Source organism: Melozone crissalis, unplaced genomic scaffold (genome assembly GCF_028551555.1).
Source record: "Melozone crissalis strain CALT ecotype California unplaced genomic scaffold, PUWL_Pcris_2 ptg000033l_1, whole genome shotgun sequence".
Lineage (NCBI taxonomy): Eukaryota > Metazoa > Chordata > Aves > Passeriformes > Passerellidae > Melozone > Melozone crissalis.
This window is the reverse complement of record NW_026535811.1, coordinates 12,032,380-12,307,789: the sequence shown is the minus strand read 5'-3', so window position 1 is coordinate 12,307,789 and position 275,410 is coordinate 12,032,380. Positions and strand designations below refer to the sequence as shown.

Sequence of the window (275,410 nt, the reverse complement as noted above, 5' to 3'; positions counted from 1 at the left end):
ACAAAGGATACCAGAGTACTGACCAAAAGAGTCGACATTAAAGAATTGTTATGAAAACATTAGTTTATTTTGCATTGCTTGAAATTGATTAGAATAACTTAAAATCTATTTTTAAACAACATAAACTACGTATCGTGCTCCAGGGCACAATACAAAGATATTAGAGTGAATTATTAGCTGAAGAAATACAAAGTTTCAAAAAGCAAAAGGATTAACTGGAAAGGGAAGTTACCCCGAGTAACTTTCTTTTATTGTTCAGCGCTCCCACACCATGTGATCCCCAGCTGGCACACATTCATCTCAGCAGGAGAAAAACCGTGGGATTTAAATCCAGCCCTGCCAATTCTGATAATATGAATCAGAACACAGCAGCCAGCTGAGATCATTTTCAACCTCTGCACTGGCCCAAACCACAGCTCCCTGCAGCCCCTTCCGTCTCCAGCCTCTCACCATCCCCACGCTCACAGCACTGCAGAGCTGCTCGCAGGGGTGAGCACCAAGGGTTACAGGGGACACACTTGCAAAACAAAACCTGAGAACGTGTTTGTCACTGAGGGGACAGCCCTCTGGGCAGCTAATTGTTTCCTTTCTATTACAGATGTTGTGCGGCAGAGGGATGTTGCCAAAACCAGCAAAAAAACAACTTTCCTCCAGTCATTTCAACATTTTAGTGCCTTATTCGTCTCGAGATGAGCAGATGCAAGCTCCACACAAATGGATTTGAAACCTAAATGGAACACATTTTTGGCACCTTGGCCAAGATTTACCAGTTTTCTTTCTGTTTTGAGTACTTAAACTGCTGAGCTAGGAAGTTGCATTTCCTCATCCCTGATATTTCTTGAAAGTAACTCCAGGCTCTTTAAAGACACATACACATTTTATTCACCGGGGTCATCAATGCACCATTAAAATAAAAAATAGCATTAGCTGTGTTTCATAATCAGACCAAGAAGACTCCAGTGCATAACTTATATTTGTATTTTGAAAGTTCACCTGCAGGAGTTCAAACTTGCCCCTGTTGCTTGGGCTTGACATGAAGTGCCTTTATAACAGAACACCTTATTGCTCCAGGAAAGCCTTTGTTGAGAAGGCAAATTTTCTGCTCAGTTTCCCACATTTGGAATAAACCACTTTCCCCAGGAGTCTGGGCTGTCCATCTGGTGGTGGATGAGGGCTTTGCCAGCCTTCCTTCAGCCAGGTCTGCCCTCCCCAGCCCAGCAAAACCACTGACAATGCCTGCCATACAATACCTGCCAGATTTTAAATTCAGATTGAGTGAGCAATATAGGTTTCAATATTGACACAAACAATATAGTAGGTTAGAAAACTACAAGAGAGAAGAGAAGAGAAGAGAAGAGAAGAGAAGAGAAGAGAAGAGAAGAGAAGAGAAGAGTCACACAAGGAAAACAGGAGCCAGACAAGGAGAGTCACTGCAGCTCTGCTACCACTCAGAAAGAAGGAATTTTGCACACATGAAGCAAACTGGGGATCCTATTTCACTTCCAGAAGTAGCAACATTTGAACAGGTTTTAAGAAGTCAGCACTGCCCATCTCTGAAATACATATTTAACTCCTCCTTAAAAAAAAAAAAAAAGAGTAATATATTAATTGTTCCATATCCATTTGATTAGCCAGCAGATAAGGGGATTTGGATGAGATTAAACTGCTGAAGGGGAATATCTCATTAACCTATTACCCTGGTTTCACAAGTGTTCTATACCCAACTTTGCTTTCTCTAAAAGCAGAAACATGGAAATTGCACAATGCAAGCATAAGCTGCCAACTCATCAACAAGAGGTGCAGCTATGTCTTCCCCATCACCACAACATGCCTATGAACTTTAAAGAAAAGTTAATTTAAAAATAAGGTTAGTTTTTTAAATTTTCTCTAAAAGGCAGATAAAGAAGTACAGAGAAAACTAGTTAAATAAAACAAACATTCTCATTAATGTGTCATAAAATTCATACTGCTAAGATAATAAGTTGCCATCATTTAGTATAATCAGAACAACTACACAGACTAAACACAGTATGTCCTTTAGTCATTGCACAGCAGACTAGTTCTATGAAACTATGTTACCCCAAATCAAAATTATTGGTTCATATATGACTGCCTCACTCCAATAATTGAAAGTTTTCACAAACACCTCACAATAAATAGAAGGCACTTACTTTTTTTCCACCTCCAAGCACTTGGAATACAAACAAAGGAACACCAGCTTTTGTCAGTACTTTCCCCATTTTGCAGACAAGGGGACTCAAACTGTGTACAAAACTCATTTGAATATTCTTAATGTGATGAAGCTGAGCAGGAAGTCACATGAGCACTGTTAGGAAACCTGGAAAGCTGAGCTAAGTATTAAAGAGCTACGTGAGCAGTGTGTCACTGTGACACACAACCCCAAAACCAAAGTGACTCGTGACAGTGCATCAGTCCTGCCCCCAGTGTGGCTGGCTTCTGCTTGTCTTTTCCTCCCTGCAGACTCACTTCAGGCACAAAGTGCTTGGAAAGGTTTGCTGTGGATCGTGCATCAGAACGTGATGCACAGTTTGTGTATGCCAGTGATGGAGAGGGATTTTTGTCCCAGCCAAAGGATCAGTAATCCACCTGCACCCTGACACAGAATTCAAAAGGAGAACTCCTGGATTTCAGTATGGAAACACGTCCCAACTTTCTTTTTCCATGTGAGAGGTCTACAGACATCTCAGTGAGCCCAAGAGAGGAAGGTCCCTTTCACAGGCTCCCAGAGAGCAGCTGTGGCTGACTCACACTGATCTCCCCTTTCTCTTCTCCATTACACACCAGACCTTGAAAATCACAGGATTTGGAGCACGGGCAGAAATAAAAGCATGCTTTTTCCTCATCCCCAAAGAGTTCCTGAGATGCTGGTAAAAGCCCCACTCATGAGCTGGGCAGTATTCTGCAGAGGGGTTAGATTTGTGTCCCAGCTATTCTTAGGGAAATGGGATCAGCTACAGGACACCACACAGCCGTGTCCCAAAGTGACCCTCACTTCTGTCAGACCTTCCACATGCTCTCCTTTTCATCACTCATGCCATAGCCTAAAATCAGTAACAAGTGATTTTGTGCAGAAGCCTGGATGGCTTAAACAAATATATTAAAAAAAACCTCAAAGCACACAACTTATTTAAAACTGCTCTTTTGTTAAAGTGCATCCTCCAAGCTTTGCCTAGTGGCATGTAAGGAAGGAAGAAAGAGTCACATCACATCTCAGGGCTTGCAGGCATATAATAAATAAAAGGAGAGGGGGAAACTTTATATTAAGGAAGTGAGCTCCAGAGATTAGTGATCACCAGAAAAAGGAGGAGGTAAAGTGCACACAGAAGTGGGCTGGGCAAGGAGGATGTTTAGGAATGAGTATTCAGGACTGCTGCTACAAGGAATAGCAATAATATCTTTAAAAAGATGGGCAGCTAACCCTGAACAAGGTGAAAAATACTAAGAAACACGGGATCTGCAGCCCAACAGAAACACCTTTGTTGAAAGGACACTTTCCCCTCCAAATTCTGAAAATCAGGAACATCTATCACTCTCCTCCCTTGCTCTCATAGCTCACATGCAAGGAGATTGTGACTTCATTATACTGCAAGAAAAGCAATCTCAAGGTAGAAGTGATGAACAATTACCATGCCATAATTAGAAAGTCAATAACAGTATTTTTCCATCCTTTTTTTCTTTCCTTCCAGCTCAGCTGTATTATGTGTCCCAAAGGGAAAGCCTGTGGTTGTGCTCAAATAACACACAACAGAAATTCTTAGAGGAAAAGAACTTTTTGTCCTTTTTGTTTGCACAGATTTGTCACTGTAGCATCTTGTTGTCTGCAGTTTAGTCCAAGAGTAAGAGTAATACAGACAACTACAAAACACTCCAAACAAATAATGAAATGGTTGCAATTCAATGAAATCAGAGAACTATACCAAAGATCATTGAGGGCCTTCTATTCTATTAGAGTTTACAAAAGGACCTATGGTAACTCTGTGCTTTACACTGACATAAAAAGCTGGATTTCTGTAGCTTTAACTACCTTCCATACTTGAAAAAAAACCAACGACAACAAAAAAACCTAAAATCCAGGAATCTGTGGGGTTTTTGTCAATTAATGTTGTTTAGTAAAGATCAGCAATTGTTAAAGGATTTCTGGTATTAGACATGAAAAGTGGTCAAGGGGTGTATCTCCATCAAGTGGGTGTCATTTGCCAATTCTTCTGTTAAAAAAATAGTTTAACAGATTTTATTTCTAAAATCTCCTTTCTATATATACAAAGGATAAATATATATCCTGCAAAATCATGTTGTGATTTAGAGAAGCAGACTCATTTTCCAGTTAATGCAGCTTTTGGTCATACACAAACACACAAAGCACATGTGCATCCCACAAAAAAAAACCATGACCCCATCCAGGAAGACCACCACACAGAACTGTCATTGGATTCAGCAGCACAGTGAAAGGCTGAATTCCTAACTTTAAAATTACCCCCTCCACATTAAAAATCCAAACAGATTCACAAAATAAGCAGATCAGATTGCAGGGACTGTGATTTCACTTCCATATAAAAATCAAATCAGGGCAGTGCTAGATACTAAAAATAAAGTACCAATTGTTCTTGGTTTGAGTTAATAAAACCTGCATGGAGAGTTCACAACAAACAGCAGAGTAGAATGCATTAATACTCTGCTGGGCTAGATAAGAGTACACAAAATATGATCGGGGGAAAAAATGATTGAAAAATATTCTTTATCTGACAAGAAGCAGTAGGAAAAGTTTGGGTAATCCACTGCAGAAGGCAACAAACACACAAGCCCCATGGCTTACAGCATCAGTTTATGGATCACCCATGTCATTTGTGCAACTGTGCAGATGCTGAAAGCCATATTCACCATGAATTTGTTTAGTCTTTCCCTGAATCCCATTTACATTTCTTAAACAGAATACGTGACACTGCAGGCATTTTTAAGCTATTCCACCTCAGCTCTGACTCCATGCTTTCTGAGGAGGAGAAACTTGAAAGCACAAGACATTTTCCCTTTCCCTTTCCTCCACCCTCCCTGTCACACTACAAAAAGTATCAGATGAGCTTCTCCAGAACAGGTCAGTTCCTAAAAATCACAGAAGCACAGAATGATTTGGATGGAGAGCATTCAGTCCAGCCCTCCTGCATGGACAAGGACATCTTTCACCAGACCAGGACAAAAAAATGTCACCATCTGTTCACAATTCTTTCCTTCAGCCTCAAATACACCTACAGCTGCAGTCTCCTTACTTTGTCCTGTTAGGGCCAATATAATCTAGTATTTACAGGACAGTCAGAAAATTGGACCCTTCTTTGCAGGGTTTTTTCTGCCCTGCCATTAATACATAGAGCTGATTTTTTTCCAGTCCATCCAGCCTTGTGCACCTCAGCTATCCAGAGAAAAGGGATCACAAGGAATTCAACAAACCCATTTGATTCCAAAAGGAGAAGTAAAAATACAGACAGTGGTGACAAATAAGAGAATGTATAAGTGTATTTCAGCTTTTGGAGCAGTAAGGGTCAAAGATCAGAGAGAGCTGTGACTGTTTTTATATAGTGAAGTTGTGCTGATGGTTAAACATAGCCTTTGAGACCACATCCTCACTAATGAAACTGTAATTTCCTTTAAATTATTGCCATCCACACACCAGACCTCATCAGCCAGACAGTAATGACTTTTCATCATTTATTTCAACACAAGAACAATCAATAAGCTTTTCCCCCTCAGTTCCTTTACTGCTATCTCTGGACTCTAAAAAACAGGAATTAGAAAAGATGCCAGCTATAAAAGAGACACAGCCAGGTTTCGTTGCTGTCTTTCTTATGGAAGGAAATTCTAAACCACCATCTGATTTTGTGATAAACGGGATTAAAGCAATGCAAAGAAAATGTTAATCCATTAAAACATGATGAACAGACTGGAATATCAAAGACCAGTAAGTAGATCACATTGGATTGAGAGGCTTTTCCCTCTCATCATGACTATGTCCTGGGCATTGTTTTGCACTGAAAATGTTTAGTATCAGATTGAAGGAATATCACACTTCTGCTCATATAAACTGTGGACACCGCATGGAAGACACACAAACACAAAAAAAAAATCTCAGCCTGCCAACTGAAGTTTTGGTCTTGTGTTAAGCAGCAACTAAAAAAGTATTCTACAATTCTCAGAATTTTTCAACAGTGGGAAAATTTTGGAATATTTGGAATATTTCAGGCAAATCAGAGAAACACCAGGAATAAGACCAGTAAAATCAATGACAAACTTGGAAAATTTAATTTAGAAAGACTGTATTTTAAAATCAATCAAATCAGCTTTATAAGCATATACACACACAAATGTTCAGTCTCTTATGACATAACCAGGCCACAGCTTGCAGAGCAAGTGGGCAAAATTCGTGGGCAGGGCTCTTCATCTACACTGTTCCAGACTAAGACTTTAAAATGAGCATTCCCCCAAAATAACAGGGTGCTAGCAGACAACAGAGGGGTGCAGCATTGCTGACTTCACTGAGGGCAAACAGTGCTCACACTGCTAACTGTGAGTATTTCATCATATTGGATTTTAACTGTTGTGTTTCAGTTCTCAGGCAAGGCTCTAATTCCATCACTGAGCCTTTGAATTTATTTTGACTTACAGCAGCTATCTTTGAGAGTGTTTGTAGCAGCTTCCACAGCTGAAGCTGAGTTACACACAGAAATCTTGACAAGCCAAGGGACTAAAACACTTGCCAGCTACATTCTAGTGGGTGGCCAAGTCATAACAGCAACATAAGGCTCCAAGCAATGGCGTGAACAAGAGAAGAGCTGCTGAAGAGAACAGACATCAAAATTAGTCTTGGAAACTGCTGTGACACACAGAGCTGCCAGAGAACTATTTCAGCTGCAGAGAAAAGTGGCACAGGATCTTTAAAGAAAGGCAACAGGTAATCTTACATAACCTGTGAAGCCTTATGATGTTTTACCGAGCTGAACAATACTCAAGCACACTGAACAAGTAAAATGAGCATAAATTATTTCTTCTCTGTCTCAATCTCAATGTAACTGCTACAAGCATCCTATGGGAAGCCAAAAAAACTATTTTGAATCACAAAAAGCTTCATCATTCTTTCACTCATCTTCCTGAGCATCAGTGACCTCCTTAGGAATGGAGGAGAATAAAAAAATAAAATAAATATTGGCTGGTGTACAAAATAGGACACCAGCGTTGGAGAACACAAAGGATGCTGATACTGAGGAGGAGATAAGATGAAGAAAAATTCCAGGTGAGAAGTTCAGGCCCTGCCCTGCAGGAATGACTCATTAAAGAATCAAGCTGTTCTTTAAAGTATTACTACAATCTCTTGAGTTAATTTTCCCTCCACTACTCAAACAGCAGCTGTGTTCAACACCTCTTTAGGAAATACACCACACCATCCATGGCACTACTTTATGGCTTCAAAACAAATCCCTTGGCTGTAGAAAAGTCTGCAATTCAGGTCTTCTGCAGCCTCAATCCCCAGGCCATGAGCCTTTGCTGAAAAGGTGTGCATAAATCTTTGTTTCAATCTTAGCTAAAAAATTCTTTAAATATACTTAGAACTGTAAACCACACCAACACCTAATTGAGCAGGTGAACATGGGTTTTGTTTTGGTTTTTGGTAAGAGTTGCTACAAGTAGAAGTGGAACAGACAAGTCACAACACTGTTTAATAGCAGGGTTAGCTGCACCTACACTCTTCCCATGAAGGTAAAGTGCATCTGTGGTAGTGAGATAACCACAATAAAAAAGTACAATCTTAAGAAGGCACAAGCCAGAAAATGTCTACAGTTAGGCAAGAAGAACTACACAAAAACTTGCCATGAAGGTTCCTCCAAAGATCAGCAGCTGGAAAAGCACTTTACTTGAAAAAGCACTTCTGCTAGCCATCTGCCAGGACTGGAGGGCTATTCTCCCCTCAGTTCAAAATCTGGCTGCCCTGGGTTACCATTCATCTGAGGCACTGAAGACTGGCTTGAGCCCAGAAAGCATCATCCTGAGAGCAGAATTCATGTCTCAAAGCGCCTGCTCGAGTTTGCTGCTGACAGGGATCTCATGGCACTGTTCAATTTTTCTTGTTCAGTTTCTGAAGCATACTGTAACACTGACTTCTCATCATTTAGCAGAGTTTAAAGTTCTCTTTAAAGTTTGTTTCCCATGGCCATAAGAGTCTGTGATTTGCAGTATGCCAGAAGAAAAGCCTGCTGATGATCTAAATGGCAGGTAAGTTATAAGGCTACCTGCGACTGAGGGTGGCAGAGGGGAAATCCTGCACAAAAACCCCTCAGTGAGCAAATGGCTCATTCTAGTCCTGGGCTCCACATTCCCAAATGCACTCAAGGCCTTACTTTGCTGAGATATTCATCAAAAAGTCAACAATTCCCATGGCTCTTATAAGTCCAAGTAGTATTTTTATACTTAAAATGAACAGCTAATTATATAGTAAGAGGAACTGGATGAACTGGGGGGGGAAAAAAATTCCCCTTCGAGATATTCTGTTGCTGGCAGTCATTTCTTCCCATACTGTGCTTCTTCCAACTTTGAATAAAAATTACTTGGGAGGAATATTTTCTGAAATTCTTTGCAGAGCACCTTCAGGTTCTTCAATTAGACACCTTAACAAGGTGGAAGCACAAGGAAGGACAAAAGTGCTTCTCTACTAAATGCAAGCCCCTCTGGAAAAGACTAAAAAACCTACCACAATTCACAAAAATAACTCATCTGTCACTCTCCCATTTAATTAGTCACCATCTCACTGCAGAGGTTTAGGATGGTGATCAGCTTTAGAACAAATTCAACCAATTTGATGTTTTCTAAAATCTGGTACAGTGCTTTCCAGCATCGTGGGAAAAAGAAGTGTTAATGCCTGAATTTTGACCCCACCCAGAGAAAGCATAAAAAGCAGCAGCAACTTTACATGACTAAGGCCCAGCAAACAGACCAACAGCAGCAGTGCCTGTGTCAGCAGGTTTACCCTCCCACATCCAGAGGCTGCAGAACTCCATTATTCCATGGAACTCGCAAAGGGAACAGTTTGTAAACAGGCACCAGGACTTTGCAAAACAGCTGGCCCTTCAGAGGGAGCAGCAGGCTTTAACCTTGAAACAGCCATGCTGCTGTAAGGAGACAGTCAGGAGCCTGAGCTTTTCTGGGTTTTTGTTTTAGTGTTCACCATACGCGAGTAAACGGCAAAAACAAAGCGCATTGAAAATGAAGCAGTGTTTAAAACCTCCACCAAGCAGCAGCCTGAAAACAATGTATAAATAAACCCAAGTCAAGCAGCATTCCACAGTCATGTGGCAAGGGAAAAGCAGAAAGACTTGTCTGTTTGAAGCAAACAATTGTGATCGTTTATGCACAAGCCACTTTCCTATATATTGACTCAGGATTTTACCATTTAATGACAAGTTTCCTGAAAGCTTAGTGAGTACAGACACTATAAACAAGATTATTATGAGCTCATTATATACTAGGTTGCATTTCTAGACACTATTTAGTTGAGTGCTCATTCAAAATGCCCTTTTATTGTGAGATGATGTACCTAAGTTTAGCTTACCCACTTAAAATCATCCCAACCAAATCACTGCTCAGTATGACCCACTGTCTCTGCTGGCCCCCAGAGCCTGTATTTTAGACTAAATCTCCTTCAAGAGATCATGTAGCAGATTACATTGACAATCATTTATTTGCATTAAGCATAAACATCAGAGCCACTTGTAATAACCTACCTAAGACTAAAAACAGAAAAAAAAGCCCTTAAACAAAAACATCATTACTTTCCACCAGACATTTAACAGTTCCTGTCTTACATGGAAATGGGATGTCTACTGTGAAAGGCCAGATGCTCAAATGGATTAAACAGTGTCTAGCCTTTAAATCCTGCATCCACAAATCAACACTGACCTAGTGACCTAAAGTAAAATTAATAATAAAAAAAAATATCCAACAGACACATATAGACCAATCAAGACAGAAATTAAAAAAAAATAAAATTGTTTGCCTAAGACTCTTTGGATATTTGCATGCTGCTCATGAGAATACAAGAGCTGGAGAGGACAGAATGTGCAGTCTGCTATTTATCCTTGCCACAGGTTTAGCAGAGGCAACGGGAAAACAGGCTCAGCCCCAGCTAGCAATCAGGAGAAATCACCTCTGGAAAGGGTACCCAAGCCATTACCTTCCTGCCCTCAGGATGCTGCTGTCTCTGAAGGCTTGCCAGCGAGACAGTGATTCCTGTGGGCTGTGACAGTGAATCCTGTGGGCTGCCTTCCTGGAAACAGAGCAGGGAAGGGAAACACATCCCACAGCAGCATGACCTTGGGAGGGCTGCCCTTCCCTCCAGGCAGGTCCAGGATAGCACCTGAGGGGTGAAAGTCTGATCTGTTCCCAGGCACAAAAGCCAACCTGCCCCCTTCCTCCTGACAATGCAATTACAGACTCGGCGCTGGCACGTGTGAACAAGTCCACTGCAGCCCATTAAGAGCAAGTTTTGCATAAATCATCGACTTCAAAGGCAATGCAATATTTAAATTCTGGGGAAGGAAAGGAATTTTTAAAAAGGGGATTTTTTTTTAAATTACAAGTTGATACAGCTTTTATTAAGGGTGCTCACACAATTCCACCAACATGAGAGTATTACATGATGTCTGAAAGGACTTCAGGCACATATACCAGCCTCCCACAAGCAAAAGCAAAGCTCATTCACCACAAACAGTTAAAGTACTCAAAGAAATAAAAACCCTCTCAACCTCCCACACACACTTTTGGTAGGCACCAAGACTTGAAAAGCATCTTGTAGGTTAAAAATTTATCTTAGTCAAATATGTTGCAATCGTGACTTATTAACTCTATCAGTAACTTTCCATCCAGACTCCAATGCCCTGATATTTTCAGTGCTTAAATGCAGAGGACAGAGAGGTTGAATTAGCACTGACACAGTTTTAATTAACAGCCTCTAGTAGTGTTCTCCCCTGCACCAAATAAAAATGGCAGTTCTGGCGAGAGGGATGCAGCATAAAACCTTTATTTGAAAAGGGAAAGCCCATATGTGACTAAAACCGTCTGCTGAAGCAACATTTTGCAGTTTTGGGGGGCAAAATTTTCATGTCCCTCATTTAAGTCAGCAATTTGAGTTGCAGTAAAATGTTCACCATATTAGGGAAAAAATTAATACTCCTAGCTCCTGCAACACAGCAAAAAAAGTATTTTATAGGACAAGAAAACCTCACAAGGATATACCTTTAATTTTATTTTCTCCTTCATATTAAATCCAGCCATCAAAACAGTCACAATACTTGCAGAGAATCTCAAAAACTCATGCCAAGTCTTTATACAACTAAGCTCTATAAGAGAAATAGCCCAAAATGTTTGGTCAGTTGGCGAGTTAGAAAGAGGGAGAGAGGGTGGGAACGAGGAGTGGAAGCCTGCTCCTGCATTCTGCCTCCCTCACGCTGCCTCCTTGGGCAAACTGCATAAAACACCCTCAACATCCATTGTATCACCAGCTCTGCTCCAGCATCTCCCCCTCGTCTCACCCTTGGTGCCAGCAGGAAAACCAAACACGTATCTCATCCAAAAAGAAATCACTCAGACAAAAAGCAAGCAGCGTGAAAAGACACGTAAATCAAACAGCTCTGGCAGCAAAGAGCATTTCATAAAGAGGAGAGGTATGGATTGCTCCATTTGTGTCAGTTCGGCCAGTTATTGTTCTGACTTACTACTTGAACTACCCCAGATTAAACTGCTTGAACTGCAGCAGACAAACGAAGATCCTTAAAACACAATCCCCCCACACCCTCCTAACAATAAGCATTATTTCCGTGGCGCTGCCATCCTCAAACCTTAAAGCCGCTCCATCAATTAAAAATCACCTACACCCAAAATGAATTTAGCACCAACCTTGCGAAAAGCTCGCTCCTCTCGGCTAGAAACCATGAACAGTTTTTGGTAAAAATCCTTTTATGCGCTCCTCCAGCTAGCTAATTCCAGCCTTCCATTAACGCACTCCATTGCAGATAATTGCCGGCAGCACACGCTCCCCTGCTTTTGCTGGTTCCCAACGCAGCGAGGATAATCACATTCCAGCAGGGAGCGAACAGATGGCAGCCTCCATGGTAACCAGCCCTCCCCAGCCAGCGCCGGAGCTGGGAGACTCCCGGGGACCGGGGCAACAAGCGCTCTTTGTGCTCCAGCCTCGCTGAGCCCGGGCTTAGCAGCAGAGCCGGCCCCGCGGCTCACTGGGCATGCCTGGCAGGTGCCCTGCCTCCGCAGGCGGCTCCGCGCCTCGGCAACAGCTGCCACCAGCTTTCACCTTGGCACTGCCCGTCCTGGCCGTGTGCAGGGGTGAAACACCCGCTGAGACGGAGGTGATGCTGAGCGGGAGCTCTATTTGCTGTTAAAACGGCGAGCATGCGGGCACCTCAACAACAGCTGCCACCAGCTTTTTTAACCTTGGCCCCGCCGGGTGCAGGGGGTGAAGCACCCTCTGAGATGAAGGTGAAGCTGTACAGGAGCTCTATTTGCTGTTAACACGGGGAGCTGGCGGGCACCGCACCTCAGCAACAGCTGCCAGCAGCTTTCACCTTGGCACTGCCCGCCCTGCAGTGTGTACCCTCTGAGATGGAGGTGATGCTGTGCGGGAGCTGTATTTGCTATTTTGAGCTGGTTTTCCCTTGACAAAATGATTTTCTGAAGGCAGGCTTATTTCCCCTGAATGGGTTTGATTTCAGCACGTTTGCTGCCTGTATCTGATCTCTATCTCCCGGACTTTGAAATTGCTCCCCTCAAGACACCATAATCTATTGCTCAACAAGACCCTCTGTTTTGGTCCCCGGGCTTATCTGCTCTGCATCAGCCGGGATGGATGCTGATTCAGCAGCAGGCAGAACTGCCCTGTCCCTGCTGCACTGCCAGCAGAGGCGTGTCTGGAAAAGCCTTTTTTTTCCATATCAAAGGTGTGCCTGAAACCTCTGCTCTCACCGGGCCAGGCCCTGCACGGCTCCACACCTACAGTGAAGGTGTGTGCAGCAGCTCAGAGAATTCCCACTGGTGATGTCTGCAGGGAAAAGGGAAGTGGCTTTTTACATCCAGCTGATAATGATCTTCTCTGCAAAAAAAAAGGGCTGTGAAAGAACATATTGAGGTTTTAAATACTGCTGAGTTGCACAGTCTCGAAATATTTAAGGTTTGAAACACCGAATGTACAATAGCCTTGACTCACACAAACTTTCTCAAAACCACTCAGTGCTTATGACTAATGGCGTGTCAAAAAACTGGGTAATTTTACTTGAAGCTGCACCAAATTTGGACCTCAGGTTCCTGCATGCTAACTTACGTCTAGCAAATTATTCTTTCGAGGAAGGGAAAATGGTTTCCTTTCTCCTTTAATCTTCTAGCTGGTCCTGCAGAGGAGCTTTAATTCCTCTAGAAGACTGAAAAACCCTGAGCTGGACCCCACCATCACAAAAGCACAACTTCTTCTGCAAGTGGTTTCAGGCACAGAGCTCTATGATTTTCTCTCTCTTCCCACCCAAATCTTTCATTTTCCTCATCCTTGCTGCACAGGGATGTTTATTTTGTTTCACAGCAAGCCCAGTGAAGTTTACATTGGTAAGAGACACCGCTGTTAAACTGCTGGTGTATTACCATTGGAAGCCCTTCAGACAGCACAAAAGTGTCTGAAATGAACCAAGAAGTCCCCACCACAGAAAGCTGAAGAGGACCCAGAATTCAGAAGGAACTCACAAGGTTATTGTGGATACTCGTGAAAGGTGTGAGACAAAACCCAGGTCTGCCAACTTGCCCTCCAGGACTAGCAGACCATTCTGACTCATGCTGCTAATTTCAATCCATTTTCTTCCTCTAAATAAGCAATTTTTACATCATCAAAAATTTCTTAAGCTTATGTGGACACCAAACCTAATTATCCATCAGCAACAGCAGTAAAATAAAGTAAGGAAAAAACCCAGTATCCTATTCAACTTGCCAATTATTAATAAAAAACCATAAAATTCAGCATTAAAGAATCATTAAAGGCATTTCCTTTTTGCCTCTTAAAAATAAAGACAGTGACTCAGAAATTAGGTTTGATGTACTTAGAGATTGTTAAGCATTTATGCATTTCTGGGGTTTAAAAATGGAGCAATTATAATTATTAGCAAAATTACTTCAAAATTATAAGGATTGAAGTTCAGTTTCAGTCTTTTTTCCATCATGAAAGGGACACCTCCTACAAAACAGTTTTCTAGATTTATGTTAATTCCAACTTTGTATTTAAAAATTAAGTTGTTTACTGAAATATTATAAGCCATCTTGGTATTGGAAAACCTGTTCCATACACCATAAAAACCCTTAGACCATCTGTTCTTGAACAAGAACTAGCTGTACTCATTATAGGAGGATTGCAAGCAGAATGAAGGGCAACAGCAGTCAGAATCTGTTTCAGCTTCTTACTTGGAATTTCTTTAATTATTAGGTCTAATTTTACAAAGACACAATGGAAAAAAATCAACTACGTGGAGCAGCCATCACACAAGGGAAGGGACAATGGGACACACTACAATCTTCGATAGAAGCAATAGGTAACATACATGGACCAATGCTTAAAAAAGTACCTTCTGTTCATATGACAAAAGTTTTATTCAAGCTCCTTGAAAAGGACAGAAGAAAACAGCACATCCAAAACGATTTTGAGGAGGGGTGGACAAAGAAAAGAAAATTTAGTCATCTCTCCTTCTTGTTTGGCTCAGGGACAGAAGTTTAGGAATAAACTGGTTTTAGCTGGAAGACATGAATGGGAAATAAAGAACATATTGACATCCGGTGTCCTGAACTAATTCCATTGTAAGGATTGTCTTCCACGACAATGGCACCATGTGCTTCAGCTTTTCCAGCCCCAGCTGCTAACTGACAGACCAAGGTTCTGCCATTTTATTCAGGTTGGTGAAGTCTGAAACTAAGCTTTAGAAATGTATGTTTTTCAAATTGGATGGGGCAGGGGTGGGTGTATTTTTGGTAATGACCACTTAATCTATTCACCCAAAACAGGTTATGTGACTTTAGAATGAGATACATAGGCAGCAGTTAGTCACCATTGTCTGCATAAGATTTGAAAGCTTTAACTAAAACCAGCCACAGCATCTAAATAAGTGACATGTCAGGCCCCACACACACCTGGTTTCAAGTTGTTGCCCATTTGTTATATCATTTTTTTAGAGTTCTACTGAAACAGGCTTGTAATTCCTGACAGTTGCAACATTTACTGCCAGACAAAGTAAAACAATACAGCATGGATCTGCTCTGTTATAGTATCACCTTTGTTTCCACAGAGAAAACAACTTCAATGTAAATACAGACTCATAGAACTGTTTATGTTGGAAAAGGCCTCCAAGGCCATGGAGTTCAGCTGTTAACCCAGCATCACTGTATTCTCCACTAAACCACTGTCACATCCACACATTTTTTAACTCTTCCAGGGATGGTGATCCCAGCACTTCCCTGAGCAGCCTGTTCCAATGCTTGATAACCCTGTCAGTGAAGAAATTTTTTTCTAAAATCCAATCTAAACCACCCTGGTGCAAACTAAAGGACAGTCTCTTGTCACCTGGGAGAGGAGCATGGCCCCCACTTTGCTATAACCTCTCAGGGAGTTGTAAAGAGTGATAAGGGCCCTCCAGAGCCTCCTTTTCTCCTGTCTAAACACCCCCAGCTCCCTCAGCTGCTCCTCACAGGATCTGTGCTCCACACCCTTCCCCAGCCCCACTGCCCTTCTCTGGACACTCTCCAGCACCTCCATGTCTTTCTCAAAGTGAGAGGCCCAGAACTGAACACAGAATTTGAGGTGCATCCCCACCAGTGCCAGGCACAGGGGCACAAAATGGTCATGTGCTCCTTTTAGCTCCAAATCATCCAGTACTGAAGAAGTGCCCCTCAAGGGAAACAGGATGTGTACATTTTTAAGAGCATTAAAAAATACGTCTATTCTCATAAGCAAGCATAAAGGCTCTGAAGATGGAAAAAGAGACCTCAGGCTGCACTCCTGTTACTTCCCCAGCCATTTCAAGCTCCTCAATGCCACAAGAAACAAGACCATGGCATTTATTTTTCTTTCAGAGGGTGCCCTGAGAGGAGATGTGTGCTGGGCTTGGAAAGAAGGGCAGCTGTTTTGCTTTTGTCCTGACAGGCAGTGTTTGATTCACATGGTGTCAGTGTTGCAGGTGCTGAACCTTCCCCTTCCAAAGTGCTGCTGTGTACAGAAGGGGATCTGCAGCAGAGAGAGGAGCCATCCCCTCCTCTCCTCCTCCTGACACTGCCTCCATCCCCTGCAGCCATCCTTCCTCAGCGTGACAACAGCTGTTCCTGTGGATGCCTGTTTCTGGCAACTTTCACTAAAGGACAACAAAGAAACAGGGACAGAAGTTTTACTAGGCCTTCTTAGTGATCTCTTTGGTCCACAAGCCTGGAAGTTTTCCTTCCCTATTAGGCAGCTCTCCAGAATAACTTTCCAGTCACAGAAATACAAGAAACAAGACTTTTACTGTTATGTCTCCAAAGATAGTTATTTTCAGATCAGGCAGGGCACCAGCCTGATACACTGGAACACGTTCTCTAAACTAGAACTGCTTTCATTTCCAAGCAGTTTATGGCACCTCTCCCACTGAGCTGTATCAGCACTGCCTTCAAGTTAGTAATGCCTGCATCAAAGATATTGTTTCTTCCTAAAGCATATCTAGAGTTATCCAGGCACATTGATAAATATAATTTTCAAGTATTATGGAAAGCAAATGATGTAAGAATCTAAGTTCAAGAAAATCCTGCCATCGAAAGGCTCTAGATTTCAGCCCCTTCCTCTAGTAAAGAAAATCCTCTTGCTAACTGCTGATAATAAAGACACAGATAATTAACAGAATTTTACATTGTAAACACTGGATTATTTTTATGTCAACAGCAAAACGTGGTGCACAGAGGAATTGTTAAGGAGAATGTATGATTGCACAGGCTCCCTCAGGAGCACACTGCAGTCAGGCCTTGCACATCCAAGGCAGGAAAATGCTCATTTTGGTGTTACCTACCCAGCAGCAAGAGGGCTGGATCTGGCTTTGCAAGTGGTGTACAAATGGAGAGAAATGGAAAGCCAACATCAACAGGCTTGCCTCACAACAGCAGAATAAGCTGTCACACTAATGCATTCAATTAAAAAAAAAAAAGCAAAAAAAAGAGCAAGAGGTATAACAAAAGTAGAGCAGATTTCAGCTAAAAACTCAGTTTGTCTAGGTAGGACAATTCAGGTCACTGTCTGGCAGCACCCAACAATAGGGCACAGCAACCAGCAGACGAGCCTGATTATTGCTGCAATCTCACCGAGTGTTTCCATGGAAAAGCAGCAGCCTCCTAGGTTTGACATTCAGCATCTGACAGCTGAGCCGGCCAAGGCTCAGACTCACAAGGCTCAAAGAGAGATCACAGACAGCTCTTTGGATGTGGTTCTGAGCAATGCAGGACTAAATCCAGCTCTGAGGAAGAGCCCAACCCCAGGGGTCTGCTCTGTGCTTTTTATTTACCAGTTAGGTTCCCAATGAAAGCAGAGCAGACATCAGAGCAGCACATGGGTGGGAGCTGTGGCCACAGGGCTTTCCTTTCTCCTTAGGCTCCACTAAAGAGTTTCTGCAAAGTCTGTACAGACTGAAAGCCTGCACTTGGACAGAACTGGCAAAACAAAGAATAGAAATGCTGGAAAAATAGCCTGTACATTCCCTCCTCTATAAATTATCCTACAGTAATGACCAAAACCAGTGGGAGAGTAAGGAAATGTAGAGAAACCAATGCAGCCATAGTGAAGTAACTCACAACATTATGGGTATTCAGTGAGCTTGTCCCCTCCACACAGGCACAGGAAGCTCTCACACTCCATCAATCCAACTTGGAAAGAAAAGAGGTTGTTATAACTCCAGAAGTTGAAGTTAGTCTTTGCAGAGGTGATCTGAGGTACAGCAGGAGCAGTGGTATTTGGGCAGTACTAAATATTACATCATGCTTCAGCCCACTGCATGTGGAGAACTTATTAGTGGCAAACAGTGCAGAAAAAATTCTTGAAATGCATTCAGCAGATCCACTCATATAATACACATTGATTTGATTTAAATTCCTTTCCAAACTCACCAGGCACCACTTTGCCAGAGGTTTCTAAGGTCTAGAGATGCCAGAGCCAGATCCAGCCCAAACAAGCTCTTTTCTGGGCAGTCTGTAACAGCTCACATTCATTTTACAATACACCTTGCCTTTCCCTACCCAGAAGCTCCTTCCACAGATCAACTGAGCACAAAGCCACCTAAAAAATCCCTCATTTTGGAGGGTATTTGATCAGGCAAACTTGGAGCATGCTCCTTCCTTGCCCACAGCTGACAGCTCCACCGACAAGAGGAAGGAAAAGCAGCATCACAAGATTTACTGATAGCTGACAGGACAACACCAACAAAACCTAAAAATTGTACCCACCTCCCATGCTGGCTCACACAAGAGAGTTAGCTTTTTTACAACCCAAATTTACAGGGCCACTTAGGCCAACAGTAGCTCTGTGTTCCACTAGAGCCACCCAAAATACTCCTGGGTTTTATTTTTGTTTCTATTTCAATGGCTCAAGAGATTTCTTTGCAGTCTACCTCCTCCCACAAGAATAAGCAACCAGTTTCACAGCTGTGGGGGGAAAAGTGAAGGAAAAAGAGGTTTTGTCAGAGGTTGTTTAGAAAATTTTGATGACTGCTGGGGGCCTTGGTCACAGTAAGGGCTTCCAGGTGGACTCCTGACAAATATAGAGGCATACAGCAGGTTGTCTCTATTTCAGATAATTTTCTACAAAAGTAATCAGCCCAGTACAGCCTACTGATGTACGGTATTGCTGGCAGCAAGCACCTTGGTAAGGCTTGTATTATTATTGCTACTAACATATCATGCAACTAAGAGGGATTTTGCTACAAGGAAAGAGAAAATAATATTAGTGCATGAGTCACTGCAGTACCTTGGAAGGTCTAGAATTTTCATGGTTTGCCTTTAATTACTGGACATAAGGATAAGGAAAAAAAATAAACAGCAAAATAAACAAAAATAAATCAAGACACATGTACAAAGAAAGACTCCACATTCTGAGAAACGAGCAAGACTGACACATGGACACAAAACAGAACAAGCTGATCTTGTTAACAAAAAAATTTTGGAGACTCTTTTAAAGTTTTGATTGTCTTGGCACTAGTGAGAAAAATGAGTCCAATTGAGAATGCAGTTTCAGCAGGGGTGAATAATTAACTGCATTTCAAAGTTCCTTAATTAATACAATATAGTGCAAGTGTGTATATAGAGTGTGAATATGCACTACAATAAAATATTTTCCATCCAGTCTGCCCATACTTACATTTTAAACAGCTAGGATGTATTTTATATTTTGATATCTAGAAATATATCTATAAATACATGTTGATATATTTGAACAGCACTCTAGTAAATGTATTACCTACACTTAGCTCCAGGAAAATAAAATCGTTGGCAATGCACTGCAAGGTAGTGATGTGAGGGACCATAGTGACACTCACCCCTTGCCTCCTGTCCATAATTTTGAAGATCATCACTATTCTCAGACTGCATGTGACAGAAAAATAGGAAGGAAAGGTCAGGAAAATGTCAGAAACCAAGTTCAAATTTGAAGACAAGTCCATGGTGTGCAATGAGGAAGGTCACAAGCCTCTATTTCTCTTTGTAATGGTAACTGCCTTGGATCAACACATTCTTGTTCTGCTTCTGCTGCTGCTCACCCAAGCCATGAGAATTCAGTTTAGTGCAACTGCCTTTGGATGTTGACAGATGACTTGGTCCTCAACAACAGCAAGAAACAAGCTTTCTTTTTGATACCAGCAGAAAAACTACATCTAGAGCACAGATTCACTCCTGCACAGAAAAGTTTTGTCACAGGCTACTAGAGAACTTACTGGCCTCCTGCAGATTTCTGATTCTTCAAGAGACATCTATATCAGCTACAGGCCAAGATGAGAAAAACTGTGTGTATCTTGATTTTCAAATATTTCTGAGACTCTCCCAGAGGACATCTATTTAACATCAAAACCAGTAAACTGTTAAAGAAAAAAAAAAACCACAAAAGCAAAAGACAGCTACTTACAGCTACCCATGACTTATAAAGGAGTGCCAAGCAGAAATCCTCACATTCCAGTGATTCTGTGCAAGTAAACTTACTTATTTGGGAGGCAATCTTTAAAGTGGGCATAGAATGAGCATTATCAACTCACTCTATGAAAAAGGAAGTTCTGAATTTCATAACTTAGTGACATAGCTCAGGAATTAAGCAACAAGAAGCATTTCAACACATACTAACAGCAGCTTGTGTGAGTGGGCACCTATGTCAAAGGAAATGTGTCTTTAAAATTCCTCTTTAAATAGAAAAAAAATCCTTACTCATTGGGAATCGTTTGTCTCAGTGCCATCAAGAATAGTTCTTTTCGTTACTACATTATGGAAGCTATATTCTAATCTCGCCTTTAAGGCCTTTTGGGAACCCTCACTTTTTAAGAAAATAATGAGCAGCTCTGGCAGTGCAAAATGTCTGTTACTCTCTAGAAGAGCAGTCCTGTATTTTGGCTTTTAAGAAGTGGAAACACATGAATAAATTCAGAGAAAGGATTTCTGTGAGTTACTTTCACTTGTAGCCTCACTATTTCTTTACAGTAATAAAGTGTCTAGTAGTAAGTTATTATTTTCCTGTAGCAGGAAACTTGTAAACAAGACCGGTCTTGTAATTTGCTCCTCCATTTTTGCTTCTCATCCTTGTGGTCTTTATATCCAACTTCAGCAGGAGGCCTCCAACCCTTGCACCATGCAAAATTCAGCAGAAACCAGCATTTTGCAGCCCTGACTGCAAAAAGCTCCTGACTCCTTTCTGCATTGACTGTTACATTACTGAAATGGTATGAGAGAATTTTCAGGCAAAAGAAGTAGACTTGACAATTTCCACCATGCCTCAATTAAAAACAAAAACCCAAACAAATAAATAAAAACAACAACACCAACAAAAAAACTTAAGATACAATCCCATAGCATTAGGCATGGATGATGCCAGCAGCTCTCTAGACAGCCAGACACTCACCTGACACAACACCCACTCCATGCAGCTTCTCTCAAAGTTCATTCCCCAATTTGATTTTTTCTTTAAGCAGGAGGATCTAAGAGTTCTAACAAAAAGGGGAGTCTGTGTCTACTGTACTATTGCTTCATGAAGTGTGAGAACTTACACATCAGAAAAATTATGTTTAATGATCAATAAGAGTTCTATAAATACACAAACTGCAGACATAACAGGAGACTACATGGTCCAACACCCAGCCCTGAAGCAAAATTGGCATGTCTAACCCATCCTGGGAAGATAAATATGAGGAAACTACATCATCAGAAGTATGAACTACACCTCTCTCAGCTTCATAGAAGAGAAAGAAGAATACAGTACTTTTAAATGGTTCTTCAGTTGAAAGCTGTCTGATGCTACCAGTGTAAATCAACCACTCTCATTTTCTCCTAACTATCAGGAGGGCAAAGACCCTCAGCATTCTCATGAAAAAATGGAGTTTAAACATCATCATATCCCAGTACTGTCCCCCATTTCACCCAGAAACTTCTGACCCTTTCATTCAAGCTCTCAATCTATAATCTGAAAGCTCAGTATGAATTATAATGATCTTTTTGATCATATTACTTCTAACAACCTCCTGCAACTGTAACAGCAGAAACATTAAATTTTCACACCCTTTCTTCTCGAAATTTCAGGTTATAGAAGGAAGAGATAGCTGCACAGAAATTAATGAAAGGAAAATTGTGGTTTTCAAAGTTTGTGGTTTGCAGTTACCTTTGACTTCAGCACTACAACCATTAGGAGTGATTGCTGTCATCAACAGGAAAACAGCTGCATCCCACAGTCTGCAAAGGGCACTCACTCACCTGGACTGCAGTCACAAAGAATTCAGTAGCATTATATCAGATATTACTCTGCCATTTATTTAATTTATGTTATTTTATTTCAGCTTCCATTAAGCTTTTTATGACAAATAATTAAGGCTATATTGTAAGACTGGGTTTCTTTTTTTGTTGACTCTTGAAATAGTCTATTTCCCTTGCTTCAGTAAATTGTAATCTAATATTTAATTTTAAACCACCCCACAGTATCACGGGACACAATACAGCAAAATCTGTAGTCTAACAGGTTTCAGATTCAGCTGTTAATCATTCCCTCTATTCCATAACAAGTAGAAACTTTAATAAGTTGTGACATTCATACCTGAAAGCTACAAAATGAAGACAAAGCACCCCAGAAATGATTTTCAGTTCAGTCCTACGTGATCCAAAACAACCAATCTCCAGAATGCATCCACTCCCCAACTCAGAAGAAATCACATTTAAATTTAAGACATGTATTTGTCACAGCAAAGACATCTGCATATGTGATTTATCAGAAGTGATGCTAGAAGTGGATATAAATACCCAGCAGAGCACAGAGCAGTGGAGGATTGCCAAGCTGACCTCGAGCGCATTTCTCTGAGCACAGCACACATCCTGTACCTCTGCCTCCTCCCTCTAAAGCTGCAGCTGGCTGCCAGGAACACCTATGCTTCCTATTCAGTGCTCAATACTTGATTCTAAAAGGGAAAATTCATCCATTCTGTTTTCACCAAGAGCTTGAAAAATAAGAGTGATATAGCTGAAAGAGATTCCAATCTCAATTCCAGTCACAATTATTTAGACTATGAGGACACTGTGAGCCACAAGAAGCCTTACAGTTTTCCTCAGTGATCTCTTGTTAGAGATGAGGGATTATGATGCTTGGATTTGGAAGCAGAAAGATTTGAGAAGTTCTTTTGGGATATACAGGAAGCCTGTGTATTAAGGGCAGTACTTGATGATAAATATTTGCTTTTTACTCTCTCCTCTTTGACAGCAAGGATGTCTGCTGGATGCTGGTTTAGGAAGGCAACCAACCTCTAACCCAAAATAAGCAAAATTGTTATTTGTGTTCAGAGGAATGCTTCTGTGTTTACACTGTGGTCTCTCCTATTTCCAGGAATACAACAGAACAATAGCTATGTTTGACTATATTAAAAAAAACTTTTATTTTTAAATAAACAACCAAAATCAATGAGTACTTTGGGTTTGGACTTTGTTGCTCATACACTACATTGCAGCAAAGGGAGAAAGCTTCAGAAATTCTGGAAACAGTAACTTAGCAGTATTTTACCCTCATCTACTCAATATCCAGTTTCAGTAAAAAACTTTTTTTCCCCCCCTAGCCAATAGGCAAAAAAAAGGTGCTAAGTCCTTGAAACAGGAAAATTAGATAACAAAACTGAAATTCCTCCAGTCCAATCCATAATTTGGCTCAGATTTGCAATCAAGAAAGCAGAAGAGGAGCTGCTAGAGAGCACTGACATGCACATAAGCACTGAAGATTTTTGGTATCTGAGAACATTGGAGGTGGGGTGCTGGTGGTGAGGCTGCTTGGCTGGCTGGTTTGAAGCCTATCAACAAGCCAGACCCTGCAGAGTTATTATTAATCATGATCAAATCACATCAGGTTGTCAACATCTGATTGCCCTTACACTTGTACATTCTGTACGTGTCCCTCTGAATTTAAATGGTAAAATATTAATCAGCAGTGGCAGCACACAAGATATTTTCATGCAGCAAAAGTCAAATAGAATGGAAATTACTCACAGAGCTAAACAAGAACAAAAGCTCTTTAAGTTTGATTTCTGCCAAAATCTTCATGCTATCCATATTATTATTCATCCAGTGCACACTGGATTTTTTTTCTAAAATTTCTTTCAAATAAAAAGTGTTTAGATGAACAATACCATAAAAGGGAAAAAAAAAACCACACCAAAAACCAGAATGCACACCTACACACACAAAAAAATATACAGACTTTAATTTGGGTCCCTTCCCTTTCCTGCAGATTCTCAGCAGCTGCCCAGCTTTTTGCCAAGTCCATGGCCACATGCACCCATGACTCTGACTCACCATTTCACACTGCAAGCACTGCTACTTATTCTTCAGTTGCTTCCTAATCTTTTTATGGTTTAGGGCATCATCATTATGGCTCTGAAATGAGTTGTACACAGAAAGACACACTCTGTGGTACACACACCTTTAAAAACTATAAATCATTGAAGTGTTTACAAACCACAAAACCCCCACAAACAAATAAAAAAAACCAACCAAACAACAGTTCAGTTTTGCCTTCTCCAAGGATTTCTTTGACCTCTTTTGTACAGGGCTTGAACATCTTCATTGACTTGCAATATAGCCAAGACATTAATCAGAATATTCTGTTAAGCCTCTCTATCAACTACTATGACTGACATGAGACTGTGGGGAGGGAATGAAGGTGGGGGTGGAAATTATGACTTTTTACCTCTTCCAGAACTGAAACTATTTATATGAATGATGACATTCTCATAAGACTTTCAAAGCAGATGCATGAAGCTGGGAAATCAATTCAAAATCAAGGAAATAAATACCCAGCAACAACAGGCATGTATTTGCTGTCCTACCTTGAGGAATACATTTTTGCAAGATTTGGATCCTAGGGCTCATTATCACCTTATCTGTTGTTTTTTTAATGTACCTGAACTCTTAGAAGGAAAAATGAAAAATGAGTACTCAAGAATAAATTCCATCTTAAGTCTATAGTTCCTTCAGGACAGAAGCTCACAGTAACTTAAAAAATGAGGAAGATGTCTCAAGATACAATAACACATATTACATGATATATTCAATGAGAACATAATTTAAGTTCTTGCAGCTATGGAGTTGAACTAGAGGAAGCAGAAATCATGACCAAAACATGATTTCTTTTGCTCTCCAAGATAAAGCAGATTGTGCACATTTTTCTCCTTTAGGAGGCACAACAACTACTTTATTTCCCTTACAAAGAACAGCAACTAACAGGAAAGGTTATTTCAGCAGGCCCATGCTTTGGGACATTTATATTTCCAGTTAAACAGCCAGGCATGTAAACTCTTAGAGGAACATTTGCAGACCACAAGAGGCAAGCAAGGGTTGTCAGACCCCCTCTGGATCAAGTTGCACTGCTCATGCAGTGGTTTAGTTTTGAAGGAATCATAGAAAGGTTTGAGTTGGAAGAAACCTTAAAAACCACCTGGTTCCAGCCCCCTGCCATGGCAGGGACACCTTCCACCACACCAGACAGATCAGAGCCCCATCCAGCCTGGCCTTGAACACTTCCAGGGATGGGGCAGCCACAGCTTCTCTGGGCAACCTTTCAGTGTCTCTCCACACTCACAGTAAAGAATCTCCTCTCAATATCCACCTAAGCTGGAGGCAACACTCCAGATGTAGTCTGACCCCTAACGGGCTCACTTTCCATGACCCAACACAGCTGGTGCACAAGTTATTGTCTCATAAGCTCCCCGTTTCTGCATTGCTCTCTAAGCACCAGATTCTGCTGTTGCACAGAGATTTTTCCATCAGGGACTGTAAAACTTTTTTTATTTTGCTCATAATTAACTGCATGGAACTTCAATCCATTCATCCACTTCCTCTCAATCCATTTTTCCAGTCTGAAAAAGTCCTTCTGAAAAGCATCCCTACCCTACCCATATCAGCTGCTCCCTGTCTATGTAACATCATTCCCACACTTGTGAAGATGCTCTGCTTTCCCTTGTCCAGGTAGCTCACAGCAGCATGGAACAGTATCAATGTCAGGATAAACCCAGAAAAAATGAAATTCCTTTTCTTTCCCTGTCTGCCACTTGGCTGGCCTATCAATTGACCAGTGTCTCCTAAAGGACTACCAAAAGTGCTTTGGGAGCCAAACCATCTCCAGAATCACTGTCTGACCATGGTGTCCATACCCAAAGAGCAACATTCCCCAAATGTAAGAACAACAGCATAAGGTGGCTCCTCCTCTAAGCTCAAATACCAGCTTACCTCCAGGCAAAGTGCTTTACTTAGAGCATAATTTAAAGTACAAGAATCTCATCAGTAACTGTTAGTCACTCTCTGTCTCCATCTGCTATGCTTCAAGTGTTTTAAGTTCTTCCCTGTCCTGAACTGTTTGTGTACATGACAGAAGGAAAGCATAAGCAAAGAAAGAGACAAGAAGAACTTTGCAAAGCTGTTCTGGTGGGTTTCTTTCCCAAGGGTCCTTTGAAGAGCTTTTGAGTTCAGTAACATCATAGAACAGAAAGAATGTTTACATTTTTGGTGTATGAAGGCATGGCACAACTATTTGTATAAAAATAAATTGATATAATAAATGTCAGAGTAAGATGTTAGGTTTGGGTTCTTTGGCCTTTATTCAGAGAGGGGCAGGGATCAGGAAAATATAATAGCAATATCAATTTATCATTATTCACAGAGAAAAAATTTGCAGATAATTTCCATAGATGAAGTGCAGCACCACCTTGGAACTTAGCTAAAGTCATATGCAAACTGGCGACACATGCAGTGCCCCAGGGAATTTACAAACTAACAATAAGCACAGCTGCTAAAATATCCCTTCAAACAATGCAATTCATACCACGGAAAAAAACTTAATTTGGACTCTTTTTCGCTTATCTAGAATTTTTACTTATGGCTGAGCATTAAAACTTGCACAGTTTATTTAGGATAGAGAGGAATAGCTTACAGGATTACTCTGGGGCAATGGAGAGTTTAAGTTTAGATGAGAGGTTAAGTTTAGACAAGAGATCATAGATTAACAAGAAGACATCACAGAAAACACGTAAAGTTAGTTTAAAAAGCCTTTCCATTCAGAAAGGTGGCTCCACCTTCTATGAGATAAATGAGCTCCATTAGAAACTATGATACCTTACTCCTTTTCAAAGAAGAAAATTCATTCTCACCACTCTGTCCTTCTCACTTTCAAGTGCAAAACTAATTTAGAGATATCTGCATTTGTCACAGAGATGCTTTGAAAGAAAAGAAAAAATGAAACAAAACCAAAGCCAAACAAACAGAAAACTATAAATGAAGAAATGTGGGAAATATGGTAATCCAAACAATGATGGAATTATGATGATATCCTGCATGGAGAACTTAAAACATAAAAAATTCCTATGGTAAGCTACTGAATTGCTTCAAGAAAACTACGTTCAAAATCTTTGCCTCTACAATGAACTTTTTCTTCAATATATTCCTTCCTCAGTTCTCTGTGCAGATTTCTGTGTGCATAACCCCAGCATTAATAATCCCACTGACTTTGAGCACAGGAGGAGGAAGCAATCATTAATTACTTGAGGCTGTGCAGATATTTATGAGGCAAGAGAAATAAACATGCAGTTCTTGACGGCACCCATGGTGGTTTTAGGCAGTTGCATGTGAGGGGAAAAAAATTAAGGGCCTCGGGAATCAAAATAAAAATCAGACTTTGTTTTAATAATGGATAGAGGAAACTGCTTTCCTATTAGAGGACAAATAAATATCACCAACTCCCTGACACAAAAGGGAAGGGGAAAACAACAGGAAAACTTGCCAGCTGGGGAAAGCGGTAATCAACAGCCAGGGATCATTTTAGGGAGGCAGCGGCTTGTCTTTGCCAAGTTTCAAGAGTTAGCTGTTCTAAAAGTATATTTGAAAAATGCCACTGGGGAGTCCAGATACTGACCTTGTATGGAAAAATTCCACTGAGAAGACAGCAAATTTCCAGGATCCCGGGAATTTTGTTAAAAGTCATCTCATGATTTCCCAGGTTCAGCATCAAAAAGAGCTATTCCAAAAATGCAACTAATGTTGCTTTTTTCTGCTCACATCCCTACCCACAGGGCTGCCAGTCTCCCATGTGCCTGTCTGGATTTAGTTCTGCACATCCCACTCCAAAGGGAACAACTTCTAGACTGAGAATGTTGCTACTACTATATCATCACTAATCTATTTTTACTGGCTGATGCACAGGGCTGCTGGGAAAACAGCAGATATAACATTTCTCTTGGTATTTTAAGATTATTCATGTACAGGCCTCTCAGCAATACTATTTGTTGATATTTTAGAGAAGCACTGTTAATAAGCTCACAAGTATTTTAGGACTTAAAAGGCCTAAATCTAGTAAAAAACCCCACCCAAACAAAAAGATCCAAGAAGAAAACAGCAAGGTTTTCCTCATATAATTGAGTGCTTGAAACTAAACTACTTTTTTCAGATAAAGTATTTTTAAGAGAAAAGTCCGTCTGTATATTTTTAAGAGAAAAGTCTGACTGTATGGCACAGCATTGATATCAGGAGACATGAAGGATGATCAAACCACCATTGTGGTATTTCTGAGAGTTTAACAGAAACCCCCTCAAACAGGTGATGCAGGAAGAAGTGAGGTAAAGGCGCACAAACCAGCAAAAAAAAGCGATTCATTATATAACATCTGCACTTAGGTTTCAAATATATCACAGAGGATCAGCTGGGAAAAACATAGAAAAGACAGGTGCAGGAAGAAACCCATAAGCAGAGTGTCATGCCCTTTAACACCCCCACAATCAGCTGACATTTATTTTAACCCCTCAAGACAACCAGGGAACATTTATTCCAGATTACAAACTTTTAGCCAGAAATTCTGCCACCCTTTCTCTTGAGTCAGAAGCAACCAAATTACCTAAAATTCACCACTTTTGAGGTAAGCAGCAGATGCAATGTTTTCCTCTGTATTAACAAGGGTGGGTATTACCCAGTGTGTGTGGGGAGCTACTCAGCCCTGAAAGTGATAATTTGCCAAAAGACTAGATGGCTATCATCAGGTACTGTTATAAAAGCTTAAACACCTGTGTAGCAAGCATGACAACAAGCAGAAGCCACAGGAAACCACAAACATTATACTAAATAAAGAGCAGAATTCTCCTGGACCCTGACAGTTCATTATTTTGTAGTGCTCCCCTCCACCATTATCCCAACAGCAGCAATCCCATCATGGTTATTGTGTTTCACTGCTGTTTCAGAGCAAGCAGCATGGATGTTACCTTCAGTGACAGATAAATCTCTAAGGCATATAAACTTCCTGATGAGAAAGTAGCCAGCCAACCATTTACTGACCTATTTACAGAACAAACTGGTCCATGAAACAGGAACCTCAACATCCTACTTCAGTCTCAAAAGTCTTATCAAAGGACACAGAAGGAGAGAGAAAACCTAAAGACAGGACACCAAAGAAGCCTTTTGTAAGGACAGAGTGGCTTGACTACATTCAAGCTAAATTTAAATTTTAAAAAAATTAAATTAACATTCACACTGCAAAAGTCAGTTAAAAAGTACCTTCTTTACAAATGTGTTTCTTAGCCCATCTTTCCACTGTGCTAATACATATAGAACAATGATGTTTAAAAGTTCCAGTGTCAAGATGTGTAAAAGTGCAAAGAAAGTTTATCAAGTTTACAATTATCTGTCAGAGATTGTATCTTCTGGAGGTGTGAAGATAAAAACACATATCTGGAATACATTCAAGAGAAGGACACACGTTTTAAAAATAAACCTTACTGCAGACACTGACACTGGGCTCACCAGTTTCATTTTGACTATTTGACAGACATAAAATACTAATGAGGAACACTTACTTTTTCCTTTATATTTTTAATTTTTGTTTAAAAACAGACACAAGTTTCACAAAAAAAACCCCCAAGCTATTCTCTGAGATATCTGGGTGATCACTGGGAACCTTCACCCACATAAGGACTGCATTTCATTAAATTTGATTCTCACTGCAATTACAGTGCTGTGTATCACAGCCTCTATGTTCCACAGATCTTACAAATATAGTACAATCTGATTTTAAAAAATAAAATAGAATTACCATGAGCTATTTCTAGGCAATGTCAGGATCCTAAAGACAAAAATTCACAGGAAGATTACATATCAAGGCAGTAGAGAAAAGAACACAGGGCTAGGATTTCTTGAACTGTGGCAGATATCTCACATAAAAGGATGTCCAAGAGAGGAGAGAATAGAAACTTTTGAGCCAGAAAGTGCCCTGAACAAAGCTATGTATGGCCAGCTCAGATCATTGAGGAACTCAGAGGGAAAGAAGAAATGACAGTAAAAAAGAGCTCATGACAGAACCAAGTTAGCAAAGAACCTTCCAGATCAGGTGTCTGGGGGAGAACCTGAGACATCAGCCAGCTTTCCTCACACCTTGCACATCAGCCTCCCCTGCTGAGGCTGAGCATGCAAACTGAGAGATGGTGAGTCTAAAACCCAGAGAAAGTTCTCATATATCCTCAGCATGTGTAAATTACAGCTCTCTGACTGTGTGTGGCTTGGTTTGCCTTGGTTGCTTTAGACATACAAGAACCAGCTTAGGAAGATGGGAAGGTTAATTTTTTTTTTTTCAAATGTGTGACAGATGACACTTCTGCTAGAAACAGTAAGTGCAGAAGTCACCTGTGCTTTTGGTTTTTTGGACTTACAAAACCAAAACTGGACTCTCCTACCCCAGCCTGGCTTCTGTAAAATTTACAGAACTGAAATGAGCAACATTAATGTACTTTCTTCTGAGCAAACATTTTCCATTGAAATGATATTACATACACATAGCATCAGTTCTTTATTCTGTGTTCCCAGAACTCCTACAACGATACAAATGCCTTGTTTAAAGAATCATTTTCTTTCCTCCTTGCTTCGAACCGCATACAGCTCCATTGAAAGAGAAGAACTTCATGGTTCCATCAAGACAGCCGAGAGGAAGTATCTAAATAAGGCTTTTCATCTGTCAAAAAGTACAGGTAGACCAATGTAGCTCATTCTTTAGTCATATAAGATTTGTGCTTTGAGGTTATGCTTTCCCAAATAAGACCCCATCTACACTTCAAGTACAGTGAGCAGATTTACCAAAAAGAGAACAAGTGGAAAAATAAGTCTGAAGAGCAGCATTCAGTTTTGGTGGTGTTCAGGGTACTCAAAAGCTTGACTTCTACCCTTTTTACTCTCCCCAGATGTACCAGAAAGATCCTGCCTTTCCTATGGCTCTGGCCTGGCTGAAATCTCAACCCTCTATCTTTGAGCACACAAGTGGTTTTTGAAGTGGGCTGCACATTCAGGTCCCACCACACTGAGTTTAGTGCAGAAAATGTAAAAAACTGAACACCAGCACATAAACCATCTACAAAGAAAACCATTCCTAACAGAGGTCAACAAGTGGTCTCAATATACCACCAGGCAAAACCCACTCAGTTTTAGTGGCCATCTTGCAAACACCATGGCAAAGAAGTTGTAAATGTCCATTGGATCAGGGTGGCAATCTAAAGCCCACCACCAGCACCAGTGATGTGTCACTGACCATCCTGCAACTCCCAAATTGGAGCACTCCTGACAAAAGTCACTTCCAAAAAGACTTTTCCATTCCAACAGTAGTAGGATATCAAGTGTTCATTGCTCCCAATATTAATTGAGAAATAAAATATTTTCAATAACTGAAGGATTTTTGAAGAAGAAAAGAAGTAAATCCATATGGATCACCGCAGGCTTCCAAATTATATATTCTGGAATGTGAACACTGTGAGCCCAGGAGTAGGTGGAAGGAAGGAATGTTTTACCTTATGCAAAGCAGCTTTGAGTACTGTGAGATATCAGGGCCTTACCCAGCATGTGTGTAGAGCGCTGTAAGAGCTTCTGAAAACAGCCTTGATCACTACCAAATCACGTTAATAACCATAAAAAACATGATAAATTGAAGAAGCGGAATTTGGGGGGGTTGTACTTGTTTTTCCTGCACATGACAACCAAAATTGGTTAAAACAATGTACTAACACCTCACAGGAGAATTCCCAAAAGTTCTCCCTTTCATTTACCTTGCTCTAAAAGGAAATAAGTGGTAGCTTTCCCTTTTCATGGGAAAATGAGCAGCTCTCCATCTTTGGTACTCTCTTCCATAATTGTGGAACTAAATAGCACAGCAGAGACCTCAGTGACACGTTCTTCATCTTAAGCCAGATTTGGAACAGCCTTGAAAGGAATGCCATGCAAAGACTCACTTTCTAATAGAGCCCCCTCTCTGCATCTTTGATCCTCACAAACTCGCTCTGACAGCTACAATACAGGAGAGGTCACCACCACAAGCTGGCTATTCTGATCATCACCTCCGAGAAGCTGGCACCCCAGGAAAGATGCAGGAAAGCAGTTCATGGGAACAGCACAAATAACAGAGTGAGCAAAATGGAAATTCAAGGGCAGTGACACGCCTGGCTACTGCACAGCCATGTCATACAGTTAATGGAATTATGTGGCAGCAGTCTTTCCCAGAGAAGTAAATCACTGAAACATTTCTGAAGCTTGCCTGCCAAACACCTCATATTTCAGTTATTATCCTTTCAGAGCAGCAAGTTGTTCACAGACTAAATTTCCCTCATTTCAGCTATGCGTAAACCCTTTAGACTGATCTATTTAACAAAAATGAAAGTCGCATTTGAAAAATAGGGAAATTGTTCTTAAAAGATCTCTATTGGAGCTTGTAAACACCACCAACACTCCTTGTAATTGCACACACACATTATGTACCCATACACCTTGCAGTCCCAAGCACCTTTCCTTTTTCCTGAACTATTTCCAGCAGTTTTATGGAAAAGAGGTTATTTATTCTTGAAGAAAGCATGCCCATTATTCCAGGGCTGAGCAGAGTGGCTGCTGCAGCCGGTCAATAAGGCACTGCAGGAAGGGCAGCACTGCTCTGCTCCCCCTTCAGAGACAGATCACAAGCACTGCCTTCATTAGCAACTATTGACTACCCTCTCTAATTACTGCATCCTAGACCTCGCATTTTCACTGCAGCACCAACCTCAGCTGTCCACAGCAGCCATTTGCTCAGCTCACATTTAGCTTTTACTGACATACTGAAATTCACAGGCTGAAAAGGGGCAGAAACCATTGTTTTACACATAGGCACTTCTAGGTTTCCAGAAATAGTTAAAATACCTAGAAATTCACTTACTGATATTAATCCGCCAAATTAGATACCTGAATCTGCTGGTTTACATGTATAAAGTTAGAAATAAAAATCCAATATTCAGACTTGTAACTTAGTGAAGCGGTTTTCAGAAGAGCTCAATCTCAATACCTCAGAAAACCAGGATATTTAGCTGTTACATATGCAGGTAAAATCCTGGCTGCAGAATAGAAAACTCCAAACTTGCTCTCACAACTCTCTGATTAACCCCACTGAGAAATATCTTTGCTTTTCCTATCCATAATTTAGAAACAGACAATCAATCCCAATTAACTGCAGGCAGGAATTTAATTCTGAATCACATTGTTGGCAGAATAGAATCCTGCTTTTCTATTCTCCCCCTCCCCTTTCTTTTTGTCCTTCAGTGTTTCTCAGTAAACAAATCCCTGATTACTTTTTCACTTAAACATTTGCTGCATTAAATATTTGCCTTAAGGTAAGAAGTTCTATGGAAAACTACAACATCCACACCCTACCTTATTTTTCTGAAGCATTCCTGTCTACATACAGGAATTTATTTACTTACCAGTGAAGACATTTACGAGCATTTGGTAAGAAATGAGGGATTCACATTTTCTCCTTAGGTCAAAAGAGATTCTTTCTACACCAGGCTGACTTTGTGCTATATCCTCAGAGCCACCACCCAAGGTGGCTGCACAACCTGTAGACTGAAGGGCCCACTGCCTCTTTCACTTCCTTTTGTGGTTTTCAAGGCCAAAACAAGAGGGAGAGGTTTTTTTTCCCCACCAGACTATTGCACTCTTCGGTTATTTTATGAACATGTGAAAATGTTTTTAAAGCGAGAGTTTTATTCTTACATTTTGCTCTTATTGGATGGATGCAGAGGAAGATGGCAAGACCCCACACAAGCTCAGAACATCTCCACTTCATGTTTGCTGTTCTCTCTGCATGCATAACCTCCTCCAGAAAGCAGAAACTTCAGTGAGCAGTGAAATTCCACCCAGACAAATGGAAAGCACAGTAGTGTGGCTACCAGAGGAATATATTGTCAGGCTGCACTCATCATTCCCTGCAGAGCAGTATCATTGCCTGCTGAGCATTCCCCATCCTTCCCACAGGAATGAGTGAGCTGCCATCAATAGAAAGTGAGATTTCTGTCACCCATACCTGATCCTTGCCAGGTTATCTGTAAAACAAGGCAGCCACATTGAAAACAATTATGAGATGGTCATAAACACACCTCACACACCCAGCTGTTTGGTAGAAGAAGTAATTTTTTTGTTTTGAGATCTGGGACACAAAGGATGCTCAGCTTAAAGCAATTGCTTCTCAGTTTTGCAAGTGCAGTAATAAACTCATATAAAACAGTTTGGAATAGTCCTGCAGCTGAGAAATTGTGTATTCATTTCACACTGGGTCAGTGTTTTGAAGGATGTCTCTTCACAGCACAGCTCTCAAAGCAATCTCAGTATCAGCAGAGCAGGCCAAAAGCAATAATCTGATAAGCCATTCCTGTTTCTCTAATTTAATAGTCTGTGGTGTAAAAACACCCTAAAATATAGAAACATCACCAGCAATCTTCTCATCCATGCTCCTTTCCTTGCTGTTTATGCAGCAATATGAAGCTTTGATAATTATTTGTCCAATAAGATAGAGATATCAATCAAATAAAACATAGTAGCTGCTTCCTCTTTTTGAAGGTAAATGGAGTTCTGATTCTTTAAAGTTTCTTTTGCAGGGAAGACAATTCTGAAGATAAAACTATACTTATCACACAGACTAAGATAAATAGGTCAAAACTATTTAATCAAAGGAAATACTTTCAAAACCTTTGAAGGCTGATTATTTGCTCCTGAGATGAAAAATACATATACAAATGAGAACATTACAAATTAAAACATTATGGGTTTGAATAAATAGGTTGTAAAGATCCTCAATCCGTTCAAAACAGTATTACTTGCTATACGGGGTTGCTTGAAAATAAAATAAAAATGTACAAAAATTTACTAAATTTGGGACCCAATATAGTACAGGATCCAGCATTTTGGCTTACAATTTGACAAAACAGTCTTAAAAATCATTTGTTCTTATTTAGATGGAAGCACACTTGACAAGTACATCTGCCTCACATGTCCAAAAAACTACAGCAGATAACTTGTATATCATTTCTTATCACGCTGCTCAGTCACAAAGAGGAGGGACAGGAAAGAAAGGTGCTGCGACAAATTTTACCCAGCATCAGCAGAGTCACTAAGGGATTCAGAGGGGCATTCAACAAGCTCTTGGAGCAGTTTCTGAAGGTGAAGTGTTAAGTTGCACAGACACAGGGAAAATGAGAAGTGCATTACTGTGGGGTTGGGTTTTTTTTGCCTTTTTTTTTTTTTTTAAGAGCATCTATTGCCATGGAAGCAGAAAGCAAAAGTGAATTTTAGAAAGGTTTCACTACCCAGCAAAAGTAACCACACTGCAGATATGAAAAGCATAGTGCAGGAATTACAGCAAAACCACTACAAGGTTAAGGATATTTTACCTTTTATCCATTTCCATAGTCAATTTATCCTCAATTCCAGATTTTCATCATTGATCTCCAGCTCACAAGTAACCACTCTCAAGGAAAGAAATATACAGGTAAAATGCTGTTTTCATACTAGACTTTGAAATAAGAATCATGCTGAGCCAATTGTAACCATTTAACAATTAATCACAGATTAATCTGTGAAAGAGAAACCTTTGAATTAAATCTGTGGGAAACAAGCCTATGTTCTACATGGGAAACATGCCTATGTTCTACATGGTCATATTTCTTTCATATGATCATAAAAAGAGCAGGTCTGATTTTATGTAAATATGCAACAGACAGGTCAGAAGTCCCTTCACCTTTCATATGACATGGCCAATTTACTCAGCACAACCATTTATATTGAATTTCAGCAGTATCAGGGACAGCATATTTGCAAACAATTCACAGTTAAACCCAACCTTAGAAAAATTAAACCTGATTTACTGGCTGTAGGTCAGTACTCAAGATTTTCAAAGAGTTCAAAAAAGTTCAGTGTGTGAAAATGCATAAAATTATAGAATGGTTTGGGCTGGAAAGGACCTTAAAGATCATTTTATTCCAAGCCCTCCCCATGGGCAGGTACAATTTCCAGCAGAGCAGGTTCCTCACAGCCCCAGCCAAACTGGCCTTGAGCACAACTTCTCCAGGCAACCTGTGCCAGTGCCTCACCACCCTGTGAGTAAAAAACATGTTTCTAACAACTAATCTAAATCTGTCCTTTTTTTAGTTCAAAACTGGTCCCCTTGTCCTATCCCTATCAGTTTGTGTATTAAGCTCTCTTCTATATAAGTCGGCTCGCTGTTTTGTTAGAAACCATGCTGGAGTGAGGAGCTCCATCTGAAGATACATATAAAAGAAGATAGAGGGAACCATATATAACTAATGCTGTTATCAGTTTGCCTTTTTTTCCCAGAATATGTAAAGCTCAGAACCTCTAAGGAGTTTAATATCATACCCTAATATCATACCCTAAACACTGTTAAATGAAACACTGTCTGTAGCTTGAGCCCACCATTGCCAGTGCAGGAAGGGAAACCAGAGCAGCTTTGCTGAGCCAGCTGGAAATTGAGCAGCAGCCCCTGGTGCCAGAGCCCAGCACTGCCCCAGCCCCAGCTCAGCCCAAGGGGTGGCAGCAGGATGGGGAACTCTGCCAGAACCCAAATCCTGCCGCCATCCCCCTGCTGCTGTGGTGAGCACGCTGCAGCCTCCCCTCCCTGGCAATTTGTTATGCTTTTCTTAGTAAAGGCTGGTGGAGAATTCAGTGAGATGACATGAGAGAAATAAGATTTTAAATTCAATTACAAAGTAAAAAAATAAATAAATGTTGCATTTACTTTGCCTGCCTGTTTTGAGCCTAATAAGTGCAGGATCACTATTCAGGTCTGTGTACAAACATGGAGTTAAATATTCATGTGTCAAGACTTGCCTAGATGTTGTTTTATTGATATTTGTCAATAAAGAGCAATATGCAGCTGCTCATATCTTAAATTTACATAGGCATCATGTACTAAGACTGAATTTTCACATTTTCAACACAGGGCACAATTCTGTGAGTAAACCCAATGCAGTACAGGATCCAGCATTTTGGCTTACAATTTGACAAAACAGTCCTAAAAATCATTTGTTCTTATTTAAATGGAAGCACACTTGACAACTACATCTGTCAACATGAACAATGTTTTGAAAGACACTAAAGTAGAATAAACTTATTAAATATAAATTACCCTATTAACTTTATATTAGAATTACCTTAACAGAAGGAAAATAAAATTCTGCATTAGATTTCAAAACTCAGATTCTTGCCATAGATATAATGTTGTTAAAGTTACCTTCCTTTTAATCTCTGAGGAGCTGAAAAATACAGGTGTGCTTTTATCTTATTTTTTAAATTCAAACACCTGAATTAGAATTAATAGAAATTAATTAATTAATAATTAATTAATAGAAATCACACCTGCTTCCTTTTTAATATGAAATAAATCAGAATAAATAAATGAATCAGAAAACACATGCAGTCATTCCCCACAATCCACTTATCAGGAAACAAACATTATGCATCTTTTCAGAAAGTTATTTTGCCTGCATAATCCTAAATGTATCTGCTAAGTCCTAATTAGGGAACAGAATAGTATTTAAAAACAACAAACAAAAAAAAAATCCACCCCACAAACCCAAAATCCCACATTGCCAAGTTAATAAGTATTAAAGAGTAAAAGAGCTGATTTTCTACACTCACCAAATAATTAATTACACAATCATAATTTAAACTGCAGATTGTTCAAAGTTATAACATCCACATATAGAAAAAAAAGGATAGGGGGAGAAGCATACATTCCACACAAAATTTGGTTCTGAATTGGCACATAAGTCATTCAAAAGCTCATGGTAAAAATGGAGGTTCTGCTTCATGATCAGAGTTTCATTATCTATATATTATTATACATTATATTTATGTGGTTTGCTAGCAGACCCTGTAATGCAGTTCAGAAGTTTTCATTTAGAGTTTAGCATGCTTATTAATTATCAGAATTCTCCTTCCTTCCTTCTTTCAATGCATGCCCATGCATCAAAAAATAAAAAAAAATTTAAAAAAAAAAAAGAAAGAAAGAAAAAAAGAAAATCCTTAGGAACTGTGTCCTTTCAGCACCATGCAGTCCTCCCCATAGTTACTGAATAGCTCCTGCTTTTCTAATCCCTTGTATAGTATACCTGAAAAAAACTCCTTATCAGAAAGCTGATCCTGCTTCTATATCCTGTGCTACAGCAAATATTGTATTTTAACTTCAAACAACCTTCTCTCCCACACATAGCAAAACAAAACCAAAAAAAAAAAAGGAATCCAACGGCAGGATTTAAGATCCCCCAGCTCTGTGTACTTCAGTTTCCAGCTCTGCTAGCCTTACTCACACTTAGTGTTGTCTGCCAGCTCACTGAATATAATAAGCATGTAGTCCTTGTCAGTCTCAGGAAGGATAATATATTCTCACTTCTCATATTTAAAAAGCATTTTCCCTTCCTGAAACTGAAGCTAACATTTGACAGCAAGCAGCTACTTTGTTTGACTTCCTGAAGGAGGAAAAGTACTCGGAGAAATTCCTCCATTCCCACCCCAAACTATAGATTCGGGGTGGTGCAGGGGCACAAAGAACCACCTGAGAGTGAGTGCATGGGAAGCAGAGAGGGGCAGGAGTGGCTCTTTTCTTCCATAAATACTCTGCAAACAGGCTTAGTGGAGCACTATGGAAAATGATGATTACTAAATATATGCACTCTTTTGGTGTCCACAGAGAACAATTCATCTACTTCTGCTCAGGTTTCTAATCTCCTTCCTTGCAGTGAGAGGAAGGAAAGAGTGAAAAAAATTTTATTTTGTTTTCTGTTAAGCCAGCAATGGTGTGAGCAATAGCACTTGCACACCACAGGGCAGCAGACTGAACAGAATTCTTCTTCCTGCAGAAAACTCTCTCCAAAAACACACTTGAGCTCAGAATTCTGTAATTTTTTCCCCTGATCTATCAAACCACCTCCACCTCTAGGCAAAAGGAAACAATTGGAAAGGCTGGTGCTCCAAAGGAGCACTTGTGACACTTTATGGGTGCCAGCACAGTAACTGGAGTTCTCACTTGCATTGCTGTGGAGTCACCAAGTGAGGGTTTGGAGTCTGTAACTTCACCATATTTGAGTATTCCTAATATCACACCTAAACAAATGAACTGGAAAATAGTTACAAACTGTTGTGCCCTGGAGCTGTTCCCCATTGCAGGTACTTCAGCAGCATTATCAACCCACATTTATAGACACCAGTCATTTCCTCTGTGTCCAATTTAAAACCTCTTTGTTATTTGAGAGGACTACATTAATATTTTCTCAGAAAGCCATGGTGAAAATAATGAGTTTTTAGAGAAGAAGAGTCTGAAATATCTGGATCAAAGTAGTTTTAGAAGAATCTGAAGACTTTCTGATGTCTCCTACACCAGAATCCTGTCCATTGTCATATACTGCATGCTACTTCAGATAAATGCTGGTCACAGGTGCCTTGACCCCAGCAGAACACAAGCAACCAGTAAAGGGCATGGTACATGCCTTTAATCAACACTGTTTAACCCTGTGGGGGGGAAAAAGTAATGTGAGAGTTTGAGATGCACACAACACCCCTAAAACACTCCTGTTTTCTAAGCCTTTAAATCAACAAATCATAAGACATGCATGGTGAAACTACTTGATCCCTTTTTCCTTTAGAACCTACCACTGTCCTATCTCAACATTTTCTGTAAGCTACAAGAGGCAAAAAACTCAATTAAGATTCATTTTAATCAGGATCCAGTCCCATACAAGACCTAAATGGCACTTGGGACCTAGCAAAGAGGGCACAATATTCACAGTGATATACATGATATCTACATGATATACACCACGTTACAACACCCTGATATTACTCAAGTTTTTAAATGGTAGACCTACTTTTCTCCAGCAGCTCAACTGCATTTGGTGACAACAGCCCCAAAAAATCCCATAAAAAACTAGTGAACTTGACAGTTGGCATTGGCCACCTGGGGAAATTAACCATAACAGTGTTAAAAGGTAACAGTTGTTAAAACCAGGAAGCAATAATTCTCCACAGTTATGATGAACAGACACTTGTTTGTTTAAGCTCCACGAAAATCCTTTGAAGAGATAACTCTCTTGGGTTTTGAAGTTCCTTTAAATTTCTTATTGGCACACACAATGTTGATATTGTTCTCATTTCTATGAACAAAAAGCTTTTCATATATCCAGGGCACAAGCAGCCCTTATACAGAAAAGAAGTAAAAGGAACAGTTAAAGGGGCAATTCTGCAAGATGAAGACCAAGGTTAGCCCACACCAGAACCAGCCAGATCTCCTGCTGGCCATCCACAGCGCTTGGATATTTCTCTCACCCTTGACTGCATGTCAGGAATGTTGTTCTAAGGACACCCTCTATGCTTGATCCAGGACAGGGAAAGGATGTGGGGGAGTTTTTAGAAGCATGTGCACAACCCACATCCTGGGCTGCTGTGTCTGGACCCCTCCACAAGCACAAAAGCCAGGGCAATACACCCTGCTGCCTCACCTACCTTGGCAGGCTTAAACATCCAGCCCAGGCACCTGCCTGCCCTTGACTTGCAGGTCTGGTGAGCCTGTTTGCCCCCTGGATCAGTTATAGATTAATAAATTATGAGGAACACTGTTTCCTGCATTATCATGCATAACTCAAGAGGTAATTACAGAGCAACAGTCAGCTCAGATCACCAGAACTTGGTCAGCTCAAGCTGCTGCACTCCAACCACTCTGCTTTCTAAAATGGACAATGATTTTTAGCAGCAGATTGGTGCAATTTGCTCTCAAGTTTAAAGTACATCTTAATAGAATTCACATTGCTCTATATTTAGAGATTATTTCTAGATTATATCTATTATATTTATAGAATTAAAATAAGCCAAAACACAAGTGTCAAATAATTTTATGCACTGATAGCAATTCTGATTTTATTGTACATACCACAAAAAAACAGGTGTTTTGCAAAGCCTTCCCTAAAACCACATTTTCACACAAAAATTTCCAAGCTTTTGTTATAAAGACATAAAAGCCCTCTTTTAAAGTTTCAAGAATTAAGAATTTTCAGGCTTTTGAAAGCCACCCCCAGGTGTCTCAGCTCACATCACTTTCTTGAATGCTCTAGTACCACTAATCCATAGGAGAATAATTGAAGTACAAAAGGATTCTACCCTCACAGATGAAATGCAACCACTAAGTAAGGAGAGTTAGTGTCAGACTGAATAAAAAGCAATGTACAGTATGTTTGCATTAAGACAGGGACACTTTGGCAAGAGTCAGCTGAAGAAAAGGCTGATAGCAGTGTAATTGCATAAAACTGATAAAAAATTCGATTCTATCAAAAACAATTGACTTTTTCTGTATCAGTGATTTTGCTTTGATTTTTAACTCACCAATTCTGAAGAGAGACCTAATTAGTCAGTAAGTTTAATTTCCTGACTCAGTTACTGATGTTAATATAAATAATGCATATATACTAGTATTCAATTAAGGAAATGAAGTATCACAGACAAGATAGTAAATGATGGTAAGTGATGGCAAAAAGGAAAAACATTCTAATAACCCACTACAACAAGTTGTCATCAAGCCCTTGTGATCTAAGACAAAATACTTAAAAAGCAACCTGCCTTCAAATATTGTTTGCTTTAAAAATTTTACAATTCAGGGAATAGGTCTCTTCCAACCTAGAAATTCTGTGATTCTGTGAATTTATGGAGTCTGGAGTTCTTTAAGTCTGCTGTAGACACTAACTTTAGTTTTTGATTTAGAATACCTGTTTCATGGGAGAAGAGAAACCAGGAGCCTGCTCTCCTGTGAGCTGGCAATACTACAGCATTCAAGAAAGTCATGTGGCATATGACAGACTCCTGAGCTGAAGCAACCAAATGTCTCAGCCTAGTAGGAGGATGAAGCCTTAAGTAAAAATAAAAAAGAAAAGAAAAGAAAAGAAAAGAAAAGAAAAGAAAAGAAAAGAAAAGAAAAGAAAAGAAAAGAAAAGAAAAGAAAAGAAAAGAAAAGAAAAGAAAAGAAAAGAAAAGTTTCCCTAGTCCAGTTTTCTCGCTGGAGCTTAAAGGCTGGACAGTCCCCAAAAGGAACAGCAGCTGGTCAGGTCAGGATGCTGAGCCAGAAGCAGAGGCAGTGCCAGGGAGCTCTGCACTCTATCCTAGATCTGCTGCCTTGAGAAGCCACCAGGAATGGGCAGGGGGATTCGCTCTCAGGTTTTCCAGGTTGAGGCCTCTCGTGCTTCACAGAAACAGAAGACACACCAAAGATGCAGTCAGAAACTTCTCCGCTGAGTTCTCCAGTGCCACAAAGGCCCCAGTGGTGACCAGCAGTGCCAAAAGCCTGGCACAGAAACATCAAATGCTCAGCTAATAAAAAACCCAAACCCTTAAAAGGGCCAGAAGAAACTCAGCCATTGAACCAGTGACTTTTAATCGTTGTTCACCATTGTCCCTCTCCTAGCCTCATCCAATTCTGGCCACACCAGCATCTATGTGTGCCTGCAGTTACCCATGGGAGGAAGGCTGCACCTCTAAGCTACATTGTCACCTGTGCTGCAACACATTTGTTCAGAAGTCATTAACAGATCACGGAATTTCCCATGCCACAGTACAGTTCCACCACATTTTTCCTTCTTTCCAGGCTATTTAACTTGTTTCACATTAACATGTGACATACTTAGCACTAATACTTATAATGAATGCTATTTCAGTGCTCTGTCCTCCTTTCCACTCAGTGTCTTTTGCCTCTAATTTTAACACATTTTATGCTCCATTTTATTAAGTTTCAGTGCAATCAGAGGTGTTAAATTGCTCTGAAACTCATTAGAAATACATTTCTTTACGTATCTAGTTTTGCAGACTACTGTAGCAGTAATTTTCCTTCTCTCCTGCTTTTATTCAATTCTCCTCATATCCTTACTGCTGTGTATCTGCACCCTGGGACCACACCTGATTTCTACATGGCTTGCCAACATTTCAACAGAACCCCATCCTCCCTTCCCTACATTTACTTCAAAAGTCTTTTCTTCTGCTAAAGGCTTATCTCTGTTAAAATGCTATTTCCAAGGCAGCTGGGTGAAGAAACCATTAAAAATTCCTCTCTGAGTTTCCTCCTTTATGCTCAGGTTATTTACACAACCTGGTGCTCTGGGGACACCCTCCCTAAGCAGCATTCTCTCTCCCTTTGTCAGGAGGAGTTTGTTGACAATGGGGTGAATCTATCGAGCTGTCCTCTGCTACGCATTTGATTAAAATGTTTTGACCACCAATAGCTGGAGGCAAAGTTTATTCACAGATTTAACACAGATGAAAAGCATCATTCTGATTATCTGAGTGTAAACATTCATCCCAGATCCCCTTATATTCAGGACAGCTAATATACACAGCATCCCATTCTGGAACAGAAAGCCATTTTTTCCTCTCATAGCAATAGAATTTCAGCTACAAAATTCACAGGCAGTAATTTGATTAAAATATTGAATGGACAGAAATGTTTTGAAGAAAATCCACCCAATATTAAGAGAACTGGAGGAAAAAAGCCCACAAGTGCCTCATTTTAAAATTTCCTTGCTTCATATTTTTCCTTTCCCTCTGACAAATCCTTCATCCTGGGAAGACAACTTATCTATCAAATGCATAACACTGCTTTAAGACACAACAGTGCAAAACAGCAGCTGGAGGGTTTTATCACAGATCTCACTGTAACCAAGACATACTGACAAACACTGCCCAGTTATGAGCAGGATTTTTCCTGCAATGCTGGGAGATGATAGTCTCTCACTGGGACTTCAGAAGTGGGGAAAAGTCTGATAGCTGCAGTTTCAAGCAGCACGGGTGCTGACAGAAAGAGGAACAAAATAATAGCAAAAGGCAAACCACTGGGTTTTGGGTTTTTTTGTTATTAACAGCCTCCTTTGTCAATATCTGATTTTACTTGTTACCCAAAAGTAACACATTCCCTGAACAAGCTCTCCTCTTCCAATCTAGAAATCTCCCAACCACATTTATTAATTTATCTACAAAAGAAATCAGCTTTATGATCCTGTACAGCAAACTAATTTGTACTGGGTGTGCAAATTATCACTTTCAGTTTCAGCAGTGCCTAGAAGCATTTCAGCAATGGTACTTACCAGAACCTTACCTGACTTTGGCCTCTCAGGCTACATTGGAAAGAAGCTTCTAGAGAAAGGAGCAGGCAAGTTTCAGCAAGCCCACCTTAATTGCAACTCTCCTTTGAAATCTTTTGTGTATTGTCACTTGAAAGCCAATCAGTGAATACAAGTTTTAATTTATTTCAGGAAATCAACACTCAGATCACCAGGAAGTCAATATTACAGGGCAAACAAGAATTATTGGGTAAAGTTGACATTGTCAGACAAGAAACATCAAAGCAACCCAAAATACACACAGACATGACTGGACAGTGTATGAACTAAAGAGTACACTCTTACTGGCTTTAAGGGGATAATTTTGATCCTAAATATTTGGGGGAGAAGAAATGGTAAAAGCAAAGTTCCATTTCTTGGCCCTTCCCCACCTTTGCTTCAATAAGAGGCAGAGGTGATTAGTTTGGCTTAAAACAGGAAGCTCTCTATTGAGAGGAAAATGTATTTTCATGCAAGTTCTGCGTAAAGCAATTTGTTACACTTTACTTTCCCTCATTTTTGAAGAGAGAGGAATGCTTGAAAGAAATTTCCTCATATTCACCTTCCTCGCCCAACATTTTGAAGTATCAACACTCTTTGATAAAGCTCAGCTTTAGAAAAATGTCAAAAAGCCTCTAATCCCCAGGAAAGCTTGTAAAGCAGCTAAGCAGCTATTTTTCTTTGTCAGTGGTCTCTAACATACCTAGAGATGCAAATCACTGCTGAGATTAACCCTAATGATTGTATAGGTTTTCCCTGAACACACTGCATAGCAAATTTTCAATCACTGAAGACCAATCAACAAAATGAAGTGGGTTATACAAAGCCAGGAAAAGAAGAATCAAAATCCAATGTTCATTGCTGTATTTTCAAAGGTAAAACAACAACAATGAGAAACTGTCAGGCAGGGCACAGTTATCCTTCCAGCATTTAAAAAATAAACAACAAAGACATTTTTCATAGACTAGAGCAGCATGCTATTAGAGTCTCATTTATTTATCTCCCACTGCAAGGTGGAAACCCAAAAGATTACTGAAGTTTCTTTAACATAATCCCATCATTTCATACCCATTTACAGGCAAAGCTACAGCAGCAGCAGCAGCAGGGAACAATTTTTTTTTGCTGTCAGTGTTAGAAGACACCTTGCTGCAGTGAACGCTGTCCTGAATGCAGATTACCTCAGCTCCCCACGAGGCACTCTGCAACGTCTGAGACTGCCAACAAACAGCACAGAGCCAGCAGATGTACAGTCACAAGTCAGTGGTCAGAGGAAAACTTCCCAGAAAGGGTGAAAATTGGCACTGCAGTGGGCAAAGCCACGGAGGCAGTGCAGGATCTGAATGCCACCAAAGTTAATCTGGTTTATGTGCAGCAAGGCCAGAGGTGACTGTGCTGAGGACAAGAATAAAGTTGTTTCTTGCTATGACAGTGAGTTGCTGTGTCCCTGCATCCTGAGTGATGGCTTCACTCCTGGATTAAGTCTGCTAGGGGAAACAGAACCTCCCAGGACGGCTGGATCCTCTGCAGAATCCCAGGGGTGCCACTCTCACACCTTGCAGAGCTCTTGGCTTGTGGAAGTGCTGAACAAGCAAGCTGTGAAACTCCTGTTTCCTGGTGGGAGCCTAATTTTGAGTTAACATGCACACACACATTTGAAGTAAAGCTTCACTCAAGTCACACAAAATCTGAATTATAATTCAGCAGGGGAAAAACAAAAGGCACCAAATCCACAACAGTGCATTTGCCCTTCAAAAAGAGATTGTTAATCATGTTACTCCACACAACACCCCTTTCTAAACAGTTTCCAGATACCTAGTTTGGCATTTTCCATCCATTTCAAAGTATCTCTAAAGATTCAAATACTCTTTTGTCTAAACTTTTAAATTAATGTCAGCTTCTACTGACAGATAAATTTTGCTTTGTCCTTAGGCAGGTTAACACACTAAACCTTTTCAAACTCACAGGTTAATAAAACATAATTGCCACTTTGCACAGGACAATGAAGGTGAATTTGGGCTATAGCACGTGGAAGAGCAGAAAGATTTTTCTGTTGCGTGTCAGACACTTTGACTGCAGTGCACAACAAAAGGCTGATGCTGCAACAGAAAACTTCAGTAGCTCGTATCAGCATCAGAAATGTTTTCAAGCAACACCAAGAATGGAAACACTCCTTGATCTTCTGGCTCCCAGCACATAAAAGCTGCACATACCCTCCTTCATCAGCCCAATGCCAAAAGCTGTGAGGCAATATTGAGGAGTTACAATAGTCTTTAGTATGTCATTGCACTAATTAACACACAATTTACTAGTTTGAGAAGTGTTCTGATATGCTTGCCATGTGCATCATCCAGAACTGTTTCAAATGCATTTACAGCTCATAAAACAGATCTATTTTCTCGAGTTCCTTTCCAGATACAGATCTGAGGGAATTGCCTGAGACCTGTCCCCAGGCAGCAATGTCAGTAACTCTCATATTGCACAACATTTGGCAGAGACAAGGACTGGGGATGGACTACACTAACTCCTTTCCTGTAAGATTTTCAAGCAGGTCAAAGGCATGGTGCTGCATTAGAAAACCCTTTTCAGATCCAGTTAGTATTTATAAGCCAGAAAAGCATAAACACCTGCCTTTCTTTTTTTTTTTTTTAATAGAAGAATGAACTTATCTAGCTTCATGTTGCAACTGTGAATTAATTTTATTGCAGAATCAAGGCAGTCTGGTGAGCTCTTGTCAGCCACAGAGGCAAGTGCAGTTACATTCTGACTACAGAGAGGAAGCTACAAAGCTATCCTGGGTTTGTGGGATGCTGAAGCACTGGCTCCAGCAGCTTCTGCAACAGGAAGAGCAGACAGGGGGCCAAAGTTCCCCTCTGAGAATAGAAGTCCTGTTCAGAAGGTTCCTTCATCTCATTTTCTGGGAGAAATGGATTATGAATGGGGAAAAAAGAGAGCTTTTATGCACTTACATGGAGAAATCATCACCAAATCTCCCTGTTATTTCCCACATATTTGAAATTCATTTCCTTATCTTAATTTGTGAGGTTTTCATACTTAGAAGTTACAATACAGGAAACTGCTGTGAGTTTGGTTATTGCAGTGCAAGGACATTTGATTAGCAGGATATTGCTCCTATCATGACCCTCACAACCTTCCTGCAACCCAGCAGCAGATGAGAGCAGTCACACTGAAAGGCTGCATCCTGCACAAATGCTTAGTGGATAAGTCACCTGGTGGAGCTGGTGTGAGCACAGATGAAAAGAACAGCAATGAATAGATTGTAGATGAGTAAAAATACACTACCCAGGAGTCTAAGGTAACAGAGAGCAACTGCAGAAGACTAAATAAACTAAATTGCAAACTAACAGAAAATGCAGAGTCCTGGTTGTAAGTATACCTCTGATTGAGGAGATGAAAAATCCAGGTCTACATGCTGCAAACACAATTACCATTTCCTCTTTCCCAACCTAAATGAACACATAAAGCCTTGAGGAAAAAAAACCAAACACCACCAGTACAAAATTGTGGTTTCCTGCACAAATCCAAAGTCACTACACATTAAAGCTAAAATAAAGGATCCTGAACAGCATTGTGGTGGTAGTCTGTTCTTCTCTGTGCATACTCATTGTTTAATTAAGCAGGCCTCTTGCCTAGGAAGTCATGGAATGACTGTCCCCAAGCGAAATACCCCATCCTAGTATTTGACATAATTCCCAACATTTTAACAACCATATGGCCGAGATTACAAGCTTTATTTGACCCACTTTGCCCTTACACACCCATAAAACCAAGAGGCTGTGACACCACAAGCATGAGGACAACACATCACACTTGCTGTCACATCACAGAGTTCAGACCTAGAAGTGTGTGTGTGTTAACTTGCTGATAAAGGACACCCTTCTGAAGCTCAATTTTACTTTTTCAGGGTGGCCAAGGCAACACAGGTAACCAGCCCGAGTCTGTCTGTCCCTTTCCACATTAGGCAGCTGCCTCCTGAAGTGTAACGTGCCAAACAAGTCCAGCACAGGTTCCTGCTGCAGGGGGAAAAGAGGGAGGCGCTGGACAGGTGCCAGACACGGTCTGCGTCAGGGGGGACATTGCTTTCCTGCCATCCTAAGAACTGCCAGCAAAAAACTCTTAAAGATATATATGTCACAATAGTCTTGTATGTAACAGCGTAAATGGACATGAATAAAAAGTACAACTTGAATAAAAAGTACAACTTGAGTAGGTTTCGTGCTGAAGGTGTGATCCCCGAAGGGCCGGGGGGTTTCTCCTGATGAGCCCCCGAGTTCAGCGGCCCCACGCCGGCCACCGGCCCCGCACGGCAGAAGCGGACAGGGGGATCTCCCGGCTCTGGCCGGTGAGCAGCACCCTCAGTTCGTGCAGAGGAGGAAGGGGGAGGAAGGGGGAAGGCAGGGAGCCCAGGGGAGCCCCCCGGGGCAGAGCGATGCTCCCGCGGCGCTGCGCTCTCACCTGCGGCCGCGCTCCGGGCCCCGGCGGGCGCTGCTGCTGCGGCTCCGGGAGCGGCGCTGGATTTCCTGCGGATCGCCACCCTGCTGAAGTGCGCTCCCTCCGCTCCGCTGGACCTCGGGGCGGCCGAGAAGCGGAGAAAGGCGGACTGGGGCAGGGGCCGGGGGCTCCGCAGGGCCCCCCGCGCTGCCCCGAGGGCCGCGCCGCCCTCAGCGCCCGCCTGCATCGCTCGGGCCTCACCTGCGGCCGCTCCCGCCCGGCCTGCCCGCAGCGCACCTGCCCGCAGCGGCACCGCCTCCGAGCCCTGCCCTCGCTACCTGCCCCGGGACGGCTTCCCCGCCTGCATGGCGAGCCACAGCCCTGCTGTGATCACGGTCCCGGCCCGGGATGAGCGGTGGCTTTGTCCCAGCCGGGTGCCCACGGCGCAAGTTCCCCCTGCGGGCACCGCACCCGCTCCGCTTCCTCCGGAGCCGCGCCGGGAGACCCCGGCCCCGCTCCCCTTCCCCTTCCCGTTCCCGTTCCCGTTCCTGCGGCCGGCCGCGCTCTGCCCCCGCTCACCCCCGCAATGCCTGCCCAGCTCCTCCAGGGCTGCCAGACACCGTGCCTGACATTAAATGAGCTGCCCTGACTGTAACACAGTCCCCCGTGCCCAGCGAGAACATTCTCGTGTTTAAGTGCCGAGTCCCAGCACTTAAAAGTGAGTTTTGATGCCAGGGACGGAGCTGCAATTCTTTCATCAGTAATAATTCCATCCAGGCCAAAGCTCTTGCCTCTTTGCCAAAGTCGCTAAATTTTCATCAATGGGAAAGGCAATCAGCAGGCTGTGCTGCTTTGAGAAATAGTTCTACAGCAGCAGTGTCTGAGGGCAGCTGTTTACCTGGTTAACCAAAACACGATGTTCAGAGGAAGAACATCTCCACCTGTGCCACTGTGAGAGCAAGCCTGTCAAGAGCTTTGAAGTCTGTCAGGGAGCTTGATGTGGTGCAGTTTGGGGCAAAGCACTTGAGAAACAGTGCTCCCACTACACAGGGATTTCCTCACCTTTGGAAACCCAAGGGTTTAGGGCTTCCCTAAAGGTGGCCTCCTGTTTTGGAGCATGCTGCCTCATTTGCCATCAGCTCCTCTTTCATGAGGATTTCCTCACAAAAGAGGAGTGCAGTCAGCTACACTCCAGGAATGGTATCCCTTTGGCAGCAGTCCCACACAACCTTTAGTTACCAGGAAAACATGGATTGCTGGGGCTTGAGAGAATATTCTGGGGAAGTTCCCCTCTGTACTTACCCTGCTTTTACATCTCTTTTTGATCACTGTCAGAGATGGGAAGTGGGCAGACAAGACCTTTCATTTGACACATACAGCCACTCTTAGGCTTTTATATATTCCAAAATGAGATTTTATGGACTGCTCAGGCAAGCTGCTGACTTCACAACTCCCTTGAGTCCCAAGGGACAAGGATGCTTTTTGTCAGCACCCACAGAGCCATGTGTACAGCACAGCCACATCTGGAGGGGAGAACCATGAGATGGGGCATCAAAGTCCTGTGCTACAGGGTGAGGATCCTGCTGAGTCTTTTCCAGGAGGCTTTCTTGGCAGGCAGGACAGTAACACACCACCTGCTGATGTCAGCTGTGTGAAGCACCAGCAGTGTCTGACCCGGAGACACAGCAGGAGAGAGGACGTGGTGGTTTTCCCATACCACACATGAAGTAGTGAAGGACCATGAGGCAGAAGCCAAGTGAGTGAATCTTCTGCTTTCAGTGTCAGCAGTGAGCAGGGATTGGGGGAGAACTGTGCAGCTGGGACATCTGCCACCATGTGCCAGTGATCTCACTCTTTTGGTCTCTGTAGTCATTCTCTGCCAGAAGAGGCTTGATCTCTTACAGCCATCCCCTTCAGTTCCTGATGAAAATGAAGCAGCCAGATCACCTCTTGGATCCTTTTCGTGTGCTTGCAATTGCAAACATTAGGTTTGACTTATGCAAACATTGAAAAAAAAAAGCAGTGGCTCAGAGATAAAAGACTGATTTATGTCCTGACTTCGGTCACCTGACTAGGGCTGGGCATATGGACATGCATGTATCACTTATTACTGAACTTTGTACTTACCTCTTTAAACACAGAGCTTTGCTCCTGGGAGGAAAGCAGCTAAGGAAACAAAGGCAAACACACCCTACAAATGGTAGGAACTGTGCTAATTTTGCTCGATGTTATCAGTGAGTGGTAGCTTATTACAGTGTCACTCTGGAAAATAAAGGTCACCTCAGAAAAGAGACTCATGCCAACTCCATGGCATTGGAAAATCAGTCACAAAAGCTCCTTTTCTTGAGAAAATCCCCCTGAAGCACACTGACATATTTAAAGCAGTGAGGTGACAGCCTGTGATAGAAGAAACCCAGGCAGACAGCAAATTCCCAGTAATTGCAAAGCATTTTTGTGCTGCAGTGTGGTGCAGGTTCCCAGAGCAGCTTACTGTCTCTCTTCTTTTCAGCTAGTTACACACAGACCTGGAGCAGCTGGTTCAAGCTGGCTCTGAGCTGCTCTACACCAGCAGCTGCTCTGTTCCGCCTGCTTTGACAGGGCAAAAAACTTCTGCCGCTCTTGGCACGACCTTCCTCCTTCTCTGTGCTCTCAGTCCCTCTTGTTCTCCATCTCTGGGCACACACAGAGTCCTTTGGCAACGTCAGCAAAAGGAAAAACACTTCAAGTGTAAAAGGTCAGTCAGAGATAAGTGTTATCTTGGAAATCATCACCCTAAATGATTAAAAGATTAGTGTAATAACTGGGGAAGGGATCTGAGAACAGAAAAATAAGTTTACATGTAGACAGTGTTGTGAATGCTGCTTAAAATATATCAAGGTCAGAAAATGGCAGTGCTTGGCCAAGAGCCTTGCAGCACACCTCCCAGCCCAGGAAAAGGGCAGGAGGAGTCACACACCCCTCTGGTGCCTGGTCACCAGCAAGGCACAGCCAGTGTCTGGGCCATCCAGCTCCAAGGCCTTTGTGGGAGCAGTCAGAAATGCAGTGGGGCACACTTGATTTAACCGTACACTTATCTGCATGTGGGAGCAACAACAGAAACCCTGCAGAAGCCACAGAGGTGGAGAAGGAGAGCAAGGGCAGCTGCAAGACAGCCTCAAGAAGAAGCTGGAAGAGTGCTTCTGGTGTGTGAAAGTCATGGAAGCGTTCAGCTTGTGCTGGTGGAGACCCAAAGCATTCAGGGAAACAGGACTTTATAGGCAATCTTGGTTTTGTTTGTGAGAAAACAAATGCATCACTTTGCATGTAAACCATTGTTCTTCCAGTAAACCTCTTTGGATTAATGTTTTACTAATGGAAACAACCTTCAGAAGACTTGATTTTCACTAACTCCTCGAGTGAGACCATTTCTGTTGTTGCCATTGGTCAAGATTCCTTTTTTCTGCTGGAATTTAACTTTACTTTCTCCATAGTTGCACTATAAATCTGTTCCTTGATTCAGTTCAAGGCATCTAGCTTTGATTTTTCTGAGTACTATCTTGTGCTGTATCCCACAGAAAATCTGTTTAGTAACATATTTTTAGAGCATTAATCCACAGGACCCTGAGAGAGAAGATGCATGAACTCAGCACCTAACACAAGAAGATTTCTAAAACTTTCTAAACATTAAAAACATCAACTTGTTTTATAGTTTATTTTGAACTGATTTAGACAGTAACTTCTCAGAGGTCTGAGAAAATGCTGCCTTTCTGTTAGATATCAAACTCCAAATAAAAACTAAATTAGAATATAGGCTATAATATAGAAAATTCATTTTAGATACATAGGTAACCAAGCCAAGTCCTGCCTAAGCTTTTCTTTAATTCACCAGACAGTTTGAATCTTCTGTGAACTGCATTTAAGCCAACAAACCAGTTCTGCAGGCAGGGAAGTATAATGAAGAACAAGAACCGGTAGAGCAGAAGATTGAGTAGGATACTAATTAGAGAAGAATTTCACTCATCTCAGACTCTCATGCACATTCCAGATGAAAAGTCTCTTCCAGTGGCACCAGCAGCTACAGTGCACAAAGCCACTGCAGTGTGTGACACTGATACACAGGTTAAGCGAGAGAATTTGAGGCAGATACTCAACCTCCCCCAAATTGTGATGCAGGCAAAGGCAGCACCCAAAGCCACAGCTTCTAATAAATATAATATAATATAATATAATATAATATAATATAATATAATATAATATAATATAATACAATACAAATCTCTGTTCTGCCTTGCTTGACTGGGTAAAAGGGAACAATATTGTGTTTAATCTCTTTCTCCCTGTTATCATTTTGGACCCCATTGAAGGTAATGATGGGGACTATGCAGCCGCAGGTTTTGTCCACTTTCAGCTACTGCAATAAAGAATGCTATTTATAGCCCCCTAGAGCAAAGGTATCTCCCTCTATCACACAGATGGGTGCTAACATATAGCTTTGCAAGAACAGCAGGATGATAATTAATGGAAGAAACATCCCTGCTACATATTGCTTTGTTGGTAATTTTGTCCAACCCCTTTCTTGCAGCACAGAAGCATTCAGTATATTGCAAGCAAATTCAGAATTGACTGAAAATAGGTTGAGATAAAGGTACCAAACACATCCCTTAGTTTTACTGAAGGATTGCTGCTTAGAGGGAATAATTGCTCCCTCTAATCAGTTTTGTTAGGTAAGTCTTGCAGAGCAGCACTCATTTAACAGAGACTGATTGCTTTTAGAAGTTGGAATATTCCTCATTATCATCGCCACAGATTAATGAACTGTGTCTCACTATCCAATTGATGTCAGTCATTTAGGTTCATTAGCAACAGGGCTTTAGCTCTGACTTGCATTAACAAGGCACAAACAAACTTCCATAAGGTCATGTTGGCAAGAAAGGAGAGAGAAAGCAAGCTATACTCCAGAAAATGTTCTACTTCTCTATTCCATCTTTTATTCTGTAGTGACAATCAACAGCCAGGTTGGAAATAAAAAAAAAAGAAAAAAAAAATTTAAAAGACCTGGTAATTTGAGACACTAAGTGGGTTTTAGTGGGAAAGTGCTCTAGGATTTCCTTGGAGCCTTCACTCCTCCAGGCTGAACAACCCCAACTCTGTCTGTCTCCATAGAAGAGGTGTTTTTTTTGAAGAGTCATGTACTGCTAAAGTGCTGGATACATCAAATATTAACCACTGTCCCTCTGTGAATGCTTACCTAAACAGTAAAGCAAAATGTTTTGGTTCTCTGCTTAACAAACCAACACAGGTAGAGCATATGGCTGATAAAACATGTTGTGAAAATAAAGGCCTAATTATAACTTCCAGCTCTGGAAGAAAATACACCAGTCTCAATATTGCAAAGCTGCCCTAACTTTGGTTTTTTTCCTTGTTGTAAAAACCAAGCTGTCAGGTACTTCAAATTACTTCTAAAAAGGCATATGGTACATGCACAGGAGTTTCAGCATACTTCTTAATAATTTAGGGTGACTTAAAACAGAAAGACTTCAAAGCTGTTGCTGCATTTGCAAACTCCTCTTAAGTTTTCCTCCCTTGTTTTCCTCCATTCTGTTCTGCATTCCACAGACTCCCTTGGATATTTTTGGGATAAAATGTTATTATATGACTGTGAAAAGGATATAAATGTTGCTCATATTCAACTTCAACTCGCTGTTTTATCCTGAATCTAAAAAAATAACATTCTATTCATAATTTTTTTAAACTTATTTTTACCCCCAGATATCTAACATTATCTAATTTTGGAACTTTGTACTTCAAACTATCTTTATAGTGTATCTCTATGCTAGGCTTTATGCACTGCAAATGGCTGTACCTTTCCATAATGAAATCTGCCATGTGTTTATATTCCAGCAGAGATAAAATAAGCATGATTGCACACATGAGGGGTCTGAAACTCCAGAACCTCCAGAATCTCCATTTGTGCTTTGTCACAGATTTATATTCATGGTTTTGAACGCCCTTTTAATGGGTTTGAGTCACTTAAAAGAAAATTAATGTTCTTCACCAGAATAAGAGCATCTATATTTTACTGAGCTATCATTGTTGGGGAAAGAAAAGTTTTCCCATGTTCAGGCATTATTTTTGTCTTAGGTCTGGTGACTCAAATGGCCATTCTGGTTTACAAGCCTGGCAGACAGTCAGAAGGAGGGCATAGGTCTACAGAAATGAAACCAGCAAGAGAATGTTAAATTCCAGCTATTTATAGTGAATCTCTATCCATACTAAGCACTGCAGAAATAGGAAAAAAGCTCTGAGCCAACTCCAGCCCCTGAGCAGTGCAGGTTCTGGGGCAGTGTATGTACCACATGGAGTAAATAACTCACCTTCCTGCCCACATCTGAAACCACTTTGGTATTTAACATGTGCAGGTATGTGGAGAGGTGAAGGACTGCACGTAATCACTTCACTCAGTGTTGGTGTTTTCCCATCACACACTCTTCATTTGCCTATCTGCAGGTGAGAGATAACAGCACCCAACTCACAGAGATGTTTTGGGAAAGAATTAATATGCATAGAGTGCTCTGAAGATAAAAAGAGTTACCCTGCATTTGTCTAAGACAACAAAAACCTTTGAAAGCCATGGTGGCTTCACAGAGGCATTTTCCTTTTCAGTAGTGTAGGAATTTGAGATTGTTGGTATTTTTATTGAGTGCATTTATGTAAATTCTGATGTTATGGTTTGCAAGGCTGAAGTTGAATCACAAACTGGTCACCAGATATTGGGCTCACATCCTCTACATTCAGAATTTGCTCTTCAAGGAAGCTCTGCACTCTAAATGTTGCTTTCCATAACACGTTTCCAATCTGAGTAAATGGCTTCAGTTTTAATACTTCAACCAATATGACAGCATTGAATAACAAAAATCAATTTCCTTGAGAGACATAATCAATGCTTAAAAATATTAAAACCCTCCACAGGTAGGAAATCCTATGAAATAACATAAATGGAAACAACTGTCTCATTATTTATTTCCAAAGTTCCCTGATAACTCAGTTAAAGGATATGAAAGTCCTTCTTTCCCCCCTCATATAGAGCTTTCTCACAAATAATATTTTCTCAATCATAAACTGTTATTACAATAAATTAAACTTTTTTTCCTCTAAAACCAACCAAGAAATCATATTCCTCAAGCTGAATACTTCCACTGTGATACAAGAGAATATATAAATAATAATGAAGGAAATATGTGTTTTCTAATATACCACTCTAGTCAAGAAGGAAAGAAAATCTATCTTGCAAAGGTCAATATTTTTTACTGGTTTATTAAGCTTCTGCTGAGTTGACAACTATAGCACTGAGCCTTATTTTTGTGCAAAGTTAAGACTTTCTTCTTCCATCCAGGCAATCACTCAAACCTTCTACTGAAAAGAAAACAGTTGTGCCGGTGCCTTTACCATAAACAAACAGATGAGAACTGGCTTTATTCCAAATAATTTTTCCCAGGATGCACATAATTATGACTACCTATTTTAGCTCCATTTTTCCCCTCCATCTTGTTCTATATAAAAAATCTTCCATGTTTGTCATTCATGGGCTGCTAGAAGATGTGGCTGCCAGGCCCTCTCCATAATTAGTATCTCTGTTCTTATTACTGGTAAAATCAACCCAAGGTTTCAACATTGTTGAATACCTCATTTGCCAGTGCCCTGTCAGTGTTTATTTATAGCGTTAGGAGAGTCAAACCACAGCTCCTGCTGCATTTAGGTATAACTGGAAGTGCTCTGCATTTCTTTATGCATAACGGCAGGATTTATTAAGGGAGGTAGCTAGAAACCAAGAATTGCTGCCACAGTCACTGAAAACTTCAGCTTCAGGATCTTTTCCATTAAAATCTGGTGTGTATACAGCATAAAACCAACAGTTCAATGGTCAGAAGTTACCTCCTGCTCCAGAATGTGGAGTAATGCTTCTTCCCAAGGCAGAAATTACATAGACATTTTCTTTGGAAACAAAAATTATAATTTTTGAGGTTTTTTTCAGTTTGTTGGGTTTTCTCCCCCAGTTTATTTCAGTGACCATACTCATACCATTGCCTCTCAGAGCCCTGCACAGGACCAGCTGAAGGGATGACACAGAAAAAGGGGAAGGAGCAATATGGGTTAGAAGTTTCTGAAACCATCTTCGAAATCAGAACATTCCCACAAGGGGTAATCCTCTGTGAAACTGCTTTCAAAACACACTGAAGAAGAGAAGTCTGCTTCAACTCACAGAAACCCTTAACTCAAAATTGAAAAAGAGTAGTAGCCAGTGTAAAAAATTCTAGCAGTCACAGTTCTGCTAAATCATAGTGGAACCTGTTGCCCAAGGCACTTCTGCAATGAGAAAAGGTAAGGTAGGAGAGCAACCCCTGCTAGGTGAGAAAAAGGAAGAGACAAGTGGGAAGAACCCAGCCAAACACAGCTCTCGGACTCCATTTCTGTCACCATGCATAATCTGTGTTTCTATCCAAAGCACCTCCCCAGCCAGGCAAAAACCAGCCCAGCTGTCCAACTGTTCCCACTGAGTCTAACACCACAGCAAGCTTGGAGATGCAATCCTTCCTTCACAATCCTCTTGACCCACTTCTAAAAGCTGGACATTTTCTATCCCTCAGGGATAGAGGGGTAGAGGGGATAAGAGCAGCAAGGTTCACTGAGGAGCTGCAGCAGCACCCTCCTGCCAGGGCTGAGCTCCTGGATTGATGTGGGGGGATTTTCACCTCTCTGCTTTCAAAGCATGGCTCTTCTGCAAAGAAAAAGGATGTTCCTTACTGTAAAAAAGCAGGTATGGTACAGCATTGCCAAGCCAAATTTATGTTGACTTCAGCTCTTTTGCTTCCACATCCCCTGAGGATGGATATCTGCATCTTGCAGAGCGTCCTTGTGCTGAAAGTTTGTGCAGATGTTGCAGCATTTCAGAGATCACTCAAATCTGCTGGAAACACTATATGGGGAAACTGTATTTTAGTATCTGCCTCAAACTCAGAAAGCAGAGGAAGCATCTTGGCTTTAATTCTGATTCCCTTTCCTTTAATGTTGATTTCCCTTCTTAATTTCCTCTCTGATACCTTTGACCTTTGATTGATCTCTAAGAATGAAATGATTCTGAAATTCTAAGCACTGCAAACTGCTGTAAATAGAAGCAGGCCAGACAGAATGGTGTTAAATGAACAAAAATGGCCAGTTTATTCACTGGAACAGTTATGCATTACACTGTAATTTTAATTGGAACATAAAGATGTAAGAATCAGTATATCAGCTTCTTTAAATTATTTTCTTCAGCAGTAGAGTGTTTTTCCCAACCATTTGACTGCATGATCATATTACACATGTACAAGCACAGACTTTATGAATCCCTCACAAGGTATTAATCTAGGATTGTCTACAAGGACAAGGAAAAGTTAACATGAGAATTACTTCAATTTTAAAAATAAATGATGCATTTTTGGAAACAAGAATTATTTAACTTTTTTTGCTTTTAGCATAAAGTAGCAACAAGAAGAGTTTCCAATATTCAGTCTTTAGGAAATGAACATATATACTTTTATATTCTTCACCACCTAGAAACACTTCATCATTTAACCCCAAGAAGGCAGGACAACATAATGTCAATTCAACATAGGAGTAGCTGAGTTATTACAGCAGTAAACATACAGTATACAAATTTGTGTTTGTCACAAACTCCACCAATGCTAAAACTCTTTTGAAAGGAACACAGCAATCTGTATGGTTCATTAAATACAGAACATCATGCAAATGGAAACATTCAATAGATTACAAAAATCACAAAACATCAGTTTTCTTTTTTTTTTTTAATTGTTTACAAAGGATCAAGTTAATTAACCCTTTAACAGTCAAACCACAGGGCTGAAAATCAATAGGGAAATAAGTAATAAAATGGACTTAATTTAACCACTGGCATAGCACACATAGCCATATCTGTGAACAGGAGAAATAATAATAAAATAAGCTAGATCACTCTTATTTCTTGTTCATAGCTGATAAAATACCAACTAGCTAGCAAGCCAGTCTACGTGAAACTTTTATCAAATTCTTCTCTTTATTGATTTTCCAAAATATTTTTGAAATCAAGCAACCACCTATTCAATAAAAACTCAGATTACTAACACCGAGAAAAAACATACACTCTTATCCACTCTGTTGCAGCAAATCATGATAATCTAAACAAATAGCTTTGTAGAAAGACACTTTTGAAATACAAGGCTCTATCACCCAGAGTCTGCCCACACGTTAACTCCAGTAATGAAATATTGGATTTTTCTTTTACCTTTTGTCACTTTGTCACTTGGGTGCCATTACATTTCGCAAAGGGGATTTTCAAGAACTCCACGGGAAACAGATTAAAAACCAATAAGGATTTAAACTGTGCACCTCCAAATAAAAGATACAGACTCTCTGTGATAGTTCTCTTGCCCTCCTAGCAAGAGGAATATGCATATCACACAAGAAATAAGAATTTTCTAGCTTAGTTATGGACATGGAGAAGCTACACGATGTTAACAATGTCATGCAAACATTTTCCATTGCATATTTTGATGTATTTGTGCCTGAAGGCGAAAGGCAATTGCTTTTTTATTTCTTTTCCACAGGATGCTTAATTACACTTAAAAAAAAAACGCTTAATGGTTAAAAAAGTCTGAATAGTATCTATCCCTTTCAGACTCACTGCACACACAGCAAAGGAAAACTGAAGAAGAAGTGATGACTGGAATTTTTAGGGAGGTAACTATAGCAATTATCATACTTCAAAGGTAAAACATCAGTCCCTGCCATTCTCAAACGAAGATTTCCGAGGAACAAAAGAAAGAAATTTACTGTAACTTCAGTGGATATGCATCTTCTGCCAAAGAAAGGAACAGACCTCAGAAAGGCTGATGTAATTTATACCTTATGATGATGATGGTCAGTCCAGCTGTAAGTGGAGCTGGCAGCAAAGCTACTGACTTTGGCAATGCAGGATGAACCTTAAGGTTGGTACCAAAATTAGGGCCTGGACTCTGGGTGTCATTCCCAGTGGGATAAGGACTGGATCAGATTTTACTGACAGCTTACTTAAGTAATTCCAACATAATTATGGTGAGCAGCCTTCATAGGTGAGGTCATATTTCATGAGTGAGGTTATATTTCATAACATAATCTCCTTTATGTACACACATTAATATGGTAAATGGCTTAAACAACTTTGTCATTGTTTTTAAAATAAAAAACAAACTGAAAATCCACTTGGCATTAAAACTTGCAGCGTTAATTACAGTTTCATTCTACAAACTCTGCTGTATAGCTATGATTACATTAATTTACTGTGAAAAATGTGGATAGAGAAAGCACAGAGATGCCAACCTGTCAATCAGATCAATCAGAAAGAATATCACTACTGCCCCCATTTAGAAGGCAGAAAATCCTATACAATTAGCATGAAAAACAGTTATGTCCTCTTTCTTTTAAACCTCCATATATGTTCTGACTGATAGAAAATATATTTTTCCATACTATTACATTTTACAATTTATTTTTCATATTTTTCTCTTTTTATATTTGTTTTTTTTTTTCTATTTCTTTCCTTTTCTTCTTTTCCTCACACGTTTCCTATAAACTGGATTTCCACAAGCAGATCATTTCACTGAACCAGGAATAGTTTTTCACTACATCAGAAAATAAAACCCAAACCAAAATGCTCCTGTTTTGACCTAAATGACCCTATTTTGAGTAGGCTATTTCAAATCCAAAGAAATTTCAAGGCCATCACAGAGAACAAAAGCTGTGTTTCAGACACAAAAGTCAGAGCAGGATTTGAATTGCCTCCTTACTGAGCAGAACACATAGCTGTGTTTCTAAGTATACTCAACCATTACAAATATATCTATAATTTTTTCTTAATCCTTAAAAATCAGAATAGATATCAACACGATGTAAACTAATTTTAAATGGGCAAAATTTTGCAACCCTTAAAAAACCCCAGGCTTTTGTTTCTGGTTTTGTCTGCATGTAAATATTCCCCACAAAATCTCAAAGTTTTATATTATCAATCAATATATAACAAAGAAGAGGTTTTCATCTTAAGTTCAAGGTATGTATTTTATTTTATTTTATTTTATACTGGTTAACTGACAAAAGTTGTCCCAGGGACCTACAGAGTTTTGTAACTTACAATGCAATAACTACAACCATTTGTACATCAAAGTTGATTTGTTTCTAGTTCTCTCACATTTCCAACAATTACATTTTATTACATATAAAAAATGCAAATTGAAAACTTAGGAATTAAAAATTTAAAACTTAAGAGAATAAAAACATTTATTTCTATAAAACAGGGCCACAACTTCTATACCACTGGATGTTCTTTCATAACTCTTGATCCACATGGACATGCGTATGTTTATGTTTCTAAACTTTTTTGATACTTTTTTTTCCCCAATAAAGTTGTATCTATATAGAAAGGAAACGTATTTCACTGAACTACTGCTTAACTAAAGTTTAGGAAAATGCCTTTGATTTGGATAAGAAAATAGGAAAAACTATTCCAAGTGCAGTCAGTGGTAACTGCATTCAAAGTGCTATGCAAACTCCTTCTCCTATTAACAATATACAGTAGCTGTCTTTGTTGGACACAGATATTCTTACACCAGTCAGACGAGGTCAGGAATCTGGAGATGCTTTTTGAAAGCTGAATTTGCCTCAGACAAAACACTGTGGGGATTTTTTTAAAAAATCAAAATAGCAGCTAAACTCAGTGTCAGACACCATGATGGAGCTGAACAAGTTTCACTTGACCTTTCTATGACAAGACAACAGGCAGTTTAATTATGATACTGAATAGTGATGTAAAGGTATATGAGAAGAATCACGTGAACCCCATGGAAACCAAAGTCACAACACTGCCAAGTGTTATCTGTTTGATCTGATCAGGACTGGGTATCAGTTTGTTCCTATTTTCTCTGAGTGTTTTGTTACTACAGCTCAGCTGCTTTGCCAAGGTTACACGACAGACGTTGTTGATGACATAAAATATTTCTATTTACAGCACCTTTGTTCTTGGTACTATGGTAATAATGATTTGTTAGGCACACTGAGTGGTCACCGATTCTTTCCTCTGCTGATGTTTTCTGTATTGTAACATTTGGTAAGCACTGTTACTAAAAAATCTGACTTCATTTTCTCAGATTCAGGCAGAATTTGAAAGAATTGTTCCAGCCACACCTGCAGCAAATTATTTTTCCCCAGCTGCCCCGTACCTTAGGCTGTACTGTGTTTCCCACTTGTCGGTCAAACATGTGCTGCAGAGAAGGAATAAAGACATGTGGAAATATCCAAGCCTCTCTTCTGTAAATAAATTAAGGCCACCTAACAAAACAAGGAGCCTGCTAGTTACCAACAAGTAGGCAGCACTGCAGACTTGTTTCTCCAGCTGATGACCGGATGGGAAACCCACAGATGCTGAGCCCTCTGTTTAGCCACTTCCCTTGCTGCCAAGTACTGTGCAAAATAAATTCTTCTATCCTTGATTTTGTTCTGAAACTCACTGCTTTTAAGAAAAAAAACCAGGCTTACTCAGCTTTTGCAGGAAAGAATCTTTAACTAGGAACACTGTGCACTGTTGCGATAGAGTCTGCGTAGTGTTGATCACCTGAGTATTTGTCATAAACTGACATGAGCTAAGGTTCTGTGTCTGTTGATTTTTGGCAAGGAAAAAATGCACTACAGTAAAGTCCTGCTGACTTTGATCCACACCATCAACCCTACCTGCATGAGCTCTTTCTCCAGAGAATACTTCACACAAAATGCACACGACTTCCCCACTCAAACTAGCCTTTCCTGGTAAGGCCTCGAGCTAGGATCCTGAATATGGGAGTGGGAGGAAAGAATGTTCTCAATTAGCACACAGCATTTTACTTATTTTAGATTTTCTTTCTCAGATACCAAATAGAAAATAATCCCAAAAAACAGCACCAATTCATGATGCGAGAAGCATTACAATGCAAGCAAACAACTGAAAACAAATCAGTACATTATCCTTTCATCTCCTTCTTAGGCTTAATAATTATCTTTCAGTGAAGAGCTAGAACAAAACCAGAAGCTAGTGTAATAGGAATTAAAAAAAACAAGTGCATAAACAATATCAGTGCAGCAGCAAAATATACAGTCATTGTTAACATTCCAATTCAACCCATTTCCAACATTTTTGTGCAATAAAAATTTGCCATATGCTGGCCAATGCAACAAGCCTTTTTTTAATATTAACACAGTCATTCTTCACTGAAGCTATTTCTGCTTGGATTTAAAAAATAAAATTAGTTAAATACAACTCTCACCAAAAAAAAAAAAGGACTGTATTTTATAAACACAAAATTCTGGTGCAAATAAAGTAAGAAATAAATATCACACCCTTGAAGACAAAAAGAAATTTGAACTGGTTCCTATGGCTGAACTTAGAGGATGTGAGGGTAGGATTTTTGTAACATATTTTTTTAACATTGGCTTAAGTCTCTCATCATTTCAGAGGTAAAGCCAAGCAGCTGGGAGGAACATTTTTTTTGTTGAGATGTTAAATTTCACTACACTTCAGTTGTGATAGCACAGTTTGAGTACAATCAGAGGAACCATAAAAAGTCTTCTTGATAGGTTGGGCTCTGTGCTTTGTGTTCTTCTTCTCAACCTTCCCTCAGTTGCCAGAGCAGGGGATATGAATCCAGACTTGCCAATGCAGCAACAAGGCAGGATTGTCCACCCACTTGCTGGGAACAGCCCCAACCTTTGTTGCATGAGCTCCACTCTGTTTGCATTCTCTCTTACGTTGCATATGAAGATTAGGGGTAAGGAGGAGGCTTAGAGAGACAGTTGAGAGGGGCACACTGAGAGCTGGAATGTGGCTGCTCTTCTGGAAGAGCATTAGGACTGAAAATTAAAAAGAAAAGAGAAAAAGTGCTTAAAATACAAGGCAAAATTTTACAAGCATGTAAATAGTACAGGGCTGGAAATGAACTTTAAAGGGGGTGAAGCCTCATCTCTAAATCCATATCCTCAGACATACAGTATACATACAGAAAACTCTCAGTGCACAGCAAGTCAGTGAGACCTGGATGCTTTTGTGAGGTGGACCAGATATCCCACTTCACAATTCCTGAACACAATTGCTGTTTGCATGCTGGGATGACAAAGACTGTGCGGAGAAAAAAATGCATCTGTGAAATGGGAGAGCAAATCTGAAGGACAAGATGCAGGTGCCATCTTTACGTGAGTATTGAAGATTTTCTATATGCAGCTGATTCACTTTTTGAAATGAAGGACAGTGCCAGGCTGGAAATCAGGTTTCATAGCTCTGTGAAAATGTAATGCCTCCTGAATTTGACCTATTTACTTGTTCATTTGTACAAATACAGTGTAGCCTTCTTCATCAGGCCCCTTAACCATTACACGTTATGTAATTTACACTCCCGAAGTGTGGGGATTTCTTATCTTTTGTTAACTTCGGGCTTTTGTACTGCTCAAATCCTTTTCATTCTGTCATATATTCCTGTCATTTGACTGTTGTTCGTGTACAACTTGTCTGATAACAGCATTCACCTGTTACTTCACCTGTCTAGAGTGCATTTATAGCACTCACTGGCACTGGCATAGTGCAGAGAGGTCTGAACCAGCTTACAGCGGCTGGAGTAGCAGCAAAGAAAAGGGGCAGCTAACACAAACACACCCCACTTCTTGGTGCAGAGCTGTAGAAAAACAAGATACCAAAACAAAATGCAAAAAAAATTCATTTATAAAGAGAAGGAAAAGGGAAAAAAAAGGAGAAAAATACCAAAACCCCCAGCTCTTTAATAGGTCTGGGAAGACTTTTTCCCCCTAATGCTTAAAATGTTCTACAGTGTTGAAGTTATTCCAAGCTCAGCACTGTGATGTATGATAAAGCACCATCATAATTTATGTCTCTGTCTTCAAGAGAATTTGCCTTCTCTGTTTTCCTCCTTTAGAAACTGCGCTTTTACATATTATCTCTGTAGCACAGACTATTGGAGTTCTGGCTGAAGGAATGCAATTAGCCTGTTGCTGGAAATGAATCAATTTGAAATGCCAGAGGTGTTTGGAAAAATGCTACTGGAAATGCCAGCAGTACTGAAAATGTCTTTGGTTTCCACACACAGCATTTACTTAAGGAAACAAAGAGATGACATTGTGTTTGACTGAAGAAAGAAAGAAGTGTGCACCACCACCGTTAAGTAACTTGATGGCAATGTCCACATTTTCAAATCAGAAAATCTGAGAGGCTTTAACCCCAAATACACAATTCTACAGGAGCTACAGTCCTTGCACCTCTGGCTTTTTGAAGATCATAAAATTGCATGTTTTAAGTTAGATCCTGTTTCCCAGTAATGCTCCTGAAGATGAGTTTCCTGATAGGAAAATGGGGGGTGAGAGAGGGTTAGAGGGTTATAGAAGCTCAGGATCTCACAAGCTTTGTTTTATGCTCAGCTGTCTAACAGTTCAGTCCCAAAGTGTGAAGTGTTATGGGCTATGTAGAAGAAGTAATTGTTTCCCTGGCTATATCCATCCTATCCTTTTGGCATATTCTGCCACATGCAGATGCAGATACAGCATCCACAGAGAGATCTCATTAAGATCTTTATCTGCTCCACACCAATGACTGTGTCAGAAGTGACTGCAGATTGACCCAAAAGCTCTGTATTTACTCTCAAACTTATCCACTCATCCACAGCCTGGCTTCAGCATCTCCTAAGTTTTCAAGATAGGCTTAGAATAAGCACTAGTCTTAATTCCTTCAGAGACAGAAAACTGAATTAGAATCTTAACATCCCATTTGGGGAGGACAAACAAGGAGGTGATTACACAACCCTACAAAGACTGGCTTACTCTTCGCCCTTGCTGCCTTGTTTCTTTTTAAACAGGACTCCTGTAATTGCCAGAGAGGAACAGAAACTCAGCACACACATTCCTTGCTCGTTAGCAGAGATGTGTTTGCCTTTTGGGGCTTCCTTCCTAACTTTAAAATAAGCAACAAAAGATGCTCATGCTCTGAGGGAGAGGACTGGTGAGGAAATGGCTGTAGCTGCAACTAGTTATGTACAGCATCAGTGGCCTGAAAGAACCTCCTTGAGACACACAAGATTCTCCTCTACACAAATAAAAATAACCATAATAACTTTATGGCATGACCTTCAGTACAAAGCCAGCCATGAGTGTAAAAGCTGTACTACAGACTATCCCAGGCTATGCTCAGATTAGCAATTCTAAGCACTGTGCTTGGAGTTATATTAATTTTCTTTTCCTGGTAATTCTGCATTGCTTCTTACTTTGAAATACAAGCACACTTTGTGCACAGAAGAAATAGAAAAGTTTGTCTCGCTTTTCAATCAATAATAAATATTAAGGGCACTAGGAAGAGAAAAAAAATGTCAAGGCTAGCAGGCACCTTTATAGCAGCATACATAACCACATCACCTGCAGCTCAAATAGATTCAATCTTTTTCTAAAACTCTGCTGTTATACCTTCCTCTCTTCAGAAACACAATTCATCCAGTTCATTAATGCAGATTTGCTGTAGCAGTACATAAACTAAAAATACATGAGAATCAGCAAGTGACACATGGTATTCAATGTGCTTTTTATGGCAGTAGAGGTGCTGGTGGCAGCAGGTCCTGGAGCTGAGCTATCAGACACACCGGCAGTCACAGACAGCAGAGGATGGCAGGGCAGATTAATAACACAAAGCAAGACAGAGACATGGAAGAACTTGAGTTTTTGACTATAAACAGAGAATAAGGAAGAATATTGTTACATTAACCCAATGGGGTATGTGTAGTTTTAAAAACATCTGGTTTTTACAGACTTTTTTTGAACATCTCTTTAAATGCTGGTATTATTTGGAGATGTATTCATTCAATTGATGAATAAAGTCTGAATTATTTTTGTGTTAGTATTATTGTCTGGCTTTATGCAGCTCCTTTATTTTATTTCCCTGGCACTCCAAATACTAATCATGTATTTCTAAAATTAACTGGAAAATGATGTGCAAAGCCCTTCAGTGTTTGTAAGTGCTCTGCTCTGGCTTAGAGATGCCATTCACATGCAACATTGTCTGGCATTGATTGTAACTGTAACAAATCAGCAAAGGAAAATAGAAACAGACCAATGATATTTTCAGAATGCAGAAATTTTGCATGTGTTAAGTCACATATTTTACTCTTTAAAAAATTTATTTCTTACTTTAGATAATTAATATAAGAATTATTTTAATATTTATTTATAATATATTATAGTAATAATATAACTATATTAATGTTTATTATATATAAATAAAAGCATTATTTCATATTAAAAGGCAATATTAATTTCATTTGAGGTACTGGGGAGCTGTGGTTTGTTTTTTTTATTAATAGATAATTTGGGCCAAGAGTTTTGGCCTCTGATAATGAAAATGAGGTCTTCAGTGCATTCAACAGAAACCTGAATACAATCCAAACATGGGCATGCTCTTTTTATTATTGGAAAATGACAATATTTTAGTCTTGTCCAATACAGTCCATCAGACAGGTAGTTACAGGTGCTGAGAAGGGGGAACAGCACCCAGTAATTGTCATGGCAGGCCTGGATTTGGGTGCTTGCCCCACATCCCCAGACCTAGAAACTGAGGTGATGCATGGAAGGCAGAGTGAGACTTTTGGGCACTGCTGCATCAATTTAATTTAAAAAAATCTCTTAAGAAAAGTTCTCACAGATCCTCCAATCAAGTTTCAATTGAAACATGCAGATTCAAGCAAAAAGACCAATGTAAAGCTAAAATTAATTGACTAGATCTGCCCTGGAGTCTCATTTGGCTTGAAACTGCCTTGCTTATCTAGTGAGATTTACCAAAGCCTGTGTGCTGGAATTACAATTACTAAAGATGCCAGAGTTATAAAGTTCCAGTTAAAAACCACAGTATAGCTAATGAAGGAGGGAAAGCTCTCTGTGCATCTCCCTGTGCTATGGTCAGGTGCATTAACTGGTTTGAACACCATTAGACATTGCAGGATGTGGAAAACATCTGTGTGAAGCACAAGCTTTAACCAGCTCTTGTTTAGTCCTGGCTGAAATGCCACTCAGAGGTCACATTATATTGCAAGAATTGTGTTGGAGACTTTAAAAAACAAGCACAGCTTTCTCTCAAAATGGGTGACTTCAAGGACAGTCAGAGGACAAGGAATGGTGGGACAAGCTCCTGGCTTCCTTTTCTGCTGCATTTAGAAAATCCAAACCTCAGTAAGTCTAATTGGTCCTTAAATGCCCTCAAATTTTATTCCAGATTCCAATTACTTTATATAAACAACTCAATTTATGTCATCATGCTGACTTGCATTAAATCTGTTGTTATGCTTCACTGCTTTACAGAGCTGGGCAGGTAATGTGGCAGAGGCAAGCAAGGCAGCAGTGTGAATCTATCAAAATCAATGTTTTTGTGAATCTATCAAAATCAGTGTTGTTTTGACTTCACCAGACAAGTACAAATCTAGTGGTAAAAAAAAAATAGTCACCTGAAAGTCAGTTTTTCAGCAAAGTGTGTAAGGTGTGTGCTGTTTGTAAGATGACTGATCTGAAGTTTTTCAAATATTAACCATATTTTAAATTATCAGAACAAGGTAATGTTTGCAGATTTTTGAGAAGATAATTTGAAATTACAGAAGGAATTCTTGATTTCCATGTAGAGAGGGATGGTATTTGAGCATATTCATCACTAGGAGAGTAGCTCTGGAAGGAACTTTAATTAAATTAAATAGGGTTAAAATTGTTGATGTTAACCTTCCATGTGTACAAAAGCACCTATTGCTAATCTCAAATTGCTCTAACATCTAAAATACAGCAGCATCACTTTACTGGCATATTACGGATTTTAAATGTAACTTGTAATTTTTTTCAGTGAGCTGTAGAACTCCAAACTGCAAATCAGTAAATTATTCTTTCCAGTTATAATGAGTTTACACCAACTTCTCAGTAAAATTTTCATATTGCTCTTACATAGTAAAGAAGATAACAGTACTTCCACTTTGTAGGCAATAAAAGAGAGGCACTAACTTGGTCACTGCAGTTCAGGCAAAGGCCTAAAAACAATGTAAACTATTTCAAATGAGTGCAGAGACATAAGTGAATACTAGCACAGAATGTGCCATGAACAGATAAAATCATTATAATGTCCTTCTGCTTTGCTTAGGTTTGGGGTTGTGCCTTGATTAACCCAGCCATCCCAGAAGCATGATGTGGCCTTTGCACCACCTATGAACAAGGACACCAGAAGTTTATTTTTAAAAATAAGATTAAAAAGTGATTGCCTTAGGTCTGGGTTTCCAAGTCAGGGAGAACTTAGAAGTGTCTGCTAAAATCTCACAAATGCCTTTGAAATCCCACCTTACAAAAGAGAAGTCTGAAATTAAAAGTCGCCCATTTAAGTAAATCTTTCTAGCAACAAAATAAATTCATTACTACTTTGGATTCATCGAGAAACTGCATCAAAATATCAAATGAGGGCTGCAAGATCCAGCTTGGCATTTTTTCCATATTTTTACAGGGAAGCAAGTGCACGAATGCTGTGACTCATGTTGGTGCTGTCACTGCAGAAATTACCACTGTTCCTCAAGCTGTTAAAGGTTTGCTGTTAGAGACAAAGTGAAGAGCTTTTGTCTGAGGAGGAGGAGGAGGAGGAGGAGGGGGGTGGCAGGCATGCATGCAGCTCTGTGCAAAGAGAGGAGAGTTAGTGGAGTTTACCTGACAGTCTGGCAATCTGGCCCCCTGGCTAGTTGTGAGCCGTGTGGCGGTATGGAGGCAGCAGGCTGCTGACAATCTACAAGAAACTGATAAATTAGACATATATACAGAGAGATTACAGAGCAAGGGTTAGTAACAGCACTACACAGGCTAGGCATCTCAGGGAGAGATTTAGTGAGGAATGCGCTCTTGGTGCCTTATCTGACAGAAACACCTTTTTTCTGATAGCAGTGACATTGGCTGTTGCATTTTTCTCCTTTTCAGAAGGAGCACTGGAAACATTTTTGTTTGTTTTCCCTTAGCACTGACAAATTTTTGTTTAAGCAGACAGCAGTAATGGGCTGTATTCAGGATCTGGGTTTAAACCTTGTACTTCTCATTCTACTGCTCATCATCTTGTTTTGCTCACATCTAACATGAAAAGCGTCAATAAAGCTACTCAAAATTTATCCAAAAAACTAACATCCATATAAAAACAATTATGTCATCTCATTACAACACACAAGAAAGAGCTGTAAGAAAGTCTTTTCAATTTCTGAACAATGCTTGTGAGGTTGGGATTTTTGGTAGGAAAAAGGGAGAACTTGATAAAGTCAGTTTCACTGCTTTGTCTCAATTATTTTATCAATTCCCTGTCAAAGAAGTTTCCACATTAATCACTTGTAAAGCTGCATTATGGTTCCTTATTTATTAAACAACAGTAAAATAATCCTTCATTGCTATGCTTTCCTGTGACATTCAAAATATGAAGACAGCTTTAGACTGGAAAATACTTGTGGGGCTTCATGGAAGTAGTTGAACAAGGCAACCCTGCTTTCTAAGTCAGTAGTGTTTACTGAGATTTCCAGATCTCAAGATTTGCTCTTTTTCCCTGCAGCATCATTCTGGCCTTTCATTCCACTGACTGTGTGATTCAGATTGTCACACATCAGGATCTTTTCAAACATCAGAATCTATAGGTGAAATTCTGAGCCTATGAAAAATTACTGGAGATTATTTTTTGTTTCCAGTACGACTTGCAGACCTATCATCCTTCCTGCCTGCTTCAACCTGATTCTCAACCTGTTTGAAGGAACAGGGTTATTTTCCCCTAAACCTTAAGAAAAGGGAACTCCACATACCTGGAAAGAATTTGATTTTTTTTTTCAGTGGGTTGCCACTTAAAGCTCAGTGCCAATATTCATTTCTCTTTACAATGTAGATGTGTTTCAAAACTCCTTTCTATTCTTTGCCTCAATCAATGGAAGAACACATAAGTAATTTGCTGTCAAGAGTGTTGAGTTGACATCAGGTGCTGCAGAGCAACACATCTTCATAGCACACTGAGCATCATATCCACTGTTATAACATTTCCCTTCCATACCAGCCCACGGGGCCTCTCCCTAGCTCCTATGAAGATCTGTGCTGACCTCCAGTGGGTAAGAAGCAAGTGTACCCAAATCACTGGTTTCTTCCTGCTTCAGCACAGAGAAGAAGAGTTTGGAGCTATTTTCTAGAAAAATAACTGCAGAGTTTGTGCTGGCACCAGAAATGGAGTAAGAAAGAATACTCTGGCACTCTTATTTACCAAAACTGTCACTATAGTCCTCACTGCATCTTTTAGCAGAGGAGTGCAAGAGTTAGCGATGTATTTGAGTCATGAATTTGTCATTTGTCATTTCAGCACAAAGCTCAATTAAAATAAGAGGTGTCTGAGAAACAGACAGATCAGGCTATCTCCAGACAGAAAATGATGGCCAAAAAAATTAATGCTTTATTCTAAATAAAACAGTTTGCAGAAGTCCAAAGTAAAGTCATGCCTGACAGGGTATACAAGGTCATCAGTGAGGAAAGAAATACAGAATAGAATGCTGTGTGATGAAAAGGTGCAGAAAGGTTTCACTAATACAGAAGAAATTGTTCTGACAGGCTTTCCCAGAACAACAAAAATGCCTGATTTATGATCCTGTTCTAGTATCTCAAACATGGTGCAAATATTTTATGATGCATCTTGATCTGCTGCATTTGGCAGAATGCTTGAATAGTGAGCCAGGTTCTGGGAGGATTATGCAAGCTGGATAATAATATTTCAGTGAGCATACTCCCTTGACTTTGTGTGAAACACTTTTCTAGCTGGTGTCAGCAAAGCTCTTGCAGTCTGGCTCACGTTCACATCAGGACCAGATCTAGTGATCCACATGTCTTAAGATGACTGAATTGTCCTCCCACATCCTCCAGGAGTGAAGTTTCTGAGGATTATGCTAGGAAAGAGCTAAGCAGAATGCATATGGCTTACATAGACACATTTCAAATTCAAAGGAGCTTCTTATCTACTTATGTCCAAGGAGCTGTGCGAGAGCTAACTTTATTCCTTCTATATTTAATCCTTTTAAGTATTTTGGAGGATTTATAACACCCTTCTCTAATGTCATGACAATCATAAAATGACTTCTTTCTACTAAGGAATTCCTGCCTGTATTAAGGAAATGTTTGTTTCTTTCTGAAATACTCTGAAGGTTAAAACTCTCAAAAAAGTCTTGACTAATTCTAATGTCACATGCCATAAAGACAAGGTAAGAAAGACATGTTCGTTTTTACTGAAAAAAAGCAAAAATGTATTTTTAAATCACATTGGAAGAACTCTGTTACTTGTACTTTTCAAATATCAGGGCCTGTCAGTCAAGCTACAGAGTGAAAGGACAGTCTGTCATTGATGTAGAATGTACTTGGGGTACAAACACAGATTATACTCTTTGCTGTGTCTTCTGACACTCCAAGGAAATCATCAATAAAGCTGTTAAATACAGACTATCTTATTTCCCCATCATCTTCACTTGCTGTTAGGAAATAAACCACTTTGGGGCAGGAAATAGTTGGCTGATCTCAATTTTACAATTCCATGAACCTATAACAAAGAAATTAATTTTAGTGCTCATTTCAACCAGAGATGGCAAAGAGCAGCTGTTGTATACAGAAATTCACATGCCAGTTTTCATTGAATTTAGCAGGACTTGTGACACTATCCAGCAATACCTACCACTGGCTCTATTGGAAATGTGAGCTTTGACTTGTGCTATATGTCAGTCCTGTTCCAATTTTTCAGTTCCTGACATTTTAGCCACTTGCACAAAGATGATGTAAAGGGCTCAGAGATTTCCCCTCTCACAGATTAGCCACTGCTGATTTTCCTTTGGAACCTAATGCCCAGTCCTAATTAGGCTAATCAGTTCCTGATGTAAGAGCATTTTAAAAAAACCACCAGGCTCAGAGAAACTACATCTGCTCACATGAGCACTGAATGTGCTGCTATAAATTATCTGCTGAGAGCAAACCTCACCAAGAATAGAATATTTTCCTGTGCTTCCCTTTGGCTCAGCCACAAAAACAACACATTTCCCTGGTGTCACAAGATGTGCTCTGCCCTCCAGTCTGTGAACTGGGTGACTCTAACCAACACAGGTCTGCTTTATTGGGTTATTTGTGTCTGAGATGGGTTTGCCTTCTGTTGACATCAGCAATGTCCTCAGTGAAAAATCTACATGCAAGCATTTCCAGTCCCACCTGCTCAGGACCCAGCACACTGCAATGAACATTTCAGCACTTTTTGACTCTCAGTAAATTCCTAATCTCTACAGTGCTCTCAAACAGCAAGACTACTCAGAATCCCAAGATAAGCAAAAAAGACTTGTAACTGCAGTTTGTTCAGTTTATCAATGAAATTTTTTTCCTCTTTTATCTGAAAGGGCAAAATTGAGAGCCAAACAGCAAACCAATCAACAGGTACTGTTACATATTTTGCATTTCTCATATGAAAACATTGGGAAAAATCTGTTCTTGATAAATGAAAATCTGTCAATAAATGTTTATGACCAAATGTGAGACTGAAACTTTTTTAGTCTGTTAAAACAAACCTTTCCTAGCATCCCATTGATCACTTCAGGCCAACAGAAACTCTTTCTTTCCTAGGTAAAAGTTTTCAGCCTATCTGACTTTGTGTTAGGCTACCCAATGTCAATTGAACTTGTTTCACCAAGTCTGAGGAATTTGATAACGTCTATGAAGCTGTTATTGAAAATCTACTTGCCAAGAGAAGCTGTCTCCACTAATACGGTCACAAATTGTTTTCATCCCTGAAATGTCAATTTAATGGGAAAGAATGAAGGGGTAATAGCATGAGTTGAAAGTACTGGGCAAAGAACAGATCAGCTGCCTTCTAGTTGTGCAGATGTAAAAACATGTCACATCACAAAGCAAGACCTACAAAGACAATAAATCAATCCTCTCTGCTCAAAGGTGAGAAACAAGGAAAATTTCCAAACCAAAAGACAAATGTGAGATGTCAAGAAGAATGGGGCAGAGGGTACTAAGATGCTTGCCCTCTTTGCTAAGATTTGTAGAGATGCTTTCAAGGTACCATCTGACAGGATGAGAAAAGTCCTCAAACTGTTAATATACAGGAGTGACAAGGACATGAGTTTATACCATTATTTGACAGCTGTTTTCACTTATAATTTATCTTCAGCTTTTCTAATGAATGCCAAGAGAACTTTGAACTTCCTCATGGCCAAGAGGAACTTTAAGAGGCAATAGCTATCGCAAAGAATAAGAGAGACCTTTAAGAGGTAATAGTTATCACAAAGAACAGCTGGTGAGAGGACAGCTGTGACTTACCTTCAGAAAAAGCCACAAACAATGGCACAGGTCAAAGATTAGAAGAGTCTCTCCCTTCTCCTGCTCCCAGGGTCAGTTTGAGTCTGTAAATAACAGTTCCCTCTGCCCTACACACAGCCCCAGCAGATCAGTCTGTCAGCTGAAAACTGGACACAGCTCCATGTTTCTGCAGGAGGTAGAGGGCTCTGCTGGAGCAGCTCCATCTGGAGCCTGGCTGGCCTAACTAACTCCAGCATGCTCAGGCCAGGATTGACTCAGCTTGTCCTGTGAGCCAAAGGAGCAGAGCAGGAGGACTGGCCCTTGTGCAGGACCATTCTACCACTCCATGAGCGCCAGTCCCACCCTGGCACTGCTGCACACTGGCAGCCAAATCAAGTTCACCAGGTGCTGCTTAGCTCCTGCACACTTTCCAGCACCCACATTATGTGTGATTTCCCACTGTCTCAATTCTACCTCAGTTCCATTAAACTGAATAATGGATCACTGCTTGGAGATAGAGAAATGTGTCAACCAAGTGTCTTTTCCAGATTTCTTCATGGTAAAGATAATCTACTATGAAATTCCTGTGTTGAGAGTGCAAGTACACAGGTAACCCACATCCTAAGCTTGCTATTCAGGAAACCTAATAGCTTAGATTACTTTTAATTGGAGAAGTTGCAACAACAATTAATTCTCCCACTACTTATTTCTTAGTCTTCTTAAAAACTATTTGAAGAATAGGAGATGTGAGCAGGCTGCTGAATTCCCATTAACTATCAATATCTATACATTGCCTTAAGATGCAGTAGGATGCATCTAAAATCCTCATCTCCTGTCATCTCCCCATGCTCATCTTCTTCTTCTTGCAAAATGTCCCACTGTTTCTACAATCACAAGCTCCTGACACAGGCCCTCCTTCTGCTCCTCCTCTGAGTACTTCAGGACAATGTCAGGCAGAGTTAACCTATCAGAGGCTTGCTATTAAATACTCTCAAGAGTAAGAGCAGGTAGGGAGTTTAACTGCTATTTTCTTTAGGGAAATGCTGTCTATCTTGGTGATTTCCTCAGGCAGACTCCTGGAGCATCACTAACCACTTCAGGCCCTGCCTGGCACACAGCACAGACAGCTCTGGTTTAGTAGGTCACTGATTCAGGGGCTTTCCAGAACATGTCAGGTTCCTTGGCTATGTCCTAGTGAGTTCTTTCATCTACACAGCAGCTATGCTACATGGAGTGCTTTTACCCTCAATTTCCTTATTCTGCTTGACTTGATCTGTATTTCCTTTTTAGACCTGAATTATCCAAAATCCAGAGAGCTGTTTCCCCATCAGTTCACTTGTTTCAGTGGTAATGTGCCTGCTAGCTCAAAGTATAATGACAAAGCCATATCCCAGCCTTGCCTTTTCCTGTAGCTCATATAAAGAATAGCTTTTAATAAAGAAATAATAGCTCATTGTTGTTAACAAAATTAGCGAAATGCATTTGTCTCCAGTTACAGGCTCAGAACATTAAGAGGTTCCTTGTCAGCTCTGTAGCCTTTTTCACACTTTCTATATCACGACGTGCTTGTGTTATTTCTCAAATGGTTTCTGTGAATGCTTTAAATAATTCCTCATTAAATCTACTGAGAAGCTAAATAATGGGTTAGTAAAACAGCAGAAATGGAAATGGCATAAGCTGAAAAATATATCCTCAGTTCCTTTCTTTCATATACAGTTCATAAAAAGCACATTTAGAAAGGTCTGATGATTCATGAAATACTAAAAGACACACACATTTTAAACATTTCAAAAGAGGAAAAGAAAGGTCTTAAAATTACATAGGTCATCACATTTCAATCTTGTTGTTTACCATGGAAACATAAGGATACCTTTCAGGTCACAAAATCATCCAGAGCAAAAATACTTGCACTATTATATGGACAAAGAAGGGCCTGATGCAAAGTTTGGAGTCAGTGGGAACAGTAACTTTAGTAGGCTTTGGAAGAAACAACATAAGTTACAATTATAAGGTTTGTACACCTCTAAAAAATGCAGACAGGGAGATACTTACAATCTAGGACACTAGTCTGGTTTAAAGAATTGCTGCGAGCTTCCTCCAAACACCACAACATCCTAAGGAACTGCTCTACTGCAGAGCTAAAATGTCAGCATGTCTCATTTAAACAGACCCACTTCCCTTTTGCCTAATTTATGAGGCAAAAGGCACAATATTGAATATTCCTGTGTATTTGATGGCAAAATTCAGCAAGTCATGAAACCACTTCAAACCTTGTCATAAAAGAAGACAGAGATGGATGACTTTTGTCATCAACATTATAAGGATATTTCAATCTCTGTTTTAGTTAATTGATAGGACTGGATTCCAAAACCTAAAATTTTCAGAGAAAGCAACAAATATGTGGTAAAATGCCTTAAAGATTTGATGTGTCATCTGTGTACTTGTTTAGCTAGATAAAAAAAACCAAACAAACAGAAGTCTAAATAAGACTTCACTGGAGAACTTCAACAAATGATGCTGATGTAAACCATTCCATCCAGCAATGATGTCATAGCTTAGATAGAGAGAGAAATGTCAATAACCTTTTAATGAAAATATACAGCAGTAAGGCATGGATTTCACTGCAGTCTTTTTTTATTATTATTATTTAATGTCTCATCAAACAAATTAGGGCTTCTATGAAAAGCAGATTTTATTTCAGGATTGCTTTCTTTATACAGTGAAAAAACAGAAATAAAAAATAAACTAAACTTGTAGAACTGCAGTGAATTCATGCCATAATAGCTAAATCATATTGAAGTAGCTAAATTATATTGATCAGCATGAAATGTATGGGTTTGGTCTCATCAGTGGCAACTGGAAAGCTAAATGCAAGAGAGGAAAAGCACAGAGTGAAAAGGTCCTGTTCACAGTGGCACCAAGAGGTAAAAGTACATTTAGCCAGCTGAATTCTTCATCAGATACAGCCAACCAATGTCCTTGGCAAGGACACTGTTCCTCAAATTCAAAATGGCCTCCACAGGGACAACACACCATGCTTGGAGTGCCATAAATATGCACTGCTCATTAAGCTGAGCTAAATGAGCATTATCAGATGCAGGACATGGCCCTGAGAGCAGGAAGATATATACATGGATCTGTATATATGCACTGACACTGCTCATCAAACAATGAACACACACAGACACAAATATGGCATGTTTACAGAACCCACAGAAAATAGAACAATGCAGAACAAAAAAAGTGAACACAGATAAGAAGTAAATAATGATTGAATTATCCCTTTTATGAAGAGCATCATATTCAGGTTTAAAAAAAAACCCCTTACACGTGACTTTTTAAAAAATCTACTAAAAACACATAAAATCCATTTTTCATGAAGAACAGAGACAGATTAAACCAATATTGCATGAGTCTCACAATAGCCAGTGGCATGTCTGATTGCACAAGCTCAGAGACATCTTGCAGATACAGGATCATCATCAACACAAGTACATTCCCAGCAGATAAAAATACAACATACTTTCTTAGGAGAATCATCCATGGATCTCTAATAAAGCAAAGGGCAATTTGTACCCTGACTAAATTCATGTTACCAGAATAAAGCTGTGAGTTCTTTAAAAAAATAATAATTCTGAAGAACTTCCATGCTTTGGATAGCTTGGATGAAGGAAATCAAACTTTCCTGAGAGAACAATTCAGAACAGACCAGCCTGACTAGTTAAATATTATATGGCTGCATATTTAATATAATAGTAGTGGCTTGGTTAACCACCTGTCCTGCTTTTCAAGAATAAACTCTTTCACTTAATGTACAGAAAAATCCACATTGTTAAGAGCTCAGTATAAAATTACCTGACTTAAAATCAGCACAGAAAGGAGTATCTAGATCCTAACCATGTTGATTTTCCTCTTCATCAGTTTACAAAATTCATTCCCAAAAAAGAAATAAGAAATATTTAAAACTTCTCACTGTGTGACCTGAGGATCACACAGATCTACAAAGCACCCCCCTGGCAAAATTCATTTCTGAGCTGACAGTGTTCCTCAAAGGACTTCCTCCACAACCATTTATAAAAGAAGCTGTGCTTTCTGTGTGCAAATTTCTGACAGTCCTGCTGTTTCAAAATTGAGACATGCATAAAAAAGCAAAGTAGAGATATTGGAGCAATGCCTACAGCAGCAAGGCTTAGAAATCTGTGAGGCACTTTCGTTGGTACTTCAGCTCAAAAGCAAAGCTGAAACTGGTTTTGGTAAAAGACTCCTAAACAAACAAAAAAATGTGCACAGCTAAAGACCATGAATGTAAACCCTTTTCATCACACAAGGAAAGGACACAAACCTGCTATCAGAAATGTATTTCCCTGACTTTACACAGGCACACCTCTCCAAACAGCCTCCTCTGCAGAGAGGTGTCAGCCTGAAAATCTCTGCTCATTTTCCCAATCCCTGCATCCAAATGGGGAGGGAAAGGGAGCTTCTACTCACAACACACCATCTCTTCACACTACTTAAACAAGATAAAGCAAGAAGGAGGGACAAAACCAACAATCTTGCCCCACGTGCCAAGTTCCACTTTAAGGTTATTTAAAGAAAAATACAGAAGGAACATAAGCTTCTGATTACACAAAGAATGGTCGTTTATAGAATACTTTGGAAAGTCAAATCTAAAACACTGTACTTTAAAAAAGCTCAAAATCCAGAAAGAACAAATATTTTAAAATAGCAGGAGAGTGTATTCCTCATCCCTTGAGCCAAGAGGGGTTACTCAACACCTCACATGGCAAATCAAAAGCCCTTAATTCCCTATCAGAGAAGACCCTCTGATCCTTGTTGTGTTAAATATTTTTTGTGCTACATCAAACAGATCAATGCACTCCCAGGTTTCTTACCTATTCTTCACATTTTAAACCACACTCAGTGTAAAGGGAAGCAGCAAAGACAACTTTTCAGCAGTTTCCCTTGAGCTCCAGCTTAAAGATTTTATTATAAGACTTCCTAGGACCTCAACATTTGGGTCATTGAGATTTTTTTATTTTCATTTTCCTTGTTAGCTTTAAAAAATACTTTCCACCGACAGATGCTGTAAGTTAGTTCTTGGTGACACTCTAGGAATTGCCTTGGGGATAGAGTATTACAAATGAAGTTACATTTTATGGTAAGAATGCAAACCAACAAACAAGAGCTAGTTATTTGTATCAAATTGTGATTCATATTTGATTTGCTGTAAGTGTAGAGCTACATCAGAAATTAATCTTGGATTATTTTTTCAGCAAGAGCAACTATTATATACCCTTAATTATGTAAGGTAGGTGGTGAGCTCAGTGCCTGAGCAGTTGCTATACTATTATGTGGCATTCTTTGTGCTGTCTTTATCTTCCACATCAGTCTCTTCTTGTGGGAATTAAATGCCAGGCTGTAAATCACTCTTGAAAGACAGCTGAAAAGCAAGCGTGCTTTCAGGTTTAATGAGCTTTCAGAAATGAGTGACCCAACAAAACCACCTAATTTTGCAGATTTGTTCTTTTTTGGGGCTTTTCTAAAGGTTTTTAGAAGAACCATTTTATGAAATGGTTTGTAACAATGAATAACAATTAATCTAAGCACTACAAAAAATACACAATTTTGATCATAGAAAACTAGCATAGTTCTGTTGGAATCCATGGGTCTATCCTAGCTTGGGTCAACCAAATATCTGACCTCATCTGGGCTTGGAATTTGAGGGAAATGTGTTACATTTAAGGCTGCTACTTTCCTTTTTCTATTGTGATAAAACAAAATGGATACAACCATACAGATTTCTCTAAAAGGAAGGTTTGCTCATTACGATCTCATGATCTGTATTTCTTCAAAATATGAAATACTTTACTTTTTACAGTGTTTTCCTGTGTGGGATTTTAAATACTAAGCATAAACAATGAGGGAAAGAAGCATCCACCACATTTTGTTGGACAGCGCTCCAACAAAGGAGATTCTCAGGTGGTTTGTTGTTGACCCTGAGTGAGAACTGCAGCCATTGGTAACTGTCCTTCTCATAATCTGTGAGGAAACCTTTCACTTCAGGTACATCTTCTACATAAGGATCTTGATTCAAATTTAAGCTAAAATAGCAGAACTTTATATTCAACTTTTGGAACTGCCAGGCTAAAGTATCTGACAGAGAAAAGAGTACTGTCAAGGCAGATACTACAGGAGACCTTTTTAGTTTTGCTCTTTCCTTGAAGATGTTGAGAGAACCATATTTCATATTTGGAACTGTGGTATATTAAGAGGCACCTAGTGACTTCATATTCTAGGAGTTTGAACACAACTGCAAAGGAAAGGTCATTTTTCAGTGTTACACACTGCCAAACCTAGCACTAGGCTTTCTATATGCCCTGACTTTTTCATGTAGTTAAGAAAACAAATACAATCCAAAGGCGGGCTGGAATTGTGCTGGACATATACTGGCTGTTATCAAAAGAATAAAGACTTGAAAGTAAAAATACATGTCAGCAGAACAGAAGCAAAGAAGAAACTAACAACAAAGTTAAATGCATGCCATTACCTAGAAGAAACGGAACACGATACTTTGGAAAAGCACCGAGTGGTATTTTTAGCCCCTGCGGGCAGTTAAGAGCCATTAGTTCAATTAGAAAGCCCAGATCAGGTCGTGCTGTCTCAGCTTTGTGTCAGAGGTACCTGTATGCTGATCTAAAGCCGAAGGCATTCAAGTGGAAATGGAGCAGGGCGTGACAATCTCTTGCTCAAGAGGTCTTCAGCTCAGCTGGTCTTCCTCTGCCAAAATCATCTTTCCCTCTCCAGGTATCCAGCAGCAAAGCAAGGGCAGCCTCTTGTGCCAAGCACCAAGTCCAGCAGAAGGAGCAAGAGAAACACAGGCACAGCTCGCTGCTGCACGGGGCTCATGGGGCAGAGGAACCTGTCCTGTTTGTGCTGCCACCAACTGCAGCTATTTTGGCTCTTGGCCTCCATCTCCAACCAAACAGGAGGCCAGTTAAAGCCTCTCAGTCCCCACATCCCTGGGAGCTCATGAAAGGACAGGGAAGCTCTCACAGCACACGGGTGAAAAATTCTTCTGAAGGAAATAATTCACAAATTTAAAAGAACAAAACCAAAACGTGTTTGTTTAATGTAAGTTTGATTAATTCTCACTCTGCTCCTGGGGACTCAGCCTCAAACCAAGCTAGACTTTGCTTCACAGCGTTTGACTTTGCATGCTACTTTTTTGCACCCTCTCTGATGAAGAAACGGGTGTGGGCTGCTACACTTTTTGCTGTCTTGCTTGACTGCAAAAATCGTCTAAGAACAGAAGCTCTTTGTGAGACAAGGCTTTTAAACATTCCTAATAAAAGCAGCATAATAACATTCTTCACTGTTCCTTACTTTCACGAAACAGATAATTAGACAGATGGCGAAAAAATCCTACTTGGTGCATCATTCCTTTCATCTGTTAACAACAGTAAGGAATCTTCCAGAAACTGGTAAAAACAATGATGAATAATTCCCTGCTTAATCCTGAACTAACCCTGTTCTGCCAACACTGGAATCTGAATGCTCAGAAAAATCTCAGGTTTGGACCTGTCAGTCTCACAGGCTGAGATTAAAGCATGTGATGGCATAAAATTCTGACAAATGCATTCACAAAGCTGAGATTGTTGCAGATTCATAAGGACAATTGTAACATAAATCAGTGACCTGTCTCAAGACCCTTACACCTTAAATATGCAGAGATGTACCTAAAGTGACAGGTAAGACTCCAGATAAAGAACTTTCTGGACAATTCTACCATTCAGGCTGCTTCATCCTTTGGTCTCTGTTACTGGACAAAAAGAGTGTGTCAGCATTTCTCAATCTGTGGTCCACACATCTGAGATGTTCCATGAGATATCAGATGCTCCTTTCCCCCCACTCAATTTTCTTCTCAGAAGACAGCTCTTTGATTTATCTACTGCAACACACCCTAGGAGAATGTCTTGTTTAGACTCTCTGCAGTTTTACACTTGTCCTCTGAGTACATGTTACTTGCATGGCACTACTCAAAGGCAGTTCTGACACTGACGGCATTAAGTAAGAAATATAACCTACTACAGGGTACTGCTCAGCTTCCCAGAATAAAATTTACTCGAGCAGAACTACTTTTATGGGTTTTAGCTTTCATATTTTCTACTTATGCTTTTTGTGTATAACATATTTCAAGACAAAGAATTAACAAAATTACCACCAGACAAGACTGTGCCCAGTTAAAGGCTAAAGGTCCTGCTCGGGTGTAGAAGATAAGAAATTATTAGCTGTTCTCTCAGGAGAGAGAAAAGAGAGAAAGCTATCACACCTTTGAAATGTCATCCCAGTTTGCATTTTCTCTCTGTGCCTCATTCGAAGCAGATGCTACGTTTTGGCAGGAAATTAAGAGCAAAACCTTCCTGCACAGATTAATTTCATGACTCAATTTGTATAAAATAAGCCTTCTGTGAGTTGAACACCACCCTTTGGAAAAACCTGACTGGGTGCTCCAGGCTGAGAAGAGGGGTGCTGTGGAGACTCCTGCACACTGCCAGCTGCTCCCTCGCTGGTCCTCACACATCTGACTCCTCTGTCCAGTGGGATTTGTGTCTTCCAGGGGGAACTACCAATGCCACCAGCAGGCTAAGCTCCACCCAGGCACAGGGGTGCAGCCTCTGTGGATGCCAGTGGGACTGCACCCACTATACCACAGCAGGACTTTCCACACTGCATCTGAAACCAGTTTGGGCCGCTGCCGGCACAACGTCATCTCCTGCCACCCGTGACACAGGAGGAGACATTTTGCTTTTCAACAAGGTGCCCAAATTAAATTACATCTGCAGTGCTGGGAGGGTCCCCTCTGCTCTGCTAACCACTCAGCACCACATGCACCCAAGGAAAAAATGTTTACCTGGTATGGCCACGGTTAACCTTTTTTCCTTGCTGAGACGGTGCCCATGGATGAATTCACTCATGGAAGGGGGGCCCCTCAGAAGATATGATTCTGTGGAGGCGGGATGAGGGGGGGCTCTTATTAATTTCTGGAGGTAGGTCCCTGAAGTCCTGGGATGGCTCTGATCACAAAGGGAAGGTGAGAATAGTCTTGCAGGAGATCCAAGAAAAATACATATGGAAACAAAAGAGTTTTACTTTAATTACCTTTCAAAGCCTCATGAATGACAATATCATCTTAACTTGCTCAACAGGTAAAAATCAACTATCGTTGACACCCCATGTCATTTCCAGAGCAGGACACCTTGCCTGCATTGGAAATCCTCCTTCACCTTAAGGAAGGAGGACATGAGGCTGGGTTGTATCTCAGCATCCTCAAGTCACCTTGTACAAGGTTTCCTGATTGTTCTCTTGGTTTTGCATTGTGATTAGAGCATACAAGAAAAGGGGATGATTATCTAGGACATTTCTAACAGAGTCCCCTTCATCTTCAAAACCATGGAGATGCCCACACCTAGAGCGTTTTGGCAGGGGCAGGCACAAGACACAAGCTCACTGCTTGAAGAGAAAAATATTTGCATTAGGTTATGAATGGCAGCCATCCCCTTCAAAAGGTTTCTTGCACCCACGTAGAAAAATTGATCTGAGTGAACACATCCATATTCTTTTCACACTGATAAAGAACAAGTGAGCACCAGAGCTTAACAAAGAAATGCAGCTTCTTTCATGTTAAGCACTAAAATGCTCATAGAGCACAATCCTTCTTTTATTTCAGATGCTCATTACGGAAAACCACAGGGAAAACTTAAAGAAAACTTGTTAAAGAAAATACATTCACACTTAATATTAAAGACATACAAGATGCACCGAGACACTGACAGAATATAGTTCAAAACACTGCATTCAGAAGGAGGAAATAACAGTGAGTAGGTGGATCAGAACCACATGTTGCCAGGCTTTGAATTTCATACTCATATCCTCCCCGCCTCCTTCTCCCCAGTCAAAGGACAGAAAGAAAAAAATAAAAATAAAGAAAGGAATCATTATGTTTATAATTCAGTGAACGACTTTAATGCAAGTCTGGCTACTGCACTGTACTGTAAAGATCACTGCATGCATACCTTTTCCTCTGAGTGCCACTGCTGACCAGTAAGTTTGGTTGCTGTGGGCCCTGACTATGCAGGAGGAAAGTGTCTATGCTTGGCACGGTGGCTGATGCCTCCTCACTTACTTTAGGGCTGCCGATCTTGCTCTTTCCCAGCTTGCCTTTGCTGCGCCGCGACTGCTCGTGGTCGAACTCTAAATCCTCCAGGCGCTGGGTCAGGGCAAGCTTTTGCTGGATAGCCATGCGCAGCAGAGAGTTCAGGGTCTTCTTCTCATCCTCTGCAGCCGCCAGCTGCCTCTGCATCTCATCCAGCTGTGTGACGTACTCATCACACCTGCAGAAAAACAGGGCAGAGATCTGGGGAAGCAGCCCAAGAACTGACCCTACCAGTGAGCACATTCCCGGGCTTCTGTTACAGAGCCAGACTCAGATCCCAGCTTTTGCTGCCCCTAATCGTGGCAGCTGGAAGCCTGAATTCTTCTGTTCCCCTCTGAATCAATTTGGACTTGGATCTGAATGTTCCATTCAGCAAGAATGGAACTTCCCATTCAGCCAGACAACCTGTGCCTATATCAACATAGTCTATGACAATGCAACATGCTTCAGATGCAATTGGAGGGGAGATATGGGATTATTTCCAGTTCAGACCACAAATAACAATTTTGGGTGCTGCTTCTACCAGTAAGTAACCATGGATAATAATGCTACCAATTAGAAAATACTATTTTCCACAGGCAGTCATATCCATTTCAAGAGAGTATTACAAAAAAGAGTGCAAGTAGTTTGAACACTTGACACACCAGATTTTGTGAAATGAGAAAGCTTCCATTATTTACCCTTGTTAATCACTTACTACCAAGACTACCATTAGTTACCATTGATTAAAAGGATACTATTAGGAAACCCCAAACCTGGAAGATATTTCACATTTACTGTTGAATTTCTTGGAGGTGCGTTCATCACTACTCCTTTTTAATCCTCAGCCTTTTTTACCCACATGAAAAATTATCTTTTCATTTGCTTTAGATCTCTGAGAACTGAAACCACCTTTCTTACGATTTTGTTCGATTTAAGACCAAGTTCAATTTATTTCTGCTTCTAGCGAAACTTCCCAAAGTTAAAAGGAAAAGCAAGGCATTTCAAAATTGTCTTAAATGCTTTTTGAAATGAATTAGCTTCAGTTTCATAGCAATAGACCATCTAATCAGTAAGAACCAAGAGCAATAAAAATAAATGTATCCCAGCACTGAGATGCTTCACAGACAGCAGTACTGCCTGGCCATCAGACATTTGTAAAAACACCCAAGAACTTTTCATGTTGAATGATGCAGCTTTCATCAGATCTCCTTCCCACAAGATCTGGGTGAATCTAAGTAGCTTTGCTGTGTAATTGCAATTGTGTAATGGATGAGGATGTAATTTTATCAGTATCACTTACAGAAAGCAAGCATAGAAAACTATTTTAGTCTTCCTTATCAAAATGGGTGATGCAATAAACCCTTGAATTATTGTAAACTGAGGGATGAACGTAATTTCTCTGAAATTTTAATCTTGCCCTTGGGAAACAGAACCAACGTATACTTGAAAATGTGTAGTTAGTTATTCTCCACACACAAATACTTACATATATATTGCACTTCCCCTTTGAACAATTCAGGCACTGTAAGCAAAATTACTGTGTCAGATACAGCTTCAGCTACAGTTTCAGTATTATCTTTCTTCTACAGGACCTTAATAAGCATGAATCCTGCTACCCAAGCCTTGAGGAAAAGAGGTACTTATGAAATGCCAGTTGGCTGAAAGCCAATATGCACACCTATTTCTGCTCCAGGCTGTGAGATGCATGTTGATGCTTAAGTCAGTTTCCTTGACAGACATGAAATCGGCATTCTGAATATTATAGCAATTCCTATTTCAAATTAATTTACTTTAATGTCTACGTTATCAGAGTTTTAAAGCCTCATTCTTGTAACCAGATGGGTCTTGTGTCCTTGTCTTTTATTGTCTCCTGCTTTCCTCTTTGTCCAAGTGACCTCATTTGTTTCCAAATATGTTTCCTGTTGAAAAATTTTGGCTGCAACACCTGCAGCAACTCCTGTGGCACACTGCCACTAGAAGAATGAATTGCCTTCCATTAATATGCCAATACATCAATTTTGATTTTGGAAAAAGTTTGATTTTTCTCAGGCATTAGAAGGTGTTTTTGGTATTTGTACATCTGATTTGTAAACAGCCCAACTGAACAGATAAGAAACATGTGCCATGAAGGTGGATATTACTAATGCAGTCTTAGATGAACTTGCTATAAACTGTATCAAGCTCTCTTGAGAAATCTGCATATACTAGATGCTATTAGCTGTTGTTGAGACAACACTAATCTCATGAATACATTTTCCAGCTGTTCTGATTAATTACATGTCCTCATGTCCTTCCTAGAAGTGTCCCTGTAAAAGCAAGCCTGCTTTTTTCTTTTCTTTTTTTTTTTTTGAGAAAGTTTAAAAGAAAGGTTAAACCTAAATCATACAAGTAAAGGCCTCAATTAACTTTAGAAACTGCTGAATTAACAGCCTCAGATCTCCTGGAATTTTGCAGCAGAGAAGGTTACTCTGTGTAGCGGGAAGTAAGAACTGCCTGCAGCCATAGCATTTCCCTTCACTGAGATACTCCCAGCTATGTGCAAGTGTGGGATAAAAGGAAAAGTGTTTCCAATTAAAAAATAAAAAAGCATTGCACACATCTATATTGCCTTTCACCCACACATTTGATAAACATTCATCAAGTCTCACAGAAGGAAGAGAAGGGTTAAAGATCTCCTAGGAGAGAAAGGTAGAGAGCTCCTAGGAAAGATGACTTCTGGCATGGCAGAGACCATTGCAGGGCTGCAGGATACTCCAGAGCTTTGAATGAGTGTTTCAGGAGAGTTCAAATAGTGATAGCAAAAGTCAGGTTATGTCCTCCTGAGCCAGAACTCTTCCCCAATTTCCCTCTTGCCCCAGGACAGGTTGTAAGCTGCAAGCCACTATTAAATAAGCAGCACTGTTTTCTTGCAGTCTGCTGGTGTACTTAGAGCAAAAGTCAAGGTTTCACCTATTTTTCATTCCTCTCATCTCAGAATGCAAGCAGACACATAAGCCCACTTTTTTTTATGAACTGATCCAAGAAGCTTATATAGGATTTTAAGGGATTTCTGGTTCCATCTATCCCTCTCGTCTAGGAACATAAACCTAATACCAAATCAGGCTTATGTGTAATTTAGGTAACATAAATCATAGCAGAGCTTGAGCTAAAACCCAGTGACACTGACAGTGACAGGTCCCTGCTCTAACTAGATAATCATAATTCTCTTCTGTTCAAAAATGTTTTCTCAGCTCCAGGATCTGTTCAATCTTCCTACTCAGTCTGTTCAGCACACATTTTTCTTTTAAAATTATTGTAAGAAAATATTTTGATGGATAAAGAATAAAATCCATGCATGCAGTGTCAGGACTATGGCAATATTTCCTGCTCTCTCCTGTTACACATCTAAGAGAGGTGTTCCAGGAAATATTCTTGACAGGTCTGAAGCACATAAATCCCAGAAAAGGAATCACAAGGCTAATGAAAGGGGAAGGAGGAAGCTGTAGATATCAGAATGTCAGAGATTTTTGGGTCAAATAAGCTGCTCCAGAAGGAAAAAGGGCAAAAGTAGAGGGACAAGCAGGGCAGAAGGACTTTTGAGACAAAGAACTGCAAAAAGAGCTTAAGGAGTGAAGGATGAACAAGTGTCAGGAAAAACACAGAAAAAGAAGGCTCCTGCTTTCTGCACAGGGGGGCTTTGGAGGAAAGTGTCAACTTTGCTGTTCAGACCAGAAACAGAAGTGCTGTGCTCTCCTTAGGACATGTGCTATGACCTTTATCCAGTGTATTTGAGGAAGGAAACACATAGTTCCATACAGCACCAGATGAACATCCACTTGGGGGCCAAAGTGATGCTTTATGGAAAGAGAAAGGATATTGTTCTATCAAACAGTATAAGCAACCATTTTCAGATCTATAACACAATTCTGCTATCAGAAGGACGATCTCCCTATGGTACAAATTCAGGAGTAAGTACCATGTGATGCACTATAACCATGGAAACCACTGTTTTATTCAACTAAAGACTAAACAATTGCTTTTTTATGCTGAGGGTGGCTACTGCATCTAATGTTACTGCACAAAAATCTTACAGCCTTGTATTTTCAAACAGATTTCTCCTCTTCAAAAGACTTGCAGAATATATCAACTCTCTGTCATTTAAACAAATGCTCTTCCAAATGGACTATTTGGAATGAGTCAATGATTTGACCATTTAGGAAGATTGATTTAATTATAAAGGCCATTAAACTCCATGCTAGGGAAGAAAAATGAATATTTTACAACAGAAAAATCTATAGGAGTATAATGATGTGGAAGACCTTGTAGTGAATCATTTTTTATAACTGTGCTCAGAGAATACTGGGCAAAAACTTAGGATGTCAAGGGCAGGGACATGTCCCATGGGCCATACATTGAGTGTTTAATCACTACTACATGGAGTTTACTAACAGCAGTAAATTCTTGGGGTGGGATTTATGACTACTAACATTAGAAATTTTTTTAAACTAAAAATGTGTAACTCAGCAGGTCACACAGACTCCTTTTATAGCTCATAGAAGAGGAACAGAAGTTTCTTTACATCCTACACACAAAGCATCTAGAAAAGACACCTGGATGAGTGGCATCGCTGAAGGCTAATTCTCATGGAGGGGATGCTGCTGCCTCCCATCAGCTCCAGGATGTGTCTTGAACCCAACTGAGATCTGCACTCAGGATGCCCTAATTGAGTAAGGAGCATTCAGTACACCAACAATCTAACATTCCCTCTAAAGCTTTGCAAACTACTTTTACCGCATGTGTTGATGATTTATGGCCCATTCAAGACCCTTGTTTTGCTTTATGCTCACAATGCCACTCCTCTGCTCCGGAGTTACCTGCCTTCCCATAAGCTCTTCCAGAGTGAGAACATTCCTGCATCTCCTAGAGCAAGGAGCTTGCACAGAAAGGTCAGCACATGCATTTCCAACACACACACACAACTCTCCTTTGTGGAAGAAAGCCTTTAGATGCCAATGAAATCAATCAGGCTACCTTGGTTCACACCACCTGCTGAGCTGGGTCTTCGTTTCCATTATGTCGCTACACGCGCTCCTCTGATGAAGGACCTATGATGAACTTGTACACAGCACCAATGTCATGACATATAAATGCCCCTTTTCTCCTTCCTTCCCACTTCTCCCAGCTGCTGCTGCCACTGTCACTAAGCAAAAAAGCACCTTAGAAGGCTAAAGTGGTGAGATGTCACTGCCAGCAGCACTGAAGAGATGTTGGCAGAAGGCACAAAGACGTCTTATCATTTATGGACTAAAGCACACACAAGAGATCTGTACTGTGTTTGACCAGAAGAGGGGGGAAAAAAGTCTTTGAGTATTTCCAAAATAAGAATTTATTGATGAAAAAGCTGGAGCTTAAAAAAAAAAAAAAAAGAGATTTTTAGGTAACCTTTTAAAAAGTGGCTAAGATGAAAAGACACAGGCTTTAAGCTGTGCCAGGGGAGGTCTAGGTGGTCATTAGGAATAATTTCTTCACAAAAAGGACTATCAGACATTGGCGTGAACTGCCCAGGGAGGTGGTGGAATCACATCCCTGGGGGTGTTTAAGGAAAGCCTGGACATGACTCAGTGCCATGGTCTGGATCACAAGTGCTGTTGGGTCATAGGCTGGACTCAATCTCAGAAGTATTTTCCAACCTAGTTGATTCTGTGATTCTGTGTAAAACCAAAAGGTCTTCTGAAGAAGATATGAGAGAAGGAAAGATGAAAGTTGATTAATTAGTGTCCTGCCAGCAGGAACTGTGTTACAGAAGATAAGTGAAGCTTTTATCCTGTGAAGGAGAAGATAATAAATTGAATATCACAGTGGAAGAAAATAAGAATTTATGCTGGAGTGGGAAATTACAGTAGCCTTACAATTATTAGCACTGGATTATAGCATAGGTTGGTTGATTAAATAGATTTTACTACTGGTAAGTAATAAATCTCACTGTAATAAAAATGTGGGGTTCTGAAGATCATCATTAACCATACGATAGCTTTACATGACAGAATCACTGCGTACTTCTGAATGGGAAAATCAGCCACATAAATCCTCTATTTGATTTCCACTTTAAAAAAACCTATAAATGCAAATATTCTGTAGCTGCCATTTATAACACTTTACTCAAGGTTGTATTGACACTGCTATTCTTCAGCTTTATTTTCCAAGACACACGTCTCAGCAGCACTTGAAAGCCTGCAAGTTCTGCACAGTGTGCATTCTAGGACTCATTCACCTTCATCCAAGAAACCCCTGACCATGCAGAAAATAATTTCTCTATCCATTAAGTGCCCAACACACACAGCTAAGCGTGTTCTCACTTAGCACACACATGTTTGCAGTGCTGAGCCAGGTGGTGACACCTTTTCCTTACCTGGTTGCAAACATTGCTCTCAAGGATGAGAAGGTTGCTGCATCTTCCTTCAGAGCCTTTAGTTCGTTCCGTAGCTTGGTCATGGTCTCAGTCACCATTGCTTTTTCATTTTCATATTTGTTCTTCAAATTGGCCAGTGCCACTTCAGCTGTCTGAAAACAAAAACAAGGATAGGTGCTTATGAGACAAAGATCTGAGAACAGCTAAAATCCCATGCCTGGTTTTGGGTTTGATGTCCTTCATTCACACAGTAAAAGAAATTAAACCTGATCTTCACTGGACTGCACACTTTAACTTCTTCAAGTTGCACTCCATGAAAGCAGGAAAAGGAGAAAGCAGCTGAAAGGACAAAGCCCATTTCAATGGCAACTGGCAACAACTCAGCACCTCAAGTATCTCTGCAAAACTGTGCAGCTGTATGTGGAGGGCTCAGGCAAGGGAGTAAAGTTACTGCAGGAGCTGCTGCCACCTTGTTTGAGCTGCAATAAACACCCAAGTGTGTCCCCTGGCACTTTGCAAACAGGAGACAGAGCACATGAGGCTCAGCCTCTGCAGCCAAGTTGTGAATCACCGTGTTTGGCCTCAAGCCTCCTGCTGGCTGAGGCTTTCCTTGGGCACAGGGATGGCCAGGACCTGGCAGCTTGATTTATGCCTGAAAACTGGCAATGTTCACTGCTGTGCAAACCGGCATTATTTCAGCAGTTTTAACCACTAAAAAAAATATATATATAATAAAAAAGTGTAAATTACTGCTTTCATTTAACAGGAAAGCAAAGCCTTGTATTTGTCCCATTCCTAAATTTTTGCTGCTCCCTTCTTTCTGTTTTCAATTTCATCCATTAAATTCCTTTAATTTACTACTGCACTGTTTTTAATAGTTACATTTGTCTTATATCTGCAAGACTTGAACATTCTGCATTACTTATTAATTTAATATAATTTTGAAGTTATTCAAAATACATAGTTTTATAGAGGCTTTTATACCTGCTGCTGCTTGAGACATTTAAAAATATTGCCTTTGAATGAAATGAAGAAAAATTTGCTTCCTTTTACATTTATTTAGAGGGTGATATGATTATTTTTTGCACTTCATTTAGTGCATAATAAGTTGCAGCAATTCTCACAGGAAATCAATTTCATCTGTTGATCTTATGGGCTCTTGAGCCACCACCAGGGGAGAGAAGGTTAGAAGAACATTAGGTTGGAACAACTAGCAAGGGAACAGGACAAAAGATGGTAATGACCAACCAGCTGGAAACCTATTTCAAACCCAGTTTTCCAAAACTCAATACATTTCTCACTAACGATGTCTCTTAACAAAAGGGCACATTAGAATCTCCTATAAATTACAACTTTATTCACTTGTGTCTTGTTAAATAACAATGTTAAAATAATTAATTTTTAATTGCATTACTCACCAATAATATTTTCTTAGTTTCACATCAATTTACATTAAGAGAACAGATTCTTAAAGGCCACTAGCAACCACCTATCATTTTAAATAGATGTGTTTTTCCAATCTAGATTTGAAATCATCAGCAATACATGTTAAAATTATCAACCACTTAGGGATCTATTTAAATCAATTCTGCTTCTTTCAACTTGCTGATATATGCTTTGGTGCAGTGTAGGATGGTGGACACCAGCCTATGTCTTGGCAGGATAAAGCAGAAATAATCAGCTTTTTGTCAGTTTTCAGCTGTGACCAAAATGTGCACTCATACATTACAGTAATTTACACATCACTGAAACTGTGCACAATGATCAGACAGACCATGCTCCCCATGATTTAGTTTGGATGTCAGGGTAAGTTAATGGATGTGCAACACTAGAGGATGAAAATATAGTTTGCTTGGTGAATAAAAGTAACGGAAGAAGGAAGGACTGAGTCAAATCTTCAAACATTTTTTTCTTCCTATTAAAGTTTCCTATGAAGCAACATAGAGAAAACAAAGCCTAAGCTTCAAATCCTATGGGAAATACTTGATGTTTCTCCATGCACCAGCCAAGCTGCTGAGGATCTCCCTCCTGAAAATCTCCTACGTGAAGAACAAATGGGCACAAGGGCTCTGCTAGAGAAGCAAATAAAACTAAAAAAAGGTGGGTTTAGTAGCAAAAGAAAGGAGGGGAGCACAAACTGAGGAAGCTTCTCTTGGAAATTTGGGGAGCCTGAAGAGACAGGAAACTTGCCTGAATCCTGAGAAGACCCTGAAGCCTGAATATGTAATGGAGAGTGAGACAGGGGATAGAAGACGAACTCAGCCGCCATCTATCAGAGACACTTACAGTGTCTGGTCACCTCAGCTGGACTGTCACACTGCCAAACTAACAGGGACACCAAAATTGTACCCACTGAGCCATGTATGTCTGGTGATGTCTGGTGCCAGTTCCATAGGATAATCTAGATTTTGGTAATCTAGAATAGTGTATACAGAGCATTCTCTGAAAGGAAGGATGGGACAAATAAAAGCCTTCATCTCCAAGTAGTGGGTGCCACAAGAAAGCAGATGGCAGGACCTGGCATTTTTTTAAAGTTGCAGGTAAAGAAAAAAAATTGAATCAGAAAAATCAGAGAATTTTTTTCCACATAAAATGCAATCTCGCAACACACAAATAGATGGCAAGCACAAGAAAAAAGATTAAAACAAAGAAAAAAAAAGCATGACTATTCTTCAGTGAAGTAAATAATCCAATAAGACATCAGAGGTGCTCATGACACTGTCTTGTCAGACCAGTCATGCTGAGGAACTGGGCAAGCAAAGCACCCAGGCTCCCAGCCAGGCACCTGCAGACCTGGGATTGAGATTGATGGCTCACTGTGCATTTACTGTGGAGAAGAAGTCACCTGGAATTGACAGCAACGCCAGGAGAGAGCCGAGAGCTCCAAGGCCTGGACTCCAGCAGGGAGTGAAATATCAGTGAGGAAAAGAGAGCTGGGGACACGAGGAGCTCAGCTCCCTACCCAGCCCCAAAGCCCAGCCCTGGAGGTGAATTGGCTGAGGTCAGTACACACCTGAGCCCAGGATCTCAAGCACTGGCACAACTAAGAGGGTCCTTTTCCACCTTCCTCTGTATCCTTACATCCAAATATCCTTGATGTTTGCCCAAACTCAGCCCAAAGGTTGTCATCTTCATCCTGAAATCTGTGAACGAATCTCATTTTCTAAGACAGCTTTGTATCTCATTTACTTTTTATCAGCAGTGTGAGAAGCATACCATTTAAAATAATTGTTAATAAATACTAAATAATCCTACACTGGTAGGATTTTTATGTCACAAAAAGCAGAAAACTAGCCCATATTTTTAGAGCAGAAGTTGTACCTTGACTTTTCATCAAGCCTCTCTTTCACTGGAGAAATTCTACTGTGTTCTGTCCATATAGTATCAGCATTAGTTTATAGATAAAATTCTGTATATCTGGGGTTATCAAGGTATTTTTTCTGAAAGACTTTCATGGGTATTGCAGTTATGGAAGCTGCAGACACCACAGTTAATAGCTAATGCAGACATGAAGGTCTTGCTGACTCCATTCTGCCTCATTGAACTATTTACCTACGAAAACAACTAATCAGCTTTCCATCAGAACTTCAGGGTATTAAATTTCCCTCATAGGCAGCTTTACTTTCTGATTAGAAATCAAAATCAAACCCATTATTGAACCAGTCCTAAAAATTACTGCATCATTAATTTGATTTTACTTTCCCATTTATGCTACTTGTTAATGTTTATTCCACCAATCAGGTGCAGACACAGTAATTTGGGCTATGAACAAATGGATACATAAATCAGGACAAGGTAAGCAAGCAAGCCAGCAAGATCTATGTGCCTTGCTTTCTTGAGCTATTGATTTAATAATCCATTTTCATGGACTTAAGTTTGCATTTTCTTACACCAAATCTTGCTCTCTTTTTCCTGCAAGAGCTTTGTGAAAATAAAATAATACTTATAAATAATATTTATTAATAAAATAAAAATGCTTATATGCAAATACTACTGACCAACACTACATACCATCTGTGCTTCCCTAGTTAAGGATGATTTTTCACTTAAGTACAGTCCAAAAGATCAGACCTAAGGAAGGGAAAAGAATCCCCAGTCTTTGCTTAGAAACTTTCTTTTGAAGGGGAGGACCTCAAAAGAATAAATCTTAACTCCTGTTTTTTTGAACATGAATCAAAACATGAATTTGGGTTCTAGGATACACCCACCACTTGAGGCTGGCACCTAATGAACAACTCTTCCCCTCTCCAACATTAACTTTCTCCTTCTCTTTACATTATTGTCTTTTAGCTTGAAAGTTTGAGGAAGCTGATATCAGGCTTGCATGGACAAGTATTGCAAGTTTCTGTACCCAGTTGTACAGTTACCAATATCTATGCTGCTATCTAATAAATAAAAGATTAGTTAATAGCAGCTCCTTAGTCAGCAAATCTATCTTTTCCATTTCAGTGAGCATGCCTTAGGATAACGCATTATTTCTGACACCAATAAAAGAGAGAGACTGAGATAGATCTTCTGGTAGCAGCAAAAAATAAATGATAGCTCTACGCTAATGGGAAAAATCTTTAATTTGGAATCACAGAATGTATACCCACATACATCAATTCCATCTAAATTATATTTTAATTACATGGAAAATCTACATATAATTGCTTAGAGCTATTATTGCTTAGCTAGAGATGGTATTTAATTACTTGACTTAATATTTAACATGTGTTGTATCAGGGAGAGAGGGAAATGCTACAAAAGACTCAATATATGTTGAAATATTGCTGCAATTTAAAAATCCCCAGTACTCTATGCAGTTACAGATACACCAATCAATTAAACTTGAAATTGTAACTTCAGAATAGTTGACTATTGGGAATTTTAACACTGAAATCCCGTCATTGTCAACAGCTAACAGAGTGCCAAGCTGTTAACCAGGATTCAAGCCCCCATGTGGTGATCCCTGCACTGTTTTCAGATGGGGAAAGTGCCAGGCAACCTAGAACGAAACCACTGCCACTGCAGCCTTTTGCATTCAGATTTAATTCTGGGCAAAAGGAGATGCATCAAAGTAAATAAAACTATTTGCATGTTTAAATTTAGATTTTTTTACAGTGTTTTCAAACCTGGAATCTAATGGATGCCAAGGGCTTGGTAGATATACTACACAAAGAAAATTGACAGTACTCTTGAAAAACATAGCAATAAGATGGATTTCTTGTGACATTTATTATCAAGTACTATAATTTCTGGCTTCTTTTCATTGGTGAAACATCAAAAATAAAGTGGTTGGATGAATTCCTCTTAAGATTTGAAAAAAAAAGCTCAAAATAATTCCTTGAAGATTTTTATTTTCCTAAATAGGAAAATAGAAGAGCATAGGAATAGGAATAGAAGAGCATACCACTGAGAGCTTCTTCAGGGACGTTCTTTTTTGTTTTGCAACCAACAGTTTGTGATAACACCAGCAACATGCCTGGGCTGGTCCCTGCTTACACCTCTGATGGTCCCTGCCTACACCTCTGATGAGTGAATGGTGGGTGCTGAGAAAAGCAGAACTGAAGTGTTTAAAGAAGAGACTGGGAGGGGAGGGAAGGATGGTGTGTCCTTGCTGTGAGTGAGTGAGAGGCTAAATAACCTGTGAGTAAAACCTCTCCTCCAAAGTACCCCTGTGAAAGCTTGTAAGTGACCTGTATAAATAACAGACTTTCCAGAGTGCTTTAGGAGCCCCTTACCTGCTTGTTGGCTTTCAGCACCGCCCTCAAGGTCGCGATCTGCTCTCTCTTTGTACTCAGGAGCGACTTGAGCTTCAGGATCTCCTCCATTAAGGCCTCCTTGTCCTTGTCGATCATGGGCGCCAGCTCGCGGGCCGCGGCCCGCTGGCGCGACAGCTGCAGCGACCGGTCCACAGCCTTCTGCAAGTGCTTGATTTGGTCCCTTATTATGGCATTGAGGTTGTAGATGTTCATAGGCTCCTTGCGGATGTCACTGGTGTCAGAGACGGGGGAGGAAGGAGGGGCTGTGATGACAGGAGAAATGGAAGGTGTTTTTGTTGGGCTCTGCTCCTTGCCGGGCTCTGCGGCCTCCTTCGTCACCTGCTCGGTCGGGGTCCTGGCTTCGACGGGCGATGCCACCCCCCGCCTGGCCAGTCGTGGGGAAAGGAGACCTCGAGGGTCATCAGGCCCCTTCAGGCTCCCACTGCGGGTGACCCTGCTCTGCCTGTAATAGTCCAACATGACCCTGTTGGGCGTCTCGTTGTTGCACAGGCAGACGTGGTGGTAGAGCTGAGCCAGCTCCTCACTGAACGTCACCAGCTCGTCCTGGGCAGTGTTAAGGGTATTGTGGTTTTCGTTTGCTATGCTTGTCATCCTTTGTAACTCCTTCTCCATGTGGACCATTTTTTCCTGGCTTTCCTTGGTCGACTTCTCCAGGCTTGTCACCTGCTCGTCATACGTCTGGATTCTGCTCTCATACTTGGCCTTCTCTTCAGTGTAGTTTTCCACATACTTATTATATTTCTCCTTTAAGGCTTTGATTTCTGCTTTAAGGTCTATCACCTCAGTAACAGCTACTTTGTATTTACATTCCAGGATCTCCAAGCCATTGATGTCCACCTCGTAGTCGTGAGCCTCCTCGCCAGAATCTCGGCCCTTCTCACAGTCCAGCTCAACCTTCAGCTCCTTGTTGCTCTGCAGGCCCCTCATGGCGTTGACGTGCTCCGTGAGCCTGTGCACGCGCTCGTGCTGCTCTGTCAGGGCTCCCTTGGTGTGCTCCAGCTGTGTCTGAGACTCCTGGAGGTTGGCCAGGAGAATGGCCTTCTCCCTCTCCACCTGCAACAGAGCCAGAGTGAGAAACCCAAGATCTCATCCCACCCATGCTGAGCACCAAACTCTGCAGCCCCAGTCACCTCTTCCACCCACCACTGCCTGCAGCTTGAGGGCTTCTGAGAGATTTTAGCCATGTACACCTAAACCACAAAATTAATTTATAGAGCACCTCTCTGTAACTCTCACAGGTTTAGGAAGTTTCAAGCTCTATTACAACTTCCAATACCACTAGATCACAATTTTATATGTTGCCCACTGAAGAATTACCAAGTGCCCAAGCACTGTCTCATCAGCTAGAGTGATGATACAGGATTTATTAGGACATATGTTCCCTGAACACAGAAACTGCATCACTGTCAGCTGTGAGACATTTCTCAATAGAGCTTGAATTTATATTTCCCTTTAACAGTTCTACCAATCTTTCACAATATTCATTTATATCTTTGAACTGCTGCACACTTCCATTAATGCATAAAAAACTAGCTGTGTACATTTCCACAGATTGAATAACCTATATTGTGAAAATGTAGCACAGATCACACAGTTAACACTGAGCACAGGCAACTCCCAGGACTGCCCATCCCCAGCACTTATCTGTAAGCAAAATCCATCTGTTTAAATTCAAGCCAGAAAAAGTAGGACTTGCAGTGTAACTAACAACCCACTGGTTGCGACCTAGTAAGTTTCTTTCCAAATATCCACATAGAAAAGTGGACATTGAAGAACAGAAGACATAATGAAGGACACCTCAAGAAGTTTTAATTGCACAGCAATTTTAAAGCAAGTGAAAAAGACAAACTTACAAGTTTGATCTGCTCAGGTATTTGCTACTCACCATAAACACCCCTGAACGATTTCCAAGTTTAAAGTGTAATGCTCCAACTTTTTCCTGTGCCTTGGTCCTGTTCTGAGGAGTCAAGTGGGAAGCAGAGGAATGCTTACAAAGATCCTCCTTCCTGTCATGACTTCTACAATAAGACCCTGATCCTACCAGGTTTACTGATCTTCTCTCCCCCTGTTGCAGTATCTTAGCACATGCAGTGAAAATGGCACTTCCCTTCATAAGTGCTGCAATTATTAATTCTGAGAATTTGAAGTTTTCAGTTATGAAGAAACTTTAAAAAAAAAAAGAAGCTAACACAAAGTTTTCTTCCCTATCAGTAGTACGTGGAAGAGAATCCAATTAGCCACCATAAATCTTCGTAAAGGAAAAGAAAAGCCTTTCAGAAACTGAGAAGGTATTAATTTCATCTCACAAAATGTTCTGAGCAGTGCTTCAAACTCTTGTTTCCTCTTAACCAGGCTTTTGAGCCATGGCTGCTGCTCAGAGGTACTAAGACACTGGAGCACACAGTGATCCCTTGGTTTCACAGACAAGCTCTCAAAATGTGGCCTCTACTGGGATCTGCAATCAACTGCAGGCAGAAATGTACAAATAAAAATAGAAGCCACGATAAAACATCTAAAAAAAATCCTACTTTTATTGTATACAGGGGACTGATGCCTTAAGAAATAAAAAAACAGTGCCAAACCTCATCATTATTTTATGATCCAGGAAGAGATTCTCTCTTTAGATACGAAGTGTTCCACTTTTAGCACTGCATCATCAGTGCAGAAGAGGACAGCCAAGAACCACAAGTATTTTGGTATCCTCCTCCATTTTTCATTCCCTCAGTATGTCTACCACCCTCATTGTTGCTCAGCCCCCATATCAGCCCACTCTTGAACATAAAAATCAAAATAGGGTAAACTTCCCTTTCGCCAAGTGCATCTTCTTTAAGCAACCATTTTCTACAGATCTCCTGGTGAGGCCTGTCCTGGGACCCTCAGAGACCAACCCAGCAGGAGTCTCTTCACCAGCTTTCCTCTTTTTTTTTCACCAAGCTGCCTGCCCCAGGTCTGCTATCCCTAGAAACCTTCAGCTGAACTCCAGTTGTGACCACTTGGTAATGCAAGCTTCAGTGTTAGCTACACTGCCCTCAGCAGATGCAGGTATTTATTCCTTCAGATTGGTAAGGTGAGCTATGAAAATGCACAAAAAAATCTGTTTTTTGGCTAATGAAAGGATCTTCTCACCTTACAGTGAGAAATGGTAGTGATAATAAAGAACCACATATTACACACCAAGGGCAGTTGGATTATTAAAGTCTATGAGTCCACTGTGGGGCATGTTCACACCAAAGAAGCCAATTCACTGTATATTGTACCCATGTAAAGATAAATATTTATTTTAATAATATTTATTATAATAAAGCCTTTCCTTTGAGAAAATACCTGTGTGTTAAAGCAGCACAGTGATTCAGTGCCTGCTTAAATTAATCAGACAGAATTGATCCTGCAGGACCACTGATCTGAGCCATTAAACCCTATCAGGAAGAAAAACTGTAGCAGGGCTAATTTGGATCTTGATGATAATTTCTCTTCTGAACATAAATGGGTTCTGGAAACACTCATTTCAAACAGAAAGGATTCTTTCCAAAGAAAACATTTTAAACTTTTAAAACGCATATATCAACTTGCACAGCAAGCAAAAGGAAATACACAGATCTCTCAATTTTATTCATTCTGGACCAGCAATAATGGATTAAGCTAATCCCCTTCTGTTTAAAACCATAAATACATGCTCCTACTGCCAAGGGAAAAACCCCAAAGCTCCAGCTCAGTCCTGAGCACACCTTTTGCATATTAATGACTCTGCTGTTCCCAAATACAGTAATAATATTTCAGTTCTAGACAATACTATATTCTTATTTCCACCACAGCAAACTTATGGCAACTCCAGGTATTTTGCAGCCCAGTTGGTGCAATTTTTTGATACTGGAACTGATAGCTGCAGTAAGGATTTTTATCATCTTAAAATGAAAATAAAAGCAATTCAAAAGTAGCTGTCTCCTATATCCTTCCCTTCAGAGATTTCAGCTTGAGGAGATTTCCTTCCCAATTTGCATCTATAGCTTGCAATTTTGGAAAGCAATTTAACCATACCCACTTATGTCATCACCTTTTTCTTTCCCTTTTTTTTAAACAACATCAGAATTTCAGTGAACAATTCTTGGGGGAGACTGGAACAAATTAACAGGAGACCTCATCTCAAGAACCCTGAATCTCAGCTATAGCATATTTGCCACAAAAGTACAAGGCAGCTGAAGAAGAGTGTCAGAAACTGAGCTGCAGGGAATTTTTATTTTTCTGCCTTTTTAAAGAGAATTTTATCTAAAGTTTTCCAAATATGATAGTGGCCTCAGAAAAAGGGAAAGCATGACCATGGGAAGAAAAGAAGTCCTAGACTTAAAGAATGAGACAAATAACTTTTTCCACTGCATAACAAACAGGAAGGAAGAGCACAAAGCCCTGAACTTTTCTAAGAAAATCTCAGAATATGAAATTTTTCAGCAGGACATTTGTTACACAGCAGATATATATATGGAACAGGAATAGGTGCAATTAAATGTCTCCAAGGACCAGCACAGCCCATGAAACAGCAGCATTCAAAAGCTGTAGAAAGAATTCTATTTGTTATGCTGTTTCAGTGAAGTCTTCTTTATGAGATAGAGGAGCAAAAACAATTTGCCAGACACCCTTACAAAATGGCAAATCTGAAGTTTACTTTTATCCTAAAAAGGAACTTGATGTCCTATGGCCAAAATAGTTCCCAATAAATCATCAGTTCCTTCAGAAACTCTGTCCTAGTGCAGCCCTTTCACAAAAAACAGGAGGCACTCACACCAAATATTGAGATACAGCTGAATGAACACCATATGGCAAAGACACTGCAGAGGCGGAAAAAAATCCAATTTTGCTGATTATTTACCTTTAAAACCTGATAAGTCTCACATCTACCACACAGAAAACTTTTGGCAGAATTTTTCACATTTAATTTGTATGATCCAAATTTAATTTGTGTGATGTGAACTGACGTAACTCAACAGAGAAGATCACTGTAAAACACCAGCATTTGCAGTGACTCCTTGTGGTATCTAAAGGAATCAGGCTTTCACTGAGGTCTAGTGTGTCATTTTAAACCACGAACCTTTTCACAGGATGTAAATGCCAAACAGTGGTGACCACCATTGGCACAGATGTGCTGGGGCCTAGCATCAAAAAATGCTACAACCAAAAATAGTTAAAATTTCTTTCACAGGCTCCTAAGTTTGTTCCTAGTGGCTGTGAGAAGGCTGCTTCTTTGTTTAAAAGATGTAAGTTTTTAACTCAGAGAAGATAAAGAAAATTGCAGTATCCTTCAAGCAGAAGTTTGCTAACTCATCATGCTCAGCACTGAATTTAATAAAATCAAGAAAAAGCATACTCAAAGCAACACTTTTTTTTTCAATTTCTAAGCAACTTTCACTCAAAATTTATATTGCATATATTTCATTGTAAATTATGGTTTAAAACACAGTGTATTTTGAAGTGTGAACACTTCAAAGCGTTTCTTTTGAAACTGTGTGTTTTAATTTTTAACACTGTATTTCTGAATCAAATTAGAAGCTGCATATAATGTATATAATATGTATACATACATATATATATATGTGGTATTCATATTCTCTGAACAGAGGGAAACATAAATCTCTCTCCCAAGATTTTCCCTGGGGAAGTCAGTGAGAAGCTCAGAGAGGAAGAGAAAACAATTCTTATCTCTATTTGCTGCTCCTGTTGTTTGGCACATGTGGAATGTGTTATGGAGACTGTTTACCCAAAGTGATTTGTTAATTGGATTCTGCTCATGGTTGTTTGGATTGATTGGCCAATTAGGTTAAAGCTGTGTCGTGACTGTCTGGAGACAGTCATAGGTTCTTCTTTAGTATCTCTTTAGTGTAGTAACTCTTTATTATAGTATAGTATTAGTGTAATATAATATAGCTTAATAAAGCAATTGTTCAGCCTTCTGAAATCACTGGAGTCAGAGAACATTATTCCCTACATTGGGGTCACCCTGCATCAATACATACATACATACATACATACATATATATATATAAAATGTATGTATTACATATATTCATGTATATGTTCTTCCAGGTGCATATATATACAATATACACTCGGTTTACTTTAAAATTGGAAGAGTTTAACTGTATTTGTCATATAAATAAAATCTTGTATTTGAAGCTTTCACACTCAAATGATGTACCCTTTGTGTCAAAGTTATTGGTTCAAAGCACTAGCTATCATCCATGTTCACCATGTCACAGCTCAGATCAAAACATCCCACAGTGAATTTGGCAATGAGATAAATAAAACAATTAACTCTTCTTGAAACAGGACAGACCACATAGGGATTTGTTGTTCCCTAGCAAGCACTGAAAATTGGTTTTGCTCTACTTCACTTCCAAACAACCTTCCACATTTCAAGCAGTAAAGGGCTGATATTTCCCCTCTTTAGAAGAGGTGCTTTTCAGAAGCCTGAAGCTAGAAGATGCTGGGCGTTTCCTTGACAGTGCCAAAACCTTTCAAGCTGCTGTGGCAGACGAGCTGCTCACCAGCTCAGGCAGCAGGACCCTCTCTCTGCGTGGCACCGCACCCCTTCTGAGATGATGGCAACACTGGGGCTGCCAGCTTGTGCCTTCCTCTGGCTCACATCCCAGGCTCCTGCTCTGGCTGGGCACGGATGAGCAGGAACAAGCACTGGATGAACAGGGAACAAGCGCTGGCTGTCCCAGCCCCAGGCACCCCCTGCAGCCGCGCATCCGCCGGGGCTGCCAGCGGGACAAGGGCGCTCTGTGACAGCCCACACGCCACATGCTCCCGGAGCACGGCTGTGGAAAGCAGCCCTCCCCTCCTTTTGTTCTCCCTGACCGCCTGCCAAACCGTGCTCGAGCTGAATTCAACGGCAGAAACTCCCTCTGACTTGCAAGGGACCATGATCAGATCTGTAGATGCAGATATTTTAATGAGGTTTTTTTCCAGATAGCTTATTCATATTGAAGAATGCCATATTTCATTTGCAATTTCAAGAACATTCACCACCACGAAAGCAGGAAAAAAGGAATCCAACTTTCTGTAACCCCAGCATCTATGTCCCTTTCTCCCCTTTGTACTAAATATCTGCTCAGGTCACACTGACTTTTATGCAGGGGTACCCCTAGTAATACCCCTAGTAAACTCTAGGGGTAGAGTTTACTAGGGGTATTTACCATGTTTACTAGGGATATTTCTGGCAAAACCTGGATATAAAAATCCACCAAAGACAAAGTCTGGAAAATGGACACACATGGTCAAGAACATCACCACTGCAGAACTGGCACGAGGGCTCATAGGATGTGTCTAAACGCTCCAAGAACATTAAATTCAGCCCTTACCTGCATGAGCTGCTGCTTCAGTTTCTGTATCTCCGATATGTTGAGCTCACTGAAGAGGTCAGAGACGGGGTGCAGAGATTCTCCTTTCCTACTCGTGGGAGTTCTGTAGTCACCGTTGAGTTTCACCAGAGGCCCGTGGATGTGTCCGTTCATTTTGTCGTCATTGTTGGGCTCACCCCCGTCCTCTGAAAACTTCAACCCATCTACTGATATATTAATATGGTTATTATACATACTATCATTGAGGTTGATATACTGGGCCAGTTCCTTTCTCAGATTGTTCTTTTGCTCTCTTTCATTTTTTAAAGTTTCCAGAGCTTCCTCCAGCTGATGCTCGGCAATCTCCTTCAGCCGGATGGCATCTTCTAGCTGGCTATTAAGCAACACTGTCTCCTCCTCAAATCGTTTAATCTCATGCTTTAAGCCTTCGTATTCAACCTGAATTAGACAAGACAAAGAACATTCATAATACTAAAACTTGAGTTGTGGAAACCTGCCATTTATCAGCCCTGTTGAGATAAGTGTTAGAGAAACTGTGGCTTGGAACACCAGACACTGCCTGCTGCTGCAAAGAACTGATTGAGCAAAAAGTACAAGTGGAGCTCTCTCTGTTAAATACTCCACTGCTCACTTTTTCAGCAGGTGAGACTCAACAATTAGAAAATCTCTTTCTGAATAACTTATGATAAGCAATGAAATTTCATGGGAAGAAAGCTGTTTATTAGCAGATGTCCTGGTAATAGCAGATTTACTATGAATTGCCATAAGCAATGTTGGTATATCATGGTATTCAGAGATCTTAGGTTAATATAGCCTGATATATTATTTATATATTATTTATGTAAATATTCTGAAGATGACCTCATATCTCAGTTCCTACTAGATGTAAAGTCACTCAGGCACAGATACTCTCAAGTATCTTGGTAGTGTTCAAAAATATGGATGGAAGGTACAAAACCAGTAGAAGGGTCTCAACTCTCTTCTCTGTACTTTACAAGGCTCTCCATTACCCCAGAGACATTTAATTTTAAAAATTAAACAGGAAGCTATTTGTACAGTCAGTTTAAACTCTAAGATGCCCCAAAATTTCTAGAGATTTTTGAACTGCCAGAGGAATGCAGCAAACAGCTCATGCAGCCCCCCACAGTCCCTGGACTGTGTGCAGGGCTGTCCCTCTGGAGCACACAGGAACCTGCTGCTACAACCACAGTGCCTGGAATGTGTCCCAGTGACACCCCCTGGCAGCACTGGAGGGGCTCACTGTTCTGTCCTGCCCCACAGATATATATATTAAAAATACCACCAAGGTGTGGTATTTTATCAAGGTATTTATGGGCATTGTGAGCTGAGCTAAACAGCAGCTTCTTCTCTGTCCTTTACAGGCAGCTCCCTTGTTCAGTCCTCTCCATTTCACCTCAAAAGAAACCAAGCCTGGAAAAACCCAGCCTAGCTCAAAACCAGTTGATCAACAAGACCCAGACAGTGCAGGAGATCCCCACTGCAGAATGCTTCCCCTTTGCTGTCCTTCCTCATCTTCCTTTTCACTGTTGGAAAACCCCACAGCAATGAAAAGGAAGAGCTTTGTTTGTCAAGGTCCATGCCTACACTTGACAAGCATTCCTGGTAAAAATGATGGCACTTTGTTGGTTTTTTTTATTTAATTCTAATCATGTTAGTCATCTGCATCCTTATTTCAAAATGGAAAAAAAAAGTCACATTATCAGGTGAATTAATTTAATAGCTTGGTGAAAGAGGGAAAAAATGCCAAATTTTCATGCTTCCATAAAAAGCCCCAATTCTTTGCAGTTGATCCTTTTATAATTCAAACACATTACTATCTGCTAGCTTAATGCCTTGTGTGTAATTTTTTTATACTTGACATATATGGATTTTTAATCAAACTAAAATAAAGTTCTGGCAAAAAAAAATATGCACCATTCCTATTGAAGTAGAATATTTATCAACCTGTCAAAAGTCTTTGACTCATAAACCTTTGGGAAGGCAAACTCAAAAACCAAAGCACTGATCTTCAAACCCAGAAACTGGAAACATATCAAACAACAAAGTCCCAAAGTCATAGTGGGCATTCTTAAATAGAAAAGGAAAATCCATGAGAGTTTCAAATCTACATTTCGCAATTTAATCTCTTTCCTCACTGGAGGAACAGAACCATCTGGAAAAATTGTGAAATGCAATCAAGTACCTATATTTATAACTTAAGTACATGAAAAAAAGCCAAACCCAACAAAACAACCAACACTTTTTCAATTTTAAATACACATAAAAGCTAAAGGTCTATATCTCTATGGTTACCTTCTCATTGACTCTAAAAAGCGACAAAAAACCCCAAGATGTAGATAATGACATCTTAGCACCAAGATTTATAACATATGGTTTTGTAAATTCAACCATTAAAGTATAAAGTGCTCTTAAAATTTTATCTTGTAGATTAAAGTAATTTTAGGAATCACAAGTGCATGGGTCTGTGATGGAAAATGACTGATTTTTAAAGCCCTTCAAAATGTGGCAATGCTTTTTCTCTCCACAGACTGTTGGCATTTGGTTTAAGTTAGAATGAAATATTATGACAAATATAAACACCTGCAAACAGATTTCACTTTTGGGGGAAACTAGGACAGTCCATAAAGGAGTCCTAGTTTACTTCCTCAAAATGTGAAAATGTCTCCTATGAGGTTAATGAGAAAAAAATCCATGCCTCAAAGGAGGAATTTGCTGTCTGGGTAAATAACTCTGGCAACAAAGATGATCTGCTGTGAATTCCATTTCAGGAGTGTGAAGGACTAGGCATCTTCATAAATAAGGAAATTATGCACCCATTTCTATTACCTGTGTATTCCCTGCAGCACAGCTCTGTTGTTCTAAGTGTTTCAATCGCATTTGTGCTGCAGCAGTAAAAAAAGCAGTAAAAGAGAGCTGAAATAGCACTGCTTATTCCTGCAGGAATATAAGGCAGCTTTGTTCCCAGGCTGCCAGCAGAAACTGTGACAGGGCTGGCTCTTCCACAGAAGCCCCAAGAGCACCAGGCAATAGGTCAGGACACAACCAGGAGCTGCAGAGCAGAGCTGTGACCCTCTGAGGGCAGGTGAGGAGAGGGTGTTATGAAGTGCAATGTTATGGTGGTCTAGACAGCATCTAAAAGGCAGGAAGTGTTATACCATCCAACATGGATATTTTAATTTTCATCATCACAAGTTAACTTTTTTGAGTTAAGTTAAGCTCTTTTGCTCACTTTAATGGACAACTGGCTGCTGGGCATTGAGTTCCTGAGGGACAGGAAAAGCATGAAGTAAAAAGATCTCTCTTTTAATAATTCCTCTGTGATTCCATAGTTCTGCAATGAAGTATTCCAATTTTTCACAATTTTTCGAAACTGAGATAAGAGCCTGCCCATATTTCAAAAATGGGGACTAACACCATATTAGAATAAGTGATTAGCAAAAACCCAAGTGGAAAAAAAAACCCCAAACATAAAAAGGAACTTCTATCAAACTGCCCTCCGGGATCATATAATAGAAATTGGAGAAAATAGTGACAATTTACAGCACAGTGCCTTGAATCTTTCCAGGCTTACTTGATTCTGCTTCAGTGTGGACACCAGTTTCTGTAAAGTGATGTTTTCCTCCTCCAGCTCAGTGTAGTCCTGCAGCAGCCTCGCCTCTCGGAACTTGTACTCTCGAATCTCATCTTTCATCCGTATCCTCTGCAGCTCCACCATCTCGTTATTCTGGCAGGAGACAGCACAAGGACATTACAATCCACACACAGCCACGTTAATGCTGAACACTGCCTTCAGGAAAGGCCAAACAGAAATTAATCCTGAAATAGAAATGATTTAATGGTGCACATCAAAACACCATCACCTATTGATGTGAGGCCAAGCAATCATTTCAGGTGGGTGCTGGCAATGCAGAAATGACAACGTCCGATAGAGAAGCCTGATTAAAACAGTTTCAAGATTAGAGGCTTACTGAAATGGAAACCCTAGAAAGGCTGTAGCATATCTCATTAGTTTCATTCCTCTCCAATACAGCAGGATTTAAATAAAATTACCACCTGTTTTCCACTGCAGGATGCATTTTACATTCATACAGAAAAGCAGTGAGCACTGACATCTGCTCTCCAAAGACATCTGCTAGGGAGCAAGGTGCACTCACATTTGCATCTGCAGGCACCAGAGAGGCTCACAGGCAGGCACAGGGTGGGAAGCACTTGCCAAAAGCCTGACAAACACCTGGCTGTGCTGAGCAGGATCACACCCACCACTCCTGGAACACACACAAGGTCACCATTTTATTTTCCCCATTAGCACATACAGAGCCCAGACAGCCTTATGAGAGAGAACATGAGGGATCAGTTTCACCATAAATCAATTCCATCACATTCCAGCTCTGAGTTTGTCATCAAAGGTCAGGTTATTCTGGAAAGACTCTGCTGGCATAACCACGGTGTAAAAGGCACTGCAGGAAGGTGGAGTTAACACACATCTGGAAGAGAACAGTGACCAACACAGCTGGCTGGGAGGAACAACCTCCTGCCCTGCTTTGAAGAGAAGCCTGCATTGGTCTGATTAAGAGAAACTGGCATGGTCAATCACATCTCCTTTCCTGCAGGAGGATCCTGAGCATTGCTACAGCAGAGAGATGTCACTGATGGGGCAGAGTGCCCTCACTGCTGGGATGTCAGAGAGAGCACACCTGGGAAGCAGTAATGAGTTTCTGTAAAAGATTCCAGTGTGGAGGGGGGAACCACTGGCCTGACAGATACCTAAAAAAAAGTGAAATGTTTAAGCAGAAATTTAAGCAGAAGCAGGGAGCTCTAAATCAAGCAATCTGCACCACTCACTCTGTGGTACATGAAGGATAAATCCTCACATTCAAAGATAAACAAAACTTCATTTAGCATCTTGGTTAAACAAGTACAAACCTCTGGAAAAGAACTCCACATAGCATGAAAAAACATTTTGATGCAAGACTTGACACAAGAGTTTTCAAAACCAAAAGCTTTTTTTAGAGAAAACTAAAAACCATCACCCTCCTCCTAGCAGCTGATTAAGAAGTAAAGAAACTACCTGATTTCTGAAAACACCTGAAAAGATTCCCAGCAGAAGAGTCACAGAGCATTAGCTAAAAGTAAATATTCCTGCATCCATCACTGCCTAATAAACCTCTGAACAAACAGTAAGAGCAACACCACAAAAGGTGAAGGAATTTTATACCCCCAGGCTGCCTTTACACCTTTTGTTCTGCCAGCCCAGCTAACCTAACCCTCCCCAAAAAGCCAGGCTGGATGGAGCCTTGAGCACCCTGGTCCAGCAGAGGGTGTCCCTGTCCATGGTAGGGGGGTGGAACTACAAAATCTTTAAGGTCCTTTTTAACACAATCCACTTTCTGATTCTGTGATTCTAAAAGGGAAGAATGAAAGAGGTGGCCAGAAATGGAGGATATGAACAAGGAATTTTTACAGAATCCTGATATAGTAGTTCCCTGATAGACTACAAGGCTTGAAAAAGCCTTGAAAATGAATTCTGTAAGACAGGAGTACTCCTTTGTCCCTCCTGTCACAGCAAACTGCAACAGAAAACATGAGCTATCACCTTGCTGGAGTGCATCACTATTTCTTTAAAAGAGACACCACGTTTCTCCACCATTTATAACTGCTGCTTCCTACAAAACCTTGGAGACATAAACAGAACCTTCTGTCATTCTCCTCTTCTTACACACAGAGAAACTCTGCAGTGCAGGCTCTATTCGTCCTCACTCATGGCATTTCATCGAGGAAGAAACAGCAGGAAAAAAGGAAGACTTGCCTGTTGGAGCATCCCACGTGCCATGTTCTGCCCAAACACTGCCTGCTACACTTCCCATGGCCAGGGCCTCTACTAGAAGCCATCCCACTGCTCTGACACAGGGGCAAATCAACTCAGCACATTACAGGATAGGGCATCACCTTTTCAGAGCAATATAAAACGTGTGTTTTGTCACTGCAAACACCCAGGAGTAATTCTCCATGCTTCACATCCCTCTTCCTACTTGCAAACACCTGCATTATGCTGGCAAACACCCAGCTGCAAAGCACTCCAGTGCTCTCTATACCTGCCAGGAAAGGCAATTCCACTCCACAGGCCCAAAACCCAGTGTTTCTGAGGTTTATGAGTGAGTAGACACAGGACATGTGGAAGGCCATTCTGCTTTCTTTTATGTAAGACCTCTGTGTATTTTCTGGAAGTGAACTAGTTCTGAACCTATTTTAAAAAAAAAATCACGTTGAGTTTATTCTCTTTTACTGTTGGTATGAAGGATATATTGGTTTTCATCAAATGCTTTGATTAACTATACTAACTTTTCACAATCCTATTGTTATTTTGAACAATTCAAAATACGCATTTGTTAAGCAAAATATCTGCACTTATAGAGGCGAGATCTTGCTGTACTGATACAATGGCAAGAAGAAGCAATTTTTTTATTTGGTAGACTTACATGAAAAGAATATGAGAGGATTTAAAAACACAAGGCAAAATGATTTTGCCAGCAGGGCTGTTATCTACATGAGCCACTAGAGGACAATGTAACCCAAGTTATTAGCAAAGGAATTTGCAATTAAACTTTGCTACTCATCAAGCACGGAACTTGCAGGACAAAGCAATTGAGCCAGATGCTTTTACTAGGGCACTGCCCCAGGACTTCTTACATTCCCAGAGAGAATTCCCCTATGAACTATGTACTGGGTCTGCAAAAGCCAAATTAATCCAAGAGGTGGAGCTGATGACACACAAGCAAAGTTTTAATGGCTGAAAATTATTTTCAGTCCCAGCCACCCAGCTGAACATGGTGCAGCAGCTTTAATGGACTGGTGCCAAAGCAGAAGGAAAAGGCCTCTGAGTGAAACTATAGAAAACAAGAGAGTCCTTGTCAGCAATGCATCTCATTATACATGAGCACTAATTGTGGAAGATGTCAGCCCCACAGCATCTCTAATGAACGTACACATCACAGAGCAGATCATGGCAAAGGAAAAACAGGAGGCTCAGCAGAGACAAAGTCTGTTCAGGTCACCTATTTACTGCTACTCAGATATATTTTCAGAATTGTAATATATGAGAAGTGAAAGACACCTCTAGGTTTTGCAGAGGCAAGGACCATGTCCATACACTACCAGTCATAAATCCTGACAGGTCTCTGAGTATCAGTGCAATATTAAATAATACAAGTTCGTACTTCTTAGCAAATTAAACATCATATATCTTCAGAGAATATTAAATAACTGAAGTTTGTACTTCTTAGCCAATTAAATGTACTATATATTAATATATTATTCATTTTTTATTTAGCCTAGACTTTCAAAATGCTTTATTTCGTATACCACATACAGAGCACATTAGGTCAATCATGTGTGGATACATTGCAATACATTGTGTAATATCAATTAATTGCAGGTGAGAAGGTACTTTAAAATGAAGGAATGGAAGTGGCTAACGTCGAACAGTATGAAAAAGTACACACTTTTCAGGTCAGAAATTCCCAAGTGCTGTCCTAGGAAGCCACTTGTTGTGCTCCTCTGGCCTATCAATTCACCTAAAAAAAAACCAAACTGGGCAAGGAAGGGACCCCTAAAGCTAAGTACTCTCATCTACAAGGTGAGAAGGGAATTGTGAGTTCCAATAGCTCCTGGCTTCCTGAACTGTGAAAAAATAGACTGAATTTCTTGGGAAAGTGGCAGCCTCTTTCTTTTCTTTTTTAGTTTTTTTTTCTTTTTTTTAAGTGAATGCATTCAATATTGGTCCCCCCTATGCTGAAGTACATAAAGGACTTTCTAAAAATGATTTTTGTATTTTGTCTACTGCTTTTTACACCCCACAAAAAATTGTGGAACTAGTGTTTGGGCTTTTTCCATCCACTCTGTTCAAACAAATGTTCAGAGATTTCAGGTCCTTACTGCAGTAAAACATATTATTTTTCACATTGAAAAACAGCCTTATAAATCATCAATTAATTATACACCCTGAACTACCCAGACTAAATCCCTAATTATATGTTGGAACACGCAAGCCATAGCAGGATGCAGTACATAACTTTTTAATTTTCATAACTCACAAGAGAGCAAAAGAACAATGATATATGGTATAAACCCAAATTGTACCCTTCCAATTTAATGGCATTGTTTTCTAGCTGATGCAGGATAAAACCCCACTCCATCTGATGACAGTTTTATTGCACTAGGAAATTGAATATAAGAGAATAAGAATAGTAAATTGAATATAAGAGAAAGTTTATGCTCAGCCTAATATCCATGATCTTATGTGATTGTTGACAAGTCTCACTGTAAATTTCTCTGCCATGTTTACTTTATCCTGCAGAGGAAAATAAAATATGTATTTTTTATGAAGAACAGCAAGAGTGATAGAAAATTTAATTTGACAGGGGTTGAGAGGAGAATGAAAGTGACAACAGAAGAGCAAAACCATTTTCTTTTTTTGTCATCAAGCATTTTAAGTCCCCAGAGTCCTCTACACTAGCCTTAATGTTTCCCTCCTTCATATGCAGCAACACCCAACTTGAACACAAAGAATGGCATTTTCCATGCTTCCAGGTACATTTAAAAAGATAAAGGGATTTTGTGGAGGACCTAAAGTGACCTTATCTGACCCTTTTGCAGAATTTGCACCCCAATCCTCCTGATTCATACATGCAGATGCCCAGCTAAGCAGGGCTGCACCATCTCTTACAGAACTAACTTTGCTATTTCAATACATAGATATTGCTATATCTCAAAATAAATTATTTCAAAGATATTTTCATGACTGCCAGAAGTCTACATCCTCCTTTTTAACCTGAATTTTTCTGGTCTCATCCTTCAAAAAGCTTCATTCGGGTGGCTTTGTTAGACTTCATGATATTGTATCTGCTCTAAGCAGCTGTATTAGCGTCCTACTTTAAGAACACAAATTTAGCTCCTATTGTCCAAACCCAGAAGTCACTAGCTTTTGAAATGATGTACAATTCTGCCATTCCTTGCCTTTAAATACATCACTCACTGTCTAAAAACCAGGAAACAAAAAATGCTATTGTGCACAAGATACTTTTGAAGACGTATCTGTGGTACAGCATAAGTACTTACAATCTTTCTCTTCTGTGAATATTCTTACAGAATAACAGCAGTATCAAAGGGAAGGATGAAAAAAAGCCATATATGTGTTGGCTATAGCACACAGATTAGAAGCCAGATTATGATAATGTATGTTTCAAGTTCCCTCAAGAGCAACAGATCTCAAATAAAGCTTTTACAATACATATAATAATTTAATCATCTGAAATGCTCAGTGCATTTAATTGGAATAGCTAAATCAAAAGAAGTAGGGTGAATTTGTATCAAGGGCAATTAAATGGCCCATTGATGTACTTATCACAGAGTTTGAAACCCATCATATTTAACATTGGAAATCCTGCCCCATATAAATCCCTACAAAGTAGCTATTTTATTGACTTTCATGTACAATTATATATAAAAAGATAGCAATGCTCTGGTGGTTCAGGTATTAAATTTTCCTGCTGAATATCATGGCCATATAATATTATGGCGACTTCTTCATAAGATGGTATGAACCACAAATTATGCATATTATCTAAAAAATAATGGTTTGATTTGACTGCATTTATAGCAATTAATTCACTACTAGTAGTGCATTAATTATAAATAAGTTATCTCTTAATGTATTAATTATACTTATTTATAATTAATATCAGCACTCTGTTACAAACACTGCTATAATATTCTTAATTCCTTCAAAGAATGAGAAACTCCACCAAATTAAATTTTGTTAAAACAGTGTGAGAGAAAAGTCAGACTCCAGGGTTCTAGCACTGCTCAGTTAATATGACTCTTCTAAATCTCTGTGGAATGGATGAATATGTTCATGCATAACAAAAATATGATCATGAAAAATAGCAAAATATCAATTAACTGGAACAAATTTTGCCACGAGGAGGACATTGTGGATGCTATGAGAGCATCCAGACAGGTCCTCCTGCAATTCCCACCTGGTGTACTCATCTTAGGATAAACCACATTGCCTGTCAGGGATGGCAAGGGAGAGAGTGTGCTGGAGGAGGGAGGATGCACATGAAGACCAAAGATGTGACAAGATCTGTTCCATCACCATCACATCAAGCACTGCCAAGGCCTCTGCTAAACCACCTCCATAAGTGCAACATTCACAGATCTTTTAGTTACCTCCACCATTTATGACTCAACAGAAGAGCAAAATAGAAGAGCAACAACTTCCCTAAGCAGCGTGTTCCAGTGCTTGACAACCCTTTTGGTGACAAAAATTTTCCTAATATCAAATCTAAAGTGGTGCAACTTGAGGCCATTTCTTCTTATTCTACCAATCTTTACTTGGGACATAAGCCTGATCCTCACCTGGCTACAATCTTCTTTCAGGTAGTTCTGGAGGGCAATGAGGTCTCCCCTGAGCCTCCTTTTCTTCAGGTCTGCACTCTGAAGCAGGGTTGTTGCTCACTCCACATCACCTTACAGCGGCAGGATGAGTAGTAGTATAAAAATACCAAACCTAAATTGCTCCTCACAGATTAGTTAAGGAAAAAAAAAAAAAAGAAGGGGTGGATCTGGGGCATTTTGGACTGAATGGATTTTTTTTTCTCCAGTTATAACCTTTCCTATTATGTTGTCACTTTCTATATACAATTTAAGAGGCCAACAGCAGTGATTCTACATGACAATGCCTCAAGGCAGGCTTTTTGATGGAGAAGCTGCACAGGCCTTTTCAAGCTCATCACGAGGCCAAGAGCTGGTTTCAAAGCCTAACTGATCACTTAGGAGAAGCATCTGCCAGTTCCATGTATCTCTTTGAGAAGCCATCTGTCAGGTCCAAAATGCCAAATTCTCCTTCCCGACCCAAAAGGGGCACTGGATAACCAACAAAAGAGAAGTTGTGCTAACAGGGTGTGGGGCTGTGATCAGTTTAAGCTCATCAGTGCCACAGCTGCTGTTCCCAGGTCCTGACCCTCCCTTGGGCCAGTGCTACCTTCCATCACCAGCCAGATCAAGGGCAGCAAGGCACTCCAGAAAACAAACAAAGATAGTTTTAATGGTGCTTATACTCCCTGACTCTGCTGACAGGCTGGATACACAGGCACTGGTGCTAGCAGGAGGTAGGGAATAGGAAAACATGTCATTTCTAATTTGGGTATGCTTGCTGCTCAGCAACAACTGTATGACCTGCTCCAAGTTCCAGAGGTGGAAACCCACCCCGATTGCTATAGATTGTAAAATTAAATATAGCCTTCAGCAGGACTAAGATTTCACTGTATGCACTGAAACGTTGAGGAGCCAGGAGCAGTAAAGTGAATGCCTGAAGGTGGAAAGGAGGAAAGAGACAAAACACCAAAGCACCCAAATAAGAGGAGTGAGCTCTATTATTTTAGGCTTCATTATGCTTGGCTGGTATGGAAAAATACATCCTAGTTTATTGGCTCCTTGCTCTCACATTGCTTTCTTCTCTCTTTCCCTAACTTTTGCTGTCAGGATGGTCTCAGAGCTCCCGTGGTAAACTGTCTCCACATGTGAGAAACAAAGCTCACTCTTTAAAAGTTTCAAAAGCTTAATAAGGTATAAAAGGGACAGTAAACAGCATGCCAGGTGCATGGAAACTGCCAGAGGAATGTCACTTTGTTCTTCTAAGCCTTCTGATGTTTACATTCTTGTAGTGAACTTTCTGACGCAGTTTTATGTAAATAATTATTGGTTTACATTCTTTTCTGAGGAGGAGAATTTTGATGGACTGTTAGTTTGTCCAGTGTCATTGGAGAAGTGGCACAGACATCCTCCAATCCACTGTCACCTTTGAAAATCTGTAAATGTTGGAGTCAGAAATTAAACTTCCCTTCTTTTTACCTTGGAGGTTCCAGTGTCTGCATCGTTTTATTTCGTGTCCTACAGCAACACCAGCACATCAGTTAGCTTAAAACAATTTTTCTTATATATTTTTCTATTATATTGGTTTCATTCCTATTTATGCAGATTATACATATTCAAACATTCTTTTGAGTTTATACATTCTGGGAATTCTTTTGCTTGGTTCAGCCTTTGATTTGTCTTCTTAAAGGATGTGCCATTCTGCAGATGAAATCTATATATTTTATTTCTTCATGAGGCCCTGTTCTGTGGTTTGACAGTTCTTGATAACCAGAGGGAAGGTGATAAATTTCTCCTTGCATTCTTTCTTTGGAAGTTTATTTTCCTGGTTCTGGTCAATGTTATCTTATCATACAGATAAGATACTTCACAAGTATATTTAATCAATATTATCTAATTTATTCTTACCATTGTCAGTTAGTTACACAAATAAAAGCACTTCCTACTTCTGCAAAAGTTAACATTACAATGCAGAACACATTGTCTCTATTTTAATATTTTGCAAAAGCCTAAATTATAATATATGCTTATCTATATGCTTATCACACTAATATATTGGCCACAAAAGCTGACTAATTATACTATATTAAAGCAGTTAAAAGTGATTACAAACTGTACTATATCAAAATTATTGCAATTAATAATAATTTCCAAAAGGCAATACATAATAGCAAAAGCCAACAACTCCAGAGTTATTTATAACACAGGCATGCTGGGCAGCGGCTCCACTATCCCACATCTCAAGCACAGAGCTCTGCTCCTTGAAAGGTTTCCATTCCCAACAATGACTGCCTCTCCTCCTCAGGACTTGGAGCTATTTTAGTTCCAGCTGGCTGCCAGCTCAGTGCTGCCTTCCCTCTATTCCTCACACCAGCAATCAGGCTGTGCTGCTGAGGGATGCACGTGCCAGGCCAGGGCTCTCAGCTCAGCCCCTCCAACCTGCCCTGCCTTGAAGTACCACCCAAGCTCTGCTTTTCCCAATTTACACACCAAGCCAATCTTTTGTCTTGTAAACACCAGCTAGGCATTGCAACATCCATGTCTGAGAGCAAGTGTGTGGAAACCCAGGGCACTGGGAATATTTCTCTGTCTGCTCTGGGGTGCCCTGACCCCCAGGGCAGCACTTTGACCCTCATTCATGGAGAAAGTTTCCTGGAATTCAAGATAGACTACAACCCACAAAAGTGTGAAAGAGATTATAGAGAGTAGTGTGGGTGTATCATTTGGTGAGAAATTTAGGTTTGGGGATTTTTACTATGTTGTGGATGGAAGCAAGATGGAGGACACAGGGTGTTGTCCTGAGCTGCTTCTTCCTTCTTCTTCTCTGGGTGGCACTCTGCAATTGGGCAGAAAAGTCCACATTGCAGCTCTTTGGGATCAGTTATTGGGTTAAGAGGGAAAATAATCTGGGTGTCAGTTCTTAATTGGATAGTTTAGTCTTAAAAGACCTTGTAACAAGAGATTGTTGGCCATTTTGTGCCTTCTAATGAAAAGCTGCCAAACTCATGGTTATGAGATTGTTTTACTGATAAGAAATAATAAACACTTGAGTCTGAACATGAATTACTGTCTCAAGTGCCTTCAATCCAGACCCAGAGAAACCCACAACTGGTACCCCTACACAAGTGCCTGTGCTCTGCCCTGCTGTGGGCAGGCTGTGCTGCAGGACTGGGTGACAGCACAGGAAGATGACAGAGGTGACATGCAGAGCCGGGGCTGGCCAGCAGTACCAATAAAACTGGTCTCTGGGTCAGTGCAGTTAAATTAGCAGAGGGCTGAGTTCAAATTAATCAGACATGTAACTAGTCCTGATCCTCAGCTTACCAAAGATCATAAAAGTAATAAAAAACTGGATCTCAAAGGGGTTCCTAGACAGCATCTAGTAGTCCATTTACCTTTCCCAGGATAAGAGCAACCACATCTATGCTATTCCTGATATCTATCTAATGTCTTGTTAAAGACTTCCAAAAATCCCATCACCTTTCCCAGACACTTGCTTCCTGGCTTTACTTCTGCTTTTGTCACAGATCTATTTTGAATGTTGAATTTGAAGCAGGGTCTTTCACAGTGAAAGACAAAAACAATATTTCTTCTCCTACCCACAGAAGGCAAGAAAGAAATGCATCTGTTCCTCTCAGCAGGACACTTCCATTTACCTACTCTATTCATAATCTTCAGCCATCTCTCTGTCCTCTCCAACCAGAAGAGCAGGTAAGAAATGAGGATTCCAGATAGCTCCCACCACAGAGCAAACTCTTTAGATGCCCTTGCATGACATGCAGGGAGATGGGCAACGATCTACAACAAAAAGTAGATATTGGAGGGGGGAAAGAATAGGAGACCCCAAATAACAGAGTGTTCCTTCACTGTTCCTCACACTGGAGGAGCAATACATTGAAAGAAAGAAGAAATCTTCAATACTTTCTAGAAAGTGGAGTGGAAAAGTGGCTAAAGGAGATAAAAAAACCTCTTCACAGGTACAAATCTATTTCGAGGGGTCATCTGCTGGCATATTCTCTATTGTGCTGCAGAGGAGCTGTGAGAGCTTAACATCAAAGGAGCTCTGTAAGCCCGTGCTCATAGCAGAGCATCCCTCAACAAAATTATTCCTGCAGATCATCAGCTGCAGAGGTGTTTTAAAAGCTCTGTGAAGCAACATCCACCACCCTCCCAATGAAAACAGGCTCTTTCAAGTTCCCCTTGAAGAATATCAATACAGTATAAAGGCTTGGTATAAAAACAGGAACAACAAGAAAGTTAAACTTCACTAATTATTCTCCTCCAGATGGGCAAAGACATGGCATCTTTAAACAAACACATCTGAGCCACAAAATTTAAATATAATTACGTGGCCAAATCTGTCATTATTAAGGGAGAGTACTTGCTCAAAGTCAGGAGCAATTGCAGTAATTAAAGCCCATGTAACATTACCCATCTGCCACAAAAAGCAGCACAGCATTCTGCAGCCTGTTTGACCTTGTGTGCAGAGCACCCACCCACCCCCACTAATTCTTCTGTGGCATGAGCAGAAACATCAATTCAGAAACAGCAGCTGATTAATATTAAAAAGATGAACATGGCTTGATGACTAATGGCTTTTTTCCATCAGAGGCTTAGGGTTTTTATTTTATAGTATATATCTGAATTACCTAGGTAGCAAATAAAGTCAAAGGTAAGTAGCTCATCTGTCTGTAAACCACAGCTTTTGGGACAGAATTTTACACATAATTTTTACTCATTACAACACACATGGTGATTCATGAATACAAATGCCCACATAAAAGATTTGGTAAAGTAAATTGCACTGAAGGTTACTTGAATTTATTCATGGTCAGTAAAAATACCTGTACTCAGGAAGTGTGGCTGTAACAGTGCAGTAATCTTCACTGTTCAATATATATTGGTTTGACACCCAATCTTGGCTTTTATAATCTGCCTTTTTTAAATTCTAACACAGACCATAAGTTTCACACACTTATGTATACATATGTGTATGTATTTATATCTTACAGTCAACAGTGATCATTTTCATGCTGACAGTTTTTTATCTTTTCCTTTAAAAGCTGCACAAACAAGATTCTTGCTGCTCAACATGCAGGACAAATACAGATGTAATACATACCATAAGAACACAGTGCAAGGACTGACTATTAATGCTGCAGTTCTCACACAGATTATTGAAGCAGGTTGCCTATGGCTGCACAGCCTTAGAATCAAATTATTCCTCCGGGAATTGAATAAACACTGAGTATCATTAACTGCCTGCAATGCATCAAAATGGAAAAAAAAAGCCATAAATTCTGTATTTGCTCAGGGAGTAAAATATCAAGCAAGTTATGGGATTGTTTAGCAATGGGTATAAAAATGATGTTTAAATCTATTTTTTTTTTTACTCTCTTGTGCTCCCCCTTAAAACCACTGCTGTTCTCCTTTCACCATTTGTTTCTACTGGACTTTCACCCAGCTCACAATGGCTGTTAGGGGTGTTAGTCTGACAGCAGAAGCCTTCTGCTAAAACAGATCATTGATACAATAATAAAATACAGATAAAAGAACTGGGAACACCCACAAAAAAGCCCTGCAAGCAGCCCTTCAGAAATCTAAAGATAAATCCACCTAAAGCACTGATCATTTTCTATAAACACCCTGTGGCATGAGGAGGACAGTGGCAAATATCAAGTAATCTTGATGATCATTACAGCACACATGAGCAAAGAGACTCAGGAGCTCTGGGGGCTCAGCTGCAGCAAGAAAAGGAAAGAGTTTTCTTGTCCTTGCTGAAGCTGTGCTCAAGGACCTTGATAAATGAAGGACTACTTTCTTTCCAGATTTATGGAAATGTAGAAAAACACATCCATGTGAAAAGTAGAGGGAAAACACTGAATTTCAAAGACACGTTCACCTAAGCCTCATCTCTGTCAATATCAGCGTTTCCAAATTGTGAACTGAGCCTTCTCTGAAGCCCTCCAGCCTGTCAGTGACAGCAGGGTGAAATGGGGGTGCCAGACTGGCCCCGCCGCTGGTGGCCCTGGCAGCTCGGTGGCTAGGGGATGAGGGCAGTGTGACAGCTTGATCCAGCCCCAGCCATGCCCCCAAGGTGCAAGGGCACCCATGGATAACAGGGGAGTGCTGGGCTGTAAATCTCCAGGGACTGCTCAGAAACTTCCTTGGCACTGAGGGATTGCAGTCCAAAGCCTTAATGACTCCCTCTGCTTCCTACTCTCCCATTAGACCACTGCTGACTGAAAGCTTAAGCTTTGGTTTTTTCTAACTTATTTTTAATATACAACACAACAAAACATTAGAGCACGGCACCAAATTCATCAGTGCTCTTAAATTTTCTCTGAGTTCTTAAAGCTCTCAGCCATGGCCTCAACATCCCATCATTACTAATGAAATCCAGTATCATTTTCAGCAAATAACTATTTACATGCAAGTTTGTTAATTCTGATTCTGTTGTATGCCCAATGGCCTGATTTGGCACAACTGAACTCAGTTACACACCGCAAAAAAAGCAGCAGAATAATCAATCTAAAAATGACAGCCAACCTCAGAGAGAAAAAACAACATCACACTTGAACCAGGTCAGAACTCAGACTAACAACAGGAATAAGATGAAATTTATGAACTCTCCTTTGTTAACTGATCAATATATTCTATGTCATGCCTACACAACTGTGGACTGTGGTCAGGTTTTTCATCACTGAAATACGGCTACCAGCGTCCATAGGGAAAACAATCCAGGCTGCAACAATTCCTTGGGCTCTTAATTATTTATACTGAGGGTGGGTTCACCCAGCATATCAATCAGAGAAATGACTTGCCATCTTCCTGACCCTGTGTGCCTCCCTACAAAAGTATGTATGGATCACTGGATGCACAGCACACCTGCACCATGCTCTCTGGCCAGGGCAATGTAGGACATGGCCAAATATAAGGGCAGAATGGGAAAAATCCCCCAAACAGAACTTCTAGTGTAAACACAGCTTTTGGCAATGCATTACCCCTTGTTTAATAGTCTCTGCCTTTGATCACATCAGAACTTCCAAAACAGGTATTTTTCTTCAGCCTGTACAGTACCTCTTGAGAAAGAAACAACAAGGATAAGAAATTAACCCTGCAGCTACATCTATCTGTTCTTTTCCCTCATCCTCCCCCAATTAATGGAGTCTCCTTAAGATCAAGTGGCCAAACTGCCCCAGCATATGAAAATAAAGTGCTACCCATTGTAATATCCCAGAGTAGGGTGGCCATTGCTGTGCAGCAGTTTGGTGTCTGCCGCAGGAGTGCTGTAGCTGCAGCAAGCACAGGGAAGAAAGCTGAACTGCTCTAGGAAAAGAAAATCCCCATGACAAATCAGAGACATTGATTATGCACCTTGAGCGGTACCAAGTCAAAATCCCTGCATTTCCATAAAGTAAGGAATTCTTTCAACATGTAGTTCAAAGCTTCAGGTTTAAGTTAAAAATCCATTTCTGGCCTCAGTCCTCAGAAAGTGGGAACCATCACTTTCCCTGAGGACCTTCCCAGCTATCATCACTAAATGGGAAGCTTTTGAAGACAGCTCTCACAGAGCAACAAAAGGATGAGAGATGAGCCTTTGAATCCTAAATGATTCCACGCCACACTCTTGAGTCCCTCAGAGATCAGTTGAGATTCAGGAGCATCTAGACAGAATGCAGATGTGCTCTTGTTAATTGGCCCAGCACACTATGGTATCACAACCCCTTCTACCAGGACCATTTTTGCAAAGAAATGCAGCAGAAAGCCTGACTATTTTCCTCAATCCATCCCAGTAAGGGATTGGAGCTGCTGTTCTGGCTTTCATTTTCTTTTTTCTCCTTCTCTCAGGGATGTGTTTGGGTGACCCACAGAAATTCTAGTAAACCTTTTCTTAAATCTAAACATTGTACTGAAAGCTTTTCCTGCCCTGGTTTAATTCTAAAATCAGTAATAAAAACCTACCACCTCCCTGTCTAACATCACCACTAATTCCATTTTTGCTCTCACTACCATTTCTGGTCCTTTTTCTTCCCACTAAAAACTGTCAAAATGTTTTCTTCTTTTGCCTCTCCAACCTTAACTTCTTATTCACCATTTTTTCAGCTGAGGCATCAGTGTGCTGAACTTGCATCAAATACTAATTTTTCCCCAATATCTGAAATTTGGCTTAAACGGGTGTTTAGTGGAAAACATACAAATAATATTTAACAGCTAAATTCAAAGTTGCAAGGAAATAAAAAAGGATTGCTATTCTTGCAAGCTGATCCTTGGCCAAGCCTGATGAATAAAATACTTTTATATCTCTATCTTAACAAATGTTTTATGCTGTTTATTCATTTGCTAAAACAGAAGAAAATATCATGTCCTAATAATAAAGATCAATAGTAGCAGTCTCTGTCACTGTTGTCTGTCGCATGGGCAGAGAGACAAACCAGTCTCTAATAATCTTAGTGAGCCTCAGGATATCTTGGGGCAATCAAATGCCTTTTTTTTAAAAAATTAAAAATTTCTCCCAAGTTCTCCCTTCATTTTAAGATCATGGGTGAGAATACATATTTTTAACATATACCAGCCAGTGTGTGTTAATCAATCCACATTAAAAGCATACAATGGAAACAGTCAATCACAATATCATATATATGACATATGATAGATATCCTGTTATATATATTATAACAGCGTTGGGTTTTTTGACAAGGCCCTGAATCTTTACTTCAGATGAAGGGTAATAAATCAAAACTAGTCAGAACTTAACTAATCACCAACAAATCTTATTTTCCCTTTATTATAGAGCTCCCTTCACACATTTCGTTCCAGTGTAACCAACTGCGGTAAGAGATATCCCATGCCACAAGACCCAGCATCATCCCCTTTCTTCTGTACAGAAATCCTAAGTCTTACCCAAATCCAGGACAATCAGGAGAGGAATTCAAATAGGAAACTTTCACACACTACTGTTGCCCTGTCCTTCTAAGCCTTCTGCTGTTTACATTTTTGTAATGGAGCTTCTCATGCACTTTTCATGTAAATAATGATTGTTTTGCATTCCTTTTTGGAAGAGGAGAGAATTGATGGACTGTTGGTTGCAGAGGTGGTAGTTTCATCCTCCAATCCATGGTCACTTTTGGAATTCTATAAATATCAGAGTTCGGAAATAAACACGCCTTCTTTGCCCTGGACATCTCAGCGTGAGTGTCGTTCATTTCATGTTGTGTAGTGTTGTGACATCTGGATTACAAAAACGCAGACATCACAAGGCTTAGAAGAACTCAGAGGAACAGGGTGACACACTGTCAGTTTGGTGAGCTTTGAATGGGATCCCGTGTCTCAGATGAGTGCAGGACTGGAAGGGAAGGGTAAAGAGGGCAGCAGGTCTCAAAGCCTCCACCAGCCTGGCCACAGCAATTTTCCTGCTCTGGCCCAGAGGTCAAGCACCAACTCTGTGCCAGGCTCTACACAAAGCCCAAGGGCTTCTCCCAGCCCTGGCCAGTGGCTCAGAGACAGCTCCACTGATGGCAGTGCCATTTATTTCATCACCACAACACCGGTGCTGAGTGTGAATCATGCTGATAAGGACAGTCAAGGCTCTGGACAAAGCTCAGCTCTTTGAAAACACTGAAATGCCACAGTACTTGTTTCAGACAGGAACTCTTCTTTGTTTTCCAAGGTGAAAGGGGATTGTTTTATATAAGGCAGTTTCCATTAATATGGGCTTTCACAGGAGAACAAAAGCCAATGATGCAACTTTTCCTGCCCAGAATCTTAATTAGAAACTTGGATTTAGCATGGGTACACGGCTTTGGACGTAAATTGGAAAAGGAACAGAAGAGTTTATGTAGAAGGGTTTTCTTAAAATGAAAAAAAAAACCTTTCTTTAAAAAGAAAAACACTAATAATAACCTGTAATTGAATAACAAACAAAAAAGATGGGAGATTCTTTAAATACTCCATCAGGGAAACTGCTGAGTGTTGCTAGTGATTTCCATGTTTAAGCACATAAAACACATGTAAAAGAGAGTTGCTACATGGCAGAGGCTGGGTCCTCTTTTCAATACATAAAAAAGAAGCAGACTGGTACTAGCTCTGTCAAAAGCTCTTCAATATTAGGAACACTGGAAAGTAGATTACAATTTCTGAACTTTGGGTAGGGTAAGCAGCACACTTCAGTTAGTATTAGGGGTACAAGAATCCCAGGAATTTCTGAGCTTTAGGGTGCAACCAGCATCCTCTTCATCCAAGCCTCCTCCCACATCTCACATAGATCCCTAAGTGTCAAAGAAACCAAAAATGTAAGAGGGCAGCCAGTTACTAAAAATGGAGATCTGAGCCTCAGTGCCTCAACATCCCATTACAGGAAGAAAATCACCTCATTAAAACAAAGCTGTACAAATTAAACATCTTAAATTAAAACACTTTCAAAACAATACCAACTTTCTATTAGCAGTCAAAACAATGCATGCATTTATATAGAGAGGTGGGAAGTTGGCAAAATATGTCCTCATTAAAATACAATAGTATTATTTCAAACAGAATTTATTTCCACAGTATTTTATCCCTCATATGAATAAGATAAGTGCTATAGGAACAGATTGGTAAAATTATCTCACCAAGTAGGCAGGGAGCTAAACAGATGGCAGCACCAGGCATCACTAGACCTCACTTATAGAGATGATCTTTATCACTTCCATAAGATGAGAAAATTACTCTCCTATGAAATACAACATTCTGAGGGGGAGGCAGAAGTATTTTTTTGTTTTCCATGGAATCAAAGATTATGGACTGTCCACCATGATAATGTTAGTGGTTCTAATAGGAAATCCCATACAGAGACAGCTCATTTCTGCTAATTTGTCTGCTGGTAGTGACTTGGAGTTTGGTTTCTTTGTAGGCAGGGTGTTCTTTTGGAGAAGATTATATTGAACTGTATATACACCCTCATCACCCATAAAAAAGACAAGTTTAGAGCATGCTCAGCATGCCCAGCCACAATATGTGTGACAGCATTCACAGGGAGCAAACCTCTTAGTCACAGAAGGCAAACCATGGCTGGTTTGGGCACTTTTTGAATTTATAAAATTGCTTCTCTCTCTGACCAAAGCACTTTTTCCCACTGTGTGTTTCATACAAAGCTTCCTTCTTCCTGCCTGTTCATCCCATCCTGCCATATGTTTCAAAAGAGAAAGGTTTTAATTACAGCAGCTACTGAAGCACTTCCCTGCCTACAAAGCACTGCAGAGCCTTTTCAGAAGAAAAAAAAAAGGAAAAAAATTGGTTTTATCACTATTATCATTAACAGCTAAAAACTCCATTTGTGAGCTCTAAATGAAGTGTTGCAAACAGATGACAAAAAAATTAATTCAGTTCTACAGAATGGAAAAGAGAAGCACTAAGGGTTTGTGCGGTTGTATTTTCCTTTGACTCAGCAAGCCATCATGAAAGTGGTTAAACAGCAACACAGAGCAATTTTCAGTAGCAATTTTCTAACAATGAGGCAAACACATGCTAGATATGGTTCAGCTGATGCCAAAGAGGAAGGGATAAAAAAGCACAAACACTTAAAGTCTCAAAAACTCATCCCTCACATAAACAATAGAAAAGTAGAAGTCAAATAAGACCACAGACTGCAGCAGAGCTTCTCAAGTCTGGTCTGGCACCAAGATGCTTCCTCTAGCCAGCTGGCTGAGCCTTAAAGGAAAAAACACCTTGTGGGGTAACTCTCCCAATGCAAGGAGGTTGGAAATGTTTTCTGTGCTGCAGAACTTTAGGCCAGTGCAAATCTTGCATTGATTTTTTGACAATAACAGTGAGGTTTAACACCCTTGAATCAGGGGAAGTGCACAAAGCTGAGGGAAGGTGATTTTTCTGTAATGGCACAGTGCTGGAGGGCATAACCACTGCATTCCCAGAATAAGGAGATTCTTAAGTAAGTTGAAGATGCAGTACATGCCCAAGGCTATTTTTACACCAAAAATAGTTGAAATGCACTCATCTGGCCTGAGTAAGGCATGAAATTATTAAAAATATAGGCTGTAAAATAGACTGAAAGTCATTAATGCACAGGTAAAGAAAGGAAGAGAGTCCTCCTGGGAGGGGATGCACAGAACAAATGCTTGAATCCACAAGAGAAGGCATATCTATAGTTGCCCCTTTACTCAGAAACAACAGCAAGTGACATCTGCAAAAGCCATTTCCTGGCTAAAAAAAATACCTGGAATCAGCTCCAAATTTTTTTCCACTAGTTCCCACTAAAACACCAGCTCCTACTCACCTTACACAGCAGCAATCTTGACAAACAAACAAAAGCCCAGCATCCCATCAGTCCAGATACAACCTCTTCATGTTCATTATCTTCATCAGCAAAGATGCTCTGTTAGTGCTTTTTATTTTCTTTCACATCCATGTCCCCTCATAAGTCAACTGCTGTTCTGCTTATCTACTCCCAGAAAAGCCACTCTGGAGCCTCAGGAAATTCATCTATCTCCTCTGGGAGAAAAATCCTATTCAAAAAAGCCCCTGGTGCTGCCAGACATCCACTCAACAGCACAGGAAACCTCTGCTAGCACCACATTTCTGGCAGTCAGTGCCCTCTGAAAGCCCAGCCAAGCTCAAGGGAGCTCAGCACACCCAGCCACATCTCCATCATCACAGGTAAACCTCCCAGGACTGCTACATCTTAAAGCTGGCTGGATTTAAGGGGTGAGACATGGCTTGGACTGTGTGACAATGATATATGATGAACAATTTGCTTTAAAGGCAGTTTGGGCCTCTTTTGAGAAAAATTAAGTAGGTAAGCACAGAGAAAATGTTCACCTTGGGAAAACTCTCTCTGCTATTACAAGAATTTGCTTATTCTTTATCTAGCTGCAGCAGTTCTTGAAAGAAGTTATATTGTTATCTTTCAGCAAAGCCTCTCTCTCCAAAGTATGTGAAAATTCTGGATACTGGTACTGCAATGGACTCGCTGCTCAGCTGGCCCAGTGCATGAACACCACACACATGAGCAGGAGCTGCAGCACAGGAGGAAAACTGAGGGTGACAGACACTTCATATTGCACATGCACTTTGCTGATGGGTCAAATTACTGCTTCAGTGCCTACTGGTATTTTCTAAATGAAAAGTAGTTAACCCTCTGTAAAAAAAATGCTAATTTTTTAAGTCTGTCTTCTGGAGAACAAGAAAGTGCTTCCTAAAACCAAAATCAAAATGTCTACTTCATACACAACCTCTCTCAGACCAAATTAATTTTCCTCACTCTTGATGGAACAATAATAGGCTATCAAGGCTGTGCAATAATACCCCACATGATAAACTGAAAATTACAGCAAGAAAAAAAAAAAATCACAATCTTGCTGGAGAATATCCTCACTGAAAAAAAGAGGTTCCATCTTGGTATTCATGAGAGAAGGCAGTAATAAATCATGTTAACCCCAATCATGCTGAAATAATGGAAGTCTCTAATGGATTACAGACATGACATGGAAAGAGAAAGCCAGAAGAGGAGAAGGCACATGGCTCCTCACCCCAGCACACCCTGAATTATGTGCTTCAGTGGAGGAAGTGACACGTGTGTATTTTACTTTACTGTTGTTTTCACAACCCATTTTACCATCCCATTGAATTACACCTTTATAGAGCCTGAACTGTTTTTCAGCTGCAGCACTAGATTTGTTTTTCAGCTGCAGCACCAGACCTTCCAGCCCTCAGATGGGAATGATGCTTGGAGCTGCCTCCACTATTACAAGGCACAGCTTAGAGAAGTGAATCCCTTATAAAACTCAGCATAAAAAAAAACCTGTTAAAGAAAAATGCTTAAACACATGTTACAAAAACTGACTGTGGTTTTAGGTTTCAGTAATAAGTATTGCAAGATGGTGTAGCTTACAAGCTTTGCTGCAGTGCTGGACAGAAAAGAAATAGTCATGGCTAAATTTCCTTAAGTAGGGGTATGTAACAAAGAAGAAACCAGCCTACTTTGGTTTTAATGTCCTGGAATTGCTTACAACCCCTGAGGAAGAGGTCAGTGCAATATAATATGAAATACAGAATGATAAACCAGACCTTGCATTTGCTGCTTGACAGAAAGAACGATTACCTCTCCAGCTCACTCTGAGTTATTGCCAAGATTTTTAATGAAATGACAACAGAGATGAAAACAATCTCCAATACATTTGCAGCCTTGCAAAGGAGCTTTCCAGTTGCAGTCAAAACATTTTTTGCTAACTATCCTGTCTTTAAATAGGTGATCATGGCTCTTTCTGCCTCAAGGCACAGAATTACAGAGGCTGTAGCAGTTGTTCTGACTGTGCCAAGAATCAGTAGTTTTGATATTTCTGAATGCAGCTAAGAACAAAAATACAAACTGTGGTAGTGTAACTCAGTATTTCACTTTGCAACATACAATTAGTGGGCATGAAAAGGAAATATGATTCCCCAAAGCACATGGTAAAAGAATGATTAATTTACATAAATGCTGCTGAAGCTGAGCTGATGGTGGATTTGCCTTGCCTTTCTGGTAGCTGCAGTGAGAAGCTGGGTAATAGCTTACATTGAATTGCTGAAAATTGGTGCTTAGCACACCCAGGCAATGCACAGCCTGAGCTCAGCACAAGGCAGGTGGTGCAGCTGCCCTGTGATAGAGCTGCCCACAGAATAAGAGTTCATTACTCTTGATAACGTGCCAAAAGGTGGAGGTTTTCTTAAACAGAAACATCCCCAAGGCTGTGCATTTCTCATTTTAAGTTTAAAGACTCACCTAGTTTTATTTTTCCTTTCTAATACTCTAACATTTTTCACTTTTTGAACTTCAAAACATGTACAGTCATTTCTTCTTTCCCTTGAAATTGTTAATACAATTTCAAGTGGACTAACAATACTGAAATGTTTTTAAATTATATTAGCAATTTAAGATTAAATTTCACTTATAGCCAATGAAGTGATTTATTTTAAAAGAGAGTTACGGCAGTTATGACTGGCATAAAGCTCCATCTCACAACAGATTTGTTTGGAAGAAATTAGGTAAGTTAAGAGGAAGAAAGAGTAAGCCAAATTCTAGAGGGAAAGAAAAGGGGCAATGCAAAACTCATAATTGACTTTTTTAAAGTATTTATGATGGGTAAAAACAAAAATGCAAACAGAATACATGAAAGCTGACTTGAGGGGGCTGATTTCAAATCACCACTGACATTTACAGAGCACTGCCAAACCAAGTTGCATAAAAGCTAGCTGTACATCCTAGCCTCCAAAATTCAAATATTCTGATAATGACTCAAAGATCTTCAATAAAATTAATATCAAGAACACACCAATCATATAAATCTACATCTGTAGCTATGTCTTATTTGCTTAGCAACCTACTGTGCAGTAAAATGGCAATGAGAATTGCTGCCAAAATAAGGTGAGGTCCAGCCCTACAAAGTGCCTATGAACATTCTGCAAAGGGATCTGCAGATTCAGTGCTTCTTCCTCACTGCATTTCTGTCTTAGATAACAAACCAAAGATATAATTTTCCTCTCACATTCGTGGAGCACACCAATGGAGTGAGCACACCAGCAGAATGACTTGACATAGACCAAAATATCAAGTTTTCACTTTAATATATTCCCATTTATTTGACAACTAACCCCCATCCATACCTATTTTCTTGAATTTTTACTCTTTCTTCCCTGCTTTTCTCATGCATCTCTGTGTGCCTTGTTATAGATGGATAATGAGATAATTGGCTCTCACAGTTAAAAGATAATTATTGTGTGAATATTAAGAAAAGCTTCAGTGCTGTACAGTTATGTTATTGCAGTTCAGATGCCCTCTGCTCTCCCCACAGTTCCCTTTCCCCCCTGTATTGTTGCCATCACACAGCCTGGGCTGTCCAGGACAGGTACAAAGAAGCTGCACAGGTGTCGCTGGCATGGGGCAGTGGGGAATGGAAAAGCTTGGGGGTGCTCAGGGGGGCAGCATGGCAGCACCTGACCTCCAATCCAGTGACAAGAAAGCATCTCCACTGATAAATGGCAAAGAAGAGCTGACTGACAGACCTTGGGAGGGGCCAGGGCTGGCTGAGGCAACCCCAGGGGTACAAAAGACTGAGCATCCATCTTGAAGATGAACTGGCCATGTGGGATCTACAAGGGCAGTTCTCAGTGCTGCAGCTTTTTCCTTATGTAGTCCTTTGTTGTATTTTTGTTAAGGTTTAACAAACCTTTTTTAAATTTTCAAAGTGAGCAGTTGTTTCTCACAGCCTTATCTGGGAAGGGCAGATAGTCATGGCATATGAGAGAAGCTGCTTGTGAGAAAAACGCTTTCCTTCCTCCATACTGACCCAGAATATTGCCCTTGCCACTTTAATCACATCTAGCTACTAAGCAAAGAACCAGAATCCTGTATCTTCTCACTGCTGTTGTGTTGCCACTTCCCTTGGAAAAACAGACACAAGGGACTCTGAGAAACAAGTGCAAAAACCTCTGTATCATGAGCCAAACCTCACAGCACTGCACTAATGAAGAAGAGCATTGCCTCTGGATGCCCTTGTCGTGACTAGGTGTGCAGGACTGGAGGGAAATGACCCATTTCTAACCCACCTCACTCTGAGCTGACTCTGTAATGCCACAGCCACTCTTGAGGCAGAGTTCACAGCGAGTGTCAGAGCAGACAGCCCGACCGTTTCACTGAAGTGAAAAACCACAGCTCTGCGATGATGATGCCTTCAAGGCACATTTAGCTGAAAGAGCCAACACTGTGCTTCAGGAGGAGAGGAACGGCCACACAGGCAGAATGAAAGAGCAGTGAAGGCAAAAATTGCATTCATATCTAGTCCTACCTATTTGGTGGGGATTTTTTTAACAATAACATCATAGAAGCAGGCAAGCTCTGATTATGTATGAGCATCTGCACGTACACATCTAAAACATTTGCCAGCAAAAGTGCATTTCTCTCAATCCTGAAGCTTAAGAGTGGATTTGACCATCACAATGAAAGGGTGATAACACTGTCTGACCTCTGCCTGACTTGCTGCCCACCTCCTGGATGCTGACTGGCACTGACTGTGGAGAATAATTAAAAATAGCCAGCTTGTGTCATATATTGTAATAAGGGCAAAGGGAGAAAAAGAGGTGGCATATTTGAGGCTCTTGCTGTTCACCCTTCTGTCACCTTCCTCTTATAAATTTTCCCCTTGAGAACAGAGTTTGTTGTAGAAAGCACAATTAGTACAGATGATGGGAGCCAAGAACTTATTAATGATTTCATACCAATGACAAACTGGTAATGAGTTTGAGGTTTGGAGGTAGAAATGGGGAACTGAAGAGAAGAACCTGACCCACAGAGAACCACATTTAAGCACAGCCTCCGGCTGCAACACAGAACAGACTTCAGTTTTGTAAGATGTACTCTGAATGAATCCAAATGAGAAAACACCAGCTCAAAGAGCACAAAAATATAAACCCCAAAGATGCTGACTTTCCCCATATTTTTCAGCGTTTCATAGGTTTTGATTCTACATGGTTTCTTTTTGTTGGTGGAGGATTTTTGCCAAAAGTCACTTTAGTAGTTGCTTACAATCTAAAGGCATAATTTAGATGTGTTTTGCTCCATCTCACTCTGATAGCACCTCAAAAATTATGCATTTCTGGGGTCAGGTCATAGGCAATGCTCCATGTCCTGACAGCTAAAATATATCCCCAGGAAAAGGTAAATCCCATTTCCCAAAATTACCTACTAAAATCCCAGGACAAACCCTTACAAATAAATCAGTATTGATTAAAAGACAAGAAAAGAGAAATAGACTGAAAATAAACATGGGTTTAAAACAAACCAGAGCAGATGTTGAAGCTTGAGTACCTTGGCTGGTAATTATTGTTCACAAGGGATTAGCACCCATGAGTTTCCCTAAGGTCCAAGCAACTAATCACAGTTCCAGTAGAGATCATTGGGTTTTTCTCTGAACCAATGACCAGTCAGTGCCATCCTTTCTGTACGGCTTAAAAATGAGCCAAAAAGTTTTGGAGGAAAGAAAACAGGCAGTGATGCATCCATATGCAAGGAACAGGAGAAAGTCAACAACAGAAGGTACAACCATGCAGGGCTACAGTGCATGTGTGGATTCCCCAGGCACATTCTGACGCTGAATGACTGGGAAGAAGTTAAAGCTTCTTAGGGAAGCTTTAACTTTTTTTTTAAACTGAAAACTGCCCAGGATTTTAATAAAAAAATCAAAGGAAACCAATTAGAACAGGGGCAACAAACTTCAAACTTCATTTTTTCAAACAAACTTCATTTGCTGTTTAATATTCTTTATCAGTGACACATGTAATCACAATTTATGCCCTATTTGCTTATGCACTCAGGCAGTGAGGACTTCCAGCAAAAATTTCTCCTTTTCCTTATGCCTTTACCTGGAAGGTTGCTTAAGCTTCTGGACTCAAGTTTCAGAAAGCCTGGCACCCAGGGTTATTTTTCCTTTCTCACTTAATCCCAGGCTAATGAATGAAGTCACAAGGTACATAGCTCCTGAGAGTCCAGATCACATTGCAAGGATTCTGTAAAAACTGGCAACACAGCTAATCCCAGCAATGCCAAAACCCATCTTACTCCACACCACTTGAATAGACAAAAGCCCAAGTTATTTTTAACCAGCAAATTAGTGCTGAAAAGAATGAGTCAGCACAAGAAGTTCTTAAGAGGGCCTCCTCATCCAGAAACAAAAGCCAGGCAGAAAAGTTATGCATTTTAAAAACGTACAAGGAAAAACAAAATAATGTTTTGACAAGTTCAGAGAGCTGCTAGTCCAATATCCAAGCAGCCATTGGTGTGTGATACCTGGGAAACAGGGATATCCATATGAAGATGCTTTCCCTGGCATCCCCTACCAGCCCTGGCACTGGGACTGGATCTTCAGGTGGCAGCAGCACTGATGGCCCAACCCTCCATGAAATGTGCCTCACTCCTCTTTACGCCCAGGTAACACCTCTGGCTTCCAGAGCTGCCCTCTCAGCACGTGCTCACTCAATACCCTGCACAAAGCGGGACACAAAGGCCTTGGAAACACCACCAAGGCACAAATAAGGGGTCATTCTTTCAAAGAACTTATGTAAGACCCAGCACTGCCAGATCCCGATTTGATTAATTACTGCCCAAAGATTACCAAGGGCAGCTGAAAGTGCACCCTCTTTCATTTGCTATTTGAGGCCCCTGTTCTCAAAGAGGGAGCTGGGAATTTGAGTATTTTTAATAAGGCACTCTGTATTTATGCAACAGTCCCTTGGTTATGCTCCATTATCCCACTTGGCCTTTTTTTGACCTCCCTAATATCCATTGTTTGACTCTGCTATTCCCAGCAGAGCTAAATCCCTGAGCCTTGCCAAAGAAAACAGTGTCATGAATGTCTCAAATCCCAAATTTGTATCCAAAATCCTTGTTTGGGCTCATTAACGGGAAACACAACGACTCAAAGATGCTTTTGGTGGCTTGCAAGTATATTTGAGGGTAAGAACAGCTAAACAACAGGCTGGTTACCCTGAGAAAACAGTGCCACAAGAAAATGTATTTATCCTGAACTCTTGACCTTCCTATTATATTACAGTTGGTGCTTATGAGGAGTATGAACTCAGAAACACAATCATCTTATGATTGATTATAGCAATTTAGGATGATAAACCACATTTCAGGAAACAAAAAGGTGAATCTCACCATAGCCTCCTTGGGTTTCACCTGAGTGGTTTGACAGCCAAACTGTGAAGCAAGAACCCAAAGAAAGCATTTGGTGGTAACTAAGTCAGAAGATAGAGGTGAATGGCAGATCTGTAATTAAATCTTTGTCTGTTAATAGGAACACTCAGAAGCAGTCTGCAATGGTCTTGCTGCCTATACTCAATGCTCTTTCTCTCACAGAGAGACAGCATCAGTCTATTAGTATACCCATTAATTTCACAGCATGAAGAGAGATTTGGTAGGATTACAAATCACAGCTTGCTGTATTTTTTTGTCTCCGAGGCAAAGAAAATTATTTTGTATCTTTTCAGAAATCCTGTGAACAGGGAAAGTTCATGCACAGAGCAGATGAAACCATTTAACAAGCTTTCGGACTAAGCTCCATTGGAAATTTTTCCTGAAAGCAGATGGAAACAATGTATTTTTAGCAAATTTTTCAGCCTTTTAAGGCAAAAACATCACCTATTAATATCAGCAACTAAGAGAGAACCATTCATGAGGGTGGCCTGGCAGAATCTCCCTATAGCAGGAGAGAGAAAATAAGAACAACTCTCAGTGGGCAAAATAACACACTATAGGCCTAATTTAGGAGCTGGTTCTAACCAGTTGATAGTAACTTCCAAAACAAAGGAATGTAAATATTGTTAACTCCATTGATTATGCTGAAAACACCCTAAATTGAGACATGAGCACTCTCCTGACAGGAGGAACAGTTTCTGCCACCTCTCTATCACACCCAGCTCCACTTTGTTTCTCAGACACCTGACACCCACCCCTCAGTCATGCCCATGGGCTGCTGTAGCAGCACTAGAGCTCACTCTGTGTCACTCCTACAGCTTCTTTTCAAAAAGTAGTGCTTGCATTAAGGTCCATTAGGATCAAAACACCATTAACAATGTCCAATACTTCCGCATATTTTCTTAATTATTCTCCCTCTAAAAATCAGAGAATCATTCAGGTTAGAAAATACCTCTAAGATCATCAAGCCCAACTATCAATCCAGCACAGCCAGTGCACCATTAAAAACACATCTATGTGTCTTTTAAATGCCACCAGGTTGGTGACTCCATCTCCTCCCTGGGCAGCCTGTTCCAATGCTTCAGCACGCTTGTGCTGAAGAAATTTTTCTTAGCATTCAATCTAAACTCCTCTGGCTGTTTCCTCTTGTCCTACTGCTTGTTACTTAGGAGAAGAGATCAATCCCCCCTCACTAGAACTTCTTTCAGGAAGTTGCAAACAGTGATAAAGGCTCCTCTGAGCCTCCTTTTATCCACACTAAATACCCCCAGCTCCCTCAGCTGCTCCTCATAGGACTTGTGCTCCAGACCCTTTATCAGATCCATTGCCCTTCTCTGGACTTGCTCCAGCACCTCAATGTCCTTCATGCCACAAAACTGGACACAGGAACTGAGGTGTGGCCTCACAAGGGCTGAGTACCAGGGGCAATCACTGCCCTGCTGCTGCTGGCCACACTGTTGCTGACACAGGCCAGGTGCCATCGGCCTTCTTGACCGCTTGGACACAGCTGGTTCTTGTTCAGCTGCTGTCAACCAGCACCCCAGGTCCTTTGCCACCAGGCAGCTTTCTTCCAAGTCTGTGGTGATGCATGGGGTTGTTGTGGCCCAAGTGCAGGACTTTGCCCTGCTGAACCTCATTCTGTTGTCCTCAGCCCCCCAGTCCAGCCTGTCAAGATCACTCTGCAGAGCCTTTGTCCCCTCCAACAGAGAAACATTTCTGCCCAGCCTGGTGCTGTCTGCAAACTGGCTGAGGGTGCATCTGATCCCCTTGGCCAGGTCATGATACAAGGCCCTTGCTGCAAGTGCCACCACAGTATTAACAAGCAGATAAATATTTACAATGCAAGCTTTCTTTAAATGGTGTAGACGCCAAAGCAAACTTCCACTCTGGAGCAGATTGAGTAGGATAAGGTGTGGATGCAGACACTGTAAAGCACAGGACAACACCACAAGGGAGCAGATGAGATTATGTAAGGAACAGAGTCAACACTGCAGTCACTTAAATCACTCCAGTGGGGTAACCACCCGACCAGAGCACAGTCACAGGCCCCCTGTTCTATGCATGAAGGAAATTAGACAACTACTTGTCACCATGGTATTTTCTGAAAAATCCCTTCGCCAGGATTTCTCCTCCTGCAAAGCTGAGAGGCCTCAGAAAATGGAAACAATAATTATCTGATTGTTTGGGAATGTGGTCTGGAGATCATTTACCAACAGGTGCATCTTTGATTGGTTCCATATGAATTGTTTTTAATTAATGACCAATCACTATCAGCTGTGTCAGACTCTGAGGAGTCAGCCACAAGCTTTCATTATTCTAGCTATGAATATTCTTGTATCCTTTCTCTTGCTTTAGTATAGTTTCAGTATATCACTTCTTTTAATAAAATATAATAAAATAATAAATTAGCCTTCTGAGAACATGGAGTCAAATTCTCATCTCTCACCTCATCCTGGGGACCTCACAACACCACAACTACTAGAAAAGCAAGCTAACAAAAGTGAAGAGTTCACTAGCTTTGTCACTACACTCAAGCACCCAGCTGCAGGTGCTTCCTGCAGTACCTAATTCCTAGCAGTGATTCCTCTCTTTTCTCCTGGGAAGCTGAAAGGCAGCAAGAGAGGCCTCAGAGAACAGGAACACAATTCTTATCTCATTTGCTTCTCCTGTGTTGTGCTCATCTGGAATGCGTTTGGAGATTGTTTACCCACAGGTGATTGCCTGATTGGACTCTGGTGTGAGTTTGACTCATTGGCCAACTGGGGCCAAGTTGTGTCAGGACACTGGAAAGAGTCACAAGTTTTCATTATTATCTTTTTAGCATTCAGTAAGTATCCTTTCTGTATTCTTTAGTATAGTATAGTATTCTTTAATATATTATAGTATAATAAAGTAATAAATGAGCCTTCTGAGAACATGGATGCATCATTCTCTCCTCTTGTCAGTGGGCCTGCATTTACTATAGACTACCTGCATTATACAGATGCACTACGTACCCAAATCTAAACCCAAAGCAGCAAAACAAGAAGCTGAAATTGGTGTGTTTGCCCTGGTCAAAACCATGACAAGGTTTTGACTAAAGTTGTTCACATTTAAAGGTTTTAGGTTTTACTCAAAAGTGTAAAAGAGAAAAAACCCTAATTTTCACATAGGAAAAAAATATAATTTCTAAATAGGAAACAGCAAATTTTGATTTAAGCCATATTTAATATAGAAAGTCCAGCTCTTAATATATAACTTCTTAGATGAAAATCAGCTTGAAGACAATGACTGTAAATTTTTTCTGTTTTCAAACATTAGTTCCCCTCAAAAAAACCCAGGCTACCATGCCCACACATTTTCTAATTAGCATGAAGTGCAAGATTTTTATACTGCTGAAGCAAATAATTGTTTAGCTATCGATTTCAAGGGCAGCAGGGCAGCACAACTTCACCTTAGACATTTTTTCCCCTGCTTTCAGCAAATAATACATCACAAATTTTATTTTTCTCTCCCCCCACTCTTCACTGCCCTCTTTCCTGGTTTTGCCCTCCAGAAACCCAGGTGTGTGCTGTTTCCATGGCCCATTAATATTGCCATCACATAAACCCCCCGTTCATCTGTTATCTCATGGGCTGCAGGTACCCAGGCGCTGATTTCTTTGTGCAATCCCCACAGCTGCTGCAGTGGCTCTTTAGTAGAGAGCCTATGAGTTTTAACCCTTTTCCTCCTGGCTTTCTCCTTTTCACTAGTTTTAATGGGAACAAAGAGCTGATCCATACCTGCCAGCCCCTTCAGACACCAAGACCATTGACCCATCCACCCCAAACAACTCATCAGCCGAGTCCTGTAACACCTACAAACCTTGAACCATCACTCATCTCCATTTTCTACACTGTCACCTGCTTCAATCTTTGCCTCATTCTCTTTCCCCTCCAGTTGCCACCTGTTTTGAGTCAGGTGCCCAGCTCCAAGGTATTCAGCCTTCCCATGATGGAGCAGTACATACAGACATCACCTCTATATGGAGATTTCCCATCTGTGGGCATGGAAAACTTTCTCCAGTTTCTGAGCTGGGTCATCTGGGCTTTGATAACCACCTCTGCCAGTTATCAGCTTCTCAAGGTGGTGACTACATCTCTATACAGCAATAAAATATTTATGGTTATCATGAGAAGAGATTTTCACACTGGCACAAATGAGGAAAAAGTTACTCATCTCCCAACTGCAAGTGAACAGCGCTTTTAAATAGGCAAAAAATAGACTCCAGAAAATTAGAAAAGGATAAAAATTGTCTTTTTAAAAGATTTTTTTTTTAAAGAAAAGTATTTAAAAAATATTTATAATAAATGAGGGCAGTTTATACACTGTTAGAGAAGGTTATATGATCTAATTACCATAATGATCTCTCCATACAGAGAGGCTGCCACCATAAACTGTGTGATGCCTAACAAACAGATTTTGTAAATCTAGTCTCTGACTGCAAAATATTATCTCTCTGGTCTCAGTTTTAAAATCTGTGTAGTTTTGGTTCAAATTAAACAGCCTACATTCCCTGTCTGAGGTCTTAGTGGGAGAAAAAAAATCTACCAGCTTTTCAAAATGTATATTTTATTTAGTTAGGTGATAGTTAATAAGATTCCTATCCAATGCTCTAGGGATTTTTATTACATCAAAAATAAAGCTGGTGGTGTTTTCCTCCTTTAATCATTTTAACATGAAGTAGAAAGCTGTCTGTGTTCAGAGATTCCTGGTTCATTAATGCCCATCAGGGTGAAGCACGTGAGCAAGTTCTCAGAAAACCTCTCATCCAAGACATGGGTACTGAAATCAGTTTGTTTGTTTTTGCAGTCTGAGGTGCATAATTCTCCGGAGACCGGAGCCTGATACATTCCCTTTTATAGCAAGGGAGATCCAGGTCAAGCTGCCCTGCAGACATCAGCTGTGACTGCAGGGCAGATACTTGCTAAAAGGTATGAATTTTTAAACTCCAGGGCTATGGAATTCCCAGGATTGCTAAAAGCCATCAGCATTCATGGGAGTGTATTCTGCTGGTTCAGAAAATGCTCATACACATTCATAGGACTATGGATTTCTGTGCAAATTCAGAGAGCACAATGAATTCATCAGATAACTCCCAGGACAGGCTGGAGAGTGGAGAAGCACTGAGTGTATTATTTAGCAGTGTGATACCAATAACAAGGGTCATTTTTTGAAAACTCCCCTATCAGTCTTCAGTATCCTAAGTGGATGAGTGCATGGAGAAATTACCACACATTTGTGTCATCCATGCAAAAACACTATTCCCAGAACCACACAGCAGCTATTCAAACCTTTCTATTAAGACTGAAGGTGAAAGGAATTTTTTTTTGCCTGTTTGTTTAGTTTATAAAATATCTTATTAAGGCTAAAAAACAGCCGTAAAACATGTTTTTCTTGAGGGGAAGAGGTAAAGGGCAGGGAGGGGAGAAGACAGGATACAATCAGGTAACTTCTGTCCAGAATCTACCCATCTATCTTTGCATCACTCAGTACAGAGGCCCAAATAAAAATGATATTTTTTCTTTCATTTTTCACTCTAATTAGATTTCCAGATTTACTGCCTAAAGAGACAAATTGCTTCTTCCTTGTAGCAATCCACCCACACAGCACCTAATTCTGGCTTTACCCCAAAACATACCACACACTTCATACTTTTTTCCCCTCACCTTTGTAGCTGTCAAAATTTGGAGTAAGTTTAGCCTGCTTTTTCCTGCTTGCAGGAGGCAGAACCAAACAGACAAATGCATAAAAACTTACAGGAGAAGGTCATGTCCTTTCAGCAGGCACTTGGATATCACAGCCACAGGACCAAGGGATATCAGGCTGAGCACAAGCGAGATTCCTTTGAGCACAAGGTGAAATATCAGCGTAATTCAGTGTGAAAAGATCACAAAGAAACTGAAGTAGGTGCCAATCATCCCCTATCTCTTCTTATTATTCAAGTAATTAATCATAATAATGTGTGGTGTAATCAACTGACTGCACTAATTCCATTTATGCTTCATTCATTGATTGTAGTAACACAAAATGAAAGTTCCACTTAGTCAAGGACTTGATACTTGGGGTACAACATCTTAGTAATAACAATCAGTTTATCAGCCTTATTTTTATTCAAGTAAATTCCTTTATTGCACTTTAATTAAGTACTGTGGCTTGATTCTATTTAGCATTAGAGCAGGAAATAATTGCAGCTGGCTTCACATTAGGAGTTACTATTATCACCAAGGAAACGAGGACAATCAATATTCCAGGGAGGACAGGTACTGAAACTGCCTCCTGAACAAACTTAGATCAATAACCATGATGGAAAATGGAAGGGAGATTTGCATTTGAAGGAGTCCCAGAGGAAAAGTATGGAGTACAAAGATAAATGTGCATTTTTTCTAACTTGGTTGTTCGTTTGTGTCTGAACCCCAAGTCATCAGGGCATGTGAGCTAAACCAAACAGGTAGGGCTGTCAGCAGCTGGTTGTCTGCCACCAGGAAGATTTTAGGATAGGATTTTAGGACAAACAGATCAAAAATAATTAAAAATACATTTCATTTTCATTGGCAACAACTGCTACAGCAATCTCAATCAAATATTTTAATTGGAATATGGGAACAGCTGGCATATGTGTACTACTTCTTCCTGAAACCTGATCTGTATTATGGGCAAGTGCAGTACAATAAAAATGTTCAATGGGAGTAAAGGCCTCAGTTCCAGGGATACCCTGTTCCAGGGCTTTCTGTAGGCTAAAAGGATGCTATTCCATCCAGCTACAGAAAACATGGCAACTGTTAATATTAACAAATTAATGCATTAAGTAATCACTCTCCAGATTCACATAGGAAACATATCCTTCAGCAGCTGGACAGTGCAGAGAATCCCTAAGTCTAAGCATTCCCAGGGAATGCAGGCAAGATGTGGGCTCATTTCCAAGGGCTGCATTCCCCTGCATGTACTTGCTCTGCTACATTCCATAATTTTCAGATTCCAATAGGAAAAAAGATAAGTTACGAAATACTACTTAATTCTCCATCAAAATTATTCAATGTCTCATATGGTCAATAATCTGGCTTCCTTACTGTAACCCATTTTCTCAATATGAGCATGCATTTTAATTTTGCTTTACAGTAAAAGAAAATCAGCAAAAGCTTCATCTAATTCTAGGCAGTCCAGAATACCTGAGAAATTACGTAAATGCTGAGAAAGAGAAGAGATGCATGAATATCAGAAGAGTGCAGAAAAAGTGTTTATGTAAAATGCAGTACTATAAAATACAATGCAAAATGCTAAGGGTGCTTAGAAATTACAGCTTGTTGAATTGGGTTTTATTACATTTTTAAGGTGGTGGTGGTGGTGTTGTTTAAACTCAACAAAAGTTATATTTTATAATATAATTAAATTGTAGCCTTCTCAGGCCATGTGGTTTCTGGGAATATCACAGACTGGGAGGTGAGCATTTTCATTTCCTGTAATATTTTGTATACTCAGAACCACGTTATCCATGATACCCTAAAGAAATTCAGCCCCATTTACCTCTTTCAAGTCTTGGACAATAGCAGTGAGCCTCTCATTCTCTGCCTGAACGTTGGTGACCACAGCCCTGCTCTGCTTGAGCTCGTTCTGCATCTCCAGAATCTTGCCCAGGTAGTAGGCTTCCTTGGATGCAGACTCCTGGAGAAGGGTCTCTTCCCGCGTCTCGCCATCTTCCGCCACTTTGCGGTGCACGGAGAAGGACTGGCCAAAAGCCTGCAAGGGGAAAACAGAGCACAGTAAAAACCTACTGAAGCAACAATTACCAACAGCTGAACAATCAGAACAATTATCAACAGTACTGAGCAGCTGCACAGCCAGCAGGAATGGGATAGATCTGCAAATCCCAAACTCTGACCTATTAAACACTGTCCCAGCAGCTGAGGGCCACCATGCCACTTGGCTGGAATGAAGCATCTTGAGGATGCTCCTGTTTGCAGTCTGGATTTATGGCCCCCATGCAGCTGACCATCACTGAGATCAAGATGGTGCTCTGCTAACTGGCCATTAATTAGTGCCAGTGTTTAATCCTCCTGCACGAGGTCAGCCCATAATTCATCAACTCCTTTCTTCTCTGGTTCCGCAAAATAAACACGTGGTTTGTTTTGGCTTAAAGAGCACAAATAGCTGATAAATCTCACTGAACTGCTTTCCATTTCCAACAACCCTTTCCTATAGGAGCTCATCTCCTGGTAAGGAAAAATGTTCCTATAACCTGGAAGAAAAATAAATGAGCTGAGAACCAAGCAGTGGCCATCTACACCTCTGGGATGCTGAACACAGACTGTGTGAGCCATTTCATTTATACTCAGTGGTTTTTGCTTCTGTTGGATATTTAACTGTTTGAGAAATGTTTAAATAGAGAGAGAATTTCAGTCCTTGTCTTATTGTTACTGGCTTACAGTGATCAATTTTACAAGACAGTATTCCTCAGTGACAATTTCTGATGTTATTTTTGACAGCTCTAGGAGTAACCTAAAAGAAAGCTAACTACAAGCCATAATAGTAGACATGATAGAAAGATCATTTAACTATAAAAAATGGGGGAAAAACCCAGCAAAAAGAGAATAACATAAAAATTAATATAATAAAATAATAGACACAAAAAGTAAAAATAGCAATAAAATATAAAATAACAGCAAAACCTGATTTGAGTGTATTACCTTTAAAAAAAAGACACTTAGTTGAAAATGACATGACCTGATTCTGGAGAAAGCCAAAGGAGGGCTTCTAATGGGAAGACTATTTAGCCTAACACAGGCAGAAGTTCTCTCATGTATCTTAAACCCGAGTGAACTCATCTGAAAGAACACCATTTTTTTTTCTCTCCTAATACATGAGGGAAATTTGAGTCATGGTTACATGCTACTTCAGTGAAAAATTATCCCTAAAAGCCTAATTTCTACCAGTTCTGTAAAACCACAGCACACATTTGTACCCACTGTAAGCTGTGGCCTCCTTTGCCTTGCCAAATTAAATCCATTGTTTCACTGCTGCTATTTATAACCTTCCAGAACATGTTCTAAGTTTTACTGGCACTAGAACTGAAGCAACCCTTAGAAACTTCAAAGTAAAAGTAAAACTCTCTTCAAAACTTCTCAGCTTTTAAGTCTACTTCACTTGGAGAATCCTGTGAACTCAGCATTAAAGGATTCTAAAAATATTCAATAATGTATTAACCCAGCTGTCTTCTCAAAAAGCTGTACGTTACTGAAATAGCAAGCATCAGCAACTTCCAAATAGGATTTTCCAAATAACATGAAATTCAATTTAATGAAACTTAAGCACTGATATCTGTGAATCTATGACAAATGATTTGGGAACACTGCTAATAAATTATCTTCCTCTACATACTTATGGCTCACTTTTCCCAGTTTGAGACTGAGCAAAAAGCACCAGTCAAATAAAGCAGTCAATAAAGTCAAATAATACAAATATTGCAATTTGTATTTACAAATTGTAAATAGATTTATAAAACAAATATAAAGGGGTACAACCAAAACACAGCAGAAGAGCAGGTAGGATTTGCAGGGGTGGAGAAGCTCATGAATAAGTGTTACCTGGAGTCCTCTCTCTATCAGAGAACTACAGTTCAACACCAGTACACAGTGATGACACCCTTCCAGATGCATACCAGGTTTTCCCTAATGTACTTTGAAGGTGCACTTTTAGCATGTGTGACGTTTGAGAACAGCTATGAATATAGATTTTGGGGAGGGTGCTCATCATAGTGGAAAATTACTGTGTACTTGTCACATTCACATCCTCTGAAAAATCCCTTTGCCCAGGATTTTTCTCCTGAGAAGCTGAGAAGCCTCAGAGAAAAATGAAAACAATAATTACCTCATTTGCTTCTCCTGTGTTTTGTTCATGTGGAATGTGTTTGGATATTGTTTCATGGGTTTCTGCTGTGAGTTGTTTTCACTCTTTGGCCAATTGGGCCCAAGCTGTGTCGGGACTCTGGAGAGAGTCACGAATTTTCATTATTATGCTTTTAGCCTTCTCTAAGTATCCTTTCTGTATTCTTTAATATACTTTAGTATTCTTTAATATATTATAGTATCATAAAATAATAAATTAGCCTTCTGATAACATGGAGTCAGATTCATCATTCCTTCCTTGGTCTGGGGGCGACCCTAATACAATATGTTCTCCACACTTCCTTGTATCTATGACCACACAAAATATATAAACTTTATTTTTTTTCCTATGAAACCAGTTTGAGCATTACTATATCACAGAACAGATCAAGTTAGGAGGGACCAGTGGGTCATCTAGTCCAACCACAGGGTCATCCCTGAGCACATGGCACTGGATTGCATCCTGATAGTTCTTGAATAGCTCCAGTGAGGGAGACTCCATAAACTCTGGGCAATCTGTCCCAGTGCTCAGTGACCTGTATAGTAGAATTTCTTCATAATTTCTTTGATGGCCAAGCCTATCCCAACCCATCCATATTAGATTATTCCTTCCTTAAACTGCTAGCAAGATGTTAAAATGAGGGGCAGGAAAGCAAGCAAGCATAGTTCACTTTTGATATTGTAATTATGCAGATCAAGGTAACAAGGAGATGAACATGAAATACCTCTTAATTATAAGCAAGCAAAAAGTTCTGCTTCTCTATTTCATAGCCTGTACAGAACACCAAAAGGTTTCAACTTTCCAGACATTTCCACTTAAAGTCTTCCATGAGATTGATCACTTTTAAATTAAATCACATATCAGTACTTTTCAGCTGGTAGCCAAATATTTGTTCTATTTTGATTTTATCTTTTAATACACTTACTTATCTGTAAGATCTTACAACCTTGCTATGATGTGAAATATTTCAAGTAACTGTGCTGACATGAGAAGGTGATGACCTGGACTGCAAGTTAAAGGAAGTTCACTTGCAATTGGGTAACGTGGTGGATATAAACTGGTTTGCTGAATAGATCTTGTGGTGCTGTATATGTGGGAATACCAGCCTGCCATGGAAGCCTGAGTGAAGATACAGCTTTCCTGTGACATGACTGGAAAGGGAGAGGAAAAACAATGCAAAAGCAAAGCAGAGGTTCATGAATAATGTCTTGGTATTTTCATGGAATGGACTCAGGTATTCTGAGTAGATGCTGTACTATGCTGTGCAGATGTATCAGTTAATTACCACTGCTTTTTTGAGCACGGTACTGCTTGCTGGAACTCCTCATTAAAACCACTTAGAAATCACTGTTGCTCCCTTGTCGGCTCTTGGTTTCAGTAATCACAGTGTGGGGATTTCCTGACATCTTCCAGATTCAAGTTTGGATCCAGAAGGGGCTGTGCAGCCCTGCAGGGCTTCTGTTTCCTTGAGAAACCCCCTCCCAGAGTGGGCACAACAGCTCAGATCAGCCACAAAGACTGAGGCAAGTCTACTGCTTCAACAAAGACTGTCCTAACAGAGAGCAGTCAGATTTTCATCTTACTCTGGTCCCATCAATTCTCTCAAGATTTTTGTTTGGAAGGACGCTCTTGATTGAGTTAGAAGATGCTTTTTTAAATAAATTGGTTGTAAAACTCAAGTAACAAGACACCATTAAACAATGTATACACGTCTCTCCTGAAACCTCAGAACTGTGTAACACAACCATGATTTTTCAAAGGCATCTTAAAATTGGAACTTTGAGAAGAATAAAATAGTGATCACTACTTGAGGTCATGATAAAGGATGGTAAAAGTGAATGCGCACAAGGAAGAGATCAAATTTGATCATGCAGAAAGGTGTAACTTTGGAGGAAAATCACCATTTACTGTTGAACTCTAAGTAACCCCAGATGGAAATTCCAGTGTGAGAAGCAAACAAGTATGACAGAAATAATGCTGTGAACAAAATGGGCACAGATCTACAAAGGAACAATAGAAAACTGATTGCTCCTGACATGTCATAGTTATATGATAAATATAAATGGCAGTATAAAGCTAATGTGCAGTGACATAAAATGATGTCTAAAACAAAAATTATATTTACCACTTCAAGAAAAAAACTAAAAAGAGAAGCTAGATTTCTAATTTAGGTGTAGAAAGCAGCACACATGCAAAAGATTAGTTTAAAACTTAAGTAGGTAATGAAGGCTGCTATTTCTGAATTTCACTTTTATTTTTACTAATAACCTCCTGGGGCTGGAATTTGGAAATGCTTCACAGAAATTCATTCTTCTACTCTGGGATAATTAATAAGCAGTAAACACAACCTGACTGCTATCAGGACCAGCAGGCAGCCTACCTTTATGGCTTTGACACTGGCTGTAGTTTTTTTCTAATGCATAATGCAACAGCACTGAACTTGTTCCAATGATTACCTATTTGGGCTGCTAACTTGCAGCAAAGCAGAATCATGGATGTATTATGTATTGGTTACCTCCACATTGATAGCACAAAAGCAGGGAGAAAAGAGCCTGGATTATCCAAGAGGGTAGCATGTTTCCTAGTCAAATGTCAGTATGGCACCACAGATGGAAATCTTTGCTCATAGCATAGGATGCTATGGGTTAGTTCTAGGAACAAGCCTTATTTTGTTGCACAACTAGAATATCCATTATCACCAAATATTCCTTTAGTCATTTGCAATCCTGTGTCCCTATGCTAAGAGTTTTTTTAAAGTTTATTATATATGAGTATTTTTCTAGTTTGGTTTTTTTTTTTCCAAAATTCATTGACAAAAAGCTCAGAGTTCTTTGAATTTTTTCTGCTAAGGACCATCAGTGGCAGACAGGTCTGTGAGAAAATCCCCTCTAGGGAAGGCTGAGCAGGATCTGCTCCTTCCCTCAAACTCAGTTGGTACAAAGCTGCTTCCTCCATAACTTGTGATGTGGCACTGAATCCAAACCCAACACGTTTCTCAGCAGTGCAACAGCAAAAAACACCATTGCAGGGGTGACTGATGGGTTCTAGTCACAAAGAAGATTATATCTGCTTTCTTAAAACTTTACCAAGTTTTAGACCTCTAAATTTTGTCATAACATAAGCTAAATCTTTATGCAGCTGGCATGACCTTCTCATATTAATTTAAGATGGCTGAGACAGGTCAATAGTTTCCTTTTGGAAGCCAATACTGAAGTTATTAAAGCACTCAAATGCAAATACTTGGCATATTGCAATCAAAACACAGGCAGATGCATGCTTAATGACGACAGAAGAAAAAATTATTAGGCATTGTGTGGATAGTGCATGTGAGATGGACAGCACATGCAGGGAAGCAGATTGAAAACTCAAAACCAGATTGAGAACACAGCCTGAATCAGCATGGGCTTATAAGCAAGAAAACTAGATCATGAACCTCTAGGTTGACAGGCTAGCTGAAAACAGCTGATTGTCTGACTCCTCCTGTGTTCAGCAAAGCAGGATGCTGAACTCTTCTGCTGAGGCACAAGATTGAGCATCCATCTCATCACTAATTTACCTTTCAGCGCAGAACATGAAACAAGGCTCCCAGATTTACCTGTTCCCCAATCAAAAGGAATGAGACAATTCATCAAAATTCCATTGTACCCAAACACCTAGCTAAGCATTGGTAGTTTCAAGATTTCCAGATCAAGATGATCGGTTTTATGCTCTATGGAACAAAAGATGAATGGGATTTTTGTGTGTTTGAGTTTTATTTTCTTAATGCAACAACATACCTTTTACTTCATAGGCCCCATCTTGCAAAAAAAAAAAAAAGTTAAATATTTTGCAGTCAATATGAAGCAAGCTAACAAACTGGGGGTTCTTATCTGTTCTCATGCAAGTAGTCTGCCTTTTGAAAATGGTGATGATTAAACTCTAAAGGACATGGGGTTTTTTCAATTCATGCTTTGCTACAGATAATTGAGAATGCTCAACTTCCCATATGAAAAGTGTAGAGGAGAGTATCTGCTGCTGAGTGAAAAGGATGTTAGAATAGATCCATCCATGATATGAAATAAAAGATACTATGGTTATGACAGGACAAGCGGAAATCACCCCAAGCTGCGCCAGGGGAGGTTCAGATAAAACATCAAGAATTTCTTCGCTGAAAGGGTGGTCAGGCATTGGAACAGGCTGCCCAGGGAGGTTGTAGAATCACCACCCCTGGAAATGTTTAAGAAATTACTGGACATGGCACTCAGTGCTATGGTTTAGTTGACATGGTGGTGTTTGGTCAAAGTTTGGATTTTACCTTAGAGATTTTCTCCAACCTTAATGACTCTATGTGCATGGTACAGGAAACAGAGAAATCTATAAAGGACACTTGCAAAAGCTACCACCTAAAGGCAAAAAGCATTTAGCTTTATCTCCAAATACCAGCTTATTAATTCAACTCTCTCCAATAAAAACGCAAATGCTGTTGCAATGATAGAGTCACACAAGTCAATATCTGCATAAGAGATTTCACTTGCAAAAGGGACTTGCAAGCCAAGGTGATGGAGGTTTTACCCCTGCCAGAAATGCTAAGGAGATCAGCTACATGGAAAACATAACTAATCCTGAGTCTATTTGCTGATGTAGAGCAGTAGGACAAATGTCAACAATTCATAGGCTTTTCCCCAAGGACGATTTGGGTAAAAGAGCGAACAACACAGCTGCTTCTGTTTGTTCTCAGTGGATCCCTTCAGTATCCACAGTCCTCTTGAAATTCTTATATCAGATGCTAATCAACAAAGCCTTCAGAAAACACAGAGAGATTTATATTCAGCTCAGCTACAGACACAGCCATGCTTCTGCAGTCCCAGTACACAGTGTGCTGATCTCCATCAATATGTGAGGCCTCAGGCAACCACTCTGCCTTTTTATAAATGAGAACAAAACCACTCCTAAATGTGATGGTTAGGAAATATTTATAGAGAAGAAGAAAGCACTACCATGAAAGTGAGCATTCAATGCCAATATCCATTGTTCACCTGCAATCCAGCAAAAGGGGGAGTGAATGAGAATTTCCATTTAATTGCCTTTAACTGCACTCTAGATGGGAATTTCAATTCCCCAGCCCTAAGCATTCCCTCCAGGCACAGAAAACACAAGAAGGGGGAAGCTTCTAACAAAGAGCACCACTTATCTACAATGCAACAAATTAGTTTCATGCTGGTAATTCTAAAGCAGCTCTGTTCAAAATTATATGGCCAATAATTAAATTATTTCTATAAACAAAATAATTAATATCTTGTTAATGAAACATAAGGAGGCTTACAATTCTGCACAAATTACTACCAGACCAACATCCAGCTATTACAAAATTTCAATTAAAACCAATAGAAGCACTACCAGAACAAGCATGTAAGACTATCAAGAGATTTTTAATTTTTTTTTAAACAAAATGGGCACAAAGGCAGAGATGGAAACCAGCCTTCCACTGAGGCCCTATTACATTTGCACTGAGCACCAAAACCCCCTTTTTAGAAAAACATAATTTTTTTCTTTTCTAACTGATTTTCTTCTCTTTTTCTAACTATGAAATGGCTAAAATAATTGCAGTTCTCTCTCCTGTGCTTGCTTGAATAAAGCAGCAAAGAATCAATGCCAAAATCCAGTTCTTTAGGAGTTGCCAGCCTGCTGGGACATTCTAGTTATTTCACGTGAGTTCCCCACATGTAAACTGACATTCCATAGTCAGACTGCATTTATAGAACATTTTAGGAATGGTCTAAGCAAAGTCATGCTGGTAGTGAATAATAAAAATACCCCAGCTGCTTAGTGAATCACTTGAAGGGGGACAGAGCAAAGAGTCAGATCCTTCTCAGCACTGCACAGGAAAAGAGCAAGATACAAGGTCACAATCTGAAACCAAGGAAACACACACAAAACAAAGGAAAATCCACCCTGAGAGTGGCGTGGCAGCAAAATAAGTGCCCAGGGTAGCTGTGTACCCTCCATCCTTGGAGATTTCCAAACTCAGGGTCCAGGACAAGACCCTGAGCAACACTTAACTTTGAACCTTGGTCAGGTGATGGACAAGATCACCTTCAGGAACCTCTTGCAAACTCAGGGAGCAACTCTGTGCTGGAAGGACTGGCAGACACCACACTTCCCATGGACCATGCAGCTCAAAGAGCCATGACTCACAGTTGGCCATTTCCTTAGGTGTCTTCAACACCAGCCTAAAACTGGAGATGACCAAAAGCAAGACCAATGTGGTTGTACTGTAATAAACAAATCTGATTATTTAAATTATTTAATCGTACAGAGACATGAAGTTTTAACGCCAAGAGCACAAAGGGACCTGGAGTTTTAACTATTTGTGCCACCAGCACACTCAACCAGTTGTATTGTAGCAGTCATAAAAAATCTGACCCTGACAGTAAGGCTCCATCTAAGCCAAATTCATAGTAACAAGGGAAGATGAGTCTTGGGCCTATAGCAGTCAGGGCAGAAAAAGGTCTGATAAAATTCTTCCAAAATAGGAATTTCATTAACAATTATACTTACAGAACACATGTTTTCTGTATATCCTACTAAAGTAATCATGCTCATTAAATTTAAAGCCTTAATTTGCTTGGATACACTTACACTCCTATTCTCTGCAGTTCTTTATGTGGATTGCCAGCACAGCAGTTCTGATTACTCCACAGGTAATTAGTAAGAATTAACTTTCTCCTTGACACATGACTCAATGTCAGCATGTGAAAACCAGAGTTGTGCTTAGCAAGTACCTTGGACAATGGAACACAGGGAAAGAGCTCCACATTCCAGTTCCTGGAGATGGAGTGTAAGCTGGCAGGAGGCACACATTACCTTTCAGAACAATAATTTTTTAAACCAAACGTTTGAAAGAAAAATTATCCAGAGATTTCTGCTGCTTCAGGCATTTACAGAAAATCCTAAAAAGTTAAGTTGAAAAAATCTCTAAATAAAAGCATGCTATTCAGAACAAGAGGCCAAAATTACAGACCTCTCAACTTATTTTCAAAGGAAAGTTTGATTAGAATACTGCCAGCCACAGAATTACCACGGGGAACCTTATGCTTCCATTGGCATTGATCAGTGCAGTGCACACAGCTGTTTGACAGAATGCTCTTGCAGCTGGGTGCTCACTGCAAGTGCTGGATAACTTCATGTCTCCAGAGCAAGTGAGTTTTTAAGGGATATGGTGGTACTGGTAATTATGTTACAGCAACAACAGTTTGCCTATTCAACCCTCTCAAAAAAGTGAGACTCAAAGAATGGGATTGCCATAAATTGTGCCACTGTAACCCTCAGACAGCTTTAATTCACTTAGCATATACTAATAAGAAAAAACACCAAACAAACACATGATTAAAAAAAACCTGTCCATTCATCCAACCAAAGCAGAGACAGTGATGAAAGGAACTTGGTGTATTTGCTGGCCAGAAGATCTATTCAGGAGGAGAGAGGGATGTGTCTGACACAGGAGGCTGCGTGAGAAGGTGGAATGCCTGGCACTGCTCCAGGCACTGCTGCATCCACACGTGTCTATCTCAAGCCAACCCAACGAGAAATTGAAGAAGACAGACCATGCCCCATGCTGTGCATTTGTGAACCTACGTGTCCAACTGCAGCAGGGCTCCAGACTGATCCCATTTGTCACCCCAACAGAAGCAAAAGGCAGTCATCCAACAAAGATTTGGCTTTACAAGTAAGAAATCTGCAACCCAAGCCATGTGTCCAGCCACAGCTTCCCCAGTGCTTTTGCTCAAGGGCTCAGCTCTGCCTCCACTACTTGCCTTTTCCTGCATGAACACTGAGGAAGTCATCTGCACAGAGGATGGGATGTGAAAACCACACACAAAACAATGAGACCAGGAATCAGAGGCAACATCCAGGCTTGCAGGCATCGTTATAAGATGGACCTGTCTTAGGTCAACCAAAATCTTAAGTAGTTGCCAGCCTTGCTCCCTGACAGTGTCAAACATATAACACTGCCTGATGATGATGTTTGTGAAATATATTGTCTCCCAGTGAGCAATTTGCAAAGGATAACAAGTTTAAGAGGATAATATGCTTTTGCTTTTTCAGCAGCTTTGTCTCAGGGTGACTTACCTTCCCAACTGTAAGATAACTGCAGAAACCTATGCAAGCTGAGCTTCCATGACTCACCTAGTTCTACTGAAAGAGCAACCAGAGATTTCACTGGCTTCAGTGAAGCCCAGATTTTCCCCTTGGGTATTTATTTCTGGATTCTGTATATATTTATTTCTGACACTTTATTCCAGCTCCTGATTGACTATATTTGCTCACGTGGAAGTTGCCAGCAAATTACAAACCATTTAAACAACAAACTCTTGAAAAACAGCAAAACCTGTCTCTCTGAGCTCTTTCAGCAACCACTTTATGTTCACAGAGGCTTTCAAAGCACTTCAGCATCATCAGGATTTTCCCTCTAGCATCTTGCTTTTCACAGCAGTAGTTTTCATTAAATAGGAAGTCTTCTTTCCTCCCTTGACACCCATCCACGTGGATGGGTGGCCTGCAGAGCAGAGAATCAGTGGCACAGCCAGGAGAACACCTCAGTCAGCAGCCAGCCAGGGAGTGCTTAGCTGGCTGCCTAAATCTGTCCCGGCACTGGATGCAGGAGCTGTCCCTTTCTTTTCCAGAAAGGAAAGCTCTCACACATCCCTGAACTTGATACTTAGCAAGCTGTCACAGAACGGGGTGATGGCCATTTGCACAACTGCAGCAGCAGAATGCAAATATCAATGCTTCCTACAAATAGAGGTGGATGGTTTCCTGCTTTTCTAAAGAGATTTAAAGCAAAACAATGAACATCAGCACCAATGAAGTACAAAGATATTTCTACGTGTCTGCACATGTGCTCAAACACACACCAAAGGAAACAGCAGAACAGAGGTTAAAAGGAAAGTTAGCAGTTATTTGCTATGGTATCATAGATATGATTTCATGTAAAAGAAAAAGATAAACAAGCTGACCCAAAGATAAGGTGCTAAGATAATGAAGAACAGGAGTGAAACCATAAAATATCCATATAAAGACAACTCTGAAATTCGCTCTTCTGGAAGGATGAAATAAAATATAATGCACAATATCTAACCCACCATCCACTTCTAATGCACATAAGTAGTTTGTCATAACCAGTCAGTAAGACACATGCTAAGGACCTGATCCCTTATCACACAAATGCTCCTTGATGTGACCACATGTGTGCACACACACGTCTTGAGAATTCAAGAATGCATGAGAGTGTGAAAGAATTAAATCTGTTAAAAAAGGACTGCGGGTAGGTGGAAGTCAGACATCTGATTCATTCTGCAAAATTAGCAACACCTACACTGTGAAATACAAAGCTGCATTTCATGCCAGGTACCATGTGTATTTGTGATTGTGATATGTGTGGAAACCAACCATGGGACACATATAAAGATGAATTCTAATAAATAACTGAGGAAGTAAAGCATGGAAGAAGGCCTTTGACTCTGTCCTTTGTTTGCAATTAACCTTTATAAGTCTTAAGTTGATTTAGGAGCATTTGAATTAATGCGTTAAGGATGTTGCTTTTTGACAAGAACTTTCTGCTTGTAGTTAAGCCTTAAAGAGTTTTGCAATAATAACCTTTCGAAGTTTAATTTTAGAATATTGCTTGTAGTAAGGATCTTTGAAACTATAGTTTTAGAATATATAAAAAGGAAATATGCTTATCTCATGCCTTAACAAAACAGTAAAAAGCAGCTTGAGAAAGGAAGATGAACATCAACTCAAGGATTTCTAGTTTCAACTAAGGGAAGCTGGACATCACTCTTATGAGATTTATAGTCCTTGCAATTAAAAGGTGGACCCACATCTGGGGAGCTGGACCTCACCAGATGGGATACTTCCTCCTTCTATCGGAACTCAGACCACGACCACCTGGGATACTCCTTTTGGGATACATCCTGAGAAAAACTAAATCACAATAGTGTATAGAATTGTGACGTAAAAATTTGGAATAGAAACTGCTGATGAGTAAAACCTGGGAATAGAAACTGCTGATAAAGCTTATGAGTACCCCTATAAGTACCTGTAAGCCTCAACTATCAGTGTGCAGTTGGAGGGAAAACTTCCCCCACTGTACCCAGCGCTGTATTGCTTATACTTTACCATATTAATGAATAAATTGATTGCTGCTTGAATATTGGCCTATTCAAGCTTCTCATTTATAACATACACACTCCATAAGGTCTCCAGAAGGACAAATAGTTTGCCTCATTTGGGATATGACTTTAAGTTTAAAAAAAGTCTACCCCTCTAACCATAACGACCCACTGTAAGACCTCCTCATGTTACCAGAAGTACACTGGCTCACCGGGCAGGTAACACAGTGAGTACTTTGCCAAAAGCACACCTCACAATTCACAAGTTTTAATTCATTCTGCAATGTTGTAGTGAGTGGTGAAGCTGCAAAACTGCAGTCTGGAATCAGTGACACACAACTTTTCTTCCTTTTCACGTGCGTGTGGTCCCTGTGGCACATCACACCAGCCTGCCCTGGCACACTAACCACCACTGCTGCTCCTGTGCATGCCTTAGATACTGTGGGGCTGCTCTACACAATATTATAATTAGCTCACGCAAAATCAACATGCATGTGCACAATATATACTCAATTGTAAGTCTATGTAAACGCATTGTCATGTTCTTGAAATACTATATGCACCTTGTACAAGAGCTATCATTCTACTGAGAGAAAATAGTGGAGCAAATCATCCAAGAGAATTTTCAGAGCAAAGCCCATCTTCCAAACTTGACCACTATCAGTGATTGATGAACATTTCTTATGATTAAGACCTCTAAGAATTCCAGGTGAGCAGAAAGGCTGGTGACAACGACCATGGATGGAAGGGACACAGGATACTCTGTGCCATCCTGGGCTCACCCAATGCCACAGCAGGCAGGGTCCCAGTGTCAGGAGGGATGCAAGATTCCTGTCTCTCACTAAAATTCCCCATCTGTCATTGGAGAACTTAGATACCCAATGCCTATTTATATTTCTTACCTGGATCCCAAAAGAACCAGGATCACCTCAGTGCAAAACAAGCTGTAAGTAATTTCCATTAATGTTAGCCTCTCATAGCCTGCGTTATGAAACACTTCTATTACTGAAAAAGCATTTCTAATCTACATGTGTAATTTATACTGTACCATATCTGATAACTCTTTAGATTAAAAAATACTATTACAACATGACACCTGACAGGGATGCAGCTTGCTATATAGGGATGCTCATTTTCAATCCATTGCTTTACAAAGAGCTTTTTGAGTGCCAGACAAATCCACATTGGAAAGATATGTCAGTTAATTGAAGTATTTCACATATATGAGGGGGACAAAGATTTCCCTATTGACTCCCACTTTGAGGCAATTCCTGAGAGATTTGATGGTTTCTTTTCTGTTTGTCTTAAACTCGAACCTCTGAACTGCCACACATCTATGAGTTAATTTGTAGGGAGCACACATCATTGGAAAAAGAAGCGCTAAGTGAAAATACAGTGTCATCAAACAACTTATTTCTTTTGCATTCATGGATATGAGTGGATTTTTTGGATTCACAGATAGTCCCTTGGGTCAAAATATCATTGCAACCACCTTTACTATTGGGAATCTTAAGCCAGACTTCTAAGAACAGTGGTAACTTCATACAAAATCTGTGTAGATGACATTTCAGTCAAACTTCAATTAGCATAGCTAAGAAGGAAAAATCAAGGAATGAAGAACAGAATGAATTATGTTTCATAAATTTGAAGTATAAAGTTAACATACATTTCTGCTCTAATGCAAATTTAAAAGGCTGTCATTATGGAGAACTCAGACTTACACTGCTAGATCTCTGAAAAGAAATCAATTAGAACAGAATTCCAAGGAAAAAAATGAACTTAACACATCATGATTCTGTTGCTTAAGACAGAAATAGCACAAAGAACTGCTTGGTAATTACCTGCACATACACCTAACTGCACACCAGTGTTGATGATTCCAGAACACTCCAAGAAGGAGATTGATTCATTGCCAGATGAAGAATTGTTTGCACCTGGTGGGTTAATACAACAATCATTTTGCAAAATCATTAGCCTGTGGAACCATACAACCAAAACTATGATAAACATTCACCAAGGAAAGGGGTAAAACTACACTTAAAGGACCCACAAATTAATGAATTACACCAATTACATCAACTTTTCTCCTAATTTGGAAAGCAGCACTGTGTTCATGGGGCTGTCAAAATATAAATTCAGGATCACCAGGAACCACTGGAGGGATCCCTGGGAAAAGAAACACACGTGCCAATGGCAGGAAATATATGCTAATGACTCTGGGGAAATGGTTATCATAGGAATGTTTCTTCTTTTCACAATAGGAAAACCTATTGTGAAAAACGTCAATCACTTGTTTTAAAATTTTAAAAGTTTAATAGTAATAAAATAGTTATAAAATAGTAATAAAACCTAGAGCAGCAACAGGAATTTGGACAATCAGAGTTAGGACAATAAAAGACAATAAAAAGCAAAGAATTACAGATGTTCAGGTGTCTGGCAGTCTGCCATAGAAACACATTTTTCTAACAAAGGATTAACCCTTAAAAGCAATAGCCTGTTGCATATTCATATATCTTACACATGATGCAAACATTCCTTTCAAACTAGGGATTTTTCTGTTTATAGTCAACTTCTCCTCCTCATCTTGTAAATCAATCACACCTTGGTCCCCACAAAGTCTGGCTTTTCCTGATAAGGAGGCAATAATTCCTCTCTTGAGATCTTGGTGTCTTGCTGCTGTTATCTCTGTGTGAAGAATTTCTTGGTTATCTTATCCATTCCTTGGGCTAGTTACAAAAAGTATCTTACATCACATAGTTTCTATTTTAATATTATGCTATAGCCTAAAAACTATATTTACCACACTGCTTAAAAAGATTAATACAACCTAACTTTCCAACATAACACATACAGTAATCATTTTAATATTTGCAAAGAGCCAATTAGATAATATGCATTTTTCACACCTATGAGTATGTATGTAAAAAACAGTAGAGGAACAGAAGCCCTTTCTGTCCTCAGCATGCACAATATTACAGAGGAAATATTCCCTTGTGCATCCAGCATTGAATAAAGAATTCCTGCTTCTTAATGCTACATTGGTGTTAAGGAGTTCTTTTCAACAATTTTTGGTAACTATTTTTTTTTTATTTAGAAGACTGTCCAAGACTCTAAAACTGCTTTGAAAATAGCAACTCATTGGGGTTTTTTTAGGGTTACTCAATCCATTTTTACTAACGTGCTCCAAGTAAATCCATACAAGTCTGTTTGGTAGCAGCATGTTCCAGCACTGCCCTCTCACAGCTGAGAAACACAGGCATGTGATGAAACCATGCCCAGAGACATCACAGGAACAGAAACAAAGGGGAGAAAAATCAAGGATCCAGAACCTCCTCACAAGCCATGTCTAGGGTAAAACCCACCACATATTCTAATGACAGAAAGATTATAAAGATAAAAGAAAATGGGCCAAAAAACCCAAAAACCAACCATGTAATATAGTAGAAAATATTTGAACTCCTGCCTTTAAAAATTCTTCCAGACAATACCTGGCATGCTACAATTCATGACTCTAAAACTTATGTAGATACTAAGACTCAAACGGAACACATACTAGGTTTATCAGGCTGTGCTCAAAAAAATCCCCATCATGTGGGGGGATTAAAAGAAGAGCAAAATGTTCAAGTGTTTAAAATATCTGACTTCTTGGAAATACAGCAAACAATTGAGACAGCTCTGCTGCCCTAGCAGTATATTTATTATGAGGCTAGTCCCAAGGGGGTGAAAAGGTTAAATGTCTGAGCCACTGTGAGAATTACAGGAGGCAGGAAACTATTTCATTAGATCCCAAGATAATCATGTTTCATTGCTGACCCTGGCAATGCAGCACAGAACACAAATATTAGAATGACAGCACACAGCAACCCTCACTGACAAATAGGTGCATTTGGAGAAAAACAGGGATTTGAGCTCTGAACTTCAGTGAAATGTAAGAGAGGAAGGTCTGGGGTTTTGTCAAGGTCAGAATAAGAAGACAACATACTTTGTGTAGAAATACTATAATGCCATTTGTTGAATGCTCTGTTGGGCTGGGCTTCATGTAACAAAAAACACTGAAAATCACAGAAAAAGTGGCAAGACTTCATCTTGTGATACCAGCATAAAATTTGCTTCTATTCAGGCAGAGATCACAAGCTCAACATACAGCAAGGTTTTATATGCCCCATGCTATGCAGAAGATTAGACCAAACTTTTGTAACAATTATTAAAAACTGAATGATTCTCAGTCGTAACCTACATTGCTGTAAGCATTTCCCACATAAAAGATTTCAAATGGTGGCACAGAGAAATACATTTCCAATTAAAAAGCAATTTATTAGCTTTCTTTTAGAGGGGTCACCAATGACAGCAACCCTGTCTAGCAACACTAATTCTTTGCTGTGGAAGAAGGTAAGTTAGTTAAATACCTGGGAACACGTTACTCAATCTCTCTAAGAAACAGCAGCACTGCACATGAATTACCAGCCTGCTTCAGCAGGGACTTGGCCAAGTCCCTTAAATGGACTGAAGAGGTCACTCAGGCCCTGTGACTGACCACCTTCTTTGTCCATCACAGCTCTGAGAGAAACCCAAACTTTTCAACTGTATCGTGATTACCACTACGTGAAAGAGGGAATGGAAAAAACAAAAATCAAAGAAACAAATAAAGAAAAGTCCATTTTTCCTTTCTGCTTTCATAGAAGTAACTAGTCATAAACTTTCGCTTTCACTGTTTCACTGCAAGGTAGTTGGAAACATTCAAATCATCTACATTATTGAGCGCTACGAAATTACCCAGGGGATGGTAACCTGACCAGTAATACCCTGAAAACACAGATTGAAAGGTCCCCATCCTTCCTCTTGTTGCCTCAGAAAATGGGCAAAATAAATCCTCAGTTGGAAGCACAGCCACAGAAGTTGAAGGAAATTCAAAGAGCTAGAATAGCAACACCTGTACATCACATCTTGTAGCACTTTACAGGATATTGTTCTCCCCACACACCACTGGAACAAATAATCCAGAAGCAAAAACTTTGTAACAGAGCATATTATTAAATACAGAGAGCCAGGGATCATGAGCAAAGCAGAAACAAGCAAATTACTACTAAAAAAAAATTAGATGCCAATGCAGTTAAACCTGTACCAAATTTTGTTAAGCTTTTAAATAGGAAGACATGAGTGATTTGCAATGGAAGGGTAAAATACAGATCAAAATCAAATTGCTCAAGGAACCAGAATAATTGATGACAGGGTTGGGCTCAATTCAGAAATGCAAGCTAATCTAATAACTAAAAATGAGCTAATAAGATGGACTTGATGAGTCCTGCAGTGCTTTAAAGGCTTGGCTATAATATCAAGATTGCCTTAATCTGTCCATCCCTCAGATCTCACATTTTCTTACTGCTCTTCACAAAAAAATGACTGCTGGGAACTGTAGCTGCATTTGTGCTCAAGAACAAGAGGGAACATAATTAAAATGAAGACAGCTTCATACTAACAGTGTAAGAAGGATGAAGTCACCTTTTAAAGGTGACCATTACCCCAGCAGATATAAGGAGCTCTCTGGGGTGAATTTGCAGATAATTTCTGAGAGATTGAAACATATTACAGGGAGACCGAGATGAATTTTCATAGGCTTTTTTAAAAAGGATGAAGAAGAGCCTGTTCAAGTGATAATGCATTATAATAGATACAACAGATTCTGTTATTTGCTCAAATCGGGCAATAATAGTGCCCAACCCAAAATAAACAGAAAGGTGGGAGTGTCCTAGTGGATATATACTTATCACTGGTCCAGCCCCACAGTGCCACTACAGACACCTGACAGAGCTGGAGGGACTGCAGTTTAGTACAAAAGCAGCTCAGGCAGCAGCTCTGCAGTCTGGCCAGGGCTGCAGCAGGCAGGAGACTGAATCCTAAATACACAGAATAGTCCCAAATCCAATAGAACAAACCCTAAACCTTTCCACTTCACAAACAGCTTGACTTGCAGCTAAATCACTATGACCACATTAGCCAGACATAAGCTTTTAAATTCAATAGAAAAAAATTACTATGAAATTTTATTGCCTGTATTTGATAGCAAATTGAGAAAATTGATACAACAATCTCTTCCAGCCTACAGACTGCTTCATCTCTGAGCAGTCATGACCTTTTAAAAACATACCTGTATAAAGCTCATTAACCTTTCTCTTTTTATAAATTTAACACCAAAGAACCTACACTGGTAGCTACTGAGTTGATTCCAGTTAACTGAAAGTAACAATCTAATATAATTATTCTGACACTGATGCTATCCACAAAAGCCAATCTTAGCTGAGATATTCAGGTAATTCTACAGCAAAGAATACTTTCCATGTAGAAATCAGTTGTCCATGAGTTTCATAGAGGAGAGGTAAAAGTTAGACAGGAGTTACAAGTTCAGCAAAAAAGAAATATAAACTATATTATGAATGCAGGAAAACTTTCTCTGTAACCACACTCATTTTTCATCACCTCTGTGTGCATTAGTCCTCTCCACTACTCGACTAAGTTAATTATTCATTAACTAACAAAAATTCTTCTTCCTCCTCAGATAGCTGAAACTTACAGATACCACTTCAGTATGAATAAATGATAAGATACTGACAGGAATGTGGTGTTCACGGGGTCAGGAGGATGGTGGCGATCGACCAGTGCCTAATTTATACACTAAGTAGGTACCACAGCAATCCTGGCTTTATACATCCGCACATCATTTTGATAATGGCTTTCAGTTCTGAAGTGAAGGCAATACCCAACATTTCCCAAAGAGCAGCAAGTATCTACTTTGTGCCTCAAAGGCCTTTGAATTTTAAAAGCCAGGCAGTCAGTGCTTTCTAAATATCAAATCTCCTGGAACCTGGTTTCAAACTGGGCACTCATAAGTAATTCATTGCTGTTGTTATTTTGGAAGCTTCCTGGAAAGGTTAATGCTAGTTAATATTTCCCCTCAAAAAATGGAGCAGAAATCCTTCTCTATCTAGGACACCTCATGCTTTTAAATGTGAAAAAACACATTAACCTTTCAGTTTGAAGAGTCTGGGATCTGATAAAGGGGGAAAAAAATTCCAAATCCTTTCCCCACACTCATTTTGTCAATCTGTGGACGTGTAAACATTTCCTTAGTTCTCAAAAGAGGTGATACCATTATCATATTATTGGATTTTGTTGTTCAAATTATCAAAAATGATATGGCAGGGTTAATGTTTTCAACCTGGTTGCTTAATTTGCTATGGAACCTCTGTTAAGGGCAGTCCCAAACCAAAACTAGACACATGCTGTAAAGATTATTAACAGCAGTAACAGCAAATTACAAATGTTTACACACTAAAGAAATAGTTATATGCTCTTTTTAAGCGAGATAGCAAAAACCATTTTGCTTAAAAAGAAAATAAGCCACAAACTCTATGTTCCCTCTAGTTACAAAAAAAAAAAGTTTACTTTGTAAATATTTAGTGTGTATGCCATCAGTTCATGGTGCAATTGTGTATTTTTTTACTGACTTATCAAAATGCTACAGAAAAATCCACAAATCTTTTAGGGTCAATCACATATCAACAAAGACAGAAATGCTATTGTAAGTCTCTGTTGAAACAGCTGTGGTCCCAATAGGCAAAAAAAAAATTATAACAGTAAAATTATACAGCCAATTTTATTGCTGCTGAAATAGCCTCACAATTTGCAGAAAATATCCCTGATTTTTCCCCAAAGTAATGTGCATGTCATCTGTGACTATTACTCAAACCATAAGGGTTGCTGCATTTCTGTACAGAGAACTCAAATTGGCAAACCCCTACTGCAGAGAACAGTTCTGAGACAAACTAATTAGATTTTAAGCTGTTAAAACACTGACAGTGAGTGATGGCTGGGGTGCTTGCCCTATTATTTCTGCTGAACCAGAAAGAAACCCTTATGTTAATAACAGCACATTACTACAAGTGTTTTGAGATAAGACACTACCTGTAATAAGGAGGTCCCATTAGAGCAATCTCAAAGTGCTTTACAAAGGTCCCTGAAAGATCAAGAGGTGACGACAGTGGGTGTTAAAAGCCATCACTGGTGACATTCACTCAGTTTATTGTGAAGGACAGCACTGAAATTACAAAGCTTCCCAAAAACTAGGTAGAAACAGGTACAAGCAGAAATCAGTTTCCATCACTGATCTTTGGACATTATTCTATAATATTCTACATTCTCTTTTTAATTACATTTCTCTTGCATTAGATTGCTTTATTTTCAAGTAGTTCACCAACAAGACATTACAGTCATGAGGAAAGCAGAATGGGGAAAAATAATTTATATTTTGTACTTACATGTTTTATCACAAGTCTTTGCCATATCTTCAGTAGTCACAAAATTAGAGCCTAAAAAACTACCATTAGTTTAAATACTAGATAATGCTACTACAACTTGTATTTATACACACACACCCACATGTAAATACATTTCTAGAAGGCAAAAAAGATGTTAATGCCAAAAGCCTGAACCTATTAACAGGACAGTGTTCCAGGAGTGCCAGCTATAGATGTGCCTCACTTTCTTCACTAGGATTGCCTTTTTTTATTTTTTAATATTCTGCTTGGCTGAATATATACATTTTGACTGTTAGTTTCTATCTCTTCATGGACAAGGATCAATAGCTTTGGTTCAAATTTTTTACCAGCACAAAAATTTCTCAGAAATTTTTTCTTGCCATGTGACCATGGCAAGAGAACCCAGATCTCCTGGTACCATGGGAAATTATCTGTATCAGTTTTAAGGCAGCAGGAAGGATAACAGAAAAATCAACAGGAAATGCTATACAGGAGATGGGAGAGAAGAAATGAACCTCAGCACTGCAAAACATCCTCTCAGACCCTTACCTTTCCCACTCTTGCTGAGCAAGACTAATCCTAATTTTGGAGTCCCAAGATACGCAGTGCTGTAAGAACCCCAAATGAGCTTTGAGTTCAAAAGCAAGGTGCACTGAATTGGCCAGATATTTTCCCCATTTTCTCACTAATAGCACATCTAACACCCATTTTGCGAGAAGAGCAAGCTGCTTTGTCCAGGATGCACAGGCTCTTCCATTAATCTCCAGACATGGCAGAGACAGCAGCATATTTGTGCATCCTGATCAATGTTATTGAACAAAGCTGCTGCCCCTTCCAAAACTGCATCTGAAGGAAATATCCTGCACTGCTTCTTCACACCAGATCCCTCTTTAGCATGGGTCACTCGTGATTTTTGAGGCAAAATAAGGAATGAAGCTGAAACATTTAAAGACACATTTCTTCATCCACAAAAGCATCTCAACACTTCAGAGAGATGGGGAAATAGGCAGCTTCTTATAAGCCCACAAGGTGCTGACAGAGACAGCTAAAGGAAATTGAGTTTCAAGGCTGGCTAGGTTTCAACTTTGAAAAGTACTGCAGAACCACATTTCTGAAAACACCAGAAGAAAAGAAATAATGAGAAAAACACTCAGTAATTCTAAGTACATTTCTAACAATTGCAGACCAATTCTCTGCTCTTACTGATGAAATGCCACTCAATTCCTGTATGCCAAGGACTTTGTATGAAGCTGAAACTTAAGTCTGGAATCTCACACCACACTAGGTAAAATGAAAAGCTCCTACAAAAATGATCATTCCCCTGCATTAAAACTGCACCTGATATCTGGGTCAGATGGAAAACACATGCCCACAGTGCAGCATGGTGGGCAAGTGAGCCTGTAATCTGTAATTTTTAAAATCTAATTAGTTTATCTCAGAACTGCTCTCTGTAGGAGAGGTTTGCCAATTTGAGTTCTCTGTACAGAAATGCAGCAACCCTTTTGGTTTGAGTAATAGTCACAGATGACATGCACATTACTTTGGGGAAAAATCAGGGATATTTTCTGTAAATTGTGAGGCTATTTCAGCAGCATTAAAATTGGCTGTATAATTTTAATGTTCTGTTGTTTGGGTTTTTTTGCCTATTGGGATCACAGCTGTTTCAACAGAGACTTACAATAGCATTTCTGTCTTCCTTGATATGTGACTTACCCTCAAAGAAAAATGACTAAAAATCAAAACATCTTAAAAAAAAAAAAAAGAAAAAGAAAATCAGGTATTTTGGTATTTTGCTCTCCATTTACTGTCCCTTCTTTCCTTGCTAGGAGCCAGTTAGAGACTCATCAATCATTTTCAAGCTGCTTTGTGATGTGTCTACTTTCACACCTAATTACTCTGCTTACTCTATCAGCCAGAAAACATCTCATTTCCTTTTGCAGGTACCCTCTGGGTTTATTCACAGTATCTTCTATAATGGCCTGGGACTGAGTTTATCTTCCGTGACTAAACAAGCTGGTTTGAATCACCTATCCCTTTCTACCTATTATTCCAAAATGTTTTTCTTATTATTCCATGGAGGTTTCATGCCTGCACAGCCTGTATTTTCTGAGCATCAAATTGACAGCATTAGATTCTTCAAGGTTTAAGAGGATTTTTTGGTTTCCCTGTATACATCAGCAGCATCCAAAAAAAAAACCAAAAAACCAACCAAGCTGAAATGCCATAGTTGCTTTATGACAATGGTAATGAATACTTTTCAATATTCATAGATAGCGTTATGCATGGATATGTATGCACATGCAGCAATTATAAATAAGGATATTTACTGCAGTGAGAGCATGCAAGCACATTTAAAGTAGTTGGATCTTGTACTTCACTGAGATGGGGAGGGAGGCAGGGGAAGGGCTGCTTTTAACTCCCCTCCCTGCTTGGATTTTGTCCAAGTTGACAGCCTGTAATGTAAAGCAGCCTCATGAAACACTAAAGGTTATTTTCCATGCATATATTAAGTACAGATCACTTTTAACTTCTTTTGGAAAAGAAAAAAAAAATCATATGGCTTATCTACAGAACAACCATACTTGGATATTCCATCCTGCACATTTCAAGCCCATTCTGTAGTTGGTGCTGCTCACCATAGCTATTTGCTTTGCTAGTTTAAAGAATACATTTTTCATTTTTAAAAAAAGCCACAACAAAGAAGTGTTTTCCCTCCCACTCACTTCCCTACACAATTTATTCATTCAGCAGTCTTGGAAATTCAGTGGGGAATTGTCAGCCTTCTGTTCAGCTACAGACCAGCTCTAGGGACACAAGTAGGAGGGGGGGGAAAAAAAAATGCATTTGTGAATTGTGGCTGCCATCAACACCAAACCTGACTGAATGACCTTTCTGACAAATTGCAGAAAAGAAGATAAGACAAAGAAAATTATTTTCTTTACTAATAGATGCTAAAGAAATAAGATGGCAAAAACAACCTGATACTCCAGTGAATTAGGCAATTTAATAAAAAGGAGCCCTGTATGAGTTAGGAAATCAAACCAATTGTTCTGAATGCAGAATGCTACAAGTAACTACTGTACACATCCTTGTGCTAAAGGAAGGGAGGGCACAGCCTCACATCTGCCAGGGGAGGAAGGCCAGCCTGTGATATCTGCCAGTCCCTGCTGCTCAGCTGCTGCCTTGGCCATGGTGGAATAAGAAGCCCACACTAGGGGGGTACTGGCTGCACTGCTTACATTAAATTCCAACAAGAATGTTTCTAGAAAGAACAAGTCACTAGGCCTGAAGGAGCTCAGAGAGGTGAATCCTCCTCAGGAGACCCATGGCCCAAGGAGCAGACTGAGCCCTGCACTGGCAAGAGCTGCAGCCCCCAAGAACGTTCTCCAGGCTCCAAGGGAAGAGTGAGCATCAAGTGCCACCCACAGATAAAATCTGGCACAACATCAATGTGCTCAAAGTACAGTTTTTTAGCTACAAGAAAAGAGTCTGGGCAAAAAACACTTGCCTTTTTCTGCTTTGGTTTGGGTGTTTCATTTGCTGTTGGTTCTGAGATTTTATAATATTTTTTCCATTATCCCAGAGAGAAAAAGATAAAAGCTACCTTGTGAAAGACACAAAAGTCTCTTACAGCTCAAAGAGACATGCTCTCCTTGTATCAGCCTCCACCAACAGCATGGGGTCCATGAGAATATCACTGATAGCACACAGCAGAGATATAAAACACTGCCCAGTGTTTTAGATGCACCCAGTTAGCTGGGAATGAGCCAGCCCAGGCACCAAACTGAGTGTGAGCTTTGCTTGGTGTCCTGCTCCCCCTCCAACTCTCAAACATTTCCAGGTTCCTGGCTTCAAGTAAAAGATAAATAGAAAAGTAAAAGGATAAAGTAGGTTTCAAGTAAAAGATAAATCCTACAGTTTTTCATACCTACAGCCTGCATTTACAGGGTTCAGGGTAAGGAATACATGGATTTTGAGATGCCTAACCTTAGAAAAGGAAATGCACCTGCCCACCTGAAGTCATCAATGCTACAGAGCAGCTGAAGGTAATGGCAAGGAAAGAACAAGATAATTTCTAATGATGCCTCCAACCAAGATTTTCCAACTCATTCCAGAAAGCAAAGACAGGAAGTGAGAATTAAGTGAGGCAACTGTTGTTCCTACATGAGAAAATATCCCTGCCAAAAAATGGATTTCATAGTCATATGAACTTTATCCAACATGAGAAACTAGAATAGCTGCTCATGTTATATCTTCATTGCTTATTCAAGATTATTTTTACCATCCCTCATATATTGCTGTCTTGGAATAGAGATTTACCCATATGGATCTGAGATTCAAGAGAACCAGTTTAGATGAGCAATTTCCTGCATTTCTCTTCTTCCAGGTACCTGTAAGAACTTTGCTGTGGAGTGAATTTTAGTCAATTGAGAACAAGACTATATTTAGGTTAGTTACTCACTCAGCCCTTAAGAGAAGTCCTTTCAGAGCTGTGAGGCATCCCTACATCATGCACTCAGAGCCACTCACAAGCTCTCATTAGGCAGTTGGACTATGTGAAACATCATTACACAAATCTTTAAGAGTTACTGTGATCCACAGATTTTATGTGCTATGTTTTCCTTTAGGCCATGAAACAAAGTTTGATTGAGTAATTGCTAAGGTCAGGTAACACAACTTAAAGAATGATTAATTCTGTTCCAGAGGGAGGGTCTCCCAGCAGGTAAAGATCACCTTTACCTCACCCCTTCCAAAAAACCTCCAACCACAAACAAACACACCTTCCCATCATACAACCTTCCATTAAAGATGTTCCTTCTGTATTACAGAAATTGCTAACAGCCTCTATTCTATAGATATGATTTACAGATACATTTTTTGTGATACAAAAACCTCATTCCTAAAGCAAGCCAGATGCAGCAATTACTAGACCCACTTACATAAACACATTGATCAAAGTCTTTAGAGAAAACTAGATTCAGCCCACTGCCTTGGGCCCAGCATTAATCACAGGTGAGTTCACAAATACTGCTCAGAAATCTTGACTAGGAACTCTACTTATGTTTTGAATTTGAATAATGAAACAGTTGTTCAAGTCACTAGCAGCTCAAGATATAAGTTTATACACATTAATCTTGTAAAATATTGTCCTTAAGAAGCACATTAGAAAACTTAAATGTTCTTTCTTATTATCTGTCCCCCTTTTCCTCTGCCCCAAATACAACTAATGTTTCTTTCAAATATAATTTTTATCTTAACCTGGACCTAGAGAATGACAACTATCCTGAAGCATCTCAGGACTAAAATGGATTTCAGAAATTTCAGCTCTCTCAAATTTAAATGGAAGCTCAAAACATCTCAGCTGATGTTTTAAGATGCAGATTTACTCTCCTACCTGATAAAATATATAAACTTAATGACCACAGGAAGTGGTAGTGATTTTATTCAGCATGTAAGATGAATGTGAACATCACAAAAGTTCCCTGCACTGACATAATCAGGAATATCATTGTTCTTTAAATGTAAGCAAAGCATGTCACCCTAAAAGGATTAACAAAAACAGGAATCAGGTTCACTTCAAGTCACAAAGAAAAATAAAAGCAGTGCAAAAAAGATTCAGCATTAGTAGAGCGAAAGCAGGAGCAATCTGGTTTAGGAGCCAAAATGGAACAGAGTTGATCCAGTTGCTTTTTAAGTGGATTTTCAATAAAGATGTAAAAGAATTCTCAATCCAGGAAAGCACTTAACACGTGATAACCTAAGCATGTAAAGAGACCTCCAGGTTTCCATGGCACTAACAACAAAGATGATGTTTCATTGGACTGGGACAGAACTCCTGATTTCCTCCTTGCAGTTACTCAAATAATTATTTCAGGCTGAATGAGGTCTGGGTTATTCACAGACAGATTCACTAGTACCTGCAAAAAAGACCAGTCAGATATACCAACCAGTATATTATTCTGGGTGCTTTTCACAATCCTAAAACTGAAAATTTCTTAGTAATTACAGGGGATAACCAAGCTTTCAGGGAAACTCCATCACCGCTAAATACACCAGTAATGCACTATCATCTATAAATGATCTTTTTTTTTAGACGTTTTAAAAAAGGTGATGTAACACAATTCTGGGTACTTCTATTATATTTAGTCTACCTCTAGCAGTATTTTGGAAGAATCAGATAATGGGTAACTACTTTCTAAACAGCCAATCTTCCAGCTATGCTTTAGAGACAGTAATATGCAGTAATTAATATTTCACAGAAGAAATGGGGTTTTGATCTGTTTCCCCCAATGAAGCTTAGTGTGCAGTTTAATACAGAGAAACAAATGCATGACTGCTTTGTAACAAAACCCCATGCCATTAACAAATTAGGGAACCATCTCAAAAGATTATGGTATCTTTTTAGACTAATTGAGTTTTATTTGCCATCTGCAGCAGTAACAAAAGCATAACTGAGCACAGCTCCAATGAAAGGAAGAGCTGAAGCCATGTAAGCATAAAAATTCAAAACAAGCTAATTTGTTTTCCTCCAGCAGCAGCAACAAATTTAGGAAACATATAATCCTGAGCAAAACATGCACTCAAGTTTCTACCCACTGTGTCCTACTGTGCCATCACAGCCAAAGCCAAGCCCTATTTCAGGGTCCTCACTCTGCCAACCAGCTCCAAATAATTTCCCTCATGCAGTTCTCTCCCAAAAAAATCCACCCAGGTAGTTTTTATTTCCATTCAGCATATCTGCCAAATGGAAATAAAACAGACTTTCTTTAAAAATTTTATATCATGAATTCTGCTTAATTAGTTAAGGGACATTTGACTGTTATTTTAGCTGGTTTTGATTTAGAGCTGTGTTTGCCAAGTGTCAGTAGAAAACCCTGAGAAATTGCCTCACTGTGCCTGCAGAAAGGAACTCCATGGACCCATACCCCTTAGAGACCTTAACAGCCAAAGAACAAAATTCAATAAAGAATTGTTTCATGGTTGGCATGTAACTAGAGATGAATGAGATATCATAGAACAAGAGGGATATCTGGAGACAGCTAGAGTCACAGATTTATACATCCAGAAAACTTGATTAATACACTGCAGGTACAGCAAGGGAGCCATTTCACAGGCCTGCACACCTCAGAAAACTTAATAAATAGTAATTGTCTAACCAGGACAGCAAATTTAATAAAGCACTGTTCAGCTGGATAAAACATGGGTTATGCATTAAACAAAGACAGATGAGATTTCTGGTAGTAACTATAAGAAACCCCTATACCATGGTGCAATAAACTGCATGGACTTTTGGGAGTGTCTATTAAAAAAACTTGGCTGTTACAATGCATATAAATACCTGCAAGTTGTTGTTTCTTTGAACATGGCAAATAAATTTCTGCCATGTTCCAAATCTCGACTCAAAATTATTATAAGGAATGTTCATCTGACAGCTTTGTGCTGTTGGATTTAATCTACACCAACTTCTCTTCAAATTCACAACAGGTTATTTTAACCTCTGTACTTTGCTCTCAATAGAGGACAGAGCAGCATAAGAGTTCCGCTATGGCTTCTTCCAGTGAAAATAACAAAGTATTTTGAAGCACTGTATGTAACAGAAACAATTCCAAACATTACCTTTATCAAGAAAATATCTTAACGTAAATATTATGTATTTACTGAGAGGATCCAGAATAGACCCCTAGAATAAAGCCACATCAATATAGCCAATGAACATTTTATATTTCTGATATAATCCAAGCTTGTTTATCTCAGTGAAACTTCGTGTTTTCCCTGCATAACCTCAAATCACTTCTCCAGTAAAAAAGATACAAAATAAAATACATCAAGTTCCTTATTTTGGTACATTCATCTATTTACTCCTCCTACAGGCCAAACTACAGCAGATTCAAAGTGAGCAATGTGGAAGATGTAATAGCTCTGTGAATCAATAAGGGTGAGTATAAAGGACAGCCACTGCCTGGAGATTGTGCTCCAAGGATTCTTCCTGCTGCACCTCTCATTTATCTAACACCTACCTGTGATGAGAGCTTTTCCCTGGGCCAATTTATTCTTTTGTAATTTCTCTGGTGTTACAGTCAGCTAAATTACAGAAATGGAGGCTACAAGAGAGAATGGCATGAAACATATATTTGCATTGATTTTGCTAATACACATCCAGCAGGATCAGAGAAAGCCTCTGCTCAGCTGGCAGGATGCTTCACTCAACCTGCACACTTTTGGCACATGGCTACAATTCCCCTTCTCCCTCCTTGATTAAAAATGCAGCAAAATACACAAGCAAATTTTGTTTGCAACTTCCTTCAGGAGAGACACAATATGTTTGACAGTTGCCTAATCTGAAAAGTTCTCTCTTCAGAAAACACTTAATGAATCACCATCCCTCAATATTTCCAAGGAGGCATATGCAGAATAATTTGCATCTTTAATTCAGATGCAAATTAAAAAAGGGTAGAGCAAGTAACAGGAGAGTTGCAGCTGCTGCCTTTGCACCCATTTCTCTTATTTAGAAGTCACGTGTACTCAAAAAACATCTACTGCATTTCAAATACTCTTGCATACTTCACCACAAGAATCAGGTTAATTTTATGCCTTCATTAACATCACTAATACGCATTGTATTAGTGCTCGGGATCATGGAAGGAAATAAAAGCCTATACTGCTGTTCTTAACCCATTTTTGAATTCTGACCTAAGGTTACAGCCAGCCAGCTCCAGCAAAAATATTGGGTTGGCCCCCAAGTCTGGCCACAGCCAACAGCTGTAGGACGGCATTGTTGAGACATAGGAGCAACTGAGATACCTCTATTTGCTAGTAAGCAAAAGAGAAGTTTGGGGGGTTTAGGGGGTAGAATTCATTTCAAACTCAAGAACACAAGTTTTTTATTAACTCAAATTTGTTACATGCTTATAAGGAACTAAAATCTTGTGTATTTCAATGTGATAGACATCCGTATTAATCGCCAGTTTAAGCAGCAAAAGAAAATGATATCCAGATAATCTCTGGAGGAAGATGCTAGTAACACGAGATTATTTAAAAGCACCACAAAAGAACCCCCCCAGTGCCTACAGTCTGTTTGTATATTCATCCATGAGACACACTCAGTATGACACCTGTTGATTACAAGGAGCACAGGTTCGTTTCCATCAGTTACTTCATAAGGACATAATTCAATTACAGCCAGAAAAACACAGCAGCAAAGTGCCCTCTGCCTGTCAGCTTCTCTCTGTGACAAGTCTAAGCACTAGGCAAAAATAAGGATGGAAACAGAATTCATTCTCGTGAAGAAAAAGGATTCGATTACAGCACCCAGAGCCCTGTACCAGCTGTACACATAAACCTTGATTTAATTGGCAGAAGTGGAAGATTTAAGAAGTCATGATGGTAAGTACTGAGACATGAAACAAGAAACTCCTAGGCACTGTTTCTGTCTGGAAGAAAAAGGAGATAATGAGCAGAATAATGAGCTTTTCTGTTACCAAGGTTTCGATGGTGAGATAAGGTTATTGCCTTGTCAGGTATTTAACAAATTCAAGTGTCCAAACCCACAGACAGCACACAGGAGGGAAGCAGAGCAGTAAAGGTTTTACAGCCCAGGTGAAGACCCTTGGGTTACCCTGAGCTAGCACAAAAGTGAGCATGCAAGGAAGAAGCCTTGCAGTCCTTGTCCAGGGCACTGATCTGCCACAGCTGCTGGAGTGGCTGATCAATATTCCCTCCTATAACTGGGATTCACATCTATAAGGACAGCACTGATGGGCTCATCTCACACACACTGTCTTGCATAAACTCCTGCCTTAAGTGGGTTGCAGTCCAATCTGTCTTGAAGTTGGAAGACACTCTTTGAATACTAAAGTTTGGAGTAACATAGAGAAAAAAATAAAACAAGCTATTACTTTCTTGCACAAAAATCCCCCAAGTTACTCTTACAGGCGTTAGTTTGTGGATGAGGAGCTGGATATTTCATTCTTCCCTCCTCCACATGCTTCAGGGGGTCATGACAATGGAAGAGAGCTGAAGCTGCTCTCAAAGCCTGTTGTTTTCTCAAACTGATTCTTTCCATCACAACACAGACATGTTTTCAGTCTGTTGAACATGGAGCCCTCTCCCATATCATTACCCTCTTATGTCTAAACTCTTGGTTAATAGTTCTGAAAAAAAGAATGCATAAACTGTACTATCTGCAGCTCTGACAGCTCTGCTTTTCTCTCACGCTAAAGACAAAATTCATATTTCCTTTTTACCCTGAAGATCCTCTCAGAACTGGTATTTCCAGTACCTTGACTGAGACACTCAAAGGCTTCAGCAGAAGTTGCATGATTTCTCCGTCTTGCAAACAGAGCTGATAAAAATCACATTTAGTCAGAAGAGCCACAGCACATGGATCATATCGGATGGATAACTCCCAGCATGACTGGAGTTTTCAGTAAACACAGCAAATGACATACTAATAAAGAAGATGATAGATTTGGCACTCAGAGGCTTTTTTGGTTTTTTTTAAGTCCCTTCTTGTTCTACTGGAAATCTTTTCCTCTACAGCATATAGAAATCAGACTAAGGAAAGATAAAAGGCCCTGCCAAGGACTGTTCAATGACATGGGCAGGCTTCCACCTGGCTCTTCACTGATCCTTCAGCTAAAAACATTAATTACTTCCAAACACCATCATGGAAAACCATCTTGAAGTCCAACCTAAAATCCAACCATTTTGTTCTTTAGGAAGTATCTTTATTTTCTCCTGCACATCCTCCACATCCCAAGTCCCAGCCATCTTCACATTCATAAGGACTGCAGCCCTGCAATATCACTAAAGACAAAATGACAGTCCAATTTCAGCTCCTGAGGCTCTGCAGCGACGGCTTATGACAAAGTAATCCAGGCATGGTATGATCTCAGGACCTTAGATGTGAGCTGGCAGCCCTGGGTGATGTTAGCTTTGCTGCTCCAAGCATCTCCAGACAGAGGACACAAGCATCCCTTGGATCCTTCCAGTCCTACACTGCTCATTCCCTCCCTTGCCCTTACCCGTCCTGGAGCTGCCAATATCCCTTGATTGCTCTGTTTGCAAATTCGTCTTTAGCTCCTGCCTGAGTTTCAGCCCTGCCCTGCAAGTTCACCAACCCTCAGGACTTCCCTGCTCACAAGAGCACCTCAAGCACTTCTGCTGCTTCAGGGATTGCTCCCCATGACACTCTCAGTCCTTTGTCCTCAGCCTGACCCTTTTGTCCTTCCTTTTGTAAAAGTGTCTGTGACTGAACTCAAGCAAAAATAATTTTGATTTTAAAAGGCAGGAGAGATGAAAATCAGCTCTTTGTACTCACTCATTATCGGATTTTGATGATAATCAGTTTGCTTCTCTTTAGATCAAGAGATTGCTTTTTTATTTTCAGGCCACAGTAATGAAAATGTTTTCTCTTTCTTTTAACCATTTGAAAAACACTACTAAAATTTCAAATAAGGACTCAGCTACAGAACTTGTCTGTTCAATTTAAAAGTATTTTTAACTTGGGCCCAGATTCTTCAGTTTAAACAGTATTGAGACGTGCAACAGTATCTGTGCACATGTACACAAAAACAACAAATTTCAGCCATACAGAATAAGGTGCACTCCAAAATGCCACTGAAACCACTGATTTCACCTAAATCTAGAGCACCTCATACATCACCACCACTTGCATTTACCCTGATGAAGAGATTGTGGATGCCAGCAGGAACCCCTTGATTTACCCTGGAGGATTTTGACTCAGTACACAAGAAAAAAAAATGGAATTTATTATGCTTAAAGAACATATGCATGCAAAATGTATATTCACCTACAGTTGGTCTCTTGTAACTCCCAGCTTCCCCTGAAAGAATAATTTCCATCTGCTTTGACAATGTCTGAGATCAAAGACTGGCTTGATTGCATCTTTTCAGCATGAGAACATTGTGACACACACAAAAAAGTCAGAAAGTCAAATTTGGATTTTAAGCTCAAAACAACTGTCAAACCACTTCATCCTGAAAGGCAGCCTTTACCTCAGTCCCATCACCTGGGGCTGTCCTCAGGGGCAGAGCCAATGACATTGGTGGGTGGACAAAGTTCAGCCAAGCACTCCCACAGATAAGAGAGGAAGGGAGACAGGAATTTTGTTTCCCTGCTTGACAGTAACTTACCTGAAGGCATGGGATAGCACTGTTATTGACTGTCCCAAAAGATAAACCATTCCACCTTGGACAGAAGGAATGAATGTCCATTAATTTTTTATTTGCCATTACAGTTTTAAATCTAGGACTGGGTCATGGTTTAACCCCAGACAGCAAAAAAATCCCAAACTGCAGCTTTCTCACTGCCCTCCAGTGGCATGAGGGAGAGAATCTGAAGGGTAAAAAGGGAAAAAAACCTCATAGAGATTGAGACAAAAGACAGTTTAACAGCTAAAGCAATATCCATACACACAAGCAAAGCAGAACAAGGAATTCATTCATCACTTCCCATTGGTGGCAGGTGCTCAGCCATGCTCAGGACAGCAGGGCTCCATCACACCTGACTGGCTTGGGAAGACAAATGTCATCACTGTGAACATCCTCCCCTTCACACTGCTGCTGCTCCCCCCTAGTTTATACACTGAGTTTGATTCCATATGGTCTGGAATATCCCTTGGGTCAGCTGGGATCAGCTGTGTCTACTCCCAACTCCCTGTGCAGCCCAGCCCACCCACCAGTGAGGGTGGGCAAGAAGCAAAAAAGGCTTTGACTGTCTGTCAGTGTAGGGGGATAGAATATAAGAAAAAAAAGACAGTGTAGCAAGTAATCTTACCGCCAGGGAGTTGCAGCTGGGCCAATTATCAAAGATAAGGAACAGGCCTGACTTTCCCAGGCCACAGCTGTGAGCAATGAGAAGATGATGCTATAAAAGAGTGGGGTGGCTGGGTGAGAAGGGAACTGGAGTCAGTGGCTGCTTTGTGAAGGACAAAGAGTCAGTGCTCTGAGGAGATGTCCATGAGAAACACCAAGAAGGTATGAAACCCCGTGATAAAATGACAACATGTCAGCCCTGCTCAGCAGTAACCAAAACATCCCTGAGTTGCCATCACTGTTTCAGTCACAAACCCAAACAGGCCCAAATCAGCTGCTCTGAAGAAAAAAAACTCTGTCCCAAACCAAACCAGGACATTCTGTTTCTGCTTAAAAGGGAATTAAGGACATGCATTAAGCTTACTAATAAAACAGTTAATTACCAAGAATGATGCTAATGAACTTTACTACAGAGGAAAGAGGAGGAAAACACAGAAGATTAACATTTTACACCTTATAATTGCAAGAAGAACAAATTCTCATGTTTAACTGAGGATACAAGGTTTGAAGTAGCAGTAGAACATCTGAAGTAGAAATAACAGCCAGACTTCTTCCAACCACATGGTAAAGCAGAGTGATTATATCATAGATGGCAGAGAACCAAGAAGCTGTACCTCACCAGCAACACTTAGATCCTTAAACAGGCTGAATTTCTCATTCTACCTCCCCCATTAATTGTATTGTTATACCCCCCCCATATTTCCAAAGGACTCAAAGTACCACTTCAAGAAATGTATCAAACAGATCTTGACATGAAGTTCTTCACAACTTGCTTCTTGAATATGCTTGCCAAAATCAATTATCAATAAAAGTCAAGAAGGTGCAAACACAGACATTTTCTGCTCATGAGATTCATTCTCCACTTGCTTTAGAGGATGCAGAACCAGAACCTTATTTTCCAGGAATCTCTTGCATCATTACAGTGAACAAGTTACAGACACATAGTACTGAAAACAAGCTGATCAATTTTTCTTTAATGATTTGCAGAACCATGTAGAAGCATGCAAACCTTCAAAGTGCATGCTCCCAAGACCGATTAGAATACTAAACCCATATCTCTGGCAGTTCTGCATCTGTTTTTCCTCATCCTGCAGCATGCCACTTTTTTGCTGTTAGAAGATCAATAATAGAATTATTAGATCAACATTGTATTTCCTACATAATTTCTCTTCTGTGCTATTTCAACAGAGGAACTGCTAGACAGTCTCTTAAATGGGAGACTACTCAACTACCTAGATCTTGCCTCAGAAAACCTGTAGGACTGGCCGTTAAGAGAGTGTTATCCCCAAATTCATATCAAAAATTTTCCCTGTAGCCCTAATTAGGCAGGGGCGAAGTTAAATACACCTTTTTCCTTTCCACAACCTCCTCTTGCCTTCTAAAGAAGCAGCTTTCTTTTACAGACCTTAAACAAAACAACACACCTTTTCTCTGCCTCAAAATCCCCCATTCATATCAGTGAGGCCTAAAAAGATGTGGTCAAAGAGAATCAAAGAGTGCAATCAGGAGCAGCAGACAACAGGCTCTGTTTCCCTTGACATGGCACTTGCTGCATTGAGGATCATCTTTAGAAACACAGATCAAAGAGCAAGGAAAAATCTGCAAAAGCCCTCAATTTTACCCCCAAACTCACATAAACTCTGAGATATCATGATGTTTTTAAAGTCTTATGCAAATTCCCTTTTTTACTGCAGTAGAAGCAGAAACAATAAAAGGGAGAAAAGCATACTGGTAGCTGCCAGAAAACATTATTGTCAATATGCCAAGTAAAAGTTTATCCAGCTGCTGAACACAGCATTACATCCTCTGCATCAATGAACTCCAATTTAACTTTTGCTCCATGTCTAACCAAGGAAGCAGAGCAAGACCACAGCATCTTAGGTTCTTAGGTAATGCTTGCAGGGAGCTGTAATACCCACAATCATCTGAGAACTGAAGAGTGGAAACTCCTACTAAAGCTGTCACTGAAGCACAATATATTAGGGCACAATATATTAGGTGTTACCCTGAATGGAGTGTACATCAAGAGAGAGTTTCATTTTATATGACATGATAAACTTCCATCCTAGTGAATTAATATGGTGTTAAAGAAGGTGTTATAGAGCTCCTGCATCTGAACCTTTCCACAGGAAATTCATTTACAAAACCATCTGAATATCATCTGTACCTAAGAAAAGAAGAATGAAAAAATATTCCAGCAAATAAAGTTGCAGGCTTGGCAAAGGCAAAGTATGAGGCTTGCATTTATTAAAAGCAAACAGTTTTTCTTTCTAATATTTACATTTCATCTGCTTCAATTCTGCATCTCAGAGAGCAATAAAACAGAAACCAAGTATTTTCATTTTACCTGCTACCCACAGTTACATGTAGTAAGTGAAATGAAACTTCATTAACATGAAAAATTCCCCTTAATTAAATACTAGCGTAGAGATGCTGATAAAAAATGTATCTTCAAATTAACTATATCATGGTATACTGGGGTGGACTTGAGTTCCTTCATAGCAGCCCAGGTGCTGCTGGGTTCTGTATCTGTGGCTAAAACACTGCTGGAAATTCACCAGTGTTTTGGCAAATGCTGAGCAGTGCTTGTAGAGCATCAAGGCTGCCTTTTCTTCCCCAGTTTCCTCCTCAGTGAGGGAGTGGGCAAGAATCTGGGAGGGAATATAGGTGACCCCAAACACCCAAAGCATTAACCCAGACCACAGAACACTAAACTGGGATTAAACTGGGGACAGCCTGCCTCAGGTAGCCATCGCTTATCAGTCTGATGGTGGGAGGTAGTGAGTGATTTCCTTTGCATCCCAGGTTTATTTTTCTCTTCCTGATCAGAATTCAGTAAATCAGTAAGTCTGGTTTAGTTCTTGTGGCAATGTACAAGAGGCCACAGAAGTTTGCTGTGCCATGGAATGGAAGAAACTCAAAGGGCAGTCAAACAGGAGCATGTCCCAACAACTCCTAAAACCATGCACCAGGAAGTCAGGGAACATCCATTTCAGGAAACAAGGCCTGTAATTTAAAACAGAGGAGCCAGCAGCTCACCTGCAGACAGACTGAGCAGGGCTGCTGCAGCTCAGCAGCCACAGCCCAGGCTCTCCTGACACACATCATGCCAAAGCAATGAGAGTTTGCCCTCAGACAAGGCTATCAAACAATTGGTTCCATCAGAACATGAGTCAAACTGAGCTCCCAACTATTCCTACTCCTCATCAAGCTTGAGATTCCTAAGTGAATGAGACTGAAAATTCAGTTTCCTTCCCAGCTCTGCCTCTGATCTGATCTAAAGATGAACTGAAATCCGATTAGCAGATTGTGCACTGCCACAGCCTCACTGCTGGGTTCCACCTCCAGCACTGCTCCACCCCCGATGCAGGTGTGAAACTGCCTGGGCAGGCTTGAGGTCTCTGCTCAGCTACTACCACCCATCAGATCCCCAAAGCATGACATAATTCCCATTGATTTAATTGTTAAAGCCAGAAGTAGCAGAGTAACACATACTGCTCTCCAAAACCACAACATCAGGGTTTTTTTCTTTACTGACAGGCAATTTAAAACAAACAAACATCCCTTTTACTACAACGGGAAAATGTCAGTAAACAATTGCTACCTCATATCAATACATTATGTTTTATTCTGATTTTGGGAAGCTAATGCTTTTGCCTACAAAAATAAGTAGTTGTAAGCAAAGGACAGCAGAGTCCAGGTCCTCCACGTATACTACTCCTCTACCTTCAATTCACCTTGTTTATTCCATTTATATCTTGAAGAGATTACTATCTATTTTATACAGCACTATAATCTTGCACAGAGATTCCAGGACCCAACAGAAAATAAATGCATTATTAATAATAAAATAATAATTTATAGCACAGTTAGAACAAGTCTTCATCTGCGCAGTTTTTTAAACCTCTTCTGCACAGGAATAAAACCTTCTATTTATTTATATACAGCTTATGTATATACATATTTGCATAACTATGCATCTATATAAAAACTTGTATATATACACCCCATACACATATGACATATATATAACCTATAGTTTTATAAATATTGCATATTACAACTTATAAAATTTGCATAGATATACATAGGCTTCATATATATTCTAGCATATATAATGGTGACTGGTCACCTGCTTCCTCCAGACTGTGAAATCCATTTCTCCGTAGAGAAGCAATTCCTTTTTCCAAAGGAAAAACCCCTGAGGGTGGTGCCAAAAGCAGAAAGTGACAGCAAAGTCCAAGAGGTGAGAAGACAAACAAGCACACCTGCCAGCAGGAGGGCAGGAGCAGAGGCCCCGAGCAGTGGGAATTCCGTGTGGATGCCACCACTGCACCTGGGAGCCCCAGCCCACACACTCCCTGTGGAGGACAGCAGCAGTGACTGGGAAGCCCATAGAGAATGCTCCAAACAGAGCAGCAGCAAAGAGTCCAATATGGACTGTTCCAGAACGGAAATTTTGCCTTAATAACTTTTCCACCAGCCTTATTACCTGCCTTTTCAACTTGCTGCTTTGTAAGCCAAGGATGAGGCACTAAAATCTTGTATTTATGGACTTGGTGGTGCTGCATAAGCTTATAACTCAGCAGACTTTATGACTGCAAGTCATTTGTATTGATTTATTTACTTCATTATTGAGGGGAAGATGTAATTCTGCATTGATGGAGAATCAAATTGAAGGAAGAATAGCTGATGAGGCATTTTAAAATCACATTTCGTAGTCAAGTTTTATAATGGTGCATCCAAAATTAAATACTCAGAGTATAAACAATCTAAATCTAAAGTCAGAAACTTAAATCACTGACTTGATCTGTAAACTAAAGAGTTATGCAGCTGCTTTACAAAGTCTCACCTCCCCTACTTGACCAAGTTTTTCAAGATGTGCTAATGTAATTATGAAAACACTTTAATTGCATGAACAACACTGCAAGTCTTCACTCTTGAGCTTTGAAGGTACTTTGTTGATTAAGACCAACAGTCTCCTATAAACATAGCTGGGAAATCCTTTCCTACCAGTCACCGTACACAATACAGTAAAAAACATTGTGCCTTTTAATCCCAAACCCATTTTGGCATTTTCCTTTGATGCATGTTGGAATAATTATCATTAAAGCAATAATTTGGCAAGCATGAAACATCACCTTTAAGTGGAAAATTCATCTTCCCAGACTAGGACACGTAAATATTTAATTACAAGCAGCAAAAGTTAATACAAGAGGTGGAAAAAGATGCAAGTCTGTGAATAACAATACTCACCCCCTTTCTGTTGGACACCTCACAGTAGCATAAAAGGATAAATATTATGGTGTTCACAGGGGTCTTAGGATGAGGGAAGAGATGAGAATGTTGACTCCATGTTTCAGGAGGCTGATTTATTGTTTTATGATATATATTATATTAAAACTATACTAAAAAAATAGAAGAAAATATTTCATCAGAAGGCTAGCTAAGAATAGAAAAACAAGGAATGCATAACAAAGGCTTGTGGCTCGGACAGAAAGTCCGAGCCAGCTGACTGTGATTGGCCATTAATTAGAAACAACCAACATGAGACCAATCACAGATGCACCTGTTGCATTCCACAGCAGCAGATAACCATTGTTTACATTTTGTTCCTGAGGCCTCTCAGGAGGAAAAAAAATCCTAAGGAAAGGATTTTTTATAAAAGATGCCTGTGACAGATAAAGAAGCATTATTTTCTTGATTTACCTATGAGGAGAGTTGGGTGCAAATTGCTCAAGGCCACAGACAGACACATGTAACTAAGGAGCAAAGCTGAGGCCCATCAGTCCCACTCCAGTACTCTGCTATTGCACCACACCTCACCATGCAAATAACTGAGGCAACCACAGAGAAATCCCCTGTCCTTGATCTCCCCAGCATCACCCTTGTTCTGCTGGCTCTCTACAGACCTCTTCCCACCTACCTTCCCCTTTTTAGCTTACTCAGCCATCTGGCAATGTTGTCATCTCATTGCAAAGCTCCCATACCTTCTTGGTGATTTCTCATGGGGAGCTCCTCATTGTACTGACTCCTTCCTCACAGCACAGCCAACAAAGTCCATCTCTCTCCTCACCCAGCTAACCCACTCTTTTATAGCACTCATTCTCATTGGACACAGCTGTGGCCTGTTAAGGGCAGGCCTGTTCTAATCTTTGGTAATTAGTGCAGCTGCACCTCCTCAGGGGTGAGATTACCTTCTGCACTGTCTTTATTTTCTTACATTCTATCCCCTCACCTGTCAAGGCCTGCCAGGAGCATCCCAGGCAGCAGCGCCACGGCCAGGGCAGGCAGCAGTGCCAGGACACCCCATGGCTGCAGCCTCCACCAGGCAACAGCACCGTGGCAGGAGATCTCCTGAGAGACTGAGCTTCTCAGGAGGGCTGAGTCAGCCCCACCACTCCCTCCTGGAGATCCAGGAATGGACACCACAAAACATGATGTCAGCACTCAGAGAAAATAATCTGTCACACCAACCTAATGCAGCCTGAATCTTTAATGGGGTATTGATTTCGCTAATGTTCCTCCACACTGCCATCTGGAAGCAAAATACTTCTTTGTTTTATACTAAACCACGCTCAGGGTCATGCAGGACAACAACCATCATCATTATGAAGGTTCTATTTTGCTGCTGGGGTTTTTTGAATTTTGTTGTTGCCTTTATTTTTTTAAGAAGCAAAGATATTTTAAATCCTGCATTCAAAGGCTGTCACTAACAGTACTGGCTAAGAAGAAAGCTGGTCATGCCCAATTCCAGTCATTTGCTCTTCCATCATCAAAGGAAAAGACATCTCCACATGTAAGGCATGGCATGTCCATACAAGAAGGAGGGCAAGGAAGGCTGGCAGAGCTGCAGGAGTTACAGAACAAGGTGCTGCAACACTAAATCAACATTTCAGTCTCACTTCAAGGGCTCTTGTAGTTAGAATATTTGTTCTTTTTTTCCATCTCTTCTCACTATGCAAGTTAAATACTATTTTTTCCATCAAATGGCTAGTCTTACATTTTAAGCTTGCCCAATTTAAATATGCTGAACATTTACCATTTTCCACTGATTTGGGGAGAGGTGAGTTATTTCCGTCACCACACTGCAGACACAGGAAGCTCAGAACTAACTGCAGAGATCCAGCAAATTCTGATGGCAAAAGCTTTTGCTACTAAACTCCTTCCCCAAAACCCAAACCTTTTTCTTCCCAATCCCCTGTAGGACCAGGACAAATTTTAGCACAATTCCTTTCCCTCCCTCAAATCACAGCCAAGTCTCAGTCACCTTTTACCATCATAATTAAACAGAATTGTTTCTAATAAGGAAAAGAGAGGTTAAACATCTTTTTGGATGCAACCCTATCAGGTGTCTAAACCACTGTATTTTGTCTAGGTCTCAAAGACAGCAGCATTTCTGGTTATTCATCTTTGCCTTTTTTGCTGTAAGTGCAGGCAAATGAGTTCATTATTCATCTGTTTTCTGCTAAGTCCCACCCATCTCACTATGATGTATTTGGGGCTGTTCCCTCCTTCCTTCCCCACATTTGATACCCCTCTCATTGACCTTCTCAGCAAGCAGCAGAGGCCACAGCCGGCTTGGAGCTGTAACAATGCACCCATGCTCCACCTGCCTCTTTTTCTGAAATCCAGAGCAGGATCCCACTTAAACTGGGACAACTATTCCTTTAAGTGCTGGGAAAAATCTTCATCTGGCAGACAGCTGTGATAACTCCTGTCAGTGAATAAATTATGAAATGCCTTTCAGAAAAGTGTTATAACTATAGTTAGAACATACAAGATGACTCAATGCTGAAAAATGATACCCCCATCTGTCAGAGTCAAAAAGCCAAGAAACTTCATTTAGAAATCGTACAACTTTCCTTTCCTGCCAAATCTCTTCTAAAATTGTAATCTGTCTTGTTCTACAGCTCAGAACACTATCTTTGGATGATGCCTCACTACAAATTCAGATTACTTTGTTTTCTTTACACTTTACCTGGCTGCAAACAGGTAAAAGCCTGGGGGATAAAAGTAATTATTAGTCATCAGTAAAGGGACCTCTGCCAGATGGCCAAAATGAAGGATGCAGTGGGTTAAACACATTTCACCTCTGAGGGAAGTTACTGCTCCTCTACTACTACTTCTGTGTACTTAAAAAAAACTGTGGCATTCATAAGCTGCCCTGTTTTCTTCAGAAATGCATGCAGAAAAATAATTTTGAAGAGTAACGATCAGGTACAGTTAAATTTTAACATGTTCTCACAGAAGACATGGATTTTTTGCTAACTACAAGGAAGTTTTGGAGGGTTTTTTGCTTGTTCTTCAAGGTGGCAAATGCTCTTAAGCAAAGAAATCCTTATGGACATCAAAGTCTCACTGCTCCCAGGAGTTCCTGCTGTAAAAGTATTGATATTGATACAGTAAACGTTAGTAAAGACTTCAAAAAATAGCTACATTGCTGTTCAAATGCTATCCAAATAGTTACATTATCACTGATCTGAAGATGTAGAGAAGATATGTTTGAAAAAAAATTATGCTGCAAGCATAAAACCTGCAATCTTAGGTATGACAACTACAGATCCCCTGGGATGTTCAGAAAAAGTGGTGAATATCAGGGTGGTTTTGAGATCTAAATTTTTCTTCTAAGGAAAAAAAAGAGTAAATAAAAATCACTTTTTTTACTGTCTCTGCTTCCAGGATCTGTGGTGACCTGAGAACAGTTTAGTGCTTTGATTTGGGCTGGGTTTTGTCACAGCTGTGCAGGAGACAGCACCAGTGAGTCCTCAGATGCCCTCCACCTCTCCATTTTCATTAGACCAGTCAGATTTGCTCCTCCTTTGTATCACAACTCAAGTGTTTCAGAGTCCATTTCTTTTTCACTGAAGTGAGCACAGAAAAAGAAAAATAATTGGAATATTTTGTACAAAGGATTGTCTGGGTCATGAGAGCAGCACACCTAGATGAAAATAAAGTCACTTATGAAAGAGAACCTTTTTTCAAGAAGATTCTATAAACAAATTCAATCCTTCATGATTAATGAAGCTGAGTCACAGCGTTTCTCTAGTAAAAGAAGTTTAAGTCTAACTTAAAAAATGCCTCTACTCCAGTACCAGCCTTCACTCCTGCTTTTTAATTCCTCAGAGCTTCCAACCTTTCAAGGGATCAGCTAGCTGCTGCCACACAGTACTTAAATTTTTTTCCCCTTTTACATGCACCCAGACTAATAATATTTTTTTTTAAAAAATCACAATTTCAAGGGGAAGCAAAAAGCAAAACCTGAAAACATTTCTAGCAGTTTCACAGGACAACCTAAAAGGAGCAAGAGAGCTTGGACAGGCAGAAATGTCAGCAGTGTAATTCAATCAAGATGTACTCTGCAGCACAAGTAATGTGTTTCAGGGCACCTTGCAGTAGTAAAGGAAACCATGAGTTTATGGAAAGGGAAAAGTCTCCCTCACATTCCAGCTCAACAATGCAAAGAGCTTCACAGACCTTTGCCATGGGTAGAGTTGATAAAAGAAATTGAATTAGCCATGCTAGCTCAATTAAATATACACAGAATTAGGCTAGGAGAAGTCGTGAAAAACCACTACAAAGCTGATTATATGTCAAGCATTAGCTACTAAGAACATTAACATCATGAATTACTATAATGATCATTTTCAATCTGGACAATTAATATTTCCTTCTGTAGGTCTCCACTATTGGCACTACCTTTAAGTAAATGCTATCAGCATTTACACATTACTTGGAAAGTTCTGCTTTTGAAGAGATACATATTATTTTGAATTGTTTTCTTTTAAAGAAAAAAATTATGGTGATGAATTTATCTCAAAAATAGAACTTTTAACATGTCCATTTTGCACATACATACCCTTGTAACAGGCCACTTTCCAGCACCCTAAATTCCCATGTGCTGTATGAGCAGGATCAAACCTCTACCACATGTTTGAAGGATGACAACTTGCTTTTCAATGCTGTACTGGAAAACAATTTGCTATAAAAACACTATTTCATACAGCACCATTCCTAATGAGCTGCTGGCAATATCTGCATTATTTAATGCAAATTATTTAATGCTAAGCACTGTGAGGTTCAGCAAATCATGCAACATTGGGAGGGGGGCCTGGCAGCTGGTCTGTGAGCCAAATTAGCAGAAAAAGAGGTAGATAAAAATTCATGTTTACCACTGAAAGGAAGAAGACAAGGTCATTCACATGGGAACCAAGAGAACAGAGATAAGCAAGGGATGTTTGCAGTTAGAGAAACAAAACTAACACATGCTTCAGGATTTTTGTAAATGCTTGCCCAATATGTTCATGCAGATTGCTTTGTACCAATGAACACAATGAGTTTTTTATTGACCAATGATTTAATTGCACACTTTGTCAAGAAACACATTTAGTTAAGGAATGTATGAAAAAGGAGAAGAGACAGCAACAAAAAAGCCTTTGCTACATTGCTCAGTGTGTCATTTCTGTCCATCTTGACTATGACACAACTTTTCTTTAAGCTTACCACTGAACTTCCATGACCCAGCACCCATCCTCAGATGAGCTTCTCTACTTCCCAGCCACTTCACTGTCACTCACATATGTCATGAAAAATCCTTTTGCCAGGATCTTTTCTCCTGAGAAGCTGGGGAGCTTCAGCTTCTTCATCTTCTGCTGCTTTGGAATACGATTTGGAGAATTGTTTACCCAGCATGTGAATTGTTTTTATTTGATGACCAATGACAGCCACCTGTGTCGAGGCTGTGAGCAGTCACACGATTTTATTATTGATTCCTTTCTTTGCTTTCTGATGTCTTCTTTCTCTAGTGTAGTTTTAATATATCATTTTCTTTTAAAATAATACATATTATAAAATAATAAATCAGCCTTCTGAAACATGGAGTCCAGATTTTCATCTCTTCCCTCATCCTGGGGACCCTCAAACACCTCCACACTTCACTTCCTGGCAGATGCACATTTCCCACCCTCATCCTCCCTGCAGCTGATATTCTGGGGCACCGAGTTACCCCAGGGCAGTGGGGAGCACTGACCTATTTTGTATGAAGTAAAGGGCCTGTCTCTTCCTATATTTCCTGGTGCCAGCCTTATTCTTCTGTTCTGCTCTGCAAAATAGAAATCATTTAAAGAGTCCAGCTCTTTAAATGGTTGCTAGGTCACATTCTCAAAGAAAGGGCATAAAAGATTTCTAAAGAAGTTTTTCTGAAGCTTCTGAGCCCTGTGGCAATACAGACAAAGTGTTTGCAACCTAACCAAAAAATTACTCTTTTTAAAAACTCCTATTGTAAAACTTCTTGTCATTAATTGTAATTTGGGGATTTTTTTAGCCATGTTTTAGAGATATTATTTGCTAAAGTAAGCTAAGCCAGTAGCCAACAGGTTTACATTGGTTTAAGAAACCCTGCTTGTTATTTCATACCAGTTTTCAAAAAAATCAAAGCAATTTTAATTGAATAAATACAACTTCTGAGCAAAGATTGTGTTTGTACCTTCCACAAGCAAGCCAAGGGTTGCAGCTTAACAGAATAAGCCAAGCTCAAGCTGCTTTCATGAAGACCCTTCCCTGGTCCTGCTCCTTTCTCTTCCCCTGCCTCCCACAGCCCCATCATCAGTGGGATGCATGGAACTGGGCTGAGTGTCAGATCAGGGATCCCAAAAAGCCAACCCAGTACACAACTCAAAAACACCCAAAAGAAAGAAGACTTAAATTCCCTTTTCAGTCACCAATGATCCTGTCTACTGTTTGCTGAGGTCAAATAAGCTGGAGCTAGAGCCCTACCTGCTTTACCTATAAAAAAGCAGAGCTCTCCCCTGCTTCTTTCAAGGCAGCAGCTCTAAAAGTAGCCCTAGAAACATAAGGGATGGCAGGAGGATTTGTTGGCAATTACTACTGTAAACCACAAAGTTTACAGAACAGCAGTGCAATTCACAGGTATTTGTCATACATTCCCTTGTCCTCTGTTTTCAGTGAGGTATGAAATGCTGTACAAGCCAGGCAAGAGCCCCCTTTTGCTCTCCAACAGTCAGCAACAGCAGAGCCCCAGGGAATCTGCTCATGAAGAGGCAAAGCATGCAGCACCAGGTCCTCAGAACACACTCTAGCTCTGAGCCAGAAATACCCTTTCCCTATTTAAGAGCCTTCAGTAGATGTTCCTGAAGCCAATTCTGTCACTGTGTGAAGCAGTGCAGAGGGCCATGTGACAGCTACACAGCCCAACTACCCTGTGCAGTGCAGAAATGCTTTTCTTCCCTGTGCTTCAAACCTGCAGCCAAGCAGCCACACTGGATGCTGCCAGCTCTTCTGCTGGAGAGCACAGCAGCACCCACTCCCCAGGCATCCCCTGCCTGGCAGCCACAGACCTCCATCACATCTGTCACTGCAGCTCCTGTCCAGCCTGAAAAATTGTACTGTAGTCCATCCTGCCGCTTTCAGGAGCCATTCTTTGCTTTAATCAACCCTGTTGCTCATGTCCACATCTCCTCCAGTTAGACTGTGTCATTTAGAGATGACCACTCCTTGATTTCAGCTTTGGGGTGGGGGTTTTGCCCACTACTGAGAGGCTGTTTTCACAGCAATGTCTCTTACAATCTTAAGGCATTACTGCTGAAGGTAAACCGGCAGTTTAATCAATACATTGATTCTCCTGTGACCTTCTGCTGCCCAGTTGCTCAGCCTCATAAAGCCTGTCTGCAATTTCTCAGACAGGTCCCATCTGACTGCCCTGCATGCTTAGGTATCATCAGCAGCTCTTTCACTTCACTGTTCCCTGTCTTTTCCAAGTTACCCATCAATACATCGAGCTGCACAGGCTCCAGCACAAACCTCTGCAGCCCTTCACTGGGGCTTGATTTCCACCATGAGATTTGCCCATTTTACTGATACCTACATTCTGTCCTTTTTCATCCATTATTAATTCATTTCAAGATTTACCTTGCTGGTCCATTGCAGTGTTGGGGTTTAATTTTTTTTTTTTTAAATGAAGTGTGGTGGGTGATTTTGTCAACTACCAATGGAAAATCCCAACATATCACCTCAGCTGACAATTACCTTTGTTCACATGTGCACCATGTGCTTCAAAGAGCTCCAATAAATAAACAGGGCAAGCCTTGCTGTTGCAAAAGCCATACTGGCTATTCTGCCATCTATTATGTTCACCCAAAGGTGAATGCTGTAATTAAAAGTAAACTCAATCTCCCAGATAAGAACAATGGCCTTTCTGGGCTCCCTGGAAACTGCCTCCCTCTTGCCCTTTACCATCCTTTCAGTCTTCTGAAAGTGCAAAATCATATTAAGTGAATCATATTACAGTGAGCAGCTACATATCACAAGTCATTTTTTCTGTCCTTCAAGGCACACCACGCTACACTGATGACATGTCATAATCTATTTTAGTTATGTTATTCCTCCAGCCACCTTTTCTACAGGCACCAAGACAAATCCTTTCGTACCTCCTAGGGGAGATTTCAGGGCATTTAAAACTCCACTGGGATGGCAAAAGGGATAAAATAATTTGATTTTAGTGTTGTAACTTACTTCCTTGGATGCGTTTGAAAAAACAACAAATATGCACATCACAGACAAGGGTCTGTTAGATAAATTCTTTTCCTTGGAGTCTCCTGCATTGTCTTTAAACCACCACAAAGATTTGACCCTTAACTACACCTTTCAGTATTTGTTTAGAAAAACCAAAACAACCAACCAAAAAACAAACACCACTAACCAAAGCCAACCCCCACAGCAAATATTCTCCTCTTCTGCTCTCTGAGAGTTGTCTTCAGCTTCTGGTGGGGAGTCTTCTCACTGCTGTTGCCCCTGCAGAGATGCTGAATTTATGCACCCTGTAGCTGCTACCACAGGGCAGCTTTACTGTGACATTTTGAAATTGCTCTGCATGCTCAGGAAACAGATGCTGCCTCTCCCCTATCAAATCCCCTCCCTAGTTCATCTGTGCAGCTGCCACTGACAGTGTTTAAAGCCTATTTGCAGCATCCCATCCCAATATGACACAGCTGTTGTGCCCCATCCCTTCAGTCTCCCCCATTTTCCTACACAGCACTGATGATAATAACATAATCCTATTACCATGTTTTTTCTTTTCCATGCCTGAACTCACTGGGATTTTTCTGTTACCTATAGCAGGCTGCTGATCTGATTTGACTTTAAACCTCAAAATACAGCACAGCTTCTCTGCCAGCCCAACCTACTCCAGCTCCCTCTGTACTTTGACACTGAATTATCCCAGCATTTGTCACCCTCCTGCTACATTTAAGATGCATTTTATATCAGTATCCTCTTTTAAGGAAAAGCATTTAGTTGTGCATTTTAGTAATTTGGTTGCTGGGATTAATGCAGAAATACAGATTAAATGTATCAAAACAAGTTGATTTTGTTTTCCTCTGTGCACGTTTAAGTAGCACATCATTGGGTTCCACCCTTCTGTTTCCTACCTAGTGACTGATAAGGGACAACACAGGACCTACATAGAGCAGGGCTGAGGGTTTGTTTCCAGAACCTCTGGATTCACTGCACCATGGATACAGGAAAGATGCCTTGACCACTGAGTGCTCCTCTTCCCTTCCCAGGAACCTGTCCAAACACCTTGTCATGCCCACTACCCCCATGCCCAACAAGCACCTCACCAGGCAGTCCTTACTTGAGTAACACAAGCTGGCTTTATTTTTCCCCTTAATTTAATATTTCCTCCTACTTGCAAAAGCCTGGGAATACATTTTCAGTGCAATGGCACATGTTACAATGAGAAGAGCTCATGATCACACTCAACTGCCTCACCACCAAGTCACCACCCTCCTGTTGCTTTAGAGATAGGACTGGCATCCCTCAGCCCTGACATGCTCCTAAATTAGTTTCTCTGCTTCTTTTCCCCTTCCCTCAGGAACACCAGCACTGCTGACCCAAAAGCAAGCTCCCCCCAGGAACAGCAGTGCCAGTGAGTCCCTTCATTCCCCAGAATTCCTTCACATCAGCCTCCCTTGGCTTAGGAGAGCTTTGGCTCCCACAGCCCTGAGCTGTTCTGAGCAGCAAAGATAAACCATGTTTTGCAAAGTCAGAGCAGGAAATTGAGAAGCACAAACATGAAAGTGATTAAATATCCCTACTTCTGCCTGGCAGCAGAGACTCCTAAATCCCCGATGACACCCTACAATGAACCTTTCATAAAAATTACAGTGGCATTCCATCGTTGTGAACAACATAAAATCACCCTAAAAGTACAAAGCAAAACATCCTCTGCACATCATTCAGGGCAGCAACGTACAGATAAGGTGATGTGAGAAAAGCCACAACTCTCCACTGACATCAGAATTTGGAGGAATAGGGACAGAGTGGACTTTACTGCCACTGCACTTCTTCCACCACAACACTGGCTCTGCAATGGTGCCACCATGAAAGAAAGAATCACCTGTACCTAAATCCTTTTGGGGGGCAGGAGGAAAGCCCAGGTACCAAGAGTAGAAAGTGAATGTAAAGGAATCTTTGAAAGCAGTTCTTACTGACATTTACAAATAACTCAATTATTCATGCTACTGAGTGCAGGAGGAGGTGCTGACACAGGTGATTGCTTGGATGAGACATTTTCCAGTCTCCACTGAACCTCTGCTTTTAGATCCATGCAAGAGGCCTCACCCTTGGATAGATGGTACATGAAGTGATTACTTATCTACTCTATATCTAAATTGCTTATATTTTAACTCCTCCATGACTCTTGTGTGCTTATCTGATAAAAAGAGCAGATTGCCAGTTGCTAGAGAGCTCTTCAGTTCATCTCTGATGCTCAGTAACATCCCTCCAGGTACCAGCAGACACATGAATTCTGAAGGAGAAGTTTCCTTATTGATTTATCCCAGACCTCTGATCCAATAAGCCATTTATCACTGCCAAAAGGACAGGACAAATACATTTAACATGATGTGTTAAACACAAAGGCTATAAAATGATTGAACCTCATTTTCCAAGGGGCTTCTGCTCAACCTAAGAAATGTGGAAGCACAAGCTGCACCTCTATGACAGCCATACTACAGTTGCACCTATCACTTCTCCACACAGGAAGAAGCTGCAGGCACAGCACCAAAAAATTATTTTAAAAAAACCAAACAAACAATTGGGTTAAAGTCTCTTGGTAATGTGCTTCCAGTGTTGACATAAAGCCATTTTTTTCTGCTCTTTTGCAGGTGGCTGTGATACCCTTGGAAAGCCTAGGAACAGACCCAGTGACAAATTTGGAATTTCACAAATTACATGTATTTGTGGCAGAAATGTAAACTAATGGAATTTTAAGACATCTCTAAAAAAAAAATTTTAAAAACCACACCCAGGAACACAAGCTGTGCTTTGCTCTCTGCCCAGGCTTTATCATATACTTGTAAGCAAGAAGGTTTTATCCTAGAGGCCCATTTTAAAAAGTCCCTATTCAGACCAATCATGGGGTTCCCCAATTAACTACATGCCTAAGCATAACATTATCCAATTAATCTATGGACATGACAAAAAGTGCAACAAATCAAAAACTCTGAGACTTCCTAGGTATATTAGAATATTTAATTTTATTCAATGAATGCAATTTAATAAATTCACCTATTCTTATAAAGATATTTCATGGATTTCAGCTAACATCAAATTCAAGGCCACACAAAGGCAGTCTACAGTAAAGACTACAGCACAGCTCCTGATTTTGCCAGAGCACTACAAAATCTTGCCAGATGAAACAAGCATCCTCCTTGCCTTAAAAAGCTTCTTTACTTTTCACCATTTGTTCTTCTGCTCTTACTAGTTATCACATTTCCTTGCTCACCTCATTTCTTACAGCCTTACTAACATAACCATTACTTTGAAAACCTACCAAAAGTTCTAAGCTTTTTTCTGCAGCTTCCAAATCCAATAATGCTGCTGTGGTCAGGATATAGAGTGCACACATGGCTGATGCCAGAAGCAGAAGCATCACTCACCGTGGAATTACTTATTTTTTAAGACTACTTATAAAGTTTAGCTTCTTAGTAGGAATTTCTTTGCCACACTTCCTGAAAACCAGAGGAATTCTAAGAAGCTGCATTCAGCTATTACAATTCTTAAATAAATAATGGAACAGATGCACAAACAGAACTCATCACCTGCTGTGTATCAACACTGCAGCAGGATGCTCTGCAATTCAGATTAACATATTTTAGTCTAACCACTATCATACTCAATTAAAATAATTTGTATTAATGTATTTGATTTGCCATCCTCAATCCTGCAGGACAAACTTGTATAAAGGTTCAATTATACTCCACAACTCCTCAGATACAAACATTGACTCAGTCTGGGACTAGGACTGGATCGAGCTGCACCCAGGCTGCTCTGTGAGGAGGAGGTGTTGGGAAAGAAGAGGGTCCTTCTGCACCTCATGACTCTCCCTGATGACCTTGCAAAGCTTCCACTCTGCCTGCCACACATCCATCCCCCAAAAAAGCTTTCGGGGTTCCACACCCAGCTGCACTGAATGCAAACCATCAAATCTCAGCCACTTTGGACCAAGCCTTCCATCCCTGACACAAAATTACCCAATTCCATCTTAACTGGAAAAAAAAACTACAACCACTTTCAAGAAAACAGGGAATAAGAAGCAGAGAAAATTTTGCCATGGAAGGGTTTTTTGGCTGCTAACACAGAAAGTAGCTCATTTGGGAAAGTCAATGCACAACTAAAAGTATATTAGGTATGCCAAATCACAACATAAAGCTTTAATTACTGTTTACAAATATTTTTTGCCCTTCAAATGCTGTAAAGGTCACTTCACAATAACCCAAACATGCACAACTTGGATGGATTAGTCACAGCAGTATGCTTCAGATTTAGCATTAATTAGATTCTCCCTCTTAGTTGCTCATCATGTTTTCTGTCTTTTAGTTTAAAGGTGTATATCAAACCTTGAAATTCAAACTCCCAAATATTGCAGATATTCCTATTTAGACAGTAAACTAAATCCCACCCCTAAGGTTCCTGCCTTGCTATTTTCTCATGGACAGGTATTCCATATTCCAGTTCAGAAAAGGAAAATCACTTGTCCAAGAGGAGCCAAGTGCAGATCAACAACTCAAGAATTGTTTCATCAGTTTATTTTACAGCCACAACAACAACAATTTACTCATTGCAAAGGCATATTGTATTAAGAATAATGGAAGAAGGAGCCATAAATGAGTTTTTTAAAGGCTCAGTGCACTTGGAAGAAGGAGCTGAGAAAAACCTCAGGAAGTTTTATTAATTGTTACTAGCTGGATCACTGTAACACAAATGGTCTTGCTATGCTAGATACTCTTTAAAAATACTAAGCTACAAAGCATCCCATGTTTCATTATGAATTATCAAAAGATACAGGCTGACAGAGAGAATAAAGCAACAATATTACATCCAAGAAGGATCATTAAATATGTTTAAAATCAAACAATGTTTTCTGACCACTGAAGCCCACAATTCTCCCTACTGCATAGAACAATACCCAATTTCAGACATGCTGATTCTTGACCATGAAAGTGCCCAAGAGCAAACCTGCTCTGCAAGAGCTGAGGTTTAACTAAGGACAGAACACAATTAGAGTGGAAACATCTTGAAGTGGCAATTCCTGGAGATTTCTAAGAGATTTTTCCAAAAGGCAGAGGTTTCCCTGACAGCCAGCATTCTCAAAGATGCATTTTCTAAATTAATCCACTGACTGAGCCCTATCTTCCCCCTCTCTGTCCCTTCAACAAGGTTTGCAGGCTAAGAGCACAGAGGCAGTAAAAGCACTAACCAATCAAGAATCCTCTTTAGAGCTAACAAGCATTACCAGAGACCCTCAGAGCCCTTAGAACTGCTGAGTTCAGCTGAAGGTGTTTCAGCAGGGTTTATTTTGGCACATCTGAGATTGCTGTGGAGCAGACTGAGCTGAAGAGGGCTACAGGAGCAGCTCAGACACACTCCAGCACCTCCTCTGCAGCACCAGGCTCATCCAGGTACCACACACACAAGGAAACCCCAGCTCAGGAGATCACACAATGCAAGTATCTGGAGTTTTCCAGAGAACACAGGTGCTGTGCTGCCTGTGGGATTCTGAGGTTCTCCAACTGTTCTCTTTCTTTACAGGTGTTGTCAATATCAGCAGGTAGAGGATTCACCCTGCAGCCCTAGGACAGGACTTGGAGGCAGAGAACCAAATTTCATACAGCCTCTTGCACTAGAGCCTTTAAATTTACAATTACAATCCTTGTGAACAACTCCAACACGATTTAAAAATATACTGTGGATAAGATTGGGCTCAAATTTTCAGCTCAACCTTCAGATACCAAGACCTGGTTTCCTTTTTCCAAAACCCTTATCAGAAAATTCCTGCAGCAATCAGGTGTTACTTCCAAACAACTTGGATTTCACCTCCAGATCAGCCTGGAAGATACAGGTGATAACAACTGTGGGTACAAACCATCATTATCTATCCCCCAGATCAGATACACAACAAAGCATCTTAGAGGGTGACTAGAATTCAAACTACCTAGTCTAACAGGCTTTTCTAGAGGATATAAATTAGAAGAGAGAATAAGCAATTAATTTCTGATATTATTTGAAGTTCTTCTAAAATATCACACAGTAAAGAACTCCTTATTGTAATGGCTGATGTTGGAAAGTTATCCAGCACTGTGGAAGAGCCAAAACTACTGAACAACAAGCCACAGAAAACCACAGCTAATTAAGATGCCTCCTCTCTAGCCTGTGCTTCCCATTCAACCCTCCCAAAAGCATTGATCCCCAGAAATAATATTTCCCATCACTTCAAGGTCCTCATTCCTCTGACTCCCTGTGCATCTGTCTCATTAGGTCTTGGCACATTTGGCCTCTTACTGGGGAATGAGCAGCAAGTGCACACATCACCCATCCTGCCACAAGCTTTCCTTTTTTGCACTGAGGTAAAAACCAGAAAGCAAGAAGCTCTGCCTCTCCAGGTGGCTTTGATGCAGAGAGCCAGGCTAGGAGGCAACATGCAGCCTTTGCTCACAGCCACCCTCCTCCAGGCTCGTGGGGGCTCTGTCCCCAGACCCCATTTCTCCCTTCTGGGACCTGGATAGCAACAAATTCCAACAGACACTCTGTGGAGTGTCTCCCTCTGCCCCCATAAGGACAGACAAGTTGGTTACAGCAGCAGCAACTGCTCTGATGGACACTGGGATTTTACTGTCATCCTTTGGGACCAAACATTCACTGGCATAACTACTTCTGGCAGAGTTTTAAAGATTGATAGGTCAAACCTTTAAATAACTGAGCCCCTAAGATATTTACAAATGCCCAACTCTGCTGCTGCAAACAAGTACTTGCAGATATCGCCTAGCTGTATCTTCAAGGCTCAAGCTTAAGAAGTGTGTTCTGTCACTAAAACCAGGATAAAGACTCAATTTTAAAGTAATACGTGAAAAAAACCTTCACTGTTGCAAGATGGGGAATATGTAAATTTTTTCTTAAGAAAGGATGTTCTTTGATTGTTGCATACTTTCAAGCCTGATCAACAAGAACAGAGATCTAATCCATGAAACAGCAGCTAATAAGCAAGCTCTAAGTGACTTCCATGTGTGAGAAAAACAGATTACTTGTTGGAAGACTTGCCTTGGTACAGTTCAGGGCTTGATATGCTTCAGTGCTCTCAGACCTAGGGGTAAATTAGCAAACCTTGGGAAGAAGGATGCCCACTGATAGCAGACAGGAAGAATGCAGAATTTATGGGCCACAAAGTCTTCAGGCAGAATTCTTAAGATAAGGAAGAAACTGATAAACCCAAGAAAGCAATTGTGCTGAAATCAGCTTCAACTGCATAAAAGGTAATTCCAGCAGGGGGAGATCGGGACCACCAACCAAAGGGGAGTCAAAGACTGAGCACATGGACTAACCAGCATGAGAAGCAAGAGAATCACTGATAGAAGACTCTTAATTGGCTACAAGTTACATAACTCTCCTAATAATTACTGGTTTTTCCTTGCTAAAATGCAGAAGTAGTAAAACATGTTGATAGCTGATGTGCTTCATTTGTGGAATTCCACCAAGCACCTTGGATTGCACGACTCTGAAATAAATAATCCATGTTTCTCTCCAGTGTGTAATTGGCTTGTTCCACACCACAGAAAAATCAGATTTTTGCAGACAGCACCATCACTTAAGACTTTAAACACTTTTGATAGTATCCTTAATTTTAAACAAACATGTTATTTTCCCACTTGTCAATCAGAAGTCACATCCTAGTATCTACTGCCTAAGAACTAATTACTAATTAAGTTCCATAAAGTTTTTTATTCCTTCTTATGTGGATAAAGACACTGGAAATAGTGAAGAGAAAATCAGGTATTCTGATAGACATACACCAAAATCTCATTTATTTGCTAAAATGACAGGAATAAAGTGAATTTTACACATGGATTTATATAAGGACTTATGAGCTTCAGAAGTCTGCTGACTCCTCATTGCTATTCCAGCAATGCTGCATTGTCTGAAGACAGAAATACTAACACTTCAAGATAGCAGCAGAAAATAATGTTGACATTTCAGCACAGTAAACAAGATTCAGCTGGACAATGTGGTTTGCATACATTCATCATCCTCCTTTAAGCAACTCATTCACCAGATTAAGTCTAAATGGCTTAAACAAGTGGATACACAAATACTTTTTGGTAAACAAGGCAGTCATTGCTGAATTCTCCTTCTTTCCACAAACCAGCCTGTAAAAAGGCAGAAGGCACGTGCTTCATGGAACAAGCTGCTGCCATGAGACAGAAGCTGCTTTTGTTCCTTCATGTAACCCTGTGGCTGGCTCAGCTGGCACCACAGGAGCAGAGTGACTGCTCTGTTCCAGACTACTGCTTGGATCTGCTCTGCAGTGTTATGGAGCCATCCCTTACCCTGTGACTGGCTCAGCTGGCACCACAGGAGCAGAGTGACTGCTCTGTTCCAGACTACTGCTTGGATCTGCTCTGCAGTGTTATGGAGCCATCCCTTTGTCTGGCAAAGGCCTGCTGAAAGTGTGGGAAGCAAGGAGTCATCCAGTGCCAGCAGGAAGCCACCACCACCACTCTGGTTAATTCTAAAGTGCTTCCTTAGGGTAGGGCTCCTTTCCAGAAACATCTCAGCAGGAGCTGGAGGTGGCTAGAACAAAACTGGAAGCATTTTCAGGAAATCAGCTGTTTGGATGATGAGCAAAGAGATCCAGGCAGAGCTAGTTAATTATGTAGGAAACACAAAAATAGAAAACTATTGCCAGGGTAGGCTGCCATGGCTGCTTTACCTCTCTCCTTTTCCTCATGCAGACACACAGAACCACTGGCCCCAGCACCACACAACATCTGCTGTTTGAGTAAAGGAGTTTTAAGCAGATTTGTTCTCCCATCTCCCATGAATTCAGGCATTCCTCCTGACTTATCCCTCCAGTACCACCTGCATGGCTACAGATAGAAAGGAGGGTGCTTCCACAGAGGAGATGGGAGACAGCAACAGTCTTGGGGAAGAAATGGAACAGCGCAGCTATGCTGGAGAAATAAACCATCCTTTGAAAGGTGATCAATGCAAATTAAGCTACAATGAGGGATGAGATTTAACAGGCAGGGATTGATTCCACACATTCTTTTCTTCATCTCTTTCATATCTTGCTGGAAGGAAAAATTCTATTTCAAAGAACAGCTGTTACAGATTCTGCCTTTTCCATAAGAAATCTGAAGCACTCAATTCCCATTATGATCCATTAAGCCAGTGTCTGACTGGAGATGTACTCATTAGAGCCCATTTCCTCTGCCTGGATGCATGAGGATTTCCAGCACAGAAATGATACAATATCATCCACACACAAAAAAGAGCAGCTTGATCATCTGTCTTGATTAAAGAAAAAAACCAATGAGCTAGTTAAAGGATTTGTCACTCAGCCGTGTTATCTTTCACACCACCCTTCAAAACAGAGTCACTGCACAGTCTCACAGACCTGAGTCTTTCCTGGTGCTGACAAAGACTCTCACCTAAATGATGCTGGCATGGTCCTCAGGGGCTAAAAGCTTTGAGTTTGGCCAAAGCCTGAAGAAGGAAGGTCTGGAGTTATGTACAAACCTGCTTATTTAGGTGCTGCCACCACCACCACACCTATGTGTGATTCTCTCCTTTCATAGTACCAAAATCTCCACTTGCTCTGCAGACTCTTTTTTTATTAACTTACAGTATACAATCTGGCATGCAGCTGCTTTAATACTTTATTTTTATAACAGTTTATAGTCTACCTCAAGTACATCCACCACAGATTTCAATAAAAGCCTACCTTTAGGCAGATAAACAGTCCCAACAGAAGAGCTTGCAGCTCTTTGTGGAGGTTTTGGCAATGCTACTGAATTCATTTGGTCAAAGCAGGGTTGCAAGAATAAGCTCACAGTAGTTCTGCCTAACAAGTATTTATAACATCAGCCTTGCTGATACAAACCTGGCAAATAATCAAGTTCTGTACTTAACTGCACAGTGGATTGCTTAATAAGCAACATATGTCTCCATAAAAGAAAATTGAAAGGAAAAATAATTATAAACAAAAACATTGGAACTGCAGAAGAAAAAAATATAAACTGTAATCACATGGTGCAGTGTTATCACTCTAATAGACTGTGCAATGCTATTAGTCATTGAAATGACCATGTTATTTTAAGAGCACTACAGAAAGCTGTTTGTTACTACTGGCAAACCATTCCATCTCCTAAAATAAAAACCAAATTAAAATATTCTGAAGTTTTAAACCAGCCAAGGTGAAACCCCCTTTTGCTGCAGCTGAACCAAACAAAAACAGCAAAGGTGCTACTTCCATTTGAGATAATCTCAACTGAAGAAGCTAATGCACCTCTTGTTTGTCACAACAAAGGAGTTACAAATATATCAAGGTTTGAGTGGTCACTGAAGTCCTTTGAAGCTTTGTGGTACATCAGGCGTCATCACCAAAACCCACATACACAAAGAGTACTTTTCCACTCAACATTATTTTTTTTTATTACTGTATGTATGCAGCATTCACCTGTAAAAGATATTTTAGAAACAATGGACACATTAAGATCTACTAGTGCAAAAAAGGTGTACCCTGGGTCACCTGCATTTAATCTCCAGGACATCAGGGAGCAACCAAAATGTAGAGAAATAGCAGCACTTGGATTGCCAACTGATCAACACATCACGCCAGAAACCAGTAACTAATTAGCTTCCAATTAAATTGTTTACATCCTCACTGAAGCAAAACAATTGCAATATTTTATCTTGTTTTAGCAAATAAGCACCTACAGGCTATACAGAGCAGTGTTCCAGTTAACACGCTGTGCTTAAATTAATGACAGATTTGAATGCTAGGTTTAAAAAAAAAAAAAAAAAAAAAAACACAAACAAAAAAATCCCACAAAAATACCCACAAGACAACATATTTATGTGATTTAAATTAGGGTCTGATTGCAAAGTTCATTAGCTACAGAGCTCAAAACATACCAGGGTTTCCACACATTTGTGTTAAATTTGTTAACACACATTTGTGTTAACAAATCAGGCAGTTATCTTTAGACTCACATGCTAAACTGCACCTGTATATAAATTTAATGGCTTGCACTGTCAAAGCTGAGCTATCCCAGTACAGAACTGCCAGTACTCAAAGGGGTAAATAATCAGGGGGTTCATAAACCCAACAGATTTATTCCTCTTTCTACAGCTCAGGCAGGGAAGCAATTGCTCCTGTGCAAACAGTCGCTTAGAAAAGATCTTCCCAAAGGGCTCTTGGCACTTTCCAATTAATTTTTCCATCTCAAGCTCCTTACAGGAAAATTCCCCTGGACTCTGAGCCAAATTATTCCTGTCATTCCCTTCCAGCTGTGCAGTCCCTTGACAGAAAGCACAATGGAGTTGTTATCCCTTCATTATATCCAAATGGGAATTCCATGAAGACTGAGCTTCCTGTTCCCTTCTCCAAGTACACCTTGACTAATGATGGCCACAGGCCTTTCGCCCCCAAAAACTTTCTTCTAAACTTACACAAGATTCTTCCTCTCTCTCTTCCTTCTGCATCAGATTGCACATCACTTTTTTTTATTTGTAAGTTTTCTAAGTAGCAAAGTAGATAGTACAAACATACACACCTCTCTCTGGACAAAGTTTTGTGAAACAGGAGAGATGCCTCGATGAAATTCCTGTGATAACAACAGAAAAACTACTTTCTGATGACCTGCAAGGTCAGGTGATTCTCTGCAGTCCTCCACTTCTTGGGATAAAATAGTATGACTAGGGAAAGTGATGCTGGTGATGGATAAGCAGTGACACTGCAGCTAAAGAATCAGTTTGAAAAAGGTTTTTCAGCAGAATTCTAACACCTGGGTGCTTGCCTGTAAAAACATATTTCTTCTGCTGCTAAATCAAATGTATACTTGAATTTGTTTCCAAATAAAATGGTTTTTTTTTTAAGTGAGACTCTTCTCAGCTTCCAGTTTATCCAACATTACAAAAAATACTTCAACAAAATTTAAGTGTTTCCATACAAAAAACCTGAGCCATTAACAGTTTCACCATTGGTTCACAGTCTGAAGAGCCACCCTGGTGAGGTCCCAGGTGGGACACTGCATCCAGCCTAAGAAAGACCTGGACCTGCTGGAGCAAATCCAGAGGAGACCACAAAGGTGCTCAGAGGGCTGGACCAGCTCTGCTATGGAGCCAGGCTGAGAGCTGGGGGTGTTCAGCCTGGAGAAGGGAAGGCTCTGGGGAGAGCTTAGAGCCCCTTCCTGCTGTGGTGTTGGGTCCCCAGGATGAGGTGAGAGATGAGAATTTGACTCCATGTTCTCAGAAGGCTGATTTATTATTATATGATATTATATTAAAAGATAATGATATACTGAAACTGTAGAGCAAGGATACAGACAGAAGGCTGGAAAAGAATTAATAATAAAAACCTGTGACTGACCAGAGTCCTGACACAACTGGACTGGGATTGGTCATTAAGTCAAAACAATTCCCATGCTGAGTAAACAATTCTCCAAATCACATTCCAAAGCAGCAAAACAGAGAGAAGCTGAGGCTTCCCAGATTCCCAGGAGAAGAAATTTCTGGTGAAGGGATTTTTCACAAAATATCACAGTGACACCTTCCAGTGCCTAAAGGGGCTACAAAAGCTGGAGAGGGAATTTTTACAAGGGCCTGGAGTGACAGGACAAGGGGTTGACTGCTTTCAACAGAAGGGAGGGTTGGATTGGATGCTAGGAAGAAATTCCTTCCTGTGAGGGTGGTGAGGGCCTGGCACAGGTTGACCAGAGAAGCTGTGAATGCCCCATCCCTGGAGGCATATTTTAGGCTGTAAAGGGCTTTAAACAACTCAATCCAGCAGGAATCAGAACTGGGTGATATCTAAAGTCCCAACCCAAACCATTCTATGATTTCAAGGACATGAATGATCTCCTAGCCCTGTGCAAGGTTTAGATCACTGAGGTGCTATTCACCCTCTGGTAGAACCCTGACAATCACCTGAGTTGCCATAACCATTGATTTGAAGTACCCAAGCTGGCTGGGGGTAAAATTAGAGGAAGCTGAAAAGTTAAATTGCACCAAAGGAGTTCAGTGCAAATACAATTCAAGTTGTGCTCCTGCTCATTTCTTCTCAGAAAAAGAGAAAACTGCTGCTTAACAAAGTGTGATTCAATTACCACCCTTTTTACCTTGGCAGGCTTGATTTGAAACAGATATGGTGCCAATGAAAAATGACTTTTGCATCTTAAGAGCACTGAGACATCTGCTCTTCACAAAGTTGCTCATTAAAGAGCTGCCAGAACTCCTTCCAACCCTCAGCCCATCTCTTCTCCTCCTCAGTAAAAGGTGATTCCCACCCCCAAAAAACCACAAAAACAATACAAAACAACAAAGAAAGAAAGAAAATGAAAGAGATAGCAATGTTACTTTGCTTAGTTTTGAAGTATAGCACTCCAGACCTTTCAGATCACCTGGGAGTGGTGAAGCCATGACAGCATTGGCTCATTTGACATTTTCTCTCCCAGCTGAATAAATTTAACTGCTCAGAAAACTCAGATTTGTTCTGATTTAAGCTTCAGCATTCCCAAAACAGAATCCTTCTGTCCAAACAGCCCCAGATAATGTTCATTATTTTAGATTGACATTCAAAGACATTACATGAACACACAGATTTAGATACACACCACCACCCTCATCTTAAAGGGATTTGGTTAAGAAGTACATTAGTACCCAAAAAGCTGTTTCTCTTCTTAGCTTAGTTAATTAATTTAGTGTGATACACTATCAGGGATATAATGGTGTAGATAAATACACCACTATTTTGGAGGAGGTTACAGGGTTGGTTTGTGGTTTTTTGGGTTTTTTAACTCATTGTGATGCTTTACAAAAGAAACTCTGCAGCCTTGGAATTCTCTACAACATACAACCTTTTTACAATACTATTGAAAAAAAATTCTAAGAACTATTATCTGCAGCTATGGAATGAGGAAGAATGAAGATGTTAATCAGTATTTTTCACGCTACTCTTTGAAAGATTTTACTATAAGATTCATACCATTATATCTCAGATATGAAGCAGTTTCTTTTCTTCATAATTCAGTCTTTTGAAAAACAACAAAAAGAGCTTGGAAATTAGCTATCAAAAATCTTCATTTTCCCTCAATTTTACAGTATTATCCAGGGAAAACTGCATAACTGCAGGCAGATGATATACAAGAGATGAAACACAGGGTCAGACATGCTTTTTCATTAAACTTTCACCATTTCCTATTGAAGGCCACAGGCTGCAGAGACTGTTCCTAATTAACAAAGCACAGGTCTGGTGCTATTCAGTATTTTTATGAATAATGTCAGCAGCTGCAAAAGCTCTGAAGAGAAATGAGATATAGCAGAGGATGAGCAAGTCAGCACAAGTCTCTGTAAGATTCTTTGTCAGGAAAGAGCAAACATAATCCTCAGATGTATAGAAAGGAATTAGGATGCAAGAATGCAATTTTTCTCCCCTAGTAAGGTATTAGCTGCACAGATGTAGGATTAACTAAGAGTTCCAATAACTCACTTAAAAAGGACACCAAAAATCAGGAGATGATGCAGAGAATTACAATTCTGTCTCAAGGTTATATGAAAACTCAGCATTGAGTGTAAGGCGCTCACTCTGTTTTGGAGATGAAAGCCAATAGCTGGGTGACATGACTACAACATCTGGTAAAAAGAAAAAAGAATAAAGAAAATCACCTTGGGAAGAAATTTTAATGTCCTTGAGGCTTTTTACTCAAGCAAAGAAAAGCACATAGAAAGGAAATTTTCAGCTATAATTTAAATTTAAAACCAAACACAATTAGGTACAGAGTTTTTAATCAGAGGCAGTGAACTACTAAAATTAATTGTGAAGGAAACAGTCAAGTCTGCCTTTCAATTTCTTCACATGCAGACTGGATGCCTTTTCACAAGATGCCCACAAGACAAATGCAAAGCATAGGGTTCAGCACAAAGCTAAAGCAGAGTTACACTCCAGCCCTTACTCCCCAGGCCAGTCTACACAAGCCCTAAGCATTTTTTAACCCTTGCACTCAATTTGTTCATCCAGCCAAGAGCAAATCTGAATGGTACAGCTGTAAGTACTTTAGGTGGGATTTATCTTCCCCAACATGAACTCATCTCAGAGTTTGCTGCCCACCTCAAACAAGCCAGGAGCTCCTCACAGCAGGAGCACTTCCAGAAGTGATCTCTTGTCTGTCCCTCCATTAGTTAAGGGGGCAGCTCCAAAGGCTACTCACATAACATTTGGGTGGAAGAAGGTGAGCAAGGTGAACAGAAGCTTTCATGACAGGATGTAACACTATTAAAGACAAATCCATTAACTGGTTACTCATTTCAATCAAATACAAAAATTCAAATACCCCTTTAATATGTAAAATTAGCTAATGAAGAAACATTTCCTCTTCTAAAACAATCCCATTAATTTATTTGCCACTTAAATAGTCTCTGAATACAAGCCAAAGAAATATTTTGGAAAATCTAAATAGCTGTGCGTGACACGGTTTTCCAGAGATTTACTCCAGGCACTTGAGAGAGAAAATCCTAGTAATTGGAAAAAGAAGATAAAGCCACTAAAGAACAGGAAATTAGAGAGACTAAACTGGCACAGCAGGAAGGATGGACAGATAACACACATGCATCAAAAATTATTTGTGATTTAAAACCATGCAAGAAGCATGTTTTGTATGATCCTTAGAGATTATTTCAAAGGACAGACACAAGGTATTACAAGTTTGAAAAAGAGCATGCTAGAGGTCTCTCTTTGGCCAGAGAAAGTCACAAAAAGCAAGGCTTGAAACATGAAAATTACAGTTATCCATTAAGCCCAGTTCTGTCAGCAGTGCCCTGGTTTTGAGGGCACATTTCTGCACCTATGCAGGGAAGGCTCTTGAATTCCACTCCCTGAGCTTTGGAACACAGCTACAATTAAGGGGGGGGGGGGGGAAAAACCACCCAGACGATCTCACACCCACAAAAATCCACACATTCCTCAGAGTCCTTGAAAATACATTTGTAGCTTGAAAAGAATGACAAGATGATAAGCTGACACTGAGCACACAAACTCTCATCTTTTGAGAGGCAGTAAAAAATTCAGACAATGCAGTAAACAACAGTGAAATACTGTCACGCCCATGACTAGAAAAATTGCCTGCTAACTGGTATTCAGAAAAACCTGCTACAATAGAAATTAAACCAGTATGAATTTACATTTAATTCATACCTCCAGTATTAGCGGCCTCCATAGTGCCCCCTGACATTTAAATCTAAACAATAATTTGGAACAACAATCACATTTTTGGTTTCTATTAGTAGTTTGATCCATCCAGGCAAGTAGTAAGGACAAGACTAGAATTTCAAGCTTCCCCATAGACTCTCCTAAAGCACAGGTCTAATTAATGGAAAATAAAACAAAACCATAACCTGGCAGTATAGTTTCCACTAGGAATGACCTGCCTAATCAAGAATTCTTTTAATAAAGAATTCTGGTGTTAATGTGACTGCAGAAAAATCATTACTTTCAGCACAATTTCCATTTAATCAGAGCCAGCAGCACAGAGACTTGCTGCTGGGCAATAACCCTAAATACATGTAAGCTGGCAATAACCCTAAATACATCCAACCCTGTTTTATTTCACAGAAATCACCAAAAACTTAACAGCCTGTGCTATCCTTAAGGCAAACCTTAGCTATTTAATATATACATGTATGTTGTCATCTTATTGCAAGGGTTCCATACTGTTGTATCCTTATTGCAAGAGTTTCACACCTTCTTGGTGTTTCTCGTGGGCATCTCCTCAGAGCACTGACTCATTCTTCTTCACAAAGCAGCCACAGACTCCAGTTCCCTTCTCACCCAGCCACCCCACTCTTTTATAGCACTCTTCTTCTCATTGCTTACACCTGTGTCCTGTTAAAGTCAGGCCTGTTCCTTATCTTTGATAATTGGCCCAGCTGCAACTCCTTAGGGGAAAGACCGCTTTCTACACTATCTTTATTTTCCTATATTCTATCCCCCTACACAGGTAGGCAGAAACAAATGGCACAGAGCATAAAAAGCTGAGGCCTAAAAACCAGGCTACTTTATATCTGTAACAAATTTTGCACCCTAAACTATCAGTTAAAATCTCTTTGAAGACCATCCATGATGAACTGAGGGATGCATCCAGCAACTTCAGGCAAGGGGAGGAGCCCAAGACAAAACCCTTAACACTGAACTCGAGTCCTTTGACCAAGCCATCCAGCACCTTACAGAACACAGAAGCCTCATCCATCAGATTATGGCAGGAGAGAAAGGAAACACCATCAAAATATTTAATTTCATGCACTCATTCCTGTAGAGTAGGCTACAAATGTTCACATTCATGCACTGCCTGACACAGAAACATCACTAAATTGTCAGCTAACCAGCAGGAAAGTCAATCTCTATTTCAATTCTATCACATATCTGACACTCAGTTAGCCCAGAGGATCAACTCAGACTGCAGCCAAAATAAAAGCAGTTTTGTGCTGAAATTACCAAGTGTTCTCTTCCACTGTTGTCTTTCTTTCCCTCAGAAAAGAGGACAAAAATTTTGACATTTTAGGATTCTATGCTTAGAATTTTATGGGAGAGCTAACAAGAAAAAAAATTACTTCTATAAATACCATTCCCAACCACTCAACAACAGATAAGAAAGTCACAGAGTTCACCCCTTCCCACACAGCCTCAGGAAAAAAAGGATTCCAGAAGCTCAGTTACCACCCCCCCAAGTTACAACTTCACTGCTGAGCTACTAAAGCTATAAGACAGAAGAAATCACATTATTTAAGCCCTTACTTACCCAATCAGGGCTGAGAATACTCCGATGCCTTTCAGGAGGCACCAGCAGAAGCAGCACATTTTACACAGTCAAAAAAATCATACAGCAAAGAGAAAGGTTACACATGACCAGGCAGCTCCCAGAGCCAGCATTCCTGACCACACAGGAAACAGTGCAAACCAGGTAAATATACACTGATAAAAATGCAGAATCTACTCCCAAGGTAAGCAGGACTCACAGCCCTGAGGAGACTCCCCAGATATCCCAGCACAGCCAAACCCCACTGCTCTGGCACTCACCCAGCTGGCAAGCTTTGCCAGGCCAGCAACTCTCCTTGGGTGCTCTCCCTCCTTCTCTGGTGTGGCATTCACATTTTCTGAAAAATCCCTTCACCCAGGATTTTTCTCCTGGGAAGCTGGGAAGCCTCAGAGAAAAAGAAAACAATCCTTATCTCATTTGCTTCTCCTCTGTTGTGCTTATGTGGAATGTGTTTGGAGATTGTTTACCCACAGGTGGTGGTTTCATTGGATTCTGCTGTGAGCTGTTTTCACTCAATGGCCAGTCAGGGCCAAGCTGTGTCAGGGCTCTGGAGAGAGTCAAGAGTTTTTCATTATTATCTTTTTAGCATTCAGTAAGTATCCTTTCTGTATTGTTTAGTATAGTATAGTATTCTTAAATATAATATAGTATCATAAAATAATAAATTAGCCTTCTGAGAACATGGAGTCAGATTCATCATTCCTGCCTTTGTCTGGGGGAACACAAATACAATACTCTGGCAGGGAAATAAGTCTCCATAGGACAGGCACAGCCAACCACCACAACCTCCCCAAAAGCCCCAGGAGACCCAGGAGCCCTGTCCCAGGACAGCAGAAGGCACAGCCCCCTTGGTCAGTGTGAACCCACCAGGAGTGCTGCTCCGTGCCCCAGCAGCATCACCCGAGCACCAGGAGGCTGAAGCCAAGCAGAGCAGGCAGCTGGGGAGATGGTCCATCTCATTTCTTCACTGCAAACACAGCAGGGTTGTTTATTTATTTGTTTCAACCTCCCTGAAGCATCAGAAACCTTCAGAATAAGCACAGCAGACCCTTAGCCAAAGCTTAATCACAGCTCCTGTGCTGTCAGCTGGCCCTCATTGAGCTGGCCCAGCCTTCAGGGACACACAGCTGAAGCAGACAGACTGCCTGAAGCTTTCAAACCCAGCTGCTCTCTAATTTGCATGGCACTGGAAACATACAGATCAAAGCACTAGTTACCAGCTCTGGTGTGAAAACTAAGGCAGGCAAATAGTTCCTTGAATATTCCTTAGGATCAGTCTGTAGTTTTTTAATCAGAATCTCCATGACTTCTCTGTTGTAACCACAGGACATCTCTGCCCCTCGAGACCTACCTCTTTTCCCTTTTCCTTTATAGCCTATTTTATTTTGCAGCTGATCCTGTTGCTAAGCCATACACAAAAAAAAAAAAAAATTAAAAATCCCCTAAATACTTCTTTTCCACACAATATTACTGAAAAATTTTGGTTAAGGACTGAAGACTTTGCTTTTCACGTGATGTTTCCAGAATTGCATTAAAGAACAATCAGCAGTGGGCAATGAGGAAGACCTCCATAGCCAAGGTAAGGGTGAGTAAGTAAAGGCATTAATCCCTTATTTTGGCAAAACAACAGCAGGAATAACGTGTATGACTGCAGGCCTAATTATTCCTGTGCTCTCATGGTGGGACTTGAGGGAGAGTGAGACTACCTGGTCTCTCTGAATTGCTGTAAATTCATTCCTGTAAATGCCAAATGTGCAGAAAAACTGGGTCAGCCTGGTTTTCTTCAAACACTCCAAAGCAGCCTCTTATCCTGAGGTGCTCTCCCTGGAAAAAATGCTGTCAAAATTCAACATCTCTTTAGTTATTTCTGCATGCAGAAGATGGGAGACCCAGCCCTAGCAGCACAAATGGCTTCACCTCCAGTAAGGCACCAGCAATGCAGCAGAAGCCCCCAGCAGATTTCATGTACCCATGTACAGAAATTCTCCTGTCTCGTGGCATGTTTGGCACTAATACTGTCACCTCAGTCAGTACTGAATCCCTGTGAATTCAAAATGAGCTCCTTCGTGCCTGTGTACAGCTCAAATCAAAGATGTTATCACTCAGGACTTGTGGGAATGTCTGTGTCATTCATAAATTATGAACTAGACTTCTTTAAGCCTTGGTAATTACTACAGGTATGCAGCACTGCACAGAAATGTGATGTTTACAGAGCAGTGCTTCACTAAAATGTCAATATTATAAAGCCTGTAACTGATTAAATTATTCTGGATGAGAACTGCAGTAGATATGAAACAAACCAGCTTCTTTTGATGCTGTCAGAGACAGCACAATTTACCAGCTGTAAATTGCAACTATTTTTCTGCTGCTTCCTTGTCCTCTGTTGTATCCATTACAGAGCATGATCACTTGCACAACTGATGAAGTTAGAATATAGTCTTGCAATGCAGTTCACTTTCCTTCACAACTCTCTAAGGGTATTTAAAGACAGGAAAAATATTTGGGGAATGTGTTACATTATTATGGCAAAAACAAAACAAACAAATAAAAACTGTTGCAGAAGACACAAATAATAGTTTCATTTTCAGAAGAAATATTTTGGGAATGTGTTACATTATTATGGCCAGAAAAAAACCCAAACAAACAAATAAAAACTACTGCAGAAGATACAAATTATAGTTTAATTTGAAATTGATACCTACTGCAACCTTTTCCCCACCCCATATTTTTTCAAACTACTTTGTACTGCTATTGTAAAGAAGGTAGAAACCCACCAACTCCAAATGACAAATATATGTACACAAAATGGATACAGCCTGGGAAATAAAAAAGGCTTCCTTTGGAATTGAAAGGCAAAACCACAATTTATTTTAAATTGCTTTAAGCTTAATTTTGAAACTGTTTCATTTCAGTCACAGATGCAAGCCTAACTTGTAAATTACAGCCAAAGTTATTGTGACCACAAATACAACAGCAATTGCTGCAAATGAAGATTTTTCCATTTGTTTGAGATGCCATCTCACTCCAGTTCCTGCTGGCATTTATATACTTCCACAAATCAGTGTGCATAGAGACAGAGAGGACTGGGGAGCTGCTGTTTATTTACTGTTGCTTGTTGAGGGAAGAAGAACCAACACTGCCTATTTTCTCTCCTGGTAGTGGTGGCTCACAGCCCTCACAGAACAGCCCAAATTACAGCCACAGCAGACCCAGCCCTGGGTGTCTCAGGGGGACGGGTGGATATTTCAGGGATTCTGCTGGTCCATGAGTATCTATCTGCCCTCTGAATGCTGTTTGCTCCTGGAGGATAAGAGGCCTGCACACATCCAGGTTCCATATTTAGATTACACTTATTACTGCAAAACGAGGAAAAATGACACCCCCAGCACTCTCCATCAAGACATGGCTAAACAAACCTTTAGCAATGAGTTCATAAAAACAAAACCAATTCATTTACTGTGCTCACCTAACACCAGTACCCAGTTCCAGCTAGTTCAGGAGGTCTTCCACAGGTATTAAAAGTTAACTCTGCTAGGGACAATCCAGTGTGCAGCCTTGTCTGGTGAGATGCTCCTTTTGTAAATCTGACCTCTTGCTCTACATTCTTTTACTTCTCCTTTTTGGATGGATGAGGGAATTCAAACAGAGAATCAAAGACCCTCCATAGATTTCACATGTAGACAGAGAGTTTTGAAGCCACTTTTAAGAACTCCTTCACTGAGACTCACACCTTGAAGAGGAAAGGACATGTGAAGGTCATCTGCATTTCAGCATAGAAGGTGAGCCAAGTTCAGGAACACAAATTTAGGCCTAACTATCCAGGGCAAACAAGGAACAATTCTTACCCTGTTTCCTATGGAGCAACTTGAAGCATCTTGATGGCAAAATATGATCAAATTTGACTAAAGGACATAGATTGCAAAGGTGATTAATCTCTCCTACCAGCTCTGTAAAAACAGGCAGCCAGTGGTAGCTATCTTGATATTAAATTTTAAAAAAAGGCAGCAAGAATATTAATTTTACTTTTCAAAAAGTAACATGCAATAATTTCATGAAAACAGAGGGGTTTACATCCCATAAAAACAACAAGAAAACCAAACTACAAACTGCAGTGCCAGGACACCAGGTCATTTTTGACTCAGAAGGCAGAGCACCATGCACTGAGTCACCAGTGCTTCCAGTCTGCTGCCAAGTCCTCCCATCCAAACACCTTATAGTTCTGGGAATGCCTTAATGAAGTCACTGTCAGAGCTGTGTGATGTGACTCTATGAAGAACCAAGTTCTTTGCCAGCATAATTCTGTTGATTTCAGGAGAGGTGCTGCAGCAGATCATAATTCACAGTGCTGTCACAGAGTCCAATACTTTTATTGAAAAAAACAACCTGAAAAAATACTCACTGTAACTGGCTCTGCATACCTAGTGAGAACAGATAGAAATCACATTCTGTATTAGCACCAGTGCTTTTGGCTGCAGGCCACAACATGACCTTTATAAAAAGAAACTGACCACCAGAAGAGATTTGGGGCATGAATATGTTAAAACACAAAATTCCAGTGTAATTACTATGGTTACCAGAGTAGAAAGAGAACATTAACTTAAAAAAGCAATTCAGGGATGAATATCCTCCTCATTAGATACAAACTACCAAGGATACTTGCATTCTTGCATTGCTTAGAGGGAGCCCAGTACTGTAAACCCCTGGATCATGACTGACATTGTGAGATTCTCAGTCAGTCATCTTCACCATCATGGCACCAGCTGTCAGCTTCCTGAAAATGTCAGCTTTGTGCTCACTGAAGGAAGGTTCTTTTTAGTCATAGTAAAAAAATTGGAGGAATAACATACCCTTGGATACCTAAGTTTAAATTTCAGAGTCATTGCCATTTTTTTGGCAGAGGTCTGGCAAAGAACAAAAAGAAAGTTGTGAAAGAGGCTTCTGAAGGCCTCTACAGTTCAGCTTCCTTGACATCTGGGTATTTTATCTGTGTTCCCCCCAGCTGAAGGGAGGAATGATGAATCTGACTCCATGTTCTCAGAAGGCTAATTTATTATTTTATGATACTATATTATATTAGAGAATGCTATACTAAAGAATACAGAAAGGATACTTACAGAAGGCTGAAAAGGTAATAATGAAAACTTGTGACTCTCTCCAGAGCCCTGACACAGCTTGGCCCTGATTGGCCAATGAGTGAAAACAACTCACAGCAGAAACCAACGAAAGAACCACCTGTGGGTAAACATCTCCAAACACATTCCAGATGAGCAAAACACAGGAGAAGCAAATGAGATAAGAATTGTTTTCCTTTTTCTCTGAGATTTCTCAGCTTCCCAGGAGAAAAATCCTGAGCAAAAGGATTTTTCAGAAAATGTGAATGTGACACCTGGGAAAGAAGATGGACAAGAGGAGCCTCCAGAGCTGGATGAGGCATGTGGACAGGAGGATCTGTGTCACACTGTTTCTGGCACTGTGCTGCCACCACTCACAGCCCATCTCCATGGCCAGATGCCACCCCTGCTGCCAAGGGGATGAGGAACAGCTGTTGAAGGACTGTGATGTGACAAAGCAACCAAATGCTTTATCCACCTCTGGGCCCCAGTGGCACATGGGTGAAGGCAGGGCTCAGATCCACCACACCTGGGAACAAGAGCCTACCTCTGGCAGCTGCAGCAGCTGGATCACCCTGATCCAGCACAGCACAGCTGATCCTGTGTGTGCCACACATCAATTGGCTGAAGGACAACGAGGATATCAGCAGTTTGCTTTGCTTCTTTTCACCTTATTAAAAATCTGGACAGTTGAAACCCACTTTTTGTGAGAAGAATCTTTAATCAAACAGGGCTCCATTGCATAAGAGTTTGATGTTACAACAAAAGATCCACAAACCAGTGAACCATCCAACAATTTAGTTTTGTGATTTTCCACCACTGCCTAAACAAACAGAGCTAAAGGTTTGTGACAGCTGCTTGTGTTTCCACTATCCCTTTCAGGATCTCAAAGTTCAAAACCACATTCTAGAGAAGCAACTGGCAGAAGGAAATTATTTCTAACAGCCCATCCAGAGCAGAGGCCCCATTTTATTATTAATTACTCATATTGCCATAAAACCTAATTGTCCCAGCCAAGAATAGAGGCTCACTGTGTTCATTCAGCACAAACAGGAGGGCAAGGGCAGGCCTTGCCCCAAGGACCTTGCCCTCTACAGACTCCTGCTCCAAGCTCCACATTAACCACTGCCAGCTCTGCAAGAAGCCTCATCTAGTGCTCAACACACCCCAGGAGATTTTAGCTGGCCTGAATTCCCAAGGAACTGCAAAAGCCTCACCTCACAGATTTAAATGAAGATTTCCCATGTATTCCCACTGTAAAGATCATCCCAAATGCTGGATCTCACTACAGTAAAGCCTGTCATTTAACTTTTCCCCATGCAGCAATAGGAACAAGGAGTACTTTGTGGGGTGAGGCTACCCACAGACAGCAGGCAAGGAGAGGCATTCCTTGCAGGGACAGGTGGCTGGAATTTGGTTTCTCCCACCAGCAACGAACAACTAGGTATGGAAAAAGCAGAGGAAAAATTAATGGTCTCAACCAGCTGCTGGGATTAGTAAATGCTGATGTGAAAATCTCAGTCCCAGCAGAGAAGAGCTGTGGTTCAGGAAGAGATAAGTGGGAAGGAGTAGGAAGACTGTCACAAATTGTGGGATGGCAGCCAGGAGCAGCTTCCAAAGGGGGAAAGAGCAAAGCAGAAAGGGCAGCTCAGGGTGAGAGATGGGGATATATTCTGGGACCCCAGGTACTCTACAGGTACTCTGGATCAGCAGAATATGTGGGAGAGGGACCACAAAGGGACCCTACAGCCCACAGGGGACAGGGTGCTCTGATGAGGTGCTGATGATCTGTGAGGACAAGGGCTTTTGCCACTGAAACACAGCCAAATAATGAACTGAGAAACCAAAGAGGTTCATCTGAGTTTTTTTTTCATCCTCATTTTTCCTTTAGCTTTGTTTGTGATAAAGTAGCAGAACTACCATAACACCATTCCTAAATGGCCTTACTGGTCACCCTGGCACCAGTGGGAGACACTGCCAGTGCACACCCTGGTCAGCGAGCACAGGGCACTTGACTGCTCTTGCTTTCTGGCTGACTGGCTTTTTTAAATGGAAGGATTTGGAAGATAAATGATTGGAATTAATCTGAGAGAAATCCGTGTTCTCCTTGTGGTTTAGTCAGAGATTTTCTCTGAAAATATGGCTGAACAACCTATCCCACCACAGCTTCTGGACCTCTATTACTTGTCTGTAAATCCCCCTTATTATTCCTTAATACCAAAACCCTGACTACTTCCACAGTAGTGTAAAGTCCTACTTCCACAGTAAAATCTCTATTCTTCTATTTATACACCTGCAACTGCTTGTGCCAGGCATTGCAGAATCCCCAGGTGTTACTGTCATGCAATAAATAACATTTATCCCACCCTGCTGGGACTCAGTGTGCCAAACTCCAGCTCACTGAATGAGCAGCACTCCAAATTTTCAGGCTGTTTCTGCCTTCCCCGAGTGCAGCCTCTGCTGCCACAGGGTAACAAAGAACTAGACCTGCTTACCAACAAAACCACCTTTGAATAACTACAGCTGGCTTAAGTTGATGGTTTTTTGCATAGCATTCTGTGTGAAAGTGGCATTTTTCAGACACACACGTGTGGCATTCACATTCTCTGAAAAAAATCCCATCGCCCGGGATTTTTCTCCTGGGAAGCTGAGAAGCCTCAGAGAAAAGGAAAACAATAATTATCTCATTTTGCTTCTCCTCTGTTTTGTTCATGTGGAATGTGCTTGGAGATTGTTTACCCACAGGTGATTGTTCCATTTTCCATTGTTTGTTGGATTGTTCCATTCCATTTTGAACCAGATTCTGGTTTGAGTTGTTTTGACTCCTTGGCCAATTGGGGCCAAGCTGTGTCGAGAATCTGGAAAGAATCACGAGTTTCCATTATAACCTCTTTAGCATACAGTAAGTATCCTTTCTGTATTCTTTAGTATAATATAGTATTCTTTAATATAATATAGTATAATAAAGTAATAAATTAGCCTTCTGAGAACATGGAGTCAGATGTATCATTCCTGCCCTGTCAGGGCATTACCTGCAAATACAATACACATAAGGAGTGGTTAATTATTGCAGTGGACTTTACTTCATGACAGTCTCTTTCCACTAAAGACCCCAACCAATGTCAGTGTCCCTGGAGGGCTGGATGTGATACTCTGGCAGCAGCCAAGGTCATGCTGACTCACTCCCTCTGGCTTTTCCCTGCATCCATCCAGTGCCAGTGCTCTGCTAAGTGCTTGACTATTCATTACACTGCCACTTGCAAAGCTGCAATTCCTTTCTCCAAAGACAGCACAACCATCGGACTGCAGGCTCCTAAAAGTGTTGCTTATCAGATTTTGGATGCCTTTTCAAGGGGTAGATTACTTTCTGCTACAAAAGTAACTGATGGCAGGAGAAGAATCTCTGCTGCTGGGTTTTGGGGCAGAATTCAGGATCCCCTTTCCCAAACTCACTTCTTCAGACTAGAATATTTGACAAGCACATCCTTGAGTGATGGCAACAAAGCAGCAGCTCTCAGTACCCAGCCCAGCATCACCTGGGGGTGCCAACCTCAGGCTCTCACTGGTTCAGAAACCAGGGCCCACATTTTAAGAAACATCTTGCAACTGAGAGACTTTTCTGGAATAAAAAGTGAGCACAGCACGGTCTCCACCTGCAACTCTGCCTGTTATACCCAGGGAAATGGTTATGTATACCCAAACAAGGCTCATTTTAGGTTTAAGTTATTGTACTTGCAGGGAATGCCTGACAAAGGCAGGAATGATGCATCTGACTCCATGTTCTCAGAAGGTTGATTTATTACTTTATAATACTATATTATATTAAAGAATGCCATACTATACTACACTAAAGAATACAGAAAGGATACTTACAGAATGCTAAAAGAATAATAATTGAAAACTTGCAACTCTTCCCAGAGTCCCAACACAGCTTGGCCCCAATTGGCCAATGAGTGAAAACAACTCACACCAGAATCCAATGAAACAATCACCTGTGGGTAAACAATCTCCAGACACATTCCAAAGCAGCAAAACACAGGAGAAACAAATGAGATGAGAATTGTTTTCCTTTCCTCTGAGGCTTCTTAGGTTCCTAAGAAAAAAATTCTGGGTGAAGAGATTTTTTTCAGAGAATGTGAATGCCACATTAAGTGTCCTCCCATCAGTCTAATCTGCTACAAAAGCAAATTCAACAACCATAAAAACACAGGCATGACTCTGAGTGTCTCTAACATCAGCCCAGGGAACTGTGAGTAAAGTACTTTTCAAACACAAGTGCTAAAACTATTATCAAGGTATAGTTTTCTTTTCTTGAATAAATATCTTTCCACAAGCAATTAGACAGAAAATAAATTACAAATCACAATGAAGTATTAAATAACTACAAAAATATTTAAAGCAAAAATATTTAAAGCCAGGAGCCTATGCATGTATCACAACAATCACTCAGGTATGTGATCTGTAATTTCAAAGTATGTGGGCAAAAAGAAGTCTAGAAATATAGGTTTCACTGCAAAGCTGCTCAGCCTGCTTCATAAAGCAAACCCAATGTTTTCCAATACAAATGAAATACAGACTTTGGGGACAAATTTCCAAATCTTATCTAAACTTGATAATTCAGTTCTGTTACTTTAATGTGGATTTTATTTTGTGACTATAAAGCACCTAAGAACCTAAAGCACCACTGTGACATTAAATTCAGCACATATGGAAAAAATGTTGTCCCTCAACTATGTTGTTCCAGATTTGCTACTATTTTTACACAGCTGAGCTTACAGCATCTTAAGTGAAAGTTTTGTTATTACCAGATGGCAACCATCAGCCCTTATCTGGCAGAGAAATGAAAAGCTTACCTAATGCCCAAGAAATGGAATTACCTAATGCCCAAAGTAATGTACTCCTGACAATGCCACAAGACTCCATCTCCCTTATTGGTATACACAGACAATTATTTTCCATCTAAATTCTGTTCCTCTTCTCTAATGTTATATATCATACTGTTTATTTCACAGAGTCCTTGGTACCATATCCTTATAATTTACTTTAAAATCTGTCACCAAGGACCCAGATTTATGACTGAGATTTTATGGATTAGTAATTGATCTAGTGCACATTTTTAGCTTACTGCAGATGGAAGATCCATGTCAGCTGAAAACTCTTTCCTTCAGATTTCTGCTGTGCTCTGTGTTTGGCTGTGGGGGTTTTTTCACCTTGTTCTCACACATTTGGGGCTGGTCAAGTGCATGCACATGAGCAGTCATAGAAGATCAGCAGAGTTATGACAACTCATTAAACTGCAAGAACAAGATCACATGCTTGAGACACAATAATTATAATTATGCCAGTTCTTCCCACTTTGGTGGAAAGAAATCTGAATTCTCAGTTTGTAACACATTTTATCCCATGCATCTTGATGACAGTGCTGTTTGCCAGCAGGTGGTAGGCAGAGATTCAACAATAAATCATTGTTCCCTTTTATCTTTGACTTACCCATGGAGGCAGGACTTCAGCACTGGTCTTGGAGTCATACCTGCTATAAATGACCCTTGGGCAGAGCCCTGAATAGAGGGTATATTGTTAGAGATAGCATTCTTCACATGGGATGATTAAATCCAACCCTTCCTAACTGTCTGTAGGTGGGAATTACAAGCAGTTATCAAAGAAAGAAAGAACAATGCAAATGTTCCCTTCAACTAAACTCAGGTGAGCTCTGCATGTCTGCCATTGCTGTGCAGCCACCTGGAATTATCCAGAACCAAGCAAACTTTTAATGCTTTGTAAAAACTCTATGAGGTATTCAGGGCATGAGCAAAACTTTTCCTACTCACCTAAAAAAAAAAAAAAAAACACAAAAACAAAAAACAAAAAAAAAAAATTAAAAAAACAAAGCCCCACAAGCTTGTCTTTATTAATACCATTTATTATAGGAACTACAAGCTACTGAGAGCCCATATTTAATAAAAAGAATCACAGATTCTAGTGGCTTAGCCATCAAATAGAGAACCATAGAGAACCAGAGGCAATGACTACACAGGCACTTTAACCCAACTCAACTGTGAACTCTCCATCTGCCTCCAGACCAAATGCTCCAGCTCTCTTTAACGCCCAAATGCCAAAGGTTGAGAGTTGGACCTTTCTGGGCAGGGCCAGGATGCAGTGCAGTTTGGCATCCTGCACCTTGCCTTGTGAGTAGACAATACTCCAGTCCTGAGAAGATAAAATCCAAATCATGCTGTGTTCATGTTTGGCCACGAGCCAAGCTTTTATAAGTTAATTGTTTCACCAAGCCACCTGTTCCTTTTGCCTGACCCAAATTCCTATCTTTATCCTTAAAAGTCTGCTTTTGTCTTCCGCCTATCCGAGCTTTACAACTACTAGGAGCTGGGTTTCCCCTCTAAGTATCCAAAGCAGAAGTTAAAACTGCAGCAATTAGCAGCTTCCAGCTTCCTCAGTGGGAATCAGTCATTAGGCAGTGATGACAAACAGCAGCACTGTGCAGCTCATTCTCAGTACACTGACATTTAAATCCATCCAGAGTGACTAAGGCACCCAAGGAAAGCCCCTTTGGTGCTGACAGACTACAAGATTTGTACTTGACAGAGTACAAATCAAATTCACAGCGATGCCCCTGCCACCTGTGAGCTCTGAGAGATCACAGAATTAAAAACAAACAAACACAGACTAAAAAAACCCAAACCACCAGGAAGTAAAGTTCATATAACTTAGCTGAAACCTCCCCAGAGGTGACTGACTGAGGATGTCTTTGATGCTTCTTGGCTCAGCACGGTGCTGTCTCTATCAGCTACAGAACTACTGGTTGTGTAGAGGGGCTGAAGACAGCGCAGGGGTAACTCAGGTGTGATTCAGGGGAGCAAGGGTGTGGAGAAGGTATGGAAGCACCATGTGGATAATGGGCCCCATTCCAGTGCTGATCAAAAGGTCTGAGTGGGTTATCTAACCTCACTGGGCATCAGCTGTCTTGTCTGGGCTTAAACAAATAATTCCAGAAACCATACAATTATTTTTTTTAAAGGGGGTTGAGTTTCCTAAAGCCTTATGGAAAGGTGTCTTCTTCCTCTGTATCCACACAGCCAATCTGATTTTAAAGCTGCCCTAAAAGTGATCTTTCCAAGGATGATTCTAACGGTGAGGTGTTACTATGATATTTTCTGAAAAATCCCCTTTGCCCAGGATCTTCTCCTGGGAAGCTGAGAGGCCTCAGAAAAGAATGAAAACAACAATTATCTGATTGCTTCAGAATGTGGTCTGGAAATTGTTTAGCAGCAGGTGCATCTTTGATTGGTTCCATGTGAATTGTTTTTAATTAATGACCAATCACAGCCAGCTGTGTTGAACTCTAAGCTTTCATTATCATTCTTGCTAAGTCTTCTGATGTATCCTTCTCTTTCTTCAGTATAGTTTTAGTATAGAATTTCTTTTAATATAATATCATAAAATAATAAATCAGCCTTCTGAAAACACAGAGTCAAATTCTCATCTCTCACCTCATCCTGGAGACCTCACAACACCACAGTGAGGCTGCTACAAAGCAGAATGGACAAATCCTTGGTGTTTCATTTTCAGCTCATGCTAAAACAACATTTCAAAATATTTTGAAACAACATTTTTGAGCCCCTCCTAGAAATGTCCTTACAATATCTGAGCATAGTATGGAAGGTCTAATCTACCAAAAATGGTCAGATTCCTTACATTCACACAATGACAAAAAGGCTCTTTAATATAAAAAAAAATCAGTTCCACATCTTAGAGAGCAGCAAATGAACACCAAGTAAGATATAGGGCAAAGATTGAAAAAAAATGTGAAAGTACAAAAACCATCATGAGCAGGAGACAAGAACTGCACAAGAATGAGAATCAGGCTGCAGACAGAGAGAGAGGAACCCCAAGAGAGATGAAGAAAATGGGACTGGACACATTTCAGTCTTAGTGAAAGCCTTTTGGTGTCTCATAGGTCTGTCCCAAAACCATAGATTTAGGACAGTGGCCTGCTCCTTCTTTTAACTACCAAGTTAATTAAATTTTGCTAGTGAAAGAAATTCAGAAGCATAAATATTATAATCCCAAAATTATTTTTAATACTACTCTCTGCAGAGAAGTAGAGACACCAACAAAACACTAATCTGCAACCTAGCTTAATTTCTACCTGCCTAATTCAGCTTTAGGCTCCTGCCCTTGCTCAGGCACATTTTTCACCTTCTGACTAGTCCCAGCTTCTTCCATCTGTAGCTGGTCTGTACTCACAGTCTGCATTCACAGTACAGCACAAAAAATTGCTGGTTTCTCCTCATAATTATGTGCTGCGAGAGATGCAAGTGATAAAGGGACAAAGGGCACATTCATGTCTCTACATGCTATATCAATTCCTCTAAATTAGGCAAATTCTCTCTCTCCTCCCACATCAAATGAGTGGTTTTGATTTCTCAAGGAAATGAGGAAAGAAGAAGGCTGTGGAAGTCACAGAAGGAATGTAAGACAATTCAGCAGAAATGAATACATGCTTTTCAGTCTCTTTCATTATAATTTAAAATCATCACTACCCCCAAAAAAACAGTACAGAGCAGAATTGTGCTGAATTAAACATTATCCCCTCAGGTATCAGACAAAGAGGGAAGGGAAATTTATAACAGAGGCGAAAGGGAGGCAGGAGCAAGTGGTGATTTGGATTTTACTCTCATTGTCCACATGGAGAAAACACTGATGCAGAAACGTAAGAGAATGAGGTACTGAAGAAAAACCACATTCAATCTCAAGAAGAAAGCTCTTCTTCTAGAAGCCCTCAATACAGAAAAACACAGGATCCTGCATGTATTTTCTTCCCACCGCCAACTGCATAAGGTACATAAAAGTTGCCCAGGTGCAAATTCACTCTGACTTTGAGAATGCTCCTCATTTTACCATGATGAATGCTCACAAATTACTGTTTTATGCGAAATCCTATTTTCTCCACCACTGTTTTGCCCCTCTTGCACTTTCAACAAAGCCAGGTGTTCACCCTGAATGCTGTGGTGCACACAGACTGCACACACACACACCCTGAAAAAGAAAATCCATTAGGCAACACAGAAGAAAAGGAAAAAGTATTTCACCTGAAGGAAGGTCAATAGATGGTAGCAAATTATTCCTTTTCTAACCCACCATAAAAAGGCCTAATTCCAAACAGATGGAGACCTTCAGATTAAAATCTCTCCTGTGACCCCCAATTCCTTACACAGGAAGTAGTTCATAATGATAATGTGTGGCTCACCCATTAACACCTCAATCAGTCATATTAGATTTGGTACTAATCCGGTATTTCCTAGAAAATCTATGGAAAATTTACTTTTCCATGACATAAAATCCAGATGTTACTTCCATTTATCTCTGAGGAGTTCAACCCAGATGACTGATTCAATCAGAATTGCTCAGATTAGAAAGAGATTTATTTGATGAAAGAATAAAATGAAAAAAAAATTAACTATTGGGAGAAAACAAACTGAAGACTTAGATTTGTTTTGTGAATATGTGAGCCCCCAGTGCTGAAAGCTGACCATCCCTGCTAAAGGGCTGGCTACCATAGGAGGACTAATATTGCATGTTCATCTGTACTGGCTGCTAAGGATAAAATACAATTAACTGAGAGCAACTGGGAATACAGGTTCCTGGAAAAAAACCCAAAAGCTTCATCTACATTTTTCTTTGCATGCTGCCAAAGCTCCAGCAATAGTTCTAATTTCCCCTAACATCATTCCAGCTGCTTATGTTTTCTGTAGGCTAATGCACAGGATTCATTTCCTCTTGGAGGAAGCAATCCTGATGTAATTTGATGAGCATCTCTCTCAACATCAGTATCCCACTCTTCCCCCTGTATTCATCACTCCCCTCCTCATGCTAACTTTTAGGCAAAGGCAAAACAGTTTTTGGGAGGCATTGGGAATCAGATGATGAAACCAATCTGGGTTACAGACAGCAAGAACCCCTCCTCAGTTATTTTTAACTGAGGCTAGTTTCCCACCTTGCTGTGACAGTATGAACAGTTGCACAGCTGAGAGCCAGAACAGGGGCAGGAATGGCAGAAGGAGATGTAGGATTGTCTTGCTGAGAGATGAGCACATCCAACTCTGCCCTTAGTAACCCCAGGTCACTGCAGACTTAATAACAAGGGAAGAGAAAATGAAATTCAAGCACAAAGTGAGGCTGTGGGCCTGCTGACAGTCACTGTTTCCAGGCAGGACAAGACTGTGCACAGGGTAACTCACAGCAACACGCCACTCGAATTTAGCTGTGCACAGTGGGCACCCTTAAGAGACTTTGAACTCCTCAAGGCTCCTTGCTCTCTGCCCCCTTTCTCCCCTAGGGCAACCTCCTCTCACAGCAGGACCAGCTCTGCACTCACACCAGGTTCCTGAGGGCGGCACCTATTACAGCGACTTGATGAGGTCGCTGGGATGAGAGAAGGATGAGAATCTTGTTTGATGATCAGAAGGCTGGATTTATTGATATATAATACATTATAACTATACTAAAAAGAATAAGGAGCGAAGTTGCTGAGGCTGCTAAGCTAAGAATAGAATAGAAAAGAATCTATAACAAAGTTCTGTGTCCAGGGAATCTTTCTTCGAGCTTGCTCCTGTGATTGGCCTTTAATTGTACACATGGAGCATGAACCAATCATAGGTGCATCCTATTGCATTCTACAGCAGCTGATAATCATTGTTTACATTCTCTTTCTGGGGCCTCAGCTTCCCAGAAGATGGACAAATCTCAAAGAAAGGATTTCTATGAAAAAATGTCTGCGACACTGCACCCACTTGGGGCTTGAAAAGTTCCATGGAAAGAGACTGCAAGACTTCTCTGGCCAACACCCGTGGGACTGCCCATGCTCACAGGGAAAGAGATCTACCTTAAATTCAGTCTGAACCTCTGTAGTTTCAATTCATGTCAGTTATCTCGTCTTCCCACCCTTCACAGAATCACAGGATGGCTGCAGTTGGAAGGGACTGCTGGAGGTCAGCTACTCCAACCTCCCTTCCTCCAGGGAAGGAGATTCCGCAACCACTCTGGGCAACCTCTTCCAGTGCTAAGTGACCCACACAGTGAAGAAGTTCTCCCTCATGTTAAGGTAGAATTTGCTGCGCAACAGTTTCTGCCCATTGCCTCTTGTCCTAGTGTTCAGGACCACCAGGAAGAACCTGGTCTTGACACCCTCCCTTTAGATACTAGTGACATTGATAAGGTCCCCTCTCCTTTGTCTCTTCTCAAGGCTGAACAGCTCCAGCTCCCTCAGCCTGCCCTTGTAAGAGAGATGCTCCAGTCCCATCATCATCTTGGTCACCCTCTGCTGGATCTGCTCCAGGAGCTCCCTGTCTTGTCCTGAGGGTCCCAGAACTGGACACTGCACTCCAGATGTGCCTCACCAGGGCTGAGTAGAGGGGAAGGATCCATCCCTCCCCCTCAACCTGCTGGCAATGCTCTTCCCAATGCACCCCAGGACACCACTGGCCTTCTTTGCCACAAGGACACTTCTCTGGCTCATGGACAGCTTGTTGTCCAGCAGGACCCCCAGGTCCTTCTCTACAGAGCTGCTTCCCAGCAGATCAGCACCCAGCCAGGTGCATGGGTTATCCCTCCCCATGTACATGATCCTTCACTTGCCTTTTCTGAATTTCAGGAGGTTCTTCTGTGCCCATCTTTCCCATCCCTGTCAAGGTCCTTCTGGAGGGCTCACAGCCCTCTGGGGTATCAGCCACTCCTCCTAGTTTTGTGTCAGCAGTGAACTTGCTGAGGAGGCATCTGCCCCTTCATCTGGTCACTGATGAGTTAAAACAGTACTGGACCCAATACCAACCCCTGGGGGACACCAATAGTGACAGCTCTCCAACTAGAGGTAGAGGGCACTTCCACAAAATGCCTGGCTCTGACATCTCAATACACTTTGTGTCCATGGACATGCTGATGCTGAGTCCCTCACAGCCCTCTCATTTCCAGGCTGAAGAAGCTCAGTCCCCTCTGCCTCTCCTCACAGGGCAAGCTCCTGACTGTTACAACTCCTGGCCATCTTGGTGGCCCTTTGCTGAACGCAGTCCAGTTTATCTGTATCTTTCTTGTATTAAGGGTGCCCAAACTGGATGCTGTTCTCTAGATGTGGTTTAACAACTGCCAGTCTGGAAGTGATAACCACTTCTCTCAATTTATCAGCTCTGCTTCTGCCACTAAAGGTCCAGGATGCTGACAGAATTCCCAGTGTCAGGAAACACCACTGTCCAACATTCAGCTTGCTGTTCTCGAGGATTCCCAAATCCTTTGCCACAGACCTGGCCCCCAGTCAGTCAGTTTGTCCCCAGCCTTGATAACTGAATGTGCTCCTCTCTGAGCTGGGTGCTGGGCAGCACAGCCTTCCTGAGTGACATAACGTGAGCAGGCACCAAGGACAAAGTGGTGAGATCAGGATGAGATGCCCAAAATGTTTCGCCTCATCCAACACAAGCCCACAGAGCTGCCACTGGAAGGAGGTGTAAAGATACACTGAGATGGCAGCAGTTCACAGCTCCCAAGGTCCATATTTGGAACACATTCAGCTTCGGGGAGAATTTAGAACATCTCAGTGCAATTTATGAGCTGCTTCACACTTTACTAAGCATCCTGTGATGTAGATGGGTGTGTATAAGAATCCACATTTAAGAGGGCTATATTTGGGATACTTTTTGGGAGGAGCCTCCCTCTCCTCCAGCCTTTTTGGACACAGAGAAGTGCCACTAAATGTACACTTCAAAGATGGAAGAGGCAGAGGTGATGCAAGCAGCAGGAGGGCGAGAGGGTTTGGAGAACAGTGGGAGAGCTGGAGGGGCAGGGTCACTTCAGTAGAGGAGATGGAGATTGAGTCACCTGTGCTGAAAGAGTGTGAGGAAGAGCAGAACACAAAAGAAGCAGCCAGAGAGACCTTCAGCTCTACTCCTCAAAAAACTCTTTCAGACACAGACCAAGAATTACTTCTGGAAGTCTTATTAGTGAACTGAGTAACCACTTCATGATCATTGATACAACATTTCTGTGAGGTAAAGAAAACAAACACCTGCCAAGGTAAAGGCTACTCACCACTAGTCTGGTTTCCAAGCATTTACCATGGAGAATTTGCTTTTAAGTAAAGCAAGCACCAAACTGCCTGGGAATCAGATATCCAATGCCCTGTACAACCCAGAAGAGTTTGTCTCCATACAATGAAATACATAAAAGCCAAGAAGCCATTGCCTAAATCAGTCAGTCAGCAGAGAGGGAGTCAAAGAGAAGAACAGCTGCCATGTTCATGATTTGATCCCCAAAGAGAAATCTCTGCTAGGATTTCCCAGGCCTAACTCTTGCAGAGTTTGACACCAAAGCTTTCCATCCCCATTTAATCATGAGCAGATGTGACTGATAATTCTTTGCTTTAAAAACTTTATGGACCACCAGTGTCCAGTGGCTGATCAAAATATCATGGAATGGCTGAGGCTGGAAGGGACCCCCATGCTAAAGCAGGGACAGCTACAGTACACAGGCAAGAAGATCAATATGAAGCCATTTTACACTTCCATTAAAAGAAATAGAACTAACAACACACATTACTCTTACAGCAAATGCAACGTGAACATGTAAGAGCAGATATAATAAAACCACTGGAAGATGCTTTACATAAAATATGATGACAATTAAACTCCCAGCTCAGCAAGACAATGAAAACAAGCTACCTTCAATCCCATGGCTAATAGCAAGTCCTTGACTCTGAAGTTTTATGGACTGTAGAATAAAAGGCACATCAGCTAAAATAACATTCATAACAGGGGCTCTAAAATGACAGGGTTTCACCAAAGATCCAAAATTCTACTAGACTGAAATGTAACTGACTAGAGAAACATCATTTTCAGACTGAGAAAAAAAAAAAAAACAAACCCTATGAAAATTAATAAAGCTTTAAATAATAATAGTGGTTTTGCAACATGAATTTATCTCATTGCCCAAACATCAAAATCTTGGGCTAAAGCAGAGACCTCTGAACTCAGCAGAAGAAACATCAGAGGTTACCAAAACAATTCATACTGCAGGGTGTATATAGGTATATATCCTATATACAAGTATTAATATTTAATGTAATATATTGTAATTTGCTTTTACTTCAACATCCTATGATGGCCTTAGTTTCCCATTTCACTCTGCAATGATGGAAATTATTGTACAGCAGAGGTATTGCCATTTATATGGAAAAGGACTGCTCAAGTCCACTGGAGGTTTGGATTGCCAAGAAGGATAGGAGAAATCTTCAGATCCCAGTCTGCCAAACCAAGGCTAAGTAAAGTTAATGATAAACAGCTCTTCAACTGAGTAATAAATACAATGAGGTCCTAACAACAGAACACAAGCAATCAATAATAAAACTGTTAAAAAATTAAGCCTTGTCTCAAAAACAGTCAACCCCAGTAAGTGAATCTGTTCAGAGAAGGTCTGCAGAAGGAGAGGAAATTGTCCTAACATGATCCTGGCCACCCTCCTGCACCTGCTGTTCCTTGGGAATGGACAAACTGCTTATTCTAGCACAAATCTGAGGCCTAGCTTCTCTGCCCCAATATGGCCTCAAAGAGGATGCAAATGCAGTGAAGTAAGAGCACAGCACAGATTCCTGTCTGTCTGTCTGTCAGTCTTGGCAATGTCCTACCACTGGGCAGCACGTTCTTGCAAGGGCCTGCTGGAGCAAGGACACAAAAACTCTCCTCCACACATTTTGGATGGTGCTTTACTAAACCAAAAATGTGTCTTTGGACTTCTCTGTCCCCTTAAGAGCTTTCATTCAGAACCCTACAGCCCCACATCCACACTCCACAGGACAATTTGCCTGAACTACCTGAATTCTGCCTCACTGGCGTTGCTGGGGGCACCATTTGCTTGTGTCTCACCAGTACAGGTCTGGCTTGTGCTGAGGGAGCTGTCATCATGGAGGTGCTAACACAGAAGCAGAAAACAGATTACAGCAACAGCAAGGGCTAAGAGAAAACTCTCCTTTGCAGAGTGCATGTGCAGTAAGAATCAGTGTGGTTCCTGCTATGAAGGTTAAAAGCAAGAAAACAATTGCTTGCAGCCTAGGTAGGGGATGGAAATGCCCTGCCTGCTGCTAAGGAGAGCTCTGGAATAGAGAGCCCTGGGTCTGGAATGGAAACTGGAGAAGCTCCACTCTTGCCTGGCATCAAGCAAGCCATGGGATTTCTCCTGTCCCTCCCTCTGTGAACATCCCCTCAGTATCCAGGCTGGGGCTGGCACAGCATGAAGGGCCTGGCCCCACAGGAGATATTCTGGGCTGCAGAGCATGCACTGACTTCAAGGAGAGGTAAACAGGAAGAGAGTCCGTGCCCATCTTTGATTTCAATTAATTGCATTGGTTGACTAATCCCTCTAGTTTCATAATTTCAAGTCAATTCCTTGCACTATCTCTCCTATCCATGGCCATATGCCATCCTGGCTTCTCATCAGGGTTCTTTTGTACAAGATCATGGTGGGATAACAGCTACCTGCAGCTTTGCTTATCTCCTCCTTCATCTTCTTCTTTTTCCCCTAGAAACTGCATTGCACTTTGCCCTTTTAATTCTGTTCCTCTATTACTGTCATGTCATTTCAAACAGCACTGCCTTCATGCCAGTGCCAAGTGATGCATCTCCATCCCTCACTCTGTAATTTTGGTTTCAAAAGTCCTGAGCCTACCCCATAGGCTCAAGGGGGCAGGGAGGCAGAGGTCAGGTTTAAGGAAACCAATAGGTTTTTCTGAAAAACAGCTTTATTCTTCATATTGAAAATAAAATGTTCTCAACTCTTCTGGACACTGAACCAAGTCTGTGGCATAACTCACTTACCTGCAAGTAAAATGAAACCCTTATTTTATTAAAAGCACTTTCAAAAGGGCATCAGTTAGTACTCTAGAGAAGAATATAAAGAGAAATAACCTGAGTTTTTTAAGTGTATTTCCTCTGTATGGAATATGTTCATGGTTCCCAATAGAAATGTCATTAATTCTAACAGAATTTCTGCACATTCTATAAAGCAGGGGGCTTTTTATTTTCTTCGGGTTTTTTTTTGTAGAACAAAAACATACATTGTAAGTTAGGAAGAATATCTGTTTGATGCTTTACCTTCTGTTTACAATACCTAGTCAGTTACATTCTGAGACGGTACAAAAACAGCATGAGGTGCAGAGCTGCGAGTGCTGCATACGTGTGCACACACAGCCCTGTCGTAGCTCCCACATACATGCACTGTTATCAGCCTCAAGTTACCTCCCTTAAGGATGAACATAGGGACGGGGATGATTTTTTGGAGCCAGTCATGTTTAGCAGAGCTGAAAGGCAAGGTGTAACACCCACCTACTTCATACTTTGAGTGTTACAAAAACACATTCGAAAGATAACCCCAAATCACTCCCCCAGTCAAACATTTCACCCTTTCAGCATGACGCAGAAGTTTAATTTCCACTGATGGGTGACCTCGAGAGTGCTGTATATCCGCCCCCCCTCCCAATGGCAGCGGTTCCCCTCGCTGGCAGACTAAAGCGGGTCTATAAATAACTTCAAAAGGAATTGTCTCTCTCCTCACGCACTGCAGACAGCTGTTTACAGAGATCCCGACTCCTTATGCACTGCGTTGGCCCAGCTCTCATCCCACTCTTTCCTCTGCTCTTCTTAAAAATCCCTTGGGCGATGCGGTGCAGGTAGGACGGGGACCCTCCCCTGCCGCAAACGCCAGTTCCCGCAACTTGAGGGAGGCTGCCGGAGCGCGGCCCGGGGGAAATGTCTCAGGGCAAGGGGGGTGCGCTCTCGTGTAATCCGTCCTTAAGCTCCACGGTCCCGGCTGATCCCCGGCCCCGGGAATCCCCTCCTCCCCGGCCCGGAGCGGAGCCCGCAGCCGCTCGGGGCCCGCGCAGCGCCCACCTGCAGGGCCGGGCAGGGACACGCGTGGGGCGCCCGCACCTGCCCGCAGCCCCCGGCCGAGACAAAAGCCCGGACCGCCTCACCTCCTTCAGCTGCTCCAGCTCCTGCTTGAGGCCGTCATACTCCGCCTCCAGCTCATCGTACTGCTGCTTGAGGGTGAGCTTCTCCTCCAGCACCACCAGCCCATACTCCGCCGCCTGGATCTTCTCATGGGTCGTCTCGGAGAGCTCCCGGGTCAGCCGCTCGATCTCGCTCTTGTAGTGGTCTGCGCCCTGCAGCACCTCCTCCGCAGCCATAGCCCCGCCGGCACTGCCGCGCCGCCGAGCAGGCAGCCAGGGGGCGGGCGCGGCCGAGGGGCGGCACCGGCACGGCCGGCCCGGCCCGGGGATGGGGGTCGGGGCCGCCTGCGGCAGCCGCCGCCGCCGCCGAGCGCGGTCCGCCCCGCAGCAGCCGCGGCCCCCTCCTCCCCCGCCGGCCGCCCGGGACGCGCCGAGGCCGCGCTCGCCTCCCCCGGCCCTGCGGCGGCCCCGGCGGCGGGCACGCCTGGGCTGGCGAGCGGGCGGGCGAGCCCCGCTGCCCGGGGAGGCGGCGGCGCGCTGGAGGCCGGGGCGGCGAGCGGGGCGGCCGGGAGCGCGCCTTCGTGAGGCGGCTCCCGCGGAGATGCTGCTGCTGCTGCCGCTGCTGGCGCCCGCCTCCTCCCTTCCACACGGTCCCTCCCCTGCGCTCTTTAAGATGACAGCGTCCTCGGCTCTGGCATCGCCGCCGGGCGGGAGGGGAGGCGGCGCGGCAGCGGCGGCGGAGCGGCCCCGGCGCGCCGGGATGTGGGCGCTGCGCCTGAGGGGCTGCTCCGGCCGGGCCCCCTCGGTGCCGCTCCCCTCACGGCCGAGCCCCCTCCCTGGCGCTCCCCTCCTGCCCTACGCCGCCGTGTCAGCGCCTCTCGGTGCTGCCCGCCGCGATGCTGCTGCAGCGGCGGCGGTGCGGGTATAAGCAGACAGGGAGATGCAGCCCAGCAAACTGCGGGAGCGAGGGGGCGGCAGGAGTATTCCCCTGCTATTTCGGGAAACTGAGAAAGCAGAGTTAGCGCTGCTCCATTCCTTGCTCCCGGTGAATGAGTGCGTTTGGTTCTGGTCAAGGCAACCTGAATGCGAAACAGCAGCGGGGTCGGGGCATTAGGCTAGGGCTGCTCTTCCATCACCATTAGCACAAGGTCTCAGTGCCACTGATTAGACAGCAGGACAAAACTGATTCAGCTCCGATGCGGTCACACCATTGTTTCTCTGTCAAATTAACCGGGGGACCTGATGCATAGATTATGTCAGTTTTATGCCGGCTTTATGCTGACTGCAGAAAGACAGATGCTACTTGTCCAGCATAAAATTGGAGTGGTGCAGACAGACAGGAGCTGATCTCTTACAAAGCCTGCCAGTAAAAAGTTAACACACCAGATTAGGCGCATTTTACATATTTGAACTGGAAGAGTGAGTTCATCCTGGATCAGTGTCATAGCCTTTTTTTTATACTCAGATTCTTAGATTCCAATTTACTGTTTCTTCAAACTACGGCCTGCAAATAGATTTGAATTGATATTGGTCAATTTTTGCTCTAAGTACTAGCAGGACCTGTTTTTCACGTTTTACAGACTTATTTTACTTTTACATTTACTCCTTTAAAGGTTGTCAACTGAGTTAGAATTTCCAAATTGAGGTGTTTGTTCTAAATAGAAGTTACCTGTAAGAAGATGGATGTCACTACCGACCAATGCAGCACTGTATTGGAAATCAAAGACACAGATTTCCTTTCTTGCTGACCTGATAATGTTGTTTTCAACAAATCACATTCCCTTTCTACCATGGCTTCCCCATGACTAAGAAATAGGTAAAAATTATTAGACTGCTCAGCAAAGTTCTTTGAGATCTGCAAATGGAAGCACTAACACTAGTTATACAATTTATGCATACAGTATATGGCATATATCAATTTTATAAATATGTGTGCATGCATACATAACTAATACATTGTAATCCAGACTGCATAAACACTTCTCATTGCCTAGAGAGCATTTGTGGAAGAAGCAAGCAAAGTAATGGAAGTTCTATCAATTTTTACCTTGAAAACCACTTCCAAAATGCACATTTTTAATAAATTCTATTGTAGAAGCAAGTGTGAATACTAATAGGAAAGAACCAAGTGTGAATATTAATATATGAGAAGAGTGAGTGGCTCTCATTGATGAGTGAATGTCTTAAGAGAGGAGAACACCAGTATCCCAACTGTAATTCCCATGATATAGCTAACCTCAATATACCCATTTCTTAAAAGACAATGAGAGATTCCACAAATCAGAAGGGGGAAAAAGCCCAAATTTCAAAGGAGAAGCAAAATGTAGTCTCAAGAGCCTTTACAAGTTCTAGTCTAGTTGCCTTTCTCAACTTTGCACCTATGATAGCCATTGTGCATGGAAATGTTTATTGAGCATGGAAATGGATCAGAAAACAAACATCTCTGAGACCAGTGCTAAAAATGAGTGGTTGGGTCAAGGATAGTGTGGAAACTGGCTGAAGCAACAGAATGCCTACAGCTAATCAAGCCTTGGTGTAACTCCACCTAATGTAATTTGGTTGACAATCTCGCTCACAAGCCAAGGGCAGCCTCACCTCTCCTAAATATCTGCATCCAGAGGGGAAATCTGGTGTTTTGCAGTGTGCCAGGTTTTCTGCAGCACCCCAAAAGAAAGTGCAGTGTTTCACACTGCAGGTGTGGTGCCCTGTGCAGCAGCGTGTGGCATTCACATTCTCTGAAAAAATCCCTTTGCCCGGGATTTTTCTGCTGGGAAGCTGAGGAGCCTCAGAGAAAAGGAAAACAATTCTTATCTCATTTGCTTCTCCTGTGTTGTGCTTGTCTGGAATGTGTTTGGAGATTGTTTACCCACAGGTGATTGTTTCTTTGGATTCTGGTGTGAGTTGTTTTCACTCATTGGCCAATTGGGGCCAAGCTGTGTCGGGACTCTGGAAAGAGTCACGAGTTTTCATTATTATCTTTTTAGCATTTAGTTAGTATCTTTTTCTGTATTCTTTAGTATAGTATTTTTTAATATAATATAGTATAATAAAGAAATAAATTAGCCTTCTGAGAACATGGAGTCAGATTCATCATTCCTGCCTTCATTGGGACATTCCCAGCAAATACAATAGCAGTGCACAGTGGCTGTGAGGTCCTCAAGCTCCTCTGAATTGAGAACACCAAGATGCCCATGATTTTCTGTGACTAGTGCCCATTTATCCCTCTTCTTGCCTCCTAAATGTAAACAATATCAAACCTGGATTCTTTGGTGATATTTGTTTTAAAATTCTACTTCTTTAAAAGTCTTCTTTGTAAAGTCCCCAGTTGTCAGGGGGCTTTTGTTGTCAGTTGTCAGTTTCTCTGCACTGACTGGGCTGGGCAGCACACACATGGATACCTTCAGACACACATATTTAATTGAGTGAATCCCACCTTTCACTTCTCTGTCTTTTCTTAGGCCTAAAAACCAGCACCTGCATTCTGTTGTCAAGATCCTCCATCTGTATTTATAATGGACTGCTAAGGTCACTGATGGACCTGGAAAATATTCAAGCTCCTTTCCCTGTTACCAGGAGCTCTGGTTTTGCCTCATTCCTGACTCTGTGGAGATAAGAAAAGATAGATGATCTTACAATATAAATAGCATCTAAGTTTTAGCTAAAGTCCTCATTGAAGAAGGAGGTGCTGCAGCATGACTCAAAGGCAGTTGTTCCCTAGGGATTATCCCATAACAGAGGCGGTGGGACCTCCTCTGATGGAGATCTCTGGCTTTCTGGGGTGCCTGTGATAAACTATGGATTCAAGTAATGGATTCAGTTGTGTCAGCAAAGCTCTGGTCTCAATCACAGTTCTGGTACCTTTAGGAGCTCACTCATCAGTGCAGATAGCCCTGAAACAATGATATTGGCATTTCAAATAATTCCACTGCCTTGGTGTGATCACCTCACATTGGTTTAGGTCCTGCTGCAATGCTCTCAGGTTTTCTGCCTCCCCAAGTTCCAAAAGCATACCCTGGTCTTATTAAAGGTTGGCATAGCACCCTGCATTGTTATCTCTCCTTCATTTTGCCCTGTGCACCACCTTCACATGAATATTTCAAACAAGTCTCAAGTAATTTTGTCTACATGTCATTCCACATATTTTAATAAAACAAGCTTCATTCTGACTGCATCCATTTCATGTGCATGAAACTGAATTCCTTTGAATTCCTGACATGTGATACCACTGGATTCCTAAACCAAGGATAATAGGTTTCAGTCCTGATTACACATTTTTTTAACCAACCAGATATTCAAGGACAGGGAAAATTATACAATTCAAATCTTACTCAAGAGATTATTAAATTTCAGATCATTTAAGAAGCATTTGATGACCTCTATGAAATGAGTGATTGGTTCTGTGCCTTGGTGACAATGCAGCTGTAAAAGCAGCCTGCACTGCATGGCACAAGGCTGGATCTGCACCTGCAGCATGCACAGACATCCCTGTGAGTCCATTTGTATGGAGCATCTCAGAGCACCAGAGCCCAAACCAACTGAGAACTGCTAATTAGCAGTGTTTGGCAGGCTCACCAGAGTGGCCAAAGGGAAAAAAACAGCAAGAAAAAGAAAGGTATGAGGACAAATCTGTCATTGTTAAGGAAAATGGCATTGATTTTCTGAATGGGAAAAAAGGGAAAAGCACTGAGAGAAGTCTCTATGGGAACTGTGCTGGGTCTGGTTTGGAAATAAACAAGTGGCTGTTACACTGCCAAAGCTTTATTTTTCTCCAGCACTGAATATAAACATCACCTTTGTAATGAATGGTCAGCCTAGAGATAAAAGGGAGACACTGGGAAGAAAATGAAATTTAAACAGATATTATGAGATCCTAGTCCAATAGAAATGGTAATAGGTTTTAAGAAAATTAGTTTATGGAGCATGTTAAGAGAAACTAAACCCAGGAGCTAAGAAACAGTAATGCATATAATAAAAAGTAATGATGTTTCTCTGATTAATGAGTGTCAGCATTCAGAAGAGAGGCTTTCAAACAGCTGTGTCCTTATGTGAGTCCTCTGTGAACTGCCTTTAAAGGATCTGCAAAGGTAAATAATTTTAATATTTGTAAGCCTATTATCAGGTGGAGTTAAATGTGATATACAGGAAACTGTCATTTCACCAGAATAATTTTGGGCTCCAAAAAGCTGAAGGTGGAAAACCACTTGTGTAGAACATATGGAACATGAAAGGAAAATGAACTAAAGCAGAACACTTCAACAAGGAAACCAGGGAAAAGGGCTGCACAAAAAATGGTTGTCAGGATGTTTTCTGTGTAATGAGCAGGGATTAGAGACTCAAAAATGAATTTTAAAAGAAAACTACAAAAAATTAAGTGTAAGAACATTTAGAAATACAGTCAGCAATAACTAAACAGCCAACTGATACTTGCATATAGAAAACTTACAGACTGCAGCAAAGAATGTGAGCTATAACTGTTGTACTGAATAAACCATTTCAGCCTGAAAGGGTGTTGCTTTCAGGGAGTGTTGCACATGGGTCTTGGTTCAGCTCCACAACTGTAAGCTGAGTCTTTTAATTGACAGCATTGCCCTCAGGCTCAAGATCCAGGACACTGCTCTTCCACTCTATGCAGAGAACCAGAACACAAATTAAAAATGGCTGAAAGGAGCACAGAAAGGATTATTATGCCTATTTAAACCACCATGCACTTCCCTGCGACACAAGGAAGACCTGCCCACCAGGAATCCTTTGTCCAAACAACTTGTCAGCAATTCAGCCTAGATAAATCAGTGTCACAGTGTTCCTTACTGAACAGCTGGGAGGAGAAGGGAGGACAGAGGCAGGCACAGCACCTGTGGGGATGACCAAGGGAGTTTCTGTCTGGAACACCTGGCCTCTCCACGGAGCAGAGGCTTTTTGCTGCAGCAGAGATGCCCAAAGCCTCTCCTGGCTGCTTGCACCCCCAGCCAGCTGCTGTCCTCAATGCCAAAAGGAACAGGACAATGCCCTCTTTTCTTGGCAGCTCTATTCTGGCACTTTTCAAACCCTTTGGTTTGTTGTGTTTTTTTCCAGACTCTCACAAATCAATTTCTCAGTCATCTTTTAGTGTGTTTCTGGGAAGTGAAATGAGGTTATACATTATTGCTCCAGTCTCCTTCTTCCTTTTATTATGTCGAGTCAGAGCCAACAGCTTTGGAGTGAGTGGATGTGCAGAGCTGCTCAGTTCCTCAGCTTCCTCCTATCACCACAGCATGGGCAAAAGCAGAATAATGGTAAAAAACAGGTAGATCCCACATTTGAAATGTGATCTGACTGTAAAATAAGAGCCAGACTGCAGGTGATGATCCCATTTTGACTAGTTTTTCTCCTCAGAAGTCATTAGAGTGGGAGAACAAATTTCTGTATAACAATGTGCCTTGTCTTGAATTTGACAGCCTAGAATCTGCAGTGCACCTATAGCTTCAAAAGGCATTTAGTTCTGCTAAAGCAGGCAGTTGCCTTACATTCCTTATTGTGCATCAATGACTAAAAACATTTACAGACAGTGATCACTGAGAGAGAAACTGAAATTTTTATGTGGAATCTAACTGTAATGCTGTGTTGATAATGTGAAGAAAATTTGATTCAGATACTATAAAAAGCATATGATTTAGTGATTTTTTTTTCAAGAGCTCTAAGCTAATATTTCATCACTCAGCTTCTAAAAACACATTACAATGAATGCAGAACACACAACACAAAGAAAATTACATTACATTTCTATTAAGTGAGTGTGGCATTTGGGAAGGGTGCCAGGTTTATGACACTGTCCTATAAACTTGGACTTTGTTAGGTTTTTATCAAAGTACCTAATACAGAATGGGTGGTGTGTATCCAAAGCACTAAAACAATGGATTACAAAGAAGGCATCTGGATCAAAGCTACAATTATTTTCCTCAGCTAAGAGAGGAGTCAAAGTCCAATTAGGAGATTAAGATCTTGAACCGGAGACTGACTTCCGTGGGAATTTTCCCAATCACTTTTGGTACATCTTGGATTAAATGATTGTTCTATCACAAAGCAGGATACTGCAAACTTAACTGCTGTAAAATCCTCTCTAGAACTTTTTTCAATAATTGCATTTATACTAGAAATGCTTCTTCCTATAATAATCACATTATTCAACCTACAGACACAGATTGCAATAGCTAAAACAGGTACTACATATAATTACTTCATGTAAATTCTGTATTGTGAAATCTAACCCTTTAAAAAACATTAAACCCATTAAACTTTCTAAGGATATAAAACTTTCTAAGGATATTTTTTCTTCATGGTTTGTTTTGCTGTAATATTTTGGGCTAGTTTCATTCACCTTATGCTTTCTGAGCCAGACCAAAACTGGCTGGTACTTTGTTCCAGATTTCCTTACAATCAAGAGCTTTATTCTTACAAAACAAACAAACAAAAAACCCCAAAAAATTAAAAAAAAAAAAAAAACACCACCCCCAACAGATTTTTGAATGAACTTATGAACTTTTGAGGTCCAGGAGAGATGGACTCTAATTAAACCTGCAAATTAGAAAAATACCATGAGCATGGAGCAGTTTCCAGCCCTCACCTTACAGTCCCCAAAACATGACTGAATTCCTAGAGGCCTCCTGGAGGAAAACATGGTAAGGTTTTTTTTGGGTGAAACATTTTTCTTTCAAAAGAAAGTCTCATCAATGCAGTATGTAGGAAGGTTGTGTTGTATTTTAACAATAGCTATCTGAATGTATCTAGCTATATTAATACAGTGTAAGATGAAAGGTAACCAATCCTATAATGCCAGAGCCTTTTTCTGATATGTGCTACCATTTGGGAGGGGGATAAAGTTAATTGGGAGTTTCTGTGAGGCTGTCTTGCTAGGCTTTTTTTATTCCTTCTCAATGATCAGGGGTTTCTGAAGGCACAGCAGAGGGAGCTTGGCATGGGGAGCATTTGAAGTGGGGATACAGCCACCTTTGGGTGCTGGGTGCTACCCTTGCTGCCAGCAGTTCCTGGTACAAGCAGGGGAAAAGGCAAGAGGGATGCTGCTCTTTGCTTACCTTTGTTTGCCCAGCTGGGCAGCAGAGGATCAAGGGAGAATAGGAGAAGCAGTCAAATTCTTGCCAGCAGTGCACAAAATTGAGAAGAGGAATAACAGATGGCAATTCCTTTGATGCAAGGAACCCATCTGCTACTGCTCCCCCTTATGAGCTGCTGGAGATACTGTGTGGAAAACTTCAGGAAGGCTGTGAGAGGCAAATGTGAGTGTGGGTTGCATGGGAGAAGATGGAAGAGAGAGTAACTCTGCTTGTGGAAGGGGACATTACAAGAAGAGAGCTGTCCTTCTGCTCAGCTCTTGGTAAATCCCAAAATAGGCTTGTGAGAAGTTGGAGCAACTGAGTTATGTAGGACAACATGCAAAGCAGCTGCTCCCTGATGTCCCGCATTGAATACAGGAGTGGGAATAGCTTGTGAGAACCTGGCTGCAAGGGAAGGCCACACAAAACTCAGGCAGTAGCTGTGGCAGCAGGGTGCACAGTCCTGCAGAGCAGCTCACTTCTGCTGCTGACATCTTCTCTCGTCACCTCTCACTCTTTGATGAGCAGAGGTAATATATCTTGATATTACATAACACCGATGCCTGACAACTACCATTTATTATTCCTTTTAAAATTAACGAGTTCATGAATCTTTCTGCTTTTCAGGCTGTCTGAGAACACAGGCAGCTGCTCTCATCACATTTATCTATGTGTGGGATATGAATGGAACAATGTCTGCAAATAAGGGGACGTCAACTTCCCTTATAGAGATATGGTCATCTGGAGCATTCAGTACAACCACAGAAAAATAAATGTGGGCACCTGATTGTCTTCCTGCTTCTTCCTGACTGACAGCTGCTGTGCTGTCAGATCACCCAAAGCTGTCACTGACAGGCACTGAAGAAATAGGAAACACCTTCCATAAAACTCACCACTACAGAGAAGACAACACAAGTACCCAGCTAAAAGGAGAAAATCAAATACTAACCCTCCTCTCCTCCTTACTTTTCTTTAAAAGCAATCCCTCCCCTTAATATTGTGAGAAAATGGCAGCTGCTGCATTTTAAGGGATTTGACAATGTACTGATAGATGCAGAGGGGAAGCTTGATTTGCAAGCTTGTCACAGATTCTCTCTGCAAGAGAGAGAGTCATGTCAGAGTAGAAACGTGTTTTGAAACTGAATGAGCAGGATGAGGGAATTGTTTTGAACATTGGAATGGTCAGGGCAGTCAAATCTCTTGAATGACTTCTGTGGCCCATATCTGGCATCCTTGGACACCAATCCACAGAAAGCTGGAACAGACAGCTTTCCCTGACATACACTTTGGGTTATCCAAAGAAAAGGGCAACAAAAATATTATTTTCATTGTCTTTTACAGAAAGCAGTTGAGATGTGGTGTAAAGTAAACATAAAACAAGACTTAAACACCCACAGACAAACATTTATTTATACACTTGCTTATAAATATTGATATTACAGGAGAATCATGACTTTGCCTTGATCGGGGGCTGAGTTACTGAGCCTCATGAGCTGTGGTTGGTAGGATAATACAGATATAGTGAGGTGAGCCTTGTAATGGGCCATGGATCAAGAAGCCACAGAAGAGCAGTATCTGAAACTGCTGGGAAGGTGGTATCATGGAGAGATTTGCTGGTAGCCTATGTTGACATCCAGCCAGAAGTCCTTGAGTACAGGTTTCATTGCTCTGAAAACATCCAACATCCCATGGAAGCAGATTTCTCCAGGTGGAGCCATCACGTGCTGGCACTGAGGTGCTGCTGTCCATTGCCCAACACAGAGGCAGATTGGGCAGAGCAATTTCATGTTCCTCCAGGACTGGCTGTGCCAGCTCACTCTGCATGGTGAAGATCCCAGATAATGAGTTGTGGTATTTTCTGGCTTCCCCAGACGGAGGAGAAATTGAGAATCTGACTCCATGTTCTTAGAAGGCTAATTTATTATTTTATGATCTATATTACATTAAAGAATGCCATACTAAACTATACTAAAGAATAGAGAAAGGGTGCAGAGAGAAGGCTAAAAGATAATAATGAAAAACTTGTGACTTTCCAGAGCCTTGACACAGCTGGACCGTGATTGGTCATTAAATCAAAACAATTCACATGAAACCAATCAAACAATGACCAGTTGGTAAACAATGTCCAAACCACATTCCAAAGCAGCAAAACACAGGAGAAGCAAATCAGTAATTATTGTTTTCATTTTTTTCTGAGGCTTCTCAGCTTCTCAGGAGAAGAAATCCTGGTGAAGGGATTTTTCAGAAAATATGATGTTGACAATGTGTGAGCCCTGTATGTGCAGTTCTTCCTTGTGCAGCCTGTCCCTTGCTTGGGGAACTAAATAGGTTGAGCTTGACAGTGTCACATTGGTGTTTTTCTTACACCTGTGGTAGATGGGAACTAGAAATCAGGGCTGGGGAGAGGAAAGAGGGATGGAAGGATGTCTTTGTCAATATGACAATAAGAAAAAAACCAAAATCACAAAGTGTATGGGAAATGTGTGAGGCTTCAGTGACTGGCTGAGAATTGTCAGTGGATCAGAGACAGAACCAAGGGTGAAAGGAATTGTCCTCAGAAATGGCAATCTGCCATCTGATCCTTGTCAGTAATGTCTGAGGATATGACCACAGAGTGAAACAAGTCCTCCCTTCCTGTCCCTTCAGAAAACAAGGCCAACAGTTCCTTGCTGCTGCCATTCTCATGGGAAATGGATGTCAGGGAAGGAGCTGCTAGGGATGACAAGCCAGCTGCCTGCTCCCCTGTGCAGCTCTCTCTTCAGTCTGGGTCTCTGTGTGCTCCAGATTCTGCTGTCTTGATAGAGGAGCTTGAACAAAAATATCAGAAGAAAACTTACTTGGGTGACTAAGCACTAAAAAATGAAGTGAAAGACTTATTATAGCCAGCCTGAGAGATGAAATTATGTTGAAAAATGAGATTGTATACGGGAAAGCTATTGGCAGCCTAAGGGAAAAAGAAACCTCACAATTAAGCAAAGTTTCTTTTCAATTATTGCTATTAATAAGCTGTGGTTGTAATGATTGGATACAATAAATGTAGGTAGAGGTTACATTAGCTGCTCTGAGACTCCTGATTTTCCTTCTAACCAGTGATCTGCTTAAAGAGAAAAGCAAAATGTATTACAGGTGCCCAAAATTTGCTGGTGGATTGCTTCCCTGACCCTGTTCAGTGCATTCACAGCATCCCAGCTGCCAGGCTGGCTCAGGGAGCTGGGAGCATGGGGATGCTGGGACACTGGGATCAGGCAGTGCCCGAGGCACAGCTCCCCAGACACCCTCCCACCTAAACTGACAGGCTGTCCCAATTCTGGATCAGTCTGAGCATGGCTGAACTGCTTCCTCTGACTGCAGTTAACCTCTACATGAACAAATGCTTCAATCTTTGGAGCGTGAGGGACTGACTGTGAGTGGGAATTTAAAAAAACCCTTCAAAGATAAAGGTCTCTGCAGCCTTTTGTTTCATTTCCTGCACATCACACAGATCTGATGTTTTCAGTGAATGCCTCTGAATTAATGGTGTTTATTCCTTGAGTTAGGAATGAGATCTGCAATAAATGAGAATGTCTCTAAACCATCCTGCATGCTGAATGTTGCAAACCTGCCAATACATGTGGAAAATCACATTTACCTGCTCCACAGACTATTCCATCATCTTAACCACTAACACCGCTCCACAGTGACACTCCACACTGCAGAGCTGTGCAGTGCCCAGGGTGTTTGGTCTCTCAAAGGGCCAGGGCAGGTTCCTGTGGTACATTCCTGATGTGTTCCTGCAATTCCCACTGCATCACTTGCAGACATTTCTGAACAGCAGGGAGCAGCAGGCACGGCCAGCTTGTGCCTACTACAAGAATTATTTGCCATAGGCATGAATGTTCTACATTTCTGCTCTCTGTTCTTCCTCACAGATTTATATGTCAGTAGTTCCCAAGAAGCTTCAATTGGTTCCCTGGGAGTCAAAAAAATATTTTTTGGTCTTTGAGTAGCTTTGTTTTTCTTAAATCCACCTTCAACACTATGTAGCAGTCTGTTCTGCATATTCCTCTTCTGTTTTTCCTCTCTCCATTCCCCTTTATATTCTCTGCTTTCCTCAGGTTTCTCCTGACATCCTACCACTGATACTATGAAGGGGCACAACAAAAGCTACATTTCTTTACATTATTTAATTTCATATTTATACTGCATAGAAGACAAGAAGTCCTACAAAGCCATTAATAAAGTGAAAATTCACAGCATATCTATATATAAACCCTAATCTAAATAATTCTGTCATTGCTGCTGGGCTCAGCTGCCATGTGCTGACAGGGCACTGATTAAATACACATGTGATGTATCTCCATCCTTAAAAACACATATAAAAGAGCTATATACCAACGAGACCAATTATTGTTCACTCTGTATAATGAAATGTGCCAAAGCCAGCAAGGATCACTGTGAACAAATCGATCCCCTGTCTCAGGCTTTTCTGGTTGCAGCACCAGAGGAGTTCTCAGACAGACCTCCCACTCCCAGCAGTTATTCTGCCACTCCTTGCAGCTGCCTTTATAGTCTGGTCTTGAAAATTTTGCTCATGGAGACTCCACAATTAGACCAGGGAAAACCTACCTGTAGTCTCTGCCTTCAGTTTATTACTGAAGGAAATGGTTTGCCTGAAAATCTGGAAGGCAAAGTATGTTGGGGAAAAAAGAATTCTTATGTTTATTTTTGTTTCTTTCACTCTAGGGCGCTGAGCAACTGGAAGCAAACAGAAGGGGAGCAAAAAAACCTTCAAAGAGATGTGGCATGTAAACCTCTATCATTTCTGGGTTTGGGGTTTTTTTCATCCAGGAGGGCTAATGCTTCAGAAAACAGCATTTAACTTGCTAGCCAGGAGTTACAGAAAGATCTGGCAGGACTGCCCAGCGAACAGAGCAGCAAGAGGAAAGCAGCACGATGAATGCAGAGCAGTGCACACGGTGAAGTGACCTTAATTCTACGTTCTCAACAGCTTTTGTCACCAGGCATTCTCCCACGTCACCGCAGACAGCGCTGGCAGGATGAACCTGACCAGCAAAAACACCAGCAAGGGAATATATAGATTAACTATCCTATATATATATGGATAAACTTTTGGTATTCCACGAGGCTGTGGTGTACCCAGGCTTCTGAGAGGCTCTGGCCACTGCAAAAATGAGATTTTCCAACTAGAAAGGGTACAGATAAGGGAAGTCAGATTGTTTCCTATTTCTGACTCATCTCTGCTATAGAAAAAAGCAAAAAGATTTGGTTTCCTCATTTTGAAAAAAGAGATTAACTGAGGACATGGTAGAGGTCTAGAAAAACATAACTGACATGGAGCAGGTAGTGAGGGAATGATTAGTCATTATTTTTCATTAGATAGAACCATGGGGCACTCAATGAAACCATCCAGCAGCAGGTCACAGACAAATGAAAAGGAAAAAAACCACTGGCACATGTAGTGCCTAATTGTATTGCAGGACATAACATCCTGTTGTTTTATAAAATCCTGATTTGTTTGGATGCCCAAAGTATAAATAAATTCTGAAAGCTACTAGATGGCGTCCTAGAAGGAAAGATCTGTTAAGGACAGTTAGACAAGATTACATAGATACAATCTCTAGATAAGAAAGTTTCTAAACTAAAACTTGCTGGAAATTGGAGAAGTATCTTGGAAAAAATATGAATCCAAGATTGGTTTGATGACTTTTTCTTTACTACCAGTGCTGTAGTAGAAAGACAAGACATCAGATGTGGTATATGTATATAGTACAGCTGTTTGTCTTCTATTTCATCAGAATGACTATTTACAAAAGCTGTATATAGTCAGAAATGGGAAATTATATTACAGTAATTGGCACTGATTGTTTCCATGAGAACATCAAACACTCAAAACCAACACTGCTTCTCCCTTGAAGAAAATCTATGGATCTTGAATCATAAAGAATGTTCAAAGTTTTGAAGTTGGAGGAGTGGAGACATGAGAACAATAGAAATTTATACAAGTGAGAAGAAAAACAGAGAACACAATGAAGTAGCCCTCCTGTGAGGTTGATATCTGATCTCCAGTGAAGCTGTGAGCTTTTCTGTTGTTTGCAGCATTGTTTTCAGCATTGTTTCCATGTGCAGGGATAAATTTTGCAAAGAGTCCATAGGGCAAAATGATGACATTTTCATATCTGTCATTTTTCTCCATCATGAGGGGTAGGAGGAAAAATTAGACTTTTTTTTCTGATTGAACTCAGAATTTGGTAGTCAAATCATATAAACTCAGGAAATGCAGAGAAATAAGAAGAATAAAGAATTGAGCACTCATGTACAACCAGGCATTTTTCTTCACATTGTTTCTAAAGGTGATGCCAAGAAATTAAGGACAGGCTTAAATCAAAGTGTTGCCTTAAGCGTCAGGATTTAATTTCCTTCCAGCTCACATCCCAGCCACTGCCAAAGATAGATTAGGAATTTGATCAACAAGAGACCTGATTTCCATTTTGATAAGGAACCATAATTACTAGAACCATCCTGACAGATAGGTACTGTAAGAAATTAGTATTGCTGGAAGAGAAAGTTGTTTCTTCAGCTACAATAATGAACTGGTTTTACTGGTTATAGAGGCACTGGTTACCTCAGTGGCTCTTTAACAGATTTGGAGAAAAGAATCTTCAAATTATACATGCCCAGGAAAAATGATAATGTTCATCTCCAATCACAGGACAACTAGATTAATTATTTCAACCTAAAAATTATTACAGATTATTCAGGTATATACTAGAGATTCTTTATATTCCCACTGTGTCTTGCAACTTTAGAATGTTGTTGTTTAAAGGTGGTGATTATTTGTAATTTTTGGTATTACACATATTTTAATTTAAATTTAAATCACATTACCAGATATGAAGATCTAATTAGTGTCTCAATACAATGCAATATCAAGTTAATTGGCCCAGATACAAAGGACAGCTCTGCTTCCATTTCATGTCTGTATACCTTTAAATCTTTTCAAAGTCTAAAACTTAGGCATAGGAGTAGATATTGTGTTTGGGTTTCTTTCAGCATATTTCAACTGAAATGTTTCAGATTTTTTTCTTGGGGGCATGGATCATGTATACCTTTTTTTTTTTAAGAGGGAATCCTAATAAATTCCATCAGATTTTTTTCATGGGATTTTTTGGCCCCAAAGACCTGTATCCTGGTGTCTGTGCCCAGGCAGAAGGGTGTATGTATATACTCATTGGAAAAGGAAGAAGTTCTTCTAAAATAATTTTTTTCAGCTGCATTTCTCTATACTCCTGTGATTTGCATTGTTATCAGGCCTCACTCATGTCAGAAAAACAGCAGGAATAGCTTTTATTTTCCAGCAGAAATTTCCATATGGGTCAGCCTTTTTGATCTTGTAATATTCTGCAGCACTGGAGAACAAACTCAGACAAATTATCATCAACACATGGAAGCTGGAGATAGATGACTGGAAGTTTTTTGGCCCCATTTTTTCTCTTATTCAGCCCAAACTACTTTATTTTTAGATTATGCTACTTTGTACCCCTTCCATAAATACTCCACTCTTCCCTTTGATTGCAAGTTCATAATTAATTTATATTAACACGTTTAAATCCAGAACAGGCACTCATATAATGATTTGCAGATTTTAATAGTTCTTTGCCATCTCCTGTCTCTTCCTCCATTGATCATCTACCCCACTATTTCTTACCAGAATTAATAAACTTTAATCCAATTGGTAAAGCCCTGGATAAGCTTCATGTGCAAAAGTTACAGTGCTGAGCCCAAATTTCCTTTTTGTTGTATCTTGTGCTAACAGATACAAGAAAATAATAACTCATGAATAAGGGTTGTTCACGAGTTATTATTATTGTTCATGAGTCCTGTGTCCTTCAGATTCAGTGCTCCAAGTTCCTCTCCATTTATTCCAAATAAATGCTCTGTAGCCACCAATTTGATGTATTTTATTTGCCTGACCTAGAAAACAACTCCTGGCTCATCCATATCCTACCTGCAGTTTCTGCTCAGCCCAAGGGTGCTCCAGGCTGTGAACACTCCAGGCTGGGTTCAGTTTTCTTGTTCAGGAAGGATGTGACAGAGCAAGTTGCTCACAGAGCCTTCAGAAGAGTGTCTAAACACCAGATTTACTCTAAAAACTGATCAGAAAATTATACAAAGCTAAGGCTTGCTAACAGCAAGGACTGAAAGCAGTTCCTCTTCTCAGCATTTTTCCACATTCCACCCCTCCAGACCTCAATTCTGGGCAGGCAGCTTCAGCTTTGTTCCACCCAGTTCCAGGCCAGATCTTCACCTTCTCACTCTCTCCAGGAACTGGTCATCAAACAACTCCTTTTTAAAAAACCCTGCTTGCTTCTACCCCATGGCTTTCCTTGAGGACTTGCATGCCTTGCCAGGTAATGCAAGGCTTGTTACCTGCTCTTCAGATAGGAGACAGAGTTATTCAGATTACTTTAGCTAGAGCTTTGTTCCTTTTCTGCACAGAAAATATTAAAGCAACACCCAAAGATCCAAGGTTCCAGTCAAAAGTAATTTATTACAACCCTTTCTGCTTTTGCAGGTATGTATTTTTCATCAAGCACCATCAAAGTGGCAATTAATGCATTTCTGCCCTTTTTTTGGCCCATCAGAGCAGCACAGTTACCACATGCTAGTTTCCAAACCCGGATGCATCACTTTGTCATACCAACCTTACTTTGCTTTTTCCAGCTCACATGAAGGAGGAGCTCTTGATAACTGGGTCAACAGGAGGACAACGTTTAATTACAGTTCAGAGTAGTCTTGATCATATGTTTCCCTCTCTTTGATGAAACCCAAATAAGATCAAAGACTACAGGTCTTCTTTTCTGCCATATGGACCCTGCACTGAACAGTTGATTAAAAGTGTTTTTGGCATTAAACAGTTGGCTCCTTTCCGAACATAAGAACAACTTTTGCAGAACCAAAATTTTCCACTAAGAAAAATTTCTGTTTACAATTAATGAAGAATATACTCAATGAAGAATATACTGAAGTTCAAGTTCAACTTCTTCCAAGTTACCCAAAATGTTTCATTCTGGAGGACTTCTACAATTAACTGCAAATGCCAATTGCTGTGTCTTGTATGATAGAAATTACAGTGTCAATCTCCATTCTTCCTTAATGTCTTGGTATTTGTGACACAATTCAGTGCATTCTTTATTTTAAAACATGAATGTTTCATTGTGGGAGTCACAGGATTTTCATAGCATTATGGAAAATGTGTCTGACCAGAAAATTCTGCTTTATAGTGAGCATAATGTTATGCAAAAGCAACATCCAGGATGCAATGCACAATATTGAAAAAGCTTCATGTGACAAATCACTCCAAAGTCTTTTTTAAACTAAGAATTATTTTTCAGATAATATGACTTGGTCCTTTGAAGTTATTAATATGATTATTGCACAGTGCAGCAGCGTTCACTGGTTACAGAATCAAGTTCTGTTAGCAGTCACAACAAATTGACTCCAAGTGGGGCTGCACTACCTCATTTAAACCCAAAATTGGTCTGTGTTACTGTAGTTTCACGAGAAGTTAGAGCAAACTGTGTTTCCCTTGCTCAATGTCAAGTTGCTTTGTTTTCACACAAATTTTAGCACTTCCAGAACAAAATCTTAAAGGGAAAACACTTCATATTTGTATTTTTTAAAGTGCCTAAAACTTGTATAAAGATCTGATGTATATTTAATATGAATATTTTTCTCTGAGAAGAAGATGCAAAATGAGATATTTATTTCAAAATCAGGATTTTCCTGGTTACTTATTTAACTCTTTGTTCTGCTGGCCAATTACAAATTGTTTTGGCAGCATCACACAGTCAAGTATTTGTAAGTTTATACTGCATCAAAGTACAAGGAGGTTTTTTGTGCAAGTAACCAAATTAAGCACTTGCACATTCAGGAAGTACTTACCATGGTAACTCTTAATCCATAAGTACCAAGAGATTTTACATCATGGAATTTTCTTCTGTTAAAGGGTCAGGTTCTGTCCCTGCCTACAAACCACTGAGGTATGTGTGAAACCAAGCTTGGCCCAGCTGAGCTGCTGTGACTGATGCACTGAAAAAATAAAAGCAGATAAATTTGATTATCATGGTGATGAGATGTTTTTCTGATCCCTGGGCAGGTGAGCTTTTGCCCTTGACTTTAGGAACAGGCTACCCAAGGAAGTGGCTGGGTCACCATCCCTGGAGATATTTAAAAGACATATAGATGTGACACCTGGGGATGTGGTTTTGTGGTAGTGCTGGGTTAATCATTGGAGGCCATGATCTTAAAGGGCTTTTCCAACCTAAATGATGCCATGATTATGTGACTTCAGATCTCTGATGTACAAACCATCCCCTGCTCTGTGCCCAGCACAATTTTAAATGTCTCCCTTGTGGCGTTCCTCAATTTCTGCTTCACCAAGCTAAGACCAGGCTAGCTGGGAGAAGACAAACATTTTTCCTGAAGTATCCACCATAACCTCATCCTCTCCAATGAGGACTTTCACCATCACTTCAACTGTGCTATCTTGTAAAGGGTCTTCTGCTGCTTTTACGCAACAGGCAGAGTCTCATGTGCATCGCTGGGAGCATCAGCAATGGCTTTCCTGGGGCCTGACACCTTCCCTGTGCACCCCACTGACAAAATGAATTTACAGCAGACATCTCCCTGGAAAACCAGGAGAAGGGAGCCAGCCATGTGACAAAGCCATCAGAGAAGCTGTCCCAGTGCCAGGCTGTCCATCACCCCTTCCAGAAGGAAGCAGTGCCACTCCAGAGGATTGTTTCTGGCTCTGTTGGGCTGCCGTCAGAAGCTCCCCGCCCTTCTGAGTTTAAGAGTTTGCAGAAGCAAAGCCCAAACGTTTGACAATTTATAAAAACAAGGTTACTTTGTTTCCCATCCTAATTTTTCATTGCCTCGGCTGCTCTGCTGGCAGGCAATTGCATGAAGATACGGTCTGATAAACTGACTTTGAACACTGAATCAATTGTGTGATTTAAAGCAAGAGCCCAAACTCAGCCAGCAAGTCATAAAGCAAAAAATTCATTAGAAAGGGAGCTGCAGCAAGCCACTCTAATAAGGGGCATCCTAATAGTTTTATGTTCAAAGCAGCCTTTAATGATAAATAATACTGTGTTTGAGAAGTAAAGAGACTGAAATAATTGTTTATGAAATTGCAATATATGGTTAATTTAGAAGAAAAGAAAGATTCACAGACATGCTGATTTTTAAATCCTTTTCCACAGAGCTGCCTGATACAAAGGCCATGAAAGACTGGTTGTTATTAAGTGAGATCACTCATGGCATTTCTTTTCCTCTTTCTAGCGACAGAAAAGGCAGTAAGGAAAATGAGACTGACAAATCTTCCCCTAGATGGAAAGAAAAAGCAGAGCAAAAGAAAATCCATCTGTTCTCCCTTGTGGAATTTCATGTTATCCCATATAAGGCCAAGTTTAGCATTTGCATCAAAAATCCTAAAACCCCGAGTGTTATAAAATCACCAGGACAACTGCCAAATGCCAGTTTCCAGGCATCTGTAAGAGGCTAAGACAAAATTCAGGGCACTTTGGGACTCCAGCGCATGGTAAGCTGCACTAGAATAAATGGCACAACAGATTAATATTTCATGTCTCTCAAACTAAGGCATCTTTTTTAACAGAGGAGAGACCCAGCAGAAGGGAAGGGCTGATCAGCTGAGCCTCACTGCCAGCAATGGGATGGTTCAGTGCGTGCCCCCCACAACATTCCTGCTCTGGGAAGGCCACCACATGAAGAGCAGGAGACTCAGAGCCCCATCCAACCTGGCCTTGAATGTTTCCAAGGATGGGGCATTCACCACCTCTTGGGCAACCCATGCAAGTGTCTCACCACCTTTATCTTTCCCTTTTATCTTGTCTGAATCTACCCTTTCCTTTGTCCCTTGTCCTGTCACAACAGGCTCTGCTAAAAGTCTGTCCCCCTCCCTGCCTGGCTGCAAGGCACAGCAGAGAGGTGGCAGGTGTCCCTCCATCCCTCAGGCCACTTTCCCTTGCTACTCCCCACATCCAAGTCCCCAGACCTCCAGGCTTTGGAAAGAGCAGCCAGTGCCGGAGAAATGATGATCAATACTTTCATGCCAGTGTTATAGTGCTGACCAAGACAACCTTCTCTCTGCTGACAGGGCTGAAGCCCCTGGGTGAGAGCAGAGGCACACTGCAAATTTTGGGTTTCTAGCAGCAAGACAATGGCCACAGGCCCTTAAAGAACAGGCAGATGTTGCTGTAGTGCCGAATGCAGTCTCCACACTGTCATCTAGTGGATTTAGTGGTGATAGCCAGAGCTCAGTTTAATACTACACTAATTTCAATGAACGTAACTGCAGCTTAAATCTTATTTTTTTTTTTTCTGTACTTTCTGCTTTTTCTCGCCCAGTTCTCCTTGGATTTCTCCTTTCTGAATCCTCCTTTTCAAATAATTTTATTCTCATCATTTTAAACCTTTACTACAACAATGCCTTTTTCTTTGGGTTTCTGCAATTCCCAGGCAGGCTATTTCCCCACTGCTAGCCAGTGACTGCAGAATATATTTCTCTTTCTTTTAGGAGACTCTATCTTTTCCTTAAATTAGGGTAGAAATAAATTATGTGTGTAGGGCAGCATAAATGCCCTCAGAGGTTTATTATGAGTGATGCAAGTGCCCTCTGTTACCCATCCAGGCTTCAAATTCAGCTCTACAGGCTGAGCACACTGGGTGTCTGTGGCTACACAGTGCCTCTGCCTCCCCAGGCTGCAGCCCCACAGCTTGCAGGCTCTTGCTCTGAAAAAGTGCCAGATGAATTCAAGTACTACACACACAAGGAAAACAAAACTATGCCAGTTATGAATGCCTAACCCTAACAAGTATGGAACTATGATAAACCTAGTAGTGTGCAGGTATGATAAATATTAGCAAAGTGGAGTATGACAGGCACCCCAGAATTCTGAGTTCTCCCAGTTCAAGAAGGTCTGCAGGGTGCAGCTGTTGGGTCCATGCCCATGGTGGTGTGGAGGTGTTTGTCTTGGTAGCTGTGGACTCCTAGACAGTGGGATTTTCAATGCTAATCCTATTTTGCTAAGCCTGCCTCTTGGTATTTGATTTTCCCCTTCATCCTCTAGGTTGTAGTGACCTGTGACCTTCTGTATCGCTCACTGATGGAGCCAGACTGTTCAATCATCCCAGGGAAGGAATGAAGGATCATTCCTGGGGAGTCAGCTCTGAGTCTGTCCCAGAGACAGCCCACTATCAGATAAGCAAGGCCCCCAACACAGGGAAGAATGATGAGGGCTTCATGATATCAGAAGGTTAATTAATTACTTTATTATACTATATTATCCTATACTATATTACACTACATCTAAACTGAAACTGCACAAGCACTCAACAAAATTTCTTGACTGTCTCCTGACCAATTCTCAGGACACAGTTTGTAGAGATCAATTAAGAAAATAAAATACTTACATTAGAATTTATTTAAGTAAATTTTTTTCTAGGCAAATAACTTTCTAACATGTTGTGATTATATTGCAAAGGTTCCATACTGTTGCCTCCTTATTGCAAGAGTTTCACACCTCCTTGATGTTTCTTGTAGGCAGCTCCTCAGAGCACTGACTTCTTCACAAAGCAGTCAACCAACCCCAGTTCCCTTCTCACCCAGCCACCCCACTCTTTTATAGCACTCTAATTCTCATTGGCTACAGCTGTGGCCTGGTAAAGTCAGGCCTGTTCCTAATCTTTGGCTCAGCTGCAACTCCTTAGGAGTAAGATTACTTTCTGTACTGCCTTTATTTTCTTATATTCTATCCCCCTACACTAACACATTCTGCATGTTTCAAAACACAGGAGCAGTAAATGAGATAAGAATTTTTTTTGATCTCTGCTCCTCTCACTGCTTCTCTCATGCTCAGAGAATGTGAATCCCCCAGCCCACCACTCCATCCCCATCCCACAGCTGCTTTCCTGAGGAGTCAGCTCCCCAGGCTCACCCAGAGACAACTGATCCCTTCTCTCTCTCTCTCTGCAGCTGGTTCAAGCACTGGGATTTTGCAACATCAACCCTATGGTCTTACCAGATGTTAAATCAGCAATTAGCTATATATATTACCTCCAGGTCAGCAATTCTCTAACCGTTTTGCAGTTATAGTAAGTCTGTGATTTGGCCAGTCTCTGTCCTACAGAAGAAATGCTAAATATATTTGTGCTGCTTTGGCAATTTTATCACTGGCCCATCTCAGCTCAGTGGTCCCTTTTCTGTGACCCTCCACTGCCTGCAGCTTCTCTTAAAAAACTGAGAGAGAAGGGAAGAGGATTTGTCAGAAGTTGTAAACAAAGGATATGAGGCCATGCAGCAAAAAGGAGAAATGCAACTTTAAACATTCAGTCTAACATTTTACAAACTGCTTTTCTTCTCTGCATCTGTGCTTCTGCATTCTATCAAAAACCTCCTGGATGAGTGCAGAGGTTATTTTTAATGAAAAATTTCAGTTTAATAATAATTTTAATGAGCCTCTGAAAAAAAAAAAAAAAAAAAAAAAGGAGAGGTATCTTCCACAGGCCACAGTATTGATCTATCAGGGAAAGAAACCCATTGCTACATTCATGGCAGACTCCTAAAAAAAACGCTGGGAGTGCAGGAATCAGTCAACCTCCCCTAGAGAAACCTGGATTGGCTTCTTCAGCAATTAATTTTCAAGAAGTGAGATTGACTCAAATGATGATAAGCAAATAAAGAAGGACATGACACAAAAAGGACAAAGAATTGAGAGCTAACAACAACTGCTGGCAATCCAGTCTGTGTTAAGACCTTGCTAACAGGCAGCCACTCTCTGGGAGATGACAGCTAATCCACCCTGTCACCAAGCCTTTAACAGAAACTGTCCCTGCTGAAAGGGGCACTGCAGTAACAGAAGCCAGGAGGAGAACAGTTATTTCAGAACAGAATTCCTCTTCTGTATCTTATCATGAACACACAGACTAAGTCTCCCAAGTAAGGCAAGTGGATATACTTACTGTGGTACTGGTGCTTCAGCTCATTTCTGGGGGTAAGCAATGTGACACCCTGCTCTGCATTCACCACTCAGAGCTCTCCAAACAGGTTTGAGTTGTTTTACCCCCACTCCAGGCAGAGCATGCTGCTACAGGATGAGACTTGCCTCAGGGAATTTTTAAGTTAATTAATTTCCAATTATTAAAAAGATTTGAGTTGCGATTCGGATTTTTCTTTTGGAAAAAAAAAGAAATATTTATGCATAGGTAACCCTTTTATATTTAGTATTAATTTAATGTTTATGACAGGTTACCCCCATTCCAGGCCCAGCTTCTCTCCATCACCCCAGGCACCTCTCCTCCCCCTCTTGCAATCATTGCAGGGTACAACACACTCAGTTCTTTCACTGAGGCAGTGGACAGAGCAGGGCTACAAAAACACAACAGGGATTCCTTCTCCTGGAATCCCAGAAGACCTCTGGCCAGCTCCATATAGAAAACAGCACTTGCAGGTATAAATAGCATCCATGTCTAGTGCTCATTAACTCTGAATTTGGCCCTTCTGTTCCAAACACACAGAACAATGGAGTGAGGCTCTCATCAAAACACTGCAGAACAGCTCTCTGCAGTTGCTCATCTCCCTTGCCACAAAGCCTCCCAGGAGTACAGAACAGCTGAAAGCCCCTTGCACTAACCCAGCTCCCTCCCAGGCAGCAGTGGGCTTCTCATCTTACTGCACTTTCTAACCCGAGAGACTTTCTGTACACTGTGTATGGAAACTTACCATCACAGCACTAAATGAGTACAAGTCCACAAAACCAGTGAAATTTACAGAGCCACTAAACCCTAAGAATTTACCATGTGTGTTGAATACTCACCTCCAAATATTAAACATGTCCATTTCGTCCTGTGCTCTCTTTACCATACTCTTTCTATAAAAAGTATATTTTTGTCAAAATGTTTTAAAATTTAAGGTTTAGGGAGTCATGCATCTTGTAGCTGTTTAAGGTCTTATCAGGGGAGAAATATGGATTGGATGTACTTGCACATCAGAACAGGTTCAACCACAGCCAGCTGCATGAGATGAAGAGCAGAAATGCTGAGAAGCAGCACCAGGTTTCCCTATGCAAAGTTTTTCTTGTTGGCTCCTGCGGCTGCCCATTTATCTTGCAGCTGCTGGAGATGCCCACAGGTGAGACAGGCAGTGTTAGAGACAGTTTTATCTGCTCTGTATCTGTCTGTCAAGCCAGCATGACCACAGTAAGGTCTGGTGTTTACATCTGACATTTATGCACATATCCACAGGGCTCATTCTGTGGAGCAGATGGTCTCCAGGCTTTTCTCTGTAGCTACTCCTCGCAGCCCTACCACTGCTCCTTACAGATGTTTTCCTTCCAGCAGTTGTCTGAATGGACAGTGGCCAACTTATGAGCCATAGCAATTTATCAGAGAGATTCCAGCAAGAAAGATCCCAGCCATACCAGATCAGTGCAGGCACAAGTCACCATGTAAACACTGTCACAGAGCCAAGATGCACTTCTTGGTGTAAGAGAGGAAGGAGACACAGCTGCATCCACTGGGACTCAAAAACTGGCATTCTTGCTCATTGGGTGCACAAGATTAGTGAGAAGACTTCTCCAAATATTTAGAAGGTAAACATCATGGGTCAATGGATCAAATAATTTCCTACTGAAAAGAATTCACTCAAGCATTGAAGTCAGCTTCATGTATCATTGTGCAGAACAAAACTCAGATTAAATTCCTGATAAGAACTGTTTTGTTTGTACTAGGTACACTGAAGGCTGCAATAAATCTTCCTTCATGCAGGCAGTATAATACAGGTAATTAAACTCTCAAGAAAATGAAAAGCCTTTTCAGAGTTGACAACATTACTACAAAATCCTCCAGTGGCAACATTCCCCACAGACTAATAGTTTGACATCCAGAGACAGAAACAAACTAATAAACTTGCAACTACAACAAGGAAGATCCATCACTTATTTTAAAGCTGCATTTCATCTGAAGGAATATCTTCAATTCCCATATAACTGCAATAAGCACAACTTCATATTTTTAGGAAAAAAAAGACAAGGTGTAGTCCTCAAAAGTTTATTTCAAGTATAAAAATTGTTCAGTAAGGTATCTACAGGTTTTTTGTTCAGCATAAAGGTTTAATAAGATAGAAAGAATCAAGTACCAAATCTCTGTAAAAATACGATTTGATTTTAAACTTTGAGTAACAGTGAAAAGGCACTTCAACAAAAGATAGCCAATGACAAACACAACTGTTATGTCACAGTGAATGTGTAAGCAAACATAATCTAACACTTTATAAACAAAGAAATTAATCACAGTGTAGCTGAACTCAGCAACATAATCCAGACAAGAGTGAATCTGAACTCCCTGCACTTCAACAAAAGAAGTGCAAAGAAAGAAAAGCAAGAGAAGTTTTCAGTAAACTAAGGGTCTGCAGCACTGTGTTCAAACTGTCAACTCAGAGCTCATGCAAGCTCCACAAAAAGAAATGTAACAAAACTGCGTAGCAGCATAAATACTTCATAAATGCCCCTGACCTGTATGCTTGCATTGAGGGGTTTATGTTTCTAGTCCCAGTTTAGGAAAAAAAAAGTTTCTACAAAAACAGAAGCACAACCATCAGACTACCCTAAGTGGGAAGGAAACAGAAGTGTAATGCTTGGGAATCCACTGCAGTCCCTTTGCAGCAGAAATATTCTTCCACTGCCAGCAATGGAAAGTATAGTAAGTAGAAGTTTTTGAGAATCAGGAAAGAAAACAGGCTATGACAGTATAAATGAGTTTGTTATTTTTTGGTCAAGATTCAATGAGCTACTCTATCTTAGAAATAAGAAAAAAACCAAAAATGCCAAAAGAAACAATACGTTTAAAACAGCATTTACAGCACCAAAGAATATCTGGACAATAAATACAGAATAAGATGGTAATTATTCACAAATATGAGGAAATGGGGGAGGAAATCTTCAACACCCACCAGAAAACTGTGGGCTTTTACAATTATTCAGCAACATGAAGTAAACAGAAAAAAAAATCATCTTAGTGTTGGCATTTTTTTCTCAGTAATAGTAAGACCTTTGATACAGGAGTGCTATCAAGACTTCTGCATCTTTTTTTCCAGATACATTTTCCTGTAGGTCTGAAACATCTCTTTTGAGTCTTTGACCGGAATGTGAAGAGTCTCTCCTTCTCCTTCCAGGATCTGTATAGCTGTATCAAGGGGAATACTGTCCTTAGCTGCAAGACAGACAAGCATGTTAAAGCAAGAGTCTCACAGGACTCCTCTCCTTACACATGTGGTACCTAAGACTTTCCAGGGTCAAAAAAAGGATGCCACAAACTTCCTTCCTAAAGCACTTCAGATTTAAAACAATCTCCAATGCATCTTTAAGCACAAAATGGCTATTTGGGTGTCTTCACAAGAGAGATTTCTGGAGAGTATTAAGAGAGGTATGACAGAAGACATGCATTTGTGAAAGGAAGAGAAGAAGCAACAGGAAGGGCTAAAATGATGGCAGACACCAAAGCCCAAGGACACAGGCAACAGCAACAGAAGATGCACAGGATGCAGACTGTGTTACTTGCAACACCACAGCACAAGTGCCAGCATGCAAGCCCTCTGTTCTAAACCTAAGAAGCAGATGGCAAGAAGGCAACAGAATGCATTCTGTTTCCTGTTAGACCACTAAAAAAAACAAATTAGAGCTAGAGAGGCACCTAAAGCAAAGAAACAAGGACAGCTGGGAGCAACCTCACCCAAGATTTACAAAGGATGGAACAAACAAGATCCTGAGATGAAAGTTGCCACTGTTGTGACAGTTGATTCCTAGAGGGTATAAAAGACCATCCAAAAAGCAATTTGCCATTCAAGAGAAATGAGGAAGATGTCACAGTGGCCCCACTTTTCCTCTGGGTGTCACACAGATTATCTTGTCCAGACTACTGGGACACACAGGTCCTGGAACTTGTGAGCACAGGTGTTATGTGTGGACAGCAGCAAAGTACTGTGAAAGCCAGATTTATTTTCACTTAAAATCACTTTCTGTTTTTGCACTAGATTCTGCTACATCACTTTCTATATTTTAAAGCATGCAAGAGTCTTTATATACAATTGAAAACTGTATTTAAATGTTACTAGAGCTACATCCAAGTTAATGGCACAGGAAAATTTCAACATTTCCAACAACATATTCATAAAGCAATAAAAAGCTATACAAATCTTTGAGACTTGTAAGTCTATTCTGTGGTATCCATTTAATCAGGAGAATGGGTAAATCATAATTTTAAATACTTTATTAAGGTTTACTACTGTAAAGGAACTTTTAAAACCAAGCGGTTTGAAGAGGATTTAACTTGTATTTCAAATGGGACATTCAGAAGTCACTTCACCTGTAGAGATCTCTTCCAGTTTCTTTTGCTTCACTGGTTCACATTTTAACCAATCTTCTTTTTTACTCTTGACACCTAAAAAGAAATTTTCACAAGATGTTTCTGAGGTTCCTTTATCACAAGTTTTGGCCTCTATTCAGCATTAAATTCTAACACATATACTAGCACACGCAAAAGGAAATTTCCTTTGGGTATGAAAATGACTCCAAGTGCTGATATATACAGCTTGAGAAAAATAAAATACAACATTTGACATAAATATGCTTCAGAATGCACCACGTAAAAGGTTGAAAAATGGGGTAGGGAAGAAGGAAAAATGGATGTTTAAAGGAAAGATGGCAAAGATTATGGGGACTATGGGCAGGATACACCTGGCCTAAGCCCAGTCTATTCCTCAATGTCACAAAAGATCTCTCCCCTCCTCTGCCCAGCCAGACTGATGCACAAGCAGGTGAACAGGGAATACAGATTAGATCACCTTTGATAAGACCAGTTTTGACCAGATCACCCTCACCACACCAAGGGAATCTACTTTCCACAACTTCTACAAGTACTTTAGAAAGCCTGCTCCCGAAGTTACTTGAAACTGCAATGTTCTTAAGTATTCTAATTTCATTCTCTAACACTTAGAGAAAATTGAAGGAAAACTCCCATGTTCTTTTTCAGCTGGAGACACAGCTGTGGTCTGTCAGAGAGCAAGTTGGGATATCTCAGCCTTCAGCATCTACAGTCCCATGTTTTCACTCCCTGCAGCTTTGTGCAACATTAATTTAAAAATGAACACATACTTTTTATTTACAAATGAATATTTAAGAGAACATCATACCTTCTACAACGACTTTATCTCTTTCTGGAGAATTCTTTGCAGCTAAGCTTTCTTCACCAGGGGCTGGATTCCTGAACAGGATCTCTGGGCACAGCTTGAACTCAAGGACTTCCTGCTTGCATGATTTCTCAACTGTCGAGACAGACACATCTTGTTTTGAGTCGCTGCCTTTTGACACTTTGGTGGTTCTGTGCCAGACAGGTCTGACAGGTGATGTCTCTAATTTTGTCAGATAGATGCGTTCCTGTGCCGTACGTTTAAACGCCACTCTGTTCAGGTAGTGTTTTTTGGGTTCCTTTTGAAGATGCAGCTTTAGTCTGTTATTTCTTCTGTTTAGGTATAGAAGATTTTTATCAGGAAACATTTTCTCAGAGCACTTGTCTTTGTTTTGACCATCGAGATGCCTTTCTTTGCTAGAAAAGAAGCTTTTAGACATGCTAGAAGATCGAGCCCTTTTTCTCTGCAGTTTAAGCACAGAGCAATCTGCTAAGGAACTCCTTGGTTTCCAACCATTTTCTCCATTCAGTTTTTTAGCTTTGTCAGCATTCAGCAAACAATTGTGTGCAAGCTGCTTAGAACTCTTTCCTTCGGATTGTTTCAATCCTTCCTCTTCCAGCTTTGCTTTCTTAAATTCTCTCTTCCCAACCATATTTTCCTTCATCTTCCGTTTGTATGGCTGCTCTTGCAAAGAATGAACTTTCACAGATTTATGCTGAGAATATTTTGTGGGTCTTGATTTGAAGTCCACAGTGCTACTATCTGAGAATTTTACAGCATCAGCTCGGTAACTACTCAATTTTTTATGTTTCATTTCTGCTGGTAGTTTTGTTTGCACTTTGACACTAATTCCTACATCATGCTTAAGCACCTCCTTTTTTTCCCTACAGTTTTGTTCTTCAGCTGATTTCTCTTCACAAGTTTTCATTTTTTGTCCTTGACTGACTTCAGAAAGCTTAATTTCAACCATTTCTGACTTCACAGACTGGCAAATGTCTGTTTTGGATTTAATGGTCAGATCTGGTTTGGTTATATCTTTTGAAAGGGACTCAGTTTTGAAAACTCTCTCCTTCTTTACGGACAACTTTGCCATGTTGTCTGCATATGTATGATCAGTTTTTTCTTGCTCTTTTTTGAAAGAATTTAATTCTTTACTTGACACTTGGGTTCCTTTGTCAATTTGCAGACGTTCCTTCGAACTGCTGCCTTTGCATTTATCAGCATTCTGCTTTTCAAAGGAATTAACTGGTCCAGTCTTTTCCTGCTGTGTTGTAGGCAGTTTGTATTCATTATCCACCTTCAGCCTAGGTTTTTTGTTCATTTCAGAAGCGTATTTGCAAATGTCTTTATTTTTGCTAATACTGTCTGGGATTTTTTCAGAAATTGTCAGGTCCCCTCCTACTGCACAGTTTTCCTTTTTCAAGGCATCAGATTGACTTTTTTTTTCTTCTGTCTCTGCAGAGTCAGTATTTTCAGCTTTTGAAAGTTGACCATCATTTTTCTCTGAACCAGGTGTTTCTAATTGAGAGGGACAATGTGGTGTTTTATATGCTACAGCTACACCACCCGTTAAAGAGCAATCTTCACTTTTTTCACTGGGCTTAGAAGTTTCTTGTGGGGTTTTTTCCTTCTCACACGGATCCTGACTAGGCTGGACACTGCCTTCAAGCTTGTCCTTGTCAGCTGAAGCCTTTTCTGACTGCTGACTCACTTCTCTCTTGCTGTCACTAGAGGGACACTGGCTGTGCCCAGGAGACGGTTCTTGAACCTGATCAGATCTCAACACTGCAGTTTTAGTCTGATTTGCTGGGTCCTTCAAGTGAGAGTTCTTGTCACAAATTTTAACCTCTTTTTGAGACTGGTTCTCTGCCCCTTCAGCCGCTGAGCGATTTTGTGCTGCTTCTTTTGTTAGCATATCAGCACCTTCAATGCCATATGGAAACTCCTTCACTAGAGCAAGCAGCTGATCTTTTAGATATTTACTAGGTTTCGCTCCAAAAAAGTTCACATCCTTTTCCATGCTATTCTTACTGGGCATGGAATTTTGTTTACTGTGGTCTCCTGGAACAGCGGGTGCATTTGTTTTAGCAGTTATGCTGACAGAGAAATCCAGTGAATTTTGAGCTAACTTCTCATTTATGTTAGCAAGACTTTCTAGGGAATTTTCAGGATGCTTGGAAGATGCCTTGAATGACGTGCTTTGTTCAGAGGTAGAAACTGCTTTAGGAGGATTGCCACTGCTTTCCTTCTCCAAATGACTTGGTGATTTTTCCAACATTTTTAGCAGCAAGCTCTCTCTTTGGGCAGTGTTATTGCTCAGCTCAGTTTTATTCAAGTCCAGATGTTGCTCCTTTTGCCTTGCACCAGATGTGTTTCCCTCTGATGGCTGTTTCTCATAGACTGACTTGAACATGCCTGCTATTTGTGGGTTATAAAATTTATCACCTTCAACAAGAGAGCACACACTAGAAATACAAAACATGTTATTTTCCAGCAGAGATGTGGATGCATCCCCTGCCTCTAACACAGCTTGCTTGTCTTCATGGTCTCTTGTACCTTCTTGAGAGATTTGACTACAAAAATTTGTGCCTGATTCAGGAAGAGGAGCCTTGTTTTGTAATCCAAGCTGCCCATTTTGTCTTGCATCTTGTGCAGATTGACTAACTTTCCTTTGGTTTTCATCAGCTGCTTTGACCTCTTGCAAATGTGAGTCCACTATTTGTTCCAGAACACAATCACTGGGTGATGACCAACCACTTTCTATAGTTCTTTTGACAGTACTTGCCACACTTAAACCATTTTCCCCCTCTTCTTGCAAGCTACATATGCTGTCTGAGTTGATCACTGGATAGGTTTTACCTTCAGGTGTTGGGATCTTGCCTGCCTGCTCACTTAGTGCTCTTTGTTCACTAAGTACTAAAGGAGAGACAACTGCAACTTGAGGCTCAAAATTTTTTATCAAACTGGAAGTCAGTGTATCAAGCTTTTGTCCCACAGAGGTAGTTGTTACAGGCAAAACAGCCTCATCCACGCTATCCAGCACATTATTTTTTTCTCCCTTCTTTGCGTTTTGGTCACAGGGTGAAGCCTGATTAGCTGTGGGGCTTTCATTTGACTGTTTATTTTCCACACTTACAGATTCTGGTGAATACTTCCCCCACAGGCGCAGACACGCAACCACCTCTTCCATAGAGTAACTACAATTGCTCTGGCTGCAGGTTGCATTTTCAGTGAATGGTGTTTTTTTCTGAGCGACCTCAGTCTGCAGCTGAGCATCACCAGATGCAGCTGTTTCTGATGCAGCAGAGTTTGTGTGAGCCACAGATGCCCGCTCACCTTTCAGACTTTCTACGTTCTTCTCATTGCTGTCTTTTAGCAAGCTTCCACCCAAGGCAGAGGTATCCAGCAGTGGTTTTTCACTACACAGGAGATTTGTCAGTATTTTATCAGCAGTAGCACCAGCTGTCTTCTCTTTGAGTGCATTTGTGCTGCTCAGCGCAAACTGAAGAAATGATGAGTTGGCAGGGCCAATTTGCAGAGTCTTTGATGCAGCCCTGACAGAGCTCCCTGCTGGAGCAAAACACGAAGCACTGCTCGAGGAAGTCACAGTTCCTGGAGAAGAGGCCAAGGCATGCACATCCCTTTGTTCCAAGGTGCTCTCAGGATTATTAAACTGAGCTGGGACTTTGCTCTGAGAGGGAACAGGAGTGAAGCTCGATGAAAGAGTTCCCTGCTTCACCTGAGGGCTACTTTGAGTCACCTCCAATCTTCTGTTATCAGCACTGGCTAGGTTTTTGTCATTTCTTTCCTCGTGTGGAACCATGAATGTGGGCCTCTCTGTCCTCATTGCTTCAGATGGGGGAGGCTGTACATTTTGTTTGGGCACACATGGAAGACAATTAGAAGGAGAAGATGGATAAGCAGGAGGAAGAGAATGAGTATTTTTTTCATTATAGATTCTTTTTTTATAATTATGAACCGTTTCAAGCAGGACAACCCTTTTTTTAAGACATTTCAGCTTTTCAGCTTCCCAAGCTAGTCTCTCCTTTGTAATTCCTCCATGTGTTGCTGCTGAGGCAATCTGAGCATTAATAGGCCCATTTATCAAACCACTAGTCTGGCTCTCTGGAACTGAAGCAGGATCACTCAGTGGCTTTGAAGAAAGAGCTTCTATTTCTTTCACAACATCAAGCAGTTCTTTGGGAATGCCAGGGGATGACGCAGAACTTTCACTAAAAGACCGATTTGCTGTCACACTTCCACTTGGATTACAGACATTCCTGATGGATTGACTGACTTCTCCAGGTTGCTGCTTCTGACAGTGTTGCTGAATACTGTTAAACCCAGGAGCATTTTTTGGATCCAGCAGGTACCTCTGCTGGTTAATGTTGTATCCATTGGGTACATTTTGCATTTCCTGTGGTACACCCATTGAAGGTTGTGCTACAGGCCTTGGAACACAGTTGGCAGGCAACAAAGATGGTACAGAACATCCTCTAGGAGCTTCTGATGCCATCTGACTCTGCTGAAATTGTGCCAGCTGTACATTTGTCCCAGTATTTTGATTCACCGAATACAAAACTTTACACTGATTATTGGCATTAAATATTTGGGGTTGGACATGTTGCCCGGAAGCAGGAAGAGGAAAAGAATTATTCTGGGGATGAATGCTACCTTGATGTAGCGTTGCAAGTCTCAGGGAATTATGCTGCAGCATTTCTGGCTGCGCCGTGTAAGCGTTGGTGTTGGTGTACTGGGGCTCCCCAAGCACGCTCCTTACATTATTCCCTGTGTTCACCTGGGAGGACAGGGGGGGCACGTTCCTGCAGGGAAAACTGTAGGGATTAGACACTGGCCAAGAAGTCGGAGTCATCTCTGGCCGCAAAGGGGAGTTCTGAAGGGGAGGTTTCAGACCTGGTCCGTACATCTGCTGATGCCTTTTAACTGAGTATTTTGACATAAAGAAATTATTACCAGTTACAGATGCTCCTGGTGAGGTTTGATCTGAAGTTTTGAATCCTTCAGCATTTACAGCAGGGAAGGGAACATTCATAGCTGGCATATACATGATTTGGTTATTTTCAGCATGAGTGTAGGCATTTTTAGAGGAGTTGGCATTTGTCTGAGGAAAGCCATGTCCATTAGGAAGTATCTGAGTGAAACATGCTCCTTCATTTTGCAGGTTTGTATTTGCATCAGCATTCTGGACTGGCCTTACGTTCCAGTCCATCTTTTCTTGTTTTCTTTTTCTTCACGCAAAACCAAAATGCTAAAAAAAAAAAAATTACAGAAATTACAACCTTTTGATCAAGACCTATTTCAGTTACTAAGAAGTGATTTAGAATACATCATGAACAGAACTGTTGAATCTAAATTGCTGGGTAGAAGAGCAACCCCAGTAGCAAAATCTGTGGACATCAATACTGTCAATGTCAAGTTGCATAAATTGTTTTCCAGAACACAGTAAAGGATAAAAAGAGAAGCAACTAACAATTCTATTCAATCTAATGACTAAAAAAACCTTCACATTATTCTGTTAATTCTATTATCTATCAACCTTTTAATTTAACAATAGATTGCTGTATTTGCCTTCTTCATCCAAATACAATGGGAAAAAACCCCCAAGGCACATGTATAACACAACATAATAAACAATACTTAAGAGCTGAACATAAGAAACACCTATAGAATAAAATACAGACCAGGGTTTTCAGACAATAAGACTCAATCTCAATTACACCTTTAAATAAAATAAATGGAAAAAATTAATTTGGGTTTAGTAAAAATCTCTCATAATAATGTGGCCCACTAGTTTAATTTTGAGAAATATAACTGCCTCTGGTGAGCTACAAGCAAAGAGCCCCTAATTCTGTTGGCAGCATTAACTTGCTCAGGTGGGAGAAGGCATGGAGAAGCATGGAGATGGAGAAGCATGGAGATGACATCTCCATGGCATGAAGCACGGAGATGACAGCAACACTTCTGGAGCTGACAAAGTCACATATCCCTAAGCCTTCATGGGCCATATTCCAGAGTGCACATGGATTACCAGCTGTGGGATATGGGGTTATAATTATCAGAGTGGTTAAGGTTTATGCTCACCAGAAGGCCCTGGGCAGAGGCAAAGCTACAGGACCGACTGTTGGAAATGGAGGAAGGAGAGGAAGTTAGGAGGAGGACAGAGCCAGTGAATGACAGTTGGGAGTGGGATTGGGATTGGTTGGAGGAACACGTGGACAGCACACGAGCAGGAAGCTGATTGGCTGGAGGCACCGTGGACAGCACACGAGCAGGAAGCTGATTGGATGGTAGGGCACATGGACAGCAGCACAGCAGCTGAGCCAGCCAATGGGTGCCTTCTTTCTGTTAATTTCTGTTAGGTCTCCTTTGGTTTCAGTTATGTCGGGTAGAGGTTAAGGGTATAAAAAGGGTGCAATTTCCACGATAAACTGATCTCCTTCAGATGCTTAAGGGACTCTGTGTCGCTTTGCTCCCCACTGCTACAGACAGCTGTCCCAAATTGGGACATACAGGGTGGTGCAGGGTGTGTGGACTGCTCTAGTAGCAACTCCCACTAGCTCAGGAACCGGCCAGGAAGAGTCCGGAAAAGGACGCGGGGAAGGATCCAGGAAGAGTTCAGGAAGGAACTGAGGAATTTAAAAGTGCGCACACCTACGGGGAGCAAACGTGGGAGGTGGAATATCCCTGGAACAAAGCAGGAGCTTGGGCCAGGTATGGTGGCTCCTACATCAGCAGTCTGTTAAAGTAAGCACCCTGGTGGCAGGGTGTCTAATCATGTAAAGATTTTCCTTTTGATGAACCCCTTCAATCAGAAACCTGGCAAGCAGTAGGACAGAGACTTTTCACTACATGGGGAGAAGCACAGCAGCCATTAAAGGAAGTCACGTGAATGTTGGCCATTATAAGGCTTCAGAAGCTGAGTCCCCTGAACCCTCAGCACCACCAGAACCTGTATACAGCCCTGAGATTGACCCAAACTCTGCAGAATTGCCTTATCCTGAGATTAGCCAAGCCCTGCAGAACTGCCTTACTCTGATAAAAATCCCTGCATAGCTGGCCCCCTCAGTGCAGAATTGCCACGTCATAAGCAGGCAGCGGGCTCACTCCCTGCCCAAAATGGTGATGCAGTAGTCCAGTGATGGCAAAAATGCCAGGAAGCCACCATGAATGAGGGAGAATTACAGCCCACCCAGTAATATATGTGCCAAAACAACATCCAGCATACTGAGAGCTGGACTACAAAGTAATACAAATACAAACTGAGGGCGCTGGTAAAAGGAAGTAGCTTATCCTCCTACCCATCATGCTAACTGCCTAGAATCCATCGGCACGGCATACGTCCTCACACCCCACAACTGGAAGAGCATAATGAAACTGAGATAAATGAATGTGATTCTTGCTTACAAAATTGTAATTATATCAGTATTTTGGGAAAATAATTGGAAAAGTATACGTGACTAGTGAAGCAGATGGGTTTCTTTGTAGATTAGAGATGTTGGAAACAGGATATAAGGGTTGGATTTGGCCTTGGGAATGGATGAAGTCAGGAAGACTTCCAAACCAAAATTGGCATCAATTGAAGTTAAGACAACTCCCAGAGCAGGGACCAACCTTGAGTATGAATAAAGCTGGGACAATTAAAATAGTGGTCTTATCTATGAAATAAATAAGGTTTAATTGGAACATAGTGCTTACTTATGTAACACCAAACTTAATGTGCATGCGCGACCTGCCAGGTTATTCAAAGGACAGTGAAGAAGATGATGAGCCTTCCTCTCTAAAGAGCACCAAAGAGCCAGAAGACCCCTTAGAAACAAGTGGAGCATGCACTGTATAGTATAGTGACATAGATATCAGGAATTGAAAATAGGAGATTCACAGAAAGTATTAATGAATATGTATTAGCATACAGTATATAAGCTGTGTTTGGATCCTTTTGCCTTTTGTACATGAGGCAGGGTGGGAAGCCCTCCCCATACCCCCATCGATCAGTTTTGCTTATGCTTTATCTGAACCACTGCCAAATTTCTTTTTGTAACTACTGGATTATATTTGATCGTATTATTTTATCTCAATTAAAACCGCTGCTAAATTTTATGTTTGTAGTTTATTAAACTAGACCTAGGGGACCTCATTCATAACAAAACTGATTCTAACAGCGATGCAGTTTGCAGTCTGGCTAACCAACTACTGAGAGCTGTGTACAGCCCAGGCAGAAGCGCTGCAGGACAGAAATCCATCAATCACCATTGCACAGCTGAGCAGAGAGGGTCCCTTTGCAGTCCCTGCAGGGCAGGCAGGCTGCCCGCGTGGTGCATGTGATATCATCACTCACCTAGCCCTGCAGGCCCTGTGGTGACTCCTAGGAACAGGTATCAATCCTTATCTTCTTTTGCCAAGATTTTGCAGGGTCCAGCACAGTTGTTTGCGCAGTTCCTGGACAGGCTGCAAGCCACACTCTCCCAATAAGCCGACAATGATGAGGCCAGAACTATTCTGTTGCAATAACTAGCTTTTATAAACACAAATGAAGATTGTAGACAAGCATTGCTTGCTGTTTGTAACCTACATCCTTGTGACATAGCAGATATTGGTTAGAGTGCGCCAAAATGTGGGAACAGCTGCTTATAACACCAACTCTCTCTTTAGCCTTGCTCTTCCAGGTTCCAGACACACATGCAAGGGATATCACTGCCAGGGCAGCTGAGTGACAGCTGTGAGAGTGTCCTTGGCTGGAGGAGTGCATGGACAGCATTGTAGGATGTGCCCCCCGCTGATGGAGTGACAAAACTATCCTTTGTCCCCTCAAAAAGGAAAGAAGCCCAGAAGTTTCTCTCTGCAATTAGGTGAAGAAAGGCACCTCATTGACTAGAAAACTTCACTTCAAACTTAAGGATAGCTAATTGGACAGGAGCCAAAAAGTCCCGCCTGGGCAATTTAGTAGAAAAAGAAGCGGACAAAGAAACTAATCGCTTTTGTAAAGTGTTTTACCAGGAGCAAGAACATCTGGCACCTGGCTTGGTTTTTCTGTTAGTTCTTTTGCCTTTTTTTAAACCTTTTTGTTTCCAACACTGCAACAGAAGCCACCCTGCTGATTTGTATGCCTCCAAGAGTAGCCGAGCTATCTTGGATGTGTTATAACCATCCGAGAGCTTATTAGACCTGGCTCCAGGAGGCTATTGTAACACAGCATAAGAGCAGGACGCTGATTGGCTGATAGGACGCATGGGCAGCACAAGCAGGAAGCTGACTGGATGATAGGACTCATGGGCAGAACATAAGCAGAAGCTGATTGGATGACAGAACACACGGACAGCAGCATGGCAGCTGGGCCAGCCAATGGGTGCCTTCTTTCTGTTAGGTTCTGTTAGATCTCTGTTTGGTTTCAGTTATGTCAGGTAGAGATTAAAGGTATAAAAAGTGTGTGATTTCTACAATAAACTGATCTCCTTCAGATGCATAAGGCAATCATGTCACTTGTCCCCCACTGCTACAACCAACAAACCCAAACAGGTGAGCATGTTACTCTGTAAAGTTTTTAGAGTCATTGTTTTCAAAGCCAAACACAATTTCAGCCTCCAAAAATGAACAAAAAAGTACAAAAGCCCCCATGACAAAACACAAGAATGAATGCTTGCCTGCATCTCGACAAGCTCTTCTCAGTATGGTGACACCTAGCTAGCACAGAACAAACACCTCACTTTGTGCAGGGTGTTAGACAGTCTCTAAACAGAATGCTTCATGCCATTCCTCCCAAACCACCAAGGCTCCTGACTTTCCTTCATGGGCTCTTTTAGGATTCTTCTGATTTCAAATTTGAGAATGAAAAGAAACACTCATATCTAGCCTATAAAAAAATAAAAGACCCCGTGTTATAATTTTATAGGTGTTATTTTCAAGATTCAAATACAGCTCTATCTTTCTTCACTTACTTTCTCTGCTCTCGTAAGACACCAATAACAAAAGAAGACAGGAGAACAAAGTGGCATATGAAATTCTCAAAAAACATCAATATCAGTGTCCAGGCAATACTTACAGTGATGCAGGAATCTTAGCAAAGAAAACAGGCTTTTGCATCCAAGGGAAACCTTTCAGGCTGCTAACACTGTGCTGGGTATTTCCTGAAAAATGATTGGGGACAAAACAAAATCACATCATTGAATTAGACAAATGCTGAGGAAACTTAAGATATTTACATTTTCTGGGAACATAACTGTGAGAGAGGCAAACAATACTAAGATACCAATCATTAGTAACTGTAAAATCCTTGCTAGACAAGGAACTTGGCCTACATGCAGCACAAAACTTCAATAAGAGTAAAATCCAACCATTGTCACTGTCAAGACCAAAAAAAATTAGGAACCCCTTGCTGAAGCCAGGCTGGAGACAAAGGGGAGGGCTTCACTGCCATGTTAAGTCCTGTAACTTAAAACAGATATACCTTGAGGTTCTTTTAAGCCATTATTTCAGTTGTAGGTTACAGGAATTATTATTAGAGGAACCACACAGGATCATCCCCAAGAATCACCTGTTGTTTTGAGATAAATTACACTAACATATGCTCAAAGATAAAGGCCTTGAGATGACCAAGGTTCCCTGACTATTTCCTGGGACAGTCCCAGAAATTTGGGATTAAATAGAAGTGGGCTGGTTTTCAGTCATTCTTTAGATGTGGCCCATGTGCCAGATAAAGTCCTATCAGTTTGTCTTCCATCTGAGACCCAGCAGCACCCACTAGTTAAAGAGTCCACTCAGAGCCCACTAACATGGTGCCCAGCAACACACAGTCCCAACTATGGCCTTGAGTTAGAGGAGGAATGAGACAGACGAGATGCTCATTTCTTCCAGCAGAATGGATCAATCTTCATTGCACACAGCTCATTTTATCTGGTATCAGAAGGCACCATTTTGGAATCCAATAGGTCAGAAAATCATTGAAACTCAGTTCACTGCTTGGTAATGGCTGGCATACATGTCCATCAAACTTTTTTCTTTCTAGGTATGTTTACATTTTTTCTTCATGGACTCTCACGGGATAGACTCCTTATTTTTGCAGGTGCAAACTGTTTTCTCACAAAAATAGATTGTTAGGCAAACTGATTCTCATTCTTATGATTCTTTTCTCATGAGAACTCAACAGGCCAGCTTAGCCTTTCTTTTAAAAGGTTTTAGCTATATGCACCACCAACTATTTTCTGCTATGCTCGTTTTGTCATCCTGCCTCCTCTGTCAGGATGCAGCCACAGTTACCACCAAACCCCTTGTGCCAGGGTAGTTAAAAACCCCCTTAAGCCTGTGCTAGAGGGTCCTGACCCAAGGAATATTGAAAGCCTCTTTAGACCCAGGTATTCCAACCAGGCAGCACACAGAGCCCCTTGTTGAAACACTTGTTTCACCAGCTTTTGCCAACAAGCCCCTGTGCTGCACCTTTTCCCACCAGGGCTTGAGCAAGGGCCCTAGTGCCCCTCCCATCACTTTATCAGCTGGAAAGCCCCCCACCCTTGGTTCCCCAGACTGATCAGACACACAGTTAGCACCCCAGCCAGAACCCGATGATCCTTCTCAGGTGCCATGGAGGGCACACCTTACAGAGACTTTCCATTTGGAGGTAGATGCCACCATCAATGGCATCATCATCTGTGTGTCCTCATGGACAGTCAAAATTCTGCCTTCAGCTGATCACAAGGGAGGGGAACACTTCTCTCACCCTCTGCAGTAGCCCACAGGTTACAGACGCCCCTTCAGCCCTTCCCAAGGTCAGTCAAGTGTGACTTCCCCAAGAGCCAGCCAGCCTGAGGATCTGTTTTTGAGAGGTTCTAACCTCTGCTGTGAGGTAACTCCTACACAATTCTAGTCAGGTCTGCACTGCAGCAGTTTGTCACTGCATGCAGCTGCAGAGCTGTGCACCACAAAGAGCAGGCAAGTAACAGCCTCTGCTGAGCTGAACCTTGCCCAGCCAGATCAGTGACAGAGTTTATATTTATACACCTCTGTGTTACATGCCTTGTTTTTCACAGGACTACAGGCACATAAGCAAGATGCAGGAAGCTACCAGAAAAAATGGTAACAGAGATTGCTTCAGGTATGCTCCAGACAGTACATTCTTTTACAAGTATTCCACCCCAATAATTTGGCCACTCTTACTCAGTGAGGCCGTGCTGCAGATATTTCTAACTAAAAAGGCCGATAAAGGCATTAGCTTTTTTACTTCCACAGACAGAACCACTCATAGACCAGACCTTCCATGATGCTCCAGGGAAGCATCACAGTACAATCCCCTGGTACTTCTGAATCCAACTCCCCCTACTCTGGGAACTCTGAGAAGCACCTCCCCTACCTCCAGTGACCCATGCTGTTAACACCCTGTGATCCTGCAAGCCCCAAAATTCATCATGTCTCTGCAGAAGGATTCTTAGCAGAACAAGGCCATTCTCCTACAGGAATTGGACAACCCTGGCTTGCAGATTACAGAGTTACTTTGAAGACCATGTACTGTCCTCGGATGGATACAACAAGGAAGAATGAGCATTGTGCCAAGACAAGACCAGATGCCAAACATGTTGTGGGAACTGCTAATTTGGCACACCTTAGCTAAAAATGCTTATAGCGTGACAACCAATCAGAAATTAACCTGTATGTGTGAATATAGCTACATAACCAATGAGCTTTAAGCATTAGTGGCCTGAGACAGTGTATAGAGAAGGATAAATATGCCAAAAATGAAAGAAATATGCCTACTTTATGAATAAAGTAGGATGACATGTAGCCACATTGGGTGTGATTGTCTTGGCCAACTCTCCGGTCGGGACTTCGTGTCTCTTTTCAGAGCACTGAAAAAACAGTGAGCATTCACTTGCACCCACTTCCCCTTTCAACAGCCAGTCAGCTCACAAGTCCAGGGGGTCCTGGCATCTGACCAGGGCTACTGGAGCAGGACACTCTGCCTCCGTGGGGATAAAGCGGCTCGAACAATACCCTGATTGTAAAAGCTGTCAGTGATGGATGGAGAAGGGGGATCATGCTGCACTTGGTGTAGAACAATGCTGAGACCAGCCTGTCTCAATAATCCCCAAGTTGAACATTCTGAGGATGTGAGGAACAATGTTTCCTGGCAGAAACTGGCACAGGTGAGAATGTAAAAAAGTTCCTGATAAAGCAACAAAGAAATTACAGTATTGATAATTTACCTGACACTGCTGAGCTGGAACAGTTAGCCCAGAAACATCTGACTGACAGTGGATCACTATAAAAACCTAGTCCCAATTTTTAACAGCAGAGACTTGCTACAAATACACAACTCGAGGCGTAGCACTGGGTGCCCCAATAGTCCGTTTGCACTCAAAAGAACCAGCCAGGTTCCCAAGTACTATGGTTTACTAAATGCAACAGACATGGCTCTTTTGGAGTGGCAGCAGTATCTGCATAAACTGCAGAGAAGCTAAATATAGCCCTGACAATACAATGGCAATCACAAGCTCAATTTCTCACGTCAAAACACTCAGCACAGCTGAGGACAGAGGTCTTACCAAAAGGTGCCCCTTCTGCAGAGGGCGAAGAAAATGCGTTCCTAAAATTTACATGGCAAATTCTCATCCCCCAGCTGAACACAAAATCAGGGTCCTTTTATACCTTATTAGCCATTATTGTGCGAAGTGCTGTGGGTGGTCAAATTTTCTGTTCTTAGTGGTTGTGTCGTATGCAGTATTTCTTAGTAGGGATATACCTGGTAGCAGTTATACAAAACATTTCCTGGTATTGACACTGCACTGCTCCTTTCCCACTTTACATTCCCACCTGATGCCATGGCAACAAAAACCTCCATCAGATTTCCATGTCTGCTCTGATCACTGATGCTCTGATGTGTGGGGCCCATCTCATATTGAGCTTTGCTATTTTCTTCACTGTTTCATGCTTCCCACAGTCTTAACATACCCCCTTCTAGAAGTGTGTGTGGAGATTCCTCCTTTGAGTGGGGACACCTCCAAGGTTATTTCCTGAGGCTGAGTTAAAGAGTTATGCCCACAGACATTGGTATAAGTGAGCAACATCAATCTCTACTTAATTATTTTGTCAGCTTTACCGTCACTGTAATTATAGTTAACTATCTATATTGTGTAGTAATTAATTCTGATTAAGGCCTTTCAGTCTAACTAGTATTATGATCAAGATCATCAGTATTAGCACCATATAAATAAATAATTTTTTCATATTGGTTTGCCTTCCTTTATCCAGTGGGATGAAGTTGTACAAGGATTCAACTACACCTGTGGAATTATTTGGACATAAACTTTTGAGTAAGTCTGGAGCCAGGACTGGATCCAGCCACACCCAGACTCCTCTCTGAGGAGGAGTTTAGAAAACAATGGGATCCTTTCCACAGCCTGTGACTCAACAGGAGGGTACATGTGATAAACCTTGGGTGAAGCTTCCATTCTGCCTGTGACAGCTACCTAGCCATAAATTTTGCCCCCTCTCTGCCTCATACTGCAGTCACAAAAGCTGCGAAAACCATTAATGCCATTTATCTTTCCTTTTATCTATGCACAGTCAGTTTAGACATTAAAGACATTACTCCAGTGTCCCACCCACCAGGTCTACCAAGCTCACTTTGCTTGTACTTGGAATGGCATCAATTATACCTTACTCATTACCTGCATTAATTATACCTTTACTCATTTACCTGCAGGCTATGGCTATAGTCTTGCCATTGATGCCAAGGTAGCTCGAGCAGTATTAGCTGAAATTTCTCCCACTCCTGATGTCTCTCATCACCATCATCTTGCTGACTTTCCTACCACATATAGATGGGAATCTTACTCAAGAAGTTATTCCAAATTTTAGCCCTCAGAGAACACCAGGAATTTTTTATCTTCCTGGTAAATGCCAGGGTCCTGCCCAGAATGTGAAGTGTTGGGGTAATTTTTAAAGGAATCTTTTTGCATGCCAGTAACAAAGGTATTTCTGAAAGTGTCATGCAGTCTTTTTTTCTTTACCCAATCTACTCCCTCCTCCAAGTGCAAATATCAAGTCTTCTAGGTTCTAAATTTTTGGCATGAAAGGCCCAGGTTTTAGTCAGGTGGGCTACTCTCTTTTCCTTGCTGTGCACACATTGCACCTGGGACTGGAGTATGAGCCACAAACACTTCCAACCCTTCTCCTAAAAATATTCCATGATATCAGTGTCTGCTTGTGCAATGGTATATAATAAGCATCAATTATAATTATTAAGCTAAGCAACTCATCAAATAACTGTACCCTCACCACTTATGTGCAGTGCAACACACACTGATGACAGAGGCAAGAGGTAACTGCACTGCCACTCTTAGAGTCAATAAAGTGGATTGACTGTAGTCATAAGAATGAGCTCAACTCCTTGACCAAATTATTGACAGTTTGGCTCAGGCTCACAAGGAAGTAAAGGCCTAGGCCATGACCAGGTCAAGCACTTTGCTAGTTCCAACCTATTCTTTGAAAACCCACATAGGAACAGGGAGACACAATGAGCTTTGATGCATTCAAGTTGGGAACACCAGCCAAGGGAATAAAACATCAATAGCAGGTAGTTCTTCCAGAACTAACTAGGAAGGAACAAATGAAGTTGTGGGTGCAAGGAATTTCATAGAAATTCCATGGTATTTAATTTGACTGCAAGCCAACCATTTCATTCCACAAATATGAAAGCCCAGGTGAGCTTTTTTTGATCTCACCCAGCTGCACCATTGTAACCTCTCCTTGAGCTGGTTTCTCAGGTGATTGCTATTGTGCATAACTTTGTATCATAGAGCATTAAGATGACGTATTAATACTTTGAATTATTATTGTTACTGTATTTGTACAGTAAGATTAAACCTCACCAGGGCACTTTCTTAAGCCTCACTTTTACATCATTTTACTTCAATAAAACCACTTTTCCAGCTATCTGTGCCAGTGGTTCTTTAAGTGGTCTAAATCTCCTCTGCAACAAGTGTAACTGAGGCACTCACAATAGCTCTAAAATATTCTTAATCATTGCTAAAAGCTCCCTTTAATGGAGTCAAAACCCTAAAAAATGTGCATTTCAGTGCTAGCCACTGTGATCACAGCTATTTTGTACCTCTGCAGAACACAGTTCAGCAAACAAAAAATTCTAAGAACTGAAAGGACAAAAGTTCAGCTGCAGGCCAGCAAAATTTTGCTCTCCTGTTTCTGCTTCTGGACTTGTAGTGGCATGTCTCATTTAACCTAAAGTATTTAAATCTAATTCAGCATGTCTGATTTATGGTGTTATACAAAAACAGCCTGAATCAACTAAAGACACACAAAGAAAGGAGTACATAAACATCCATAATTCTCATTTTCCTCTCTTTGTAACTGTATTTTAGATACATTTCAGATGTGACATTTTGGATGTCACAACAGCACCAGCACACAGGAGTTTTCCTACCCCAAAATTCTTTGCAGTTACATAGGAGATAATTTGTTGGAAATTGCCTTAATCTTAGATTGCCAATAATCACTATAATGTTTACAGTAAACTTAAGCACATGTAGACCAGTAGTCACTTCTCTTTGCAAATTCCCATTCCACCACTTCCAACTGTGTATTTCCCCCTTTTACCTATTGACTTCTGACAAATCCTGGTGGGACTCATCCAATAGTCTTTAAAGAGCTGCTGATGTCATCACCAAGTCTCTCTTGATGGTTTTTGAATGATCCTGGGAGTCTGGAGAAGTCTCAGCTGAATGGAAGCTGGCGAACGTTGCCCCAGTTTTCAGGAAGAGCAAAAAGGAGGACCCTGGAAAGCAGAGACCTGTCAGTGTCACTTCAGGGTCTGGTAAAATCATGGAAAACATTTTTCTGAAAGGTACTGAAAAACACTTGGAGGACAATCATCAGTCACAGCCAGCACGGCTTCATGAAGGGAAAGTCAGCTTGTCACACCTGACTTCCTTCTACAACAGGGTTACCCACCTAGCTGATCTAGGAAAGCCAGTACATTAATCTTTTTGGACTTCAGTAAAATGTTTATAAGATGGTTATGTTTTTCTCCTGTAGCCCCCACATTGCATCAGGCTATCCCTCCCAGCCTTCCTTTTTGTTTTTAGCATTGTCTCCTCCCAACACCAGGACTCTTAATGTGATTTTATTCAGTGCTATCCAACACTGAATAAACAGTATTTCTCAGTTTGCTAGTGGGGTTTTTTGTTTGGAGACGAAGTGAGCACACTTCATTCCCACAGTCTTTAAAAGTTCAGGTGCTCAGGTGGAGCTTTCTCTTGCCTTCGGCACGCCCTTTGGCTCTACTGGCAACTCGAGAAGCTGCATTTCCCAATCAAAAAGTGTTTCAGAGTGAATTTTGCAACACCTGCCTGCAGCCACACTGTTGAGCCCAGAGAAGCAGAGCAGCCCAGCTCCCTGTTTGTGCAGGATGTCCCTCCCTACCACAGATGGCTGGTGCACATGGAAGAGACAACCCAGGCAAGGCCAAAGGCCTGGCAGGGGTCATCACTGCCAGAAGGGCTGAGACCCCCAAGTGAAAACCAATATCTTGGTCTGGAGAGAAGATGTGGGAAGAGATTAAGAAAAGTAAATGCCACTGACCAAAATACTGCTCTTTACAACTATAAAAGCCACACAAATTATTACAGAGATGGAAACCTCTCACACACTCCCTGGAAATGTGTAGGGTGGCTTCTCCTATGAAGCTTGGACATATCTTTGTAGATATTCTTCCAGAAATTGAAAGATTTGATGTAAGATTCAATGTATCTTACCATCCAGTCCATCAGCAATTGGATGGTAAAATACATTAAATCCTAATCTATAGTATTTCTTTGCTAGTTGCAATATAGATACCTCAACCACACGGTATTGTCTATCTACTAGCAGTGTCTCTCTGTCTGTCCTGTGTGGTAACAAGTCTGGTTTAAGCCTTATGTCTGCTTTCCTTGGTCTATTCAACAAATCATTCATTTTGTAATAGACCTATTGGCTATTTTTAAGATATTGCAAAATGAGAATGAGTTTTGGGGTGTGGCCACCTCAATTAAGTTACTGTCTCCTGTCAACAGCCTGGTTTAAATTCCCCTCTCCATTGGTAACAGCATGGCGACCCCAGCCCACCAGCAGTGCCTGGCTGAGGCCAGAAGGCTCCAAGGCTTTGCTTTGCTGTCCTCCACCCAGGAGAAGGCAAAGTCCCTCCACAAGTTGTAGCTCTTCACTGAGTTCAGCCACCAGGCAGATAAAGGGAAAGGAGGGCACTGCTGCCATTTCCCCTTTGTCTCCCCCATGGTAGGCACCATCTTGGGAAGCCATCACTTTGCCATTCTGAGTTTCTCTTTGTTCCCTGGGAGATTTCAGCA

At 40.8% G+C, this 275,410-nt stretch overlaps 2 protein-coding genes across 6 annotated transcripts; both read right to left on the bottom strand.

Annotated features, from left to right (window-relative positions):
* Positions 1-61,130: 61,130 nt before the first annotated feature.
* BICD1 (BICD cargo adaptor 1) lies at positions 61,131-228,971 on the bottom strand. 5 transcript variants are annotated; one of them, XM_054281842.1, is made up of 10 exons: positions 228,723-228,971; positions 141,547-141,759; positions 107,422-107,574; positions 103,830-104,267; positions 96,436-97,530; positions 90,713-90,864; positions 84,203-84,520; positions 83,034-83,231; positions 69,501-69,578; positions 61,131-63,644 (listed from the first exon to the last, which is right to left on the bottom strand). In XM_054281842.1, the coding sequence occupies exons 1-10, from the start codon at positions 228,933-228,935 to the stop codon at positions 63,557-63,559; spliced, it is 2,946 nt and encodes a 981-aa protein (XP_054137817.1). In that variant the 5' UTR covers positions 228,936-228,971; the 3' UTR covers positions 61,131-63,556. The 5 variants fall into 5 exon arrangements, with proteins under 5 accessions (XP_054137817.1, XP_054137816.1, XP_054137812.1 ...); XM_054281841.1 differs by lacking the exon at positions 69,501-69,578 and having other exon boundaries at positions 83,041-83,231; XM_054281837.1 differs by lacking the exon at positions 83,034-83,231 and having other exon boundaries at positions 69,501-69,586; positions 84,313-84,520; positions 228,723-228,969.
* A 25,932-nt stretch (positions 228,972-254,903) lies between these two features.
* Positions 254,904-273,821, bottom strand: RESF1 (retroelement silencing factor 1). The gene is made up of 5 exons (XM_054281986.1): positions 273,666-273,821; positions 267,106-267,190; positions 257,052-262,317; positions 256,226-256,300; positions 254,904-255,073 (listed from the first exon to the last, which is right to left on the bottom strand). Exons 3-5 carry the CDS (start codon positions 262,276-262,278, stop codon positions 254,931-254,933), a joined length of 5,445 nt encoding a protein of 1,814 aa, XP_054137961.1. The 5' UTR covers positions 262,279-262,317; positions 267,106-267,190; positions 273,666-273,821; the 3' UTR covers positions 254,904-254,930.
* Between the last annotated feature and the right edge of the window lie 1,589 nt (positions 273,822-275,410).

Bases quoted from the DNA above. Each gene is read 5' to 3' on its own strand.
- BICD1 (XM_054281841.1), bottom strand. From the start codon at position 228,935: ATGGCTGCGGAGGAGGTGCTGCAGGGCGCAGACCACTACAAGAGCGAG. The intron at 141,760-228,722 runs GTGAGGCGGTCC...TTCCCCTTGCAG, and splicing joins AGCTGGAGCAGCTGAAGGAG to GCTTTTGGCCAGTCCTTCTC. The intron at 104,268-107,421 runs GTAAGCCTGGAA...TGTCTAATTCAG, and splicing joins CCACACTGAAGCAGAATCAA to GTTGAATACGAAGGCTTAAA.
- RESF1 (XM_054281986.1), bottom strand. From the start codon at position 262,278: ATGGACTGGAACGTAAGGCCAGTCCAGAATGCTGATGCAAATACAAAC. The intron at 256,301-257,051 runs GTATGATGTTCT...ATTTCTTTTTAG, and splicing joins AGATAAAGTCGTTGTAGAAG to GTGTCAAGAGTAAAAAAGAA. The intron at 255,074-256,225 runs GTGAAGTGACTT...TCTGTCTTGCAG, and splicing joins ACTGGAAGAGATCTCTACAG to CTAAGGACAGTATTCCCCTT.